At 40.7% G+C, this 288358-nt stretch overlaps 2 protein-coding genes across 2 annotated transcripts; both read right to left on the bottom strand.

Annotated features, from left to right (window-relative positions):
* Positions 1-52694: 52694 nt before the first annotated feature.
* Positions 52695-209021, bottom strand: LOC126191223 (LHFPL tetraspan subfamily member 3 protein). Its single transcript, XM_049932025.1, has 3 exons — positions 208250-209021; positions 71130-71378; positions 52695-53901 (listed from the first exon to the last, which is right to left on the bottom strand). The coding sequence occupies exons 1-3, from the start codon at positions 208659-208661 to the stop codon at positions 53696-53698; spliced, it is 867 nt and encodes a 288-aa protein (XP_049787982.1). The 5' UTR covers positions 208662-209021; the 3' UTR covers positions 52695-53695.
* Positions 209022-249359: 40338 nt separating this feature from the next.
* Positions 249360-268327, bottom strand: LOC126190863 (proteasome subunit alpha type-5). Its single transcript, XM_049931458.1, has 6 exons — positions 268237-268327; positions 268000-268068; positions 266717-266870; positions 266468-266643; positions 266216-266377; positions 249360-249716 (listed from the first exon to the last, which is right to left on the bottom strand). The coding sequence occupies exons 2-6, from the start codon at positions 268066-268068 to the stop codon at positions 249549-249551; spliced, it is 729 nt and encodes a 242-aa protein (XP_049787415.1). The 5' UTR covers positions 268237-268327; the 3' UTR covers positions 249360-249548.
* Positions 268328-288358: the final 20031 nt, after the last annotated feature.

Raw genomic sequence — 288358 nt, 5'->3', positions numbered from 1 at the left:
CCAAAGGAATTTAGGTCTAGTTTGGTTATTGTACAATTGAGTGACTGGTTGGAATAAATTGCCACACCACCTCTAATGTGCTCTTTCCTACAGTAGCTATTTACTATACTAAAATTGTCAAATTTGGCAACTGCAAGTTCATTCTCATTAGCCCAGTGTTCACTCAGACAAAAAATATCAAACTGGTTATCAAGACCAAACTCATTTATGATAAGTTCTTTATCTTTCAGTCCTTTAACGTTAAGGTAACATATTTTAAGATCCATGCTCTTATTGCTTACACACTGAACACTATGGTGATTGGTTTTCAAGCGTTTTTCAGGGCTTATCTTTTGGATTTCTGCCTCCTGTTGCCTTTTACTAAAAAATTGTTCACTTGGAGTGGTAGCAAGGCTTGGGAGTAGACAACATTCTATTAGAACCAGGCCTAACAAAACTCTACCATCTGGCAAGCAAGATGTATGAGACAGGCGAAATACCCTCAGACTTCAACAAGAATATAATAATTCCAATCCCAAAGAAAGTAGGTGTTGACAGATGTGAAAATTATCAAACTGTCAGTTTAATAAGCCATGGCTGCAAAATACTAACGCAAATTCTTTACAGATGAATAGAAAAACTGGTAGAAGCTGACCTCGGGGAAGATCAGTTTGGATTCCATAGAAATGTTGGAACACGTGAAGCAATACTGACCCTACGACTTATCTTAGAAAATAGATTAACAAAAGGCAAACCTACATTTCTAGCATTTGTAGACTTAGAGAAAGCTTTTGACAATATTGACTGGAATACTCTCTTTCAAATTCTGAAGGTGGCAGGGGTAAAATACAGGGAGCGAAAGGCTATTTACAATTTGTACAGAAACCAGATGGCAGTTATAAGAGTCGAGGGGCATGAAAGGGAAGCAGTGGTTGGGAAGGGAGTGAGACAAGGTTGTAGCCTCTCCCCGATGTTATTCAATCTGAATATTGAGCAAGCAGCGAAGAAAACAAAAGAGAAATTCGGAGTAGGTATTAAAATCCATGGAGAAGAAATAAAAACTTTAAGGTTCGCCGATGACATTGTACTTCTGTCAGAGACAACAAAGGACTTAGAAGAGCAGTTGAACGGAATGAATGGTGTCTTGAAAGGAGGATATAAGATGAACATCAACAAAAGCAAAACGAGGATAATGGAATGTAGTCGAATTAAGTTGGGTGATGCTGAGGGAATTAGATTTGGAAATGAGACACTGAAAGTAGTAGATGAGTTTTGCTATTTGGGGAGCAAAATAACTGATGATGGTCGAAGTAGAGAGGATATAAAATGTAGACTGGCGATGGAAAGGAAAGCATTTCTGAAGAAGAGAAATTTGTTAACATTGAGTATAGATTTAAGTGTCAGGAAGTCGTTTCTGAAAGTATTTGTATGGAGTGTAGCCATGTATGGATGTGAAACGCGGACGATAAATAGTTCAGACAAGAAGAGAATAGAAGCTTTCGAAATGTGGTGCTACAGAAGAATGCTGAAGATTAGGTGGGTAGATCACATAACTCATGAGGAGGTATTGAATAGAATTGGAGAGAAGAGAAATTTGTTGCACAACTTGACTAGAAGAAGGGATCGGTTAGGAGGGCATATTCTGAGGCATCAAGGGATCACCATTTTAGTTTTGGAGGGCAGCATGGAGGGTAAAAATCCTAGAAGTAGACCAATAGATGAATACACTAAACAGATTCAGAAGGATGTAGGTTGCAGTAGGTACTGGGAGATGAAGAACCTTGCACAGGATAGAGTAGCATGGAGAGCTGCATCAAACCAGTCTCTGGACTGAAGACCACAACAACAACAACAAATGTGTGGCAGGAATGAACCTAGATCTTTCCAAGGCCTTTGATACAGTAGATTATCAATTTCTCCTTGTCAAACTGAAGGCAATAGGCATCAGAGGAATTGGGAGTAAATGGGTTCAATCCTATCTCCAAGATAGGACCCACGTTGTGGAACTCACCTCATCTCAGAATAAGCAGAAAATGAAGTGGGTAGCTGATGCTAAGAAAGTAGCAGTAGGTGTCCCTCAGGGTAGTGTTCTTGGCCCCCTGTTATTCCTAATCTATATAAATGACATTGAAAGGCCCAACAGATCATCAAAAATTATGCTATTTGCAGATGATACAAGTATAATTACAAGTGATGACAGCAAATCCTTATTCACTAGAGCTGAAAAGTTCTGAAGAGTGTGCAACAGTGGTATTACACTATTAAGTTAACACTCAATTTAAATAAAACAAATTACATACAGTATGGTTAAGTAAATGAGAAGGATGATCAGCATTTATCATTGAGTGATCATGAAATAGAGAAAGTCTGGTCTACAAAATTTTTGAGCATTGTACATTGATCAGCACTTGAGCTGGAAAGACCATGTCACATACATATCCAAAAACCCAATTCAGCATGTTTCGCACTGAGAATAATTTGCAGAGTTTTCAGTGCAGTGTGTACAAGATTAGTATATATGGTCGATTTCAGTTCTGTTATATCCCATGGAATAACATTGTGGGCTGCAACTAAATGTTGCTTGAGAGAGGTTTTTAAATGACAGAAAAGGGCCATTAGAATTATTAAACACAGCTCTCCGCAAACACACTGCAAGCCCTTGTTCATTTACAGTACCATCTTTGTACATATTAAGAAGCATACTGCATACAAGAACACACTTGAGTAGTTTATGTGTAAATTCAGATCTTCATTATTACAATACATACATCTGTAATAATCTGCATGTAGAAAGAACAAGAAAAACAAAAACTCAAAAAAATGTGGGCCACTGTGGAATAAAGCTTTATAATGCTCTCCCACTATGCATCTGGGGAACAGCAGATGAAGGAAAATTTAAGTCAGAATTAAAAAAGTATCTGATAAATAAATGTTTTTATAGCATAGAGGAATATTCTGAATACTTAAATCACTAACTGATAGTTGTATTGTCTTGTTTATACTCTTTTAACTCTAAATTATGTGTAATTTGTGTTTTCCAAAATGTACTAAATATATATAAATTTATCACATATGGTGTGTGTTAAAAGAGCATGTAAAAGAACAACCCATAAATTCAGTTTTTTAATTTTCAACGTATTATATAATGTTAATTTTATGTGTTTGATAGAAATTTGTGATATTTTGCTGTGCATATTCTGGACAGTATTATGACAATTCCTATATCATGTAAATGGTGCAAAGGATGATAATAAATGAAATGAAATGATGTCCTTTCAAATTTTAATGCCACTCTAGAATTTTTCTTTTATTTCCAGCATTGTTTCTTTGATGTATAGACTGAACAGTCGATTGTATCCCTGTCTTATGCCGTTTTTGATCTGAGCATTTAGCTCATGGTCTTCCATTCTTATTGTTCCTTCTTGGTTCTTAAACATAATGTATATCATGCATCTTTTGCTAGAGCTTTTTCCTATTTTTCTTAGAGTTTTGAACATCTTATGCTGCTTTACATAGTCAAACAGTTTTTCTGGGCTGACAAAGGCTACAAAAGTTGTCATGACTGTTCTTAAATCTTATATACATTATCAGCTTCAACATCACAGCTATATCTCTGGTGCCTTTACCTTTCCTAAAAACTAACTTATCATTACCTAGAAGATCCTCAATTTCCTTTTATATATTTACATAAACTGATGAGCCAAAAATATTATGACCACCTACTTAACAGTGTGGAATGAAATACATCACTGATTCTGGATGTTAGGGAACCAGCAGTTTGTTGGTAGGTTAGTGGAGGTACGTGGCATTAGATGTTTATGTACAGGTCATGTAATAACAGGCCACTGATTTGTGTATGCAGTGATAGCACCCAATAGAGACTCAGATGGGTCCCATAGGATGTACATCAGGCAAATTTGGTCAGCAAGACATCAACATGAGTTCACTATAATGCTCCTCAAACCACTTCAGCACATTTCTAGCTCCAAGACATGAACAATTGTACTGTTGAATGATGACATCACCATTGGGGAAGACAACAAGCATGAAGAGATGCAGGTGGTTCGCAGCTATCAGCATGTCTTTGAATGCTACCACACATCCCATGCAATGGTAGGAGAATGTCTCCCAAAGCATAATACTGCTCCCACCATCATGCGTCTGTGGCTCACTGCACTTTTCAAGCAACCATTTACCTTGATGAAGGCATTTTTGGAGATGACCAGTGATCTAGTGTAGCAAAAATGAGATTCAGCCGAAGAGCCAATATATTTCCAAGACATGAACAATTGTACTGTTGAATGATGACATCACCATTGGGGAAGACAACAAGCATGAAGAGATGCAGGTGGTTCGCAGCTATCAGCATGTCTTTGAATGCTACCACACATCCCATGCAATGGTAGGAGAATGTCTCCCAAAGCATAATACTGCTCCCACCATCATGCGTCTGTGGCTCACTGCACTTTTCAAGCAACCATTTACCTTGATGAAGGCATTTTTGGAGATGACCAGTGATCTAGTGTAGCAAAAATGAGATTCAGCCGAAGAGCCAATATATTTCCCTTGATTGATGGTCAAATCCTGAGTGTCCCATGCCCACTGCAGTCATAATTGATGATGGCATTGAGTGAACATGTGAACATGTAGGGGTGGTCTGCTATGGAGTTCCATGTTCAGCAATGTACGATGAATGGTGTACTCCAAAACACTTGTGCGTGCACCAGCATTGTCACTGTGCTCTTTTGGCCAAGATGCCATAGATCACCATCTATCCTACTTTACAGAGCAGAAAAGCCTCTGAACCTCATGTTCCATGAAGAGTCATGTATGTCCAACCATATAGCACTCAGTGGTCATCTCACTGTCCTACCGCTTTTTGTAGATGCTCACAACAGTAGGATGTGAACATTCAACCAGCTTTGCTGTTTTCAAGGTACTCATTCATAGGTCCTGCATAATAATAGTCTGCTCTTATTTCAATGGATTTCCCCATTTACAGCCCATACCTTTGCCAGGGTGTTCCTCTGTCCTTATCTGCTCCTCTTACATACTTTTGTTACCATGTCATGTGCTCATAACATAACCAGGCAACATCCAACATGGTGGTGGGCAGTGTTCATAATGATTTGGCTTATCAGTTTATGTTATAATTGTCAGCTACTTGTGTGGATGAACTATCAGGGTGACTGTGCAGTAATTCTGACATTTATCTGCCATTGCTGTCTTTAGAATTCTGTGGATGATATTTCTACAAAATTCTTAGTATACATTGCCAGTCTAATAGAGTCTACACATTAGTTTGCATAATTATTTGGTTGTTACTTCTCCCAGTGGTTTTAGAAATTTTTAGAGAATATTATCTACCCCTTCTGCCTTTGTTGATCATATGTCTGTCAAAGCTCTGTTACAATGTGACTCTAATACTGAAACCCATACATCTTGTGTATCGACTCCCATTTTTTCCTTTTATCACATCATCAGACAAGTTGTAGAGGTCTTACTGTATTCTTTTTGCCTATTTGCTGTCTTCTCTATGTTCAGCAGTGCACCTATAATGTTGCTGCCCTTGCTTTTAATTTCATTGAAGATTGTCTTGAGTTTTTTATATGCTGTATCAGTTCATTCAACAACCATCTCTCTTTCAATTTCTTCACATTTTTCCTGCAACCGTTTTGCCTTAGCTTCCCTGCACTTCCTATTTGTTTAATTCCTAACTATTCATGTTGTCATATTCCTGTCTTCCTCTGAATTTTGTTGTACGTATTTCTTTCCTTGGTCAATTGAAGTATTTCTTCTGTTACCCAAGTGTTCTTGGCAGTTTCTTCCTTGTACCTAGTTTTGTCCGTCCAACTTCTGTGATTGTACTTTTTAGATATGTTCATTCCTTCCTCAACTGAACTGGCTACTATTGTATTTATTATCACAGTGTCTACATCCTTAGAGAACTTCAAATGCATCTCATCATTTCTCACTATGTCAGTGTCCCATTTCTTTCTACATAGACTCTTTCAGTTTACTCTTCATTATTACTAAACTGTGATCTGACTCTGTACCTGCTCCTGAATATCCCTTACTGGTAAAGAATGTCGTGGAGTTGACCAAAGCTTTATTCAAATTTTGGACTGTTATATTCTGTCACTGATTTGATAAAATATGAATGTCTGTGGGTCATCAGTCAGTTGTGCCTGAGAAATGTTTTGCGTTACCTCCAAAGCAGAGGTGCTACATTTAATGGGTAACTAGTTCCAATTTTTGCCCACATAGACAGTGAATAATGAGCTTGAGTTTTTCATGTTATTTTATCAATTATATTGTAAGAGCAAAGGTTTAAATTCCACACAAATTTAACTCAAGTCACTTTTGTTTAGTGTTTCTAATCATTACCTATGAGTGCTAACTGCATTAATTTTGCTTTCAGTGTTTGAGTATTAATTATACATAAAACAATATCAGAAAACAGAAAAAGGAAAAATAAATACACTCCTGGAAATTGAAATAAGAACACCGTGAATTCATTGTCCCAGGAAGGGGAAACTTTATTGACACATTCCTGGGGTCAGATACATCACATGATCACACTGACAGAACCACAGGCACATAGACACAGGCAACAGAGCATGCACAATGTCGGCACTAGTACAGTGTATATCCACCTTTCGCAGCAATGCAGGCTGCTATTCTCCCATGGAGACGATCGTAGAGATGCTGGATGTAGTCCTGTGGAACGGCTTGCCATGCCATTTCCACCTGGCGCCTCAGTTGGACCAGCGTTCGTGCTGGACGTGCAGACCGCGTGAGACGACGCTTCATCCAGTCCCAAACATGCTCAATGGGGGACAGATCCGGAGATCTTGCTGGCCAGGGTAGTTGACTTACACCTTCTAGAGCACGTTGGGTGGCACGGGATACATGCGGACGTGCATTGTCCTGTTGGAACAGCAAGTTCCCTTGCCGGTCTAGGAATGGTAGAACGATGGGTTCGATGACGGTTTGGATGTACCGTGCACTATTCAGTGTCCCCTCGACGATCACCAGTGGTGTACGGCCAGTGTAGGAGATCGCTCCCCACACCACGATGCCGGGTGTTGGCCCTGTGTGCCTCGGTCGTATGCAGTCCTGATTGTGGCGCTCACCTGCACGGCGCCAAACACACATACGACCATCATTGGCACCAAGGCAGAAGCGACTCTCATCGCTGAAGACGACACGTCTCCATTCGTCCCTCCATTCACGCCTGTCGCGACACCACTGGAGGCTGGCTGCACGATGTTGGGGCGTGAGCCGAAGACGGCCTAACGGTGTGCGGGACCGTAGCCCAGCTTCATGGAGACGGTTGCGAATGGTCCTCGCCGATAGCCCAGGAGCAACAGTGTCCCTAATTTGCTGGGAAGTGGCGGTGCGGTCCCCTACGGCACTGCGTAGGATCCTACGGTCTTGGCGTGCATCCGTGCGTCGCTGCGGTCCGGTCCCAGGTCGACGGGCACGTGCACCTTCCGCCGACCACTGGCGACAACATCGATGTACTGTGGAGACCTCACGCCCCACGTGTTGAGCAATTCGGCGGTACGTCCACCCGGCCTCCCGCATGCCCACTATACGCCCTCGCTCAAAGTCCGTCAACTGCACATACGGTTCACGTCCACGCTGTCGCGGCATGCTACCAGTGTTAAAGACTGCGGTGGAGCTCCGTATACCACGGCAAACTGGCTGACACTGACGGCGGCGGTGCACAAATGCTGCGCAGCTAGCGCCATTCGACGGCCAACACCGCGGTTCCTGGTGTGTCCGCTGTGCCGTGCGTGTGATCATTGCTTGTACAGCCCTCTCACAGTGTCCGGAGCAAGTATGGTGGGTCTGACACACCGGTGTCAATGTGTTCTTTTTTCCATTTCCAGGAGTGTATATTCCTGTCATATCATTGTTTTATTCATTCATTCATCATGTGCCATAGATCTTATCAAGAAGCAGAAGTTTTATGGATGTGGAATGAGTCAATGCATATGTAACAAAGGAGAAATGATTTGTAGAAATGTAATCTGTACACTATATTAACAATACACTATTACTACAGCACTTAGCAGTATTTGTAATTATGCCAGTAAAAATTTAATAATGCGAGTTAAAAGGAAAAACCTGCTGCTTCCTCAGTTAGCTTAAATGGTTGCCATTTATATTCTATTGGTAGATAAATATTTACTTGATTATTGTGGTGTGTGCAGGACTGGCCCCCTGCATATTCGGCCACCAAATTTCAGTATATGCTTTGCAGGCCAGAAATGGTCCCTGCCTCACCTTGCGGGTTGTTTGTAAATAGAAGAGTCAAGTTACTGTGTAAAGCCAAGCCTCCTGGCAGCTGCCACAGTGTCTAGGGTTGCCAGCCACATCACTTACTTGGCATGCAAGCCACTGTATACAGCACTGCTATCATGGGAACCTACGTACACATTTGCAGTCATGTGTCCATGTGATACTGTGGATGTATACTTCCACAGCTGTCTGCTTAGGTTGGTGCTCCAACTCTGGAGGGCCAGTCATAGTTCAGGATTCAAGCAACCAAACCTGCTTCAGCTGTCTGCTACAAGTCTCCACTTCAGACCGCACCTGCCACTGTTGCTCCTGTTCCCACCTAGGTGTCACTTCACCCTCAATGCAAGCTGTGTCCACCACTGCATTTCTGTCCACTACTCCCAAGGGCACCACTTCATAGTGTTTGTACATAGACTTCACATGAGCTCATCACCTCATGGGACCATGCCATTATGGCACCTTGCAGCTCATCAGTAGTATACCCACAAACTTCCAGCCTCATGCGACTGTGTCATTACTGATCTTCCCTGCTCCTCTAAGCATTGTCAAGGATCAAAATTTCTGTTATTCACTTGCCTAGGCATTTATTCTCAGAATATGTACTTAGTTTAGTTCCTGTAATAAAAAGTTGTCATTTAAAAGTGTGCATTTCACTACATCCAATTACACCATTCAATAAGGAATATTACAGTTCCAGTAGTACATCTGTAAATATAGAGCCATGTTCACAACATTGTTTGTCATGCAGCTTTACTAAGAACACTGTTGCTTGCTGCATGGTTAACAAGAATTTTCAATCCTTAAATCTAGATAACCAGAAAATTTGTAGAAAGAATAGCTAACAAAGAACATTTTTAATGCTCTTTTTTAACTGGTAGGGCTTCCCAATTCTGTGATTTATGTTGGATTGGAGATTATCTATAAATTTTAATACACTCTTAATTCTAAACATGAAGGCAAAGTCTACATAAAAATTAATTTTGTGGCTTGTATTGTGACTGTGCAAAACATAATTCAGCAAAAATTTATTTTTATTACTAGAAACACAGATAATTATAGAGAAAACATACTCAGAAGTGAGCGTAAGACCCTCAGAGAGGTGCAGGTATTACACCATATTCTTACTGCTGGCTTTTGTTGAAGAAGTACAGGGAGCGGCAAATAAAAGTGGCCTGGAGAACAGAGTTCCAGGCTACAAAGAAACACAGCAGAGGAAAGGAAATACGGTACTAACGTGAACTATAGAAGATGTTGAAGCGACCACCATTCATCTCTTGGAACCTTTGGGCACTAGTCAACAAGTTTCTGAAGGCGGATTGAAGCCAGACTGCTTGACTTGCTGCTTTCTCATCTGAAACGTTCTGCTGAAAACTAACTGTTGTGATACACCTTAGACTTGAGGGCTCTCCACACTGACAAATCGGGTGACCTGGGTAGCCAGCTAGGGCCATGACCAAACTGACATCTGCTAACAACTCTGACAGATGTGAAGATTATGTTGATGTGCTCCAAGGTTCAGCCAGCTTTATGGGCAATTGCTCCATCCTGTGGGAAGTAACTGTAAGTCATTTCCTCCTCTGGTCATGCTGCTACAAATTGTATCCACCCATCCAGGCTGCTTTTTATTTTCCCCACCGTTTGCTTTATTTACTTTGGGAGCACTGCCCCAGAAGATAATTCCATAAGACAAAAGGTCTTGAATATGTCCCAAATTAGCCAACAAATTTGTTTTTATTTCAATACAATGAGAGATACCTCCAAAAGGAGAACATACAGAAGTGAGCTTCTTCATTAGTTGGTTGGTTGGTTTTTGGGGGAGGAGACCAGACAGCGAGGTCATCGGTCTCATCGGATTAGGGACGGATGGGGAAGGAAGTCGGCCGTGCCCTTTGAAAGGAACCATCCCGGCATTTGCCTGGAGCGATTTAGGGAAATCACGGAAAACCTAAATCAGGATGGCCGGACGCGGGATTGAACCGTCGTCCTCCCGAATGCGAGTCCAGTATGCTAACCACTGCGCCACCTCGCTCAGTCTCTTCATTAGTCTATCTAATTATTCATATCTGTTGATAGCTGTAGTTTTTGTGTAAGTCAACAACTGTAAGCCTGCACTTACGAATTGCTTTCACCAAAAAACATTATTTGTAATTGTTAGAGTATACAGATGACCACTGGGAAACTTTCAGATATTTTTAGACAATCTGCAGTATCGTTATGCCACTTGGCAGACAAAAGAATGCAAATGATAATCTTTGAAGTTTTTAATATCACTTCTCTAATAGATTCAGGTAAAAGAAACAATTTGGAAGTGTTGCTTAACATTTACAGTATGTATCCTATGTTAATTTTCCCACCAGAATTACGCAGGAAAGCAATATACTAATAGGCAACGTTTTTATATGTGAAGACTTGAAGTATAAATGCTTATCGAGTAGTGAATGGTCCCTCTGACTATGATGTACAACTAACCATACAAAACCAGTATCATGGAAAACAGTTAAGAGTCTTAACAAATAGACAAAGGAAAATTTGAGAGTAGATTTACAGGAACCTTATTGAAGGAATGTGTATAACATGACAGATGTCAACTTCAAACTTAACCTATTCACAGTTGGATTTCTATCAGTTTTAACAGGAGGTTACCTATCCCCACCCCCAGCCCTCAAAAAATAACATTGCTCTAAGTAAACATCAAAAATCTCTGGATTGAAAATGGATTCAAAATATCATGGTCAAGAAAAATGAAAGTATTAGAAATGAGTAGATATGTAGGACTACAATTTTGTGACAGTCAAAGTCCTGAAAAACATAAAAATCTCTGTGTAATGTCTGAAATCACTAATTCAGATAGTAAAATTAAAATTGTGTGGGCAGTAGTTAAAAAAGAAGCAAAGAAATCTGTTAATGAATGTAGGAACTTTGTTGTTAAATAAAACACCCTAATAGTAAATGTTCGAAGTCAGATAACCAACATATTTAATAATCAATTCCTTGAAGTTGAACATAAGATTAGCTTAGACAGTTTAAGAGATAAAGCAATAGATTATATGCAAGAAGCAATGCCTCATACATACAGGCAAATTACACTTTATCCACACTTTTCTGAAGAAATCAAGATTTGATTTGATTTTTATTTGGTCCTGTTAAATCACACTCTGTACATATGATTTACCATAATGTAGGACAAGTCAAAGAATACAATATTACAGGGGAGGTCGGGGGGGGGGAGAAAGAAAAGATATATATGATATATTTTCCTTGTAGGTATTAGTTATCATTATTTACAGGGCAATCAGGGCAATTGTTTGATTTTATAATCTACCATACTTATTGCCTCATACAGTACTGCAAACAAAATACATGCAAGGTACACAATATTACTTAAATGAACTTCAGAAAAGAAGTCCCTGATTTCAAAATTAAATGTCTCAGAAACTAAGAACAATATATAAGTGCAACAAAAGGAGTCTTTAGTGTGAAAGCTGTAAGATTTTTATTCAGAAGTTCAAAAAGCAGCTAACAGATGGTGCTGTACACTCCACAGCTCATACAGTATCAGAAGGCATAATTAAAATCATATGCTGCAAGCAGTCTTTGCAATCACATCACAATGTTTTTGAAATGTCCATCACTCACAGTACAGAGGTGGCACAAATGAACAGCAAAATTTGCCATCCTCAATGGAAATGTATGCCACACAGATCACCAGTTCAGTCTTTGTCTAGCATGGTGAAATGGTTCCAGTAGATGATATCTTTCAGTGTGTCCCAAAAAAAGTCACAAGGACTCAGATCAGGTGAATAAGGAGGCCAGTCCATCCTTGTGCCAGTAAATTAGGAATAATCCAACACAATGTCTCCATTCCTGAAGTATTCATCAAGAAAGCAAAACAACTGTTCAGAGCAACGTGGTCTGGCCCATTTGCATGTACCGCTCATTGACTCGTCAATTCTCTGACATTAGTTGTGTGGTGACAAAATGTTACAAAATTGTAATGTAAAGTTCACTAGTAAGTGTTTCTCACATGAAATAAAGGACAGTAATGCCTCTGCTGCATACTGACGCCCAAACAGAGCCCATATTAGTTTCACTTCACACAAACAGTAAATTTTTGAACCCCAAAATCATCAGTTTTTTCTTCGCAGCTCCATTCAGGTGCTTCATCTGTGAAACAGGCAACAGCAAAGCCTTCATTATTAGCTGTTGTCAGAATCTGCTTCTCAAACTCAGCCTTCTGTTGTACAATGTGTGCAGGTGGATTTTGAATGTAAATGCGTGTAGTCTCTGGCTCAGCATTTTTTGTGTGCTGGAACACTACAAACCAGTCTCTGCTGCACCTTTTTGGACAGATTTCCTTGGATTTTGCTGAATAGATCCAGAAACAGTGGTGACATTTTTGGGAGTAGCTACAATTTGCCTAGACCAATGCTCCCCACTAGATCATCAGCCATGCTGCCTGCCCCTTGGAATTTGGCAAAGAGCTTGCAGCCAATTTCTCCATTGGCTCCTTTTGGAAATCATTTTAACCTACTTTCATATGTTAATGGCAAAACTAATCACTCTGAGCTGCAGCACACTCTCTATAGGCACTATGTATTGCAGTTTAAGTGCCACATGTTAGCAGCTTTTCAAACTGTTTTGAAAATTGTGTATTATTTCTGTATAAAAGCCTTACAGCTTTCACAATAAACATGCCATTTGTTGCACTCTTCTATTGATCTTAGTTCTGGTGATGTTTAATTTTGAAATCAGGGATCCTTTGCTGAACACCCTGCACGCATCATATACGTATATAAGGTACATATATAGTACACAAAAGTACAATTGTATACTCTTATTTGAGGCTGGACAGCTCTTTTTTGCAGTATACTAAAAGCTATTGAGCCTTAGTGGTTCTTTGTGAGACTTTGGTTTTGTCTTGTGTGATTATGAGCATCACTCTTAGTTTGTAAAAGTTTTTTTGTTGTTAATTACAAATATCATCAGTGGAAAATCCAGGATACAAATATCATCAGTGAATAGATAAACTCATTTGTGAAATCAATATCTGCTTACAAGATGTCCAATTTGTAACTCCAAAGCTCAACCCAAGAACTTGTTTATTTAGTTCAAAAACGTTTTTCATGTGTTCATAAACTTTTTCTGCTTTTGCAGTATTTCCCCAAAATATTGTACCATAAGAGACCAGAGAGTGAAAAATATGTGGAATTTGACAACATTATTATTCCACTGTCAACATACAATGAAATAGCTCTTAGTGCAAAGCATGACATTATCACCAAAATATTATGTAATTGTAAATGTGTGTATGACTAGTTATAAAAACTACACAAAATATGATAAACCTGTTTCATTGTAAATGTAAATGTGCACTCATGTGTTGTAAACTGACGACATCCATACAATATTTATTGTTCCACGGATGAATAAATAAATAAATAAATAAATAAATGCTGACCTTAGTTTCTTGATTGGTAAATATTTCCAGTCCATCTTAATTGATTGTTCGTTTGTAAGCCTAGAAATTTTGTATATGGAGTTTCATTAATTTTCTGCCTGTTGATACCTGTTTCATGAGCTTGCAGCTTGTTATTTTTAGACCAAAATTGCATAGATTTGCTTTTGTAAAGTTTATTGATCGACTATTCGTTATGAACCATTTGTATAGTTCATGTGTTATTGTTTCAGTTGTAATCTGCTTTGAAACAATCACTCTCTTTACTAAGATATTTGTATCATCAGCAAAAATTACTATTTTGCCTTTTATTTACTGATGCTTGTAGGTCATTAATGTACACCAAGAAGATCAGTGGTCCAAGGATCAAGCACTGGGAAACACCATACTTAATAGTTCCACACTCTGATTTTGTTGTTCCACTTGCACCTGTTAAGGCAGTTCTTTGTTTCCTTTGCTGTAAGTAAGATTCTATCCTAGCTGGTGGTCTCTATTTAATACATACTGGTAGTGTGGGAGTTTTGTACTGATGTATTATATTTTACACAATGAAAAGCTTTAGTAAGGTCACAGAAAATCCCCACAGAATGCTTTCTATTGTTCAGTTCATGAAGAATTTCTTTTGTGAGATTAGCTCTCACTGGAGAGAGCCATCTAGGTTAGGGAGAAAGTTAGTGAGCCTATTGTACACTATCTTCTCAAATAATTTTGAAAATATTGTCAGCAAAGAAATAAGTTGATAGCTAGATATTACATGTCTCTCAGCACCTTTGTGTATTGACATTGCTGTAGCTTGTTTCAATGTAGAAGGAAATGTCCCAATTTCTATAGACTGGTTACATATAGCACACTATGTTGCTGATTTAAATCACCAAATAATTTTAGTGCTTTGTTTGATATTCCTTTGTATCCAGAAGTGCTAGTGCTTTTTAGGGATGTGACCATTTCTGTAGTTTCATTAGGTGTTGTGTATTTAATGGACAGTGTCACTATGGGTGTGTGTTGAGTAATACTAAATAAGAAGGCTAGGTGTTTCATGTTCATGTTTTCAACTATAGAGAGGAAGAAGATATTAAGTTTGGAGGCTGCACTTTACAGATTATTCTGATTTTTCCAGTTTTCCACTACTTGTGCCATTCCTGATCATTCTAGTTTTTTATCCCTATTTGTTTCAGATTTTATTATATTCCATATGGTTTTCATTTTATTGTTTGATCTCTTAAATTGCTTCACATAACACATGTTTTTGGCCTTTCCAGTTACACACTTTAAAGGTTTTACAATATCTCTTACAATGTATTATCACATATATCTAAAAACAAAGAAGCTGTAACTTACCAAACAAAAGTGTTGGTATGTTGATAGAGACAATATAAACAATAAAAAACACCCAAACACACACACAAATTTCAAGCTTTCGCAACCCAAGGTTGCTTCATCAGGAAAGGGGGAAGGAGAGGAAAAGACGAAAGGATGTGGATTTTAAGGGAGAAGGTAAGGAGTCATTCCAATCCCGGGAGCAGAAAGACTTATCTTAGGGGGGAAAAAGGACAGGTATACATTCCCACACACACACACACACACACATATCCATCCTCACATATACACACACAGGCCTGTGATATGACCATTGACACTGGATGTTGGCACAGTGGCAAAACATTTCACAACCTGATGAATTCTGACACCTTTTCATCATGTCAATGGAAGGGTATGGATCTGTCATTTCCACGGTAGCAGCTCTTTGACAACTATATTGCAGGATGGAGACAAATTTGTGGCGGTTCCATTATGAGTGGGGCAGCATTCATGTGAGCATTGATGGGTCCAATGGAGCTTTTGCAAGGCAGTAAGATGACCAAGGAGTATTGTACACTTGTTTCAAGCCATGGACACCCCTTCATTAGGTGATCATTTCCCAATGGCAGTGGCATTTTCCAAGATAATGCACCATGTTACAAGACCAGGATTGTGATGGAATGGTTCAAGAATGCAGTGGCAAGTTCCAATTAATGTGCTGACCCCCCTAACTTCCCAGATCTGAACCAAAGTGAACACATCTGGGATACCGTCAGAGCTCATCACCACCCTCCCCAGAATTTATGAAAATTAGGTTACTTGTGTGTGCAGATGTGGTGCCAACTCCCTCCAGTGACCTACTAGGGCCTCATTGCCTGCATGCCAAAATGCATTACTGCTGCTGTCCATGTCAAAGATTGACATACCAGCTATTACGCAGGTATTCATAATGTTCTGGCTGATCTGTGCATACTGCTTGTGAAAATACTCTGTGGAGAATTACTCTGACTCAGCATATGCTCTATAGGTCCACAATTTTGATTTCTAACTTCCTTCACACAAACATGTATGTTAGTAATAACCATAAGACACATGTCTTTGATAATTTCACTATAAGCCTGAAGAATAAGGCATTTGAGCTCCATTAAATGATGTGGACATTTCAAAAAATTTATTTCCGTTTGGTACCCCCAAAGAAAGAAGTTGGGTTGAGGTTTGTACTATTGGGGGGCCAGTCATTGAAACAACCTGGAAATCTGAGTGAAATGACCCGCATGTTGAAATGTTTGTGTGAGAAATGCAACACAATATTTGCAGGTTATGGCCTTGCTCCATCCTGCATGAACTACTGCATGTTGAAAGACAATACAGTAGCAAGAAGCTAGCAGATATGGGTTGTAAAAATTAATAACAGGCTTGAAATGAAAATACATAAACAACCTTCCAAAGTATATGCCCTTAAGGATATTCAAAAAAGTAAAAATATGTTCCTAATGGTCTTGAACATAAATGAGTTAAGTTCAAACTATCCAGATGGCAGAGACATAAAATTTAACAACTTGCACATCATTTTGTCAGAAAGACCAAATATCAAAGTTGTTTGCCTGAATGAACTTTGGCTTACAAAGGACAATATCAAAATCTTAAATAACTATGAAAACTTTCATGTTGTCAGTAGCTTTTGTAGGAGTAATGGAACAAAGGAGGATCCTGCATACCTGCGTAAAGTTCATTGGAATATAAAGCAGGATACAATTTCTATTCTCTGAATGACAACTGTATTTTTGGAAGATGATGTGTAGAGATAGGGCAAAGTACAGGGTGTTTGAAAAAGAACTCATTAGTTTCAAGTATAAATTCAAATGGGATATTAATGAAAAATTACATCAATGAGTATATATCATGAAAGAGAATTCCTTCAAGTTTTGTTTAATGTTAGTAGACTTCAACATGGGATCCATTTGTTGCCCTGCACATGTTGAGATGATGTTCCACTTCTTGCCACATATTTACCAACATTTCAGGCATAACTGTCCCAACCACTATGATGATTCTTTCCCATAAATGATTGATGTCTCTGATCTTTTCACTGTACACAACATTTTTTATGTGGCCCCAAATGAAAAAGTCCAGTGGGGTTAATCCTGGGCTTCATGGTGGCCAAGGTATGAGGCCAGCCCTGCCTATCCACCTTCCTGGAAAACGAGTGTCAAGAGCCGCACGAACACGGTTACTGTAACGAGGTAGGGTGCCATCTTGGTAGAAAAACACAAGTCCCTTTTCTGCCTCAGTATCGTCCATTTAGGGAAACATGTACTTTGTCAACATATCACAGTACACGTCCCCATTTATAGTTTTTTCTACAGAAATGAAAGGACCAATCACACGATCTTCCATCAAAGCACACCAGCATTAACTTCGGGAGAGTCACGTTGATGCTGAATAACTTCATGTGGATTCTCTGCCCCCCAAATTCTGCACTTAGGACAATTAACTGTTCCACTGACATGAAATGTAGCCTCATCAGAAAAGAGAATCTTTTTTTAAAAAAATTGATATTACCATCAATTCTGTGTAGAAAGTCAACAGCAAACTCATACCTTTTGATTTTATCAGTATGCTTTATTTCATGTAATAGTTGCAATTTGTAGGCACACAACTTAAGTCTTTTATGCACATCATACACAGTACCTTTAGGCACTCATAATTGTAGACTACATCTGGCCAATGACTTCTTCAGGCCCCAAACACACAAAACACAGATGTGTTCAACAACATCTTCAGAAGTTCTCGGCCTACCTGGTGATTTTGCTTTTAAAACACTACTGCTTTCCTTGAAAGATTTTAGCCAATGATGGATAGTTTTTGCAGTAGGTGGTTCACCACCATACTGATGTCTAAAATAACATTGCACTGTTATAACTGACTCAGTTTTCACAAGCCAAATAACACACTGCACTTTCTGTTACAGAGTACACATTGTTGCTGAGTTGCACTGCACTGCACACACACTTGGACTGAACTGTTGGAGCAGAGGAAAAAAACAGCACTGGTGCCCTCTCAAGGTCAAGCAGACCTGCCAACTGCAGGGGAGTTGAACTTAGAGAGTTGATGAATCAAACACCACAAAGTAGAATAGTGTATGTCACTTTGTACATATTCTAGGACACATTAAAACTAGAGAGTTCTTTTTCAAACAAACTGTATTGTAATTTTATTTGTGTACAGAATTCCAGGTGCAGAAATAGTGAAACTATTTTTGTTGAATTCCAGTGCCTATTGCAGAAACGTAAAGAAGGAACCAAGAAAACAGCCATAATTGTTGTTGATTTCAACACAGATTTAGTTAGTGATGCCAACAGCTTGACACAATTCATTGACATGATTCAAAAATCGAGTATTATTGCTAGTTTTACTAATTTTACTCAAATAAATGAAAAGTTAGCATCATGTATCGATAATATTTTAATCAGTTATAGTTATAATGAGGTAAATAAGTTTTGTTTTCATTTAGGACTTTCTGACCTGTGTATGTAGTTACTAAAAACAGTAGAACTTTGATCCAAATAAATTCTACACCAAATGACAGACCAATACAGAAAATATGAACTTACTATTTCACCATAGATTAAATAAGGTAGGGTGGACTACGGAACATAGTATTTCAAGTTCTGAATTTTTTTCTGAATTCCTGGAAATCTTCATGCACATTTTTAATTAAACTTTCTATCTTACTGTATACTCTCATCCAAATGCGCTTTGGAAGGCTCAACAGCACTGACCAACCACTGTATCATCCTCAGCCAATAGGCATCACTGGCGGCGGATATGCAGGGGCATGTGGTCAGCACACCACTCTGACAGCAATAGCCAGTTTTCATGACTGGAGCCGCCACTTCTCAATCAAGTACCTCCTCAATTGGCCTAACAAGGGCTGAGAGCATCCCCTTTCCAACAGTGCTCAGCAGATCTGGACAATCACCCATCCAAGTGGTAGCCAAGCCCAACAGTGCTTAACTTCAGTGATCTAACAGGAACTGGTGTCAGTGCGGCAAGGATATCAGCACCATTATATTGCTACTGTAAAAAATAAAAATAAAATAAAAGTTATTACCAAAGGACTAAAAATATCCAGTGCAAGAAAAAGACAGTGACACTGGGAAATAAAACACAACAAAAGTCCTGATTTATTACCTAAGTGAAAAGTTACAGAAATATTTTTAAGGAAGTTATAGAGGCAACAAAAGAAATGGCAAATAGTAGATTTATTTTTGACACTGAAAACAAATCAAAGGCCTATGGTCAGTGATCAAAGCTGGAACAGACATTACACCTACAGGTGATGATATTTTTGAAATCAGGGTAGATGACAAAAATATTGTAAATCCTGCTCAAATTTCAGAACTGTTTAATGAATTCACTATAAATGCTAACAAATCAAACATTAATGTAGGAAATTACACAGACATAAGGTAAATTTCTTTTATACTGGGGAATATGAAGGTGAACCTTTCAACACATTCAGCAGAACTACTGCAAAAGATATAGAAAATGCAGTACTACCACTAAAATGTAAAACATCAGCAGGTTAGGAGGAATACCAACAAAAGTGTTATAGGCAGTCTCCAAAATAACAGTGCAGCCCCTGTCCACAATAACTAATCAGTCCGTTGAAGAAGTTTGTTTCTCAGAACCTCTGCAATACTTAAACCACTGCTCAAAAAAGGCACAAAATGACATATGGAAAATTATAACCCAATCCGTCTTCTCCCATCACTATCAAAAATATTTGAAAAGGTTGTTACAATACAAATTCAAAATTTTACAGAAAAATTTACAATAGTTTCAAAAAAATCAGTATTGGTTTCAGAAAGGCAAAAGCACATTATCTGCTACCAACCAGTTTGTTGACAAAATTAGTTCCTCACTAAACTACTCCCTGCATACCACAGGACTTTTTGTCACCTGTGAAAGGCCCTTGACACTGTGAACCACTGCTTGCTACTCTCTAAAATGGAAAAAACATGGAGTTAGGCACACTGTATTGGAATGGTCTGGTCCTATTTAACCAACAGAAGTCGAAGAGTGGTTACATCAGAGAGAGAAAATTATGCTGCAGAATGGAGAACCATTTTACAACAACTACCCTAAGGTTGAGATTTATGTCCTGTTGATTTTCTGTTTTACACAAAGGACCTACCACTTAATACTGAGAGTCACTTATTTTTATTTGCAGCTGACATATCTGTAATTATTGAAACCATCAGCACCCACCAAATTGCTCAAACTGTCATAAATACCTTAGACAAATTAGATACCGTGTTTAATTAAAATTAAACGTTGGAAAAACTCAGTTAATGCAGTTTTAAACAAAACAGTGAAGTTAACTTATGTTCAAATCCATCAAGAACAATCAGGATTTGAATTTCTAGGAATGCAGTTAGGTAAAAATGTCTCATAGGGCTCACATACACTATGTGATCAAAAGTATCCGAACACCCCCAATATACGTTTTTCACATTAGGTGCATTGTGCTGCCACTTACTGCCAGGTACTCCATATCAGCGACCTCAGTAATCATTACACATTGTGAGAGAGCAGAATGGGGTGCTCCGCAGAACTCATGGATTTCAAACGTGATCAGGTGATTTGGTGTCACTTGTGTCATACGTCTGTACACGAGATTTCCATACTCCTAAACATCCCTAGGTTTCTGATGTGATAGTGAAGTGGAAACATGAAGGGACACATTGAGCACAAAAGCTTACAGGCCGACCTCATGTGCTGACTGACAAAGACCACCAACAGTTGAAGAGGGTCATATTGTGTAATAGGCAGACATCTATCCAGACCATCACACAGGAATTCCAAACTGCATCAGGATCCACTGCAAGTACTATGACAGTCGGGTGAGATGTGAAAAAACTTGGATTTCATGAGTGAGCGGCTGCTCATATGCCACACATCACACCGATAAATGCCAAACAATGCCTCCCTTGGTGTAAGGAGCGTAAACATTGGAAAAACATTGGACAAATGAACAGTGAAAAAACGTTATGTGGAGTGACAAATCACAGTACATAATGTGGCAATCCGAAGGCAGGGTGTGGGTATGGCAAATGTCTCGTCAATGTCATCTGCCAGCGTGTGTAGTGCCAACAGTAAAATTCAGAGGCGGTAGTGTTATGGTGTGGTCGCATTTTTCATCCAGGGGGCTTGCACCCCTTGTTGTTTTGTGTGGCGCTATCAGAGCACAGACCTACACTGATGTTTTAAGCACCTTCTTGCTTCCCACTGTTGAAGGGCAATTCGGGATGGCGATTGTATCTTTCAACATGATTGAGCACTTGTTCATAATGCACGGCCTGTGGCAGAGTGGTTACATGACAATAACATCCCTGTAATGGACTGGCCTGCACAGAGTCCTGCACAGGGTTTTAAACGTCGACTTTGTGCCTGGCTTCATCAACTGACATTGATATCTCTCCTTAGTGCAGTACTCTGTGAAGAATGAGCTGCTGTTCCACAAGAAACCTTCCAGCACCTGATTGAATGTATACCTGCGAGAGTGGAAGCTGTCATCAAGGCTAAGGGTGGGCCAACACCACATAGAATTCCAGCATTATCGATGGAGGGCACCACAAACTTGTAAGTCATTTTCAGCCAGGTGTCTGGATACTTTTGATCACATAGTGTATACAGTACCTCACAAATTAATTAAATAGCTTAGCATTCATGATGATGATATTATACAATGCTACAAAAGTAGTACATCACAGCTACTTTGAATCAATAATATGGTACAGAATTATGTTTTGGGGCAGCTCAAACCATATTTCCCAAATATTTAAACTTCAGACAAACCCACATAATGTAAAGCAAAGAAAATCATGATGCCCACTTCTAAAAAATCCATGTATATTAAGTGTTCCCTCACTGTCTATCTATGAACTGATTATCTTTGCACCTAGTAACCCTGATTTATTTCTAGTGAATTATTGCCAACAGGATTGCAACATCAGGAATCAAAGAATTTTATGCTGCCCACCCCTGGATGAACCTTTATCCTCAAACTCTGTATTATATGGCTATGAAATTGTACAACAAAGTAAAAGGAAAAGAATTGCTCAGTATTAATTTAGAAATGCTGCAAAAATTTATATGACAAACAGGTCCAGAAATGTTTCTGTTCAGTAGAGTTCATGGAGGACAGTCTGAAAAGTTGAGCAGGAGAGAGCATGTAGTAAAGATGTTACAGTTTAAATAAAATAGAAAGAAACATCCCACATGGGAAAAATATATTAAAAACAAAGATTTCATGACTTACCAAACAGGAAAGCGCTGGTAGATAGGCACAATAAAAAAACACACAAACACACACACAAAATTTCAAGCTTTCGCAACCCACGGTTGCTTCATCAGGAAAGAGGGAAGAAGAGGGAAAGATGAAAGGATGTGGGTTTTAAGGGAGAGGGTAAGGAGTCATTCCAATCCCGGGAGCGGAAAGACTTACCTTAGGGGGAAAAAAAGGACAGGTATACACTCGCACACACTCGCCCGGGATTGGAATGACTCCTTACCCTCTCCCTTAAAACCCACATCCTTTCATCTTTCCCTCTCCTTCCCTCTTTCCTGACGAAGCAACCATGGGTTGCGAAAGCTTGAAATTTTGTGTGTGTGTTTGTGTGTTTTTTTATTGTAGATGTTACAGTTTGTTATTTTTAAAAAATCATCAATTATGTATTCAAGATAGTATATTATATTAATGTTATTTAAGACAACTATAAACAAATTTTTGTGTTTTGATGAGTTTCCTGTACATTAAGTTTATGACCTGAATTTATATGTTATGAGACCATAAATTTCTATTCTTCTTTAGACTTCTTCTTCCCATAACTCCTGTTATTAACTAAGTCTAAACATTAGCAGATTAATTGTTTGTCAATTTACCACACCTAACTTTGGTGTGTTTAATAACTGTTTTCCACTTGAAGAGTTTTAGGGTTGCCATTTGATCTTCATAGGCCATTTATTACAGCCTGTGTTTTTACATAATTGTAATATGTGGGCAGCCCAGAAAAACATTTTCAATAGCAATCTTACTACAGTAATTTACTCTTTTTGGGGATGAGATTGTCAGGTGTCAGTTAAAGCAAGACATCCACGTTTCTAATAATCTGTGACTGCTACTGGTGTTATAAAGTTATACAATGGCAGTTTTTAGCTGAGTAAGAAACTTTGGGATATTTCCTACTGGTGCCCTGCAGACTTTTGTAATCATGATGAACAGTTTTTCTAGTTCTAGTCTGATGAATCATTCAAAATGATGTTCAGTGCTGTATTGATTTATATGTAGATTCTGTGACCTGAGAGTACAGTGGATAAAAATTGCCACACATCCTTTTGTTAAGATGGTTCTAAGTAGCTAGGTCTAATTTTGTAACTTTTTAAGTTTACCTCCTCAATTTCTGCAGCTTCTTTGCTATGTTAATCAAAGTACATCAACTGTTGTTTCATCTAAATATGTCATATCTTGAAGTGAAAGCAGCAGCTCTTCCTTCTTGTTTAATGGAATTCTTATATTCTGATAGAATATTTTTAAGCAATGACACTTAGGATCATGCTTATTTAAAATTTTGGTATCTGTCAGATTATTATCAACTAGTACTACTTTTATCTGCATCTTCCATTTTCTCTTATCTTAAAAAAGGTCTACAGTTATTGTTCAAAATTACTGGGATTGTATGGAGTCTGTCTTACTTGTGTCTAATGTTATTAATGATGATATCTCTAATAAACTTTTTCCCTGCTGCATTTAAAAGCAAGCCATGATGTGTGTGATGATATTTGCTTAGTGACACTGTGTCATCTATTTCAGGGTGTGACCAGCCTGGCTGCCACAGCATTCTGTCAAGCTATTTCTTGAAATGTTTCACAGAATGTTTCATTCATGACCTATTGAAATGATGAAAGAATAAACTATCTTCACACAGATGTTTAGCAATGTTAGACATATTATCCCCAACATTGTAGCTGTGGCTATAGCCTAAAGTATTCTGTGCTCCAACTATTATTATTATATTGTCTTATTATTATGTAGTCCTTCTCCAAGGAGCCCATATCACTTGTAATATCAGTGAGTCCAGCATTTCACTTAGTTATACCAGTGACTTGGTAGTTCTTACCCAAGGATTCCTGTAAGAACTGTGAAATGCCTCTACAAGGACTGCTGCCAAGAACATGGTGTCTCTTGGTAATATGAACTGCATTCTTGGCTTTCATTTTATTGGCAAATTTGTGAGGCTGTGTCAGATCACCCTTAATATTCCATGTATCTTTATGAAGATCTCTCTCAGTGCTAAGTTGTTCATAGTTATCTTTCTTGACAATGCGTGTATTATAATCAAATATAATGAAGTAATTGCATCACTTGAAAATGCAAAGATTTTCGTGAAAATTTATAACTCATTTTCTACAAATGGACTGTCACTGAATTTAGATAAAATGCAGTACATTAAATTCAGTACTGCACAAGGCCTCACCCCACCATTAAAGATAATGCATGAGGATATAACAAAACTTGAAACAGAATATTCTGTATTCTCAGATGCTTATCAACAATGTAGTAAAAGACAGATTACCACTTATCATAAAGATAACATGCTACAATCCAAACAGGCACAATTAAAAGACACTTACACACAAGCTACCAGCCACAGCCAATATTTGAAAAAGAGCAACACACGCCATTCATTCACACAACAAGCACACCTCACACATGCAAATAAAATCCTTGATGATGGTATTTTACCTGATTGCCTTAAAATTACAGTTACATGCCCCATATACAAATAGGGTGACGGAGAAATGCCAGATAACTGTAGACCAATATCAATTGTCCCTATACTCACCAAAATCATAGAGAGCTGCTCTCACACACAGATTTACATGTATTTTGAGAGTAATAAATTACTCAGTGACAGCCAGTTCGGATTTAGAACTAATCAGTCAACCATAAAAGCTATTGAAAGCCTGATAACTGAAATCCACAACGCTTTTGAAATGAAACTGACTGCCTGTGCAACACTCATAGACTTAAGCAAAGCATTTGATGCAGTATCACATGAGATAATTGTTAAAAAAATTAGAATATTATGGTATTGCAGACAAACCACTTAATTTTCTTAAGTCATACCTAAATAACGGGTAACAGTCAGTGTACGCGAACAACGAAAGGTCGGATGTAATGAAAATTAAGAAAGGAATTCCACAGGGCTCCATTTTTGGACCCTTCCTCTTTATTATCTACGTTGATGATTTCTAAAATTATATAGCCTGCAAAAATGTTTCATATGCTGATGATATGACCATGATCTCCACAGGTGAGAGTATGCAAGAGGTGGTAAACAAATATAGTGAGATTTTTGAAAAATGTAGGGTGTGGTGTATTGCTAATGAGTTATGTATAAACAACACAAAAACAGAGGAAATTTATTTTAATCTGAATGTACAGAAAGCAGAGAATCACTGTATCAAACTACTTGGACTAAAAATAGACCACAGGCTCTCATGTGATGACCATATAGGCTATCTGACAGGCAAACTTGCACGTGTAATATTCCTGCTGTATAAAATAAGATATTCTGTCAGTAAAAGTTTATTGATGTTTTGTTTCTATGCATTCTTTCAGTCACAGCTACAATATGGGATTCCGTTATAGTGTAATTCACCAGGCACAAACTGTGTATTCAAATGGCAAAAAAAAAAGCAATTAGATGTTTACAAGGATTGGGTCCAAGATAAAGTTGTAAGGAGCACTTCAGTATATTAAACATTATGACACTCCCAAGGCTCTGTATGTATAACTGCTTAATATACGTAAAAGAAAATATACAACAATTTACACAGAGAATGAATTTACATTTGCACAGCACTCAAAACAACTGCATGCTTGATATACCATATTCTAGGTTGTCACTGACACACAACAGTCGCAGACACCTAAGTCTAAAGTTATATAATAAACTGCCACAATCCATCAAAACCCTCACCCACTTTAAATTTAAGGAGGTATTAGACGCATGGCTCAAAAATAAAGCATATTACTCAATTTAAGAATATCTTGGAAGTAATTTGAAAAGGATGTATAAACAATGAAATAATGTAACTATCATTAACTAAATGTGTAAAAACCAATAATTGAACGTAAACTGTATAATGATTATTGCTGAAATTGTCTGGTTAGTAAGAAGTTTGTGTATTTATATGTATTTATGTGTATGTAAATTGATGATGTGAGTAAAGTGTATGAATTACTAACTACTAAAAAGATGTATGTATCTGTATGCATAATGTATAATGTAAAAATTAGAACTAACTATACTTTTATGAAATATGTAAAATGTATTTTGATGAAGCCAATTGTGTGGTAAGCATGCTGAATGGCTAATAAATAAACATATGAAATAAACGTATGAAATATGACCACCAACTCTGGAACCTTTCTGGCATGTTACCTTTGCAGTAAGTAGCAGTCTATCTTTTCATACATTGTTGATATTCCTACCTGAAGTTTCCATTCTTAGGTGTTTATATTGAAAGAACCTCAGCTGGAAGTTAGATGTTACACGTCTCCTTAAATCTATGAACTTTGCAATTTTGTGCTGCATATAGTATCAAGTTTTGGTGGTGAAAATGTCAAAAGTTCACTTACTTTTCCTATTTTTGCTCACTGTCTTATGGCATTATGACATCAACTCTAGAATCTCTTGTAGAGAGCTCTTTAAAATAGTTGGGCGTACTGATACCAACATCACATAAATTTACTTCCTGATGAATTTTGTTGTCAACAAACAATCACAGTTTAAAAACAACAGTAACACCCCTAAATGGAATACTAGAAGAAGAAACGATTTTTCACTATCCGTAGTATGTAGTGTGGCACAGAAAGAAATGAGGGTTTCAGCCTTAACAATCTCAACCATCTGCTCAAATAATCAAATTAACTTCTGAAATCAAATCATATCTGCTTGATAACTCCTTCTACTCATGTATAAAACACTGGATACATGGAAAAATACTGAATGTGTGAAAAAAAAAATAGGAAATTATGTAAATGGGCAGCATGTTGCCATATTTTTCTTCTGAGAAGATTTACTACAATTTTAAACTGTCTTGTTCCATATCATAATGAAAGGTCACAATTATGATCCATACAAAATGCAAATAACTAACTGACTGTATCTGTTGCCTTCATTTTAAGTTATTATTCAGCTGGACTGCAAGGAACATTCCACACAGTGTTTCATTTAATGCGTGATCTTTAATGTCTATTTCTGGCACTAACAGGTCAATTTTCTCATTTAAAATTGCATAAAAGGAGGCATTCTAAGGTTTAGACTTACTCTGTTTGCTGTGAACAGTTACAGTCATAACTCTTTGAAAAACGATAATAAGAAGCTGATACAAGTACTGAAAAACTACTTAAAATTGAATAATAGATATCATATTATAGAAGCATATAAATAGTGAAAAGCCTCACTTAATGCATTAATTTTAAATAATTAGATAGAGAATTATGTTTCAATTGGACCTCTCATTAATTGTGGAATAATTTATAATCTGGATAATTTGTAGAAAAAGTAGCTCATGAGGCATGTTTTCAGTTTTATTTTCTATTATTTGGGATTCCCAGTTTCTTCTATTGTGTTAGAGGGAAGTTTCTTAAATAAATTTGCACTTTAATACATAACTCCATTCTGAATACTATACAAGAAGACAAAGTTTACATCGAAACTATTATTGTTTCTTGTAGCATGATTATGTAGATTGAAGAGCAGCTGAAACTGAATTTTGTTGTTCTCAATAAAAACTATTAAGAGGTAAATGTGTTGAGAAATGAGTGTCTGCTGCAGATGATAATAGAAGAATAGGTGCAATTGGAAAAAGAAAAGCAGTACTTCCAGCACACCTGAATGATTTTTTATTGACAACGTAAAGGTAAGTGATCAATTAAATATGCCAAAGTCTAACAATATGCCAAAGCCTAACAAACCCTTTAATTTCATGCTGATTCATCAAAATATCCAATCATTGCTAAACAAATTAAGTGAAGTTGAACTTTTATGTACTGATGAGCTAAAAAACGTTTCTGTAGTGTGTATATCTGAACATTGGCTGCCTAAAGATGCAATGTCAGTCACAAAACTTGCAGACTTCAATCTTTCTTCATCATTTTCTAGAATTACATCCAGTCATGGAGGGTCATGTATATTTGTTAAAAGTGGCATTGATTATTGTAACATAAAACCCATTGAACTGTTAGCTGAAGAGAAATTTTTTGAAGTATCTGCAGTTGAACTCTCTGCATTAAAATTAATGATCATCTGTGTATATAGGAGCCCTGATGGGAACTTAAATGATTTCTGTCACCAACTAGAAGCAGCTTTAAATACTATAAAAAACTGTAACAAAACAGTGATCATATGTGGAGATTTTAATATTGATTTTCAAGAAATCTTAAAAGACCAGGAAAGCTTGATGACCCTGCTGGAAACATATAACATAAAAGCCACCATAGACTCTCCTACAAGAGTTACACCAACAACTAGGTCAACAATTGATCAGATATTAATAAACACAAATGTAAATCACAATTTCTCTGCCGGAAATCTTAATACTGGTTTCAGTGATCACTATGCACAGTTTATTGCTTTGCACACCCCAAGTGAAACAACTGAGAAAGAGGAACTTGTAAAAGAAACAAGGAAATTCACTAACAAACAAATAAATCTTTTTGTACAGAGACTAAGTGAAGAAACTTGGTATGAAGTGTGTACTTGTGAAAATACTAACAAAAAGTTTGAAAAATTCATGGAAATCTTCATGTCACACTTTGAAGCTGCATTTCCATTAAAAAAGCAAAAATGTCAACCTAACTTCAAAAAGAACAAATGGATTACAACAGGTATTAGAATATCTTGTGCAGAGAAAAGAAGATTACACAATATAGCAAAGACACAGAACATGCCTCATGAATTTCATTTGTACCTGAAGAATTACAAGAGGATCCTCAAAAATGTTGTTAGGAAAGCTAAAACAGTGGCAAATGACAAATACATTGAAAACTCAAAAAACAAATCTAAAGCTATATGGGAAGTTATAAAAAATCAAACAACAAGCTAAACTAAACAATATAAAAATGTGAACTTATGTTATGAAGGACAAATGATTTCTTGCCCAACAGAAATTGCAGGGACCTTCAACAAATATTTTGCAAACGTAAGTGAACAGTTGGTGAATGGACTGGAAGAACACAACAAAATATCACCTCCAAGATGCAGTAGTGTGAGAAATGTGTCTACATCTTTGTTCCTTTCACCCACAAATTCTGAAGAAATTTTATCAGTTATAAAAACCTTGAAAACAGGGTACTCATGTGGAATTGATGGAATACCAGACACAATTATTAAAAAATGCTGTCTTGCCTTAGCTGAACCCTTGACACATTTGTGCAACAGCTCACTGGCATCAGGAACCTTCCCTTCATGCTTAAAAACAGCAAAGCTGAAACCACTGTTCAAAAAAGGATATCCAGAATGTGTTTCAAATTATAGACCAACAGCCCTACTGCCTGTATTTTCTAAAATTTTAGAAAAAGTTTTTTATAAGAGACTGTCTGATTTCCTAAATAAAAATAAAATTCTCTGTCTTTCACAACATGGCTTCAGGAAAGGCTATTCTATTGAAAGTGCAATATTTGAATTTCTTAATGAAATCTATACTAAACTGGATGCAAGTGAGTTTGTGACAGGCATATGTCTTGATTTATCTAAAGCTTTTGACATCATTGACCATAGTGCCCTACTGCAGAAGCTAGACCAGTTAGGAATTAGAGGTATATCCAATGAGTGGCTCAAGACATAGCTATGTGGTCGCAAACGGGTGGCTGAAGTGCAATATACTGACCATAACAAAATCAGCTACTACTATTCAGGATATGAAAATGTGAAATATGGTGTCCCTCAATGATCAGTATTAGGACCGATTCTGTTTCTCCTCTATGTCAATGATCTTATGTACAACAAGTATTGCCAAACTACCCTCCAATTTGCAGACGATACAAGCTTCCTTATTAGCGGTAAAACAGAAGAAAAACTAAAAGACTCCGCTATCCAAACTATGAACAGTGTAGAACAGTGGTTCAGCTACAACAAGCTAATTATAAACAAAGAAAAGACAGTAGCACTGAATTTCTATAATGTAAAAGGAAGACACCACCCAAACATAGAAATAGAACTTAGGGACAGAGTTCTTGAAAGTGTTGACAGCACTAAATTTCTGGGACTCTGGCTCCAGAACAACACAAAATGGGAGGTACATATTGAATATTTGCAAAGAAAGCTTAGCAAAACCTGTTACATGATACGGATCTTAAAAACTTGTTGCAGCAAAGCCAGCCTGTTAAATGTATACTACTCCTATGTGCATTCTGTAATTAAATATGGCATAATCTTCTGGGCCAATACAACAACAAATATTAAACTTTTCAGGATGCAAAAGAGAATACTAAGAATTATTGAAGGGGTAAACAATACGAAATCGTGCAGACCCATATTCAAAAAACTGTCAGTTCTTCCTCTTCCTTGCATTTTTATCTATGAAACATCAGTTTTCATCAAACAATATATCAATAGACACCCAGATATCTTATTAAAAATGAAGATATACATGCACACAATACAAGGCAAAAATCTGACCTTCATGTGAAACAGGTGAGAACATCATTGCGCCAAAAAGGCACACTACATACTGGGATAAAGATTTTCAATAATCTACCTAAACATATTAAATCAATAGGTAAACTCTGTAGTTTTAAGGCTGAAGTAAAGGCATATTTAATTGATCATTGCTTTTACAGTCTGACAGAATATATAAAAGCCAAACAACAAAAATAAAGATGCATTATTAATATTCTACTTCGTATGTTGCCTGTAATGTTTGTTGTATTTATGAATCTGTGCTAAATTATTTCAATATCTAGTCCTTAGGATTGCAATACAAACTGTATTTTATCTTGTAAATGTCCGGCCCCGGTAGCTGAGTGGTCAGCGTGACGGAGTGTCAATCCTAAGGTCCCGGGTTCGATTCCCGACTGGGTCGGAGATTTCCTCCACTCAGGGACTGGGTGTTGTGTCGTCCTAATCATCATCATTTCATCCCCATGGACGCGCAGGTCGCCAAAGTGGCGTCAAATCGAAAGACCTGCACCAGTGATGCAAGGAGTTACAGAAATGAATATCAGGAAAGTGGAAACAGTATGGATTTTCATCGCAATGAGAGGAATAAGAATGGGAACAAAGAATTCAAAAATAGGAGATCGTGGGAAGAAAACACTCTCAAAGCAAAAAAATAATGTACAAGGTGCATTCAAGTTCTAAGGCCTCCGATTTTTTTTCTAATTAGCTACTCACCCGAAATCGATGAAACTGGCGTTACTTCTCGACATAATCGCCCTGCAGACGTACACATTTTTCACAACGCTGACGCCATGATTCCATGGCAGCGGTGAAGGCTTCTTTAGGAGTCTGTTTTGACCACTGGAAAATCGCTGAGGCAATAGCAGCCCGGCTGGTGAATGTGCGGCCACGGAGAGTGTTTTTCATTGTTGGAAAAAGCCAAAAGTCACTTGGAGCCAGGTCAGGTGAGTAGGGAGCATGAGGAATCACTTCAGAGTTGTTATCACGAAGAAACTGTTGCGTAATGTTAGCTCAATGTGCAGGTGCGTTGTCTTAATGAAACAGCACACGTGCAGCCCTTCCCGGACATTTTTGTTGCAGTGCAGGAAGGAATTTGTTCTTCAGAACATTTTCATAGGATGCACCTGTTACTGTAGTGCCCTTTGGAATGCAATGGGTAAGGATTACGCCCTCGCTGTCCCAGAACATGGACACCATCATTTTTTCAGCACTGGCGGTTACCCGAAATTTTTTTGGTGGCGGTGAATCTGTGTGCTTCCATTGAGCTGACTGGCGCTTTGTTTCTGGATTGAAAAATGGCGTCCACGTCTCATCCATTGTCACAACCGACGAAAAGAAAGTCCCATTCATGCTGTTGTTGCGCTTCAACATTGCTTGGCAACATGCCACACGGGCAGCCATGTGGTCGTCCGTCAGCATTCGTGGCACCCACCTGGATGACACTTTTCGCATTTTCAGGTCGTCATGCAGGATTGTGTGCACAGAACCCACAGAAATGCCAACTCTGGAGGCGATCTGCTCAACAGTCATTCGGCGATCCCCCAAAACAATTCTCTCCACTTTCTTGATCATGTCGTCAGACCGGCTCATGCGAGCTCGAGGTTGTTTCGGTTTGTTGTCACACGATGTTCTGCCTTCATTAAACTGTCGCACCCACGAACGCACTTTCGACACATCCATAACTCCATCACCACATGTCTCCTTCAACTGTCGATGAATTTCAATTGGTTTCACACCACGCAAATTCAGAAAACGAATGATTGCACGCTGTTCAAGTAAGGAAAACGTCGCCATTTTAAGTATTTAAAACAGTTCTCATTCTCGCCGCTGGCGGTAAAATTCCATCTGCCGTACGGTGCTGCCATCTCTGGGACGTATTGACAATGAACGCGGCCTCATTTTAAAACAATGCGCATGTTTCTATCTCTTTCCAGTGCGGAGAAAAAAAACCGGAGGCCTTAGAACTTGAATGCACCTCGTATGATGAAGAAATTATTGAAATGAGATGGAAATCAGTAAGTTGATGTACATGAACAGAAAAACAAATGATCATAATTTCAGAAAATTTGGATAATTTATTTAAGAGTAACAGCTTCTGAAATGTAATCATTTGTTTGTTTGTACATGTACATCACATCTAAAAATTTCCATCACATTCAGATAGCTCCTTTGTGGTGTGTGCTTCTTTTTATCTTAGTTTGTAACACACAACATGATATCAGAAGATCTGACAATGGGGGAAATGTTCAGGGAAACTGATAGTCATCCTATTGGGAGCCTCTCAGTTTGGCGTGAGAAATAGGAACCAAAATCAGGCTATCTATTACAGAATAAGGTTTCAGGAAAGGAGAAAATCCCAATCTCATTGGAAAAATAACAGAGAACAAACCAGATAGGTAGATTACATTCAGACAGAAAATTTTGGGAAAAATGATTACTAACGTGGTTAATTATGATGAAGAAATACATGGAATGATTTACGATGAAGTTACAGCAGTGGAAGACATTAATTTAAAAAGTAGTGATGAATATAGTTGAGGAAATCAGTATGCTCATAGGAAGATCCCAGACTATTAAGAAAAAGTATGAGAAGAACATAAGACATGAAATTTTGAAGATAGCTGGAGTAACTGTGATGACAATAACAGTAAAATCAGAGCTAATTTATGAGACATTTGTGAGATATGTATCCAGCCTGGTGTGGGGAGAAACAAAAGATAAGTTAGATAATGGAGGTAATCTGACTTTGAAAATGTTGAGAAGCTTCTAAATAACTTACAGCAAATTTCCACAGGGTTCTCATATATGAATTATTGTGTGACAAGAAACCTGCCAAACTTATAATGTAGTTGATAGAATGTCCTGCTAGCAAAAGACTTGCTGCTCAGATAGACTTTGTAGCCTTAGACATTTATGGGATATTACCAAAAGCAAGAGGAGGTTTGAGTTAAACTTTTGTTATGGCTGATCTATTATTTAAATTCACAAAATTGTATCCTCTTAAGAAAGCAACTAATAAAACATTATTTCAAAAATCATAAGGGATTATTTTCCAAATGTGGGTGTTCTAAAAGCAATTTCTTCTGACAGTTGGACCCAATTCACTTCAAAAACTTGGAAAAACTTTGTAGAGGGGAAAGAAGTACATTATATATAAATTTCAGTGTATCAGACTTCAAGCAATCCTGCAGAGAGATATATGAGGGAAATTTGAAGATTATGCAGAATCTATTGCAATAAAACTCATTCAAATTGGACTGAGTATGTCCCTGATCTGTGACTCTTATAACTGCCGTATGATTTCTGTACAAGCTGTAAATAGCCTTTTGCTCCATATATTTTACCCCTGCTACCTTCAGACTTTCAAAGAGTGTATTCCAGTCAGCACTGTCATCAACCTTCTCTTTGTTTACAAATTCTATACATTTGTGTTTGCCTCTCCTTAACCTCTCTTATGAGAGAAGTCAATATTGTCTTGTGTGTTCTTACATTTCTCTGGAATCCAAACTAATCTTCTCTGAGATCAGTTTCTACCATTCTTCTGTAAATCATTCATGTTAATGTTTTGCAGTGTGATTTATTAAACTTACAGTTCAGTAATATTCCCATCTTTCAGCACCTGCTTACTTTGGAATTGGAATTATTACATTCTTTTCCAAGTCTGAGGGTATTTTACCTGTCTCATACATTTTATTTATTTATTATTACTTTATTTTATTTTATTTTTTTTTTTTTCATATAGTCACCAACTGGTGACTTTTGCAAAAGTCATAGCATTTTTATACAATTTTTGTACAAACAGTAGGAATTTGCAATTCACATGTACAAGAAGCCACTTATGGGTGATGTACTTGGCAATATATGGTACAGAACTTCATAATGCAACATACAGTTGTTACATAGTATAGGCATTTGCATTTACAGCATCTTGTTACAAAAATAACATATATTACAATCACCTCAGAATAGTACATCATGTAGATAGAAGAGTTAGGCCTACATTAAGAACAGCTACATTTTAATATCAGTATTCATTCAGTGAGTACAAACATTTGAGAGTTAAGAATGATTTTAATTCCTGTTTGAATACTTTACCTCTGTGGCATCTTATAGCGCTCGACAGTTTGTTAAACCATATTTGGCCATTAATCCAAGGATTATGATCTATTGTCTTTAGTTTAGTTCTCTTTCTGAAGAAGCAATCTTTTTGTCTTGTGTTATGGGTATGCACATCAGAGCACTTAGTTTCATTATTTTTATGGTCCACAAAGAATGTTATTAATTTGTACAGCTACAAGGAATATACTGTTAGATATTTATATTGTACAAAGGTTACCCTACATGAATCTCTGTATCCTAGTCAATGCATGGTCCTGATTGGTCTTTTCTGCAGTGTTCGAATTCCGTTCATGTGACTATCAGTGGCACATCCCCATACCTCTATTCCATAATTAATATATGCAAATATTGTCCCATAATAAGCAGTTTTTAATGTTTTTTTCAGAGACTCATTTTGATAGTTTGCTAATTAAGTGCAGTGAACAGCGGATTTTATTGCATACAAAATTGATATGGTCTACCCATCTAAGATTTTCATCTAGATACATCCTCAAAAATTTACATTTGTCAGTGTCAACTTTTTTGATGCCACTTATATTATCAATACAGGTTTGGTATGAATTACCAAATTTAAATGGTAATAGCTGGGATTTGCTAATATTGACTTTTAGACCTTGATCATGGAAATAGTTATTTGACTTAAGCTATCAGTTGCAGCCAATGTCAAGTCATTAGTTTGTTTGCAAAAGAATAAAAGTGAGGTATCACCTGCATAACTTACCAATTGGGAGTGCAGAGGTGCCTCTAAATCGTTAATGTAGACCTGGAAAAGGAATGGGCCCAGTACGGAGCCCTGAGCTACACCTTGTTTTATTGTTTCATAGCTGGATTGGAAATGTTTGATCTGATCATTAATTTCATGACTCAGCTTTGTACACAGCTTACGATTGGATAGATAAGTGATCAGTAGTTGTATGGATGTGGCATTTATATTGTAAGTTTCCAGTTTGCTTAGTAGTAGCTCATGGTTCACTGAGTCAAATGTTTTAGTAAGGTCTAGAAATGCTGTCTGCATTTTATCATCCAGGGCATCAAACACCTTCTGGAGAAATTCTGTAATTGCTGTAATGGTACTGTGATGCTTTCTGAAGCCATGCTGTGTATCTGCTAGTAAATTATCTTTGAAAAATAATCAATAAGTTGTGTCAACAAAACAATTTTGCACACCAGGTGGAATAGTTATGTCCTGACTGGCTCTTCAAGATGTAACTGAACTAAAACCTTACAGACCAGTGACAAATGTGGCAGACTAATACATGTATGTGCTTTATGGTAATACTGAAGCACAATCTTTTTCTGTGGTTAATTTTTATTTCCCTCAGAGTGACATACACTTTTTGTATGTCATGTGCATGGCAAGCATACAGACCCCTAGCAGTGTAGCATTTTCTTCAGTTTTTCATTTCTGTTGGAACATACCTTGCCTATTCATCCTCTTGCTTTACTTTCATTCATACACTTCATTTTAGGGGGTCTGCTGTTTCAACATCCAGACACATTGGCAAATTTCAACAATTTTAACCTTATATGTGAATGTAGACTTTCCCAGCTGATGAAATCTTATTCAGTTCCCATTCAAGTGGCTGTGAAGAAATTCTGTGATGTTTTGGTGAGTGTCACTCTCATAAAAAAAGTAAAGGAATTCCAATGCAGCCACCTGGATGGAATGGAAGCTCAAAAGGATTTCACCAATTTCAACCTTATTTGCAAACAGCAGTCTGAGATGTTTCTTCATTTCAGGGTTTCTTCAGTTTTCATTCAAGTTTATCTCCTTCAGGTGACAACATTATTTGTATGTCATGTGTGTACAGGCATAGCAACTTAGCATTTTCTTCTGATTTTCATTTTCTAATGCTACACTCCTTGCATATTAGTTATATTACTTTCCTGTCAATTGTGCTCTTCATTTCAAGATTTATCCACTTCTTAATCAACTATATTTTTTACTAAGAGTGTTCTACATTGTACAGTCAAGTTTTAATTTCAATACAATGCTCTCTTCATGGTTAAACTTTTTATTCAATACAGTATTATTCAGTGCAATATATGTTTATATCTTGATTTAGTGTCATCTCGTGTATGCCTAGTATACATCTCAATACTATATCTAAATGTTCATCTGAATCTATGTCTGTACTCTGCAAACCACTATGAGGTGCATGGCAGAGGGTATGTCCCATTGTACTAGTTATTTGTGTTTATACCTGTTCCATTCACATGTGGATCACAGGAAGAATGATTGAATGACTCTGTGCATACAGTTATTATTCTAATCTTATCTTCCCGATCCCTATGTGAGTGACATGTAGGGGGTTGTAGTGTATCCCTAGAGTAATTGTTTAAAGCTGGTTCTTGAAACTTTGTTAATAGACTTTCTCAGTATAGTTTACATCTGTCTTCAAGAGTCTGGCAGTTCAATTCCTTTGCTATCTCTGTGACACTCTCCCATGGATTAAACAAACCTGTGACCATTTGTGCTGCCCTTCTCTGTACATGTTCAATATCCCACGTTAGTCCTACCTGGTATGGGTCCCCCCACACTTGGGCAATATTCTAGAACCTAGTGCTTTGTAAGCAATTTCTTTTGTAGACCAATTGCACTTCCCTAGTATTCTACCAATAAACTGAAGTAAGTCTGCCACCTGCTTTACCCACAACTGAACCTATGTGGTAATTATATTTTGTATCCCTACGAAGTGTTAACCCAGGTATTGTATTCTTGTAACTGGTCCAAAGAGCAGACAACTGACATTGCAGCCTAATTGTGCTGGCTACAGAAGTCTGAAGTTTGTATGTTTTTGATGTTATGCTACTCCTAATAAAGCACACACTTATCCTTGTCTACTTGGGAGCCCAGTCATTCCATATGCACCACACCACTAAACACACTAGTTATGTAAATTTATCCATTTTAATGATGTGCGGTATTGGTTGTTATATTTTAACAGTAATGGCTGGTAGCATTCAACTGTGTCCTACATACAGCTCAACAACATGTTTTAAGGGATAATGCTCTCTCTCATGATCTGGTTTTAAAACATATCTCATGATATAAAAACACTACAAAATCTACCAATGTAACTGCAACACTTGTAACACAAAGTATAATAAAAACACACTGATCTGTGAGTCCTCATCTGTCAATAGCCTGCCATCTCACACCACACACTGTATCCTGCTGGTCTACTGTGGGATCCAAGGGCATCAACTTTACGTCTCTGCAGAGGTATTGGAGTTGTTGCGAACTGATGTGTCTGTGGTATTACCATGTAAACACAGCTATTGGCTCAACCATAATGCTATTCTATTGGCTGCCAGCTTTGGAAATGAGGAAAGATGGTAATCAATAAAATAGCCAATAGCGGTGCTTACTGTAATATTGCAGACAGGTCAGTCAACAATCCACAAACATCTGCAGAAGTATCAACCTTGATGCTCTTGGAGCCCACAGCAGATCAGCTGCAGCTGCGGCATGAGATGGAACAGCTACTTACAGAAGTCGACAATTTTAATGTAAAACAAGGATCTGCAGCACTATGTGTTTTTATTCTTTTTCATTTTATGTGCACTGTAATTATATTGGTTGAAGTTTTAGCATTGGACAAATATATGGTTGATTGGTACCAATTATTACTGTCCGAGGAGTCATTATTTTCATCTTCAGAACTGCTAACACAGAATAAAATATCTTGTGTCAAGTTACACTATCTCTTTCACCATGATCCAGGTTCCGTGTTATGCTGTGGGAGCCCCCTTCTGCTGAATGGGAAAGCCTACTCAAAAGCTGGAGGAAGCCTTGAAAGCTAATTACCTGCATGTTCCATGGAACATAACTGCAATCCCTTGCTATGAGATATGAGCTCTAGAGGGAGACAGCGATGACCATTTCTAGGTAACTCAATATGAGCAACATTTGAGGCAGAATATTTATGCTACGTTCTATACTTTTAATTTCTATCTTTCAGAAGTCTGACATGGAATAACAATAATTCCAGAAGAATATCATCATAACATTCAAAATTTGTGTTTCTGCTTGAAATTTATTTTGTTTGCATGGTGAACAGCCCTATTCCTTTCTAACTCTCTTCATTCCTAGTTGGATTCAGATTTTGCATTTGGCTGACATCATCCTCACAGGAAAAGTGTCATCTTCTTACTCCATTTCCTACAAGAATTCTTCAGTCACATTAACATGTCATTATTGAAAATCAGGTGGCAACTGGTGGGGTACTCATCTTAAATGCAGTTTGTAAAACTCAATCACATCATACATTATGTAATTACTGCACCATGACTAATGTTTACAACTACTGTAATGCCTTGCCATGCCACTTGGTAGTCTTCCATAATGGGCATTTGCTGAAGAAGCAAAGCAATACTCCTTATCTATACAAGAAGCACTGGACATTATTTGTGAATTTGTAACTCCATTAGTAAGGCTTTAAAGACGTACATCACCATTCTCAGTCTCCATTCTATCGCAGATTTTCATAAGTTTCACAACTTCAAAATACAAAAAGTGCACAACAGAACATTGTTCATCCTGGATAATAGTTGCTAGTGCCACAACCATGTTAACATAGTTCCTTTGATGATGTTTGTGCATCTGATAATGCTGCAAACTACTGGATCTGTAAGACATAATTTTGAACTGATGCCCTACTGGCACCATGTTTCAGATTTTTCCCCTTTTATTTTTGTGAAATATTTCATTTGATTCAACATCAATAATAATAGATCTGATTGCTTCATAATTTTCAATGTAAGTATTCTTGTTTCTTAAATTTTAAAACAACTATTCTTGGTTATTTTTATACCATCATAACTACCAATGTGTGTATTTCCAGCCCCACCAATGTAGCACATCATCCTAAGAAATTTTGGTCCAACATCACTAAATATATATGAGAAACAGAACTTTCCTCTTTTCTTTTATATGGATGAATCCTTTTCCTTTCATGATACAACAAAATATTATATAATATACAGAGTGTAATGGGTGTAAGTGCAGATATTTTTATATGTGGTACCTTAATACGTACACACATCAGTGTGTTGGTTGTTTTTTCTCTGTGTAGAACTGTCTTCCCACAAGCACATCACATAATTTACTAGTTGATGTTTTCTGCACGTTTGTAACTGTACCACTAAGTGGACCAAGCCTGTCAGTATAGACTTATCATTCTACATCCACACTTCAACATCCAACCTGCTGCCCAGGGGAAAATAAGTATTAATGTTTTGCTCTTGCCACAAGTACTTGGCAGTACAAACCAACTTAAAACTGTATGACTTGTAATAGCTATAATTATCAGCCTGCAAATACCGAAGTAGTGTTGTTCAGTGTACCATCCTCAGTTACCAACAGAAATATCTTCACTTGTAAACCTGTTATACCCAGCACATCATGTGACACACCTGTTACAGTTTTCTCTCTGTTCTGTTAATCAGAAGACAGCTACAGATATTTATCTCTTCTTCCACATTTTTGTTTTACAGAAAAGGTTTAAGAGGGTATAGTGATTAAGTGTAGTCCTTTTAAATACTGTTGTGTAGAGCAGGCATACAGTAAAGGCTGTCCTTCCTACAGACTGCATTGACATAGCATTTTTTTTATTGTGGTTGTTGTTGTTGTTAAAGGTAGGCAAAATGCTATACAGGCAGTGGAACTGTACAGAGAGCGATATCCTGACAAGAACCCACATTCCTGATGGATGTTTTCTCATCTTGTTGAGACACTTCAGGAAATGGGAAGTTTCATCCCATGACAATGCAATCATCGTAGCACTCACACAGATGAAGCTGCCAAATTTACTGTTCTTGCTTCCATTACTATGAATCCACATGTGAGCACACGACAGCTTGAACATGAGATTGGCATTCCTAAAACAAGTGTACATCATATTTTTGCACATCACTGGTTCCATCCTTACCATGTACACCTACATCAAGAATTGCAATGGGAATGATTTCCAGAATCGTATACAGTTCTGTCAGTGGGCACAGCAGTAAATCCTCGCCAACCCAAACTTCTTCTCCAATGTTCTACTTGCCAATGAATGTTCCTTCTCAAACAAAGGACAGGTAAATACAAGGAACATGCATTATTAGTCCAACAACAACCCACGATAGCTTAGACAGGTGGAAATCGGCATCAGTGGAGAGTTAAGGTCTGGTGTGGGATGCTTAGTACTACAATAATTGACCCTTATTTCATCAAAGGTAGTCTAAACAGCACAGCATATGCCAACTTCCTCAGACAAATTCTTCCTCCTCTTCTGGATGAAGTGCCGCTAAGAGCCAGAATGCTTCTGTGGTATCAATACAATGGACGTCCAGCACATAATGCCTTGTGTGCATGTCGTGTTCTGAACTGAAGGTATCCTGCCAGATGGATTGGTTGACGAGGAACAGTTACTTGGCCTGCCTGCTAGGTCTCCTGATTTAAGTCATCTGGACTTTTTTCTTTGGGGATGCATTAAAGACATTGTCTATCATGATATTCCAACAACTCCAGAGGACATGCATGAATGTGTCATGCTTGTTTGTAATTCTCTTCAGCAGGCAACACTGGAAGAAGTAAATAATTCTTTCATTCAACGAGTGCACCAGTGTATCAGTGTCCAGGGTCACCACTTTGAGCACCTTTGAATGTTCTATTCCTGGGCAATGGTACAGGAGAGTCAAAGTCAATTTTGTGTTATGTTTTTACTTGGTTTTCATTTGTTTTCTGACAACTCCAGCAAGTGGATGAGTTTGTGATCTCAGGCTCAAAGTCAATGTTGTGTTATGTAATTAATAACATTGTGTTTCAGTGAATGGTACACTGTGATACATTTTTGAATAGGTCTTTAGGAGAGGAAATGAATTACTGAATAAAAAAACAGGATGCCATTCAAAAAAGTCACACCGCTGTTCATAGCTTTGTAAAAAAACAAAGCTACAATGAAGGCAGTCATGCTGATTGATGTTCCCCTGACGGCTAAAGAACATTTGCTTCAAACCTTTTTGTAATTTGCATCTGGACAAACAGTTATTTAGGATGGTCAAGATCAATGGGACACCCTGTATAACAGTTTTCTAAATGTCTGTTGAGAGTATAGCAAAAAAAGGAACAAAAGTGCCTTGGACAAAATCTTTAACAATTTCATCAATAAAAGAAAATCTGACACATTGTTGAAGAAGTGGGTGATGAATGTAGTAGTCTAAACAAAATAACTGACTTGTCAAGCTATTGTATTTGCTTTCTGTTTTTCTAAAGTCCTCAAAGGGAGTGAAGTTGAAATGGTTCATTCAGAAATTAAAAGTGTAGAGAGTGGGCATTGGAACTGGAAGGAAATGTAGACTTAATGCTAAGGAAGGAAGGAAATTAGCACTAGTTCATGAACCGTAAAATTTAATCAAGATACATATAATAGATATTGAGCAAAGAAGTTGTTAAAAAATCACAGTTGACATAATTTTACTAAGTAGGTGATATAATTTTACCATTTATGTATATTCCACTGCGAAAAAAAAAATCAATAATCTGTTCTTTGGGGAAAGTACTGTATAAGTTATGCTGTATCAGCCTTCTTATGTGGTCTCCCTTCTGATTGTTTGTAGTCATAAGTGGCAAGAAAAATAAAAGTTTTCAATGGGCATATCTGACATTGAGTGAACGTCTGTCACCAAAGTATTTTTTTCCTTTTGTCTACATTTACCTTTCATATTTCACATTTATATAATTTAGGAGTGAAAGCAACACCTTACTGAATAGTAGAATTATTGAGTCATTGACAGACACACAACAAAATAATGTAGTGGTATGGGTGAGGGGAGAAAAGAAATGGAGATTGGGAAAGAGGATCAGGGAAGGGTAGCTGACAGAACCAGGTGGATGGAATAGGAATGAAACACATGGGCATGAGAACCAGAACTGTGCTCAGTCATGATAATGTGGGATAATGGATTGGGAGGAAGTGTATTGGAAAGGGGTGGGGTTCAAAGGAGGCCACCTGGACTCCCCCCCCTCCCTCCCCCCCCCTTGTAATTGGTTATTGTGCTTCCACCGAAAGACTCTCTGCTCTTGTCAAACAAGGTTTCCAACCCACTGCTTGTAGCCCAGCCTCTAATTTTCAAGATACAAATCATTACCTTCACCAGCTCTCAACTATCCCCACCTCAATGCCAACTCGATCCCTGTTTGTCACTGTTGATGCCACCTCCATATACAACAGCATCCACCATGCCCATGGCCTTGCTGCAAGTGACCACTACCTCCCCCAGTGCCCTTTTGACTTACTGCCAACCAGCCTCCCAAAATCCCAAACTCCTTGTCTTATTCATGTTCATTGATGTCATCTTCATAACCTGAACCCACAGCCAAGGCACCCTATTCTCATTCCTTCACAGGCTCAGCACCTTTCTCCAATTTTTCACCTTTTCCTCCTCAGACCACACACCACACCACACCACACACACTCTCTCTCTCTCTGCAATGATGAGATTCCCTTGCTGCCCACAATTATGAAGGTCTCACTAAGGCCTTCACAGATTGCCACTACCCCACTACCCCCCGCCCCACACACACACACACACACACACACACACAAACCTAGCCCTCCCAGTGTCCCCAAAAACCAGCTGCGAAGGAACAGTCGTGACATCACCGAGTGTAATATCAGCCTTTTCCCATTTTATTTCCCTTGTAGAACAAATGTTTATGTGCAACTGCAAAAGTGATTTCTATAGCTCAAGGACTGATTGTGACTATGAGAGACAGATTATCTCTGACTCGTGATATAAAAACTGTGTGAGTATAATGTGGAACATTATACGTACAGCGGGCTTCTTACTTCTGATTTAGAATTACGGAGAGCAGGATCACAGTGCAATTGTAATTAGTGGCATTGTTGTAAGCTGCCATTTTGAATACCGAATGTAATTTGATGTATTGCGATAAATGATGCTTGCGAATCTTAGCAAAATACTGGTTACATGGAACTCAACAAAGGTTGCGCCAAGAAGTATTTTACCCTGAACAATTCTCTTTCAAGCAAGGGACATTAAGAAAGTACTTAAAAAATATCTTAGTAAATGTCATTACTGGGATGATCCATTACCACAGCAGGATATACTGAGAATATTAAATGCTAGATTACTGGTCAGTGTCAGAAATCTTCTAGTTAATGTGTCAAACGAAAATTTGGAGGAATTTTTTATCTGTATTAGATTCAGTCAACCTGATTCAAGAAGACTTGAAGTCCACATCAGGATCAAATAATGTGTATAATAATCGAACACTCATGGCTGGTAAGTGGTTGTGGAAGTGGTAGTAATGCACAAGGAAACAACCAAATGGATAAAGCAAATGCAATCAATGCACTAAATCATGATCCAAACAATAGTTGGAAGAACAACAGTGGAAACGGAAATGGTAGTGGCTTCTGACTGGCCAGAGGCAAATTTAATAGAGCCAATCGGAGGGACAATCCAGTCCAACCTAATAAACATAAACTGTCAACTCGTCAGTTTTTTAACAATAACTTTCCACAGCAGAAACAAGAAAATCATCTGCAGTCTATTCCAGGAGACTGACAACATGCAGACACCAATAATTACGGAGGTAACAGCAAATAGTGGCAGTGACGTGCGTCCAACAAACTAATCACGGCCTCCTCGAACAGAAGAGATATGGTCAATATTTTAATAGGGGTTACAACCAGCAATTGCAGATGCTACAGTGTAATGATGGGCAGGAATTATTGGAGGAAACATGTGAGGATATTTATCAGCCTGACAAGGTTTATCCTTTCCTGCCAATGTCGGAAATCCTTGCTACAATCAAAGGGATTCCCGTAGTCACCGTACCGGTAACATTAGACATGGGAGCTAATGTGATATCAAGTGCTTTGTTGCAAAAGCTATTGCGAAAAGCAAAACTACCAATTTTGCCAGTGTAGAACTGTAGAATTATAGGAGCCTTAAGCACAAAATACATAAGTGTCAGGATGCAGGCACAACTGAAGTTGAAATTGGGAAATGCAGCAATTACATGCATGTTCCTGGTTGTTGGATTGTATCCTGGGCATTAGTAGCATACAAGAGAAGGACAGAAGCGGAAAATGGGGAAAGCGAAATTTTGGATCAACGGTGCTTTAGTGAAGGTTGACTTAATATGGAAAGTAGTAGTACATTAGTGGTACTGCCATGCAGCCCACATAAACTTGATCACCACAAATAATAATGCCAAACAATGTTTTACATGAACACAATGAAACTATCCAAATTTTCAGATCAAGTAATTGAGAAACTGAAGGAACATATGCACTTTGCTGATGAACAGAATCAGCAATTATCAAGCCTCCTATTATCTCATTCAGTTGTTTTTGAAGGAAAACCTGGAATTATCAAAAGATGTGTGTGTCATCTTGATGTCACACAGGACATATGTCATAGCTTCTCCTCAGTTCCTTGGGGTCTTAAGAGACCTGTAGAAGAGGAAATCATGAGCAACTTGTTTCACTCTTCAGCCAAATTCACACCTGCTGAACTGATGTTTAGAAGAAAGGAAAGAAATGAATGGGTTGATAAAATTCTGAAGGCAGATGATATTGACATACCCTGGACAGAGAAAGTTAGACAAGCTCTGGTTAATCTCACTGAGAAGGCCAGGGTCTGAAAAAAGGATTATTACAGCAAACTCAAACAGATGCAGACATTCAGGACTGGCAAAAAGTTATTGCTGCAAGCACATCCATGATCCTCATTACTTTCCAAAAAGAATGGGTGGCAATTATTATGCACTGGACCATTCGCAATTGTGAAGATTACACACCCTGGCGTGTATTACTGGCATATCCAGAAAGTTTACGAAGCAAAGGACCATAGCCCCATCAAGACATTAAGAAATATCGTGTTAAGTGATTAACTGTGTGAAAAGGACTATGATGATTAAATTCATAGCAATTAGGAATTATGTAGTGAGGACTGATCAATTATGTCTAAATTTATAGTAATTGCTTTTGTGTTGGACTATGAGGCACTCGTAATGAGATCAGAGTTACTAACAAGACACTATGCACAGCATAGTGAGTACTTTAGAGAAATAGTGATAGTGTTTATCTAGTAACTAATTAATTCTTTTTATTAATTCTTTATTTTTAGGAAGAGTGTATATATATTTGTTTGGTTGTTTGATCTCAGTTTCATGCATCATAAGTTACTCTTTTGCGTGAGAGGAAATGTACCTGAATCGGCTGAACTTACCCGAAGGAGGTATTCTGATTTATAATGATGGTGACATTTTAGGGACTTGCAGGAATCAATAATGAACAGTTAAATTTTGCTACAGTCTTGCCACTTAGAATAGTTACAAATTGGTTGGTATGTAAGGTGTAGACTGGGATTGGTTTGATGGTTCCGGGCCCTAATGAATTTTACTTTCAGGAAGATGAAATCCTTTCTACATGTTTGTAAGATTTATTTGATTTCAAATGATTATGAATGTAAGAGAAATTAACTTATCTATCTGCATTAAAGTGCATTCAGATTCAGATGTGGCATGAAAAGAAATTGAGAAGGCATAGGAGTTTAACAGAGAAATGTATGATGAAAGCATAGAAGTGGTGCAAAGGCAAGGTGATTTATAGTCTTCATCGGAACCATTTGCCAGGTGGAACATTCACAAAAAATTGTCTTGTCTTACTTTGAAGTATGATAATGAGATACCGATGCACAGGGAGAAGGATTCCTAAAATGAAGGATGATCTTTTTTGAATCTCAGCTCATACAAAAAATTAATATATGTCTTGTTATGTGGTTAAAAAAAGTATTGGATTGTCTGCTGACTTCATATAGTCCAAGAACATCTGAATGTAATGGTATGATCAGAGGAGTGATTTACTTTTGAAAGACTTATTTAAAATAGATAAAATCAACTGCTATGCAGTGGACACTGCAGTGAGACATACATCTTCTGAATCTCCTGAATTTATGAAGGATCCAATGGAGAAATGTGTTACTAACCCATTCTTTTGCCGTGCCTAAGGTAAAGATCTGTGTCTGATCCAACGTTTGAAATTGTTTCATGTACTACTGGTCCTGTCTGGTACCTTGAGGTTCATGGTCATTCAACTTTCCTACAACCTGGTTCCCACAAGATTCATCCTACATCAACCTCCAACAGTTCCAGTCAGCATCCAGCCATCCATTTGTCGACCAACTCCATCTAGCTCTATCAATCTTCATCAAATCCATCTATTCAAGTCAACAGATTGTTATTGTTGTTCACTAAACTAAACTATAGTTAACATTCAAACACTTTGCCATATGAAATTGGTTATGTTTTAAAACATCCAAGGTGATTAGTAAAGACTATTTTAGTTTTCTCTTTTCTGTGCGTGATTTTCAAAATTTTAAAATCCATCTTATCTATATATCATGAAAAGGTCAAGGTTGTGGGCCTGTATTCTGGGGTTTTTCATGGTTTCCCTCTATAATAAAGCTCTCTAATGGGTAGATCTGAATTTTTTATGGTACATTGTGATAAACGCCTCTCCAGATGTGAAAGTCAGCAAGCTAGTACCAAATGATGTATCTTTTTGTAAACCCAGGCAAAGATAAAGAAAATAAGATAAAAAAAGAATGTAGAGTCAGGAAAAATCCTTCAAATCTTCCAAAAACAGCTATGAGATCTCTTGAAAAATGTGACAAGACTTTCTTCCCCAACGTTTATGCCCTTCTGAAATTACTCGCAGTTATTCCCATTTCTGTCACAATCATAGAGCAAACTTTCTCCAGCCTGAGAAGACTGAAGCCTTACCTAAGGAACAATTTTTTTCTGAAAGTAGGCTTAACAGGCTTGCTCTACTTTTTATCCACAGAGACATTACAGTTAAGGATGTTGAGGCTCTTGATAAGTTTGCAATGGTACCAAGAAACCTGGACTTCATTCTGTAAGTCTTTTTCTATAAAAAAAAAAGTGAAGTTCCTTTTTAATTTTATGTATACTTTTTGTAGTCAGTTTGTTAAAAGATTAAACCTGTGGCGGGTACGTGGCGGCATACAGTGCCACCAATTTTGTTTTCTTTCAATAATTAGGTCAGCTCGCTGAGCACACAACATTGGTGCTAGATATGCTTCGATTGTTTAGTCATGTGCCAAACTGCATTGCTGCACCGCCATTATACCCAGTATAACAGCTGTGACTCACCTGTAAAGTGGATGCCTGCACCGAGACGGCACTGTGTACCACACGCGCCCGGTAATGTAAGTACATGTAGCCATACCACTGTCGAATGTTTTGATTATTACAAGCTTTGTTTTACAAGTCTGTGGGTGAATGATGATTTAATTATTAACATTGCTTTGGTATTAGAATTATTTTATTGTCTCCCAGGTCCGCACAAAGGAAAGACTAACACCAGAAGAAATTGAGCGTCTTATCCTGCAAATCATCTGTCGAAGAAAACTACACAGATTTCTCTGACAGCGATGAGGAAGCAGAAATAATTGAAACTGCAGATCATTCCAGCGAATCTAAGCAGTCATGCATTGACGGGAATAAAGTGAAAGGAATGACACATGATGACAGCCATTTTTATATTGGTTAAGGCCCTAGAAACTTTGTGGATAAATAATCCGTTAGCACTACCAGGGAAACCAAAACGTAAGAATATAATCAAAGTCCTACCTGGTACAAAATGCATTGGTAGAGAAGCTAAAACTGAAATTGAAAATTTTCTCAAATTGTTTGAACCTGAGACAATTGATTATGTCATTGCAAACACAAACCTGGCTTTGGCTCTGATGGACTGCCATTTGAAAGAAAGAGCTCAGCTCTCTACTCTACCATGAGATATTCAAGGATACCTGTCACCTCATCAATCAATTCCTGCTAAACACGATGAGACTGTAAGAAGGTGTGGGAGGTGCCATCTTTGCGGTGGTAAAAAAAAATAATAAAGCTACTATCACTTGCAATAGCTGCAAAAGATTTGTTTGCAAGCAACATTGCCACAATGTCGTCACATGTAATGATTGCAGAGCTTCTCCAGAGGAAGAAAGTGTGTGATTCTTGATATGTATTTACTGACTGCCTTATTCTTTATTATTACTACAAAGTTTTTATACATACTACACATTTTTGTAAAACTTGCTTTAACAATGGTAAACTATTGAATCATATCTGTGGTTATAATTTAATTAGAATTTGTTATTAAAGTAGCGCTTAGGAAATATCCTGGAACTGTATGTCAGATATTCTGTAACAATTTTAATTTTCCCATGCACCTTGGATATATGTATACAGATCACATTAAAAGTTGATGTTAAGAATGATGTTATAGACAATAAATTATTAATTCCACTAAAATATTAAAAAAACTGCTTTTTTTATGTATTTAAATGTAGGCGGCACTGAGTGTCGCATGCACCTGCTGACGCAACAATCTTAAGCGCGCCTGCCGCAGAGTTAGTAAAACAAATTTTGTTGCATTGTCATTTGTCAAACAGTCAATTTAATAAACATTCTTGTAAGGTCTCTACAAAATAACACCTACTCAAAACAGTCTTTTGAATTATAGTTGGTAAAACACAGATGGGTGTATACACAAAAAGAAGAAATAGGGGTGTTGGCAATTTATACATACATGACAGAAAAAAAACAATATTTGTAGCTAGAATCACTCCAAATATGATAATCACAATTGTGTTTTCACTCTTTTAATTTGGATAAGTGTTTGCAGATGAGACACTCTTAAAATCTTGACTAATGTTTGAAATGTTGTATTATTGACTCACTATGTTCGTTCTCCAGCAACTTGCTTAGTTTCCTTTACGCTGTTACAGTCACAAGCTGCCTACTATTGTGACAATGTATGGTACATTATTGAATTCGACAAGGCACACTATTGAATTTGACATTGTCGCACTAGTCAGCATCTTGTAATTATGATAGTGGAGAGGAAACAAAGAGAGTCACTGGACAGCCACCACAGCAAGGCAATAATAACTGAGATCTTTTCATCATTTGATTTTTTTTAAAATAGCTATATTTTTTATGATTTAATGCCAACAATAAAAAAACTTAATCTCTGCAAAGTTAAAGGGGATTCAGCACAAATTATCCTCTGGATATGAGCAGCAAAACTGTTACAAAATATCATGGGGTGCCTACTTAAAATAACTTATCTTTACACTCATCTTGCCTCACCAAAAATATATGCTATATTCACCACTGCTATGGCAGATATAGTCACGGAATTAGTGATGAGAAGATTGTTTGTTGGAACAATAAAGGAGAAGAAATGGGGGCACCATACAAATTATATGGAAGAATATGAAGATTCCAAATTCATATAAAAATTTTGTAGTACTATTTTTCAATCTCATGCTTGAGAAACTGGAGCATATGAATGAAATAAGAAACTCTTTCCTAACATAAAACTTATTTCTTGAAGAAGGCCTCATCGTCATTTGGTATTGGTACTTTGTGAATTATTTTCTCTCATGTTGTTATGTAAAGGAGGTAGATAAAAATGACCACTCACACCAAAACAGTCTCACTCATTTGGTGTGTGTTGCAATTGCTGCAATATTATAAAAGCCTATTTCATTTTATCTAGCAGCCAGTGACAGAATAGATGTAATCAAATCGTGTAACCACACTAGTCATTGGCACTATTTGCATCAACAGTGTTTTCAGCATTAGACTACAATTATTGATTTTTCATGTAGCAAAACATTTGACGAACTCTGATGAGGTAATAGATTCTTTTGCAGAAAGGAAAGCGTGCTGTGTAAAATTGTAGCAAGATTAGAGCAGAAAAAAATCCTGGAACCTAAGGATTGACGAAATGTGTACTGCCTTGTTTTTGTCTTTTGTCTATACTGATTTTACGTTTCTTAAATTTAATTTTATGTCACAAGAAAGAGAAATTTACTAGCTAATAGGCAATAAAGAGTGCAAATTTGCTGAAGAGTTCCTATTCTCCCCATTACAAATAATCACATCCATTATTAATTATGAGATTATTATTTATTTATTTTTAAGGGAGGTAGGATGTCAAACTGGCCAACTGACAGCAGAAGAGGCACCTCAGGGCCATTTAATTTGCACTGTCCTGAATACAGTTTTGATGGCTTCCATTATAAAATATACATGTTTGAATTCCACAGAGCGAAATACATTGATTTGTGATAGAAGAATGCTGTGTGAAGAGGTGTGCAATTGCATTTTGGCACACTTTAAGACCTTGTAACATGTCTTACATTTCCTCATATATACATGTTTTATGTATCAAACTCTTCAGAAAGATGTGACCTACAAAATGAACATATTTTTGAAAAATCAATTCTTTTTAAAATTCTTACATTGTCTCAAATGCTCCATGGGAGCAGGAAAGTGGAGGGGGGAGGGGGGCACCACTATTTTGCCCCGGTTTGGAAATATCGTAGATCCAGGGCTGTATCCTACCACATCAGAAACAGAGTCACCAGTGAAAGGAACCATGTCAAATACCAGCTCTGCTGCAATTTCTGCACAACGTTTTATGTCGGCATGACCACCAGCCAACTGTCCACCCACGGCCAAACTTTGGCTGATAGCAGTGTTGACTGCTTAGTGACAGAACACGCCCCTGAGCACAACTTGCTCGATTTCAATGGCACCTTCACAACTTGTGCCATCTGGATTGTCTCCCTTCAACATCAACTTTTCTGAACTACATACATAGGGAGTTATCCTTGTGACACTGTCATCATTCCCCTTATACTCCTCACCTCAGTCTCTGCTAACCCTCTGCTTCCACACCCTCTTCCTGACACTCTCCCCTTTTTCTGTTCTGCCATCCACTCCCTCACATCAACATCATAGCACGGGCTCACTGGCTCCAGTGCTTGTGTGTCTCATTCCTATCCCATGTACCAGCTGCCTCTCTCCAAGCCATCATTCACCCCCCTTACTCCAGTTTATTTGCTGAACTTCAGTCATGCTACAGTGTATTCAGCTGGCAAAATGTAGCTGCATAGGCACGTGTGTGTGTGTGTGTGTGTGTGTGTGTGTGTGTGTGTGTGAGAGAGAGAGAGAGAGAGAGAGAGAGAGAGAGAGAGAGAGAGAGAGAGAGAGAGAGAGAGAGCTATTATCACCACATATAGTGTGCCATCATGGTTATAATTCCTTTTTCATGTCACTAGTTAAGGCACTTTCCTGTTTACAGCCCAGCGATCCAGAGTGCCTCTCATTTCCCAGAGCTTTTGTTACTTTATTTTGTTATAGAACAACATTTACGATTTTTTAATATTCTTTTGTTTACTAACTTGTCTACCATTCACATACTCAGTACTTTTTACTCATGTTACTTCGTAATTTATTTCACCTTTAATGCATGAAAACTGCATGTATCTTCTGTTCTTAAATCATAATAAATGTATAAGATAATTACACTATAAAGGCACTATCAGCAGTTAATTAGATACATGTATCTATCCTTTATCTATCTTTTCATACCTGCTACAAACTATATGACAGCTAACTGAATCTCTCACTTGGAAGTGATTGAGATGAATGTGCTTCAAAATGGAATGGAATGTTGAAAGTGTGTTGAAACAAAATAAAGAAGCTGTGTACTTTAAAGATGCTACCTTACATATGATACATAAACTCACAATAGATCATTTAAGATTTGAATGTAGTTCATTGACAATTAATGTATTAAAGAGTAAGTTATGTTGGCACTGGGACTTCTTTTTCCTGTAGTTAAGTGCAATTTTTAGCAATTCAATGATTTATTTCAGAGTCACTGATACAAAAATATATACACTTCATAACTGTCTATGTAAATAAATATCAATTGTCCAGTTTCAGAACAAATAAAATCAGTACAAAATTTTCTTCCATTCTTTTAAAAAATTATATACAATAGCATCAATGGAATGATCATTATAAGTTGCACTGTATGTCACATCAACATGGTGTGAAAGACATTGTATGAAAAATGGAATCACGAAACATTTTAAGAATCACTTCATGTTAGCACATAGAAAAATTTTTGATACCCTATTGTATTCAGACTGGTAACATTTTTATTTCAATGACTGCTTTGTATAATGAGCAAGATTGTTCTGGTAATACTGAACACTTACAGCCATCATGGCATTTAAGACTATGTCAATGAAAAATTTAGTTTTATTGTGCTTTCCACAGTAAAAATGTGTTAAAATATATTTAATACATATATAACCAGGCATACACAAAGTGCGAACATTCATTGTAAGTGGCTAGGTTACCTGTGCCATGTAATCATCATCATATTTTGTACCCTTTTCTGCATTTTGAATTAACATCCTAAAGACTTTCACAGGTTATTTTGAAATGCCTGTACTCTAACAAACAGCAAATTAAGCAACAGCCACACTTTAAAATTGTGTCTTAATAATCCACAGCTAATTTTCTATTACAGGGATGAAACTAACCTTTCTGATTTCAATAATCTTCTAATTTAGCTCTCAAACAATTTAACACACTATGCACAGCAAACACATGAAAGAAAAAAAATCAAGATACAAGAAGAGAAAATGAATATCCAAATTAGATAATAAAACAATATAAATCATTTTTGCCTCATTGCATATCACTGAAGAATTGTAACAGGTGAATTTTAATGCAGTGATACCTGTCACATTCTTATTGAGTGTGCAGCAATTACATGATACATAGATGAATATAGTTATTCAATCTAATATTCACTCATGTGTAGGTACAATATTCAACGCTGTCTTATATGCAAATATTTTAAAGCTGGAAGTTCTGTATGCTTGAAGCATACTCAGGACGGTAGCCGGATGCCTTTGAACGACCAGTGCGGTTTGAGAACTCAGAGAATCGATCTGCTTCTGGGCCATGTGGCTGTGGCATAAGCAATACTGGATGGAGATTGAGAGACTTGCGAGAACCGGCCACAGACTGAGCATCTCCAACAAATCCACCATTCACTTCACCTGTGACAACAAAAACACAAGTAATTAGCTCTAGCCACAGTTACTGTTAACATTACAAAATATTACACATTACTGTAAAAAAACACAGTGTATAAACATGCTGTTAGACAGTAGCATTTGAGATCATGTTGGCTCAAGATCTTCACATAATCTATTACGATAATGCTGTATTGTTTATTTGAGGGCAACAATATACATATTTATGTTTCCATGAATGTACATGTGGTCAGAGGCAGTCAAGATATTCTGTATCTGGGGAAAGTGTCTATATGGAAGTCATTCAGTAACTATATCAGGAAAGACATAGTAACCAGTGCCACCAGAGACTCCTGCAAAACTAGTGGAACCAGAGACATAAAATGATTACACAGGTAATTGGTTAATTCCATCTTCCATAGGTCACTGGCAAGAGTTATACTGAAATATTGTACAACAAGTCAGTTTACAGGTTATACACACAAAACTGCTTTTTAATACCCACCATGTAACAATGTAAACAGATCTCTAAATAACACTGTCACTTATATTTAATAAAAATTAATATACTATATACTTTGATACTACTTGTGTTATTGAGGAACATACTTTAAATTTAATGACAACAGAGAAACTTTTATCTTCAGTGCTACATGAGCCGTTACAGTCACCAATATATTCTTATGCCCTTCTCTGTGTCAGAGCACCAGATCTCACTTTGAGGGTTTTGAAAATAGGTATTACAAGCAAGAGTCAAAATGAACTTCATTGTGAAACAAGTCTCCATTTTCCTGCCTTTACATCTGAGAGTATGTTTAGAATCATAATGATTGATGACATTGTAGACAGTTGTACATACTAACAAAGCACAAGAGCAATTAATATAGAAAACTGTGCAAAACTAAATTGGTAAAATAAATTATGTGTGCACTTTAACACATCGTCCCTCTCTTTACTACAATAAACTATCAATGGCAAATATTTGTATGTGAAATGACCATCAGGTACATCACAGGTATTTTCCACAAGTGTGTCTCTCAGCATGTATGAATAGATTCTTATTTTAGTTGCTGTTAAAAAAAATGCTTCTTACCTACCTACAGGCCTAATAAGCAAATGAATTGGAAAGAACTTCTATATGGAAAGAGAGTGCCCCTGTTGTCATAGGAAGCTGAGAGGTTGCAACATGATGTGTCAAGGATGTGGTCAGACTTTGTCCTGGCCATTGCTGTGACAGATGATAGCAAGATATCAGTGAACTTTGTAGTGACCAGATTATAACTGTCTAATGTATAGGATTGTCCGTGTAGCACTGGGCTTATAACATACTACTGAGAGTAAAGAGTACTGTGAGTACCTAGATATCGGGAAAACTACCACTGTTTGAATCAGTTGTTGTGGACAACAACATGCTGAACACAAAAACTGCTGTTGACAATTACAAACTGTAACAATAGATGGTTTGATCACAGCCTGCATACAGCCATTTCAACCAAAGCCATCTCAGTATTGGGATCTGACACCATAAACCACATCCATATCTCTACTCTTTGCACACCACAAGGCATTGAAAAGGGAAGAGAAGGAAATGTAACAGGTGAATATGGAATGGGGGTAAGGAATGAAAGAGGAAGCCGCCTGGTAGAATTTTGCACAGAGCATAACTTAATCATAGCTAACACCTGGTTCAAGAATCATAAAAGAAGGTTGTATACATGGAAGAAGCCTGGAGATACTGACAGGTTTCAGATAGATTATATAATGGTAAGACAGAGATTTAGCAACCAAGTTTTAAATTGTAAGACCTTTCCAGGGGCAGATGCGGACTCTGGCCACAATCTATTGGTTATAAATTGTAGATTAAAACTAAAGAAACTGCAAAAAGGTGGGAATTTAAGGAGATGGGACCTGGATAAACTGACAGAACCAGAGGTTGTTCAGAGTTTCAGGGAGAGCATTAGAGAACAATAGACAAGAATGGGGGAAAGAAACACAGTAGAAGAAGAATGGGTAGCTGAAATAGTGAAGGCAGCAGAGCATCAAGTTGGTGAAAAGACAAGGGCTAATAGAAATCCTTGGGTAACAGAAGAGATACTGAATTTAATTGATGAAAGGAGAAAATACAAAAATGCAGTAAATGAAGCAGGCAAAAAGGAATACTAAAGTCTCAAAAATGAGATGGAGAGGAAGTGCAAAATGGCTAAGCAGGGATGGCTAGAGGACAAATGTAAGGATGTAGAGGCGTATATCACTAGGGGTAAGACAGCTACTGCCTACAGGAAAATTAAAGAGACCTTCGGAGAATAGAGAACCAGTTGCATGCATATCAAGAGGTCAGATGGAAACCCAGTTCTAAGCAAAGAAGGGAAAGCAGAAGGCGGAAGAAGTATATAGAGGGTCTATACAAGGGCGATGTTCTTGAGGACAATATTATGGAAATGGAAGAGGATGTAGATGAAATGGGAGATATGATGCTGTGTGAAGAGTTTGACAGAGCACTAAAACACGTGAGTTGAAACAAGGCCCCGGGAGTAGACAACATTCCATTAGAACTACTGATAGCCTTCGGAGAGCCAGTCCTGACAAAACTCTACCATCTGGTGAGCAAGATGTATGAGACAGGTGAAATACCCTCAGACTTCAAGAAGAATATAATAATTCCAGTCCCAAAGAAAGCAGGGGTTGACAGATGTGAAAATTACTGAACTATCAGTTTAATAAGCCACGGCTGCAAAATACTAACGCGAATTCTTTACAGATGAATGGAAAAACCGGTAGAAGCCGACCTCGGAGAAGAACAGATTGGATTCCGTAGAAATGTTGGAACACGCGAGGCAATACTGACCCTACGACTTATCTTAGAAAATAGATTAAGAAAGGCAAACCTACATTTCTAGTATTTGTAGACTTAGAGAAAGCTTTTGACACTGTTGACTGGAGTACACTCTTTCAAATTCTGAAGGTGACATGGGTAAAAGACAGGGAGCAAAAGGCCATTTACAATTTGTACAGAAGCCAGATGGCAGTTATAAGAGTCGAGGGGCATGAAAGGGAAGCAGTGGTTGGGAAGGGAGTGAGACAGGGTTGTAGCCTATCCCCGATGTTATTCAATCTGTATATTGAGCAAGCAGTAAAGGAAACAAAAGAAAAATTTGGAGTAAGAATTAAAATCAATGGAGAAGAAATTAAAGCTTTGAGGTTCACCGATTACATTGTAATTCTGTCATAGACAGCAAAGGACCTGGTAGAACAGCTGAACGGAATGGACAGTGTCTTGAAAGGAGGATATAAGATGAACATCAACAAAACCAAAATGAGGATAATGGAGTGTAGTCAAATTAATTCAGGTGATGCTGAGGGTATTAGATTAGGAAATGAGATGCTTAAAGTAGTAAATGAGTTTTGCTATTTGGGGAGCAAAATAACTAATGATGGTAGAAGTAGAGAGGATGTAAAATGTCGACTGGCACTGGCAAGGAAAGAGTTTCTGGAGAAGAGGAATTTGTTAACATTGAGTATAGATTTATATGTCAGGAAGTCTTTTCTGAAAGTATTTGTGTGGAGTGTCGCCATGTATGGAAGTGAAATGTGGACGATATTTATTTTAGACAAAAAGAAAATAGAAGCTTTCGAAATGTGGTCCTAAAGAAGAATGCTGAAGATTAGATGGGTAGATCACATAACTAATGAGGAGGTACTGAATAGAATTGGGGAGAAGAGAAATTTGTGGCACAACTTGACTAGAAGAAGGGATCGATTGGTAGGACATATTCTTAGGCATCAAAGGATCACCAATTTAGTACTGGAGGGCAGTGCGGAGGGCCAGAATCGTAGAGGGAGACCAAGATATGAATACACTAAACAGATTCAGAAGAATGTAGGTTGCAGTAGGTACTGGGAGATGAAGGAGCTTGCACAGGATAGAGCAGCATGGAGAGCTGCATCAAACCAGTCTCTGGACTGAAGACCAACAACAACATTTTGTGTGTAACCTACTTACCAATTTTAGGTAATTTGAACAATGATCTTATTTGTGCTTGTTGTCTGGACTCCAACCAGAGTGTGACAAGTACTTGTTGTTGCCTTACCATTATTTCTAGCAGAATTTGACTTTTATTGCATGCTTCAACGTCTGATGAACATTTGTTTTCCTACAACTGTGCTTATATTTCTTTGTGTGTGTGTGTGTGTGTGTGTGTGTGTGTGTGTGTGTGTGTGTGTGTGTGTGTGTGTGTGTGTGTGTGTGTGTGAAACTCACATCTTGTCAACATCAGGATGTTAGAAACCCTTATAAATAGAAATGGTTCCCATTTAATCAATGCTTATGATCTGAACTCAGCTTATTAAGATATTGTGGGTTACCTCGTCTGTGTGAGCTGGAAAACATCAAAAAGATATCCAATTTACAAAATATGGCCATGGGCACCAGAAAAGAAATATAAACCAAAGGGTACTGTGGGTGTCTGAGGTGGCACTCAGTTATAAACAGGGGCACCACCGAGAATTCCCCATAGTCTTCTGTGAGATCACAACCCTGACTTGGCCATTTGACAAAATATTGTGCACAAAATTTAATCATCAACTCAGATAGATACCCAAAAGATATCATTACTCAATAATACTACAGAAAGCTCACAAATCAGACAAAATTTCATTAGTAGTAATTGTACCTGGCAAGGCTGGGGTTGCAATGCCCTTTTGTTATATGTAACTAAACATCCTTCACAAAATATGCTAATACATAAAATTCAACCAAGATATTTGTTACCACAGACAATAAACATGAAAATGAGACCAAACTTAGAGTTGTTTGATATGTCCAGTAAATTTGTATGAGAGGTTAAGAAATAATTGTTGATAAACATGACTTTTGTATGAGAGTATAGTTTTCCGCAGCAACATTCGTCAAGAAATGTTTCACAAATTACTTGCTGTGCCAGATTTGTATATAAGCTTAAGCTTTCTACAACTTCTGTCATCATTGTTAGGAGTTATCTGTAGGTGATGCAGTACTTTATTTAGTTAGCAAATTATGGAGACACCATGAAGTCATGAAATTTCTATGTGGTATCAGAGAATGTCTATGATCAAGTGGTTCACCATGTGTGTCTGACTGCCACATGAACGATTCATGTTCAGTTCCTGATACTGACAGGAATTTTTTCTTGATGAATGGACTATAGTGGGTGCACTCAACTCTGTGAAGCCAACTGAAGAGCTACTTGTATGGGAAGTATCATTTCCTAGGTCTAGTAGGCTGATAATGACTAGAAGAGCTGTGTGCTGACTCTTGCCCCTCCACACTGCATCCAAATGACACCAGATGGCACAGGACGTCACAGTGGCCACTGCATGGTTTTCTGGGCCTGATACTGCATTAGTTTTACTATGATTAGGAAAATTAGCAGCCAACGAATATTGACCTATATCTCAATGTGCAAAGCTTCTGTCATCCAACACAAAACATCCTGTTTTTGATTCGGACTGTTTCTGACTAATTCCAAGATAAGATATCTTACAAAAATTGCTTGAATAACATAAATCTCTAAGGAACAAAAATATAGACATACTCAATCATCACAAGATGGTCAGGTTATAGCACTCATTCCTTTCTCCAGAGTTACAACAAATAAAATAGGAAAAGTCCTGGGCAGGCACAAAATTCAATCCATTTTCCAACCACCCAAGAAAATTAAAGAGGTGCTGCGCCCAGCAGTGCACAGCAACTGAAGGGTGAAGGGGTGCACTATTCTCATTATTGACCAACAACACACCCAGAAGACTATTTCACCACAGCTTTTGTATTGTTTCATCATGAACTTCAGGGCTTTTTGTGTGGATCTATGAAAGTGGTTGAAATCTGAATTTATTAGTATGTACCAGGATTGAAACAGCAGTCAAAACAATGGACAAAGGCCAGTGAGAGTTAGTTTAAGAAGATAGTGCCAAGGTATAAGCCTCAGAGGTTAACTGTAAAATAGAACAGCATATCATGAACTTGCTGTGCTCCATTGTTCAATTGTTCGAAAAATGGGTTAAATGTAGAGTAATCAAGAGGAGCATGGAAGCAGATGTCCTTTCATTAGTAAAATGGAGTCCCACACTGCAACAACCATAACAGCACAGGTGTGTGAATTGGGCTTTGAGTTTGTTCCTCATCCATCCTATTTTTCAGAGAGGGCTGAGTTACTTCTTCGCAGGGGAAGAAATTACCATCAAATAATGAAGTGACTGTTATCATAAATAAGTAATTGGTGGAGTATGGCAAAATCTTGTCCTTGCAGGAACAATATTTAATGTTTCCCCATTCTAAATTTAGTTCCATTGCCATCAAATCATTTGTCAATGTGAGCCTCTGCTTAAGTAGTTAACAAATGATTCCATCCATGCAGTTTTCCTGTTAGAATTGTTTTTATGCATGCAAGATCACAGAAAATTCCAACAGGGTAATTTTTCTTATTCTACTAGAACGGGTGGTCAATTATGCAATACCAGTTTAAGTAAGCCTACCAGATTTCCTTTTTAATGTGCATTTCTGTCCCCATGTTTTCAGCTGATAGGAAAAATTGAATTTCATGGCTAGTGATATAAATTTAACATTATCTTTCTTATCGCTACAACATTTGCAATGCAAAGCCCCGGAAGTTCAACTTGTATAAAAGTCTTATTCAATTTCATTTCAGTATTTATACCAAAAGAGTCTTTTTTGAAGATAAGCTTCATTTTCTTACAGCAGTTTGTTGTGTCTCATTCTGGCCATCTTAAGTAACATTTATTTTTTGGTCAAAGAAACTCCTATTATCTCATTTTATTTGCCCAAGAACCACACACTCATGGAGTGAGAGCATAGCTCATTGTCTTGTTATTCAGTTTGTGTTGACCTACACCATTTCAGAAAAACACTGGAATGACTCTTCGAGAAGAATATCCTGCCACAGTGCATCTCACATTTCAGCTCCTTTTGTAATGGCATCATCATAATGGGACATTTAAAATGCCAGTCTTTCTTCTATCCTTATTCATAGGCACACCAATACTTATTACATCATTCACTGATTGTGTTGTTATTAGACTATTCCCTTTATCAGCAGCTCTTGAAGGGTCCCACCTGACTCCAGTTCACTTGAATAATGTGCTAATTCAAATATGGTGAGATACACAGTAAAGGAAATGTATTATGTGACATGACAGTCTGCTAGTTCCATCTATCATGTACATTTATGAAGGTGGTGTGAAAATTAACTTTCTGAGGAAGGGAAACCACAGCTCAGAGACATGATGAATAACAGTTAAAAAGCACAAAACATCTACACTCAATAACCACTCAAATTATCACAAAAGTTACAACAGTTAAAAAGTCAAGATTGATGACATTTCTCCAAAAGCCTCATAACTGTATGAAGGTGCTTCATTCACATTATCCACAACTACCAGTTTTACTCAGTATACTGCCCCCCCCCCCCTCCTGCTGAGTTCTTTACACAGATGCCTTGTCAGATGAAATTAGAATAGCATGTACTCAAGTCTAATTTCCACCTGTCCATCTCTCCAGTCAGATTTTGCAGTTATGGTGGAGCTGTTTTAGTCTCCTTAATGTAACAGGAATACTTAAGTGCAAACTGTAATGCATACCGTAAATAATTGTTCTCAATCAAAATTCACAAGTTCAGTGCACTTATTTAACTAGAAGAATTAGATATTCACCTGAGAGTGAGCCTGAATCCTTCCACCTTTACTGTGTAAGGGTACAGACTATCATTTTCTGCTTTACAATTAAGTATGACCATCTTGCAGTCTTTGAGTTTTTAAAAACAGACGTTGAAATAGGTCAATTTGTGGTTTTCAGAGTGCTCCCAGAAGAGAGGCAGAGCATATATTGTGAGCAACTAGCATCCAAATGTACCAAACAGAAAATGGTGTGGCGTGCTCACAGGCCACTGTCGATCAAGGGAGCCTCTGTGAATGACCATGGAATGTGTAATGAGTTAATCATTCATGAGTAATGTGGCTACTAACTGTTGCTGTTGAATCTTGTATGTTCAATACATAAAGATTAAGAGTTGTCCATGAGAGTTCTGGCTGCGCACATCTGTACATGGTATACACTGTTATAACATAGTGCACAAATGAAGTTAAAAATGCTGGTGGGCATTATATGAGTGCTTATCTTGCTGGTGTTGGAAACTCCTGTTAATATTTTTTCCATGTTTGTGAATTAAATTTGGTTTATAATCCATATATGTCTTTTGTCACTTTGCCCAAAACATGTTATATCTGCATGTCATCTTTTTATTTTACACATAAAACTATAACATGTGCATTTTTATGTTGTTTTGACTGCTCACCTGCAATTACATAATTGTGAAAGTGGATTTGCACAGGTCAGCTTGCATGGTTTGACGCAGCATGTCATCTGGTAAATAGTGTGAAGAATTTGCCATTTTTTATTTTAGTAGTTGTATTAGCGGTGTATGTCCTGTACCTTATGAATTCTGTCCATTGGTGCATCTTTGGTGTGCTTTATTTTTTTATTGTACTTATTGTATAAACAAATTAAACTCCCTTCATTGTCCAAAAACACGTGTTCTCTTTTTCATGTTGCATGACCAGATATAAGTGCAGATATTTTTATATATGTACACATATCAGTTGGTTAGTTGCTTTTTCTTATTGTCAAAGTATTCCACAAACCCCACAAATATGTCACATAATTTACTACCCGAGTTTTTTTTCTACTGCACCACAAAGTGGACTGCGCTTATCAGAATAAGTTACCCATTTTGTGTCCACTCTTCAACATCTGACCTGCTGCCCAGCAAAAAATAAGCTTTAATGGCTTGCTGTTGCCACATGTACTTGCAGGTACTAACCAACCTAAAAATATATTACTCCTAATAGCTATAATTATTAGTCTGCAAATGAAGTAAATAGCACACTGTTCTCAGTCACAAATAAAAATATCTGCACATATACCCATTACACTGTGTGCGTGTGTGTGCGTGTGTGTGTGTGTGTGTGTGAGAGAGAGAGAGAGAGAGAGAGAGAGAGAGAGAGAGAGAGAGAAGCAAATCCTTATGACTACTTTGCAGATGACACGCCGGAAAACAACAGAAATGCATAAATGCAACCCAACTTGTGCCAACCCACTACCACAATCAATGTACTTTCAGTTGAGATAACAAAATAAACAAAAAATCCATGTGGTACAATTTTTAGGCTTAAAGTAAAAAAATAACCATGAACTTTACACAACATTTTTAAAGAACTATATTGAATGAGACATAAGCATCAAAACATGTTTTGGTAACAGAGAAAAGAAATACGTTGTGTTTTGCAGAGAGCAGAATTTAAAAACCAAATTATATGAATGTGAATTATTTACAAGTAATATTCACAAGATTTTATTTATCACATTGACAAAATAAATTTATGTAACTAATTTTTTGTTTGTTTGCAGACATGAGTCTCCAGTCCTATTACGCATTGACATCCTCAAGCCACAGCTCCATAGTGCAGTGGCAGAGAAGCCAATACGAAATGGTGCAGCTCATTGATGAAGTTGATTATTGTGGGGTAATTGTTTTCTGAATTTGATGGGGAACAATTATGTAATAATCCACACCGAGTTGAATAAGTTTTCAACATCTTGGCAACATTTTGAAATTTCAAAGAAATCGGCAAGAAACTTCCAGAGATTTAAAATATTGAACAAACAAACATGCGCTTTCGCTAACAACATATCCTTTTATATATTACATATATTTATATACCCTATGGTACTCCAATAGGTATATAAAGACACTTTCATATTCGAATGCAACATTGTGTCAAAATTTCAAAGCATTGAGTGAAGAACTGTCGGAGATAATAGTATACAATTTTGAGCAAATGAACCTCTACATTTTTATTTGTACAGTTCACCAACACCACCATTCTTTTATTGAAATTATGTGGAACAAGTCAGATACAGGATATGTATTCCTGATTAGTGTTACCATTAATGAACACATTTTTTTTAATTCTACTCATGCAGCTACACTTAAAAAACAATATTTTTAAATTATTTTCTTATTAAGTTTGCATCTACTTTCAAGAGTTTGCCAGTTCATTTGTTTCATTACCTTTGTGACACACTGGTATAGGTTGAACAAACCTATGAATATTTATCCTGCCCCTTGTTTTATCTGTTCAATACCCACTGTCAGCCATATCTAGTATGGGTCGTTCCATATCCATATAAACTGTTGCACCCAATTATTCATGTGAGTTGTCCAATTCCATCTGTGACTTATTGATATTATAGCCACTGGATATTAATATTTTTCGTTTTGTGAAATGCACAATTTTACATTTTCGAACCCTTAAAGGAATTTGCCAATCACTGTACCACTTCGAAATTTCATCAAAGTTTGGTGGAATATTTGTGCAAATAGGTAACTGTTTATCTGTAAGAAGTCCGAAGGCCATTAATACGTGACATGAACAGCAGGGATCCCAGCACACTTCCCTGCAGCACATCCAAAGTTACTTCTAACCTGTTGAAAACTCTCCATTCAAGATAATGTACTGTGTGCACCCTACTAGAAAATTCTCAATCAAGTCAGAAATTTTGGACAATACCCCATACAATCATACTTTTAATGGTCAGCACAAATTCTGCATCGAGCGGGCAATGGTCTACTGATCGAGCTATCGAATCACGTCTCGTGATATGCACTCACAGCTTCACTTTCGCCGTTACATCTCCTACCTTCCCGACTTCACATAATGCAAAGGTCCAACATTCGAGTCCCAGTCCAGCATACACTAGCAGCATCCCCATATTCTTTAAAGAATCTAAATGCATATATAAAACAGGAAGTTTCAAATCGGCACACACTCCACTGCAGAGCGGAAAATCATTATAGAATATTATTATTATTATTTCTTTCCTTTCTCAAACGTTATGTCTGGTTAAAAATGGAAAGTGACGCAGACCTTGATCAAGCGTGACTTCCTTTTAACTGTACGGTATATGTTATACTGCATTTTGGAACTTTCGGGTAATTGAATTGTATCAATAATTACTGATTTCTGTAGTTGTATATATACGTTTGGATGTAGCTGTATTGCGTTGATGTACTGGTGGATATTGTGTGGTATGACTCCTGTAGTTGATAGTATAATTGGTATAATGTCAACTTTATTCTGATGCCACATGTCCTTGACTTGCTCAGCCAGTTGAATGTATTTTTCAATTTTTTCTCCTGTTTTCTTCTGTATATTTATTGTATTGGGTATGGATATTTCGATTAGTTGTGTTAATTTCTTCTTTCTATTGGTGAGCATGTCAGGTTTGTTATGTGGTGTTGTTTTATCTGTTATAATGGTTCTGTTCCAGTATAATTTGTATTCATCATTCTCCAGTACATTTTGTGGTGCATACATGTATGTAGGAACGTGTTGTTTTATTAGTTTATGTTGTATGGCAAGTTGTTGATGTATTATTTTTGCTACATTGTCATGTCTTCTGGTGTATTCTGTATTTGCTAGTATTGTACATCCACTTGTGATGTGATCTACTGTTTCTATTTGTTGTTTGCAAAGTCTGCATTTATCTGTTGTGGTATTGGGATCTTTAATAACATGCTTGCTGTAATATCTGGTGTTTATTGTTTGATCCTGTATTGCAATCATGAATCCTTCCATCTCACTGTATATATTGCCTTTTCTTAGCCATGTGTTGGAAGCGTCTTGATTGATGTGTGGCTGTGTTAGATGATACGGGTGCTTGCCATGTAGTGTTTTCTTTTTCCAATTTACTTACTTCGTATCTGTTGATGTTATGTGATCTAAAGGGCTATAGAAGTGGTTATGAAATTGCAGAGGTGTAGCCGATGTATTTATATGAGTGATTGCTTTGTTTATTTTGCTAGTTTCTGCTTGTTCTATAAAGAATTTTCTTAAATTGTCTACCTGTCCATAATGTAGGTTTTTTATGTCGATAAATCCCCTTCCTCCTTCCTTTCTGCTTAATGTGAATCTTTCTGTTGCTGAATGTATGTGATGTATTCTATATTTGTGGCATTGTGATTGTGTAAGTGTATTGACTGCTTCTAGGTCTGTGTTACTCCATTTCACTACTCCAAATGAGTAGGTCAATTTTGGTATAGCATAAGTATTTATAGCTTTTGTCTTGTTTCTTGCTGTCAATTCTGTTTTCAGTATTAGTCTTTGTCTATATTTTTCTTTTAGTTCTTCTTTAATATTCGTATTATCTATTCCTATTTTTTGTCTGCATCCCAGATATTTATAGGCATGTTTTATCCATCACTTCTATGCAGTCGCTGTGGTTATCCAATATGTAGTCTTCTTGTTTAGTGTGTTTTCCCTTAACTATGCTATTTTTCTTACATTTGTCTGTTCCAAAAGCCATATTTATATCATTGCTGAATACTTCTGTTATCTTTAGTAATTGCTTGAGTTGTTGATTTGTTGCTGCCAGTAGTTTTAGATCATCCCTGTATAGCAAATGTGTGATTTTGTGTTGGTATGTTCCAGTAATATTATATCCATAATTTATATCTAAAAACAAAGATGATGTAACTTACCAAACGAAAGCGTTGGTATGTTGACAGATACACAAACAAACACAAACACACACACAAAATTCAAGCTTTCGCAACCCACGGTTGCTTCATCAGGAAAGGGTTTTAAGGGAGAGGGTAAGGAGTCATTCCAATCCCGGGAGCGGAAAGACTTACCTTAGGGGGGAAAAAGGACTGGTATACACTCGCACACACACACACACACACACACACACACACACACACACACACATCCATCCGCACATATACAGACACCTCGGAGGAAGGGCATGGCGCCTCGACAGCCTGCCGGCCGCCCCTGTTTAACGCCGGAGGAACATTGAGGGGGAAGTAGTCTAGCGTATTCTTATCAGTGGAGCGCTGCCAGCCTGTTACGCGCCTTGTGTTTACTCACAACTAATTTTGCAGAAGACAACATTTAATTTGGAAATTCGAATGTAATATTCGATACTGCGGTTACATGTTAAGCCTGAAGCAATTTTGCTAAGCCCTTCAACGGCAGTTTCCGAGTGTTTTCTTCTTCCCGCATTATGGAAAAAAATGGTTGAACATTACTACAGTCAAACATGTCCAACACCTACAATGGCTAGAAGTATTCCGAATGGGTAAATGCGCTGCGAGTAATTACAAGGGAGAAAGACATTGCTAATAAGACTGGTATAAGTTGGGTTTCGACTTATTTTTGAAAATTTTTGCTATCTGTTTCTGAGTGATAGCCTGATGTTTTCGTTTTTGAGCCACGAAACACCTGTCTCCGCCTGCATATACAACAATTAAACATTGGCCGGCACTTTTGTTTGACAACACTACTCGAACACTATCACTTTGCCATTTATTTACTGTGTGATGCGTGTGAATCAATGTTTCATCTTAGTAAACTACTGGTCGCTTTGATTCTGATGAAAACCTGAGAAAGTGTGGTCTTTTAGCAACAATGTCCTCTCGTCCGCACAAAACAAAATGTTAATTTTGACACCTTCTAAAACGAAAATCCATAGACAGAACATTGCTTCTAAGTGTTTCCTTGCAAGCTTTGAAGCTCATTTCTGTTTGACGAAAGTTGTGCAGTTTTCGCAAAGTTCGTATTTCTTTCTATTGTACGTAATGCCATAGAAACTGCTGCCTGATAATACATTTATCCATATCATCGGTCACACACTTATTGTGAGCTTCTTGCTTCTTCTTCTTGGGCGCTGGTTTAACCGTAGCCTCGCTGTCTACATCTACATCTACATGTTTACTCTGCAATTCACATTTAAGTGCTTGGCAGAGGGTTCATCGAACCACAATCAACTATCTCCCTACCATTCCACTCCCGAACAGCGCGCGGGTAAAACGAACACCTAAACCTTTCTGTTCGAGCTCTGATTTCTCTTATTTTATTTTGATGATCATTCCTACCTATGTAGGTTGGCCTCAACAAAATATTTTCGCATTCGGAAGAAAAAGTTGGTGACTGAAATTTCGTAAATAGATCTCGCTGCGACGAAAAACGTCTTTGCTTTAATGACTTACATCCCAACTGGCGTATCATATCTGCCACACTCTCCCCCCTATTACGTGATAATACAAAACGAGCTGCCCTTTTTTTGCACCCTTTCGATGTCCTCCGTCAATCCCACCTAGTAAGGATCCCACACCGCGCAGCAATATTCTAACAGAGGACGAACGAGTGTAGAGTAAGCTGTCTCTTAAGTGGACTTGTTGCATCTTCTAAGTGTCCTGCCAATGAAACGCAACCTTTGGCTCGCCTTCCCTACAATATTATCTATGTGGTCTTTCCAACTGAAGTTCGTAATTTTAACACCCAGGTACTTAGTTGAATTGACAATCTTGAGAATTGTACTATTTATCGAGTAATCGAATTCCAACGGATTTCTTTTGGAACTCATGTGTATCACCTCACAATTTTCGTTATTTAGCGTCAACTGCCATCTGCCACACCATACAGCAATCTTTTCTAAATCGCTTTGCAACTGGTACTGGTCTTCAGATGACATTACTAGACGGTAAATTACAGCATCATCTGCGAACAACCTAAAAGAACTGCTCAGATTGTCACCCAGGTCATTTATATAGATCAGGAACAGCAGAGGTCCCAGGACGCTTCCCTGGGGAACACCTGATATCACTTCAGTTTTACTCGATGATTTGCCGTCTATTGCTACGGACTGCGACCTCCCTGACAGGAAATCACGAATCCAGTCGCACAACTGAGACGATACCCCATAGGCCCGCAGCTTGATTAGAAGTCGCTTGTGAGGAACGGTGTCAAAAGCTTTCCGGAAATCTAGAAATACGGAATCAACTTGAAATCCCCTGTCGATAGCGGTCATTACGTCGTGCGAATAAAGAGCTAGCTGCGTTGCACAAGAACGATGTTTTCTGAAACCATGCTGATTACGTATCAATAGATCGTTCCCTTCGACGAGATTCATAATGTTTGAATACAGTATATGCTCCAAAACCCTACTGCAAACCGACGTCAATGATATAGGTCTGTAGTTCGATGGATTACTCCTACTACCCTTCTTAAACACTTGTGCGACCTGTGCAATTTTCCAATCTGCAGGTACAGATCTATCGGTGAGCGAGCGGTTATATATGATTGCTAAGTAGGGAGCGTAATCTGAAAGGAACCTAATCGGTATACAATCTGGACCTGAAGACTTGCCCGTATCAAGCGATTTGAGTTGCTTCGCAACCCCTAATGTATCTACTTCTAAGAAACTCATGCTAGCAGCTGTTCCTTTTTTCAAATTCTGGAATATTCCATTCGTCTTGCCTGGTGGATGAATTTCGGAAAACTGCGTTCAATAACTCCGCTTTAGCGGCACAGTCGTCGGTAACAGTACCATCGGCACTGCGCAGCGAAGGTATTGACTGTGTCTTGCCGCTTGTGTACTTTACATACGACCAGAATTTCTTCGGATTTTCTACCAAATTTCGAGCTTTGAAGCTTATTTCTGTTTGACGAAAGTTGTGCAGTTTTCGCAAAGTTCGTATTTCTTTCTATTGTACGTAATGCCATAGAAATTGCTGCCTGATAATACATTTATCCATATCATCGGTCACACACTTATTGTGAGCTTCTTGCTTTTTCTTCTTCTTGGGCAATAGGTATTGTTGCGTCCTCTAAAACGAAAACTGTAGAATTCGTTTCGGTAGTTGGCCAAGGGAGTCAAGATTGGTCAGAAGCACTTTCACTGCGTTTCGTAAAGCCGTCGGCACACGGACCGTGCATCCGAACGTTGAGCGTTGAGCGTGCCGAGTTTATGACGTCATGGCGTGGAATTAGCACGTTCGGGAGTCTTTCCGAACGTGCAGAGCAGTATCTGGCATGCCGGATATTCTGAGCGTGCATCTGAGCGTTGACCAATGAGATGGCACAACGCCACCTACGTCACACGCACGCTGCCTCCCTTCAGTACAGAGTTGTGAAGCGCCGTATTGGCATTTATTTCAAGCCTATATGTATATATGCCGTTTCTGAGCGCCAGCAAATTGAGAATCACTGGAAAACCCGTTATTAACTGTGTTATTCGTCCCAATAAAATAATGAGAAACATCACATTCGTGGCAAAAGAATTATTATAACTTGCGTATTAGGAGAGTAGGCTATTTGAAGGCAGCGACACACTGAAGATCCACCCAAAACGCATTGTTCTTGGTACAATTTGTTATAGTTAAATTTCAATTAGTAACATCATTACCTACGATTAACGTTTTTAGCAAGTGGTAAGAAAATATGGCTAAGCCTAAGGAATGTGTTGTTGGTGTAGCGTAATGAGTAGCGTCTCTAACCACTAATGGGTTTTTGTTGGGGCGATGGTTTTTTCCTAACATTCGCGTTTTTATTAGGTTTTGATACTTTATTATTAGTTTCATATATGTTATAATATTTGATGTTATGTAAATACAAGCTCATCTTTTTTGAGGGGTGACCGTTCGATTGGCTTAATCTAGTAGACAGCTTGCGCTACTTGTACAAAGACATTTTGCTCCTTTTTTTTACGCTTCGTAATCCACACGTTGCAAAGATTCTGCTACTGGGTAGGAACAGTGATCAAGTAAGACTGACCTTGGGGTTTTACTAAAATGTGGGAATGATGAAATAATGTTATCTTATGCGGAGAAGTATTCCAAATTTGCACCGCACTGTTTGTAATGGAACTTTTATAAACCTGTGTTCTTATTGAGTGGAAATGGTACTCTCCTTTTCGTGGACGATGACGGAAATGTACATTTTAATAGAGCTAATGTGGGAATTTTACGCGCGCCTGTTGAGTAAACAGTGTGTTTTACGAACTAGAAACATCCCTCAACTGCCGCTGGAGTGCGTTGCGATCGCGTATACCACGTTGGGGACCACGTACCGTATGCACGAGACGCATCGTTCCTGGGCGTTCGGCAGCACGCTGAACTTGGCACGCTCAACGTTGACGTTCGACAGCACGGTCCGTGTGCCGACGGCTTAAGAAAAATTGCGATTGATTGCCGACATTTCCTACAGATTTGTTTAAATAAAATTCCACAAACGTTCTGTAAAAAAAAAACAACGGGGGGGGGGGGGGGGGCGGCAATTTAGCTAATTTAGCAGCTCGCACGGGGCGGCACTTGGGTCTTGCGCCGGCCCTGATAAGATGCGAAGTGGAAGGCACGCACCCTTGTAGAGAGAGCCGTTGTTGGCGTAGGCGGGCTCGGGCTGGAGGCGGACGTGTCGCGTGGCGAGGATGAAGGCGAGAGCGGCGAGGATGGCGGCGTCGAGGCAGCCGATGAGGGCGAGCAGGAAGGCCCAGCGCAGGCCGCACGCGCCCAGCTGGTACAGGCCGGCCGCGGGGCCGCACATGGCTCGCACCTCGGCCGCGTCCCAGCCCGCCGGGAACACCGCCACGCCCGCGCCCAGGCTCACCGCTGCCGACAGCGCCACAAGCGCAAGTTACTACTGGCTGCACTAAAATACACCACTACAAGTCAAAGTGCTGGTCTTTTTTCACAATTAATCACAAAACGCAGGATTCAAAATTATTATTCGGAAACATTGTTTTTGTTACAGGGCAAATACAGGGTGGCGCACGAAATGAGTAACCATTTTGTTTTTGAAAATAAACTTTATTGTCAATACAATCTGAAAGGAACATATACTACAATGAAGAGCCGTCGATGGAGATTTATTCTAACTCGGCACATGCTCCACTGTTGTTGTGGTCTTCAGTCCTGAGACTGGTTTGATGCAGCTCTCGATGCTACTCTATCCTGTGCAAGCTTCTGCATCTCCCAGTACCTACTGCAACCTACATCCTTCTGAATCTGCTTACAAGGGAACCTCCCCATCGCACCCCCCCACAGATTTAGTTATAAGTTGGCACAGTGGATAGGCCTTGAAAAACTGAACACAGATCAACCGAGAAAACAGGAAGAAGTTGTGTGGCACTACGAAAAAAATAAGCAAAATACACAAACCGAGTAGTCCATGCGCAAGATATACAACATCAAGGATAGTTGTGCTCAGGAGCGCCGTGGTCCCGTGGTTAGCGTGAGCAGCTGCGGAACAAAACGTCCTTGGTTCAAGTTTTCCCTCGAGTGAAAAGTTTAATTTTTTATTTTCAGACAATTATCAAAGTTCAGGCACTCACACATACTCAACTTCGCCCTCCAAAATTCCAGGACATGTTCAGATTTGCTTGGACATATGCAGGATTTGACGGTCTACACACGGAAAAAATTGAAAACGTTAAAAACATATGTTTTGGCAGAGCAAAGGGAAAACTGTGCGACTGTGAAACTGTTGCATTCATTTGTTGCACTTTATGTGACAAACTCTTATGTTTTCATCACTTTCTTGCGAGGGATTATCACATCCACAAGGAAACCTAAATCGGGCAAGGTAGAAGAATCTTTTTACCCATTCGCCCAGTGTACAAGTTAGCTGGGTCGACAACATATTCCTGTCATGTGACGCACATGCCGTCACCAGTCCCGTGTAGAATATATCAAACGTGATTTCCTGTGGAGGAATCGGTTGACCTATGACCTTGCTATCAAATGTTTTCGGTTCCCATTGGAGAGGCACGTCCTTTCGTCTACTAATCGCACGGTTTTGCGGTGCGGTCGCAAAACACAGACAGTAAACTTATTACAGTGAACAGAGACGTCAATGAACGAACGGACAGGTCATAACTTTGTGAAAATAAAAAAAAATAAACTTTTCACTCTAGGGAAGACTTGAACCAAGGACCTTTCGCTCTGAGCTGCTCACGCTAACCACGGAACCACGGCGCTCCAGAGCTCACACTCTCCTTGATGTTGCATATCTTGCACATGGACTACTCAGTTTGTATATTTTGCTTATTTTTTTCATAGTTCCACACAACTTCTTCTTGTTTTCTCGATTGATCTGTGTTCAGTTTTTCAAGGCCTATCCACTGTGCCAACTTATAACTAAATCTGTGGGGGGTGCGATGGGGAGGTTCCCTTGTTAGTGTATGCATCTCTTGGTCTTCCTCTACGATTTTTACCCTCCACACTGCCCTCCAGTACTAAATTGGTGATCCCTTTATGCCTCAGAACATGTCCTACCAACCGATCCCTTCTACTAGTCAAGTTGTGCCACAAACTTCTCTTCTCCCCAATCCTATTCAATACTTCATCATTAGTTATGTGATCTACCCATCTAATCTTCAGCATTCTTCTGTAGCACTACATTTCGAAAGCTTCTATTCTCTTCTTGTCTAAACTATAGATCGTCCATGTTTCACTTCCATACATGGCTACACTCCATACAAATACTTTCAGAAACGACTTCCTGACAGTTAAATCTATACTCGATGTTAACAAATTTATCTTCTTCAGAAACGCTTTCCTTGCCATTGCCAGTCTACATTTTATATCCTCTCTACTTCGACCATCATCAGTTATCTTGGTCCCCAAATAGCAAAATTCCTTTACTACTTTAAGTGTCTCATTTCCTAATCTAATTCCCTCAGCATCACCCAACTTAATTCGACTGCATTCCATTATCCTCGTTTTGCTTTTGTTGATGTTCATCTTATATCCTCCGTCCATTCCATTCAACTGCTCTTCCAAGTCCTTTGCTGTCTCTGACAGAATTACAATGTCACCAGCAAACCTCAAAGTTTTTATTTCTTCTCCATGTGTTTTAACACCTACTCCGAATTTTTCTTTGGTTTCCTTTACTGCTTGCTCAATATACAGATTGAATAACATCGGGGAGAGGTTACAACCCTGTCTCACTCCCTTCCCAACCACTGCTTCCCTTTCATGTCCGTCGACTCTTATTAACTGCCATCTGATTTCTGTACAAATTGTAAATAGCCTTTCGCTCTCTGTATTTTACCCCTGCCGCCTTCAGAATTTGAAAGAGAGTATTCCAGTCAACATTGTCAAAAGCTTTCTTTAAGTCTACAAATGCTAGAAACGTAGGTTTGCCTTTCCTTAATCTTTCTTTTAAGATAAGTCGTAGGGTCAGTATTGCCTCACGTGTTCCAACATTTCTACGGAATCCAAACTGATCTTCCCCGAGGTCGGCTTCTACCAGCGTTTCCATTCGTCTGTAAGGAATTTGTGTTAGTATTTTGCAGCCGTGTCTTATTTAACTAATAGTTCGTTAATTTTCACACCTCTCAACACCTGCTTTCTTTGAGACCGGAATAATTATGTTCTTCTTGAAGTTTGAGGATATTTCACCTGTCTCATACATCTTGCTCACCAGATGGAAAAGTTTTCTCATGGCTGACTATCCAGAGGCTATCAGTAGTTCTAATGGAATGTTGTCCACTCACAGGGGCTTGTTTCAACTCAGGTCTTCCAGTGCTCTGTCAAACTTGCACGCAGAGTCATATCTCCCAGTTCATCTTCATCTACGTCCTCTTCGATTTCCATAATATTGCTCTCAAGTACAACGTCCTTGTATATACCCTCTATATACTCCTCCCACCTTTCTGCCTTCCCTTCTTTGTTTAGGACTGGTTTTCTAACTGAGCTCATGATATTCATACAGGTGGTTCTCTTTTCTCCAAAGGTCTCTCTGATTTTCCCGTAGGCAGTACTATCTTACCCCTAGTGAGATAAGCCTCTATATCCTTACATTTGTCCTGCAGCCATACCTGCTTAGCCATTTTGCACTTCCTTTTGATCTCATTTTTGAGACGTTTGTATTCCTTTTTGCCTGCTTCATTTACTGCATTTTTATATTTTCTCCTTTCATCAATTAAATTCATATCTCTTCTGTTACCCAAGAATTTTTACAAGCCCTTGCCTTTTTACGTACCTGATCCTCTGCTGCCTTCACTATGTCATCTCTCAAAGCTACCCACTCTTCGATCTAGAACTCTTACTGTGTGCATTTAAAACTGTCATTTATTTTGAAAAGAAAAAGTTAATACTGAGAACAATTATTTACAGAATTGTAAATTATGAACACAAACATAACCCTACAAAATAATCTAACTCCCATGTATAAAACAGCTTAGACGTCTGATTACTTTACAAAGGAGATGATGTGTTAAGTATTTGACGCTAACCATGTAGTCGAGAAATGTTCGTAATGAAATTTTAAAGTATGTTCGAAGCCGCTACACCCCGTTTATATGGGGCTCCCAAAACCGGATTTCGTAACCAATTTACCAATACCGCTTTTGAGTGGTCATGAAAACACTTCACAACGGATGCTGAAAATCCGCTTCTAGTTGCCGGTTTTCCAATTCCGCAACTGATTTTCACTCCCCCATCAACGCAAACGATTATGAAGCGGGCTTGTCCTATCAAGTTTCGTTTGCTCTTAAAATTCTTCGGCCAATATGGACGGAGTGACTTTTTGTACAGTACAGGATAAGTAGAAATACTAGACTGAAGCTGTTCAGACCTCTTCTAATTGAACAGAAACAGCAATTGCACTGACTAAATCTGAAACTGTAACAGCTGTTTTCGCGAAAAACGGTATTCCAAATTCGGTTTATGTCTTTCTAAAGATGTGTCGCATGTAAAAGTAATGAAATTGTTCTCATTACGAAACACTAGATGGGTATAGTACACGTAATTGGTGCTCTATTTTAAGCAAAAGCTGGTTTTTCTCGCATGTAAATGTTTTTGACGTCATATCTCCTGAGCTGTGTGTACAATGATATACGAGAGGCATTCAATAATTAGACAAACTGGTGTAGAAATGCATCAGTTTATAGAAGAGTTTTGTACTTTCTTGACTTTAGGTTGGCATCACTGGGACGAGATAAGAACAGCTGACGGATAGAAGTAGTTCTGTTCGTAACTTCAATGTCGCGTTGGTGATGATGTGTCCGCTTAGAGTTTCCGTATTAATTGGACAGTGTTCAGTAATCCATTTTTTGCTTTCTCAAGGTGAAAACCCGGCTAAAATCTTTTCCTTTAATTATCACAGTATGGTGAAAGCTGTATGAACCGCGAAAATTTTGAGAAGCTGGTACTACAGTTCAAAAACGGTGGAACCTCGAGGATAGACGAGTAGCATCCTGGCCGGCTAGTTGAAGTATCAACTCCTTCGCCTGAAACTCGCATGACCGACGGAATACAGTTAAATATATAGCAAAAACAGTTGCTGTATGTGTTGGCACTGTTCATAACGTTATCAGTAACAAGCTCAAGCACAGCAAAACAAGAGCGAGTTGGATCTCGAAGAATTAACGCAACATCGCAAGGAAACAAGACTCAAAGTGTGTTTACAGACTTAAAAGATCGCTATGAAAGGGAAGATGACCCTTTTCTAAGGACAATTTTAACGTGTCATGAAACCTGGGTTAACTCCAGGAGGCATTATGTAGCAGCAAAAAATTCGGCGACAATGAGGTGGTCAAAGATTTTGTGGGAAAGTGATTCAAACAACACTTGCAGCGGGGAATGTGAGCTACTGCATGAACTGGGTTAATCAGCTGGTAATATAGATCTGCCAATGTTGTCCGTAGAATTTATCCAAGCGGGGACAAGATTCTACAATTGTCATTTTTGAAACAGCTGATTCGCTGATATTGTGAATGTACCATGTCTTAAGAACTAAAAGTGACGACTGTCCGTAAAACGTATTGCATCTCAAACGAACGATGGGAATCAAATGTTATTACGATATTGCTATTATATCTAAAGGGTAAGATATTCCATTAGCTTGTGCAATGCATATATTTTTAGATTATTAGAATGCAATTTTTTATTCAACTATCTGAAATTAAATTTTGCTCATCATTAAATATAGGGTATACTGCGAGCTATTCATGAAAAAAAAACAATATTTTTATTGGTATACTGGTCATGTTAAATGGACGCTAATAATTAAGTATTTTAAACAGACAAAAAAGAAAGCAAAATTAGTGAGAAGTTCTTGTTGTATAACAACAAACATAACGAACAAAAACTTCCATGTAAAATCGCCTCAAAATGGATTAGCAGGAAATGAACGTTACAAAGTGTTTATTTCAGTTTGAAGCCATCTGTAACAATTTATTTACTTTCAAAACTTCACATTCGACAACGTTAATGGATTTATTGTATTATTTTCATGCCTTCCATTATTTAATGTTGATCAGCACAAAAAAAGTTGAACAAACAGTGTTCAGGAAGTTACCTTTTCGGTTTCTTTGGTAAAGTGTAACCTAAGGCCGCCGCCTTCGACTAGGTGAATATGGTAAACTCCCGAAACCACCATCAAATTAAATTTTACAACCGATTTCTTAACATGTAAGCACTGAATCAAGGCAATGCCCCTCGCCTCAGTTTCACGCATTATTGAGTAGCCCTGCCCTTCCACTTGGACTGTGGGACTTGCACCTCTACGACAGCATGGTGCGCTCTGTTGCACCCCATAGATTGTCAAGTATCTAGTTCTTGGCATGGACAGCTTTTCGGCTTTGAAATTTCACATTGTTTTATTTTTCTCCTCTACTGATGCAGCTGGATACATACCTGAAGTATGAATCACGCCTATAGAATGTCCATGTTCTACACAATTGCTCTGCTGGGTAAGACTCAGTGCATTCTCAGGCAGCCGTAACGGATTTTATTTCACCACAGACAAATGGTAAGTTAGTTATATCTACAGCCACAGATCTCCCGTCGCACTCGAGAATTTTAAATCTGCTGTTTAGTAGTAACCCAAACAGTCATGGCTAGAAATAGGTGAGAACTTTGTATTGAACAAAAGTCTATATCTCTGGTTCCTCTTGTCGACCATTCGGACGCTTCTGTTTATACGAGGGTTGGAACTTAAATAGTGGAAACTATTTATTCACAACCGATACAGAAGAGTTTCATGTTTGCACCTGTTACTGTCCTTCAAAGTAGTCACCAGCGTTGTGCAGAACCCGTTGTCAGCGATGTGGAAGGCTGAGCCTGTTCTGTTGATGGTCCGAGTGCATCAGTCTACTGCCTGTCGAATCTCTGGAACAGTTCTGCATCTTCGGAATCTAATCAAAGTCACAAGGACTTAAGTGGAGTATGGTGGATGGCACAGTACTTGCCAGCCCCATCGACCTAACACAGCAGCCACAGCTTGCTCTGTATGCGCCCGCGCATTGTCGTGCACTATGATGGGTGGGTTGCGCAGAAAGTGTCGGCACTTCTTCCGCAAAGCTGGTCGCAGGTGATGCTCCAAAAACGAACAGTAACACTGTGCATTGACGGTCTGCCGTGGAGGAACGTAATTAATTAGGATAACACTATCACAGTCGTACACGAGAATCACCATAACTTTAGACCGCTCCATTCGCATCATCAACAAAACAGGCTGTGCTAACGGTATACTAAGCCTTCTACATCGCTGGCAACGGGTTCTACACAACGCTGGTGACTACTTTGAAGGACAGTAACAGGTGCAAACATGTAACTGTTTTGTATCGGTTGTGAATAAATAGTTGCCACTATTTTAAGTTCCAACCCTAGTATATGCATTGTAAAGCCAGTGACGCTATTGATAGTGGCTTACAGCTGTTGCAAGCGTGAACATTTTACGTCAGTTCAGTAGTGTGATTTCATCGAAACAAGTAGTGTGAGTAAAATCACTACTTGCATTTGGGAGCCAGAATATCATCTGCAGTTCATCACTGCGCCCCGCACATCGTTAAAGCACGTTTATGGCCTCGTGGCACAATATGTAATCATTCAGCCGGAAATTGCCACACCCAAAGAGGAAGAGAGAAGCCATGAAGGACGCATATGGTCAGTAATAGTAATACGATTGTAATCCTCCCCCACACTTCCCTCTCCTCGAAAGTCGTGCGTGTTAGAGCGCCTCTTCTGGGACGTGGAGGTGCGCCGGGGCCGGATCAGATCGGCATATCGGATTAACGACAAGGGTCGGTGTGCTGGCTATCCTGGACGAGGTTTTTTGGCGGTTTCCCACATCCGTTAAGGTGAATACCGGGGTAGTATCGAAGCCCACTTCAATTACACTTTCGCTCACTTTCACATGAGTAACACTAATCGCAGACAGGTGGAGAACACATATTCCGTCCCGTGGGTTTACGGAGCAGTGTCAAGAAGAGCATCCGGACACCCCTTAAACGAACTACTCCAGATCCGGTGCTGACCCTGCTCCGATGCGAGACAAAGACGCAAGAAAAAAAGAAGAAGAATATTAAGATCGTACACAGCTTTAGTACTGTACCCCTGTAAAAACCACAGGATTCATGGTGGCCAAGTTAACGTGTATCACCAGCTTATACGGTATATGTCCTAAGGTCATTTGTACATCACACGGAAGACTTTAGAGCGGCAAATTACGAACTGTGATTTTTCAGCTTCTCCCGGCATAATTCAGCTCACCCGTAAGTCATCCACCAGTTACAACGTACCCGCGTCCACAGCAAAAGCACACAATTTGCACAAAGGTTTCTGAACAGTACGCCCTGACGCTATGAAACCTTCATCATCTTACTCCGCTGTCTTTTGCGACACAGACTGTCGCAGTTGTCATTTAGAGAGAGGCCAAGCCACTGACCTTCAGGTCAGTCATTCCTCGACAGATGCTAAAATTTTGTGAGCAAATAACCAATACATCGTCTACCGCAACATACTCTTCACGCTCCTTGCCACTCGCAGGTCAATTATGATTTTGCTTTTGTTAAAGTTTCTTTAATTGACTATTTTCTTCCTAAAGACGGCAATTCGAATCATGATTTCTTTTATCCTCGGGTCATATTACGTGTCGTTCATACAGCGACACATCACGGTATAATGATGGTCGTTATGTTTCTGCTTATCAACATATTTTACCTTTTCGTTACCTCCATAAATGGGAATTTGATGAATTTCTTAAAATTGGTAACGACATGGATGGTGTTTCATAGCATTTGAAAGTTATTTTGGTTACTGAACTTGACATCAGCCGTTTTCTCGCAGTAGTCGTCGTCGACTGTAACTCCGATAAATTGACAATAGCAAACGTGACACGTTTTAGTGATTTACTTCTGCCATCAGAAAATTTATCTCGCAAACGACTAATGCCATCTTTCTTATTTCGGATAATCACTTCTGTTACACAAAATGTGTTCCGTAGCTTTTGTACTTAGATACGTTCAATCTTATTTCTCACTGAGAATAAGCATTTATGTTACCAGTAAGATTATTTTTTTCCGATTTCTTGCAGTAATCACGAAGTGTTTCACGTACTGATTCTCATTTAAAAGTGCTTTAGGACTTGTAATTTTACATTAGGTAGTGTGTTTTCTGACGGCTCAAGTTTTTAAATTTTATGTATCAACAGAAGTAAAACACGTATTACGGAATGTAGTCGAATTAATTTAGGCGGTGCTGACGGAATCAGATTGGGAAATGAGACACTTAAAGTAGTCGATGTATTTCGCTATTTAGGCAACGTAGGGACTGACGATCCCTGAAGTTTTGAGGATATAAAATGGAGACATGCAGTAGCAAGAACAACGTTCCTAAAAAGGATAAATTTGCTACCGTCGAATATAAATTTAAATGTTAGAGAGCTTTTTCTGATGGTAATTCTCTTGAGTGTAGCCTCGTACGGAAGTGAAACATGAGAGATACACAATTTAGACAAGAGAAAAGAAGCTTTTGAACTGGATTGCGACCGTAAAATGCTGAAGATTAGATAAGTATATCGAATACTAATGAAGAGTTACAGGATCGAACAGGGGGAAAAATTGTGGCACAACTTGAGTAAAAGAAGGAACCAGTTTATGGGACACATCCACAGTTATTAAGGAATCGTTAGTTTGACAATGGAGGGATATGTATGTGGGAGGGAGAGGGGATGCTGAAGATTAGATAAGTATATCGAATACTAATGAAGAGTTACAGGATCGAACAGGGGGAAAAATTGTGGCACAACTTGAGTAAAAGAAGGAACCAGTTTATGGGACACATCCACAGTTATTAAGGAATCGTTAGTTTGACAATGGAGGGATATGTATGTGGGAGGGAGAGGGGGGGGGGCGTAGAAATTGTAGAGGGAGACCAAGACTCGAATACAGCAAGCCGGTTTAAACGGATGTAGGTTGCAGTAGCTATGCAGAGATGGAGAGTCTTTCACAGAATGACTAGCCCACAGAGCGTCATCAGAACAATTCTGGGAAAGAAAACAACACTTGTCTCCGTTTAAAGGAAATGGTACAGCTCGCCGGTTGACTAGCCAATCTTCGCATAGTTAGCAGTTCTGAGAACAGTGTTTATCACACAAACCAGTAATTGCCTTGCGATAAAGACGTAAAAACAAAAACAGCTGTTAAATTCACAACATGTATAGCGTGAATAAGTGACTGTTTTGTGTTAAAAAGTACAGGCAGCTGTTGTCACTAACGAAAACATTCGAAGCAGAATTGTTCTTTAACGCCCGTTTTACACGACGACCTACTGGTCAAAAGCTACTACTCACAGTGTGTGCACCTTTCGTCCTAATCAGGACGGGAGTCTGTCTACGACGTCAATGATCTATAGACTGTGCCAAGTGAGGAATTCTAAATTTCCGAGTCTGCTACACATCTCGCATGCGCTGAAACAAGGGACTATGGTGGCATCTGCATTAGCAGACATCGGAAGTTAACCTAGCCTGGAAGAGCTCACTCCCATTATAGAAAAGGAATTGCTGTCTTTGTGTCTTCTTAATATTTACTGTGGTGTCTGATTTGTTTTCGTGACACACTGGAAAGTTACACAAGCGTCTGGTATTTTTTTTTTTTTTTCCTACTAATGTTCTCCTACAAGAGAGACGAGATATTTGAAACCAGAAAGGTATTTACGTTTTACAGAGAAAGCTTACACTATTCAAAAATATGAGCGTAAATTGATAAACATGTTTTAATGGATATTATTTCAGCAGTGAAAAGTCAGAATTATCTACGCACTTTGGAAGAAAAGAAGATATAAACGATATTTAAAGCAAAAAGGTGTTATGTACTGCGTTCTAGATATTGTTTGACGTGTTTGCAAGTATATTTCTTCTTCTTCTCCGCGGATGGATCACTTAGGACCACGCGTAATCAACATTTGTTAGCCTTCCTTTTCGCCCAGTATTCCTTCATAAACAACGAATGGGCTAGCTTCCGTTGCGTATCCAAGTATGTCGGTGAGTTTTTCTCTCTTCTTCCTCAAAACCCCGTGTGTTTGTGATTTTTCTGATTACATTTCTATCATGTAGATTCTCTCAGGTCTTTTTCCGTCTGTTTGTACCAGTTCGGTCTTGTAGTTTTGCTCTTTGAAAATGTATGGATTTTGTGCTTTAACCTGTTTGAGTCCATTTTTTCTAAATGCCCCATGAATTGGATTCTTCTCATGCGCTTTGTGTCTGTTATTTTAGAGATATTTTTATATATTTCTGCATTACTGCACACCATCTTTAGTTCTTGGTCCTAGGATTTTCCTCATTATTTTACGTTCTTTCACTTCTAATTCCTCTTTCAGTGTTCTGTGTTGAAGGTTTAGTGTCTCAGATGTGTATAGAGCTTGGGGTTTAATTACTATTGTGTAGTGGCGTATTTTGCAGTTCCACGACAGACTCTTTGTGTTGTAAATGTTTTTTTGCTACCTGAAACGCCGTCTCCATTTTCTGGACTCTTGATCTGAATGATTTCTTTTCATTACAATTTTCTGTAATCCATTCACCTAAATATTTAAATTCTTTTACTCGAGAGATGTAGTTATTGGCAATTTTGAGATCAGAAGGTGCATCTTTGATGTCAGTCATAAATTTTGTTTTTTCAAATGAAATTTGTAATCCTATTTTTGCTGCCTGCTCTTGTAATAATTCTAGCTGTTTTTGTGCATGGGTAATGTCTTGTGCGATCAGTGCCATGTCATCAGCAAATGCTAAACAGTCTAATTCTTTGCCCTTACGTCTTGGTCCCAGTCTGTGTGCTGGTGCACCTGCTTTTCTCCATTCTCTAACAACCTTTTCAAGAGCACAATTGAAGGGCACTGGGGACAGTACATCCCCATGTCGTACTCCTGTGTTTATTTCAAATTCTGTGCTCAATTCTCCCATACATTTTACTTTGGATTTGGTCTCCGTGAGTGTTTATTTTATGATGTTTGTTGTCTTTTGATCCAGTCCAAAAAAAAAAAAAAAAGGTTCAAATGGCTCTGAGCACTATGGGACTCAACATCTTAGGTCATAAATCCCCTAGAACTTAGAACTACTTAAACCTAACTAACCTAAGGACATCACACACACCCATGCCCGAGGCAGGATTCGAACCTGCGACCGTAGCAGTCCCGCGGTTCCGGACTGCAGCGCCAGAACCGCACGGCCACCGCGGCCGGCTGATCCAGTCCAAATTCCGCTAATACTTCAGAAAGGGATTTTCGGTCTATAATGTCACATGCTTTTTTAAAGTCGACAAACGTAATGACATAACTTTTGTTTGAAGTACTAGGCAAGTATATATTTTATCGGACAAATAAATTTATTTGTTCTGAAATGTCTGGATGAAGCTTTTTCTATTCGTTCTGCTTTGGTCGTTAATAAACTCTGTCATCGTTGTCTGTTCCTCCTTTTTGTTACTATGTTTCGATTTTTTTTGTAAAAACGATAGTCCCTCATAACCTCATTTTTACCGTTCGGATGCCAAACTACACGGCACGCAGCTCTCATAACACACGCAGTTTTGGTGCTGCCGTGTAAGTGAAAATGACCACTCGAAACAGACGACACAGTACAGCAGTAAAACACCCTGTGCACTGCTGTAGACTCACTTGTCTCGAGTAGTCAGTTGAGACAAGAAAAGTATAAAAGGAGCTACCGCAAATAGACATCCGAGCGATGAAATGCAAGCAAGAACGGCGCACAACCGTTGAGTTGTAATCTTGAAGGGCAGCCTTCGCGAGGAATGCTGTGTGTCGGCAGGTGTTGCTGCTGTGGCCTACTGCAGAAGCGGCGCGGGTACCGTTAGAGGCGTGGGCCGAAGGTTGCCTGTCTGCCTCCTGCCCCTTCACACTCTCCTAGACTGCTGCAAGCTGCCTGCGCTTTTGCCGCTCTGGGTTCCGCGAGTAAACACACAGCTGCACACACATCCTCTCGCTCCTGCACGAGCGACTTTCTCGCTTCAGTCGACTACTCGGGACGAGGGAGACTACAAGGTGAAATGGGACTACCTTCCCAATCGTACCTGAAATTCCTTCCTCATGTCGAAATTCTCTGAAGAGATCAATTTAGCTCTAATTTTTAACTTTCTGGACTTTATATTGTTATGTCTATACCCAGTTCCATTAGTAAACTGCCCTTTCAAAAACTAGTACAAATGAATTTACTATTTCATATTAAATTTGACATTAATATATTAGCCGATTTATATTAACAATTATGGGCAGTAAGCCGTTTGTTACTAATTCAACCTTGAAATTTTGTGATATTAATTGTGCAGTCCTGATGCACCACAAATTCTTGAAAATTTACCTCTCTCATGTTTCCGAAAATTTACTATATTTACTCGTAACATTATTTAAAATCATAGCTCTACTTGAGAGCTATCATAGGCACCAATAACAATATTTTATTCAAAATAATTTGTTCATAATTAACTAAAATGTAATTTAAATTGTTATACTGTAACACGCATTGAAATTGTATATGGAATTAAGTAAACTCTTCCAAATTGCATATCAGAGCATGTAGGGCAACATGTGGCCCGTTTTTTGGTGTAAGTAACGAAAATCATCTAACAACTTTTAATTGTGGTTTTGTAAAGCTTACATTTAACAATGTATTCAAATTTTTTACCGTATATAAAAGGAAGTGGCGCATGAGCTACACCGGCAGAGTAAGTAAGAATGTAATAGTCGAAGTAAGGGAAAGTCAGTGAGAAACTCAAGTCAGTGAGTCTGCATTATTGCCTTTCGGAAGCCGTTTGTGTGAGACTCTTTCGGAGGCTGTCAGACAATAACATGTATCTCCCATCAATGTATATACCATTCAGTTACAATACAAAACAAGAAAAGTGATATACACTGTGTTTTATTTAAAAATTAGTACATCAGCAACGACAGACTGAAGTTTCTGAAGCAACAACCCCCTAGGATACCAAAGCTGAGCATCTTATCATATGGAACAGCAAAGTTACTATGTGAACTTTTATGAACTGTGCTTGAAATTTTCTAGTTTCCATTCGTCTTTGTATTTGTGAATGGTGGAGGCCCAAATTATTAAGTTGCTCCGATGGTATTGCTGAGAATTGGTTCAAATGGCTCTAAGCACTATGGGACTTAACATCTGAGGTCACCAGTCCCCTAGACTTCGAGCTACTTAAACCTAACTAACCTAATGACATCACACACATCCATGCCCGAAGCAGGATTCGAACGTGCTACCGCAGCAGCAGCGCGGTTCCGGACTGAAGCGTCAAGAACCGCTCGACCACAAGGGCCGGCTGATTGAGAATTCACTAGTCCAGTTGTAGAAAGCGCGAAAAACTGTATATTTTATTCACACTCAGCGTCGGTGGTAATTAAAATGCTTCCGTCCTCCTAAACTTATATAAGAGTGGCATTTTAGAGGGATTGCATGAAGTTTTAATTATAAGCGGAAAAAAATAAAGTTACCCAATTATTTTTTTATATGTATGCCCGTACACTCGAAGACGAAGAAAAAACGACGCACAACGAATGAGATGTAAGTCGGTAAATGTGATCTACATGTACAGACAAGAGGAAGAGCTTCACAAATTAAGCAAGTCAATAACGCGTTGGTCCACCTCTGGACCTCACGCAAGCAGTGAGTCCGCTTGTCATTGATTGACACAGTGGTTGGATGTCCCCCTGAGGGATTTCGTGCCGAATTCCGTCCATTTGCCGCTTTAGATCGCCAAAATCCAAAGATGGTTGGAGGGCCTTGCCCATAATGTCCCAGAAGTTCTCAACTGGGGAGATCCGGCGACCTTTCTGGCCAAATTTCGGTTTGGCAATCACGAAGAAACTCGTGCTGTGTGCGGGCGGGCATTACCTTGCTGAAATTTAAGCCCAGGATGGCTTGCTATGAAGGGCAACAAAAATGGTTCAAATGGCTCTGAGCACTATGGGACTCAACTTCTCAGGTCATTAGTCCCCTAGAACTTAGAACTAGTTAAACCTAACTAACCTAAGGACATCACACACACCCATGCCTGAGGCAGGATTCGAACCTGCGACCGTAGCGGTCTCGCGGTTCCAGACTGCAGCGCCTAGAACCGCACGACCACTTCGGGAAGGGCAACAAAACGGGGCTTAGAATATCGTCGACATACTGCTGTGCTATAAGAATGCCGCCGATGACTACCAAAGGGTTCCTGATATGAAATGAAATGGACCCTAGACTATCACCCCTGGCTGTCGGGGCAAGTTGGTACCACACCGCCGACTAGGCCATCTATACAGACATCCTCAGCCTGGAATCTCATTGACTAGAGTAAGATTGTCTTCAGTGATGAGTCACGCATCTAAGTGAGCTCCGACGACCCGCGAAGACGTGTTTGGAGACGTCCCGGTCAGCGGTGGAGTATCAACCTGACTGTAGTCCGCCATACGGCCCTTTGGTTGTCATCTGCGGAATCCTTACAGCACAGCAGTACGTCGACGATATACTATGCCCCGTTTTGTTGTCCCTCAAGGCAAGTCATTCTGGTCTTACATTTTAGCAAGATATTGTGTTCCCCCCACCCTCCCCAACGCGGCGAGAGTTTCTATTGCTTGTCTCCGTGTTTACCAAACGCTACCTTGGTCAGCAAGGTCGCAAGATCTCTCCCCAATGTAGATCGTTTGGAGCATTATGAGGAAGGCCCTCCAAACTATCTTGGGATTTTGACGATCTAACGTGCCAATTGGACAGAATTTGGCAGAATACCCCTCAGGAGTCTAACAATACTATCAATAAATGCCAAGCCGAATAACTACCTGCATAATGGCCAGAAGTGGATAAACGCGTTATTGACTAGCTCTTTGTCTCGCACAAATCATCCAGTTTTTCTGAAATTGCAACGGATTGTTTTTTTTTTTTTTTTTTATCTTAGAGTGTGTAAGATGCACCGCTGGTACACATGCCAGCGCTTTGACAAAGTTGAGTTATAGTACGGTGTAAGAATTTATTGCTAGAGCACTGGAGCAGATGTAAATTCGATGGATTGCTCACGCGCTGCCTGCGATATGTAAGCTACAGTAGAATCGCAGACCAGAGAGCAGTGTCGGCAGCAATAGGAGTAGTAGCTCGCAGTCGGGCGGTTGAGTCAGCTCGCTCTTAGAGAGCAGTTGTCTAGTTGTATAGTTCACAGAGAGCACTTGTCCTGTATGGAATTACCAAGGCCGGTCGTGGAGAACGATGGCGGTGCCTAAGCGATGTAGTATAAGGTAAAAGCAAAATAATTAGTATCTATTGCCGCGCGCATATATTTATTGCTACAACTCATTTTGTACTATTGTTGTATCAAAGTCACAGGTAAAGATTTTTCAATAATAATCTTTCTTACAAAGATAATTTTTGACATTCATCTGAATTTAAAGTTTTTACTAATTTCTCCTATCCATAGTCATGCCAATTATCGTAAATAAAATCAGTTGTTTTTCATACATAACAAAATCTAATGGCCAGCATTTCTCTGGGATGTGCCAGAAAAGATTCTTATAGGAGCAGATATATACGCGTTATCCGGCGACATAATTGAGGTAAGAATTTTCAGTTTATTCATAATGAATTTTCAGGGCCATGAAGCAGCATTGCTGACGTCTAGATTTTCCAGTTTAGATTCACAGTCAGTTAATTATTGAAAGGTTATATATATGAGTCGCATTTTCATTGGAACATCAGTCACAATTTATTGGGAGGTTACGAAAGAATTTAACTGTTGGGAGGTTACAACAGTAATTCGATTTCTCCCAACGCTGCAACAATTCATGCTGATTTGGTGGAAGTTTACGGCACTAATGCACCATATAATATGACACAGTGGTTGGGAGGAGCAGACGCTTCTACTGTGGTCAAACAATTCTGAATGACAAAGTAGGGAGTGGGAGACCATCTCTCTCTAAAGAACCCGGAAACTGAGACGGAGACATGTTGCTCTAAGACTAGCATAATACAATCCAGGCGATAGCGCAAAATGTAAAAATCAGTCATGAGTCAGTTTTCCACAACGTGTAAGACATTTTAAACGTGACAAAGGATACCGAGCGCTGAAAAAAATGGTTCAAATGGCTCTGAGCACTATGGAACTTAACATCTGTGGTCATCAATCCCCTACAACTTAGAACTACTTAAACCTAACTAACCTAAGGAAATCACACACAGCCATGCCCGAGGCAGGATTCGAACCTGCGACCGTAGCGGTCACGCGGTTACAGACTGAAGCGCCTATAACCGCACGGCCACACCGGCCGGCCCGAGCGCTGAATTCCGCTACTCCTAACTCTATTCAAAGACCAAAGAACCGAGGCAGCAGAGGTAGTTGTACAGCCGTGTCACGCCAGTCTCTGGCTTCTTCAGCCCCTCCTAATCATCATGGACGACTGCTGGGTTACTAAGACCTCGAGGCAAAAGTTGATTCACCGCCTCCGAAAATGGCGAAGACCCAACCATTATCGGTCAATTTGATTTTTTATTTATTTATTTATTATATTTATTATTATTTTTTAATGACATGATATGTCAACAGGTTATGCTCTTAAGGGGAAAAACTCCTCAAGAGGTTACCGGTGGCTGTCGAGAAGAAGCGCCACGGGGGCCTGTACGAAAGGAAGCTTTCGTTCCACCGCAACCCGCCAATTCTTTCTGCATCAAAGTCTGCCTTATCACTGCTATCAAATTCTGCCTCACCATCTGCATTCTCCTGACGTAGCACTCAGTGACATTCCTCCACCCTCGAGTGAAAAAAAACAAGGCAGGCACTTAAAAAATGACGAAAGGAGTTTAGAGGTTCAATGTTTTCTGAACAGTCAAAATTTAAATTTCTGCAACCGAACTTCCGCCAAGCTACTCGTCGTTGGGAAAATCCTGTCGCTATCTCGGTGAATATGGAAAGAAAGACTTCATCGTCAGAATAGTTCAAATGGCTCTAAGCACTATGGGACTTAACATCTGAGGTCATCAGTCCCCTAGACTTAGAACTACTTAAACCTAAATAACCTAAGGACATCACACACACCCATGCCCGAGGCAGTATTCGAACCTGCGACCGTAGCACCAGCGCGGTTCCGGACTGAAGCGCCTAGAACCGCCCGGCCACAGCGGCCGGCCATGGTCAAAATGTTTTGTTTCTATGCGCTAATTGCGAATTCGCGACTACCCTATTCTCCACCCCACCCCCACCCCCCTTCGTCCCGAACTGCACAACATAGCGCGTTATTCTCGTACTGAAACCAGAATGTCACGAGTGGTTTGTTGTATTTTCCCGTGACGTTACCAAAATGGCGCATCTGCAGAAAAGCGTCTGTTCTACGATTTGGTGCCCTTATTTTTAGTGAAAGAAGAATCGCATCGGACGTCAACGAAACGTCGCGGTTCAATGGTGGTGCGTTCAGCGAAACCGAGGGTATGAGAGACCGTCCGTCTTATGATAAGTCGGAATGTAGTAACAGCATTAGTAAACTAACAAAGATAAAGTCTAAAACGCAGAACGGATGGTCTTGATTGAAGTCCTAAGGCAAATTTCCGCACTTATGAGAACTGAAAGAATAGGAATAGTGTAGCTAAAATATTTCAGATAGTCAACATTTAAGTGCTGGAGAAAATATACGCTATACATATAGTGAAGCGCCAAAGAAACTGGTATAGGCATGCGTATTCAAATACAGGGATATGTAAACAGGCAGAATACGGCGCTGTGGTCGGCAACGCCTATGTAAGACAAGTGTCTGGCACAGTTGTTTATCGGTTACTGCTACCACAACGGCAGGTTATCAAGATTTAAGTGAATTTGAACGTGATGTTATAGTCGGTGCAAGAGCGATGGGACACAGAATCTCAGAGGTAGCGATGAAGTGGCGATTTTCCCGTACGACCATTCCACGAGTGTACCGTGAACATCAGGAATCCGGAAAAACGTCAAATATCCGACATCGCTACGGCCGGAAAAAGATCTTGCAAGAACGGGACCAACAACGACTGAAGAGAATCGTTCAACAGAAGTGCAACCCTTCCGCAAACTGCTGCAGATTTCAATTCTGGGCCTTCAACAAGTTTCAGCGTGCGAATCATTCAACGAAACATCATCGATATGGGCTTTCGGAGCCGAAGGTCCACTAGTGTACCCTTAATTACTGCACGACACGAGGCTTTACGCCTCGCCTGAGCCCGTCAACATCGACATTGGACTGTTGATGACTGGAAACATGTTGCCTGGTCGGACAAGTCTCGTTTCAATTTGCATCGAGCGGATGGACGTGTACGGATACGGAGACAACCTCATGAATCCATGGACCCTGCATGTTAGCAGGGGCTGTTCAAGCTAGTGGAGGCTCTGTAATGGTGTCAGGCCTGTGTAGCTGGACTGATACGGGGCCACTGGTACGTCTAAATACGACTCTGACAGGTGACACGTACGTAAGCAAGCAGTCTGATCACCTGAGTCCATTCATGTCCATTGTGCATTCCGACGGATTTGGGCAATTACAATAGGACAATGCGACCCCCCACACGTCCAGAATTGTTACAGAGTGGCCCCAGGGACACTCTTCTAAGTTTAAACACTTCCGCTGGCCACCGAACTCCCCAGACATGAACATTATTGAGCGTATCCGGGATGCCTTGCGACGTGCTGTTCAGAAGAGATCTCCACCCCCTGGTACTCTTACAGATTTACGGACAGCCCTACACGATTCATGGTGTCAATTTCCTCCAGTACTATTTCAGACATTAGTCGAGTCCATACCACGTCGTGCTGCGGCACTGCTGCTTGCTCGTGTGGTCCCTACACGATATCAGGCAGGTGCACCAGTTTCTTTGGATCTTCAGTGTGTTATCCGTATACATAATGAAATTTGTTCGGAACCTTTGTGCGAGACTTTTTTTAATTTCCCGTGTCTAAAACTTGGGATTCAACAGGTGATGCAACATACTACTTTCGACAACTGCAACGCGCCTACGTTACCAGTAACCTATTTAGGAGAACGAAACATGGCAGGGCCAAAAAATATCTTGAATATCTTGTCGATTTCCCCTGCACTACTGAGGCATATATGCAGGAGTGCAAATGCGAGAAGGGTACTGAAAGTATTGACCTTTTTTTTTCAATTCTGTTGTCAAAATCGGTTGAGGTATTACATGTCGTGTATATTACTCGGTCGACTTTCCCGCTTCACTGACGCAAGTTGCAACCGTCTGCCGCTGAAGGGCTCCAAACTGTAGTCCGAACGTGGCAGTGTGTAGTAATCAAGTCGGTGCGTGAGAGACAGCGTGATGTAAAAGAGTTTCTAACCGCAGAAAACGTACTTCAAATTGAAATCGATAGCGTACTGTATATGATGCATACACGAACGCTACGATATCTACAGTAACGCGACACATTGGGTTCACCGAGGCCTACGAGAAAGAAAGGCCGTGGGACGTATGTCACGAAGGTCGCCCTGCGATCGCTCGCTCGCTCAAATCAGCAGACAGACTACGTTTCTGCACCTGTTAACTCGTAACTAGGCGTGTCCGTACAAACGAAAACTGAATCTTCTACGGGAATCGGCTATTATGGAATCTTACTGTTATTAGTCCTATAATAATGGGAAGTCCATGGGCCTACTTATAATTTGTTACATCTGTACTGGTGTACAATAAAATAAAAATCATGCTAAAATGATTATCAGTTGCTTAAGGCACCACTTCCAGCATGTAAAGAGTCTGTTAAGCAGAAGAGACCAAATGTTATAAACAAGCCGTTATACCATTTATACCGGGTATTGATCTTAAATTAAATTTTGCTGAAATACTGTACATCAGTAACACTTCATAATGGCAGATTCCAGTGGAAGATGCAGTTCTCGTTGTTACTTAACACGCCCAGCTGCGAGTTAACAGGTTTGGAAACGCATTTTGTCTGCTGAGCTGTGCGAGCGGGCGAGTTCAGGACCTCATTCGTGACGTACGCGCGGCGGCCTGTCTTTCTCGTGGGCCTCGGGGTTCACTATCATACGTCATCATACAGTCCCGACTTGCCCCCATCCGGTTTGCATCCGTTTCCCAAAACTTAAAGAACACCTTCGACTAGTTCGCTTTTATAGTGATGATGCGCTGCAGGCAGAGGTGCTGTTATGGCTCGGTCGACAAAGTCGAACATTCTGCAGTGATGCTATCAACAAACTTCTACGTGGTCGTGCCAGGGTAACCAAGTTGGGAGATAGATATGTAGGCAAGAAGAATAAATATGAAGAATATTAATAACGATTGTTTTATTTAAAAAGCTTTAAGAGTTTTCACCTAAGAAACTCGGAAGCACTACTTTTATGCACGCCCTCGCAAAAAGCGAGGAAAGTGGCGTCGTATCTTGCAGAGGAACAATGACGAAAGCCTTGCGCTTGTGGGAAATGGGCGTATCTCACAGCAGACTCTCTTGAGAAACAGCTCATATCGTGAGAAAAGTTAAGGCTTGAGCGATATAAGATGTGTAATGGACGCTGAAACGTCGTTCAGCGCTGTGTTGAATTTTTACAATGATCTGCGGCACTGGAGGAACACATTTTTAAAATGTTGTGCGTGAAATCATCACAATACGAACATATATTATTTTATTTACTCATATGCCTCGCGGCCTTTTTAATTGACGCCACTTGGGCAGCTTGTGTGTCAGCTGCCTTATCTGTAACTGTTTCGGATAGGTGACATGTACAGTGCAGTGTCGCCCGTATGAGAGGTCAACAAACCTACCTGGCACAGCGAACGAGGAAATGTGACGAGCCTCAAGTAAGAACTGTAGCGAATACGAATATAACTAGAGAAGCTTTTATACGCAAATAACTGTTTAATTATCTCTGTGCAAATGGACAGGTCAGCGCGAGGTGAAAATACATGAAAACCGCGGAATTCATTTGCAGAGAAGGCAGTTGCTATAGAGGTTGGGGAAGCGCTAGGAGTTGGTCGAGATCGATGTGGCAATCGAACTGCTGTTATTGTCGAAGATGGTACTGACTACATTCGATCTCCCAATAAGTCATTTCCTAGCTATTAACTTCTAAAGTACTGATGTGAAAAGGAGATACCCGGATGACAGTTACGGTATATCAAGCAATCAAGTTGGTGCTAACTGATAGTCATCGTTTGTAACAACCTATAGGTGTTGAATAAATAATAGAAACTCCTACCTAATATATTGCAGGGACCCCCGACAGCTAAAAATAGCCTGAGCAGTTGCGGAGAAGAGACGTCAGTTAATGCTGATACGTGGGATGTTGTACCATTTCTCGCGAAGCAAATATGTATCGAAAGATACTGGAGGAGAATAACGTGCCCTCAATGTGTTTTAACCAATGCTGACCATAATGGATGGGTAATATACTACAATACATTGTTCTAATGCCCGTGGTAGGAGGCAACAGCATCGAAACACACCCGAGAACTTTTATGACTACAGCCAAGAGCTGTTCTCCAGAAGTTTCAAAAATCGTTCACGTTCTAGTTTCGAGATCTGCGTATACGAACCACTTTGCAATGAGAAATGGGTGGTCATGTTTTTGAATATGATATATGAACAGTCGATATTGGTTCTAGGAAATATTTATTTGCATATTTTTATTAATGGTCAACACCCGTTATTGTCTTCGTCATCGTCTTCTTCTTCTTCTTCTTCAGTCTGAAGCAGGGATAATGAATCTTTTTGCCTACCTTAACGTGGTTAGCAGTAAAATTTTGTAACCGCCCTTTGTTTCCTCTGTTATTGTGATTTATGAAGTAGGGAAGTAACGTTGCATTACGAAGTTTATAAAGCAGAGTTAACAGCAAGTTAAAGCATTCAGGATGTCTCAAACTTTTGGAGTCCAACTGAAACAGGTGAAAGTGGGTCTACAACCGAATATACTGACTTAGAGAACGATTGGAAATGCATATTTATTGTATTATGGACATTCACAGCGTACAGCGCATAATAACGTCTGTTGTGCCAGAAGTTGTGTACAGTATTTTTGTCTGGTGTTTAGGGGTGTACGCTGTTTGTTTATCACCCTGCCTGTTCCAGTGTAGGGCTGTTAATAAAATATCAGTCTATCGATATTTTTCCAAGAAATATACATAATGGCGTTATTCCTCCCCTCTCCCCCCCCCCCCCCCCGACAAATCTATATCAAAACGGCGGTATCGAGTGCTGACATCTTTATTTCATATTATATTTGTTTACAGTTTTCGAAAAATATTTGAAGCTGTTCTTTGAAATTGTAGTAGGACATGATTTTACTTTCACTGTGTGAAGGAGTCTTATTATTTTTGAGCTTTTACGATTACACTGGAGAGGGGGGGGGGGGAGGTGTAATTGGAGTAAGATCTCCGATAAGAATAAGCAGCACACCTTTTACGTTAAAAAACAATTTTTAGCTTAACTAGTGTGCTATTTCTTCACATCGACGTTCTTTAAAAAAAATGTTGCAGATATTTATGAACAAAAATCTAAATGACAAGATTGGTCGCTGGGGTGGGCGGAGACACATGATGGGAAATGCTGACGTAATCGGCGCTCAGCGCTGCCAGCGGAAACTGCAACGTTTAGCTTCACCACGCACTTTTGACACCTTAACGGCTAGGTCGCTGGCGTTTGCAAAAATGAAAAAAAAAATCAAGTACGTCGACACGAAATGTTCCAGACAAACCCGGTATGTGACGAAACCGAAAGATGGACCCATCGGACGCCTTTTATTGTGCTACTTACATGCAGTTACCATTGTTGGCAAAGTGGTTATCGCCCTTCGTGAACGTGTATCGTTTTGCTTTCAAAAAATGGCTCTGAGCACTATAGGACTGAACTGCTGAGGTCATCAGTCCCCTAGAACTAATTAAACCTAACTAACCTAAGGACATCACACACATCCATGCCGGAGGCAGGATTCGAACCTGCGACCGTAGTGCTCGCGCGGCTCCAGACTGTAGCGCATAGCTCGGCCACTTCGGCCGGCCTTTTGCTTTTAATTCTTGCTCTACGGGTAATATGCAGGCTGCTAGATTGTTTCTTTACAGAATACCTAATAATAAATCATTACTTAACTGTACAGTTCTAAAACCAGCAGTATATTTATAATTTGCAGCCGATATTTTTATTGTCAGTTACGTCGATATTTTTCCGCCGATATATCGTTTTTTCTATACCTTTTTTCGATAAACTAAGGACCGATCGATCATATTTTTTAAACACAGATATATCGGGTTCCCGATATTTTTAAAAATATTAATAGACCTATTCCGGCGTACAACAGACACGCGGGATCTTCGCACGAGCGCGGCAGAACTACATACGCCGTTGTAATAAATGTATTGACACTTGCGGTCGTCGCTTTCAACAGTTAAAATTACTATGAGCTACGTTTTTGTTAGGCGGTGAATGTATGTCGATAACACAATAAATGTGCGTTTCCGACCACTGGTACGCTAACTCAACATAATCGGTTGTGGATCCACTATTACCTCTTTCAGTTTGACCCAAAAGGTTCGAGACACGCTGTATAGTAATATAATCGTAGGTTTCCGCGGCCCGTGTCACTGTCAATAAAAATCTTCAGAAGATGAGTGGTATCGCATACCCTGAAGAATATGTTACTGACATAGTATTATAATAATAATTAGATACCAAACACTGTTAAAATTTTATGAAAACCCAATGAAAATGGTTTTTAAAACTTCTAGTGCCTAAAGCTGGAACGTCTACTAGTTGGCGGTAGAGACCAGACTACCACCTCACTGGAGACTGGTTTGATGTAGCTCTCCAAGCCGGTCTCTTCTGAGCAGACCACTTCATCTCTGCCTAACTGGTGCAACCTACTTCCATCTGAACCTGCTTACTACAGTCAAGCCTTGGTTTCCCTCCACAACCCGCTCCCCCCCCCCCTCCACCCCCCAACTTCCTACCATGATGTGTTCTATTAACCAACCCCTTCTGTTAGTCAAACTCTGCCATACATCTTTTCTCCTCAGTTTGATTCAATACCTTCTCATCATCTACTCGCATTCCATCTACTCAATTTATCTTCAGCATTCTCCTGTAGCAACATATTTAAAAAAGACTTCAGGCGCCTACAAGCATTGGAATAAATCGATGATGAAGGATGAATATTTGTACCGGACCGGGACTCGAACCCGGATGCGCTGGTATTCTAGAACGGTTGTCTTAACTGTATCGGCCATCCGGACAGGGTTCGCGTCCAACCCAAATTCTCAACCTGCATGTGTGAGTTTACCAACATACATTTTAAAAGCTTATCTTCTCTTATCGTCTCCATCATCATTCCAGGCAAATACCTTTAGATAAGACTTCGTAATACTTAAATTTATATTCGACGTTAAATTTGTATTTTTCCAAGAGAGCGTTTCTTGAGCCGGCCGGTGTGGCCGCGCGGTTAAAGGCGCTACAGTCTGGAACCGCACGACCACTACGGTCGCAGGTTCGAATCCTGCCTCGGGCATGGATGTGTGTGATGTCCTTAGGTTAGTTAGGTTTAAGTAGTTCTAAGTTCTAGGGGACTTATGACCACAGCAGTTGAGTCCCATAGTGCTCAGAGCCATTTGAACCATTTTTTGAACCAGCGTTTCTTGCTACTGCTAGCCCGCGTTTTATATCCTCTCTACAGTTATTTTGCTGCCTAAATAACAAACCTCATCATCTACTTCTAGTATCTGATCAGCTAATTCCCTCAGGATCGCCTGATTTAATTCGACTGCGTCCCACTACTCTTGCTTCGCTTTTGTTGATGTTCATTTCATGAGCTTTTTTCAAGATACTATCAATTTCGTTCAATTGCTCTTAAAAGTCCTTTGCCGTCTCTGGCAGAGCTACTACGTCGTCGGCAAATGTAAACTTCATGAATTTTAACTCTCCCTCCAACTTCCTCCTTGACTTCCTTTATTGCTTGCCCAAGGTGCAAATCGAATACCATCGGGGAGCGTGTACAGCCCTGTCACACTCCCTTCACAACCATCGCTTCCCTTTCGTGTCCGTCCGCTTTTACAGTTGCACTCTGCGTTCTCTACAAGTTGTAGTTAATATTTTGTTCCCTGAATATTATCCGTACCACATTCGAAATTTCAAAGTGTGTTTTGCAGTCTACATTGTCAAAATCTTTCTATAAACCTACAAGTGCTACAAAAGCAGCTTTGGCTTATTTTAAGACTATCATCTGTGATAAATCTTAGGGTCAATATTCCCTTGTGTATTCCTACATTTCTCCGAAACCCAAACTCATCTTCCCGGAGTTCGGCTTCTACCAGTCCTTCATTCTTCTGCACGTAATTCTAGTCAGTATTTTGCAACCGCGACTTATTAAACTGATGGTCCGGTAATATTCACACCTGTCGACTCCTGCCTAAGGGTGCTTCGCCTGTCGCACCTAGCTGTCTTGCATATCGGATGGTGGGATTTTCTGTCGAGGCCCACTCTCCCAATAATTTCAGTAATTGTGCGAGAATTCAGAAAAAGATGCACCAAAAAGATATAAGTTTTCATTTTTATTTCTTAAATTACTTCGTACACTCTTATGCCCCAGTTCCCTGCTGGCACACGACCATTCGGCCAAGGCGCGTTGCTCTTCACTCGTTTAAGACCTACCACTAATCTATCCTTTAAAGCCCCTCTTCACGTAAACTTAAAAAAAAAACTAATAACGTAAAGCTAATATCAATAAAGATGAGAGAATAAGGAAATAGAAAACTGAAAGGAAAGAGAAACTAATAAAGAAATTTGCCATTATTAAAAATAAAAGGAGAAGGCGACGGCTAATTCTACGATAGGTTGAGTGATCTGATGTGTTACAAGAAGTCCGCTCCTACTCATCATCATCATCATCATCATCGATTTTGGGCAAATTTATTGGGCATGGTCAGAAATAAAAAGTCGCGGAAGTCACTGCTCCAGACCACCAAGCGTTTGGAGAAAATACCATTTTTTTGCGCGGGTCGGGCGAGGCATCAGCCACATAAGTTAGCGTAGTGTCCAGGTAACACCCAGGGCAGCGGAAGGAGTACAGAACGGTATCCGAGGGTCGTGGGGTCGAATCCATATGCGACAACTTTTTTATTTTCAAGTTTTACGTTACTTACAGTACAAATGAACCGAAATAATGTTCAATATATTAATATTTTCATAAAAGACATGAAAAGAAATGGCAAAGGAAAATTTGGGATTGGAAATAAATTTCCAGGAGGGATTGTCAGGCGAATAAGAGAACTTTGTGTATTGAGCTAGGTATCTTTATCATTTTACCGTTGATGATTTACACGTGTGCTGCGATGACACTCATCGTAAAAACAGGGCAGGGCAAGCAGTCTTTTTCTTGGCATCTCGCACACGTTATAAACGTTGGAGCCGGTCGCTGTGGCTGAGCGGTTCTAGGCGCTTCAGTCCGGAACCGCACGAACTGCTACGGTCGCAGGTTCGAATCCTGCCTCGGGCATGGATGTGTGTGATGTCCTTAGGTTAGTTAGGTTTAAGTAGTTCTAAGTTCTAGGGGACTAATGATCTCAGATGTTAAGTCCCATAGTGCTCAGACCCATAAACGTTGGCTGCTTTTTACAATTACATGGTTGTTCAAATGGCTCTGAGCACTATGGGACTTAACATCTGAGGTCATCAGTCCCCTAGAACTTAGAACTACTTAAACCTAAGGACATCACACACATCCATGCCCGAGGCAGGATTCTAACCTGCGACCGTAGTATTACAGGGTTATTTTAAAGTTTCTATAGAAAAATAAAATTTTGTTAACATTCTCATAAGGTTCATTCTCATTGTATAGTTTGGCAGCAGACCATCTGGAACGCAACATTTCGCACCTGTTAGCGAAAGAAGGTGCAGAGAGCGGTTTCAACGCTTCAAGAACGGTGATTCTGAAACCGAAGACCGCCATGGCGATGGAAGACAGGTTTTCGAAGCTACTGAAACCGACAGGAAATAAGAGATCGTTATCGAAAGCGATTGATACGTTTGAGCCAAGTGCTGAAAGACGCAATACGGCGATAGATGCGAAAAACTGATTTTGCAGGATGACAATGCTCAAACTCATGTCGCAAAACGCATCCAAAGATACTCCAACCACCGTATTCCCCAGACATTGCTCCTTCTAACTACTATCTATTTCGATCAATGGCAAACGGCCTGGGTGACCACTTCCTGTTGTATGAACAACTGCAAAATTTGATCGATTCATGCATCTCCTCAAAAGACGCCCAGTTCTCCCGTCGAGGAATTTTTCACAACAAAACCTTAATCTTCGAGAAAATACTTCGGAAGCAAAGTTTTAGACCTAAAATATTTCGACGAAAGAAGTCATACGATTTAGCGATTTCCATTAGCTACTGTATACTATCAACCGATTGGCTAAGACCACCGGAAACTAACTGCCAACAGCAGCACGCAGCGGAAGAACTGCCGACACCGTAACTGCACTTCAACTCTTTCATGCACAGGGATATGGGACAAATTCTGACATTTATTACACAAGACTTCAATTTGTTGAACAATTTTATGAAAAACTGGTGAAGTGTTATGAAGTTACATTTGAATAAGAACATTAATAGATATTATGATGTTTTTAAAAACAATTTTTCGTAAACAAAGGTGGTACATTACGTGTACCACCATTCTTCAAATTACGTGGCAGTACCGGATGCAGGATTTATTCTTCCCAAAATACAGGGACCTGTCACGTGTAATACTCCAAGTAATGTGTTTTTTTTTTTTTCTAAGCAGAGAGGTACCTGGCACACACAACACATTCATTTGGTTCTTATCTGCTTTTCCTTGGTGCTGCAGTTTGCACATCTTCGTTCCAATGTTCACAACCATCATTGTTTCCAGCTTCATTTCCTTCTGACACAGAGGTATTTACTATAACTGTGTCAATAAAGTACGAGAAGATACGAGGCCACTATTTCCAATTCTGTTTCCTATTTCGATTTCCTCTGAAGGTATTTCATTATTGAGTAACTGTCATTATCATCTTTCTGCACCAACAGTGCACGAAATGTGTAACACGTCTATGTCCCACACAGCATCCAGCACAGTTGAGGAACGTTCATGCATTATGGTACGTGTTTTTAACACAGAGTTATTCACGAAACAGTCCTCTTCTGTAGAATATATCTAAGAACCATGAATTCCACAGTGATTCTAAACGTATAGAATTCATCAAGTAACCTTCCATTAGGAATGTGGATGCACTCTACGACTGTGATATTACTTTCAAAATGATGGAGCACAGAAATCAATCGTTCTTTCCTCTCAAGTTTTGTTAAAATATATCTAGATTTCGGTTAGTGCCTAGCCATTAGCAGTGCGCTATTTCATACACTAGCCGAAATCTAGTTTTGCTTTAATAAGACATGAAAGGAAAGGACGACTGATTGCTGTGCTCCATCATTTTGAAAAAAGAAAAAGTCAAACCTCGCCAGTAATAAAGAGCTGAATCAACAAAACATCACATAAAATGGAAGCAATTACGCACCCCAGTCATAGTGGGAAGAATTCAGCAGCACTGTGCACACAGCGGGAAATAACAATAGCCATAGACGGACTACGTGGAACGATGCTACTTCTGACCCGTCTCGGTCGTACCGCTAATCACCACATAATGTACAATGGACTGTTCAGCAAATATACCTTCATACTAGATGAACTAGGACTTCAGAATTAAGTTATACGTTTTTTGTAGCACCAAGCATTTAGACAAAGAGGAAGGCTGGCACACACGTTGTACCACCTACACTGAAACAGTTAACTCAGCTTTTCAAAACTGGTACACGCAGTGGCATAACAGCTTATTCTTCAATCTTTGTCGTCCGCTACTGATTTGAATTTCCACGTCTCCCTGTACCTTCACACTGACTATTCCCAGATGGCACAACATACGTCTGTCCACTCCACTGCATACGGTGTACAGGCTTGTGCAGTAGATGTTAAAACGTATTAGTACTGTTCGTATCGATGGCGATGCCCGGAAGGTTATTCCGGGCATAGCTCGTGATGATGATGATGTTTGGTTTGTGGGGCGCTCAACTGCGTGGTTATCAGCGCCCGTACAATTATCCAATCTTTGCTCAGTCCAATTTCGCCACTTTCCTGGATGATGATGAAATGATGAGGACAACACAAACACCCAGTCATCTCGAGGCAGGTGAAAATCCCTGACCCCGCCGGGAATCGAACCCGGGACCCCGTGCTCGGGAAGCGAGAACGCTACCGCGAGACCACGAGCGGCGGACGGGGCATAGCTCGTGGCAAGTGAAACAGGAACTGGATGGTAAGCGTCTCGACCGTGACTGTCGCATTGCGAGGAAAGCACACTCGAAAGGTGTGGTTGGCAACGTCCGGGAGAGAGCGTGCGTGTGACCTACCGTGCCGGCCAGCTGGTCGCGCCCTGCCGCTGCGCCGCACCGAGGCACGATCCCCTGGCCGTTTTCGCTTTCGTCGTTTATTCCTTGCTTCGTCCGTACCGCTCCTGAAGCTGTCATTACAGTGGGTCTGTGGCCAACAATACAGCCCGTCAATGTTGCACATGTTGCACGGCACCACTTCTGGCCTCACTAATTGCAGCCACATGTTCAACGACAATTACCGACAACTGTTGCCCAGCATGGTTTATAGCAGTACACTTCCGGGTCAGAAGTCTTTATGCAGCCTACAGTATTGTAGGGATGGGGTTACCGCTCAAACAACTGTTTTTTTTCCACCATCTCCAAATTAACATGACTGTAAAAAACGCTCTAAATAACAGTTTTCTGAGACACCTGATGTTCGGTTTTTGTTATTGCTATTAATACCTCAAATAATACACGTTGACATCGAACAGACATCGAGAAATGAAATTACAATGAAGTCCAGACCATTAGTTGCTTACAGGCGTTGATAAATATCAACGGGGACAGTTGAAAATGTGTGCCCGACCGGGACTCTAACCCGGGATCTCCTGCTTACGTGGCGTCTGCCTGTAAGCAGCTTATGGTCTGGACTTCATTGTAATGTCATTCTTCTAGAGCTGCAAGATCACCAATGGTATCTGTTCTTTCGGACATGTCCAAAAGAACAGAACGAACTTCATAAAGATCGAGAAATTCCAAAATTGTCCAAATGGCTCTAAGCACTAAGGGGCTTAACATCTGAGGTCATCAGTCCCCTAGACTTAGAACTACTTAAACCTAACTAACCTAAGGACATGACACACATCAATGCCCGAGGCAGGATTCGAACCTGCGACCGTAGCAGCAACGCGGCTCTGGACTGAAGCGCCTAGAACCGCTAGGCCACAGCGGCCGGCTGAGAAATTCCAAGACTACAAGAGAATTTTACGTTATACATTTCAAGACACGTAGAATCAATATATCAAATACACTGACGGAATAAAAAATTGCAACACCAAGCAGTTGTGGAACAGCAACGAAAGTTGGTATCCGTGTTTCTACCTATGAAAGGTGGTGAGTATTCAAATTTCGTGCCAGTCGCATGTGTGTACTTTAAAACTGGATATGGTGAGTTGATGTCTGTCCAGAATGCCTTTAAGGCGACACAGATGAACCGCGCGGGGTAGCCGTGCGATCTAAGGCGCCTTGGTACGGTTCGCGCTGCTTCCCCCGTCGGAGGTTCGAGTCCTCCCTCGGGCATGGGTGTGTGTGTGTGTGTGTTGTCCTTAGCATAAGTTAATTTAAGTTAGACTAAGTACAGTAGTGTGTAAGCCTAGGGATCGATGACCTCAGCAGTTTGGTCCCATGGGAACTTAACACAAATTTCGGAAGACGTCATCAACAGCTCACTGAGTTTCAACGATGTCGTATAATAGGGCTTACGAGAAGCTGAATGTTCCTTCTGCGATATTGCAGAAAGACTTGGCAGGAATGTGGCCACTGTGCATTATTGCTGGCAGCAGTGGCCACAAGAATGCACGGTCGCAATAAGACCAGATACCGGACAGCCACGTGGCACTACCGAGAGGGATGACCATCGTATTCGCCGTATGGCTCTGGCACATCATACCGCACTTGAATAGCAGTTTGAGCAGCTGTTGGCACCACAGTGACAACCCACTGTTATAAATCGGTTTCCTCAAGAGCGGCTCCAAGCCAGACGTCTTGCAGCGTGCGTTCCACTGACCCCAAACCATCATCTTCTGCAACTTCAGTGCTGTGACGCGAAGAGCTCACTGAAGGGCAGGGAAAGGTCTGTTCGAGTTCTCTGATGGGAGCTGGTTCTGCCTCGGTGCCAGTGATGGCCATGTATTGGTTAGGAGGAGGCCAGTTGAAGACATGCAACACATATGTCTGCGTGCTGCACACAATGGACTTACACCTGGAGTTATGATCTGCGGTGTGATTTCATATGAGCGCAGCAGCACTTTCGTGATTATCCCCAGCACACTTACTGGAAATATGTACGTCAGTCTGGTGATTCGACCTGTTGTGCTGCCATTCATGAACAGCGTTCAAGGGTGCTGTTTTTCAACAGGATAACGCTGGCCCACATAGCGCTGTTGTAACACAATACGCTACACAGTGTGTCGACACGTTGCCTTGGCCTGCTCGATCACAAGATCTGTCTCCAATCGAGCGCATACGGGATATCATCGGGCGCAATTCCAGCGTCATCCACAACCAGCATTAACCGTCCCTGTATTGAGCGACAAAGGGCAACAGGCATGGAACTCCACAAACTGACATCCAGCAACCGTACAACACAATGCATGCACGTTTACATACTGGCAGTTACACTGGACATTAATGTATCAGCATTTCACATTTACAATGGCTATCTTGTGCTTTCCATAACCTGTGATCTTGCAATGTTAATCAGTTAAGTATGCTACCTAGACAATTGTCTTCTCGAAAGCTCATTAATCTCCAATCAATCATTTTTTGGTGCTGAGATTTTTTTCAGTCAATGTGCAATAGGGAAATAGGAAAATAAAAGACAACTTAGTCCGAAAAGTAATGAGGCTTTGGATACTACAAAAAGACACCAGTATTCTCCCGTTGACCCTAATTTTTTTCCAACTCACGTCTACATACGTGCTCCACAAGCCACCAGGCGGTGCATGGGGAAGGGTACCTTTTACAGTGTATTTTGGATCGGACTTCCTTAACTCTTGTGCAATATATTGCTGCATCCATTTTCAATAAGCTACCACTCGAATTCAAAAATCTTAGCATAATCCACGTTCCTTCAAATCGATCTGAAGAGTTTCCTCATGGGTCACTCCTTCTGTCGAGGAGTTCCTTGAAAAATTAATCTGATTCTTATTGTATTGTTGATTGCGTTTACTTAATCTTATGGACTGACTTTTTTCGGTTCATAAACATTTATTTTTATCTGTTATTACTTTTATGTTGTAATTTCATGCCGGCCGCGGTGGCCAAGCGGTTCTAGGCGCTGCAGTCCGGAACCGCGCGACCGCTACGGTCGCAGGTTCGAATCCTGCCTCGGGCATGGATGTGTGTGATGTCCTTAGGTTAGTTAGGTTTAACTAGTTCTAAGTTCTAGGGGACTGATGACCTCAGATGTTAAGTCCCATAGTGCTCAGAGCCATTTGAACCATTTCTCTCTCTCTCTCTCTCTCTCTTTTTTTTTTTTTTTTTTTTTTTTTTGTAATTTCATGTACTGACACGTTCCACGACCTTTGAGATTTGCTCCTCAATTTGGTCCTACGGAACTTGACGTGTAAATAATAAAAAAAAAGGAAACAGACTGATCAGCAACTGTAAAAGTTACCCTTTCCGATGCACCGTCTGGTGGCTTGTGGGGCACATATGTAGACGTAGATTAGGGTACTTACGGAGGGATAATGGCACATAACGCGAATGTAATAGAAGACGAAATGTCTAGTATAGAAAAGAAGTATCCTTTCCACACGCACTGTACAACGCCTTGCTGTGCATGTATGCAGAAGGACCTTGTGAAATATACCTTGTATAGATACCGACGGCGGCGTTCCTCTTTCGTAACATTTCCCGTGGACGCCGAGGGGTTTCAGGGGAGTGGGATTTAGCCGCGCTCCCCCTGGCTGACCCACCGGCTGGGCCCCAGCTTCCTGCAGGCGGCGACCAGCCGCCACTTCCGTGCACTTTCTCTGGGCTTTCTTTCAAGTCTCGCGGCCACAGACGTTCACCCGTCTCGCAACAGGTCGTTACGGCTCTATGTCGCAACCACTCGCCCGCCACACGAAGTTGCCTGGAACGTTTACGCTAGCGCCTACCACTGCGATACCACGGGACAGGCAAGTTACTGCAGTGCTTAGTGCTTCGTGGACAACTGACCACCAGAATACGGACACTACTCACAATGTACCGCGTGTCACTGTCTAAACATACACGTAATTTTCCTGGAGGCTGAATACATCATGATTTTATACGTGTACCACCAATGTAAATATTCTATGCGCGCGCGCGTGTGTGTGTGTGTGTGTGTGTGTGTGTGTGTGTGTGTGTGTGTGTGTGTGTGTGTGCCGTTTTAAATGTAATATATTGTAATATATCTTGTATCAGAGGCTCGCTGAGTGGATCGTGCCTGAAAGCTACTAACAAACAAACAAAATACGATAAAAAACCACTCTCTAGGAAAAGTGAAAAACAGACGTCAGCTGCACGAGGGCGTTAAAATAATCCAATGGTGACAAGTGAAAACCTGTGCCGGAGCTGGACTCGAAGCTGCAATTGCTGGTTTACTCATATAAGCGTAGACATATAATAGTAATAGCTATACGCCCTGACGGCACTCCATGACGTATCTCCAGCGTGGAAGCACCCTTAAGCCGTCGGCACACGGACCGTACATCCGAACGTTGAGCGTGCCGAGTTTCTGACGTCATGCCGTGGAATAGCACGTTCGGCAGTCTTTCCGAACGTGCAGAGCAATATCTGGCAAGTCAGATATTCTGAGCGTGCGTCTGAGCGTCGACCAATGAGATGTCACAACGCCACCTACGTCACACACACGCCGTCTCCCTTCAGTACAGAGTTGTGAGGCGCAATCATTTCAAGCCTATATGTATATATGCCGTTTCTGAGCACCAGTGAATTAAGCATCACTGGAAAACCCGATGTTAACTGTGTGATTCGTTCCAATAAAATAACGAGAAACATCATATTCATGGCAAAAGAATTGTTGCAGCTTGCGTATTATGAGAGTAGGCTATTTGAAGGCAGCGACACACTGAATATCCACCCAAAACGCATTGTTCTTGGTACAATTTGTTATAATTAAATTTCAATTAGTAATATGTCTACGATTAACGTTTTCAGCAAGGGGTAACATAATGTGATTAGATACACCGCACGTGTTGCTGGTTTCGCGTGATGAGTAGCGTCACTCTCCTGTAATAAGAAATGTATTGACGGCAGTGGTTCGCAACTTGACACTTCCAAATTTTAACATTCGCTTTTTTATTAGGTTCTGACACTTTATTATTAGTTTAATATAAGTATATACTATAATATTTGATGCTATGTAAATATAAGTTCCTTTTTTTGAGGGGTGACTTTGTTCATTGGCTTAATCTACAGGACAGCTTGCGCTACTTGTATAAAGATATTTTGCTCCTTTTTCTTTTACGCTTCGTAATTCACATGTTGCAAAGATTCTGCTACTGGGTAGGAACAGTTATCAACTAAGACTGACCTTGTGATTTTACTAAAATTTGGGAATGATGAAATGGTGTTTATCTTATGCTGAGAAGCATTCCAAATTTGTACCGCACTGTTTGTAATGGAACTTTTATAAGCCTGGGTCCTTATTGATTGGACATGGTACTTTCCTCTTAGTGGACGAAAGAGGAAATGTGCGTTTTGATAGACGTGGGAATTTTACGCTCGCCCGTTGAGTAAACAGTGTGATTTACGAACTAGAAACATCCCTCAACTGCCGCTGGAGTGCGTTGCGATCGCGTTTACCACTTTGTGGCCCACGTACCGTATGCACAAGTCGCATCGTTCCTGAGCGTTCAGCAGCACGTTGAACTAGGCACGCTCAACGTTAACGTTCGACAGCACAGTCCGTGTGCCGACGGCTTTAGGCCCGACCTCTTGCGGGGATCATGCAAAATGCTGCGAAAAATGAGGATGGTGGACAGGGGGGGGGGGAGGCGGGGGGGGGGGGGGGGGCGCTACGGACGTACGGACGCACTGTGCGAGGAGTTGAGAATTTGGACTGGCCGTGAAACGCGTTCTGGTAGCCGAAACTGTTAAAGCGACCGCTCGCGGAAGTCAAGAAATTCAAGTCCTTGTCCGGCACAGGGTTTGATTTGTCCCCAACGGTTATTTCAATATCCCCAAGCGGTTGCGTCGCTATTTCTGTTTCATCATGTACATACAGGTCCACGGAATCATGAATGGCCGGCCGGTGTGGCCGAGCGGTTCTAGGCGCTACAGTCTGGAACCGCGTGACCGCTACGGTCGCAGGTTCGAATCCTGCCTCGGGCATGGATGTGTGTGATGTCCTTAGGTTAGTTAGGTTTAAGTAGTTCTAAGTTCTAGGGGACTGATGACCTTAGAAGTTGAGTCCCATAGTGCTCAGAGCCATTTGAACCATCTGAATCATGACTGCGTGATGTCCTTCCTTCCTTAGAACACGTAATACTATTCTCTGGTACTTTAGGTGACCACGCCACCGCACACCTACATTCTCTTGCTGTTTGTTCTTTTGATGTAAAGCAATTAGGTTATTCCACACCTACATTCATACTATGCAAGCTACTGAAATGCGTGGCAGAGATTACCTGGTACAGTATCACGGTCTAGGACTACTCTCAGCTCCATTCGCGTATCGTAGGAAGAATGATTGTTTAAATGCCTTTTCGAGCACTACAATTAATGTAATCTTCTCCTCATGATCCCTATGGAAGCAGTATGTAGAGGGGTATGTAATATTCCTATATTCCTCACTTAATCGCAGTCAATGAAACTTTGTAAGGTGGTTTTCGTGGCATAATTTGCGGCCATCCTCACGCGTGTGCCAGTCCGATTTTCCGGAATTTTCATGACGCTCTACCGTGAGTCAGACAAATCTGTGACCTATAATTGCGTAGGTAAATCTGTGACCATTCGCTTTGCCCTTCTTTTTGTATGTTCACTGTCCCATGTTTCTCTTATTTGGCATAGATCCCATAAACTGAAGATGGATGGAGAACCAAGCTTTGTTAGAAGCGTTCCGGGAAGTGTGGTGCTTCAGTAAAGGAAATCGCATATATGAGAGTTGGAACTTAAATAGTGGCAATAAAAGATTTACATGTTTTCACCTGGTACTGTCCTTCAAAGTAGTCACCAGCGTTGTGTAGGACCCGCTGCCAGCGATGTGGAAGGCGTAGTATACCGTTAGCAGAGCCTGTTCTGTTGATGGTGCGAATGGAGCGGTCTACTGCCAGTCGAATCTCTGGAACAGTTCTGATGCGAATGCCATGAAGAGCTTCCTTCGTCTTAATCTAATCAAAGTCACAAGAACTTAAGTCGTATTTTTGGAGCATCACTGAGACCAGCTTTGCGAAAGAAGCGGCGACACTTTCTGCTCAATCCACCCATCATTTTGCACGACAAAGCGCGGGAGCATACAGCACAAGCTGAGGCTGCTCTGTTCGGTCGCTGGGACTGGGACGTACTGTACCATCCACCATACTCCCCGGACTTAAATCCTTGTGACTTTGATTTGATTCCGAAGATGAAGATGAAGCAACCACTTCGTGGCATTCGCTTCAGTACTGTTCCAGAGATTCGACAGGCAGTAAACCGCTCCATTCGCACCATCAACAGAACAGGCTCTGCTAACGGTATACTACGCCTTCCACATCGCTGGCAACGGGTTCTACACAACGCTGATGACTACATTGAAGGACAGTACCAGGTGCAAACATGTAACTCTCTTGTGTCGGTTGTGAATAAATAGTTGCCACTATTTAAGTTCCAGCCCTCGTACTTAACAGTGTGGCCAGTTCGAGAGTAATGCCACAGCTTGGAGCTCCTATCAAGTAAGCATGGCAATAAGCGTCGAATGAATTCAGAGACGCGGTGCTAGGATGGTAAGAGGTCGGCATAGCCCATACCAGAGTATAATGGAAATGCTCGGGGTCCGTAAACGGGAATGCTTCTAAGAAGACGATGTAGTTCTCCTGAAACTTGTTGGGTAAATATATAAAACCTGTATTCTGTAGTGATACAGATTTCTGCACTGTGCCTCTGAAAAACTGGCCGCCTACGCGATACATGGTGTAAAGTTTGACATATACTGCACTGTGTGATAAGGATTTTTATAGTACTTGTAAAAACTGTTTATAGGAAAAACTACTAATTTTTTTGTGTTTTCCTTTAGAGCATGCACATCGCAGGGATCGACCGAGAGGAGACTGTTGTTCTTCGCTCGACACGGGAAACTTATGTCGCCAGATTCAGTGACGCGGGATTCAGATTTCACCTGGTCGACTTCAGTCCACTGCAAGAAGCAACCCACGACTGCACGCAGTCCCCTGTGGCGACTATTATTAAATGAAGAATATATAAGTGAGTGTCGATGTTGTAATCACTTCTCGTTCTGGCCACGATCGAGTTTTCTTCTATTACTATACATGTTTTTACTGGAAGTCTTAACACGTGGCACTCGACTGTATTCTTTTTTGTTTAATAAACCAAGCTGAAGTGACTTTTGAAGATAAACAGCTATCTTTGAGCTGCGCCTATTTCTTGAAATATTTACGAGGAAATTCATTCCCAGCTGAGTCTCGATAGAAGTCTAAATCAATTGCTTACATATATTTTAAAAAAATTATTTAAATTGTGAACAGTATGAAAATTGAGAAGTGTTAAGTCTGCTTTTCAAATAATTCGCCGAAATATATTTGTATAAAAGTACTAGGTGTTTAAATGGAGTGGGCTGTTAACTAAATGTGAATGAGAAAAAACTTTACTATGATTCAATGAAAAGAACAAAAAAGTGCATTATGATGGAAATTATTTCATTTCTTATTTGAGTATTAGAAAGAAACCAGTGATCGAGTGAAGATTTTTTTGGAACACCCAGTACCTAATCCGTTGGGATTAAGTTCCAAAACGATCTTCATAAATTCGATCACGTATATTTCAGAATTGGGGTTAATTAGAAAGGTCCGATTTGTGTTATAATGCTCACAAACACCTATTTTTTTTTAGGTTAGTATTGACGAAAATGGCCAGTCGAACTTCCGGACACGTTACAGAAGCACACCATTATTATGCCCGACCATCAGCCAGTGGCACAAGAGCTTCACGGAATCCGAAAGCGTCATGAAGAGGGCCTGTTCTGGGCGTACTAGCACGATTGATGTAGAAGTCGAACAGGTGAAACAGGCATTTATCCAGAGCCCAATAAAACCATTCCGTCATGCGTCTCAACCTACTGAACTCTGTTAAACAGTTAGTAAAACTTTAGATGTGTGTGAAGATTACGTCGCAAACCGCAACTTTCTACCAACCTCCATTCCTGAAATATACGTGATCGAAGTTGTAAAGATCATCTTGGAACACACTGTGTTACAGTTGTCTAGGCAACACAGTAAAACTTTAGATGTGTGTGAAGATTACGTCGCAAACCGCAACTTTCTACCAACCTCCATTCCTGAAATATACGTGATCGAAGTTGTAAAGATCATCTTGGAACACACTGTGTTACAGTTGTCTAGGCAACACGTGCAATCAAAAATTAAATTTATGGCGTTTCAGACAACAAGTTTAAGCGGTAGTATTCACCATTTTGCGCCTTATTCTATCTGAAGAGAGACGAACCTGCGAACTGTTAAAAATATTTAAAGAAGTATTATAGAACAGCAGACAGTCAAAAGTAAAGTTCACTCACTTTCATTAGTCGTAACGACATAATATACACTATGTGTAAAATAATTACTGCGATTCGCAAGAAACTGTGCGACCATTGTACACGGAACAGTTGTATATCTCGTGTAGGGATCATTTTCTGCAGGGTCACGTTCACGCACCATGATCCGGAAGCGAGAGGCTAAGAGGCGATCGAGTAGTTAAACTGAGAGGTCTTTCATTTCAGCCCACTTGGGTTGGGCAATTCTAGCGCTAGATGCCAGTGCGAATGCGAACGAAGTCGAATGCGGCTGCACTGACATCTGCCGAACTTTCGCGGCACTACCTGCGACAAGTCATTCGAGCGAACACCATAAGCGGACCTGCACCTGACACTGGTCTTTTGAAATGGTTACCATACGTTCTGAGACACCCTGGACGAACTGTAGCATTTACTGCGAGTTCTGTTCGCGTCGCAGGGCTGCAAAGGGACACGGGAAAGCAGACGGCGGGAGCGTCATTCCACCCTTCCGGTTCCCAGCGCTGGGCCTGGTGCCCTGTTCGCCTTCAGCCGCATCAGGTTACGGGATCGCAGCTGACCGTTACAGCGCCCTCTCGTAAAGCTGGCGGCGTAACCCGCAGCCGTCCCATTACATCCTCCGCAACAGAGAACAACACGGTATAATTACGCTCCGTTTTTCAAGTTAAATGCTCCCTCAGTTCTGCTTATTTTTATGCGAAGTTGTAAATACTGACGAGCAGGCGAAAAGCGTCTCACAATTGAGCTATAGTCAGTTCCACAAGAAAGTGTACGCCTTAATTTTAATGTAACTTCTGCAGCGACATCTCTGGTAGTGATCTCCAATCTGTAATCAAAGCGCTTTTGCACAGTGTCTACATAAACAGTGTGAGAGTTGAATGTTTTGTTTCGTCGGTTGCAGTTTAAAATGAGTGCAAAATATTTGAAGCGTCACTTATTTATATTTATACCGGGTGATCAAAAAGTCAGTATAAATTTGAAAACTGAATAAATCACGGAATTATGTAGATAGAGAGGTACAAATTGACACACATGCTTGGAATGACATGGGGTTTCATTATAACCAAAAAAATACAAAAGTTCAAAAAATGTCCGACAGATGGCGCTTCATCTGATGAGAATAGTAATAATGAGCATAACAAAGTAAGACAAAGCAAAGATGATGTTCTTTACAGGAAATACTCAATATGTCCACCATCATTCCTCATCAATAGCTGTAGCTGAGGAATAATGTTGTGAACAGCACTCTAAAGCATGTCCGGAGTTATGGTGAGGCATTGACGTCGGATGTTGTCTTTCAGCATTCTTGCGACTTCAGGTAACCCCAAAGCCAATAATCGCAAGGACTGAGGTCTGGGGACCTGCGAGACCAAGCATGACGAAAGTGGCGGCTGAGCACACGATCATCACTAAAAAGACGGGCGCAAGAGATCTTTCACGCGCCATCTGTCGGACATTTTGTGAACTTTCTTTTTGTTCTAATAAAACCCCATGTCATTCCAAGCAAGTGTGTCAATTTTTACCTCTCTATCTACATTATTCCGTGGTTTATTAAGTTTTCAAATTTATACCGACTTTTTGATCACCCTGTATATTCATAAAAAATGCCTTCTGAGGTCCTCTAAGAAGCTATGTGGTTCGAACGGCGCAAACTGGGTGCTTCAAGAGGATAATGATACGAAACATCGCAGCAGCCACTGTAAAGAGTCGAAACAAGACAATGAGTTGTCCACGATGGATTGACCTGCAATGTCTTTGGATGTAAATCCGATCGAAAATGTTTGGTCGTATAGTAAGATGAAGATTACAGGAAAGCTTGTCATATCAAATCAGGACGATACAGAGATGGATATTGCAGAAAATCTAGCGAAGAGCATGCCAAAAAGGGCCAAGCTATAATAAAATAACGTGCACTTTCATGGAAAAACACATATTTACGATAGTGTCTTTTATTTCATACAAATAACGGCAAACACTTTCTTGTGGGACTGACTGTATGTGACGGAAGAAGATAAAACCGCCCGCGCTGCAGCTTCCAATAGGGGAAAAAATCATAAATCGGACGACGACAAGCCTGTATCAATGACTGCAGGAGTTCCAAGAAACGTTAAAATATTTTTTCTTAGGAGAATGTGCAAAGAATCAAACTGAACAGTAGCTGAGTGGTTAACATCAAAGATTCAGTTCTGAAGGCGAAGATGTAAAGCAAAAATTGATGAAGTATTGTATAACACGCCTAGATCAGTATTTGCCCAGCAAAGGTGTGAGGGATGTGAAAGATTAACAGCTGTGTTAAATAGTTGTTAAGAAAGCATACGGAATACCACAGATTCAAGCGAAGAAGAAGCCAACTTGACATGAAAAAGTTGAACAAAACTAAAATGAAACAAAGGAGAGCAACGCGAGAAGCTTTCAGTAAGACAGAAAGTAAAATATTACCAACTGTTCCAACTGAAAAGAAAATTTGATCGTACGTAAATGGATCGAAATCATCTGTTTAGTCGCTCACTGACCATACTGGTACCGAACAGAATATGACACAGAGAAAGCTTCAATATTAAATTCGGTCTTCTAAAACTGGTTCACCACTGAAGACGGTAATATAGTTCCTCCTTTCAATATTCGTGCAAATGGCAGATTTTGAGATACCTGAATGACAGATCACGGAATCCATGCGTATGCGCATGTGAGTGCGTTCCACATCTCCTCCTTCACTGTTGTTGTTGTTGTTGTGGTCTTCAGTCCTGAGACTGGTTTGATGCAGCTCTCCATGCTACTCTATCCCGTGCAAGCTTCTTCATCTCCCAGTAGCTACTGCAGCCTACATCCTTCTGAATCTGCTTAGTGTATTCATCTCTTGGTCTCCCTCTACGATTTTTATCCTCCACGCTGCCCTCCAATACTAAATTGGTGATCCCTCGATGTCTCTGAACATGTCCTACCAACCGATCCCTTCTTCTAGTCAAGTTGTGCCACAAGCTCCTCTTCTCCCCAATTCTATTCAATAGCTCCTCATTAGTTAGTTGATGTACCCATCTAATCTTCAGCATTCTTCTGTAACACCACATTTCGAAAGCTTCTATTCTCTTCTTGTGTAAACTATTTATCGTCCACGTTTCACTTCCATACATGGCTACACTCCATACAAATACTTTCACAAACAACTTCCTGAAATTTAAATCTATACTCGATGTTAACAAATTTTTCTTCAGAAACGCTTCCCTTGCCATTGCCAGTCTACATTTTATATCCTCTCTACTTCGACCATCATCAGTTATTTTACTCCCCAAATAGCAAAACTCCTTTACTACTTTAAGTGTCTCATTTCCTAATCTAATTTCCTCAGCATCACCCGACTTAATCTGACTAGATTCCATTATCCTCCTTTTGCTTTTGTAGATGTTCATCTTATACCCTCCTTTCAAGACACTGTCCATTCCATTCAACTGTTCTTCCAAGTCCTTTGCTGTCTCTGACAGAATTACAATGTCATCGGCGAACCTCAAAGTTTTTATTTCTTCTCCATGGATTTTAATACCTACTCCGAACTTTTCTTTTGTTTCCTTTATTGCTTGCTCAATATACAGATTCAATAACATCGGGGATAGGCTACAGCCCTGTCTCACTCCCTTCCCAACCACTGCTTCCCTTTCATGCCCCTCGACTCTTATAACTGCCATCTGGTTTCTGTACAAATTGTAAACAGCCTTTCGCTCCCTGTTTTTTACCATTGCCACCTTCAGAATTTGAAAGAGACTATTCCAGTCAACATTGTCAAAAGCTTTCTCTAAGTCTACAAATGTTACAAACGTAGGTTTGCCTTTCCTTAATCTTTCTTCTAAGATAAGTCGTAGGGTCCGTATTGACTCACGTGTTCCAACATTTCTATGGAATCCAAACTGATCTTCCCCGAGGTCGGCTTCTATCAATTTTTCCATTCGTCTGTAAAGAATTCGCGTTAGTATTTTGCAGCTGTGACATATTAAACTGACAGTTCGGTAACTTTCACATCTGTCAACACCTGCTTTCTTTGGGATTGGAATTATTATATTCTTCTTGAAGTCTGAGGGTATTTCGCCTGTCTCATACATCTTGCTCACCAGATGGTAGGGTTTTGTCAAGAGTGGCTCTCCCAAGGCTGTCAGTAGTTCTAATGGAATATTGTCTACTCCGGGGGCCTTGTTTCGTCTCAGGTCTTTCAGTGCTCTGTCAAACTCTTCACGCAGTATCATATCTCCCATTTCATCTTCATCTACATTCTCTTCCATTTTCATAATATTGTCCTCAAGTACATCGCCCTTGTATAAACCCTCTATATACTCCTTCCACCTTTCTGCTTTCCCTTCTTTGCTTAGAACTGGCTATCCATCTGAGCTCTTGATATTCATGCAAGTGGTTCTCCTTTCTCCAAAGGTCTCTTTAATTTTCCTGTAGACAGTATCTATCTTACCCCTAGTGAGATAAGCCTCTACATCCTTACATTTGTCCTCTAGCCATGTGTGCTTAGCCATTTTGCACTTCCTGTCGATCTCATTTTTGAGACGTTTATATTCCTTTTTGCCTGCTTCATTTACTGCATTTTTATATTTTCTCCTTTCATCAATTAAATTCAATATTTCTTCTGTTACCCAAGGGTTTCTACTAGCAATCGTCTTTTTACCTATTTGATCCTCTGCTGCCTTCACTATTTCATCCCTCAAAGCTACCCATTCTTCTTCTACTGTATTTCTTTCCCCCATTCCTGTCAATTGTTCCCTTATGCTCTTCCTGCAACTCTCTACAACCTCTGGTTTAGTCAGTTTATCCAGGTCCCATCTCCTTAAATTCCCACCTTTTTGCAGTTTCTTCAGTTTTAATCTACAGTTCATAACCAATAGATTGTGGTCAGAGTCCACATCTGCCCCTGGAAATGTCTTGCAATTTAAAACCTGGCTCCTAAATCTCTGTCTTACCATTATATAATCTATCTGATACCTTTTAGTATCTCCAGGGTTCTTCCATGTATACAACCCTCCTTCACTACTGGTCCGATTTCAACCAAACTTGGTACACATATCCTTGACAGGCAACACTCGCTGTTGGGATAAGAACCATCTACCTGCCATATTTAACAAATATGAGATCATAAATAATAAGATGCGTGAAAAACTGCCGCATCACGCATGACGCTTAAATATATTACTTCTGTGATAGTAACTCTATTCCCCATGAATTTCGCAGACAGTATCCACATATGGCGCTAAAAACATCTAAAAATTATATCATGATGCCACGCATAGTTAAGGAGATATGAGTCTTAAATATTGAGAAGCGTGAGAAACTGTTCCATCGTGCACGAGGTTTCCAACACTCCTATAGCCGTGTCATCTTAAGGAAATCCCTGACACCTGGCAGCGCTTTTCACAGTTTTGAAGTGCTATGTGCAAACGGCAATAGGCGAAAACTATAGCCATTGTAGCACTACCACCTAAAGAGATGGTAGTTGTAGGCAAGCGAATCAGCTGTGGCCAGCATCCAGGAATTGTTTGATAATTTCAAGGGTGTTCTCACGAATATGCGGAAAATAAATTTTTCCGATATTTACACAACAAACATAGTTCATTCTTTTGTTTTTGTTTCTAATAGAAAATTGGCAAAACGAATAGCGTGGCAATGCCGGCTTTGTCAGCTTGTAAAAAATAAACTTAAATCGTTCAACAGTGGAATGGCAACTGGCTAAGATGAAATACATGTGATGTTCTACTTGCCCCCGCCCCTCTCCTAGAAGTACTTCCTCGCAGTTCGTTGGAGCAATGAAGGGTAACACACCTGAAAAAAACCCACTAGCCCTTTATTAGACAAGGGTTGTCCAGAAAGTGAGTTCCGATCAGTCGCGAAATAGACAGCACATTGAAAACCCAATGAAGCTTTGCGCAGATGTGTTGGGTAGTGTCTCTAGTAAAACCGTCGATCGCATCAAGACGCTCTTTTCAGTTGTGAGCGCACTGTGGGCGAGTAAAGGTGCCTAGAACAAAGATGTCTCCCACCAGGTAGGAGGGCCCGCTGAGAGGCTTCGCCTTAATGAATGCAGCCCACCTAACACAACTGCCACGCACTTCCTTCTTCATGGCAATTCTCAGCCGCACTCTGCAGAGGCAGTGAAGAAGCTCCTGCAGCCTTTTCGATGGGAAGTGTTCTATCGTCCCAACACAGTCATAATTGGCTCGTCCTGAATATCATCTCTGTTTACATGAAACACTGGATATGAAAAGACACTTGGGTGTAGGCTACGCTCTACAGACCAGCATAGAGAATTATCAGAAAACACAGTCGTCTACCTTGTATGACGATGGTGTTGGCAAGTTTTGTATAACGCTCCAACAAATGTGTAAGTCGGAGTGGCGACTATGTAGGGAAGTATCTGGAAAGTGTAGCTAACTCTTACAAATAAAATGTTTCTGATCTTCACTGTTGTTTCCATTTAGCGACCGATCGGAAATTATTTTCTGGACAGCCCTTGTAATTTCAGGAGGGGGTCATCTGACACATGCAAGTAAATATAGTCTTACATCCCTGACATGCTCGAACAGGTTGACGTTTTTGGAGAACGATAATCTCTCATACAAAAACCAACGGGGGTTACGTAAAAAAAAGATACTGCGCAATACAGCTCGCCCTATTCGTTCAACAAATCCAGTGCACTGTAGACAGAGGCGCACAGGTTCATGCTTTGTTCCTCGACTTCCAGAAGGAATTCAATACAGTTTCGCACTATCGTTTACGGAACAAAATGGTTCAAATGGCTCTGAGCACTATGGGATTTAACATCTGAGGTCATCAGTCCCCTAGAAGTTAGAACTACTTAAACCTAACTAACCTAAGGACATCACACACATCCATGCCCGAAGCAGGATTCGAACCTAGGACCGTAGCGGTCGCGCGGTTCCAGACTGAAGCGCCTAGAACCGCTCGGCCACACCGGCCTGCGTTTAAGGAACAATATACGAGCTTACCGAATATCGGAGCAGGTCTGTGATTGGATTCAGGACTTCCTGCCATGTTGAAACCAACACATTGTTGTTAACGGAACGAAATCGACAGATGTAAAGCTCATATCGGTTGTAAAAAAAAAAAGGAAGACTTCCGAGAATGAGATTTTCACTCTGCAGTGGAGTGTGCGCTGATATGAAACTTCCTGGCAGATTAAAACTGTGTGCTGCGCCAAGACTCGAACTCGGGACCTTTGCCTTTCGCAGGCAAGTGCTCTAACATCTGAGCTACCCAAGGAAGACTCACGCCCCGTCCTCACAGCTTTACTTCCGCCAGTACCTCGTCTCCTACTTTCCAAACTTCACACAAGCTCTCCTGTGTACCTTGCAGAACTAGCACTCCTGGAAGAAAGGATTCGCAGGAGAGCTTCTGTGAAGTTTGGAAAGTAGGGGACGAGGTTCTGGCGGAAGTAAAGCTGTGAGGACGAGGCGTGAGTCGTGTTTGGGTAGCTCACATGGTAGAGCACTTGCCCGCGAAAGGCAAAGGTCCTGAGTTCGAGTCTCGGTCCGCCATACAGTTTTAATCTGCCAGGAAGTTTCAAAAGGAAAAGTTATTTGGCCATTATTGTTTAAAATACGAGTGCTGTTCGGAAAGTAAGCTCCGATCGGTTGCGAAATGAAAACCACAGTGAAAAATCAAAAAAAATTTATTCCCAACAGTTAGCTGCACCTTCCAGTTACCTCTCTAAATAGTCGCTGCTCCGACTTAAACATTTGTCGTGGCGTTGTACAGACTTTCCAATACCCTCATCGCAGAAAGCAGCAGCCTGTGCTTTTCGCCAATTCTCTAGACTGATCTGTCTTTCGTTGTTTGTGCCAAAATGTTATCTTGGTAGCCAGTGGTTCATGTGAGGAGAGTTGAACAACGGAGGGAGCCAATTAAGTAAGGGCAGTATTGTGGGTGATCAAACACTTCCCATCGAAAATACTGCAGGAGCGTATTCATTGCCCCTGCAGAATGCGGCTGAAAATTGTCTTGAAGAAAGAAACGCATGACATTTATGTTACGTGGGCTGCATAGCTTCAGGCGAAATCTCTCACCAGATCCACATACTTGGTGGGAGACACTGTTGTTTTAGGCATTTCTAAGTGATCACTTTGCACTCTGAACTGAAAAGAGCGACGTGATGCGATCGACAGGCATACTAAAGACAACACCCAAGACATCTGTGCAAAGTTCCATTGGATTTTCACAGTGGTTTCCATTTCACGCCTAATCGGACCTTACTTTCCGAATACGCCTCTTACTTATAAATGATCTTGTGGATAACACTGACGGAAGCTCCATGAAGCTGTTCGAAGATGACGCACCTGTCTTTAATCAAGTTTCAAAGCCAGAAGACTACCGAAATACAAGAAAGATTGACGACTAATACTGGGATTGACAGTTTGCTCTAAATAAATAAATGCAAATTATTGTGCATAAAGAGTCTAAGGGAGCCATTTTTTTCTGTTATGCTATCGGACTGCGATAAATCACTGGGAAAAGTAACGACATTAAAACAACTAAGGGCGAGCTAAAGAGGAATGACCATTTAAAACTAAGCTGTACGAAAAGCGGATGTCAGGCCGATATTGATTGAAAGAATCTTAGCCCGCATCTCGTGGTCGTGCGGTAGCGTTCTTGCTTCCCACGCCCGGGTTCCCGGGTTCGATTCCCGGCGGGGTCAGGGATTTTCTCTGCCTCGTGATGGCTGGGTGTTGTGTGCTGTCCTTAGGTTAGTTAGGTTTAAGTAGTTCTAAGTTCTAGGGGACTGATGACCATAGATGTTAAGTCCCATAGTGCTCAGAGCCATTTGAACCATTTGAAAGAATGTTAAGGAAATGCAATTCATCCATGGAAGAAGTTGCTGACAAAACACTTGAAACAACTATTCTTGAATATTGCTCATGGGTCTGAGACACTTGCAGGTTGAAACGCTAGAAGAGATAGAAGGATGCGACACGTTTCGTGACTGGGTCGTTTAGTACGTGCGAGAGCGTTACGAAGTTGCTCGAAACAGTCCAGTGGCGTAGTTAACTACGATATTATGGATCTCGGGGAGGTTTCCTGTTGAAATTCCGGGAGCGTACGTACGAAGTGGAGTTGGGCAACATGTTACTTCCCTTCCCCTCCACCCGCCTCTCGTATACGCATCACGAAGTGATCACAAATTGGAGAATTTATAGCTCTTGCTGAGGTGCATCGATAGTCATTCTTTCCATGTACCAGTTGAGAATCGATATCCACGTTCCAGTTTAGCTCCGGCACAGATTTTCTTTACCCGTTGCATATTCATTAATGATCTCATTGCGCTTCGTTAGGGCACACCCAATATTCAGATAAGTGACGTGTTAGCGCGCTAGCAAGCCAGTAAAAATTCAGTTTGTTCAATATTGAAGGCTGCAGAACCGGATGAAAAGCGAACTAAGGTATACATCAACTGGCAGCAGATTTTATTGTTTCTCATGTATGGCTACTTCTGGTTACATAGAACCGTTCAAAATGGCTCTGAGCACTATGGGACTTAACATCTGTGGTCATCAGTCCCCTAGAACTTAGAACTACTTAAACCTAACCAACCGAAGGACATCACACACATCCACGCCCGAGGCAGGATTCGAACCTGCGACCGCACCAGTCGCGCGGTTCCGGACCGAGCGCCCAGAACCGCGAGACCACCGCGGCCACATAGAACCGTCTTCAGATCTACACTGATAAGACAAATACAATGCATAACAAAACAAAATGAACCAATCAGAAGACGAAGAGGGAAGGGAATGAAACTTAACGGGATTGGAAGGTAAGTGACGTTATTTCGATGAGTATAATACTGACAACGGAAGGTCACGATTTTCGGATAACAGATTTACTTCTGACTTTATACTCTTTTAGTAGTCCTTTAGCACAATGCGGTGTGCAAGTAGTAATGTGTACTACTTCGACGACTTCGAGAAAATCTCAAGAGACGATTTACACGTCAATGAGATACCGGCACGTTGCGACACTGAGCACGAGATGGCGGCGGCCATGTGGTTAGCGTTCAAAGTCCGTAATCGGTTGATCGCTGGGTAGAGCCCCGTTCATTTTTTTTTAATTTATATTTTTTTCAACATTAGTCATATTATTTCATACACCTTACATTTGGAAGGTAATATAATGAAAAGACACGTGTATTTGCATTAACGTTTATTGAATTTCCTATGTTATTTCTCTGTTTACTAATTTTAATTATTGCAACAAATGTAATGAGACTTATTTTTATAGGTAAGTTAATAACTTGATCAAGTGCCTTCAGACTTTTTCGTAGTTGATTGAGAGCGGACAAGGAATTGTTTCTCGTGAAGGTGCTATTAAAATACATTCAAATCGTACATCGCCAATTTTCGGTACCGATATTTACGGAAACACTGCGTTACACATGGTTTGCATCCAAACAGTCGTAAGAAAGAGAAATTTTTCAAAATGTCATGAGCTTCCTTTCTCCCTTACAAACTCTGAAGATTCTTTGTGCATGCAGGAAACTGCATTCATTCGATCTAGCAGATGCCGCTTTAATCCATTTTTTTCCGTGTCTGTGTGGAAAATATCATTCTGCAACTTGTAATGTCGAAAGCAGATCCGACGATTAATTCTGGCTTATAGTAACTGGTTGTATTACTGCATGAAGCTATTTATACCCTTATTTATCGATGGTTGAGTTGCGCTTTCCAAGCCTGTCCTTGAAACCTATCGAAGTGTCTAGCTGCAAGAGCAGTTCTCCGAACATTACCCGCGATTTCGGAAATCGCGACAGGCGCACATTCTCAGGAAAACCTTGTGCATTGGTCGTTTACTTGTCGCTAACTATAAATATTTTTTTTTCTTTTTTTTTCCCCTTTACTGAGACTCTATCTCCCCCCCCCCCCCCCCCCCCCGAAGGGGGTGGTCTGGCAGCAGCTTAGTACGCCGCTCTTCAACCTACAGAATTTGTTGTAAAAATGGAGATAATAAATAATAAAAGCAGGCGATAAAATCGGTGACTTAATTGTAAAATGGCGGAAAATTGTGAAACTTAAAACATAAAAAAGGGTTGGCGATGCTAATAAAATGCACAGGAAGCAGACAGGTAAAATAATAGACAATTAAAAAACATGGCAACAGTCTGGATCCTGTTCGCATGGCACATAAAAATCACACCCAGCGACAGCATGATTTCTGTTCGCAACACTTTGGAAAAGAGGCACAAACACTGAACACTCACTTGAACACTGCGCTAAAAAGTTGGCACAAATATGACACACCACAGCCGAGGGCAGATGGGGGGGGGGGGGGGGGGGAACCTGGACAGATGATGGGAAAGAAAAGGGGGAAGGAGAGGAAAAACGAAGTGGGGGGAGGGGGGGAGGACCCGACAGAGGACGAGGACTCATAATAGGTGGGGGGGGGGGGAGGGCTGAGCAGACGTGAGAGGGAGTGGGGAAAGGACAGAGGTGGGGAATGCACAAGGACTCGGGGGGGGGGGGGAGAGAAGGGAGGCAGAGAGAGGGTGGGGGGGAAACAGGATGGAAGGGGGGGAGGGAGCCCAGGGGGAAAGGACAGAGGAAAGGAGGGGCAGGTGAGGATCAGAGTTGATAGGAGGGATAAATGGAGGGAGAGAGGGCATCATTCGGGAGGGGGATATAAATATAATTTATTGTGATGATAAAAATTAGCAAACAACCAAATAACACTGTAAGTTCAATAAAAATTCAAGCAAATACACGTGCCTTTTCATCACATTTCCTTCTACCTGTAATATGTATGAAATAATATGACTAGTGTTGAAAAAAACAAATTAAAAAAAAAGTATGAGCGGGACCTGATCCAACGATTACAGAGTTTGACCGTTAACCACACGACCACCGCCATCTCGTGCTGAGGATCGTAAAGCACCGGTACAACATTAATGTGAAAAGCTTCTCTCGCGATTTTCTCAAAATCGACTAATTAGTACGCCTTACAACTTGCACATTATGTTGTCCTCATGGACTATTTAAAGCGTGCAAAGTATGAAGTCAATCCGTGATCTGTACGTCGTAGCCTTTTTTGTTTGTGAGTCAAATTTACAAAGAACGGCAATATGTTGCACCCCTCTGGCCTGAATGCATGCTCTGATTTGGTTGAGGAGCCGTTGTATTCTCTCCTGAGGCAAGGTAGTCCACAACTGCAAACACATTTCTGGGGTTTGCCACCGGGTAACAGTGTGCAAATTCCACATTATTTCATCGAAACAACGGATTGTGACTGTTGCAGTCGCCAAATCAGGCCAGGAGCAGGAATTCAAAAAATGGCTCTGAGCACTATGGGACTTAACTTCTGAGGTCATTAGTCCTCTAGACTTAGAACTACTTAAACCTAACTAACCTAAGGACATCACACACATCCATGCCCGAAGCAGGATTCGAACCTGCGACCGTAGCGGTCGCGCGGTTCCAGACTGTAGCGCCTAGAACCGCTCGGCCACCCCCGCCGGCTGGAGCAGGAATTGCTCATGCGCGAGGCAGCCTCACAGATAGCTGGAAGCGGCGCTCCAACTGCCCCTAAGGGGAGCCGCAGAGAAGTCTTCCACGCGTGCACGGTGGGCGACGACCCAGTAAAATAAGTAAAATTTAATTATTTGCTTTCCTTCCTGGCACTGCAGTTTTAATGGTCAGCAGTGTAAACGCAGTGTAGACAATAACATTTTCTTGTAAAACCACTGATTGTGATTTACTAAAACAGAAAACCCACCTTGTGAATGTTGTACAGAACTTACTTGTGGGCCTCACTTACGGACAAGGTAGCGTACACGGCTAATCTGAGAGAGAGAAACTCGTGGGAGCGCTTGACGCTCTGTACGATGATGGTGGACGAGAGCAAAAGTCTGCCGACAAAACCTCCGGCTCCCATAACAGCGTAGCGCGCCGCGCCGCACAGCTGTGGCATCACCGGTGAAAGCCACAAATGGCCGGCCGCCGCCTAAAAACGACTTCGCCTGCACTGGAGCGTAGCCGCGGCCCTCCACGGTGGCCCGGCGCCCACGAGTTCAACCTTCACCGTCTCGCTGCAGCTCTCCGTCAACTGGCTTGAATCTGCAGTCCTGTACATGTGATATAGTACCAGTGTTGCCTCTCAGCACACTTTGCAAGGTACAGTAGAACTCGCGCAAAATAACTTGACACTTGCGCAAAAACGCATTCTGGACGAGTGCCTTTGCTGTCGCCCGCTGAGCTGTCCGCTTCGCCTGTCAGAAGCAGCACAGTTTCAATTCTTTGTGGGCTCACTTACTTATTCGTTACTCTAGTCAGAGGTAAGTGACTTGCCGAATTATTGGTCATACTGGCGTATCCTTTTAACAAGACCGTTTGCTGACTTCCTAGCTGTAGTTTAGAAGACCAAGGTCTTGGGAAGATGTACAAAAGGGTCACCATAGCAGAAAGTAACGCAGGACTGCTGCTGCTGCAGTAGTTGTCTTCTGTCCAAAAACTGGTCTGATGCAACTCTCCATGCTACTCTATCCTGTGCAAGGTCCTTCATCTCCGAGCAACTACTGGAACCTACATTCTTCTGCATCTGCTTACTGTATTCCTCTCTTCTTCTCCCTCTATGATTTTTATCCCACACGCTTCGCTCCAGTGATCCCCTGATGTCTCAGAAAGTGTCCTACCACCTTATCCCTTCTTCTAGTCAGGCTATACCACAAATTTCTCTTCTCCCCCATTCTATTAGTACCTCCTCATTAGTTACGTGACATACCCTCCTGATCTTAAGCTTCCTTCTGTAGGACCACATTTCAAAAGCTTCTGTTCCCTTCTTGCCTAAACTGTTTATCGTCCATGTTTCACTTCCATACATGGCTACACTCCATACAAATAATTTCAGAAAGGACTTCCTCACACATAAATATATACTCGATATTAACAAACTTCTCTTCTTCAGAAACACTGTCCTTGCCATTGCCAGTCTACATTTTATATCCTCCCTACTTCGACCAGCATCAGTTATTTTGCCTTCCAAATACCAAAACTCACCTACTACATTAACTGTCTCATTTCCTAACGTAATTCCCTCAGCATCAACTAATTTAATTCGACTACATTCAATTGTCCTCGTTGCTTTTGTTGATGTTCATCTTATATCCTCTTTTTAAGACACAGTCCATTCTGTTCAACTGCTCTTCCGAGTCCTTTGCAGGCTCTGACACAATTTCAATGTCTCAAAGTTTCTTCTTTCTGGACTTAAATTCCTACTTGAAATTTTTCTTTTCTTTCCTTCACTGCTTCCTGCATATACAGATCGAATAACATTGGGGATAGACTACAGCCCTGTCTCACTCCCTTCTCAACCACTGCTTCCCTTTCGTGCCCCTTGACTCTTCTAACTGCCATCTGGTTTCTCTACAAGTTGTAAATAGCCTTTCGCTCCCTGTATTTTAACCCTACCACTTTTAGAATTTGAAAGAGAGTATTCCAGTCACATTGTCAAAAGCTTTCTTTAAGACTACTTGTTAATAAACAAAAAACTGACAAGTATGCACGGGAACATTTCACAGTTGATAATGATAAGTTTAAGTCCGTTGACCACTTCAAGTGCCTGGGAGTTAGTACAGCTGTTATGACCAAATACCCACTGATGTAAATGATCGAACTTGTAGAGGTTCCGCGCGTTTATGTGCCCTCAGAGATACGTCTGAGTTTCAACATACGTCACATCCGACAAAAATGAAGATCTACAATCCCGTTATATATGCGAATGCCCTCTATGGTTGATAAAACTGGATATTAACTAAAAGAGAGATGCAAAAGCTTCCAAGTCATGAAAGAAAGGAGATGGCAAGAATCTGGACCCCGACGAGAGACGGAAGCACTCTCAGAACAACTAGAAGTAATGAAATTTATGAGATCATGAACCAGCCCAATGTCTTACAATGTCAAAAGAGGACACAAATTCAATGGAGAGGTCACATAATCTGTATACCCGACACCAGACTCCCTAAACAAGCTTTCATTCCCCACATTACGACAAAAAGATCCCTGTGTAGGCCACGAAACAGATGGGAAGCGACATAGAGAAAGATGCAGAAGCTCTGAATCTAGCGAACTGCGATGAAACGGCAATGGACAGAATGTAGTGGACACTGACTATTGATGCCGCGCTTGGTCTGCAGGGTCGGTGACCACAGGACAAGTAATTACGTAAGCATAGAAATTCTGCTTGTGAAAAGACTTCAGATGCTGAAGCGCACTTCCCCTACTTCGCGTAGCCGTAGGCAATGGAGCCCCCACCACTACTGTCATCGCTTCCCCTGATAAGCCGTCTGCACAGGTACAGGCCAAGTTATTGTGCGTGCGGTCGATCTTCGCAAATGTGTGATTGGATCGAGGAGTATTTGGCTATTAGAACACAATACGCTATACTGGATGGGGAAGGTTGCACAGAAACGAGAGTAACGTTGGATGTGGGGCAAGGAAATATAACAGTATAAGTTCTTAATATACAGGGAGGCTAAATTAAACTTTCACTATTTGAGCCAGTGTAGACATACAACTATTTACCGCATCGGTACCCAACTTTGTAGAAGTTATGTTCAGACTGTGCTCTGCAGGATTGAGTTGCTAGTAGTATTAGTGTCTTGACCTGCCGTTAGGCGTCTGTATTGGTAAGGAACTCTGGTCTCAACGACCAAGGAAATGCAGTGTGAACAGCACACGTTACTCTGATGTTCTTCACCAAATGTGATTCCTCCTCTATGGGAGAGAGTTGCTTTGGCCTCAGCTGTTTTGTTCCACGATGAAACTATCTCACATTGCTCGTGAGGTCACTTGATTACTCCGTAACGCAACTGGATAAAATCGGATCACTGGTCAATCGTTCCGAACTGCGTCGCCATCAAGATCATCAGATTTGAATCTGTGGCGTTTCTGGCTGTGGGGCAACCTAAAGGAGAGGATTTATCAACGGGACACCAACACACATTGGAAGTTGTAGACGAGCATACTGAGGTTGGTAACCAGCATCCAACCTGAGATGTTTCAGACTCCAGTAGAGCAATCTCTTGTGCAGTTCCAGACTGTCGTGGATGCATATGGTCGTTATATCGAGCGACGTCCGTAATCTGGAACGTACACATGGTATGCAGTTAACAAATGTTACCGTCTCATGTGGAAATTAAAATGTGTTTTTTCAATGATTGCTCGTTATTTCTGTCCCGAAATGTCCTTAAAAATGTTTTTTCGATGCCTCATTGCTCTACGATCACTCGATTTTTATGGAGCCCCTCTGAAGTAACGATGAGCACCACCACAAAATTGTTCGCTGACAATGTTGTCGCCTACAGCAAAGTATCGTCGTTGGACGACTTCAACAGCACTTCCACTTTAATTAATGGCTACTCTTTTTCAAAATGTGGATAAATGTATGAAAAAGATTAGTGTTATGCATCTCGAGCACGTTACTTTGTATAAGTACTTAGGGTAATATGTACTACGAAGCGGCACGAAATGGGTTATCAAGTTAAATTGGTATTAGGGAAACCGAATGAAATCTTGCATACATTGGAAGGGTTTTGGAAATACGTAATGCTTCTGCAGAAGTAACTGCATACAAGTCACTAGTGCAACCAATTCTAGAGTACTGTTCCACTGTGTGAAGTCCTCACGAAGCAGACTCGAGAACAGAGGTTACTTACATACAGTGCATGTCTACATCTAACGATGTGACGGTCAGGAGTACGATTTTTACGCCTGAAGAGAACGTCGTTTTACGCAGGTGTGCACACGACGCAAGTAACTGTCCTTCACCAGGTACAACGAACCTTATTCCAAGAAATATTGGAATACACAGTCTAAAAACAAATAGGACGTTTGTAATTTATTGTAATCAATAAAAATCAGACATGTTATATGCAATGTTTTATTTGAATTACTCTATGCTACCACCTCCTAAAATCTTTACTATTCTTCCTGAAAGACCCCCTATTATTACTTACAGCGTATTCAAATATTTCTGCAGAAAGGTTAGTTTTAAAAGGCAAAGCCCAGTTTTCGTTGAGACAGAGGTTTATATTATCATAACCAGTCTCGAACATAAGAAAGGCAATGAGTTCCAAGAGACGAAGGGCAGGCATCGCTATCACTTGTGCTATTTGCGAGAAATAGGCCACGGCGCCAGCGATTAACGCAGCTGTTTACTTGCACGGCTAACAAAGCAATAACGTGAGCCTTGCACGGCGATTGCCGACTAATGACGCCCAGGAACACCGTTTACGTCCACTGCTGCGTCAGAACGCTAGGACAGCGGCTGACGCATGAGAAAAAGGAGGTGATGACATACTGGTAGAATCGTTTCCTCCTATTCCACGGCGCACCTTTACAATTGTGTTCATCTACTCCGTCGGACCTAGACGTGCTGATCGTCAAGCTGAAGGCTCTTAATAGTGTTCTGATGAACTAATGAAGTTTGCTCCTAAATTTAGAATATTGGGTCTTGATCCGAGGAGTTAACTGCAGTTGACTAAGGGGTAAAAGCAAAGTGGAGTCGATTATGGTCTAAAGGTGACTCAATTATTTATGAAACGTATCTCTGTCATCACTACTTAGCTAGACTCGGTAGCACGACTAGGGTGTCGATACGGGGACGCGTGACCTGGGCTCTGTTTATGTGGACTGAGGAATCTGAAAAGATGGATGATGGCAGAGAAAGAAGAAGAGGAGGGAGTTGGAGGAGGAGGAGGAGGAAACATTTGGAGGGCATTCGAACGGGAAGGTAGCAGAGATGTTTCGCAGAGATTCTGATTGGACTATATCGTGCAACAGTTCTACTTCTCCCTGCTACGGAGACGCTTGTATCTCGTTTCCAGCTACGATAAATGGTATGCATATGACATAGCACATGTATGTTGCGTTCTGCTTGGAGAGAGACGGCGTCGTCAGTGTGCTATACGCATTTCTACATCTACATCTAAATCTACATCCATACTCCGCAAGCCACCTGACGGCGTGTGACGGAGGGTACCCTGAGTACAGCACACCCTCCAGCCGTTTTCTGCCATGGAATCTTGCAACGCTGGTTTAACAGCACTTTTTGCAACTTTTTCTGCTTCTCACTCACTCTAGAAAACTTTAATTGTTCAAACAATTGTTAAAAAATGGTTCAAATGGCTCTAAGCACCATGGGACTTAACATCTGACGTCATCCGTCCCCTAGACTTACAACTACTTAAACCTAACCAACCTAAATACATCAGATACGTCCATGCCCGAGGCAGGATTCGAACCTGCGACCGTAGCAGCAGCGCGGTTCCGGACTGAAGCGCCTAGAACCACTCGGCCACAGCAGACGGCAAATAATTGTCAGTTCTTAACATATTTGGTCACAGCTCACAAGAAAATGAGCGGTTACTAATCACAGACTAAGAGCAGGTAGCGTGAACACTAATGAAACGGTGCATTTGATAAACTTAACAAATTATGATGCCATCCGTCACTGAAGAGGACATAAACACATGTTAATAAAAAACAATAAATACAGTAATCCAAAAAGAGTTACACTGTACCATGTTGTAAACACTGTGCATTACTTTTCTTTCAGAGTTACTCTTAGCTTCATAAAAAGGTATTCGGCGCTGTATTCATTTCTGTAAAAGCAACTTTAAGAGTAAGAAATTACGAGCTTTTCCTATGACATCTGTACGTATATAACTGGGATTGTTCGTTTATGTATAATACATTGTGTATTATTATGTCATACATTTTAATTGATCAAATGAGGTATACCTGAAACTAGTAGAATAAATAAATAAAAATATTTTAAGGTAATGAAATTCGAGCCAAAGTACGAGGGTCATTCTGCAAGTAACGAAAAAAATGGCTCTGAGCACTATGGGACTTAACATCTGAGGTCATCAGTCCCCTAGAACTTAGAACCACTTAAACCTAACTAACGTAAGGACATCACACACATCCATGCCCGAGGCAGGATTCGAACCTGCGATCGTAGCTGTCGCGCGGTTCCAGACTGAAGCGCCTAGAACCGCTCGTCCACTGAGACCGGCAGCAAGTAACGAAAGTTTGTTTCTCCAGACACTTTTATTGAAGATGATGAAACAAAATATATTTAACAACTTATTTTAGTATCTTAGCTATTTTCCTATGAAGGCGCCGTTTAAACTTTTGTCATAGTACTCCACAAGCTTTCGCATGCGTTCTGGATGCTCAGCTGCTACCAAGTTGTTGAAGTCACTAACTCAAAAAACTTTCAATTTACGAAAAAGATGATAATCACTAGGCGCCAAGACCGGGCTATATAGCTTGTATTCAAAAACTTTCTACTTAAACTGTCGATTCAAATACTTCGTCAACGCATCATAATGCGGGCGAAAGTTATCGTTAAGAGCACCGCTGGACAATAATGCACATAATTGGTTTTGAACTGCGCGGCGTAGTCGCTGAAAGGTTTGAAAGCAGGCCGGTGCATTTGTGGTCTCTCCTGTAGGCATAACGTCGATAAGAAAGAAGCCCTTTCGATCCTAAAGAACTGCGACCGTAGACTTTTTGGTGGCCACATTTTGTACTTTTTTTAGGCGGCGGAGGCGGGGGGGGGGGGGGGGGGGCGTGTATGATGCTACTCCATTGCCCGGATTGTTGTTTCTGGACTGCTACGCGAAACCCAGGACACGTCACCAAAGTAACTCACAAACTCCTGGTCATCCTCGTCGTCTAGTGAGGCAAATCAGAGCAGTAGCCATTCGTTGTCTTTGTGTTCACCTGCAAAAAGTCGAGGAAGTCACCCGTGCACACTTTTATACTGCCCATGCCACTTCTAACAATTTATTAAATAACCGATCTTCAAATTTCAGGAAAACACAGGCTCAGTCTATTAATAATGAAACGTCTGTCCTGTTGACTTTTTCCTCAATCCTTGACTTGCGTTGCCGGCCGTTGGTGACCGAGCGGTTCTAGGCGCTACAGTCTGGAACCGCGCGACCGCTACGGTCGCAGGTTCGAATCCTGCCTCGGGCATGGATGTGTGTGATGTCCTTAGGTTAGTTAGGTTTAAGTAGTTCTAAGTTCTAGGGGACTGATGACCTCAGTAGTTGGTCCCATAGTGCTCAGAGCCATTTGAACCATTTTTTTGACTTGCGTTCGTCATTGACAACTGACTGTCGCTCCGATCATCCCTCCAAATAAATATTCGTTCGTCCGTCATTAACAATGATGCACCATTTTCTGACTGAAAACTCATTTTCACATTTTTATAAACTTCGGTTTCTGCTGGTTAATTTTGAGAGGGCTGACTTTTTTTCATTTAGAAACCGTATAACACTACGCATCACATACTTGGCGGGATCGTTAATGTTGTGACCCTTTTTAAAATCACAGAAGTAAAGAGTAAACGAGCTCTCCTACACGCTGTAGGCACGGCGGATGGTGTGAACTCCGCGTCGTTCCGCACGTTGTAGGTGGACGTGGAGGCTACGCACGCTGCGCAGATGTAGCATTCAGGTAGAGAGAGCCGACCCAGACGCTATGACGTCACGACACGTCACGTAGCAGGCTCTTCCATTGTGCGGCTGGCCTCCGCGAGGCAGCTCTGTCTGATCGCTGTGTAGGCACATCTGCCAGTCGAATAGGGTCGCGCCTGAATGCGGCTTGTTGAACCAGGAGAGTTCGGGAAACGATATGTGCCTTACATACCTAACTTTTTTTTTATATCTGTGATCTCAAAGCTACATATTGAGTTCTCTACCAAGTAAAAAAAAAAATTACGATTTCTCCACAACTGTTGTGAACGCTTCCGGTAGATCGAGTTCAAGAACATAACTACATGAGAAACGTGAAGATGTGAAACACCGAGAAAGTTGCGTGTTGTACAGAAAATGCTATATTTTCTGCGATTTTTTTTTGCATTGAAAATGCTGTATTTTTTCTGTGTCAACAGAGAGTAAGACTTCACTAGCTAAGTTCATCGTCAAGCGTCTATAGTTCCATATCAATACTCCTGCAAGCTGCATGGAGGTATGTGGCGGAAGGCACTTCTGGTTCCACTAACTGATCCCCACTTCCCTGTTCTATTCGCGAATGGTGTGCGGAAAGAATGATTTTCGGCAAGCCTCTGTTCTGAGTCATCAGTCTTCTGTCCGATTTGATGCGGCCCGCCACGGATTCCTGCCCTGCGCCAACCTCTTCATTTCAGATTAGCACTGGCATCCTACGTCCTCAATAATTTTCTGGATGAATCCAATCTCTGTCTTCCCCCTAGCGTCTTTGTATTATCTCTAATTTCTCGAATTTTCTCGTTGTGCTCATTTCGTATGCGGTAGAGTGTAATATGTTATCCTACTGCCGGCTGGTGTGGCCGAGCGGTTCTAGGCGCTTCAGTCTGGAACCGCGCGACCGCTACGGTCGCAAGTTCGAATCCTGCCTCGGGCATGGATGTGTGTGATGTTCTTCGGTTAGTTAGGTTTAAGTAGTTCTAAGTTCTAGGGGACTGATGACCTCAGATGTTAAGTCCCATAGTGCTCAGAGCCATTTTTTGTTATCCTACTCTTCCCGGAAAGTAATCTCTGGAAATTTCAATGGTAAACGTCTCAGCGATTCACAACGCCTCCCTTGTAGCGTCTGCCACTGGAGTTTATCGGATATCTATTTGACGACAGAGAAAATTTGTGCCGGACCGGGACTCGAACCAGGATTTTCCGCTTATCGCGAGCGGTAGCATTACCATTTGGCTATCCGTGCACGACTCACAACCTGACTCAAACGTCACATTGTTGACGACATTCGGGTCTGGCCATGGGTACACAGGAGCCCGAGGAGTCTTTGAACATCGTCGCAAATCGCAGACTGTCGGCGCTTCGGTAACTTCTTCTGGGTAGGTTGCGTAACGGGCTGTGATCTGTGCCACGGTGAAAGCTAATACAGTTGGCAGGGATGTTTAAATTCACACCATCACCAACACAGTTCATGTATCAACAATTTCTTCTCATTTTGGGAGACCTAGTTCCTCACGCACGCAACAGTTCAAACGTATTGCGTCGAATTCAGTTTATCTCAGATTCAATTTTTTAAGTTTTGCTTGATTCTAAAATGATGACACTTTCTTTTTTTCCTTACTGAATTAAATAATCCTTCACTCTCTACGCAATAATACATGTAACACTTCCAAACATGAATGGTATAATGGCTCTGAGCACTATGGAACTTAACATCTGAGGTCATCAGTCCCCTAGAACTTAGAACTACTTAAACCTAACTAACCTAAGGACATCACACACATCCATGCCCGAGGCAGGATTCGAACCTGTGACCGTAGCCAAACGTGAATGCACAGAGTTTTTGTCAACTCTCTGGTAACTTTGAGGCATCGAGTCAAAAGGAAACCTGAAACAACGCACGAAAAATAATAGCGTGAAGTTCACAATATTGTTGGAAATGGCGAAAGGAATTTCTACGTGTCAAACTGATGTGTTAAAACATTACGATCACTGTCAACTGCGAGAGTGAATGTCCCCTAGACGCGTCGCTACACGTGACGCTATAAGACCGGTATTAGACTACCGAATTTTCTGTGATAAGGTTTCTTGCTCAAATAAGATTTGGTATGTACCATGGAACTTTGTCAAAGTTAGACCTTTATCAAATTACCTTTGATCAAATCTAGCGTCTCGTTTTAGACTTGGTCAAAGAAAGCATTCTTCTTTTTTCTGCATGCTGAAATGTAGCCGCTTCCAGCGCTAACATCGCTGCAGCTGTGAGACAAGGTTACCAACAAAGCTTCGAAATTTACATGGTGCGTCTCATCTACGATGAAATTGATAGAAATGTGCTAGGCAGATGAAGCATTATAACTTGCGGCAACTGTGCGGCTGGTCCCGGCGGAGGTTCGAGTCCTCCCTCGGGCATGGGTGTGTGTGTTTGTCCTTAGGATAATTTAGGTTAAGTAGTGTGTAAGCTTAGGGACTGATGACCTTAGCAGTTAAGTCCCATAAGATTTCACACACACACATGCGGCATCTCGAATTCAAAAATAGAATAAGAAGCGAGAGCTATAAAAAATTGGGAAGGCCATTAGCCGTGAAGTACGGCCAGGATCTACCCACGACGATATAAAGAAAAAACTTACAACTGTTGTAGAAATAAAATATTTCTTAATGGTTGTGGTATGTACTAAAAATTTATTTGCCTTAAGATATTCTTCCTTCATTGCTTTATAAAAAGCTTCACACGCTTCTGCGGCTATTTTCGTCAATAATGCAAAAGGTTTATTTTACGGATATATAATTTCTGAGGTTAGTGTTTTGCTTCTTAATATGAGGATCTATTTTCTTGAGCACATACTGAAATGTACTCTCGTCCATTCGCATTTCATAAAATTTTACGTCCTCGACTTGCAGCTCCCGTAACAGATTTTGTTGGATGATTGTAAGCATCTCGACGTGAAACCCACGGTTCACCCAAATGCGTTTCCTTTTTCTTTTCTACTGCTTCTGTTCCACATGTAAATACAATTCGGTTACAGTACACGCAATTGCACAGCACAGTAATAACTTTCCGTCGGCCGTTTTGCAGGAACTATGACGTCAAAGATCTGTAAAACAAAATATGATGAATATTTGGTCACATTTGTTTGCCAAAAAAATTGATAGTGTAATACTGGCCTCTGTATACAAGGTGGCGATCTGATGATAGAGCACCATACTAGTTCAGGCACATGTGTTTCGAAACATTTAGTTGAGCGCTAATTGTTGAACCCAGGACCCCATAGCAGACGAACCCCGTGTTTTGCTATGTTGATCCAACGACATCGTCAATTACGACTGCAGTGAACACGGGAACATCAAGATTGGACTGCGGATCAATGGAAACGTGTCGACCGGTCGGATGAATCTTCATAGACCAGGTCGATGGTCGTGTCTAGATATGCGGTCGACCAGGCGAACTGCTGCTCTGAACATTCTCCGAACGTTGGGCTCAGGCTGATGGGGGCGTTATTATGCTATGGGACAATTCACCTGGGCTTCCATAGGACCTCCGGTTGTAAACAAAGGCACCATGACAGATGTGGACCACGTGAATATTATTGTGCTCCACTTGCTTCACTTCATGCTTGAATTATTTCCGCGACGGCAGTGGCAGTCCGTGGCAAAGACCAGAATCGTGCTCTAATCGTTTGAGGAGCTTAATAGTGAAATCACGCAGATGTCTTTGCCACCAAATTCGACTGAACTGAACTCTGACAGGCGCTATCTGGCGACAGGTCCTCGCCCACAAACCATTAGCCCATAATTTATGGGAATTGCATTATCTATGCGTAGAAATCTGGTGCCACTTACGTCCGGATTCCACGAAGAACTTGTCAAAGCATTATTACTTAGAACCGCTGCTGTATTGCGTTCCCAAGGTGGACCAACATACTATTAATTGGTCAAATTGTTTTGGCTCTAACAGGGCTGTAGCCTCTCCCCGATGTTGTGATGTTTGGTTTGTTTGGTTTGTGGGGCGCTCAACTGCGTGGTTATCAGCGCCCGTACAATTTCCCAACCTTTGCTCACTCCAAATTCGCCACTTTCCTGGATGATGATGAAATGATGAGGACAACACAAACACCCAGTCATCTCGAGGCAGGTGAAAATCCCTGACCCCGCCGGGAATCGAACCCGGGACCCCGGGCTCGGGAAGCGAGAACGCTTCCGCGAGACCACGAGCGGCGGACTCTCCCCGATGTTATTCAATCTGTATATTGGACAAGTAGTAAAGGAAACAAAAGAAAAGGTATTAAAATCCATGGAGAAGAAATAAAAACTTTGAGGTTCGCCGATGACATTGTAATTCTGTCAGAGACAGCAAAGGACTTGGAAGAGCAGTTGAATGGAATGGATCGTGTCTTGAAAGGAGGGTATAAGATGAACATCAACAAAAGCAAAACGAGGATAATAGAATGTAGTCGAATTAAGTCGGGTGATGTTGAGGGAATTAGATTAGGAAATGAGACACTTAAAGTAATAAAGGAGTTTTGCTATTTGCGGAGCAAAATAACTGATGATGGTCGAAGTAGAGAGGATATAAAATGTAGACTGGCAATGGCAAGGAAAGCGTTTCTGAAGAAGAGAAATTTGTTAACATCAAGTATAGATTTAAGTGTCAGGAAGTGCCGGCCGCGGTGGTCTAGCGGTTCTAGGCGCTCAGTCCGGAGCCGCGCGACTGCTACGGTCGCAGGTTCGAATCCTGCCTCGGGCATGGATGTGTGTGATGTCCTTAGGTTAGTTAGGTTTAAGTAGTTCTCTAAGTTCTAGGGGACTGATGACCAAAGATGTTAAGTCCCATAGTGCTCAGAGCCATTTGAACCATTTTTTGTCAGGAAGTCGGTTCTGAAAGTATTTGTATGGAGTGTAGCCACGTATGGAAGTGAAACATGAACGAGAAATAGTTTGGACAAGAAGAGAATAGAAGCTTTCGAAATGTGTTGCTACAGAAGAATGCTGAAGAATAGATGGGTAGATCACGTAACTAATGAGGAGGTATTGAATAGAATTGGGGAGAGGGGGAGGAGTTTGTGGCACAACTTGACCAGAAGAAGGGATCGGTTGGTAGGACATGTTCTGAGGCACCAAGGGATCACCAATTTAGTACTGGAGGGCAGCGTGGAGGGTAAAAATCGTAGAGGGAGACCAAGAGATGAATACCCTAAGCAGATTCAGAAGGATGTAGGTTGCAGTAGTTACTCAGAGATGAAGAAGCTTGCACAGGATACAATAGCATGGAGAGCTGCATCAAACCAGTCTCAGGACTGAAGACCACAACAACATAGTAAATAAGAATGAAGATTCTGTACGTTCATTTATTTTGAGAGAAAATGTCACTCTGAAGCGGAGAGGCGTTGTTTTGAAACAACAAGGCAGATTAAAACTGTGTATCAGATACTGAAAACTTTTTTCCAGTACCTCTCTCTCTCTCTCTCTCTCTCTCTCTCTCTCTCTCTCTCTCTCTCTCTCTCTCTACGCTGTAGGAAAATACGGAGAGAGGATCTGACCCACGTAGAGCTGAGAGGGCGCATCGTGTTCCGTGCCTGGAATGCTCCGCCGGTAAGAGCATTGCTCGCGTGTCTAAAGGTTCCGGGTTCGAGTAACGGTCCCGCACACACACACACACACACACACACACACACACACACACACACACACTTTAATTTGCCAGAAACGTAGGCCCCTAATCTCTTTCTTTGGTACAGCAGAAGTGTGCGACTGGAGAAAGGTAGTAATAAAAGAAATTCCTAAATAAGTCCGTGAACATTATGAATGATTAAGCATAAGTTTTTAACATTTGTTTCGCGAGTTCTAAACTTTTTGTTATTTGATGAAGGCACTAACCGAACCGGCACGAAAAAATGAAATTTCATCAAGCGATCTAGACGATTTTATGCACAAAAAATGGGAGAAGGTGTTAGAAATATCTGTTACCTAAAATGGCATATGCTACTCGTTCGCATCAGGCACATCAAGTTGTGACGAAAGAGAACATTGCAAGAGTTGATATCAAAGTGACAGGTACAGTAATTTAGAATACATTGCTACGATATCAGTCCTAAATCTCTCTGCCCCGTCCTCCGAAGTTTATCCTCCTACACGACTGCCATTACAATTCTGTAAGCCAGTTAAAATAATCTCATCTCCAGGAATTCCAGTGATGGCAACCTTAGTTTCTGAAACAACTGTTACCACGTAAAAGCTGGGAACCTGGTGCGTGTTCTGTTTCACCGTTTCGCTTCACTTACTTTTAGGCCGAGAAACGTGACCGACAGTCACGACTTAATGATGCGGGTGGGACCTGCATATCTCACCCACATCAACGTACCAGTGGGGCGTGAGAGGTCTTGTAAAAGAGAAACTCGTTGAAAAGTCAACGAGAAACAAGTAATGAATGTAGCAAGATGAGGATAACAGACACAGTGACAGCATCGAAATACAAAACGAGATGCATTTACCATTATTCTTTCTGAGAACATGTTGATGCTCATGAAGGGAAATATGCACCTTAATACTATCTGCTTCTCTTGTATTTTGATCCTCCGGTGATTTAACATTGCTAACTAAATAACTATAAAACTAAATGGCTAATTTGTTTTTTTTTTCTTTTTTTTCTACCTCAGCTTCCCCGACCAAAACATTTTTATTTAAACAACAGTAATAGATTTAATTCGATTGCTCATTTCACTACAACCGCAACACAAAGTTTGCTGTAACTGTTAACGATAAACTTTCGGCAAATCTCCTGCAAAGTAACGCTTTAAGGTTTAACAAAGTTAAGGATTTATGATTAGCGAAGTTAACGTTTTGATTAACGGCGCCCAGCTATGGTCACTATCAGGCATTTCCTTTCCTATTCCACTCGAAAACTGATAGTTCAAATGGCTTTAAGCACTATGGGACTCAACATCTGAGGTCATCAGTCCCCTAGATTTAGAACTACTTACACCTAACTAACCTAAGGACATCACACACATCCATGCCCGAGGCAGGATTCGAACCTGCGACCCAAGCAGTCGTGCGGTTCCAGACTGAAGCGTTTAGAACCAATCGGCCACAACGGCCAGCTCGCAAATTGAGCAACAGAAAAACGACTGTCTAATGCAGGGCCGGCCAGAAATTCTGCACGCGTGCGGTGCTCCTGCAAATGTGCAACTTCCGGGTCACAGCGTGCACGCCGCAGCCGTCAGCGTTCATGTAGTGCATGTTTCTACGCACAGATGTCGCTTTATCCACATGCTGGGATACTCTGTACCGGCGCATTCTAGTGCTCTTTCCACAGTTTGCAAACCAACCATGGGACGGTATTTCGCGTACTAAACATTTAAAATACTGTCACAGTGTACTCATTGAGACGTCTACTTTGATGTTAACAGCTTAACCCAATAAGACAAGTAATACAGTTAATAGCCGTGGGTTTTTATTAAGGCAGCTTGACTGACGGCACGTAAATACGCGCAATGTTTTTGATCTAGTATTTAAGAAAGAGAGCACTTAGCGACTTCCAACGAACCTTATTCATGATTTCAAATAACATTTTTTATAACTAATTCTCGGTGTCCTCAGTTACACCCACATCATTTCTGTCTCACTGACCTCTGAACAGAATGATAACCGCAGACCTCTCGATGATCAACTGTTATTTCAATACCATTACTGCTATATCTTTCACCAGTTCCGTCTGAAATCTGCACAATAACCGACAATTAGATGAATGTTATGTTTTATCGATTTCAGCTGAGCGTAGCCCTTCACACACTAAAAAAAGAAACCCTAAATGTAAGTATACATTGGAACAATCGGTTTAATGACCAATTTTCCTGATAATAATGTAACATGGAGCAAAATGAGGCAATAATGCACAGTTAGTAAACAATAATTTTTAATTATAGGGAATAAATCCAAACATGTTTATCACTGGTCATGAGAAATGATATAGTTAATGTCGGGCACAAAAAAATTGGCTCTGAGCACTATGGGACTTAACATCTGAGGTCATCAGTCCCCTAGAACTTAGAACTACTTAAACCGAACTAACCTAAGGACATCACACACATCCATGCCCGAGGCAAGATTCGAACCTGCGACCGTAGCGGTCGCGCGGTTCCAGACTGAAGCGCCTACAACCGTTCGGCCACTCCGGCCGACAGGGGCACAAAAGCACGGCTCATTGACAAACGCAAGCAGTTGCGAAGCTTTTCATGACTTATGCTTGATCGAAACCTTGATTTATTCATTTTCATCACCGAGAAAAATCTTTCACAAACATATGTCGATCCGAACATGGACATAACTCTCGCGGCTTCTCGATGCCGGCGTGGAAATTTTTGTTGTGAAAAATGTTCGTAAAATTCTTTTGTTCTTCGCACTGCAAAGAACTTGTCCTTCAGTTTTGTATTGCACTGTAGGTCGATCAGTTCCATATGTAGATCATTCGGAGCATCTTCAACTGACGACGAGAACGGTCAAGCAAAGAGGCGAATGACAGGAGACAAACTCGTACCATCTGCAAATCGTGCTCGAAATTGTTCTTAGTTTTTACAATTATTGACACTTATTCTTGAAATCTAGCACTTTCATTGACCAGTCCAAGAGTCGGGAACTGTGCAGTGTTTTCTGTCAATAGCTGGCTCTCCCAAAGCGCAAGTTTCCTTTAAAAGGCATTTACTTTTTCCAACATGTCAGAAATTAAATTATTTTCACCTTGCAAACTGGCGTTCAGGCTGTTCATGTGAGACGTAAGGTCTGATATCCAACAAGGGTATTCCAACATAGGTTCACTTTTTCCCTTCTCATGTAAGAATGTTACTATGACCAAACGTAAATCAAAAAATATTTTCAGCATTTTACTTCGGCTGAGCCGGCGTACTCCGCTCGTAATTCCTCCAAGAACCGCCGAAACTGGCGATGCGTAAGCCCATGTGTCGTCAGATAGTTTACAGTACGCACAACAATTTGCATGACGTTTGCTAACGTTACTGATTTTGCACAAAGCGCCTGTCGATGCAGAATGCAGTGAATTCCATACAACGTCTCGTCTGTGCGCCCTAGCTTTTTGCGCATCCGTGCTAAGAGTCCTCTCTGATGGCCCTGCATTGATGGTGCTCCATCTGTGGTCACTGAGACTAACCGATTCCAGTCCATACCGACACCATCAATCGCTTGCTCCACAGCTTGGAGTAAGTCCGCACCTGTAGTAGTCCCTTTCAAAGGTACTAACAAGTCCAAAACGTCCTCTGTTACACGAAGTGCGTCATCGACACCTCGTATGTATATCACAACCTGGGCTGTATCTGTAAGATCTGTTGCTTCATCGAGCACAACAGAGAAAGCAACAAAGTCTTTAGCCTTATTTATTAGCTGCCTGTGCACATCGCCGGCCATAGCACTGATACGTCTTGTCACTGTTTGGATAGACTGATTTCTTGAAACCTGCTAACGTTCGTGGGACACACAAGTTACACAGCATCAATCAGACAACCTTTCACGAACTCCCCTTCGGAAAAGGGTTTCCCAGATTGTGCAATTCTTAATTCGATTTTAAAACTTGCTCGCAGTGAAGATTTAGTGTGGTTGTCATTCTGGAAAATTGAAAACAGTACATCGTACAGCGTACAGTAAAATAGACATAAATGTAACACAAGAAACTAAGAGTCCAAGAAATATCAGTTACTTTTACGTACAGTTAAATCGAGTTGATGAGTCTCATCCATTTTCTTAAGGACATTTAATTTTGCTTGCCGTCCTTGACTGTTGAGTACACTACACTCGTCTTTGTGATATGTATTGTAGTGTCTTTCAATTTAAAACTTACGCTGGCCGCGTATTATTCGGCGGCACAGCAAACACTGAGTTTTCGCCAACGGCTACAAACAAGAACTGCAGTTCCCAGTCATTTTTAAACGACTGAGAACATAGATCTCCCATCCTTTGCTTTTTCACAGTACCTGCCATTTCTCAGTACTTCTCTGTTAAGGTTACGGTCACCAGGGGTAAACGAGACCGGATATGTTGCGCTCTTGTACTATATATACAGGGAAGTGGAGCCGCCGCCGTACACTGTTCACGTGTACAGTCGCCGTCATCCATGTTTTGTGCACCGTGTCAACTAGTGTCAGTGATGTTTTCTCGTCCAGCGTGAACGGCTCCGCGTTTTTTGTTTTTTTAGTGTCTACATTGTTTTGCCCGCCGTTTTGTTTGTATTCTCTGTGCCCCCTCTATGTATTACTTTTTGTAACCTCAAGGCTGAAGAGCGTCGTACTCAGCTATTGACAGCCCGCCTTGTGTAAGGTGATAAAAATCACAATAAAGAAGAAAAAAAAGCCGCCGCCGTTCATTTAGGACACATGTCTAAAAACAGATGTCGCTCTCGCTCGCTGTCACACACGTGCGCACATGTGCAGCACTTCCGCACCTCTGCACACTGTGCATCGTTTGGCCGGCCCTGGTCTAATGCCTCCGTACGAGTATTAATTTCTCTCGTCTTCGCGGTCCTTACGCGAAATACACGTTGGCGACAGAATCGTACTGCAGTCAGCTGTTAATGCCTGTTCTCTTAATTTTCTCAACAGTGTTGCGAAAAGGACGTCACTTTACCTTCCAGGAAATCCCCGTTGGGCTCACGAAGCATCTCCATAAGACAAGCGTGTTTATCGAATCTGCAGGTAACAAATATAGATCCTGTATTTCGTGTGGAAATTGCAAAATTTATTTGTTCTTTCTAGTAGAAGAAATTAAGCACTGAATAACAATGTGTGCTACGAGTAGAACGAAGTGCGCGTCTGCCGTGTCACATTGTACTTCGTACGAGATCAGTTGTACGTGTATTTAGTGCAAACGACCAGGTGGAGTAATATTAGCTGGAACATAATGATAAATCACGCCCTGGACATTCTACAACTGTCGTAGTTCTCAAATCTGCGACAAATCTACATAATACACTCAACTTGCTCGCATTGCTTATCGCAGTGTATGATTTTCGCCTCACTAACAAAATTTTGCGCCTGCTAACATTCGCTTGACACCACACTTACGTCATAAGTTCTATCAGTTAATGGCGTAAGTAAGATTACAAGCACCACCCCGCCCCCTCCACCCCAAAAAACACGTACACGATCCATCTCGATTGACCTCTAGCTGTAAGTAATCTCAGTTGCTTAATACCGACGGACACACAGCTGCCCAGCTTTGTTGTAATAATTTTAGATACGCTTACGTAGCTATTATTAAATGTATCCCCGATGAAACGCCTTCACTTGAGCACTTGACTCAAAACGAAACGATGGGGCATTACCTGACGGCAATAAGGTAGGAATGGCGGTTTTCGCTGAAACAACCGGTTTTCGGTTATACCGGTTTTTTTTTCAATTTAACCGGACTATTAAGACCGCTCAAAATAGCAGATTTCTGAAACAACCGATTACCGGTATTTTATTCCTATTATTTCCTGTAACAGACGTAGAAATCGGAAAAAACTGAGGAATTTTGACACACTAAGTTTCAAGATACACAAAATCAAAATATTAAATTAAATAGGTAAATAAAAGAAAACTTAATCCATCCACCGTTCGCTGCTTTTCTCGAAAGGTGATGAATGGTTGACCACTACAATAAATCACGAGTTCTCTCATATTGATCCTAATTTTTGAAACTCCGGTCAAAAATCATGTTGTAATCGGGCATCATACCACTATTTATGAAAGCTGAGGTTGAAAAACTATACTTTTCGTGTTAATTTGTCCGTTTTCAAGGGCTACAAGCAGATAAAGGCATGTTATGTCGACACAGGCAGCTGATCCGGTGCTTTCTACTCTTATTGTAACTATGAAGGAAGAGTTAAGTTTTCTCTTTATATTACGTCAAGTTTGTTGTGGCTTCTCCCGTCTTTAATCTTGTAAAGCAAATGGATCATTGTACTTCACTGATACAGCAATTTACAAAATACAGGGTGTTTCAAAAGGAATATCCGTATTACAAAGTATTATTTTGTCCAAACTATCGATTGCTGCGCCTCTGTTCGGCTATTGGAGAAACGAATTTATGGTCTAGCTTATTTAATAGCTTATTTAATAGCCGCTAGATGTCAGTTGTCTTCTATTTTGCTTGGTAACAGTCATATGTTTAAAATGGCTACTCTGCAGCAGAAATCATTTTGTTCAAAATGGCTCTGAGCACTATGGGACTCAACTGCTGAGGTCATAAGTCCCCTAGAACTTAGAACTACTTAAACCTAACTAACCTAAGGACATGACACACATCCATGCCCGAGGCACGATTCGAACCTGCGGCCGTAGCGGTCCCGGACTGTAGCGCCTAGAACCTCTTAGCCACTTCGGCCGGCCAAATCATTTTGTGTTCACGAGTTTGCAAAGTGCAATAACAGTGCAAAGACGATTCAGGTTGAGGTACCAAATTGATCCTCCAAATAGGTGGAACATTCGCTGATGGTGTAGACAGTTTCTAGATACAGGATATGGATGTAAAGGAAAGAGTCCTGGCCTCCATCGTGTTCCTGAAGAAAATGTTGCACGAATTCAAACTGCTTTCCAACGTAGTCCTTCAAAATCAACTCGTCATGCCAGTCGGAGTTACAACTGCATACAACAATTTGGCGTGTTTAGAGACGTCAGTTGGTTATGAAGCCGTACAAGTTACAGCTGTTACAAGCTCTGCGTCCTGATGACAAACGCAAACGTGTGGCATTTTGTAATGAGATTCTTGATGCTATTGACAACAACACTTTCGCACAACACATCGTGTTCAGTGATGAAGCGCCTTTCCATGTTAGTGGTCAGGTAAAGAAACACAAGTGTTCGAATTTGGGGCCTACAGAACCCACATGCAACCATTGAACATGTACGAGATTCGCCCAAAGTCAATGTGTTTTGTGCGATATCCCGATCATCTGTTTACGGCCCATTCTTCTTTGACGGAAACACGGTTACCGGTCAGCAGTATCTCGCTACGTTACAAAACTGGTTGTTTCCGAGGCTGCACGAAGGCAACTTCATTTTTCAACAAGACGGGACACCCCCTCACTGGAGTCGCCAAGTGCGTGAATATCTGAATGAAACTCTACCGAACCATTGGATTGGTCGTCAAGGAGATGGCGACTTAGCATGTGTCAGCTGGGCTCCACGGTCACCGGATTTGACACCCTCTGACTTCTTCCTGTGAGGTTTCGTTAAAGACAAGGTTTTATGTACCACTACCCCCACAGATCCTGGAAGAGTTGAAGACCCGGATCCGCACTCCCATAACATCAGTGACGACGGACATGCCTGCCCAAGTATGGGAGGAATTTGAGTATCGATGTGTTATTGTTCGTGTCGCAGATGGAGGACATATTGAACATCTGTAATCTGAACTTGAGAGGTTCGTAAATATGTGTGTAAAGTTTCACATTCGTATGTCGTAAAGTTTAATAAATATATGCATTCGAAACATGTATATTCTTTTTGAAACACCCTGTACTTACAGACTAGGGGTGGTACCATTCTGTAAGTCCCACGACGATAGTGAGCAACTACCATACAGACCGAATGGGGCAGGTCTTGCACATTGCATGTACACACGTACCATCAAACAGGGCACGCCACATAGTAACAGGCATATTACTGTGTCAGCAGTGCTGTACCAGTTCTTATTCCATGTGTTTGTCGCTTGTTTCTGAAGGCACTGTTATTAAAATAGCACGGACCACTTTTCAAATTTCCTATAATAACGCAGTACTTCTAACAAGGGAACCTCCCCATCGCACCCCCTCAGATTTAGTTATAAGTTGGCACAGTGGACAGGCCTTGAAAAACTGAACACAGATCAATCGAGAAAACAGGAAGAAGTTGTGTGGAACTATGAAAAAAAAAAGCAAAATATACAAACTGAGTAGTCCATGCGTAAGATAGGCAACATCAAGGATTATATAAACTGAGGAACGCCGTGGGCCGGTGGTTAGCGTGAACAGCTGCGGGACGGGAGGTCCTTGGTTCTAGTCTCCCCTCGAATGAAAATTTTAATTTTTTTATTTTGAGACAATTATTATCCGTCCGTCCGTCCGTGATTACCATTCCTCCAGGTTGCAAACCTCTTGTGCAACCGTTAGATGTGTTTGGTTTTCGGCAAGTAAAATACTTTGTGAAAAGATTCTATGATTTTGCGAAGCTGCACAGGTACACAGAGCAGTATTGTTTACGTGATCGTGTGTCAATTATGAAAGTTCAGGCAGTCACACATAATCAACTTCGCTCTCCAAAATTCCACGACATGTTCAGATTTGCTTAGACATATGCAGGATTTGACGGTCTACACACGGAAAAATTTGAAAGCGTTAAAAACGTATGTTTTGACCGAACACAGGGAAAACTGTGCGACTGTGAAACTGTTGCATTCATTTGTTGCAGTTTATGTGACAAACTTTTATGTTTTCATCACCTTTTTTGGGACTGATTATCACATCCACAAGAAAACCTAAAACGGGCAAGGTAGAAGAATCTTTTTACCCATTCGCTAAGTGCACAAGTTAGGTGGGTCGACAACATATTCCTGTCATGTGACGCACATGCCGTCACCAATGTCGTATAGAATATATCAGACGTGTTTTCCTGTGAGGAATCGGTTGACCTATGACCTTGCGATCAAATGTTCTCGGTTCCCATTGGAGAGTCACGTCCTTTCGTCTACTAATTGCACGGTTTTGCGGTGCGGTCGCAAAACACAGACACCAAACTTATTACAGTGAACAGAGACGTCAATGAACGAACGGACAGATCATAACTTTGCGAAAATAAAGAAAGTAAAATTTTCACTCGGGGGAAGACTTGAAACTAGGTCCTCTCGTTCCGCAGGTGCTCACGCTACCCACCGGACCACAGTGCTCCTGAGCTCACAGCATCCATGATGTTGCCTATCTTGCGCATGAACTACTCAGTTTGTATATTTTGCTTATTTTTTTCATAGTTCCACACAACTTCTTCCTGTTTTCTCGATTGATCTGTGTTCAGTTTTTCAAGGCCTATCCACTGTGCCAACTTATAACTAAATCTGAGGGGGTGCGGTGGGGAGGTCCCTTGTAAGCAGAGCACATTTTACGAATAAAAAATACTCACTTTTTAAAAGAGGTTTATTTAAAAACGAAAAATTTTAGCACTGCTGCTATGGATAAGTGACATTTCAGTTTTTTATCCGGTTATTAGTATAAAATAGAAATACCTGTTATAACCGAGAGCAAATTAACCGGTCGGTTTTTCCCATCCCTAGAATAAGGTATCCTTGAACGCCAGTGAAAGTGATTGTTACGATCTACATGGCTCGCCCTCCCAGAAAACGCTGACTCTGGCGTAACGAAAATGGATGTCGGAGTGAAAGTTCACGAGGTACGCTAGCCGAACGCTACCTTGGCTACGGCTACGCTTGAGACGACAAAAAGGTGCCGGCTGAACCTCCGTGCAAACGTGGCGGTGGAAGGGCGTGTGCGCGTTATTTTGTGTGTGTGCCTGTGTGTGTGTGTGTGTGTGTGTGTGTGTGTGTGTGTGTGTGTGTGTGTGTTCATGATTTTGCGTGCTTGTAAAAATGCAGTTTATCACTCCTTTATTGTTGTGTGAACAATTAATGCTTTCACTGAAACAGAGTTCAGCAGTGACCTATACAGTAACTGCAAATCAACCAACAGACGTGATCGGTAGGCAAATAGTTGTGCTATCACACAGGAAGTGCAGGGAAGCTAAGACGAAATGGCTGCAGGAAAAATGTGAAGACATCGAAAAAGATATGATTGTCGGAAGGACAGACTCAGCATACAGGAAAGTCAAAACAACCTTTGGTGACTTTAAAACCAACGGTGGAAACATCAAGAGTGCAACGGGAATTCCACTGTTAAATGCAGAGGAGAGAGCAGATAGGTGGAAAGAATACATTGAAAGCCTCTATGAGGGTGAAGATTTGTCTGATGTGATAGAAGAAGAAACAGGAGTCGATTTAGAAGAGATAGGGGATCCAGTATTAGAATCGGAATTTAAAAGAGCTTTGGAGGACTTACGGTCAAATAAGGCAGAAGGAATAGATAACATTCCATCAGAATTTCTAAAATCATTGGGGGAAGTGGCAACAAAACGACTATTCACGTTGGTGTATAGAATATATGAGTCTGGCGATATACCATCTGACTTTCGGAAAAGCATCATCCACACAATTCCGAAGACGGCAAGAGCTGACAAGTGCGAGAATTATCGCACAATCAGCTTAACAGCTCATGCATCGAAGCTGCTTACAAGAATAATATACAGAAGAATGGAAAAGAAAATTGACAATGCGCTAGGTGACGATCAGTTTGGCTTTAGGAGGGTAAGCTATAGGGAGAGACGGGTCATATACAATATGTACAACAACCAAGAGGGAATAATAAGAGAGGACGATCAAGAACGAAGTGCTCGTATTAAGAAGGGTGTAAGACAAGGCTGTAGCCTTTCGCCCCTACTCTTCAATCTGTACATCGAGGAAGCAATGATGGAAATAAAAGAAAGGTTCAGGAGTGGAATTAAAATACAACGTGAAAGGGATATCAATGATACGATTCGCTGATGACATTGCTATCCTGAGTGAAAGTGAAGAAGAATTAAATGATCTGCTGTACGAAATGAACAGTCTAATGAGTACACAGTATGGTTTGTTTGAGAGTAAATCGGAGAAAGGCGAAGGTAATGAGAAGTCGTAGAAACGAGAACAGCGAGAAACTTAACATCAGGATTGATGGTCACGAAGTCAATGAAGTTAAGGAATTCTGCTACCTAGGCAGTAAAATAACCAATGACGGACGGAGCAACGAGGACATCAAAAGCAGACTCGCTATGGCAAAAAAGGCATTTCTGGCCAAGAGAAAACTACTAATATCAAATACCGGCCTTAATTTGAAGAAGAAATTTCTGAGGATGTACGTCTGGAGTACAGCATTGTATGGTAGTGAAACATGGACTGTGGCAAAACCGGAACGGAAGAGAATCTAAGCATTTGAGATGTGGTGCTGTAGACGAATGTTGAAAATTAGGTGGACTGATAAGGTAAGGAATGAGGAGGTTCTACGCAGAATCGGAGAGGAAAGGAATATTTGGAAAACACTGATAAGGAGAAGGGACAGGATGATAGGACATCTGCTAAGACATGAGGGAATGACTTCCATGGTACTATAGGGAGCTGTAGAGGGCAAAAACTGTAGAGGAAGACAGAGATTGGAATACGTCAAGCAAATAATTGAGGACGTAGGTTGCAAGTGCTACTCTGTGATGAAGAGGTTAGCACAGGAAAGGAATTCGTGGCGGGCCGCATCAAACCAGTCAGTAGACCAAAAAAAAAAAAAATCACTCAGTTACAGAGAATCGTACATGATAAGCTTGCTGTATGAGGAAGAAACGGTTCATACGTGCAGCGATATGTAAAGAAGAGAAAAAGTGAGAGTAAAAGAAAAATAATGATGGAGAGTTATTCCTGAAACTAATTTGAGAAAAGACAAACAATATTTTTGCATTAAGATGGATCCACAAATGCCAAATTGCAGGAAATAACTCTTCATTTATCCTCAAATATTAGGTTGGTGAATAAGTTCGAAGCATTTTAGTTTTACATGTTAGTATTCCGGTTGCCGTGGGTTTATTTATCGATAGATATTTTTTATTTGTAGTTCACTGTTGTTATCTGAGTTCACATATTGTCATTTTGTCATTCAGAGAGAGTGGAGCTGTGGACACTAGAAAATGGAGAGCTAAGTGGAGATATCGGAACATTTACGACACATTCTTCTGTTTGACTATAGTCACTTAATCGCCTTGAGAGAAATCAGCAACTGTATAGGTGTAGATATTTAAGATAATTGTCATTTATTTATTGTTCCGTCTCCGCTGCACACCTTTTTTTAATTCGATTACATGTTTCGATCACTCTGGATCATGTTCAGATCTAAGTAATCGCATCGCCAACCATGTCTTGTCCACTCAGAACAACATTACAGAGTACTAAAAAAATAAAATGCAACTCAGACGGAACAATAAATGCGAATTATTTTAAATACTTCTTCCGTTTGAGTTCAACAGAGGGCTGACAGCAGCGGAGGCAGCCGGGAACATTTGCGCCTTGAATGAGGATAATGCCACTGGACAGAGCTCGGCAGGAAAATGGTTTTTTTCGTTTGAAGGAGGATCGTTTTAACATTAGTGACTCTCCACGTTCAGGAAGACCCTGGAGTTTCATGAAGATCGTTTGAACGCATTAATCCACAGTGATCCACGTCGGTGTACTCGAGAAATGGCAGATGTGATGAACTGCGATCATTCCACTATTGAGCGGAATTTGCATGCAGCGGGGAAGGTTCAAAAATCGAGTGCATACTCTAAGCCAAAATCATAAAAATCAGTGGGTTGTCTTACGTGCATCTCTGTTTGCTCGTCACGAATTTGATCCTGAACAACAGCGACCATTACTATCCTGCATCGTTGCTGATGACGAGCAATGCTATCTTTATGCTAACATAAGGAAAAGAAAGGGATGCTTGAGCAGCAACTCAACGTAGAAAGACCTGCGCACATTCACAAAAGGTAATGTTATGCGCCTAGTGGAACAGCGAAGGTGTGGTGTATTACGAATTGCGTCGCCGAAGTGTAACTATCACTGCTGACTGAGACATCTTGCAGACGCAATCGAAGAACAACGACCAGTATGACTCCGTGAAGAGATGCTACTCCAGGATACGGACCGCCCGCATTCTGCTAGTCTGATAAAAACCTTATACAGCAGTTGGGTTGTGAAGTCATTCCGCACCTAGATTATTCACCTGATCTTGTGCCCTCAGATTTTCACCTTTCCTGCTCTGTACCGAACAACATTCAAGGATCTTCCTTTCCGGATGAAAATGCTCTCCGAACACGGCTCGACTAGTTATTCACCTCAAAACCACGTGATTTCTACAGTTGCGGAATGCCGGCGATGTTGTAAATAATGAAGGAGAATGTACACACATCAAAAAAATTTTTGCATCACCCAGGTTCCTAGAACTCCTGATGATAGACGTTGACTGTGGATATTTTATCACAGATACAGCTCTTTGACTGTTCAGAGATGTCACTAAACCCACCCAAAGATGTAAACAACCAAGCATGAGCAGCGCCAATTAGACGGAGGGGGTCCGTCAGCCAATCAGTTTCAGTCATTCCAGCAGGAGGTGGTACACGGAACTTGTCTGTAGTTCTACCATGCCTAGACGGTCAATACCGCGGTTCGACCGCGTCCGCATTGTTACTTTGTGCCAGGAAGGGCTCTCAACAAGGGAAGAGTCCAAGCGTCTCTGAGTAAACCAAAGCGATGTTGTTCGGACATGGAGAAGATACAGAGAGACAGGAACTGTCGATGACATGCCTCGCCCAGGCCGCCCAGCAGTGGATGACCGGTACCTACGGATTATGGCTCGGAGGAACCCTCACAGCCCGCCACCATGTTGAATAATGCTTTTCGTGCGGCCACAGGACGTCGTGTTACGACTCAAACTGTGCGCAATGGGCTGCATGATGCGCAAATTTACACCCGACGTCTATGGCGAGGTCCATCTTTGCAACCACGACACCATGCAGCGCGGTACAGATGGGCCCAACGTGCCGAATGGAGCGCTCGGGATTGGCATCAAGTTCTCTTCAGAGATGAGTGTCGCATATGCCTTCCACCAGACAGTCGTCGGAGACGTGTTTCGAGGCAACCTGGTCATGCTGAACGCCTTAGACACACTGTCCAGCGAGTGCAGCAAGGTGGAGGTTCCCTGCTGTTTTGGGGTGGCATTATGTGGGGCCGACGTACACCGCTGTTGGTCATGGAAGGCGCCGTAACGGCTGTACGATACGTGAATGCCGTCTTTCATTCGATAGTGCAACCATATCGGCAGCATATTGGCGAGGCATTCATGGACGAAAATTCGCGCCCCCATCGTGCACATCTTGTGAATGACTTCCTTCAGAGTAACAACATCGCTCGACTAGAATGGCCAGCATGTTCTCCAGACATGAACCCTATCGCCCATGACTGGGATAGATTTAAAAGGGCTGTTTATGGACGTCGTGACCCACCAACCACTCTGAGGGATCTACGCCGAATCGTCACTGAGGAGTGGGACAATCTGGACCAAGAGTGCCTTGATTAACTCGTGGACAGTAAGCCACGACGAATACAGGCATGCTTTAATGCAAGAGGACGTGCTACTGGGTATTAGAGGTACCGGTGTGTACAAGAGTCTGGACTACCACCTCTGAAGGTCTCGTTGTATGGTGGTGCAACATGCAGTGTGTGGTTTTCATGAGCAATAAAAAGCACGGAAATTATGTTTATGTCGATCTCTATTACAATTTTCTGTACAGGTTCTGGAATTCTCGTAACCGAGGTGATGCAAAACTTTTTTTGATGTGTGTGTATATACACAGTTCATCCATCCTGGGAAACGAGAATCTTGATGATTTTGCCTGTTATCGACTTTGATACTGACAGGATATCTGTCCCAAGAATTCCATTACTTTGGAGAATGTTTTAAATTTGAAGTCGGATAGCTAATTACAAAAGAATTTTCTTCATGTGATATAATTAACAGTTTTCTGACTTGTACTGCAAAACCTTGCTTCTTCCTATTTTCACGATTCTAGGTCAACGGGAAGTACCCTTAGGTTTTAAATGGTCCTTTTTTCATTGCATTGACATCGAAACTTAAGTATTTTACAGCGCGAAGGAATCATACACCTTAGTATGTGACATATAAGTTACAACTTGATAAGTCTATCTTTTCATGAGAAAAAGAGGTATTCACAGACGGACAACAGACAAGATCGAATAACAAATGGAAAAAAAAATGGTGTGATACATCAACAAAGCAACTATTTTCGGATTTTTTCTTTACTTTTACTGTGAGAGCTTTTGCTTGCCAAATTTCATGGTTATAGTTCAACGGAAAATACCCTATACGTTTTGATCAGTGAGTTTGCGAGTGTCAAAATATGGGACATAAATGATCGTACCTTTTGATTGCACTGCATTTATTACACCATTAAAGGACCACAGACCTTAGTATGTGTCATAAATTTCAACTTGATACGTTTACTCGCTCCTGAGAAAAAAGGTACTTAACAGACGAACGGACAGACAAACCGCCGGATAACAAATGACAAAAAATTTTTTTCCGTTTGTTATAATTACAAATTAACAATTCTCGGATTTTTCCCTTTACTTGTATTGTTGAACCTTGCTACTTGCAAAGCTATACGCAACAGGAAATACCCTGTAGGCTTTGATGAGTGAACTTTCTAGTATCGAAATATGTGATAAAAATGGCCCTACCTTCTGACTGCATTTTGGAAGCTTAGGTGTTTTTCACCGCCAAGTGGCCGTAGATCTTCGCATACGACATAAATTTCAACTTAAGGGTTTTTAACAGACAGACAGACGCACGACATGGTGAACCGTTTTTACCGACTAAGGTACAAAAACTGAAAACATCTTTTCGACTAGAATATGAGATCGGGTATTGGCGGTATGTGTGCAGTAATTCAAACCACTAAACGAAAACGTTAGGAGAAGTTATCCCCATGATGAGATATGTAAATAGTACAAGTGTCTAGATGGCACACGTATTTGACGAAGTCAGTAAAACATGAGACTGCGTTACAAGTATCTCAAAAACACGCGACGAAGCATGCTACCCTAGCAGCGCAGATTTTTATTTCGCGCATAAACATTCTCGTCGATTCATATCGTATGGTGGCACGTCAAAGTAAAATTACTGCCACGGTTGCAGTGGCGATACTCTGGGTCTACTGGTGAACTGTTATGATTATCCCAGCGTCTCATCATCTCATCCCTTACAGTCTCTGAAACTGGTGAGCTAGTACCTACTTTCATTTCCCATGCACATTAACATGAAAGCTTGTCCACCCCACAGAACCATCCTAACAGAAAGAGAAAAAATACGTACACGACAAACACTACTCTCTACCACATAATAGACTCCTTACCATTACCGGTTTGCAGTACCCACCTATTCCGATCCTTCCTCAAACAGGTTATCCCAAGCGTCATCCTCATCGTCAGTATCCTGTCCTTCATAGCAAATTTTGTCGTGACCCCTCTAACGGGCACGTCATTTGGTCAAAATTGGTTTGGTTCAAATGGCTCTGAGCACTATGGGACTTAACATCTGAGGTCATCAGTCCCCTAGAACTTAGAACTACTTAAACCTAACTACCTAAGGACATCACACACATCCATGCCGGAGGCAGGATTCGAACCTGCGACCGTAGCGGAAAATTGGTTTGGTTGGTTGACTGGTTTGGAGATTAAAGGGACTAAACTGCATGGTTATCAGTCCCTTTTTCCCCGAGTCACAAAGATGTCAGATTAAAACAATACCCCAAAGGAATCCCATCGCTTGAAACCCGGGAACAAAATGCGTAAAACTATGTGTGTAACCACACTGAAATAGGAAACGAAAGTATCAAGCCAAAACTGAAAACATTAACGAAAAGGAAAAAAGCGGTAAAAGGTGTTAAAACAATATAGCAGATGGCCTTGGCTGGCTCACATGGGTTTGCTTTAGTGAACGGAGGGAGAAACTTTATTGTAGTGGCTGCCAGTGTATATGATAAGCAAATGGGCAAATGGAGTGTAGTTTAGTTTTCCTCGAGTAATTTCTCTCTGGTACCGCTAGTGTACTGAGCGAGGCGGAGCAGTGGCTAGCACACTGGACTCGCATTCGGGAGGACGACAGTTCAATCCCGCGTCCGGCCATCCTGATTTAGGTTTTCCGTTGTTTCTCTAAATCGCTCCAGGCAAATGCCGGGATTGTTCCTTTGAATAGGCACGGCCGACTTCCTTCCCCGCCCTTCCCTAATCCGATGAGATCGATGACCTCGCTGTTTGCTCCTCCCCCGAACAAACAAACAAACCAACCGCTAGGGTCTCAAGTTGTCTATGCATGCTTTTGATGGCTGGCGGTAACCATAGTGCAAGTCCAAAGCCATCTTCTCTATTAATATTGTTAGGATATTTTTATACTTCAATGGCCGATAAATTTCCACACTCCGTTCACACAGTACCACGCCGAAATAAAGATTTTTTTATTTTTTCATTTTTTTTGTTTTTTAAATTGTCCTTTTATATCGTGCCCAGGAGAAGCACCATGGCGAAATATAAGAGGAGCCTAAACAAGAAGGTACAACAGTAGACTCACAGAAAGGCCAGTCCATCTGTGGCCGGGACTTCAGTTCTTATTCAGTGACAATTTCCAATATGACACGGCACTAGACGTTGAAGCCATTTGTTAACTGGCTCTCGTCGTGGTATTCTCGTGAATGTTTGATGCGAAATGTAGAGACGCTCTATTGGAGCTGCTATGTGCAAACGCTGTGTGTGGAACAGCAGGAGTAAATCTGAAGAAGCAGTATAATCGTAAAGTGAAATGCAGTAGCGATATTACGACAATCTACGTTTCACAGCAGGGTTTCTCGGTTACGAGAATCCTTCTGGTTGCCATTAATGCGGTGCTCTTACTTCACTAACCGCTAAAAGGCGAGTCAGCTTGTTACATGCAATCGCCAGACCCTCTCACTTTCATAACACTCTAAAAACCATTGCACGATGACGGCACAACAACGGCATTCGCAGCAGATACTCGTAGTTATAAAAAAATAATGTGGCGTGTCTCCCAACGGAACTGGATTTTTACATCAGTTTTCAAGAATTCTCTCTCTACTGTCCTCGTATTTATTAATATAGAAGCCCCTCACTTCAACATGATTATTATGATAACGTACGTATCTTATTATCTTTACTTCTTGCTTAGCTCTACAATTCTCCTCCTAATACTCCCAACTCACAGGATAAAATTATGATGACCGCACACAGGCCTGTGTTCTCCGGTTTCTTCATAATTTTTATTTGCTGCTCTTTTAAGACCAGGAGCCTCTTATGAAACTTTGTTCTTTTTTAGCAAACGGTTTTCCAACTGGAAATGCTGGGTGATTCACGAAGATAAGCAAATATTTTAGTACGTTCTTCTACAAGTAAAACTGAAGTCGCTAATATGAAGGCATCGCAAAACAGTACGAGGTTAAAGTAAAGCACCATTTCCATTTATTTTGTTGTTATTGATCTGGTTAATCTAATGAAACATGTCCCAGACGTGTATCTGCAGCAGTTTTCCATAACATCCAGAGAAGCAAAGAAGTAATTTCGTAAAATTTTTAATTTATTAACTACTTGGCCCAATTTGTTTTTAAATTCCAGGCAATTGCGCAAAGTTTTCAACATAGGTTGTAGAGAATTTAATTTTGAAAAAATGATGGCAATAACGTTAAATGAAAGTACATGAATGTGTCAAAAAATGGTTCTAATGGCTCTGAGCACTATGGGACTTAACATCTGAGGTCATCAGTCCCCTAGAACTTAGAACTACTTAAACCTAACTAACATCCATGCCCGAAGCAGGATTCGAACCTGCGACCGTAGCAGTCGCGCGGTTCCGGACTGAAGCGCCTAGACCCGCTCGGCCTCCGCGGCCAGCTATGAATGTGTCAGATAATCTCCTTTCATTAATACCATAGCACACGTGAATTCATGTTCTCTGGATGTTCTGGAAAACTACTGCTGATACACGACTAGTACATGTTTTATTAGATTCACCAGACCAGTAACACTAAAATAAATGGAAGTCGTGATTTACTTTAACCACATACAGTTCTGCGATGGCTTCATATTAGCGAAGTTGCTAAATTTCAGCAAAATCTTTTATTTGCCGTTAACTCCGTAACTAAACATTTGCCGACCTATGTTATAAGAACTCTTTTCTTTAGTTTTACTTGTAGAATAACGTATTAAAATATTTGCATATCTTCTGAATCACCCTGTATCTCGGAGGGGATTTTCAGTTCCAGAATCTTGATGAGAGTTCGCGTATTGGAACAATTTTTAATTTATTTCTGGGGCAACACTTTTCACTGTGTCAGACAAAACTTAAAAATTTATATGTGTAAGTCTGTTGTTTTCTACAAGCCTTTGTACCATTGTCCCTGTGTGAAATTCATCTTCGCTCTCTTTGCAGCAGCGCAAAGACGTATATTATCGCGGTCGACTATTTTCGTATCTTTGCGACACGCACTATGGCTGCAACACGGCGAAATTGCACAATTTCCCACAAAGGAACTGTCAATTTGTGCTTCCCGGGCAACTCTCTCCACTGCTACATAACGGAAACACCTTTTGATAAAAGGCCGTTTAAAACTGCGGAACTGTGACTCAAAATCACAAGTCTTAAAATCCAAGAAAACCCCGAATTACACTATCTGATCAAAACAGTTTGGACGCCAATTAGTGGATATTAATATGGGGTGTGCCTTTATGACGGCTTGAACCCTGATGGGGATGCTTTCAATGAGGTATCTGAATGTCTGTGGAGGAGTGATAGTCCATTCTTCCTCAAGAGCCAAAACCAGAGACGGGACTGATGTTGGATGCTGTAATCTGGAGTGAAGTTGACGTTCCAACACATTCCAAGGGTGTTCCATGGGATTCAGGTCGGCACTTTGTGCACGCCAGTGCCTTTCAGGTATGTTATTGTTCACAAACCATTGCAACACGGATGCTGTTTTATGACAAGGTGCATTGTAATGTGATACAATCAATCATTGTCTCCAAACCACTACTCTACACAATGCTGTAAAACGTGCCCATATCCTTCCACTTTAGCGTTTTCTAAACCACATCGTAACAACAGAAAACACGACCATACCACAACACATCCACAGTACTTCACTGTTGACTGTCGGCCGCTGTGGCCGAGCGGTTCTAGGAGCTTCAATCCGGAACCGCGCGACTGCTACGGTCGCAGGTTCGAATGCTGCCTCGAGTATGGATGTGTTCAAATCGCTCTGAGCACTATGGGACTTAACATCTCAGGTCATCAGTCCCCTAGAACTTAGAACTACTTAAACCTAACTAACCTAAGGACATCACACACATCCATGCTCGAGGCAGGATTCAAACCTGCGGCCGTAGCGTTCGCGCGGTTCCAGACTGCAGCGCCTAGAACCGCTCGACCGCATCGGCCAGCCATGGATGTGTGTGATGTCCTCAGGTTAGTTATGTTTAAGTAGTTCTAAGCCTAGGGGACTGATGACCACAGATGTTAAGTCGCGTAATGCTTAGAGCCATTCACTGTTGACTCTACACATGATGGCAGGTAACATTCACCAGGTATTCGCCAAACGCAAACCGTTTTATTTTATTGCTACAATGTACAGCGTGATTCCCGCTTCAAATCCCTCATTTCCAGTCATCTACTGTCCAGCGGCATCGTTGTTTACACTATCTCAAACGTCGCATATTATTGACTAAAGAAATATGTGGCTTATGGAGCGGCTGTTCGGCTATTGAACCCCAGATCTGCATTGTCTTGGTTTATCTGTGGTTGTTTCTTCGCATTTCCACTTCACAATCTTGTCGCCAATAGACGACTTGGTCAGCTTTAAAAGGATTGAAATGTTCATGATTGATTTGTTGCTGAGGTGACGTCCAAAGACAAGTGCACATTCTAAGTCACTAAGATCTCCTAACCAACCCATCTGCTGTTTCTACTTCTCTACCAGACAACACAATATTCCCCGCCTCCTTTCACAAAGACGGGTCAACCACTCGTGAAATCTAGTGGTTGATTCCGCATTACACTGGGTTGTCCGGATACTTTTAACGAAGTTGTGCTCAAACCGAATGGAAGGAGGTCGACCAAGGAAACGGTGGGCATAAACTTCGCGAAGAAAGAGCACACCAGTGCCTAATCCTTGCATGCAGAACGACTCCAACGCAATTTTTACTGAAGTATGTTTCAGAGTACTGTCTTCCTAAAAAAGTACTTCTGTGGAAACGTTGTAACCCGTGCGTATCGTCAACAATTCGATGCACAAGCAACGGAGATAGAAGTCACTCAATACCAAAATCATATTAGAATGTTTTTCTATCCGACACATCCGTCTTCGTATTTCTCAAGATGGCTTCGCAATAAATTGGCAAACGATCCATGAAGCTGACGCACCAGAGAAACAGCACGATGACTAACGCTCGTAGCACTTTCTGATCCTGATGACAAAGTCTCGTAGAAAATGGTGCCGAAACAAAATACTGCCAATACCACTTTCTGAATACTCTGCCTGTAAAACGAATTCTGAAGACAGTTCAGACCTTAATGGGGAAACTGGTCCCACAGTCCACTTAAAAGAATGAGAAAGTAGCTTACCACAGGGAATGATCTGCCAAACATAAGAAACACAAATATGACACTTGGTGTAGTTTGCAAATTCAAACCTCCTATCTTGTGAAGCCACACAAGACGAACCGCTAAAAGTGTTATCACGGATGATGGCCACCATAAGATAGTGGATAGGGGTTCACATAGTCCATTAAACTTCGGACATGCAGCCGCGCAAATAGAATTTCCTCCACTGATATTTCGGCCGCGTATCGTCCGGCCATCTTCAGAGTGAGTCACAAAGACTGACAAGATGCCAAGCGGGGCCTTATATGCTCCACCGCGGCGGTACTGCGCATACTGGTCACAGATGCTGGTCAGCGGGAAAGAAATACGCTTACACATGCGCCGCCTGTGGCGAAGACGTACAGACATTCGAGTCGCTTATCGATGTATGTTCGTCGGCGCTGATACCACGTTTTGCAGTTTAATTACACCAAGAGCCGGATTCCATGCTTTGTCCAAATTAAAACCTTTATCTCTATTTATTAGCTAATCTAATCTCTATAGCTTCCTTGGAGACAGATTCCCAAAAGGAAGAGGTGGATGTTAAAATCTTCACATCACTGTAATTCATGGAATGCCCTGTATCAATACAATGTTCGGTCACAGCTGACTTGTCTGGCTGTGATAAGCGTGTGTATCTTCGATGCTCCACACATCTCTCATGAGCGGTGCGTGTCGTTTGACCTATGTATGACTTTTCACATGTTTAAGCAGATGATGGTAAGGACGCTAATAGACCATCAAACAACGACTGTCGCGTGTGTACTTAAGTGTCACTCATTGTAGGTTTTCTGGTTCTGGAAACAATATGGTGAGTTGTTACACTGGCTTCGAGTTAAATCTCCTCAGCCAAGATTTGACGCTTTCCTTTTCAGTTCAGACTTACAAAGCATATGTTCACCGTAACATCCCCAGCAAAAGTTGTCATGGTAAAGTATATAATAAACGTCGTTTGGAACTTCCATTAGACAAAGAGAAAAAGTCTGTCGTGAAGTTCTAAACATCTATAAAATTAGTGCGAAGCGCATTTCGGTTTATTCTAATAGTGACAGTATATGGTTTATTTAGCATAATCAAGATCAATACCTAAATTGATGAAGCAACATTGTTTCAAGACCCGTACAAAGTACGATTGTAATTACGACATTATATTCCAGCACATTCCAGTAGCATCCAGATGTTAAATGAGAGGACCGAACTGCGTCAACCTCTTGCCATGGGGTACAGGAGATGCTTAAGTAAGTAGTAATAATGTGTAACGGCTAAGCAGCTCGCGAATCGAGCATCCGCTGTTCTGTATGAAAGGCCGAGAAACGGCGTTGGCAACAGCATCCTCCCGTAGCGCTTGTAAAAATATTACCGGTACCTCTTCCACTAAACTACTGTGTGAGGCCAGATTATGATTCCAGTAGTCTCGGGTTCGATCTCCCGGTCCGTTCTAAGATTTTTACCTGTAACTCATCACTTATTTCTGACAATGTTCATATGAAAATTACCAAGTTGCACCGTGGTTCAAAGCCATTGTTAAACTGTAAATCCCCATGTAACTGGCCAGGTAAGTTAGTTCAATGGTCGGAAAAAGGTAACGGCGTACCACTTGCGACAGGACGACGCCTAGCAGAGCAATGTCTTCAACAGAATCTCCTGACTAATGCGTTTTTCTTGCTGCGGTGTATTACTCTCATGCCAGGGAGTACTAGCAGAATATTACAGTATTACCGAGTGTGCCACATACGTGTCGCCTGCTACTTGTCCTAGACACCTCCACTCTTGTCGGCGATGATGATGTTTGGTTTGTGGGGCGCTCAACTGCGCGGTTATGGCTCTGAGCACTATGGGACTTAACATCTGAGGTCATCAGTTCCCTAGAACTTAGAACTACTTAAACCTAACTAACCTATGGACATGAGACACATCCATGCCCGAGGCAGGATTCGAACCTGCGACCGTAGCAGCCGCGCGGCTCCGGACTGAAGCGCCTAGAAGCGCTTGGCCACCGCGGCCGGCTGCGCAGTTATCAGCTCAGTCCAATCTCGCGACTTTCATGAATAATGATGAAATGATGAGGACAACACAAACACACAGTCATCTCGAGGCAGGTGAAAATCCCTGACACCGCCGATTCCTGTCGGTAAACTTTAGAGATCAATTAACTACCCATTGTACAGACTGCGCCTGTAGGGCCAGCTAATGTCCTCGCATTGTTGGAACTAGAAGCAGCTGAACTTATACATTTGTACATGCATATTTCTTTGTACGACTGTTTCATAATCTCAAAGGTGTTTCCACGAATACAGGGAAACGATTTTTTTTTTTCGATATTACACTCATAAAAATTTATTTCTCGTTTTCGTTTCTAATAGAAAATTGGCAGAATGAATACCTGGGCCAAGCTGGGTTTGTCAGCTAGTGGTCAAATTAAATGCGGCCGCAAGATTAATGATGTTGTACGATCCATCTGAAGCAGTAACTCCGTAGATTAATAGAAACAGAGCTATTCTGGAATAAAGGGCACCTTTTAATTGCACGGTTGACCAGCAATATTGTGACCGTAGATCGATTCCAAAGCTGGAAGTTGGATGTGGATAGCAACAAAGGATCTGCTACTTTTGCTGGAGATGCACAATAATTATAAATGCAGGTATCCTGGGAAAAATTGCATTTAATCATAACGGATTTCACTGCACAAGCTGTAATGACAAAAAAAACGCATAGAAATCCATTAAGCGCAGCAGAAAGCACAGGAACAACTGTGCTAGGGTTTTGCTACACACGGAGAGTTTTCCTGTGTACTGAAACACGGGTTGGTACGACAACAGTGACCTCAAAGTCGCACGGACACGGCCAGGAAAGTAGAGGTGTATCCTTCACGGAGACGTCTCGTCTCGCCGGCCGTTGTGGCCGAGCGATTCTAGGCGCTTCAGTCCGGAACCGCGCTGCTGCTACGGTCGCAGGTTCGAATCTTGCCTCGGGCATGGATGTGTGTGATGTCCATAGGTTAGTTAGGTTTAAGTAGTTCTAAGTTCTAGGGGACTGATGACCTCAGATTTTAAGTCCCACACTGCTCAGAGCCATTTGAACGTCTCGTCTCGCAACGAGGCAATACTAGGCAACACGTTGCTTAAGTCGAATGCTACGTGTCGCCAATTTTTAGTGCGCGACGTGAAACCGTGCTACAAGGTTGCTGTTGCCCAGAAAAAGTGTTGCATGGTGTCGCATGCTGCAAGCGGTCTGTGTTGGTAGCATACGCCTCTCAATTCCACAGAAGCTACATCAGAAGAGTGCACCGGTAGCAGCAGCTGCGTTATTGGTTGCAACCGTGAGTAACAGAAGAAAAAGAAGACACACGTTCATATAACCTGACAGGCTTAGCTGGACAATGAATCCACCTTCTAAGTGCAGATGCACAAACACATCCGGCCGCTTGTGGGAATCTCGAAAGAGCGAATATGGACGAAATGCTCAGGCGCTGCGGATAGGTGGCGCTCGACGGCAGTGTGAATCGGTCATGATGCGTGCCGCACATGCCCTGTAAGCAGATCCTGGGTTCGAATCGCGATGCGGTGCACATTTTCACTTATCGCCGCAGATTCCGCGTAATGTCCAAGTGCAGCTGACAACAGTGAGTCCTCCCCTTTCCTTTCCTTTCTTCCCCACTCCACCTTCAACTTACATATTCTGCAGGACGAAAGGGAGGAATTTGTTAATCATATCTAACCACAGCCGCATGGAGCAACATATTATTTATGTAACGTTCCACTAGCGTTTGTGCCCTCCGCGACAAACGCCGTAGCTCGTTTGCAACATGCACACGTTATGTTGAAAATTCATCCCTTGCAGCTGCTGCTTTAAAATAGCATACGCTTCTTCCTCACGTTCTGATGGAGATGTTGTTGTTGTGGTCTCTCCATGCTACTCTATCCTGTGCAAGCTTCTTCATCTCCCAGTACTTATTGCAACCTACATCCTTCTGAATCTGCTTAGTGTATTCATCTCTTGGTCTCCCTCTACGATTTTTACCCTCCACGCTGCCATCCAATACTAAATTGCTGATCCCTTGATGCCTCAGAACATGTCCTACCAACCGGTCCCTTCTTTTTCTCAAGTTGTGCCACAAGCTCCTCTTCTCCCCAATTCTATTCAATACCTCCTCATTAGTTACGTGATCTACCCATCTAATCTTCAGCATTCTTCTGCAGCACCACATTTCGAAAGCTTCTATTCACTTCTTGTCCAAATTATTTATCGTCCATGTTTCACTTCCATATATGGCTACACTCCATACAAATACTTTCAGAAACGACTTCCTGACACTTAAATCTATACTCTATGTTGACAAATTCCTCTTCTTCAGAAACGCTTTCCTTGCCATTGCCAGTCTACGTTTTAAATCCTCTCTACTTCGACCATCATCAGTTATTTTACTCCCCAAATAGCAAACCTTATTTACTACTTTAAGTGTCTCATTTCGTAATCTAATTCCCTCAGCATCACCCGATTTAATTCGACTACATTCCATTATCCTCGTTTTGCTTTAGTTGATGTTCATCTTATATCCTCCTTTCAAGACACTGCCCATTCCGTTCAACTGCTCTTCCAGGTCCTTTGCGGTCTCTGACGGTATTACAATGTCATCGGCGAACCTCAAAGTTTTTATTTTTTCTCCATGGATTTTAATACCTACTCCGAACTTTTCTTTTGTTTCCTTTATTGCTTGCTCAATATACAGATTCAATAACATCGGGGATAGGCTACAGCCCGGTCTCACTCCCTTCCCAACCACTGCTTCCCTTTCATACCCCTCGACTCTTATAACTGCCATCTGGTTTCTGCACAAATTGTAAATAGCCTTTCGCACCCTGTATTTTACCCCTGCCACCTTCAGAATTCGAAAGAGAGTATTCCAGTTAACATTGTCAAAAGCTTTCTCTTAGTCTACAAATCCTAGAAACGTTGGTTTGCCTTTTCTTAATCTTTCTTCTAAGATAAGTCGTAAGGTCAGTATTGCCTCACGTGTTCCGACATTTCTACGGAATCCAAACTGATCTTCCCCGAGGTCGGCTTCTACCAGTTTTTCCATTCGTCTGTAAAGAATTCGCGTTAGTATTTTGCTGGCGTGGCTTATTAAACTGATAGTTCGGTAATTTTCACATCTGTCAACTCAGGTCTTTCAGTGCTCTGTCAAACTCTTCACGCAGTATCTCATCTCCCATTTCATCTTCATCTACATCCTCTTCCATTTCCATAATATTGACCTCAAGTACATCGCTCTTGTATAAACCCTCTATATAGTCCTTCCACCTTTCTGCCTACCCTTCTTTGCTTGGAACTGGGTTTCCATTTGAGCTCTTGATGTTCATACAAGTGGTTCTCTTATCTCCAAAGGTCTCTTTAATTTTCCTGTAGACAGTATCTATCTTACCCCTAGTGAGATAAGCCTTTACATCCTTACATTTGTTCTCTAGCCATCCCTGCTTAGCTGTTTTGCACTTCCTGTCGATCTCATTTTTGAGACGTTTGTATTCCTTTTTGCCTGCTTCATTTACTGCATTTTTGTATTTTCTCCTTTCATCAATTAAATTCAATATTTCTTCTGTTACCCAAGGATTTCTATTAGCCCTCGTCTTTTTACCTACTTGATCGTCTGCTGCCTTCACTACTTCATCCCTCAGAGCTACCCATTCTACTTCTACTGTATTTCTTTCCCCCATTCCTGTCAATTGTTCCCTTATGCTTTCCCTGCAACTCTCTACAACCTCTGATTTAGTCAGTTTATCCAGGTCCCATCTCCTTAAATTCCCATCTTTTTGTAGTGTCTTCAGTTTTAATCTACAGTTCATAACCAATAGATTGTGGTCAGAGTCCATATCTGCCCCTGGAAATGTCTTACAATTTAAAACCTGGTTTCTAAATCTCTGTCTTACCATTATATAATCTACCTGATACCTTTTAGTATCTCCAGGATTATTCCATGTATACAACCTTCTTTTATGATTCTTGAACCAAGTGTTAGCTCTGTGCTAAATTCTACCAGACGGCTTCCTCTTTCATTTCTTACCCCCAATCCATATTCACCTACTATGTTTCCTTCCCTCCCTTTTCCTACTCTCGAATTCCAGTCACCCATGACAATTAAATTTTCGTCTCCCTTCACTACCTGAATAATTTCTTTTATCTCATCATGAAACATTTCACCAATTTCTTCACCATCTGCAGAGCTAGTTGGCATATAAACTTGTACTACTGTAGTAGGCATGGGCTTTGTGTCTATCTTGGCCACAATAATGCGTTCACTATGCTGTTTGTAGTAGCTTACCCGCACTCCTGTTTTTTATTCATTATTAAACCTACTCCTGCATTACCCCTATTTGATTTTGTATTTGTAATCCTGTATTCACCTGACCAAAAGTCTTGTTCGTTCTGCCACCGAACTTCACTAATTCCCACTATATCTAACTTCAACCTATCCATTTCCCTTTTTAAATTTTCTAACCTACCTGCCCGATTCAGGGATCTGACATTCCACGCTCCGATCCGTAGAACGCCAGTTTTCTTTCTCCTGATAACGACATCCTCTTGAGTAGTTCCCGCCCGGAGATCCGAATGGGGGACTATTTTACCTCCGGAATATTTTACCCAAGATGACGCCATCATCATTTAACCATACAGTAAAGCTGCATGCCCACGGGAAAAATTACGTCTGTAGTTTCCCCTTGCTTTCAGCCGTTCGCAGTACCAGCACAGCAAGGCCGTTTTGGTTAGTGTTACAAGGCCAGATCAATCATCCAGACTGTTGCCCCTGCAACTACTGAAAAGGCTGCTGCCCCTCTTCAGGAACCACACGTTTGTCTGGCCTCTCAACAGATACCCCTCCGTTGTGGTTGCACCTACGGTACGGCTATCTGTATCGCTGAGGCACGCAAGCCTCCCCACCAGCAGCAAGGTCAATGGTCCATGGGGGGGGGGGGGGGGGGGCTGACGGAGATAGATGTAGAACGCAAACTCTTCCTCTTAAGTGAAAGAAACATTTTACCTCCACTGCCCGGTCCTCTTTTCTCAGCTTCGTAACTGGAAAATGCATGTGATATAGGCAGTGTTTCATCATAGTTTAATGTACTGTGAGTATCGGGAGTACTTGAAATAGTATCTTCACCCTGTAAAACCAAATACGAAAACAAGCAAATGAATTTGTTCTTTGTTTGTTGCTGTCACTATTTTCATGAATAATTATGGCGACTATTTTTAGACGTAACACATCTGTAGACTTTAAATATAATCACAGTAATAACATTATTATTGTTGTAGCGGTCATTAGTCCCAGGACAGAAGAATAACACACTGAAACTGCAAAACGCAATGCATATGACATCTGTTGTGTGTGTGTGTGTGTGTGTGTGTGTGTGTGTGTGTGTGGATCTATGCAATTTTGACATACTACTAATGCTCTAATAGTATTAATGGCCGTGCAAACGGATGATCTCCGAAACCCATCACACAGAATATTACTTGAGCCACTGCCCGCACTGTATCGGGGCTTATGATGGAAAACACACAGTGATTCAGAACCCGAAGAATAGGGGCGCCGTCGTTTTCAGTTATAAGGAAACTTTTAGAATTGTTCTGGTGCTACTGTTGTTGTTCATTGTTGTTTCTTGTAAGCTAATGCATATTGTCTAGGCCGCATTTCAGACGGCGGAATTTGCCGAGAAACCTCGTTCTACAGAAGAATGACAAAAATATGAGTTGGCATTACCGCCTCCTGGATCTCTTCCTGGAAGCAATACACAGACACCAGACGTGTTAGTGGCAGATAATGACTTTCCACTACAGGAACAGACAATGAAACCCTTTCCAAGTCACCAAAAAAAGAGGTTCTTGCAGAAGAATGTACAACTAAAGACACAGTTTTTAGTTTATTTGGAAAACCGCTATTGCTGTCTGTTGAAAATGCAGAAATTGTTATTACAAAATGCATTTATCTTAACAACTCCTTGAGAAAAAGCTCCACGTCACAACCATTGTATTCGCGTCAAGGAACATTTGACAGTGACACAAGCGATGGAAATAATGTTTGTGGATCGGTCCGTATATTGTGGAGTGTATTTTTTTCCTGCCTGTCTTTCTTTTTAAGTAATAGGCTTACACTTTTAATTGTTGGTTATTTGCATGTTCCGCGGATCACAACTGCGACCTCTCGCTATTATGTGGAACGGGTCAGTTTCACAACCACACTATACTTCCTCGAAGTAAAAAGTACGCTTGTGCACAGTATAACTTACGTCTACGGTAATCTCACCACTATCTTACACTAAGCGACGCTTCCCTACAGTCTTTATCCACTCTACTCAACAGTTTTGTACGGTGTGAAAAAATTTCGTTCGTGAAAGATTCTTGCCTGCCCACTCATTGAAGTCTCCATGAGAATTTTCCGAGATGAAAGCCTGCACCAGGTACTGAGTCTCTCTCACTGCACTCCGACACTCCTTGCATTTCAAAGTAATTGATACTGACGTCGCGGTTTCGCTCGTTATCTACGTCAAGACGTGAAAATCGACACGCTTGTGTCGAGTTGCGCTTAATGGCGCTGCGGTTGTGGCGGATGTCTACGAGGCAAGTGAAATGAATAGGCACGTTGCTCCCAGCAGAACTACGACCACGGAACATCTGCTGGCTGATGCCCTGCGAAAGCTGCTTTCATTCGTGTCGGAGACTGCAACATCTGTTAAGTCTGTGTCGCAACCAAAGTCTACTGTCAGTGCAGAGATATTTTGGAATTAACATCTCTGTAAACGCAATGTGCGATTCGGCTGAATAATATAAACAATGTTACAGCGATCGTGTATTAGACTTACTGTAAGCTGACTATATACTGTCATTTGCACACAACATTAGCGCACATTCTTTCGGCTTGCAAGTTCCTGGAATTTTGATCGTGATGCACCACGTCAAATAATTCTAATACCGTGTAACTTCAATAAATGAGTTGCTGAAGGACTAGGTGTTTTTACTCTTGGTTTCTCACTTACATAGATACAGTAGCGGCTTTTCTTGCTTACAGTGCTTTCATTCATCAAGGTCTAGAAACTATGTCCCTCACTTAGGATGAGAGGGCAAACAGGATAAGAAATGCCTACTGGATTAAGAAACAGTGTAAGAACTTATAAAGCAGTCATCTGAAATATTTATTATATATAATAGAGTTTAAAGAACCACGAATGGCGCCACGAATCACCACAATAAAAGAAATTGCCTCATACGTAGCGAATAGTTCTGTAGAGTTCTTCAGTGAATTAGAGCAGTTATTACAGAATGACGGGAGCAACTGGTTTAAAGTTTCAGATGGCACTGCATTTACGATTCTGATTAGCAGTCTGGTGACAATTCTGACGACAGCCAAACTGAAGTGGAGCAGTTGTTTTTATTTTATGCTGAGTGACAAACATCACGCAGAGTTTATGTTTACCACTGAACCCATTCAACTCATCTCACATGCACCCGTGAATCTGCAACCCTGGATACCACAAAAAAAAGAATAGTACATAAGTTGGAGATTTGAGACACTAATGAATGGGGGCTCGACTTCATGCCAACAATTAAAACATAGGTAGATCTCAACATGTAGATAGAATGAGGCGACGCACTCCGTTTATCAAGTCGTTGTTCAGGCACAGTTGGTGGAGGTGTTCACGTGAGGAATCTTTACTTGAGATGAAATAGGGTGCCTCTTAGGCTGTCACCGTTTCGGGAGGTGAGCGACATAAAACCTACAGTCCGAACATCTGCCTCGCATTGTTCGGCTACAGCACCCTGCACATGTCCGTATGGCAAGACAATAAGCCAATAATGAAATTACAATGAAATCCAGACCTTTAGCTGCTTACAGGCGTTGGTAATCAACAGGGACAGTTGAAAATCAGTGCCCCGATCGGAACTCGAACCCGGGTCTCCTACTTACATGGCAGACGCTCTATCCGTCTGAGCCACCGAGGATACAGATGATAGTGCGACTGCAGGGACTTATCTCTGGAACGCTCTCCGTAACTGTTCTTTCGGACATGTCCGAAAGAACAGATACCATCTTCATATAAATACGTATATCCCGAATCTTGTCAGAGTGGTTTGCGAAACATCCTAGCCAACACGGATTCAGAAAACAGTGTTCTTGTGAAACACAACTAGCTATTTATTCTCACACAGTAATGAGTGTTATCGACAGGGGACGTCAAATTGATTCTATATTTTTAGTTTTCCAGAAGGCTTTTGACACCGTTCCCCACAAGTGACTTCTGGTTAAACTGCGTGCCTATGGAGTATCGACTCAGTTGTGTGACTGGATTTGTAGTTTCCTGTCAAAAATGTCACTGTTCGTAATAATTGTCTGAAAGTCATCGCCCAAAGCAGAAGTAATATCTGGCGCTCCCCGAGGAAGTGTTATACGCCCTCTGTTGTTTCTGATCTACGTAAACGATTTCGGAGAACCCTCTTAGATTGTTTCCAGATGATGCTGTCATTTATCGTCTTGTTCTTGTGATCAGATGATCAAAATGAATTGCAAAACGACTTAGACAAGATATTTGTATGGTGTAAAAAGTGGCAACTGACTCTAAATAATTAGAAGTGTGAAGTCATACACATGAGTACTAAAAGGAATCCGTTAAATTTCAGTTACATTGTAAACCACACAAATCTAAAGGCTGTAAACTCAAGTACATAGTTAGGGATTACAATTACGAATAACTTTAATTGGAACGATCACATAGATAATGTTGAGGGGAAAGCAAACCAAAGACTGTAATATTTTGGCAGAAATGACGACAGGCAAAAATTAGTACAGATTCGTGCGTCTGTGAAAAGATCTATGCGCTACGCATAGAACAGCTACCAACGTCATACCGCCTAAAGATCTCGCGGAGAATCCGAAAAAATTCTGGTCCTACGTAAAACAGCTAAGCGGGCCTAAGGCTTCCATCTAGTCACTTGTTGATCAGTTTGGATTGGAAGCAGAAAGTTTTAAATTCCACGTTTAAGAAATCGATCACGCAGGAAGATCGTACTAACGTACCGTCGTTTGACCAACACACAGAGTCGCGTGTGCAGACATAGTATTAAGCATCGCTGGCGTAGAGAAACAACTGAAAGAGTTCAAAACCAAATAAGTCGCCGAATACCAATTCTGTTTTACAAAGAGTACTCCACGTCATTGGCCCCTTACTTAGCTTGCACTTATCGCGAATCTCTCGACCAACGCAAAGTGCCAAGCGACTGAAAAAAGGCGCAGGTGACTCCTGTATATTAAAAGGGTAACAGAACGGCCCCGCAAATTTACAGACAAATGTCTGTAATATCGGTTTGCTGCAGAACTCTAGAGCATATTCTGAGTACGAATATAATAAATTTCTTAGAGACCGAAAAGCTCATATCCACGTGTCAGCACGGCTTTAGAAAGCATCGCCCGTGCGAAACCCAGCTTTCTATTTTCTCAGGTGATATACTGCGAACTATGGATGAAGGGCAACAAGCAGATTCCATATTTCTAGATTTCCGAAAAGCATTCGACACGGTACTCCACGGCAGAGGGTTAATGAAGGTACGTGCATACGGTAGACTCACACATGCGTGACTGGCTCGAAGACCTTTTAAGCAACAGAACCCAGTATGTTGTCCTCGATGGCGAATGTTCATCGTAGATTGGAGTAACATCGGGAGTGCCCCAGGGAAGTGTGACACCGTTGCTATTTTCTATATCCATAAATGATCTGGCAGATAGGGTGGACAGCAATGTGCGGTTGTTCACTGATGATGATTTGGTATACAGGAAGATGTTAAAAATAAGTGAGTGTATGTTGATACAGGATAACCTAGACAAAGTCTCTAATTGGTGCGATAAATGGCAGCTTGCTCTTAATGTAGTAAAATTTAAGTTAATATGGATGAGTAGGAAAGCCCCGTTGTGTTCGGATACAGAATTAATTGTGTCCTGCTTGACACAGTCACATCGTTGAAATATGTGGGCGTAACGTTGCGAAGCGATGTGAAATGGAACGAGAATGTCAGGTTTGTGGTAGAAAAGGCGTATGGTGCACTTCGGTTTACTGGGAGAATTTTAGGAAATTGTAGTTCATCTGTAAAGGAGACCGCATACAGGCCGGTACGCGACCATTTTTGAGTACTGCTCAAGTGTTTCGGATCCACACCAGGTCTGATTGAAAGAAGACATCGAAGCAATTCAGAGGCGAGCTGCTGGATTTGTTACCGGTAGGTTCGATCAGCATGCATATTTTACGGATATGCTTAGGGATCTCAAGTGGAAATCCCTGGAGGGAAGAAGACATTCACTTCGAAGCGTACTGCTGAGAAAGTTTAGAGAACCGGCATTTGAAGCTGACTGCAGAACGATCCTACTGCTGGCAACGTGCATTTAGCGTAGGGACTACGAGGATAAGATACGAGAAATTACGACACATACGGAGGCATACAGACAGTCGTTTTCCCTCGCTCTATCTGCGAGTGGAACAGGAAATTAAACGACTAGTAGTAGTACAGGGTACCCTCCGCCATGCACCGTACGTGGTCTTCGGTGTATGTATGTAGATGTAGAACACTTAGAAAATGTAAAATGTCTACAAAAGAGTCTGCTTACACTATGCTTGTCCGCCCTCTGCTGGAGTACTGCTGTGCGGTGTGGGATCCGCATCAGATAGGATTGACGGAAGACCTCGAAAATGCTCAAAGAAGGGCAACTCTTTCTATATTATCGCGAAATATGGGGGAGAGTGACACAAATATTATCCACGAATTGGTGTGGCAATCATTAAAACAAAGGCATTTTTCGCTGCGGCAGGGCTTTCTCATGAAATTTCAATCACCAACTTTTTCCTCTTCGATAGGGGAACGGCAGGGAAGAAGTAGTTTAAAGGTGATTCGATGAACACCTCCGCCAGGCACTTAATTGTGAATTGTAGAGTAATCATGTAGACGTACGTAACGTACCCATCTTCGGGACGGCCTCGTGATGACTGGGTGTTGTGTGCTGTCCTTGGGTTAGTTAGGTTTTAGTAGTTATAAGTTCTAGGGGACTGATGACCATAGATGTTAAGTCCCATAGTGCTCAGAGCCATTTGAACTATTTCTTCGGGACGTGCAAGCTACTGTTGAGAGGTCATGAATGAGACGCCTTATTAACGCTTTCGGTGTCTAGTAGAGTCCTTGTCACATACAGCTGGTCAACTCGGTCTTCAGAATCGTTCGCAAGCTCCTCGCCGTCTTGTCACATTCTTAGCCACCAAGGTCCGTTTGATGTCAATGGGGCACGGTCCGGCGACTGACCTCTACCGCAGCGAGCTCGTAAATTTCCACTGTGCTTGCGGAGCTTGTTAGATTCGTTGTCACATCGCAGTGACGACGAAGGAAGACCTACGAATATTAGCAGACGTTAAGTTTATTCTACCGGACACATCCGGAATACTCCCAGCTGGATTAATTTCAAGCTACTAGCTGTTTGATTTTATTAGGAATTTCGGTCATTTACTGTCAAATGAATGAAGTGCTCAAGCCGTTGTTATCGGATTCTCCTGAAGTTTTCTTTGTTCACTCTTACAGCCACTGGAAACGAGAGTGCCCAAGTTGACTTACACAACCCGTCCAGTGTCGAAGAGAGTGATGCGAGGCGTTACTAGTTGGCTATGTCGCACTTAAGGAATACTCACTGAAATATTGATTTAACTTCTTATATTGAGTATGATTGTAGCGGACAGAAATTTTGCTTCTCTACGCAAAAAAGAACGAAAAATATGGCTGTTTTCTAACACTACTCTTTGTAATCAAGATAAGAAAATGCAAAGTGAAAATATCATAATGATTACACACGAGAATTAAATGAAAAGGCATGTTTTTAGAGGATTGTAGGACGTAGCATGAACTTAGTACTTATCGACTTTATTATTTCTCATTTCAAATATGTGTACTTTTTCCGTGCATATTTTCATGTTTTGTCCTTTCTGGGGATAAACACATATACACTGAACAGCCAAAGAAAGAGGTACACCTGCCCCATATCGTGTAGGGCCCCTAAGAGCACGCAGAAGTGCCGCAACACGACGTGGCATCGACTCGACTAGTGTGTGAAGTAGTGCTCGAATAGAAAGTTAGGATTCCCACAGTAGGGCAACTTTCTCAGAATTTTACCACAGCTCTCTGCAGAGCGCTTGGTGTAAACAAGTATATTTATCCACAACAACCACCGGCAAGCCTTTGATTTTGCGACAGCTGACATTGGCCATCTAAGGCAGATACCGCGACTGACGCGACAATGACACAGCTGCAGAGTGGTCTTGCGGAATTTGAATAGGCCTCGCTGGCAACACCGATTCTTCTACAACAGAAATCATTCCCTTAACTGTGTTCACGGCGTGTGCGTGAACCTAGTAAGTGGTAAATGTCTGTGTTTTTCTGTCTGCCTGTGGTGAAGTGCTTGTAATATGCCCCCAATTAAAAGTACTGAAAGTGTACTTCTTGCACAGTACATAAAAGTAAAGAATTTTATCAGATCAGGTGTTGATGATGTACTCTGTGATTGTTGTTTTAAAAGAGGTAAGCTATTCTTTTACCGAAAATTTTCTATGGCACTTCTTTGTAAAACATCCCAAAATTTATTTTAAGTAATTAATTAAATTGGAATCCCATTTTTTAAAATCATGACAATATAATCGGAAGACATTTTATAATTTCAGATAACGTATACTAAAAAGCATCAAGTCGAACAGTATTCGCATCTCCATCACATATTAGAAGAATGCGGGAAGCAGAAGAAACTGCAACACACCGGGTCCACTCTATTAGTCCGCCGCTCGTGGTCTCGCGGTAGCGTTCTCGCTTCCCGAGCACGGGGTCCCGGGTTCGATTCCCGGCGGGGTCAGGGATTTTCACCTGCCTCGAGATGACTGGGTGTTTGTGTTGTCCTCATCATTTCATCATCATCCAGGAAAGTGGCGAAATTGGACTGAGCAAAGATTGGGTAATTGTACGGGCGCTGATAACCACGCAGTTGAGCGCCCCACAAACCAAACATCATCTCTCACCGGGTCCACTCATTTATTACTCCTTCCTTACCTAAGGCACCAGAAAATAATTTTTATGTCGATTGGTGCGACGCTTTTGTATGAGCAAATATACCACTTGAGAAACTCAGAAACCTATCTCTTAAGGTTTTTTTTTTAATGTTTACATCAAAAGATGTCCCTGATCCTTCAACAATGAGAGCAAATTATGTTCCAAAATCTTATGAAAAGATAGGCCTACATAATGTATTAGCCAAAATAAATTTAATTTTGTGTAAAATACAGGAAAACTATTTTAAAACACGTAAAAATACTTGTTTTGCTGACCTGGTACTAGATAAAACTCGAGAGGATCTGGGAACTTCAAACATATGGCCATCTGTAGATGACAAACTGCTCTTCTGGGATTCTGCGTTGTTAACCTAATTGAAGATGAGCCTGGCCAACCACATCCAGTATGCTGTAAAGTCCTGCTACAAGAAAATAATTCCAAGTTCTAGTTTCTCTGATGATGAATTGCGTAAGTTTTAATCAGATATGGTAGTTGAATAACATTTCAAGTAATTATTTTAGTCTCATTTACGTCTGCAATTCTATATATCATTTTCTCAGAACATGTATCATATATTTTAGATATTCTGTGGACGCATAATCTGAAGAAAAGCCAAGCTGTTCTGCTGTTAAGTGAAGCTGCTCTCTACATGCTGAATGGCAGGAAAGCAGTTAAAATATTCTACCAGAATGTGAAACACATTCCATATCTTGAACATGGGCTCCAGCGCGCTGCACAAGAAATACCCTCTACTTGCGACAATGTCAATAAATTGTTACCCTCAACTAAAAAGGTATTTGTAAAATTTAGGGATACATCAGTTTCAATGATATCAATGCAGTAAAAATAAATTAATCATTTTGAAGTGATAGTTTGTTTCACACAGGTGTTTTCAAAATCCCCTGCACCTGTAGCTGCTACAGAGAACCTGAGTTACCGTCATCCCCTCAGTCCACATTTACTAGATGGGTAGTCGGTTGGAAGCTCCAATGTTTTTACTCTGACAATTTCGATGCGACTAAATCGGTATGAATTAAAATTGATACGTAGTTATATCCAACAAAATTAATAGTCCCACATTTAAATCTACAGTAAATACTTCTTTCATTTTAGGCATTAAAAAGTTTCTTGCCAGATAGTGCCGTATGTATCAGAGACGCCCAAGCAGCATTTAAATACAAATATGTCCAGCACGATTTAATTAACAGTATGACAATTACAATAGGCCGTCCATGCGCAAATTTTGGCTATGCATGTATGATTAAGAGCGAATGTATTAATACCTTCGACAATAAAAACTGATCACTTACCTTCACCTATCCACCTTCCCAGCCCAATGTTTTAATTCAAAAACCAAATCACATGAAATATTGATTCACAATTCAGCTGTCCCCCTATCTTAGATTTACCCCACAGCACTCTGTAAAGTTTTACCCAAACTTCTCAAAACTGACCTCTACGACAGCAAAATTAGAAGCCACGTGTCTGCCACTGGCACACTAAATGTTAATTTAGAGGAGCCGGCCGTTGTGGCCGAGCGGTTCTAGGCGCTTCAGTCTGGAACCGCGCGACCGCTACGGTTGCAGGTTCGAATCCTCCCTCGGGCATGGATGTGTGTGATGTCCTTAGTTTAGTTAGGTTTAAGTAGTTCTAAGTTCTAGGGGACTGATGACCTCAGATGTTAAGTCCCATAGGGCTCAGAGCCAAGTTTAGAGGAATTCCAGAGATTCTTCAGTCATGTCCAAGGGAAACAGATAGTAGACGCAAAGAACAAACTGGACATTGTCATAAACTGGAACACAAACTACGGATTCTTTTGTTCAGTGAAGAAAGTACTTTGTAGTGAAAGCATGAAGAACTTGATTTGACACAGTCACAAGATATGTTCGTTCAAAATTGTATCTATAACTTTTGTGATATGGAAACGTCATTTGCGGCCTATAAATATTTTGCATGATAATTGCAGGAAACCCACAAAGAAAACTTGTTAGTACACGTTTTAGTGCTGTTTTCGCTTGATCGTGCACGTATTGTAGTTTCATAGTGCAAGGAATTCTCGCCTTTGATGATGATGAAATAGTGCACTCATTGTATGTGAACTTACCACACATGCAGTTTTCGTTGCGGCCATCCATTATCACACTTAGCCGATTCCCCTTCTGCTACGACTATGACCGAGTCGCCTCCTCTTGGGCATCCACTACTACAGTTAGCCGACTTCCCTTCCGCTACGATTATGACCGTGTCGCCTCGCTCATGAGCGCTTGCTTTTGCGTGAGCCACTTGTTTTACTCGCTACCCCAATCCGAGCAACTACCAAAGTCACGAGTAAAGGATTGGTGCATGTGCTGACCACCTCTAGTATACTCCATTGGGCGAGGGAAACGGCTGGTCCTAGCGGAGGTTTGAATCCTCCCTCGGGCATGGGTGTGTGTGTTTGTCCTTCGGATAATTTAGTTTAAGTAGTGTGTAAGCTTAGGGACTGATGACCTTCGCAGTTAAGTCCCATAAGATTTCACACACATTTTTTTGGCGAGGGAACATCTATGATAGCTAGCAGCAATGTTGCCAGATTCCAACCACAAAGTGCAGAAGGTTCTCTGCAATATCGAGGACACATGGTTGATGTTCAACATAGCACGGGGCACATTCATAGCGTCAACATGAATAATAATACCCGCTCTACCCTGTTGGTACATTCATCGTTCCATGGTGCGTATGGTCTGTTCACGCGACGGACCGTTTATTAAGCACATTAAGTTTCATCTGTGCATATTATATCTTCCTAATTCTCTACTACCAGCTCACGAAGGAAACGACATATCCATGCCACAACAGCTCCGAATCCGTTGTCTGGCTATTGTGAGCTGTCAAAAAGCTCACACGCGTTTTCGAAGTACCTGCTATTATTTATTTTGTATAAAAATGGATACCAGCTTTTGTATTAAGTTTTGCAGAAACAAGGGAATAAAGTGGATAGAAATTTTAGAAATATTAAATATTGCTTTTGGTGAGCCTGCTAAGTGTGTAAGACAGTTTACGAATGGTAAACGCATGTCGAAGAATGTCCTGAAGACATTGAAGATTAGTAATGTACTGGATGCTCCAACAGGTCAGTATACGAAATCGTACAAGAAGTGAAAGGCAAGACTAGGTACGATGCCGAATCCAGAAAAGTCGCTGACGATGTTGGCGTATCGACTGGTTCATATCATGAAATTGCTTCGCGTAATTTTCTTCCAAAATGGTTGCGTTTCGAAAAAAAATATGTGGGGAATGCAAGTTGCTCACGAATCCTAGCTAAAGTCGACAACGATGTAGAACTACTGAAACCAGTCATAAAAAGAATGAAACCTGAGTCTATGGAGATGACATCCAAACTACGGGTCTATCATCCTAGTGGAAGCATTCCGTGTCGTCAAGACCGAAGAAAGCTCTGCAAGTACGGTCAAATTTGAAGGTTATGCTCAGTGTTCTTCAACTGAACAGTACATAATGGTGCAACGTGAATTCTTGCCACAATGTGTAACGATCCAGCCACGTTTCGTCAACATAAAAGAATTTTCTGCTTTGCTCTCGTAATTTCCTTACTTGCATCAACTACTGTCTTGCATCGCCATTCAATTACATCAGTTCTTTCTAGCAGAATCTTTCTTTAGCTCACAGATTTCTTCCAGATAAATCCCATTTCACACAACGTCTTGCGCATATCTACTTTGTGTCAAGGAGAATTTTTTTTATTGTACAGCAATAAGTAATATGCGTAATGTCAGCACAATTGTTTGATTAATGTGAAAGTCCTTTATCATTTGTTGGATTACCGATTTTGTAAAGCTCTGTAACGATGGGTTTCCTCCCAAAGTTCTTTGCGTCCTTCCTTTGTGGCTCCAGTAAAGCATTTTGTTTGTTACGAGTTCTTTTCTAAAGCGTTCTATTGCGGCAAGGCAAACTTTTGCATACACTGCAATCCTTTGATTTACACTGGCATTGGCCAACAGCTCTTATTTCGTCTGTCCTTTAGTAAAAGCTTATAATTACGACAGAGACGACCGAATTCTCTTTACGCTGACGCTATGAGCGTGCATTCATTATGGCCCTGCAATCAGTTGAAGGGTCTGGTGAGTTTCAGAGGGCTGACCTTGGCCTTTACGCGCAAGCGCAGTTGTATCCTGTGGGCGCTGCAGACACCTGAGCGGAAACGATCACTTGGACATGCAAGCAGGCATTAACCTACCAGTTCGTCTCGCTCTGAGTCGCACACCTCCCGAATTGATCTAAAATATACTTTTTCGCTTTTAGTTTCAACCTTCTGCGTCACGTATTATGACCATCAGTATGACAGAAAGCACCGACTATCAATGAAACTGATTTTATAATTGAGCGAAAGATGTAGCAACGCAACGCGTGCGACGTATTATGGACTGCACGACTGGCTTTAAGTACTAAATCACCCTACGAGCAAATGAGTGAGCTAGGATCACACCCCAGTTATAGCGAATAAAAAATTGGGTCTTCAGTGTTTACAGAGGTTGCCGACATAATACGCTGTTTTTGTGATTTATGTGATCGGTAGAGCATATGATTTTAATATACCAGACCCCTAGACTCTATACCCTAGAACTTAGCTATTTTATGCATGATAAGATGAACTCGCTCTTCAAATTTACCTAACCGATGCCGTCTACTTGATGGACATACCGCAGAAAACGGCTGTAGCGTAAAATAAAATTTTCAAATGCAGCCGTTGATAAGAAATCATCTTGCGAGATAGATATCTAACAGCTGCTGCGACGAAAGTGAAAACTTTCACTGTTTCAATACTACAGGCTATCCTGAATAAACTTTGGTGTTAAAAGCTGGAAAATCTAAAACTAAAATGAGATGTTTGAGAAACTGTAACATGCTGAAAAGCGAAGACGAATAAGGCGCTTATAAAAACACAAGGGAAAATAAGTTAAGGTTTAACGATGCGCCGACGATGGGACCGTTAGGGACATAAACAAGCGATCTCATAGGTACCGTGCTAATACTTGCCTTAAGCGATTTAAGAAACGACGGTAAACACAATTAATTCGGAATGAGCTGACAGCAATTAGAATGCGAGTACAGTGTACCATCACGCCCGGTTTTTGTTCGCCAAGGCACTGTCCGAGATCTAATTGAAAAATTAGTTGCCAGCACTTTTACAGTTATTTACAGTCTGTTTCACGTACGACGCATGAAATATCTTCGGCTCTGCGTGGGAAACAATATAGTCGCGGGTAGGTTTCGATCACCGCACGACACTCCGGTCCATTGCTCGGACAGTGTGACAAGTGGCGTATCCGTTAAGGGTGTGAGATGTGCCTCGTTTACTGTGCGGTCGAGTCTATAAATTAATTTTCCCTTTGTTGTTATACCTAATTTCCGTTCGCTATGATACTACTAATGTACGACGATCATTGACGTTTACAAAATATCGATTTTGGAAGTTTAACGCTGCAGTGGTCGTGCTCTAAAAAGAAACGTAAGTAGTCGTATGAATTACATATGTATGCCATTTTCTCAACAACAAAAAAAAGAGGCAATTGAATTTTGAATTTTTTATTTGGTGTTTTATGTGTTTCTCATTGTAACGTTAATTAGAAACTATCAGTAAAAAGTAGACATATTATCTCATATTTGAAAAAAACGACAAAATTTTAATAACAAGTAACAGTTTTAACTAAGATAACATCACAGGCTTTGATTTAGTTTGAAACAAATACACATTCGTATAAATACAAATCAAATCATGGTTTTCAGAACAAGACATACAAACGATCTTGGTACGATTGGGGCAAATTAATTTATTACACGCATTAACACTTTTCACATACTTCTATTTCGTGATCTTCTGCAGTCATAGCAGCTCCCCCCAGAACTCCTCTGTGTCATTCCCAAAGCTGATGGCTGACTTTCCACCAGAGGAATTCCAAGGAAGTCTTTTATTCTGAAGGACTGACTTCTTGGCAACATTCTTTTTTCTGATCTTCGGAGAGCCAGAGGTTTCATCATCGACAGAGACAAGTCAATAAGATCTCGACGTTGAACAGCAGTGTAGCTTTGGTTCGCTGTATAAATGCAAGCTACGATTCAGCAAATAATAAAATACAAGTAAAAGACCTTCTTGAATTTCTGAATACGTCATACAGCATGTACATCTTATCAACAAGATTCACATCGTTCTTCATACGATTGTAGTAAATATTATTTCTGGTTTCTCCCGAAATCCTGTATCGGCATCAATATTTGCCTCATTGAGTATTGTTGACAACAAAATCACCACTTCGTTAGAATTCGGCACGCAAGAAAGCAATGTGCAAGCAGTGAGGTGGAAGCCACATTTTGAAGAATTTATTGGATTTCCTTTTGCCAAAAGAAAATCCCTGGGCAATTCTCTTTCGTCCTTCCATACCGTAACAACCATGATCGTTATTTTCAAACAGCTGCTTGGCAACATGGGGTGTAGGGAACCAATTGTCCAGTGTTCCATTGAGATCTCTGCCGAACTAAGAAAAAAAATGTGTTTCAAAAATACTTAACGTAATAGGTCGCGCAGATTACAATGGCAGATGGCCAACTTTGACGAGCTCTTGTCACACAACAACCTGCAACTGCAGGGTCCCCCAACAATCCATATCAAAATACAGAGAGGCTCGAAGCGCTGTCGCTACTCGACTTTCAGATTTTTTTAAAAAAAAGTCCACAAGTGGATTACATATGTAAACCACGCGACCAATGCAGGGGCATCAATGTTTCCGTATCGGTACTGAAATCTTTGATATAACATCGATGTTAAACAAAATATTTACCTTCGACGTCGGAAATAAAAGCCATTTGTCACCGCATTCATCTAATCGAATCTTTTTCTGAACATGCCACATAATGAAACCAGTGCAACACATTTACGACTTGTCAAATATGGCCTTAGGGGGAGGGAATTAATTCTGAAAGAGCAAAGGCAGAAATGTTATGCGTGGACTGATCCCTTTTATTGTTCATTCCGTTCATGCTTTGGTGGTGTTGTGTGGGCACCATTAGAAAATTGAGAAATCAAATTTGAATTATGAAGTTAACGTCATAAAACAGCACAAGGAAATAATGATTTGCAAACTGGAACTCAAATTGACCTGCCATCACAGGTCAATTATTATCTGAAAAATCGCCTCGTACATCTTACACAAGATCCTTTTCGATATGGAATCATATCATCGGTACTACCAATCCAAAGCGACAAAGCAACTGCACCTGATAAATATGTGAGCTGCATATCCACTTCGTCAGCTTCTGAAAGATTGTTCTCACAAGCAGGTAATTTTGTCAACACGGAGTGAACGGGAAAGTTCTCTCAAAAACGTTACTTTTACAGACCTTAGACAAAAAGTTGTGAGATAGATAATGTTACTTACTGCTATACTAGCTGATTAATAAATATTATATCATATGTATTTGAAGGTTGGCCTTTATGTTGTTTTGTAAATTCATCATTTAACATCTATGTTTTGGCGTCGATTACTATCAGGTATGATGTTTAGATGTCGATGACGAAATCGAAATCACATTTGATGATTTTGTCAGCATCATGCTTCCCTATATGGTATACATGGAAGATCAACGAGTGTTTCTTGTGTTGAGCTATACGAGGTGCATTCAAGTTCTAAGGCCTCCGATTTTTTTTCTCCGGACTGGAAAGAGATAGAAACATGCGCATTGTTTTAAAATGAGGCCGTGTTCAATGTCAATACGTCCCAGAGATGGCAGCACCGTACGGCAGATGGAATTTTACCGCCAGCGGCGAGAATGAGAACTGTTTTAAATACTTAAAATGGCGACGTTTTCCTTACTTGAACAGCGTGCAATCATTCGTTTTCTGAATTTGCGTGGTGTGAAACCAATTGAAATTCATCGACAGTTGAAGGAGACATGTGGTGATGGAGTTATGGATGTGTCGAAAGTGCGTTCGTGGGTGCGACAGTTTAATGAAGGCAGAACATCGTGTGACAACAAACCGAAACAACCTCGGGCTTGCACAAGCCGGTTTGACGACATGATCGAGACAGTGGAGAGAATTGTTTTGGGGGATCGCCGAATGACTGTTGAACAGATCGCCTCCAGAGTTGGCATTTCTGTGGGTTCTGTGCACACAATCCTGCATGACGACCTGAAAATGCGAAAAGTGTCATCTAGGTGGGTGCCACAAATGCTGACGGACGACCACATGGCTGCCCGTGTGGCATGTTGCCAAGCAATGTTGACGCGCAACGACAGCATGAATGGGACTTTCTTTTCGTCGGTTGTCACAATGGATGAGACGTGGATGCCATTTTTCAATCCAGAAACAAAGCGGTAGTCAGCTCAATGGAAGCACACAGATTCACCGCCACCAAAAAAATTTCGGGTAACCGCCAGTGCTGAAAAAATGATGGTGTCCATGTTGTGGGACAGCGAGGGCGTAATCCTTACCCACTGCGTTCCAAAGGGCACTACGGTAACAGGTGCATCCTACGAAAATGTTTTGAAGAACAAATTCCTTCCTGCACTGCAACAAAAACGTCCGGGAAGTGCTGCGCGTGTGCTGTTTCACCAAGACAACGCACCCGCGCATCGAGCTAACGTTACGCAACTGTTTCTTCGTGATAACAACTTTGAAGTGATTCCTCATGCTCCCTACTCACCTGACCTAGCTCCTAGTGACTTTTGGCTTTTTCCAACAATGAAAGACACTCTCCGTGGCCGCACATTCACCAGCCGTGCTGCTGTTGCCTCAGCGATTTTCCAGTGGTCAAAACAGACTCCTAAAGAAGCCTTCGCCGCTGCCATGGAATCATGGCGTCAGCGTTGTGAAAAATGTGTACGTCTGCAGGGCGATTACGTCGAGAAGTAACGCCAGTTTCATCGATTTCGGGTGAGTAGTTAATTAGAAAAAAAATCGGAGGCCTTAGAACTTGAATGCACCTCGTACAAGAACAGTGTAGTAAGTGGAATGTCAGTTTGCCTTCACAAGAAGACTTTCCGGTCTACGATAAATTGATTAGTAAAGTAACTTCAAGAGATCGGATCCCTGTTAGATAAAGAATGTCTAAGAAAGAAAGTGTTTAAACTGAGAAACTGGAGGAGTTAGGAGCGGGGCTTTGCGCCATTTAGCACTTCAGACTGCCGTGTTAGTTGCATCAGCTCACTGAACTATGTATAACCTCAAACCGAAACCTTACAAAGTAGCGATGGAGCATCGACTGATCACTTCAGATACTCTTGCTCGATGTCAGTACTGTAACTGACTATTGCAGTCCGTATTAGATGACGAAATGCTCCTTTTCCTGATGAAGTGTGGCTGTATTTTCCGCGTTACGTTACCCTCATCAGTTTCACAAAGTGCCTCTGCATGATGTGATGACACGAGTTTGGTGAACACAGGTATCTTTAACTTAGCGCAATTCTTTTTTATGCGAAGAACTGCCAACTAGCTAAAACAGCTAACGTTATTTCGTCCGGGACAAGCAAGAGCGCACATTGCCAGTTCGTCTGTGACACTATAACGCGCGGTTCACACTGGGACAATACGATACGCAAAACGACCTATAAGCTACCTGCATCGTCGGAGCGCGTGGAAATGTAGATGAAGAGACTTAACTGGTTCACACTGGGACGACAGCGATACAACACTATATCGTACGATACACGGGGAGGGAAATTTCAAGTCATCTGATGTGCCTAAAAAATTGTTTTATGTAGATAAAGCACAGCTAGTCGTCTCTGTAGTTAGTATCTCAGTTAAACTTTTACTTTTCACGTAAAAAATTAAAAACCAATGTTCATGTAAAATCGTTGTCTCAACGACATAGTTACTCCCCTACACAGTAATGTCTCCATTACAGGAGAATTGTTCAATCGGTTCATCTGGTGTCCACATACGGAAGTGGCCATCGAACACAGTTTTCCCGAGAGCTGGAAACGATAGCTTATAATGACATTGTGTCTTGCAAAGCGGGGAAGTCCTCAAAATGAAGGTCATCCAATGTTGCTAACGCTAGTCGACGCTGCTCACATTCAACGGTTATATCGAAAGATCAGTAATATCATAACACCCGCCGCTAGGATTTACACATCAGTGTTTTGTCGAAATGCCTTTAGTCCCCTGCGTTATGAAGTCTGAATCTAAATACTATTGACAAAGTATATATGTTTTACGTAGGCATCTGTTGTAGTTATGGCGATAAATGGGAGCGTAAAACGCTCGATGTAATGCCCTCGGACCGGTAAATGCATCCACATGTTCCGTTAAATTGAAACCACCTGGCGGCGCTCTTCATAATAAAGCTTACGTCATTCCGGAATCCAACACTGTATGTGCAAAGATCACATATTTCTTAATATGTAATTGGCGTAGTCTGAGGAAATAATTTTCTCTCAGCGTATTTGATTGCAGTATAATTCACGTATGCACTGCCGGCTGCTGGCGTCTACAGGACAGTGTCATATAGCGATTATTCCTACTTTTCAGTTTCAATACACTACTGTGCTCAAAGGTATACTTTCAGAAATTTTACCCTAAATTCTATGAGAATGTTGTATACCGACAAGTATCTTTTGTTGGAGAAAAAAGCAATCTTCCTGTGTGACACTCGGGACTTGACGTCTCTCTCGATTCGTCCATTTCGTTCCCTCGTAAGCAGAATTTTTGTACGTTTCTACCGCGACTTTCCCCATTTTAAATCTTAAGATAATATTATTTTACGTGTGGTGGTAATTTATAATATCACGTTCTCTCTTTACACCTATATCGTCCAACGAGTATGCATCTCTCGTACGTTAGATTCTATTAATGCCAGAAAGACACAGATGCTTTCGGGTGACGTTCTGATAAATGCGTGCTATTGTGTTATTTATGTGTATGATACAACTCTCACTTTTTTTTCAGAAGAAAAGTGTACCAACACTATATGGAAAACTGTACACAATTCTATTTGTCACTTTTATGTTTGCAGAAACCATCATTAAAAGCAGCTACCTTTGATGGTACTTCAAGCACATTTGCTGTCTGTGTTAATGATATCAGCACGAACTGCTCCATTCCTGGTGGTAGAGGGCGAAGCTTTGACAACGCTAGCCATTCGTACTGGCGAAACGTCGGAAAAGTTAGCAAACGTCGGTCGAAGAACCCGGGACAGAAGCCGACAAGCAATTTGCCAACAAGTGTCCACAAAAGCCTAACAATTTTGAACCACATTTCAGTCGCAATCGACACACCAATTTACACGGCTGTACCAATGAATTGTACGCTGTCGTTATTGAAATTCTTTATGCGATCCTTGGAATAATCAAGCTTACCAAACATGAAGGCACAACAAAATGTTTCATTCTTTCATGATAATTTACCTGATTTATCAAGCAGTCCCCGTAAAAGTAACGCGCCAAAATACCGTAGCACGCCGCTACAGTAGCCAAAATGAAATGGCGCTGCCCAATGTTTAACGAGGATACCGCACCGTAATTAGTTATGTTCATTAGAAGGTGAGCAACGCTCCAAACAGCCCAAGGTAAGGCGGTGGAAGTGTATCGCAACAATGCACCATCGTAATTATGATACAGTTGTTAGGTGGCGTAGAGCTTCCAGTGTAGTCTAATTAGTCAATGACTAAGGAAGAATTGTGTGACCACCACACTGAGTAGAACAAGGAAACGCACGGGAAGGTCCTTGGTGCTCGCAGACCGATAGAGGCGATGGCGGAAAATGTCAAAATCAGTCATGGATCAGTTTTCAATTTCTTGCACATTTTGGACATGACAAAGGTTGCTGCCCAATAGGTTCTGCGGCTACTCAGGCACATTCAAAAAGCCAGCCGAGACAGCAGCGGAAATGTTTCAGCTGTGTTTAGCCTATACAAATACAACATTCTTTAGCCGCTTAATCATCATAAACAAGTACTTGCTGTATCACCAATACCCCGAGATAACAGAGCAAAGCCAGCATTGGAAATATATGGAGTCCACCACACCACCGAAAAGGCCGAAGACCCAACCAATCTTAGGGCAGAATGAATGACGTCGAGCTTCTTTTGTTGGGGGTGGGGGCTGATTGACATAATTCTAACAAATTATGCTCCTAAGGGTAAAATCTCAGCCACTCTATACGAGGAGCGTTCAATAAGTAACGCAGCACTATTTTTTCTGAAACCAGGTTGGTTTTGTTCAAGATTCCAATACACCATATAATTCCCCATTCTTTTGGCTACAAATCCTTATTTTTCAATATAATATCCGTGCATTCCGACGGCCTTAAGCCATCTTAGGCCAGTATTACGCAACCATATTTCTTTGATAAAGAAACATGATAAAATATTCGTCAAATATCTTTGACAAATACCTTTGACGTGGCGCTAAAAAAGGGTATTACATTGCAGTCGTACTTTTTCAGCAAATTTCAAGATGGCGGACAACAACTTGTTATGCGCTGCAGTTGCTAGTACCACAATTGCACTGTGCGTGTATCTGGGGGAAAAAATTGAGGAGAAAAAAAAATTAAGCCATAAGTATTATGTCAAGATAGAAAAAGCATTCAGCAAAATTTGTTACGAAAGCTGCTAGTGGAGGACGTCAGGTCTTTTATATAAATTACTTACGAATGGATGAGAGTGTATTTCAGTGTTTGCTCATTGAAGTGGCTTCTCATATTACAAAATAGAATACTCTCTTGGGAAATGATACATGTGCAGAAGACAGGCAAACTGTGACACTGGGATTTCTTGATAAAGGAGAGAGCTACTTTAGTTTACAACACAGCACTGGAATATCACGTTGCACATTAACCAAAATAATTCCAGAAATGTGTAAAGCGATTTATAAAGCACTGAAAGCACAATATGTGAAGGTAAATAAATGTTTAGTACACTATACGGGAAATAAGAACTATTTTTATTTTTGAATAATTTAATTAATGGCATTAGTGCTCCAACAACTTCAAATTAATAAACAGTACGAAACAGATGAAGCGCTTTTTAACTTGTGGCATACAGAGATCAAAAATAAAGTAGAATTGAAAGTTAACAAAGAAATTTTTATTTTAGAGAGTAACGACATCCTCTATTCCGGATTGCTGAAAAGTCACCTGGATGTTTCCAGATGTAACGGTGGATGACTGTAGCTGTGATTGTGGACATGAAGTAGCCTTCAGCAAACTCCACTTGCCCATCAACACACAATTTTATTAATAGTACACTCCGTCAGGTGGCTTGCGGAGTATGGGTGTAGATGTAGATGTAAATAGCATGCACTGTGCCCCTTGCTCACCCCCACCTCCTTCCTCCAACCCCAGTCGAAGCAAGTTTATTAAAAATAAAATAAAAAAAAAGCGTCGAAGGAACACACCAACTTTTAAGCCATGTTTACAAACAGTAAAGAGACGTCAAATAGCTGTAGCGACGCCAGCGCTCCAAGCGGTTACATTCCCATTGCAGTGAACAGAAGACGATCGACTTTTATCATCAAATTTACTGCGAGGCCCTAGATTTGATCATATTTATTTGACGACAGGCGAGATTTGACAAAGGTCCCTATTACACCATCAAATTTCTTTGACATGAATATCTGACATATCAACTTTGTCAAAGAACTACCACAGTGTAATACCGGCCTTACTGGGAGGAGTTGTATGGCCATATGGCACCACTGTATAGGTCGACGACAGAACCAACGTCTTGCTGCAGCAATAATCATCTCTTCCCGTTGAGTGCATCTTTTATTGGGCCAAACATATGAAAGTCGAAAGGTGCGAGATCCGGGCTGTGCACAGGATAAGAAAGAACAGTACAATGACGTTTTGTGATTTCCTCTCAGCTGCGCAGTCTTTTGTGAGGCCTTGTGTTGTGATGGAGAATATGTTCGCATTTTTGCGAACACGGTTTAGTCGTTTGCTCAGTTACCTGAGGGTAGCACAATACAATTCAGAGTTGATCTTTGCACCATTGGGGAGGACATCAAACAGAATAACCCCCTCAGAGTCCCAGAACACAGTTGCCATAACTTTACCGGCCGAAGGTGCGGCTTTGAACTTTTTCTTCAGAGGACAGGTGGTGTGGCGCCGCTCCATGGATTACCGTTTCGTTTCTGTTTCGAACTGATGAACCATGTTTCATCGTCTGTGACGATGTTCGACAAAAAATTGTCACGATCAGCATCATAACACGCAAGCAATTCTGCATAGATGGTCCTACATTGCTCTTTATAGCGTTCTGTTAGGTGTGTGTGATCCGTCGATCACTTCGAATAAGTGTGTCCATACGTTCCAAAATTGCAGGGATCACAGCTGTGTGAGGCCGACCAGCACGCGGGAAATAGGAGAGATTAGCATGACCTTGTTGCGTTGATGATACACGCCTCGCCCAACGACTCGCCATGCTTTTGTTCACTGCCAGACCCCCGTAAACGTTATGGAAGAGCCTATGAATATCTGCGATGTTCTAATTTTGCGCCAAAACAAAGCCAATGCCGTCTCTGCTTGGGAAGCACCTCCGTTACAGACGCCATTTTGGAGGCTACGTATAGCCGCTGCCACCTATCGGAACTTCATGAAACCATAGGGGTTTGGGCGAGAATATTCCACTACGTCCCAGAACATTTTATTTTTTATTTTAGTTTATTTATTTATTTATTTATTTATTTTACCTGAGACTGGCCGAGAAAAAAATGTGTTGCATTACTTATTGAATGCGCCTCGTATACAATCTCCTGACGATGTTGCGGGAGTCTGTCACGTGAAGTTGTCCAATGGGATATTTCGTGAAAATGACCCAGCTCATCTGCACAGGACAGGCCACACACGATGTTTCTTTCGACTTTCAAATTTTGACTCACATCCTGCATGACACCCTGTGATTTCTACTATCCCGAGGCAATTTTCGCGATGGAACGTTTTCTGAACAGCCAATACACAAACTTCTACAGTCAAGAAGAAATCAGCCATGTCATCCATCGTTGAGAAAAATATGTCGTATTGATTGACGAATACGTAGACGAGGACTGGAATTACCACCAACTGTCATTGCCCCCCCCCCCCCCTTCCTCCCGAAGCGACAACTGAAATTTTACGTCTATTCTTTGTAATAACAAGCGTTTTGGAGGTGTAACTATGGCACGATACGGGGAAGGAAGCACCGTTAGCTAAGAGACCAACACCGTGACTGTACGCCGGACTTCCGCCACAGAAACTCATCACGCGCGCTGGGCTTCCACACAAGGCGCTTCCAGGTAGATGGAAAGCGGGGGCTTCGCAACGCTGCTCACGGATACGTCACCCGGTGGCCTGCTTTCCGAATTCAGGGTGCCTGCATACTAATGGCAGGTTCAGTTGTTTACAATTACGATGCTTCAAAGGCGAAAAACTGCGGTGGCTACAGTTCTCCATTATCAAGTAACGGAGTAACAACCACTTAAACGCCCACGGATTGTAAGATGGGATTTTGTGGAGCGCAAATTTGTTTGCTTTCATTCTGTGCGGGATATTGTAATGACTAGCGTTTGTCAGCCTAAAACTTCTTACATATTTTGGTAAAGTGTGTCTAATAATTTTGGTTAATCAACGCCCGGGGCAATATCAGCCGAACTTGGTACGTGTATGACTTGCAAGATAGCTCGCTCGAACGGCTGAACTAGGATAAAAAAATAGTTTAAAATAAAGAGATATTTGTGCTCTGCCACCTATCAAGGCCATTTATCAGTAAAACTCTGAATATGTGTAAATCGATGTTGGAAAGTTAATTAATCCTAAGTCTAGAGAACCACTGCTAGTTAAAAGCAGTACGAGTAGCAGACAACTGCAACCAGAAGATTCTCAGGAGCTATAAATGAGGTTTTATTTCTCAAAAAGCTAAACATTTGTTCGAAACAGTACTTGTTAACCACCCATGAAGTACTTAACTGGGTCATATTGTCCTAAGTTCTTCCCTTATTACTATTCGATTTGCAAATTTGGGGTTTCCAAAAATGTTTTAAACAGAGTGTATTGCAATAACATCCACACCTGACATGGGCGACATATGCACATGCTACATTTTCTTCACAGTTTTTGAACTTTGATAACAGATAGGGATGACGATACAACAAAGTAGCTTCGACAACACTGCAACTTGTACATTTTAGAATTATCATTAAGTACTGCATCTGTTAACATAATATGTCGTTTCAAGTGAATGTTTGGTTTTTGCTAAAGAACACCTGATTTATGACTCCTTTGAATCTGCTGGTCATACTAGGGCTGTTCATAAAATATTGAAATAATGATATTTCCCCAAATAATCTCGATATTTATCGGCGATATTCTTTCCCCGATATATCGATACCAAAACGGCAATACCGAGTGCCGACATTTTTATTTTATATTGCATTTTTCTTTTTTTACAATTTTCGAGAAATACTTGAAGTTATTCTTTCGAAACTGTAATAGGACATAATTTTACTTTCAGTATGTGAAGGAGTCTTATCACGTCCAGTCTTTCTCTTTGACTGTGTGAAACGATTATATGTGGCACAAAAGAACTCACTGTAGCATTGGGGGAAAGGGGGACGGGGTGGCGGCGTGAATGAAATATTTCCGATGTGAAGAACAGCACACCAATTGCGTTAAAAAAACAGATTTTAACGGAACTAGTGTGCTATTTCTTCACATCGACATTCTTCAAAAACAGTTGGTGAAAATGATGAACAAAAAACTAAATGGCAAGATTGGTCGTTGCGGTGGGCGGAGACTGAGAGGAGAAATGCTAACGTAATCGGCGCTCGACGCTACCAATAGAAACTGCAACGTTTAGCTTCACCATGCAATTTTGACACTACAACTGTTAAGTTGTTGGCATTTGCAGAAACGAAAAAACTAGTAAGTCAGCATGAGGTTTTAAGGACAAATACGATGGACCCATCAGGCATCTTTTATTGTGCCACTTACATGAAGTTACCACTGTTACCAAAATGGTTATCGCCAATCTTGAACGTGCATCGTTTTCCTTTCAGTTCTTGCTCTAATGGGGATAGACAGGCTGCTAGCTTGTTGATTTACAGAATATCTATCATAGACCAATAATTAAACACACAGCTCTAAAACCGGCAGTATATTTACAATGTGCAGCCGATATTTTTATAGGGAGATATGTCGATATTCCACTGATATAACGATACTATTTTTTGATATATCGAGAGCCAATAACGATATCCTTTTTAAAATATCGATATATCAGATTTCCAATTTTTTTAAAATATCAAAAATCCTAGTCATAACTGCCGTGTTACGCTGTATTGTTGCTTCTGAGATTTCAGTTTCCTTTGTCTTGGATTCATTAGCCTCTAAACATCGATTCTACCCAGATTCAGAGTTTTACAGACAAGACGATCTTGATGGGTGATGGAACAGACATAACTCTGTATCGTAGCATAATTTTTATTCGATTTCAGCTATTCGACGTGGTGTACTTCCCTTGTATGTACGAGGAGGCAATTACCGCGAGGATAGCGCAACCCAAGCACCCCTGTTTATGTGAGTGGGGTTGGTAAAGTGGGGGCATGTGAGTGTAATCCTGGAACGCCTGGAAAAGTTTCAACAAAACTTAGTACACACATTGCTTACTGTCCAGGGAAAAAATGCTGTAGTAGGGATTGTTGTAAGACACTCCTAGCACCTCTGTGTGTCAGACTTGGAATGACATGTAACTCAGGAATACCTAGACTAATTTCGACTAAACTTCGTACGTGACATACTGTGGAGGAAAAACATAACTGTTTACGCAAGACCCCCTAGCCCCCTTCGGCATGGGGGAGCGAGCTGAAAGGGATGAGGAGTAAATGTAATGGAAAAGCTACTGTACATATATTTCAATTCTTTCACTATCACACAAAAGATTACAAAAAATAAGTAACAGGCCAACGCTGGGTAATCAGATAGCAATATCATAAAATAAACAATAAATCACAAGATACACATAAAATTCCCTTATTCGAGAACGAATTCATTTCCGCTGCCTGCAACACACCAATCTTTGTTTGTAAAAACGCTCGATTCCGTCGGCGATGGAATTTGTACAGATTGACACAAAATACCAGTATCAAGAACACCAATTATGTCCGGTATATCTGCTGTATGCCTTCCTATCAGAATTCCTTTAAGGAAAGTGAACGAAACGAAACGTGCAGGTGGCAGTTACGGAGAGTAAGGTGCATATTAGAAATCAGTTACTTGAGTGTTACGCAATACACTGACCAGCCAGAACATTATGACCACGGTGTGATGGCCCCGTGGCTCGGCATGAGCATTTCGAAAACTGGACGACTTGTCGGGTGTTCAAAGAGTGTTGTGGTGAGTGTCTTCTACACGTGGCGAAACCATGTCCAGACGTCGAGGGTCGGACGTCGAAGGATGGTCAGATTGGTAAAACGAGACAGGCTGCGAACTGTAGAATTAACATCAGACTAATGTTGGGCGGAGTACAAGTGTGTCAGAACACACAGTGCACCGAAAACATCTAATGATGAGCTTCCGCAGCCGACGACCCATGCATGTGTCAATGTTAACACTACATCGGCAACTACGACTGAAATCGTCACGTGACTATCGGCTCTGGACGTTGGCGCAGTAGCGCGTTGCGCAGTCGGATGTATTCCGATACCTTCTTCATCATGCCGATAGGAGTGCGCAAATCCGTCGTCTTCCAGGGGAAAAGCTTCTTGACACCTGTATGGCGGAACGGAGATTAGTTGGTGACAGCTCTATTATTCTTTGGGAACATTCACGTGGGCATCCATGGGTCCAGTGGGACTCGTGCAAAGCACCATGACGACCAAGGAGTATCTTACACTGGTTGCAGTCCACGTACACCTCTTCATGACGAGATTGCTTCCCGATGGCAGTGGCATTTTTCAACAAGATAATGAGCTATGTCACAAGGCTACGAGTGTCACGCAGTGGTTCGAGGAACACAATGGCGAGTTACAATTGATGTGCTGGCCCCCCAACTCGCCAGATTTGAACCCGATCGAACACATCTGGAATGTGATTGAACATGGCGTCAGAGCTCTTCGCCCCTGCCCCCTCCTCCCCAGAATTAACGAGAATTTGGTGACTTGTGTGAGAGATGTGCCAGCTTCCTCCGGCGACTTACCAAGGCCTCATTGCTTCCTTGCCATGACGCGTCGCCGCTGATACCCGCGCCAAAGGTGGACGTATTTGGCTATTACGTAGGTGGTCGTAATGTTCTGGTTGATCAATGTACGTTTCGCACTAAATAGCTGCGTGATGGCTGGCGTTACCAATGCAACACATTCCACTTTTACATTACAGTAATATTCTGGCCGAACAGCTTGAAGCGCAGCAGCAACCGTTCAAACCTGCGTCCAATAACTCTGCGCTCCTCACAGTCTGACGCCCAGGCACTAATTCCCATTGGATATTGCCGATACAGTCGAAAATGTGATCACACTCTTGATCTTTAGTGTGACACTTCATTGCTCGAGGAGGAAGTAGGTGAATTATGGAGGAGCCTAGATTTGTAGCGAGTTCCTTGACTTCCAGAAGGTACTATACAGTTCTGCACGGTCATCAAGTGAAAAAAAAGTAGATTACGGATTATCGCACCAGCTTTGTGACTGGTTTCCGAGCAGATAGAACTCAACATGTCGTTCTTAACGGGGCGAAATACTTCGAGAGTATACCAACAATGTTACGTTGCCGTTACTTTTGGAAGTATGTAAGTGATCTGGTGGACAATGTCGGAAGCACTGTATAGGAGCTCGCCTGTTCTGTTATTACATGTCGAAATGTCGCAATGCCCGAAAACTGTAGCAAATCGTAGCAGGACCTGCCGAGGATCTGTGCTTGATGCAGGGGCTGACAATTCGCCCTGAACAAGAAACAATTATTTAACTAAAAATAAATTTTTAAAATACTTAGTTTTTAATCAGCTTAAACGATATAAAATAATTTTCCTAGCTCCATACAGCCAGTCCCCAAAATTTGTGACTGATTTTTTAATAGCTACGAAAATAAAGTAAGATTTAAAAGGAAAAACGTGGGCCCCTGTCTATTTCATTCGCCCCAAGTTTTTCGTTTTAATCTTATTTTCATAGCTATTAAAAATTCACAATCAAAAACTTTCAGGATTATCTCTACCATATGGAGTAAACAAATCTGTATAGGGTTAGGAGAAATTATTTTTACTTTTTAATGCGATCGATTGAAAACTGATTTTTATTTAAACAATTATTTCCTGAATTTTAGTTGTGTGTGAAATTCTACAATCGATTTCAAAAATTTGATGATTGTAGAAGAGATGTGAGGTAAATTTCAGTTTTATTTCAATTTCTCTCCGACAGAGTCAGCCAATATATTGCTTCTCCTACGCATAACTCGCGAAAAGACCTCAAAAGAAAAACGAGATATATATATATACGGGCACACCATGAGGCTTACCAGCAATCGTTCTTCCAGCGAATCATTCGCGACTGGGACAGGAAAGGGGGGAAATGGCAACATAAAAAGTACCCTTCCGCCACACACAAGAAAGTAGGTTAATACCGATTTGTCATACAGTTCCGAGCTATGTTGAAAGTCTCAAGCTCATTGGGAAGTTAGTTTAAAATCAATGGCAAAATTTGTACCGAACAGACAGACAAAGTGAGCTAATGAAAACGTGTTAACAATGTAACGTAAATGCTTATCAAGTACGTGGGCAATGTTCGATTACACTAATGGCAATAAATAACTGGTTATACGAATAATCACTGACTGCCTAAGAGTATTGGTCCGGTACGACCTAATTATGAACGAGCATAAGAAACAAGGAGACCGAAAAGGAGATGTGAGGCTTAAATTAATTGTAACCATCAAACGGAAATTTTAAGTCGTTAATTCATCCACGAAAGAGGCCGATTCTCATTCATTGCTCGCCAATTTGGAACCCTCATCAGGTAGGATCAATAAAAGATATAGAGAAGATCCAAAGAAGAGAGGGTAATTTCGTCATGAGTTCATTTCCTCAGAGAGAGACAGACAGAGAAAGATTAGATTTGAACTTAGGATTCCGAGAACATACGTCCCAAGAACGACCAGAGAAAATTTTACTTCGTCCCACATAATTTTTCTTGCGATATTACAATGATGGGAAAAATCAAGAGAAATTCGAGTTCAGCTTCACCGCCTGACGTTCCACGCGCGCACCATTCCCGAATGCAACAAGAAATCATCGTTTTACCAGAAGCTCAACTGCCACCACTCACCGTATCGCAGCTTGTGGGCGCTAGGTATCATCTACGTCTACTGTGAAGATACTTTTCACAACAGATAGACCCTATCACATATTACGTCAGTCAATTCTTACGTAGTTTCCATCGGTGTCCAAGGACCCAAATAATAGTGAAGGAAACTGTACACTCTAATTCCCTATTTCTCTCACATCAAAGTCAGACAAAGTCGTCGATTTTCTTTCAGCATCTGTAGCACTTGCTCGGTGTTCTCTGTCGACATGCTTCTTTACAATCGAACCGAACTGGCGTATCTCTCAATATTTTCGCTCCGTTCCAAAAATGTTTCGTTCCAGCTACACAACATCTGTTCACGGCTTCTCTTGCATTATTTGAGTCAACGGTGTGCATACACTGACGTCGCTGGTTTTCGCTAGTTGTGAAAGAAAAGATACATGAGGACTATCCGTCGCTTTCATTCACAATAGTTAAATTCGACTGGACGGCTTAATGTATTCCACACCATGTGGAGCCTTTCGGCACCTCTCTCCAAGTGCGCGCAGATATTTATGGTACACATTGCCATTTAAAAATATGGCCATTCACTGAAGCTTTTAGACAGAAAAGTCCTACTTTATCTGATTTGTAAGAGATTCTCGCCAGTGGTATCTGTTTACATTTCACGCATGCTTTTCAGCGTGTATTTAAGCTCTCTATAAACAACATTCTACAGATTTGTTCATAACTCGTGAGTTTTTCGTTCGCATTGCAACGGACGGTCGGTAGAAAATGACTGTGAAAGAGCCAAACCAGTACTGCGAAAAAACAGATCAGCATGCTATTCGTGAGTCACGGCACACGCGCAGTAGGTCACAAGGTCAACTCTGAACTTATTTGTTCATTTAGCTACAGATCAGGTTCTTGGACGGGTCTGATGTTGCCCTCCGTTTCTTCCCGCGTTGCCTCAGTCTCCCCATGTTTCCGCATACCTTCCGCTGTCATCATCATTAATACATTCTAAAATTGGGCCACTGTAAACTGCCTTCTTATTTTTTGAAGACTGGAATAGCCTTACATCAAGCAACAACCTAAATTCTCTTCCAGTACGCTTCTATGCCATTCATTTTTTTTCATCGCACCATCACCTATCAATAACACAGCGCCAACTCCAGCTACACACGATGAAAAGGAAATTGAACATATCTTTTAGAAACAAAGAAAATAGGCACGCTACGACATTTATGAGACACACTCGTTATGTATCCTTGGTAACATCGTTTTCTTGGGATCAGGCATTGGTCGAACAAAGGGACCTTACGGACTGGTTCTCTTTTTTATTTTCTTCATACTTGGAGGATTTGAAGGTCTGGCGTCGGACATCAGCTTCCTAAAACTATACGAAGCGTTTCTAAAAACACTAAATAAATCGACTTTGAAGATCTTCGAATGCTGTTTACTACAAAACATTTAAACTGTTTTAATTGTCGCAAAATTTAGTATTTAAGGAAATGTGAAAACATAGTAATCTCTTAATTCAAAATTAATTATTCATAATAGAGTCGGTCAGGGAAGGATATAAATAAATATACAGTAATTCTAGGCGTGACAATAAAAATTTATATGAAATGTCACACTCACAGAAGCTCTTAAATACGCTGATCATATGACAGTTGAGTATAGATTTAAGTGTCAGGAAGTCGTTTCTGAATGTATTTGAATGGAGTGTAGCCATGTATGGAAGTGGAACATGGACGATAAATAGTTTAGACAAAAAGAGCCGGCCGGTGTGGCCAAGCGGTTAAAGGCGCTACAGTCTGGAACCGCGTGGCCGCTACGGTCGCAGGTTCGAATCCTGCCTCGGGCATGGATGTGTGTGATGTCCTTAGGTTAGTTAGGTTTAAGTAGTTCTAAGTTCTAGGGGACTGATGACCTTAGAAATTAAGTCCCATAGTGCTCAGAGCCATTTGAACCATTTAGACAAAAAGAGAATAGAAGCTTTCGAAATGTGGTGCTACAGAAGAATGCTGAAGATTAGATGGGTAGATCACTTAACTAATGAGGAGGTGTTGAAGAGGATTGGGGAGAAGAGAAGTTTGTGGCACAACTTGACCAAAAGAAGGGATCGGTTGGTAGGACATGTTCTGAGGCATCAAGGGATCACCAATTTAGTATTGGAGGGGAGCGTGGAGGGTAAAAATCATAGAGGGATACCAAGAGATGAATACACCAAGCAGATTCAGAAGGATTTAGGTTGCAGTAGGTATTGGGAGATGAAGAAGCTTGCACAGGATAGAGTAGCGTGGAGAGCTGCATCAAACCAGTCTCAGGACTGAAGACAACAACAACAACAACAATGACAGTTGTCAATGTACTGATAGTTTTCTGAGAAACTGCAGCTTGTCAACACTTGCATCACATTCTCTGATGCGCCAAAACGTTATAACCACTGCCCGCACACTGCGTAGCGGGAACTTATTAAATGAACAAAAACAGCGCATAGGCTGCATAAAGTAGTTGAGGTAATGCTTCAAGTGAAGTAATGAGATAAAATAGCAACTAGGATGAAAAACATGTTTGCTAATGTACCGAGAAATATCTGTTACGAAATCTCAAAACTATTTTTCTGTGTCTCGCTGTTGCCCTTGCAACTGAACGTGCCAGATTGCTCAGGGTTCAAATGGTTCAACGGCATTGTACCTCAATGAAGGATGTTTTTCCTCGTCCTACCAGCCAATGTAAAAAAAAAAAAATTAATAAACTTAGCAATATAGAACGTAATCGTGTGTGTTTGTATCTTATTTGTCCAAGAGCAAAACAGTGCGTATAAATCTCATACAAACTATACCGTCAAGTACACTGTAGGTAGCAACGTACCTAAGGTAAAGTATATTACTTTTTTTTCATTAATAAAACAGTTTCCCAACAGTTCTGAGTATTATTTTGAAAGAAACTGTGCATAGTTTCCTCCACCTCTCTCTCTTCGAAGGAAGTAAAACAAACAACTCCTTTTTTCTGCGTATACGAAGAATGAAAATATGTGATTTCCGGCACCACATGAAGTCACAAACGTAAAATGTACGGCCTGTGTTAGTTTTAAGACGGCAGGTCTAGAACCGGTACCAGTAAATTGAACTGAAACTTGATTCCGTCTACAGGGAACATCGAACTAATACAAAGAAGCGTACCCCATATAGGCAGCCTGGTTAACTTTATATAGTGGGCCTGTGGAAAATGTCAACTGATAGATACTCGAAAATCCTACTTTGAAAATTACACGGCTACGTTGAAATTGTGTACTTCAATCCCATGCACAACACTACTTTAGGGATCCAGAAGATCAATGTAGACTAATGACAGTTTCCACAAGGACGTGTAGCTGATCATTCTTCCTCAGCTCTATCTACGAATGGAAACGGGAGGAATTGTAAAGCATAATGAAATAAAGCTGCATGCTGCAATCTTAGAAGAAAGGTTAAGGAAAGGCAAACCTACGTTTCTAGCATCTGTAGACTTAGAGAAAGCTTTTGACAATGTTGACTGGAATACTCTCTTTCAAATTCTGAAGGTGGCAGGGGTAAAATACACGGAGCGAAAGGCTATTTACAATTTGTACAGAAAGCAGATGGCAGTTATAAGAGTCGAGGGACATGAAAGGGAAGCAGTGGTTGGGAAGGGAGTGAGACAGGGTTGTAGCCTCTCCCCGATGCTATTCAATCTGTATATTGAGCAAGCAGTAAAGGAAACAAAAGAAAAGTTCGGAGTAGGTATTAAAATCCATGGAGAAGAAATCAAAACTTTGAGGTTCGCCAATGACATTGTAATTCCGCCAGAGACAGCAAAGGACTTTGAAGAGCAGTTGAACGCAATGGGCAGTGTCTTGAAAGGAGGGTGTAAGATGAACATCAACAAAAGCAAAACGAGGATAATGGAATGTAGTCGAATTAAGTCGGATGATGCTGAGGGAATTAGATTACGAAATGAGACACTTAAAGTAATAAAGGAGTTTTGCTATTTGGGGAGCAAAATAAGTGATGATGGTCGAAGTAGAGACGATATAAAATGTAGACTGGCAATGGCAAGGAAAGCGTTTCTGAAGAAGAAAAATTTGTTAACATCGAGTATTGATTTAAGTGTCAGGAAGTCGTTTCTGAAAGTATTTGTATGGAGTGTAGCAATGTATGGAAGTGAAACATGGACGATAAATAGTTTAGACAAGAAGAGAATAGAAGCTTTCGAAATGTGGCGCTACAGAAGAATACTGAAGATTAGATGGGTAGATCACATAACTAATGAGGAGGTATTGAATAGAATTGGGGAGGATTTTGTGGCACAACTTGACTAGAAGAAGGGATCGGTTGGTAGGATATGTTCTGAGGCATCAAGGGATCACCAATTTAGTACTGGAGGGCAGCGTGGAGGGTAAAAATCGTAGAGGGAGACCAAGAGATGAATATACTAAGCAGCTTCAGAAGGATGTAGGCTGCAGTAGGTACTGGGAGATGAAGAAGTCTGCACAGGATAGAGTAGCATGGAGAGCTGCATCTAACCAGTCTCAGGACTGAAGACCACCACAACAACAACAACAACAACAACAACAACAATGAAATAAAAAGTAAGACCATATTGGTAGGCATGTGACGGGATGCGTAACTAATGTTCCAAAATACAGCGCATAAAAATGGCAGGGTCATGTGTTTTGGATAGACCTTGGGCTACGGACCATTTGTACATTCAACAGAATAATCGTCTTAGTGTCACTATGTTACAACACAGGGATAAAGTACAAAATTACACACTTCCTCCTACTTAGGCAAACGGAGAAAATAGGTTGGTTCTTTTTGCATTTGATGTGGTCTATAGTGGGCTTGATGGGAATTGTGGAGGCACCATTACTTTATGGGCGTCTCCATGGAAAATTCCACACAAAAGGGTTTTGTTTACTATAGTTTCGTCGTCGCCAGCGGATCAGGATTCTACGGGCGGCTATGCACAGCAAATGGCTGAAATTTTTACAATATAAGATGCCCATCTCGGAACAAGTATCAAGATTTTCTTGATATCTTTATCCGATTTCAAGATACAGAAGTTTAAAGTTACCCTACTTGCACACTTAAAATCCGGTGTGAGGCGAAAACATAGTTTATAATGCGACGTAGCACGAGAACCCTATGTTGTTCAATTGCAGCACATGCAGAATTTTTGCACGTAAAATATGGTGTGACGTGTAAATTCAGTACTGCGTTATTTCAGTTTCACGTAAGTAAACTATCTAAATTTTACTGACCAATACATCTCTTTTCAAATAAGTTACATGCAGCAGGGAGACGAAGACAACCAGCGGAAAACTGTTCCTATCGGGGCACAAAAATGCGAATTATGCCCCTGTTCATTTCAAAGCCTGACCGAAAAGTGGGGTAGCAGCTGCCTCATTATACTGTCCTCAGCATCTTAAAAAAAAAATCCGAAATATTTTGGCCTGTGAACATCTTCGCGCTATTAATGCTGAGAGAGAATAAGACAGCGGCAGTAGAGAAGAAACGGAAAAGTAATACATATTGGAAGACAGTAAACAGTGGTTGTTTTATAGAAAGAGCGAAGGGGACAATGGAGATATATATATATAAACGATGAGAGAGAGAGAGAGAGAGAGAGAGAGAGAGAGAATACATGACAATGACAACGGGAGATACTGGGAAGGGAGGGAGGAAGGAAGGAAGGAAGGAAGGAAGGAAGGAATGAGATATTAGCAGTGTTAGAGAGCAAGAATGAGGCACTGACAGTGAGACGAGGCTGTAGTAGCAGAATAGAACGAAGGAGACTGGCTGTGATACAGGAGGCAATGACAGACGCACACAAAGAGATAATGACAATGAGTGTGGCTGTATGGGTGAGAGAGAATGGGCAATTTGGAGTGGATGGGTTGAGCCACTTACAGCGATCGACTACTGGGTTTGAGTGAGTTACAGTTAGGGGAGGTTGAAGTAGTTTGTGGTGAGTTGTGTGTAAACAAAGAAAAAAGGAAACACGAATATGTTAGCATACCAAAATTTTTGGGAAATTTTTAAAGATGCTGTGGAAGTTAGAATCAGGCAGCTGGTACCATACTTTTCAGTCATTCTCTTAGATTCATAGGAACATATCCTCATTTTTTTTTTCTTTTTTGCTCCGATACGTTTCGGTTGTAGAGTATTGACCGAAATTTGTGACTGAGTTGAGGATTTTTTTTGATAGGGAGGAAGTAGCATTGTATTCTGCATGAGGGTTCATGAAAGGATGTAGAAGTAAACTCAGGGCTGCCCCCAGGGAAGTGTGTTGGGACCCTTACTGTTCTTGTTGTATATCAGAAGGAACCAAGCTCAGATTAGCAGGATGGTCTAATGGTAATCACGTGCCTGGAAACGGAGAGATCGCAGGATAGAATTCCTGTCGGACTCTGGAAATTTTCAGTCTGCCTTCAACCCAGCCTCCACCACTCAACAACGTCGCCAGGAACGACATGTGGTTCGAACTCCACATTAAAATGGAACACCCTCCCCGGTTGCATAAATGCGATACATTAGCGACAACCAACTCGCCAAAGGGGTGCCCAATTGAAAGATGCGCCCAGCAATTGAGCCACATATAATTATTATCAAAATAAAATGTAATGGGGACTTCTTTATACTTTTGCAAATATCAAACTGTTCATTTCACAGAACGAAAAAATGTATCATCATGTAACTCCAATATGAATGAGTCACGACTGGTAGCAACTCATACAAATATCAGAGTGTAATAATTTGTGGTGATATGGAATGGAATGATCGCAGAGGCTTACTTGTAGGCAAATGGGATGGTAGATCGGTTCATTGTTAGGATACTGATAACAAGCTGTCAGTCCACAGAAGAGATTGCCTGCAAAACATTTGTGCATTTCAACTTAGAATGTTGCACAACTGTGTGGAACTCACAACAAACAGGACTAACAGGGAATAGTGAACGTATTTAAAGGTCAGCACGAAGTAGAGAAGATATAAAATGTAGACTGGCAATGGCAAGAAAATTGTTTCTGAAGAAGAGAAATTTGTTAACATCGAGTATAGATGTGTCAGGAAGTCGTTTCTGAAAGTATTTGTATGGAGTGTAGCCATGTATGGAAGTGAAACATGGATGATAAATAGTTTAGACAAGAAGAGAATAGAAGCTTTCGAAATGTGACGCTACAGAAGAATGCTGAAGATTAGATGGGTAGATCACATAACTAATGATGATGGATTGAATAGAATTGGAGAGAGAAGGAGTTTGTAGCACAACTTGACAAAAAGAAGGGACCGGTTAGTAGGACATGTTCTGAGGCATCAAGGGATCACAAATTTAGCATTGGAGGGTAGCGTGGAGGGTAAAAATCGTAGAGGGAGACCAACAGATGAATACACTAAGCAGATAAAGAAGGATGTAGGTTGCAGTAAGTACTGGGAGATGAAGAAGCTTGCACAGGATAGGGTAGCGTGGAGAGCTGCATCAAACCAGTCTCAGGACTGAAGACCACAACAACAACAACGGATGGTCATAGGTTTGAGCCCTTGGAGAGTCTCGCGGAAGTGATGAATAACCTCACGAAACCTGTATATGAGGGAAGCAAAAAAGTAAAGGTACTTCTGAACAAATGAATATTTATTCTAATGACAGAAAACTGAAATATACATTATTTTTATACACAACCTGCCCGCACTCCAAGGCACTTTGTCCTACGTTTCACAAGTTTTTTGATTCTGTCGGAAAAATGTTTTTTGGTTGCAGCTGTAATCAACTTTGCACCGCATCAATGGCTGGCGCATCAGTTGCAAATCATCTTCCCCTGAGCGCTTCTTTCAATGGTCCATAACATATGGAAACCGCTTGGAGCCAGGTCTGGGCTGTATGGAGGGCATTCGAATACCAACTCCTTTATTGTTTCGGTTGTCCGTTTGGCAGAATGTGGCCTAGCGTCATATTGCTGCTGGATGACACATTTTCGCTGTTTTTCGTGACGTTTGCATCTGTTCACAGGTTTTAATTTCGTTAGCAACACATCACAGTAGTATTCACTGTTCACAGTTTCGCCTTTTGGAGTGAAATGAACGGTTAGCACACCTTCCATGTCCCTGAATAGTGTTGGCGTAATGTTACCAGCTGATGACTGACGTCCTAAATTTATTAACTTCTGGTGATGATGGATCTTTTCAAATAATGCTCGCACAGCTTTATTCTCTGGTTCGTGATGCTTTACCCACGTTTCGTCTACAATAACGATTTGCTTAAATCCATCTCCCTCGCGATGATTACGGATCAAATGTTTATGAAAGATGTCCATCCTTTGCGCCTTATGCTGCGCTGATAATTCTTTCTGTAGTCACCTTGCACACACTTTCCGAAAATTTAGCCTGTCGTGTAAGTCGGAATACGCTGAACCATGACTGAAATGTAAAGTATTGGCGATTTCGTCTACTGTGATTCGTCTGTTTTCCTTCACTATACTCTCTGTGAGTTTCAAATTGTCCTCAGTTGTTGGCGTCGATGGCCTGTCCGATCTTCCCTCGTCACATAGTTCTTTCCTCACGTGAAACGCTCTGTTCATTCCTATAAAGACCTCGCTAAGCGATAAACAGCCGTCATCATACTGCGCTTTTATTTGACGAATAATTTCCACAGGTTTAACACCTTCCGCAAACAAAAAGCTAATAACTGCGCTCATTTCCTTCCTGGTGCAGATCTACACTGAAGCTGCCATGTTTCACGGTCTGCTGCAAAACGAGTAACGCGGGATGAGTGACGCGTTGTATAGAATTCTTCAGACGATAATACGTCAGCTCTGGATACTAGCAGTGTTACCAAGCCGCAAGGCGAGAAATTGCAAAAGTCACTTTAGTCGTTGACTTACCCTCGCACATAGTTTTATGAAACAGTACGGTATTAGGTGAGGAGTATACTGAGAAAAAACTATTGATACAGCTGATGATCACTCTCTCCATAATTGTTAATGTGTTGTTTCCCCATAAAATATTAACTGAGAAAACTTAATAAGTTTTATGATGAAGAGGTGCTGAAGATTAAGAGTGTGAGAGATCAATACTGTGATTGTTGTAGAAGTACATGCACTGCTATACAGTAGTAAAGAAAATTTTCATACTTAAACCAGATGAAAAAAGAAAAAAAAAAAACGATGCAATAATATTTATATCTGACAACCAAACGCAAAAAATGTAGAAGCTAATTAATGGTGAACGTAACATAAGAGGGTAAACAAACTGCTTGCAGTGTCTGAATGCAACACATTTAAATGCTTTCACTGATAAAGCACAGAAATTAGTAATAAAGTGTCTGCAGCCACACATAACATAGCCACTGATCACAAACAGTTTGGGAATTATTGCAAAGCAAGTAGCTGCATTCAGCTTTAGACTGAGGTTCAAGGTGATCATAAGGTGAGGAAAAAGCTAATGAAGAGCTCCAGTAGTGATAAAAGATAATGAAGAGCACCAGAAGTGATGTTTATGGATTTACATTTAGTGAATTTATGTTTATTTGAGGCCCTGTTCCTAATGGCTTTGAAATATGTAGAAATTACTTTAGTCGATAGATGTTGCCTTTTAATACCTGGATCAGAATAACAGCCAGTGGCACTTGACACAGAAAGGTAGATCTTATTGGTCAGCATTACACGCAAGAGTGTTGTGGATCTAGCAGCAGCATCTTTATGGTTACATATTTAGTAATTTGTATGTTTCCCATTACAGTGCAGTGCTCAGTTCACTTTGTAGGATCTTAAAAAAAGTCTCATCACTTTCCTAAGCAATTTCACTGTTAGCTTCACACATCCACAAAAGCAACACATGGCACACAGAAACAAAGCATACAAGAATAAATCACAACAATTATGTTACAGACCACAACTATTGACTGCAGCTGACTGGTAACATGCAGCTGAGGTTGCTGACTGATATAACAACTGTCCAAAGCATAGGAAATGTGACCAAACTCATACTCTGATTAGTTGTTGCTATGATAGCAAGTCTTGTAAACAACTATCTGTCACTTTGTTGTTCTGATCCAGGTTTAGCAGTAACAATTATAGATCTGTGTCAACAGTCTGAATGCTACCAAAAGTAAGTGAAGCTTTAGCATAATTTCTGACACAATGCAGCAGCCAACTAGAATATGGATATGCCTTCACAGTAGACTTTTGTTTTGTCAAAAGCTTTTGATACTGTGTCCTGTAAGATATTATCAAATAAAACTTCAGTTGTGCAGTAAAGTCTTATTTATGTAGTAGACTGCAGCAAGAAGTAGTTGGTGGTACGAAGTCTGAGTACCTCTCAGGGGCATGTGGGCATTACTCAAGCATAAGTATTGGGTTAATTCTTATTCCTTTTGATATTAATGACTTGTCATACAACATAACATGACCATCTACTTTCGGTTATTTATTTCATGATGATCTAGCTGTCCATATAACACTGGAAACAATAGAGACATTGATATGTGAATGATACTAGGCCATTCATAAAGTTGAAGCTTATTGTAATCCAAACTCTCTCTGTATCAATCAAAATAAAGCACAGGACCTACATTCCAACGAGCAATTGGAACAGGAACTGAGTGCTGTTAATTTCTTCAGAACAACAATTTCTTCAAAACTGTCTAGAGACAATTACATAGAAAAGGTGGTATGTAAAATTAGTAAAGTATTTTTGCCATGAGGAAACTACATATCTGTGTTCACATTCCATTGCTGACAGTCATCTATCAGAGCTTAGTACATAATCATATATCATATGGCACCATTCTATGTAGCCAAAGAGAGAAAGCAACCAATGTATTTAAATTATAAAAGAAGGCACTGAGGAACATTCCCCACCCCCACCCACAGTCCACTGTAGACCTAGCTTTATAAAGCTACAGATTATGACTCTGCCTTCATTACATATTATCCAGTATGTAATTCACATTGTGGAAAACTACTGAAGATGGCAGCAGTATCAAATGTGCCATAGCTGGAGTACTGTGAACAAATATGTCCTGGCATCATTCCATTGTAGCTATACAAAAAATATAATAGTGCTTTGTGAACAAGTAAAACAAGTATACCAAACTCTTCAGTGTCATATGTAAGTGTATCAGGAAGCAAACAGACCAGAAAAAAGAAATAAAAACATTATATTACCGCTTTCATAATTAAGGTCAAGAAAATTATATATTGTTAATCTCATGGACATCTGCAGAAACTTTCTTTGGGGGGGAGGTGGGGGAGCACAAGCCTACTATGGACTTGCATAATTAGGGTGTGATCCATAAGTGAACAGTCACATGTTGTTGTTTTTGTTGTGGTTTCCCGTTTGCTGCAGCTTTCCATGCTACTCTATCCTGTGCAAGCTTCTTCATCTCTGAATAACTACTACAAGCTACATACTTCTGAATTTGCTTACTATACTCATCTCTTGATCTCCCTCTATGATTTTTACCCCACAACACTACCCCTGCCCCCCCCCCCCCCCCCCCCCCCAATGCTAATCCGGTGATCCCTTGATGTCTCAGAATGTGTTATCTGCCTATCCCTTCTCCTAGTCATATTATGCTGCAAATTTCTTTTCTTCCCAGTTCCATTCAGTAACTCCTCATTAGTTACGTCCTATACCCATCTAATCTTCAGCATTCTTCTGTAGCACCACACTTCAAAGACATCTAGTCCCTTTTTGGGAAATACGGAAGCGTCCGATCCCGCCCGTCTGCTTTGACCCATGACGTCATAAATATGGCGGAAACAAAAACAAACACACACACTTTCCACAAGAAGCCTAATGACACTAACGGGAAAAGCGCGGGAAATGGGGTGTTTTGGGTGGGGGGGGGGGGCGGGGGCAAACTAAATATAAACAAATTTAGACGCCTTGCGTAGCTACAACGTGTAAGTGAAGACAGCCATGCATGAATACCCACCCACCGCCCCAGGGGTCGTAACCCCTGCAACCCATAGAAGATAAAGATGCTTCAGTAGCTGATTAGTGTTTTTTGTCTTTCTTAAAAAAAAAAAAAATCTCACGGGATAGAACGAACAGATCAGAAAGACAAATATAATAAACTAAAACAGAAATTGGAGGAAACAGATAATTACAATAAGTAATAAGCGTTTTTAAATTTAAAAAAAATCTCACGAGATAGAACGAACAGATCAGAAAAGTAAATAAAATAAGATAAAACAGAACTGGAGACAGCCACACTCAAACCAAACTCCGCGCCGTCATGACGTCACACACGACAACACCCTTACGTCACGGGTCAAAGCCGACGCGTGGGATCGGACGCTTCTGTCGACCCCCTTTTTGTTTAAATGGTTTATTGTCGATGTTTCACTTCCCTAAATGGCTACACTCCATACAAATACTTTCAGAGGAGACTTCCTGACACTTAAATCTATATTTGATGTTAACAAATTTCTCTTCTTCAGAATTCCTTTTCTTGCTATTGCCAGTCTACATTTTATATCCTCCTACTTTGGCCATCATTATGCTGCCCGAATAGCCAAACTCATATACTACTTTAAGTATCTCATTTCCTAATCTAATTCTCTCAGCTTCACTTGATGTAATTAAACTACTTCCCATTATCTTTGTTTTGCTTTTGTTTTACGTTCATTTTATGTCCTCCTTTCAAGACAGTGTCCATTCCGTTCAATTGCTCTTCCACCTTCTCTGTTGTCTCCGACAGAATTACACCGTCACTGGCAAACTCAAGACTTTTTATGTCTTCTTACTGGACTTTTATTCCTATACTCCAAATTTTTCTTTGGTTTTCTGTACTACTTGTTCAATGCACAAATCGAATAACTTTGGGGATAGGCAACAATCTCATGTCACTATTCTCAACCACTGCTTCCTTTTGTACCCCTCAACTCGTCACTGCCATCCGGTTTCTGTACAAGTTGTAAACAGTCACACAATTATTTGCAATGTTGTGTGTGTGTGTGTGTGTGTGTGTGTGTGTGTAACCTGAATAGAAAAGGGAGAATACTCATTGGTGGTTCTGTGGGTAGTACCCGCTGGCTTGTTCTTCCCAGGCGTTTACAGGCATGGATGTACATGCAGAACATGAATTACACTCTCCCACGAAGTCCCAGTAATTTTGAAGTATATATATGTGTCTGCATCCGGGGTATACTTACCAGAAAGGACTTGTATCCAAGCGCAGACGTGGAAAACGGTGGTGGCGGGTACGAAGAAGAACAGCAGCATCGCCGCGATCGCGATGAGGGCGAGAAGAGCTGCGGCGGCGACGAGGACGGCGGCGGCTCGAAAGGCTCCGCTGGGGGCGGCGCGCAGGTCGTCGAGGCCACCCTCGCAGCGCTCCGGCCCGCCCCCGGGAGGGAACATGCAGCGTGCGAACAGCCCGAAGCGGCCCGTCGTCTCTGCCTCCATCGTGTCGCCCACCCACTCGGGTGTCACCAGCGATACCACCACGATAATCGCGTAGCAGATGCTGAAGATACCCCACAGCACGCCGATGGCCTTTGAGTTACGCACATAGTTGGTCGCATACATGTGCGACGACTCCACGTACTCAACCTTGGAACCCATTGCGAACTTTCGAGAATTTGCGGTCGGTGATGCTCCTGTCTCGACCACCGGTTACGAAGTACGCACAGTGAAGTTTGCAGACACTTCAAATAGTACTGAGGACTGTATTTTGGGTGTTACTCAGAAATTACGTTTGTATGCTACCAGGTCTAAGTCATTATTGGTGTGTGTCTAAGAGTTTTCCTCAACACGGGTGACAACAAAGGATAGTCCGCCGCTTAGGAAATGTTACAGACTCCTAGAACCCCACCGCGAATTTAAACTGCCATCAACTGCACACCCTCGCTGCCACTCCCACACACTGCCTTCTCTTCCCTACTCGACTGAACTGCCGCTGCTCTTGTCTGGTCTGACAGGTAACCATAGATGCCGATGTAGATTAGCGCCGCGCCTCATAGATGGCGACACGGTACGGACGCCCGTCCAGTACAGCAAAGTGTACCAATATGACAAAACTTACCGGTACATTTCGCGAAAATATAACAAAATATATCGCCCCACACAACTTTTATTGACTTAAAAGAAAAATGAGGAAATACAAAACATAAAAGTAAGCTTTTTAATTCAGGGAATGTGCTTTTACTACTATCTCACTGCTGGAAGATAGAATTCTGCTTGTCAGTGATTTGGATGTCGACTCTTCTCTCGCAAGAGCCAAGCTGTCAACCACCTGGGAAAGAGAAAAATGGGTGTGAACGAAATGAGCTTACGAGATCGAGACAACAATCATTACACATAAGTACTCGCAAACTTTACGGTAATGAGTAGAATGTGAGAAAACATGTGGAGGTAAACTATTATACCCCTCCAAGCTCTCGAACAGGTAATTCTATACAGGCTGCTTCATCTTAAATGTACCGGGCAAAATTGAGGCGTGGAAGGAAACCCAAACCAGCCAGTAATTCTAACATATTACACTATCACCTCATGTATTCTGAAACCAAAATATTGTGCTTATATTTGACTGAAATTTGGTGCATTTACGAGAGTATAAAATGAATAAAAAATATTTACAATGTATGACGCTCTGTATCTCGCTCTCAACATATTTCAGTTAAGTCGCCTTCCCAGAGAACGCCTCAGTTATATCTGCTGAGTCAGTTCACTTTCCACATTTTATAACGAATTCCAGTTTTTATGAGCAAATGAGAAAATAAATTAAATGTGTGACACAGCAGACCAGCTTTGTCATATATTGCGCAATCTGTCAAGCGAAAAAGGTGATCTGGGAGTACCGATGGACACACGCTGGAAATTAAGTTCTATAGGGAATTAACTGTAACGATGTGTATTTCCTGATATTCCAAGCAAGCTAAAACATCAAAATTTTACGACGGAGTTGATTCTGAATCATTTGTGTTCTAATCATCTGTGATTCAGCAGGTAAACACCATTTACAAAAAATTAAGCAAGCCAATGCAAAAAACAAAATATAGACGAGAAAAAACGGCTGTTGGGTGTATGAGATACCGTACCTTGTGAAGTGCTACAAAGCAGTAATTAATGGACCTCATGTTTACCCAATGAAGCCCTATTGCACGACTAGCTTGGTCAGTGTTTATTCAGAACTACTGCATATATTTGAAAGCGGTGCTTGAGTTTTATTTTCATACAACCTTAACCCATTTTACACCGTATTTCTGATGACACAACCCGCGTCTCTTAATTCATGTGCCACACTTTAGAACCAACTATGAATATTTAGGTGAAATGCTTATTTTAAGACATCATCTCTCTGACCTTATAATCACTATAAACAACAAGGTTGATCAGGTGTGGTCTTGTGGTTTTATTACTTGCCCAAAGGATTTAGGGGAAACAAGGCAAATTCTTCAAGCAGTGTGACAGAAGCGAAACTGACGTTCCAATTCCTATCAATCGAGTCAAATGCTCTCCATTTTATGGTTATATATGTAGATGTAAAACAAAACACGAACAGTTCATGATGGGAACAAAACTTCATGGTATACACTTTCTGTGACGAAACTGCTAACTACTGTATAATAGATGTTAAATGAGACACATTCAGCTGTCAAAAGGGCAATATGTGAAGCCATCAACTAAACACTGTACTGGAATCTTACTGAAAGCCCTCATACAAACCCGAAAAAATTCTGGTCATATGTACAGGGTGTCAGTGACATCAAAGTGTGTGTCCAGATATTCATGTGAAAGACAGGAATTGAAATTGGGGATAGCATACCAAAAGCAAAGATGCTTTAGTCTGCATTCAAATGTTCCTTTACAACATTAGATGCAGATTCCACAAAACTACTGTTCTGTATCAGTGACATCCATCTGCTGCAGAATCTGAGCTCTAATGTAATGAGGTATCTGCAACAAAATGACTTCCCCCTCGACAATCAGTGTTGATTCTGCATACATCAGTCCAGTCCCGGTAAAACATAACTTGTGATTTTCTAGTGTGACCTCCAGAAAATCATGTAACAAGGGAATCAGGTAAGTATAATATTTCTTGACTTAAAAAAAATCACTCAGTAGAACACCAACCTTGCACAACAAAAGTACTATCATATGGTGTATCAAATAAATTACTGACTTGCCTAAGGATTTCTTTCTAGAGAGTATGGTAGCACATAGCGTGTTCCCTTGGATGGTCAATCATTGACAAATGTACGAGTGACTTCAGGAGTGCTGCAGGATGTTACATTTTAAAGAACTGGTAGGCATATTATTGGTAATCTCAAATATTTTGCAGATGATGTAGTTATTTTTACTGAAGGAAAAACAGAAAAAAGATTTTGTCACATTTAGAAGGGATTTCCAAGTGATGCAGAGCTTGGCAATTTGCTTTAAATTTTCAGAAATATACAATTGTGCAAATAAAATGCAGAAAAGTAGAATATAATAAATAAAATATCAATGAGTCTCAACTAGAATGATAGAATAGACTCAGTTATAAAGCAGGTGGTAGACTTCAGTTCCTTAGGAGGATACTGGGAAAAGGCAGTCTACAGAGGAGGTTGCTTTCAAAACTCATGTGAATATTACCATAGTTGTGGGAATCATACCAAATAGGACTAAGGGCAGTATGAATGTTGACATGTGTGATGGTCCATAGTGGTCTGTCATGAAAATACTTAGAAAAATGAAGTGGCAGAAAGCCTGTTTACAAAGGTCCAAGAACCATAATTAAGTACGGAAACTAGGAATATACTACAGCTCCCTACTATCACTCCTGTAAGGACCACAAAAATAAGATTCCATGAACTACAACACTTACAGAGGCACTTCAGCAGTCATTCTGCATACACTCCACATGTGGAGTGGAACAGGAATAAACCCTAAATGTGGTACAAGGGAAAGTACCCTCTGGCCATGTACTTCACATTGATTAGGAGAGTATGAATGTAGAACACACAAAATGATGATTCTGACTGTGTGTTATTAAAACATGATGTGTGTATGCAGAAAGGGCTGTTAAGATATACTGTGGCCTGAAATTGTATAATTACAGGGAATAAATGTAAAATTAATCATCACAATCAACAACTGCACACCCATTTCTTCCTCAGATGACAAAATTTGAGTTCCAGGATGTGAACTACAAAGATAAAAGCCTCTAAGTCAGAAAAGAAATCTGAAAAGTAGAAGGCTTCTCTTAACATCACCCCAGCCTTCACTACTGCATGCCAGACCAATAACAACTCATGATCACAAGAACCATTCACAAAAGTAGTGTTCTTCATCTAAGACACTCCCCCCTCCTGAATCACCTGATGGTTTCACTTCCTACCATAAACTTGCATTTCATCATGTTGCTTCGGCGAAGGACATACTTTCCCTCACATGTAATGTCAACTCGGAATAAAACTTTACAGCCCAATTCCAAAACCTTTCTAGCTGCAAACCTGACATTGACCCATGCCTTGAAGAGCTCCAGCCATGATTCCATCTACCACTACCGCAGAATCATTCCTTAAAGCCTTCCTAAAGTTCCTTATATTCAGCATCGCTGCACAACCCTTCCTCAGGTCCCTCCAACATGACCCTAACCAGTCCTCTGAGAACTCCAGGATCTTCATTCCCTAGAAACTGATGACTTTGTAATTATCCTCCCAGTAGACAAGGAATCTACCAATGTGGTACTTGACTGACGTGAGTATGTAAGCAAAGAAGGGCTGACACCTCTACATATGGCACCTCCTATGAAGATCCTATCCCTCTGAATCATACTGACTTGCAGTCCCTCTTTAAAACTTCATTACCCTCACAGACAATAACACCTCAATCCATAGAACTTCTTACCCCACCCAAGACACACACCTCCATCTGTTACCTTCTTCCTAAGATACAGAAACGCAATCATGCTGGCTGTCCCATAGTTGCTGGCTTCAAAGCACCCACTGAATGTATAACTGACATAATTGATGAACACCTGCAGCCTATATTAAAGACACCAACCATTTCGTTGATTGTCTGAAATATGTACCATACCACTCCCACCACACATCTTGCTTTTCACCATTGATGCCATCTCCTCCCATTCCAACATCCCCCATATACATGGTCTCTCCTGCTGAACATCTCCTCAGTCAGCACCTACCCAATTCCAAACCTATGACATGCTCCTGCTCACCTTGATCAACTTTATACTTACCCACAACTACTTAACCTTTGAGGGCAGATATAAAAAAGATAAGGGGCACAGCCAAGGGAACCAGATGGCTCCTTGCTATGCCATCTTTTTCATGGGTCATTTGGAGTTCACTTTCCTGGTATCTATAAACCTTCAGCTGCTGGTTTGGTTCAGATACACTGATGACATCTTTACCATATTGACTCATGGTGATGCTGACCTGTTAAAATTCTTGGAATCTCTAAATACATTCTCCCAAATAAAGTTTACATGGTCCTATGCTGAATCCATGCCACTTTCCTTGGCATTACCTCATCCTAACTGGAGGTCAGCTACACACTTCTGTTCGCATTAAACCTATTAACAAACAGTACTTACATTTTGCCAAATGCCATCCTTTCCATGTGAAACATTCCCTTCCATACATCCTTGGCATTCAAAGCAAATGTATTTGTTCAGATGCAGACTCTTTACAGCAATATACCACCATTCCCACTTTAGCCTTCACTTGATGTAATTACCCTGCCAGATTTCCCAGGGCATCTCATCCAATCCTGGTACTGCTAATTCCTTAAAAAAAAAAAAGCACCATAGGACTACACTTCTTGTCACACAGCTTGCTGGTCTCGAATGTGTTTATCACCCAATTTGACAACGCTATTACATTCTGAAATCATGCCACAAAATGAGGTCCATTCTGTCTAACATACTGCCCACCACACTTAGAATAGCTCTTTGTCACCCTCCCAATTTTAGCAAGATCTTTGTCAGACCCCAAGCTTATTCTGCACTCATCTCTCTACCCTATGGCTCTAGCCCCTGAGACTGTCACAGCTGTAAGAATTGCCCTATGCACCCTCCTACTACTACCTATACCAGCCCTATATCTGGAAAAAACATGTACCATCAAATGGAGAGCCACCTGTGAAATGACACATCATATACCATCTGTTATGTAAGCACTGTTCAGCTTGTTACATCAGCATGACTAGTGCCATGTTATCAGTTAGAATGAATGGGAGTAGGTGGTGTATAATGGCAATACATAATATGCTGTTGCACAGCATGCTCTACACCATGACAGTCATGACCTTGGTGTCTGCTTCATCACATGTACCGCCTGGATTCTTCCCTCAGACACCAGTTTCTCAGAACTCTGCAGATTGGAATTGGCGTTACATGTTCTTGGTTCCTACCACCCACCTGGCCTTAATCAACATTAATTTCTTTGGTATCAGCACTTCTTCAGAGTGATATTCCTTCCTTCACTCCCTTTTAGTTTTCTAAATCTTTCGTTTTCTGTCCTGTCTATTCTTGCTCATCCCCTCCCATCTCTATCACATACAATGCACTTAGCTTTCTGCTCTTATTAACTCATGCACAATCTTTTCGCAGTAACCTCGGCCTCAAACATTACCCTATCTTCCATTTTTAAGCTCTCATGTTTTCAAATCTTGTCTGGTACCTTTGCTCGTTTGCAGCTTTGAGATGGCAGCTGTGTAAATGGCTCACCCAAGCACCAAGAAGGTTGTAGCATTTTGATTAGCCATACATTTTGTAAAATCCAATGTAATAAATATTATACAGAATAAAGAATAGCTAAATATACACATACTTCTGGCAACACATACAACCAACTCAATTTCTGTCCACTGCTATAACTAATGACAGATGATGGCAATTAAAAGCATCTTTAATGCTGCTGAAATATTATATCATTTAAACAGATGCTGAGCAAAGAACATTATATAGACATAATCAGTTGAAGCTTGTTGAAGGGTGCTGTTGAGACAATGCTTCAGATGCAGAAATAGCTTTATTTTTCAAATACCTGTTGTTATCTTCTGAATAATTTCTCCAGTTCTATTAAGAAATTCAGTATTAAAGCTTCATGGCTATTATATCCAGTGTGTTTCAAGGGCTTGCCCCCCCTTTTTTTTAGGGTCACACACTGGAGTGTTACACGCTTAGGAATGTGACATTTCAAAATTCTTTCAGTCTTGAAATAACTTATGTAATTATGTGAGATCGTATAATACTGTATACTTTTAAAACAACTATCTGGAATACATACTGTTTATTGAAGTGTTGTTATACAGATTCAAATCCAATTTATGGCAAACAGAGAAGCAATCATTTTATGTTGACAAAAATGTAATACTTTGTTATTACATTAACAGTTACTATTTTTTGTTTCCATTTACTGCCAGCAATTTAAAAATACTGTCAAAATACTGAAATATTCTGTCTTTGAGAGTGATAGTCTGGTGCTTTACTTGTATACCAACATTAAGACATAGGGAATTTCACACTCCATTAATGAACTTCTGTATGTACCGCTTCTAAATGGTAGTCAACCCTGAATGCTCAAATTTATTTCACATCCACGAATACTTTACTTGGCACTGGAAGGAGCAGTAGAGGAAGCAGCAGTAGGAGCAGGTGAAGACTAGAATATTCTAAACAGAGTATAGGGAGTGTTGGGTGTATAAGATTAGCACAAGACAGGAAAAAAAATCGAAGTCGCCTCATGTTACATGTTATTTGCTTCATTTTCCTATAGCTAATGTCGATTTTCCAATTTGCTGCCCCTATCCTCACATTATACAGAACCGTACACACACACTAAAACTGATTAATCTCAGCAGGTATTAAAATTATTAAGAATGAATGTCCTTCCTTACAGTCACAACCTAATCATACGTTCTCTGTTAAACAGGAGTAGAGTGCTTTGGAAGTTTATTTTTATGTGTAACATCCAAATAGCTCTAAACCACGTCCTGTAGAAACCTGGCATGTTGACATAAACTTTCTTAGACTGCTTTGTAGCAGTGCTACTTTCTCAGGTGCTGACTACATACCTCATTTTATCACCTTGTAATACAGTACCTAAGAGTCCAATTTCTGCATTTCAGACCTAAAACCACACATAAGGTGTCCATAATTAAAGTTCTAGTTTCAAAGCACTATAGAAAGAGAACCACTGCTGAGAATAACGTCAAATTTGAGCAGCATATTATTGACACAGGGGGAAACATCATGAGAAAAAAGATAAAATTTGATGATAATTTGACGAATACATGGCGCTGTTAAGTGTCTGAATATGCACACCAACAGACACGACACACAGCTATTCCTCAGTTTACAAGGAGATGCCCAGCAAGACTGTCTCCATGGAAGATCGTGCACTGCTGGTAAAGCTATTTGACAAGAATGGTGACGGTGTGCCGTGCCAGCAGCCCTGAAGGTGTTTCAGACACTTAAGTCTACAAAATATGGCGTTACTCCAATGCCACAGTTTCATCATCCAAAATTTACTAGTAAATTCAAGGTCTGGGGTTAGGTTCGCCTCTTGTCCCAACAAGTACCCATCACACAGTTTATGCGCAGGTGCACTGTACTGTGTCTGCCTAGGCGGGCCTCATGATGCTGCGGTCAGTTCCAGTATAGCACTCATGGCTGCCGCATTGCGGTTGTGACGTGGGGCTGAGGCAGTTCCAGATAAATTTTTACAGTCACGATAATTTATGGAATAAAATTATAAACAGCCTACCAGTTGCAATGGATAAAGAAATTCTTTACCGATGTTTCGACAAATATAAATTTGTCTTCTTCAGAAGGTAGCCTAAGGACAATGAACATCATAGCTTACATTAGAAAAGTATGAAACTTTGAAGCCAAGAATAAATTTTAACACAAATTAGAGAACTCTTGCATTACAGAAGTATGATAACGTTATCATACCGGGGGGGGGGGGGGGGGGGGGGTTGTTTCGGCTCAGGTCTTTTGAGTGCTCTGTCAAACTCTTCATGTATATCTATGTCTTCTTCCATTTCCAGACTACTGCCCTGCAGTACATTGCCCTTGTATAGACCCTATACGTACTCCTTCCACCTTTCTGCTTTCCCTTCATTGCTTAGAGCTGGTTTTTCATTTGAGCTCTTGATACTGATACAAGTGATTCTCTTTTCTCCAAAGGTCTCTCTTAATTTTCATGTATGCAGTATCTATCTTACCCCTAATGATATATGCCTCTTAATCCTTACATTTGTCCTCTAGCCATTCCTGCTTGGCCATTTTGCACTTCCTGCCAACTTCATTTTTATATTTTCTCCTTTCATCAATTAAATTCAGTATCTCTTCTGTTAGCCAAGGATTTCCACTAGGCCTCGTCTATTTCATCTCTCATAGCTACCCATTATTCTACTGTATTTCTTTCCCCTGTTCTCATTAATCGTTCCCTAATGCTCTCTCTGAAACACTCTACAGCCTCTGGTTCTTTCAGTTTATCCAGGTCCCATCCCCTTAAATTCCCACCTTTTTGCAGTTTCTTCAGTTTTAGTCTACAGTTCATAACCAATAAATTGTGGTCAGAGTCCACATATGCCCCTGGAAATGTCTTACAATATAAAACTCAGTTCCCAAATCTCTGTCTTACCATTATATAATGTATCTGAAACCTTCCGGTATCTCCAGGCCTCTTCCATGTATACAACCTTCTTTCATGATTTTTGAACCAAGTGTTAGCTATGATTAAATTATGCCCTGTGCAGAATTCTACCAGGCAGCTTCCTCTTTCATTCCTTACCTCCATTCCATATTCACCTACTACTTTTCCTTCTCTTCCTTTTCCTACTATCAAATTCCAGTCCCCCAAGACTATTAAATTTTTGTTTTCCTTCCTTCACTATCTGAATAACTTCTTCTATCTCATCATACATTTCTTCAATCTCTTTGTCATCTGCAGAGCTATTTGGCACATAAACTTGTACTACTGTGGTAGGCATGGGCTTCATGTCTATCTTGACTACAATAATGTGTTCGCTACATTGTTCATAGTAGCTTACCAGCACTCCTATTTTTTTATTCATTGTTAAACCTACTTCTGCATTACCCCTATTTGATTTGGTATTTATAGCCCTGTATTCACCTGACCAGAAGTCTTGTTCCTCCTGCCACTGAACTTCACTGATACCCAATATATCTAACTTTAACCTAGCCATCCCCCTTTTTAAATTTTCTAACCTACCTGCTCGATTAAAGATCTGACATTCCACGCTCCGATCCGTAGAATGCCAGTTTTCTTTCCTCCTGATAAGGAGAATGTCCTGAGTAGTCCCCGCCTGGAATACTTTACCCAAGAGGACGCCATCATCATTTAAGCATACAGTAAAGCTGCATGCCCTTTCAGCCATTTGCATTACCAGCACAGCAAGACCATTTTGGTTAATGTTACAAGACCATATCAGTCAAACATCCAGACCGTTGCCCCTGCAACTACTGAAAAGGCTGCTGCCCCTCTTCAGGAAGCACACATTTGTCTGGCCTCTCAACAGACACCCCTCTGTTGTGGTTGCACCTACGGCACGGCTATCTGTATTGTTGGGGCACGCAAGCCTCCCCACCAATGGCAAGGTCCATGGTTCATGGGAGGCGGGGGGATGGTGTACTTAAGAGTAGGTTAGAAAGTCCCACAAATGGTGGTACTGTTATGTCTAGATGTGGTGGCCTACTCTGCCTCAAGAGCATATATCATGTCATTTAACATTCCATGCCGTATAAAAGCTTCCCCTTGCCTTGTCTATGCATTACACTCTGCCATCATAAGGATGTGTACTATTTATGTATTCTAATAACAGTCTTATAGATAATCACCATCGCCACCACCTTTCACTCTCTTTGCATCCAGCATAGAACTAACTCCATCCGCTTACATTTCATTTAACTACAGGTCCTGCTCACCACCATTGTGAATTCATGCTTCACTGCTGTAAGGCAAAAGCAATACTATACTAACTGTAAATGTTCAGTCTTCAGCTTCTCCCTGGGCATTTCATGTCAAAATAGTTCATGGATGAACTGCTGGATGTCATTATCCAACAGGCACAATTTTCATCAAATGACCATGTTGCCATCATCTGGTGTGATGATGAACTGACTGATGGGGAACCAGCACCATTGTTCTATCTCCCCCTCTCCCTCCAATCGACCAGTCCATCAGCTGTCTGAGCCCAGCACCCCTAGCCCCACTCCTGCCAACATGGTGTTGCATCCTATGTTCATACCTAGATACATATGCTGGCAGCACCTCTGCTGTTCCTCCACCCAAACCCAAAGTCAGTTCATTGTCTGGTATCTCATTCCTCTTCCTGATCAGTCTAATAGTGCAGTCTTCATCTGCCCTAAATAAAGATCTATGACATGACCAACATGTATAATTTTCTTTTTAAAATGTTGATAAGACACTATTCTAACGATATTACGACTGATTTTTGAACTTCCTCTATTTTGTTATTTCACTTTCTGCTGAAATTTATCTGCACTAGAAACAAACAATGCATTATCATCAAAACAAAGGTGGTTCAGACAAAGTCCCATCAGCACACATTCCATACTTTAAGAATCTGAATATTTCCTACAGGATTACTGGGGGTAGTTTTTATGACGTGAAATCTGTCTGACCTCCTTTTAATTCTGGATTCTCACCATCCTGCTGAAGTTTAACTGATGATGTAGTCTAGATAGCATTAAGTGCCTTGTTTCTCCACGGCTATAGACCAGTTCTGTTGAAAAACAGTTAAAAGCTTTGCCACTCAGCATTACTTTAATGCAAAATGGTAATTTATACTTTGTCCCATTCCGTAATTTCTTTCAAAATTTGCTGATGACCAATTGTGCTACATCCATTTTGTTCCTTAGCTTGATCAAAATCCATTTTTGTGTGCTGTTAGTAATGATTTTAATGAATATATGGTATTTAAAACAGAGGAAGCTGACAGATCTAAATTTGTTTTATCTCCTCTGTCCACTTCCTGTGAAGAACAAATTGCTGCATAGTTTTAGTTTTCAAGAATTATTATTGTCAATCATTTCTAATGAAGCACCATTTGCTCCAAGCATCTTTCCTTTGTACATGTCATGAAATGCTTTAGACAACACATCTAATAACATCCAGAATGCCATTATGTTGATTTACTATTGGTGTTTCTAGTTCACTTCTGCAACAGTACAAACAGTTCATCAAGAAATCTTCAAATAATTAAATAGTTTTCTCTGTTATTAGTAACTGCGTTGTCTTAACTGATAAAATATAGAGCTATCCAAGATAAGTCAGTTTTATTTTCTTCACACTTCTGTTGTATACCCACTATCAAAACTTCATTTCACCTTCTATCATTAGCTCTAAGATACTAATGAATGGTTTTGTTCAACCCAACGTATTTTCTTTTTAATGGTTGCTATTTCCCTTGTAATTTTCTGTCCTTTTGTCCATCTAGAACATCTTTTGCTGGTTCCAAAATATGTAGTGTAAGAAGGTGAGATTATTACTCTGATATACCAGCCTTTCGGTCATCAGGGTGTATACGTGGGCAAGGTAAAAAAAAATTCCCGGATTTCCCAGTTAAAAATACACTTTCTCCCGAATGAAAATACACTTTTTCCGTGTTAAGTAACAGTATACTTTTCCTTGGAACTGTAAAACATATCAGTCCTTTCAATGGTTTCGGTTTTATACAACGGCGTAGAATTTCCTGCACTTTAGAAAACAAAACTGGGGGGGGGGGGGGGTCGGACACGTTTTGGAAAGATGTCTGATGTGCAGTAACATCTACACTGTGCATATTTTCGTATTATGAAAGCATCAATTCGAATTCCACCAAACATTGCGTGTTACTTTCCGAAGGATTGAAATCGAGACTGCAGTGAGCTTCTGTAAGCCAGTCGTAGCTCATGTCAAGCGCTCTCGCCAGCCGATGACAGCGGATATACAGAGCACAGGACACATGATGTAGTCAGCCAATAGCAACATCACTGTTATGTAGCACAAACACACAAATAGGAAAAGGTAATAGTTTAAATTAGTATACATAGTGTTGCTACAAGAAAAAAAAAGCTTTTATGTATAATATTGGTCTCTAAGATTAATAAGCTGCAAGAGAGGCTAAGCTTTCACACATAATGTTGATCTATTTTGCGCGTGTTACACTTTAAGAAACATCACAGGGTTCCTAAAGCCTTTGACATATTTAGCTGTTGGCAGACGCTTGTATGAGCACTGTGTTTTGTTGTTGTATATGGTGCATTTCCTTTGTAACTTAAGTTTTATTTTCGTTTTTTTCCCTCTCGTTCGTTTTTTATTGCTGCAGTATTATTCTGCAGAAGTGAGATACAGTAATATTATTTGTTAGAGTACTGGTTCATACCAGCCAAAGGTACAAAAATTTAACTGAAAACTAAAATTAGGAAAAATTCCCGGAATTCTAAAAAATTCCTGGGTTCTTCCCGCTTTTCTCCCGGATGAAAAAATTCCCGGGTTTTTCCCGGATCTCCCGGGTCGTATACACCCTGGTCATGTGACTACTTTTTAAGTAAAAAATATTAATGTACAACAGTGAAGAGCAGCACTATGATCTGCATTAAATTACTTCTCATTCCATATTACTACCTCACTAGAAATGATAAGCTAATTGGCTCCTTATCTTAATTTGAAGGTGACCTCAAGTTGAATCAAACTGACAAAGAAAGCAATGAAAAGATAAGCAAAAATAGTGCATTTCCGAGCTGAGCTGGACAAGGAAGGAGCAGAAAAATTATCTGTGATCTTTTTGGAGGAACCACCCTAGTACGCACCTACTGTGATTTAGGAGGAGGACATCAGCAGTTTATGGTATGTAGTTATTGATCATTGAGTTTGAAATCTGTCCCCACTATTAGCAAAAAATCTATGACTTATTTTCAAACAACCACTGATTATATCTTCAGATAGCTACAATAAATTTGGTTGTGATAAATGCACTACATTAAGAGAAACAATTTTGAACACAAGATGAGTCATGTAATACTGCAGATTGCATGAAACAGGCGATCATCAACTGTGCCAGCATTGAAGGCACAAGTCAGTGCCAAGAGGAGAATTTTTAATTAGATTTTGAATTGCTTTTATAAATCAGTTCAGGTCAGGATTGTTTCTTCAATAGGGAAGAGCCACTTAACATCTCCAAATAACTACTGCTCCATACTGTTGGATATGTCATGTTAAACTAAAGATAATTTAGGGTTACGGATCAAATGATCTGCTATAAAAATGTTCTAATGCAATTCACAATTAATTTGATTCACTGTCTGTGTTAATTCAGAACCCTTCTTGTTTCATATTTGCAAAAAGTAGAAATGTTCTAATGCAATACTCATCATTGATACTACTGAATTCTTACACAATATATTTCTTTAAATCTCAACAATACATCTTCAGTGATCATACAAACAGCCAGTGCACTGGATGTTCATGATTCTGGCGGTCTGAATTCACACATCCATCCTCCCGACAGCGAACTAGGGTAGTGCAGGCCTGCAACTCACCTTTATGTTGTTGGCGAAGTGTCTTCTTTGAGAAGCGTGGAGTGTTTGGGACAAGCAAATACGGCAGTTGGCTCTGGAAATTATTTATCTTAACACCTGTTCGTGAGTCACCAATGTGGTGTGCAGTAGTACAACATTGAAGGATGGAGTGTTAAAATGTTTTTCTTTTGGGAACACAGCATTGGCTGGCAGAAGTGAATTGTGGTTTCCACCTCGTTTTTTGAAGTATCTGTCTAACAGAATTGATGTATTATGTCTATGGTACAGATATGCAAAAGTGGACATTAAGTGTTGAAAGAAGGTTTTTTTTAATGTTGTAGTTTACTAGTGATTTACACTGTTTGTAGGTGAGCATTCCTAACATCATTATAACAGTCTGTCAGATTTGTCCATGCACACCTACTAAGGTGATGCATATAGAAGCATTTACTACATTTTGATCCGTTACTAAAGCCTATGTCTCCGAGCGTTTTCTTTTGATTGGCAGTGCAAGGTAGTTTGATTGTATTACAAACAGCCAATGTTGAGAACTGTGTAAACTGCTGGACAGTCAGTATTCCAAAACAAGTACTGCTGGGTGCTACAGGTTTTGTGCATCACCGATTGGTACGGAACATGGTTAGTGTTGTTTGGGTCTGATGCGATGCGGTATCACAAAATGTGGCTGTTCCGTCATTTCCATGTCACTTGCTGACACTGGTCTGGTTTGCCAAATTTACAGAAAGTTGTGGTTTGTTGTTTTTTCTGTTTTGCTCACTGCGGTAAGGGCCAGCAGTGTTGCTTTACACCCTTACATGGGACTGTAGTTACACACATCTTCCCAATGTGTCTTGTCTGTGAAAAAGACAATCAAATTTTGATAAATTATTTAAGCACTTGCATCTAACCCCTTCTGGGTGATTTAGTGAAGGTTTTCCCTGTAAGCATCAAATTAGTTAAGGAGTTAAGCTGTTATATGCCGTAAGGATTATAGGGATTAAACGTTAAGGGTGTGATAGTGGTGATTCTAATCAAAATCGGGGCATTAAGGCGCAGTATGGCAGCGTAATGTTTCACTGCTGGTCAGTATTTTTAGAATCACTGATGCCTTAATCTTACAAGAGCTGCACCAAGGTAATTTAAGTTACTGTGTTACTTTATTTGGTTTAAGATAATTTAAATCAGAACTAACGCTATTAAGCAAGAATTCCCTAGCATAACTTTATCTTAAGCTGCATTCAGCCATCAAATACCGCTGCATGATTTGTTTGGATTGTGGTTTTTCGAGAGTAACAAGTTAAAGTGCAATGCTGCATGATAAGCCAGTGCCATGGGCATTAGTAATTGTGTTGTACATGTGTGGTTTGTAGTGGTTGATGTGCAATGTGTGTGTGTGTGTGTGTGTGTGTGTGTGTCCAATGTATTTTGTGTATTGTGAGCGAATCTTGTCCATGGGGCCAAAGTAATTAAACTCAGATTTTATTTCTCATCAGTTTTATTAATTAATGTTTTATCAAGTAAAACTTATTAATGACGGGATATATTTTAAAGATGGTAATTTCAATCAGCCTGTTAGGATAGATGTTTTAATTTTTTTAAATCAAAGTTATTGAGAGCTTAAAGGAAATGATGTGGCTTTTGTTATTCAATTTAACTATCCAAACTACTTTCATACTGTGTGTGTCACTGTTGGATTAGCTACTGTACACTGTGGTTAAAGCCTCTGGGAACATTCTAAGTCATAAGCGTCGATTTGAACCTGCAACTAAGACAAATATAAGTGGCATGCAAAAAGAAAAATGAGCTGGAGGCATAATTACAGAAACTAGTACCTGTATGGTAGAAGTATTGACCCTGGCTGTTGAGACACTAGTCCTACTGTGACACAAGGCTGTGAATGTCTGTCTCATAAAATTCCCAGGGCTGCAATGTTAACAGTTCCCCAAGTACAGCTGGACATTCTCGTCCGAGGTGAATCGTTTGCCCCTCAGAACCTTTTTAAAGGGACCAAAAATGGCGTAATCACAAAGGGTGGTCAAGGTTTGCGAGTAACGCTGGGCATTCACTGTTGTCTCATGCTGCAAGAAGTCAATCAGAAGGGGACCATCTTGGTCAAAGAAGAACGTCAGCGTAACCTTTCCTGCACTCGTGTGGTCGACAACGTCCAGCTGTACGTGCAGAACTTGTTCACATTGCAGCCCCGGGAATTTTATGAGATGGCCATTCACTGCCTTGTGTCACAGTGGGATAAGTGCCTCAACAGCCAGGGTCAATACTTCTAACATACTAGTAATGGTTTCTGTAATTATGCCTCCAGCTCATTTCTTTTTGAATGCCCCTTATATCTGTCTTAGTTGCAGGTTCAAATCGACGCTTATGACTGGAGAAACCGTGGTACTCAATGTGTCCCCCTGAGCCAATGGTCCTGCAACCTCAAGGCTGGCAGCCCTGTAGCCAGCCAAGAGTACTTGCATCATGTATGGGGTGTTTTTGTTAATAAATGTCATTCAGCTCAGAGTTATCAGTTAATTACCCCAGCGCTCCACTTCCTACCATGAAAAATTCTGCACACCGGGCTAATACTTGTTAATAGGAAAAATACAAAAAATTATCAAGTTTGCATTCACTTATTGCAGCGACACAGTAAAGAGATAACACTGGGCATGCAAATACTGAAGTACAGTGTAGTCACATTATTCCGAACTAATTGGTACTGAATACTGCTCGGTTTAGTGGGACTTTGGAATAGTTGGATTTCATGAATAATATCAAGGTATTGACTTGTTAAGGTCTAAATCAAATGCGGGGACATCTGCTAGTGACCTTTGATGACTCACAGCGCAGATGCCCTACCTATCCCTCTCCCTCCCACATTCTGAACACATTATTGCAAATTTATTGTTAAGCTTTGTTCCGTGAGTGCTGGGTTACTTTACCGAGTCTCTACGCACTTTTTAATTTATGTTCGTAGTCCATCGGATCAAGAAAATTACAATAAAAGATGCGATTTACTGGTTGGCTGAAGCATGGGATAACACCAATACATGTATATTACAAAAAGTGTGGGAAAATCTCTGGCCTACATTGGAATTTGTTGAAACAACTTTTACACCAGTTAAAGACTGTGACCTCCTTCCACTAGTCAAGAAAATTCCTGGCTGTGAAGAAAGCTGTGTTGAGGAACAGATTGCTGTTGATGACAATGGCCATCAGGAATAAGGAGATGAAGATGTCATAACAATGGTACAGGGCTCACAAGCTAAGATTGCCTCAGAGGAAAGCAAGGAGAAGGTGAACGCTCAAACTGAAGTCATATCAAACACAGACACGGTAAATGCTCTTAGCCTCATCTTATGCTATGTCAAATAGCATGCTTCAACAACACCAAATGATGTTATGTACATGCTGCGATGGCAAAACATTGCATCCTCAAGTCAATTCAGTGCTTTTCGTCAGAAAAAAAGGGCCGGCTTAAGAGAGAGAGAGAGAGAGAGAGAGAGAGAGAGAGAGTGTGGGTGTGTGTGTCAGCGATTAAAGTGGTTCTACAGAACTGTATAAATGGAGCCGACATGTTCTGTACTGTAAGTAACCAGCTTTCATTCCAATATGGTTTTAGGCATTTCCATCAAGCGTGGCTCCATGTATGTCTGTATGTAACTTCTTTGTCTAATAATAAATATATGCTTTTTCACAAACATCTTTTTCATTTCTCCTGTGTTTTAGTTAAAAAATCGGTATTTCTTCTGAACAGCTTTCAGAATAGCGGGGTTCAGAATAGCGTGACTCTACTGTGTAAGAATTATTCTGTAAAATGATTAACAACATATTGTGCACAAGGACAAATAACAAAAATTCCATGTCTATAATTAGTGTAAGTTCATCATAAAAATGTGTATGTCCAAAAACAAAATGCTAATTTGCCTTTGGAATTTATAAATATAATGTATATATTTATGGCAAATATCAAATCCTTCACATCATTCTCAGCTTAATGTAAGTGTGAATTCAAGCAAAATTGTGCTACACAATCTCATGCGCCTATGAAAGCATGGAGACTACTACTGTCAAATGGAAAGATTTGTAATACTGTATGTAGATGTGAGCTTGTCATGCTGTACCAATTATTATTTTAATGCTACCTGTAATAATGAACAACAAAGAAGTAAACTCTTCATAGCGAATCCTTCACTCTTCAATGGAGTCTCAACGACAAAACTGTGTCCAGACAACCTGAATCCAGACCCTTGCTTATTGGCACACAGTTTCAACAATTATGAATTTTCATAATAGTATGCTCTCCACACATGTGGAGACACATTCATTTTGGGGAAAAAATGTCAAAGATTATGGCTTAGCCATTCTCTACAAGAGAATTACTGCTAGGAATGCTAGAATTTCGAGGGTTGCAGGAGGGCTTCAGAATAGTTTTGACAAAAGGACAGAGGTACTGGCGATTGGAAGCCAGAAGGTGTATCATGCCTAAATTGCTGTCAGTAAGAGCATGTCCTTCGAAACACATGGTTCAAGTTTAGGTCTCAATCTTGCACAAAGTTTCATTGTTAGGAAGTTTCAGTAAGGTATTCCTTCAAAGATAGAGCAACACGATATTCTGTTCTAAAAATTCCAGATCATTTGTAATTTTGTGCCAATGGTGTGCTGGAGTGAAACGCGGTTGACATCCCTGCACATGCCTGTGTTTAATGTGCAACTACTGGAAGCTACATTGTTGTATGTCTGCTATTGTTCAGTGCTGCATTGAGTAGAGTGTTGTGTCGCACAGTTTGTGAATTTCGAAATGGCAGAGTTGGAGGAGCAATGCATCTGCATTAAATTTTGCATGAAACTCAAGAAAACATTTACAGGGACACAACAATGATGCAGGAAGCCTATGGTGATAAATACTTAAACCATACTCAGTGTTATGAATGGTTTACACAGTTTACAAATGGCCAGATGAACGTTAAAAGATGACACTTGTTTATGACGCCCTTCGGCGTCCACCGATGATAGTCATGTCATGAACGTCAATGAAACTGACTGTCCAAGAGATTGCAGAAGAATGTAACATTTCAGCTAGATCATGTCATGAAATCCTGACACAGCATCTTGGAATGCACCATGTTGTCTCCATGGCTAATGGTGTCGCGAATAGTAGAAGATAGAATTAAAATCATGTAGGCTGTAGGCTGGAAAATTATTGCTACAGATCAAGCGAGGCAGACGTGACCAGACTATCTCATGTGTAATGTGTACTCGATTAACAAGAGCGGAGTATGCAGTATCACGAGGCTCAAGCACAGTTAGTGGCAACCCTTGGACACAGCAAACAGTGGAGAATGGCTAGTTCATCACGTAGGCATCACATGCTGCCGCGTGACTAGCCTACTCAGGGCTCAAAGTTCGGGGGTGCTAGAACCTTCTAGAACAAGTGGTGCCGGGTGCACTACCCCCTATAAAAGCGGATAGCCGCTAGATCGAAGGACAGTGATGGAGTGAGGTACTTGGGACACCGGTCCACGTTAGTCTGCGTCGGCATGCTGCAAGAGTTGCAGGAGAGTATTGAGCACAGCAACAAGTAGGGACTTAGGCTGAATCGACACAGCTGACACTTAGTCTGGTGCGCTCGTCTCTGCTGTATTAGGACTTAGGTTTGGGAAGTTAGGAATGGCAACTGCATAGCCAGATAGACAATCATTGGAGACTGTATATAGAATCTTATTTAAATCACAAGTGCCAGGGGTACTTCCAGTATAATCGTTCTATACATCGAGTGTTCATACATGAAAGCTTCCCTAAGATCCTATCCGAGTTCCGTACTCTAGCTGACCCTGCAGCCTTCTCTACAACGGAGCAGTGAGGAGTTGGCGGCCCACACCACCGAGACCTCATGCCAAGTAAGTTCTCTGACGCGCACCAACGCAGTCCTTCCACTCCCTCTCAGGACACGTCAGTGGGACACGACAGAGGTTAGACATTTTCTGGTGCCAGGTGTGGGGTATAGGTGAGGTATCTACGGGTGAAGAAGCGACAATATAGAGTACTGGAATAGGCAGAGGGGCGTTAAGTAGCACCAGCATCACAGAACGAGAGGGTCGACACATCGCGCCGTCGCAGAACAAGAGGGGTCGACACATCGCGCAGCTGCAGAGCCAGAGGGTCGATGCAGTGCACCGTCGCGGGTCCAGGGGGTTGCCGCGGCACGTCTAAGCAGAAGGTGCTGATTCACGCCAACGCAGCACCAGCGTCGCATCGCGCCACCGCCGGGGTAGAGAGGCGCCGGTCCGCGCCGTCCCAGCAGCTGCACCGTCTCGCACCGCGCTCATATCGAGCGGGTCTACGCGCCGCCACCGCGACGCGCCACATTCAGCGCCAGCCAGCAGGAGTCAAGGTTAGTGGAGATGTCAACCTCCAATGAAGTAGACTCGGGCGAAGGCCCACAGACACTCTCCAGTGGAAGTAGGCTATATTTAAGTTATAGTGAGGCTACCAAGTTGGTACCCCATAAATTTGATGGGGACAGAGAAAGATTGTCCGAATTTATTGATAATTGCGATAATGCTTACAATTTAGTGAATCCTAGTTATAAGCAAATGTTTCTAAAGTTCATTGTTGGTCAGATAACGGGCTCAGCCCGCAGTAAACTATTGGTTAGAGATCATACAGAGACTTGGTCTGCCGTGAGGTCTATATTGTTGGAAAATTATGAGAGCAAGCGCACAATTGACTACTATGCTTGTACTATGTTTAATAGTAGGCAGGGAAACGGTGAAAGTGTGGCTCAATGGGGCTCTCGCGTTGATTCTATGCAGTTCCACTTTCGAGAGCCAATGAAGAGGGTCATGGATGAGGACGAGATTGCAGGATGCAATGCGCTGATAGGGAAGCTAGGACGGGCGGTGTTCATACAGGGATTATACGACGAGAGAATAAAAACAGTAATATGGGCACAAGGCGAACGGATAACCCTGTCAGAGGCTATTGACTTATCCGCAACGGACGAATGTGCGATAACGTCCGAGCGAGATAAACACCGCGTGGCGACTGCAAGCAGGACAGGAAGGAAAAGTAGTATGAAATGCTTCAAGTGCGGAAAAGAAGGGCATGTAGCGCGTGAATGTAGAACAAAGTATACCGTCCGAAAGACAGTCGTGGTAAAGGGCGGCTCCCAGGGGACAGACCAAAATCGATTACCAGTCAAGGAAATTGACGTGCGGGAATTTAGGGGAAATGGGGGAGAGCTCAGTGTCCTCCACCCGTACGGTGTACAGCATGCAACCTACCGGGACACACACCCCCGTGTACCAAAGCCAAACCAGTGACATGCTTCACATGTCACCGACACGGACACTATGCTCGCGATAGCCACGAAAGTAAATGGGTTAAAATCCGTGGGAAGAATATGCAGGGAAAAGAGAAGAGGGCGTAATGCCGCAGTTCCATTACGCTGCGTCAGGAATAATAAGAGCTGCCGAATGCACGGGCAAAAATGACTATATATGCGTGAGGAGCAAAGATGTAAAAGGAACTGAGACGAGATTACTAATAGATAGTGGGGCCCACATTAACCTCATTAAATCCAGGATTTTGAGGGATGGTGTAAAGAAGGAAACCGAAAGAGCAGTGACAATAAAGAGTATCGTCAATGAAGAGGTCAGGACGGAGGGCCCTGTATTAATCGAATTAAGTAGCAGTATAGGAAGAAAATGGGTTACTCAGTTTCAAGTTGTAAATGAATGTCTTGATCTGCCGTTTGATGGGTTACTTGGACGGGAGTTCCTGGACGAACATAAAGTCGTGCTGGATTATGGGCGACGGAGAATGTATGTGCAAGACGAATGGGTAGAATTACGAGAAGCGTGCGAAGAGGACACTGCAAATCGATTAGTTGCGCAAAGTGGTAAGATTGGGACGGAGGTAAGAGCCAGTTACGCAGATGTAGCGCGAGGAGATAAGGCGCCGGTCGAGGTTACGACGCGTGCGCGTGCAGTCGCTGGGAAACAAATAAGAGATAGCGGTCCAAGTTATGCAGATAGTAAGGGTGGTGGTTACTCCAAATACCCGACGAGGCGAGACAGCCGAGTGCCGGTTGCGCCAACTTGTAAGAATTGTGCGACGCCAGATGACAGTAAAGTTATTCGAAACGAAGAGTTGCCAGAACGAGCAAAGAAGCCCTGTAATATCACGACGAGTAGGCGTGACAAGTCGCTAGCCCCAGAGGATCTGGAAGAAGTCAGGATAGGACCCCGGGAAGAGAGGTTTATAAGAGTCCGCGTGACACGAAAAATAGGTAGGGAGGCAGTAATTCCCAAACAAGAAATTAGACCAGGGGTCTATATACCAGAAGCCATAGTGGCCGTCCAAGATGGAACATGTATAATGAGCGTAATGAATACCCGAACCCAAGAAGTGCGGCTTAGGATGCCGGAAGTACTAGCAGAACAGGTCCCACCGCCCAGTAGCTACAAAGTTAGACGTGCACCCCAGAACAGGAGGATCGAGAGAAAAACGTGGCAAAAGTTGTTAACGGAAAATATGCGTATAGACCACTTAAATCGGGAGGAACACAACTCCATACGGAAATTGTGCTTGGCGTATAACGACGTGTTTAACTTACCAGGGGACATGCTCACCTACACTACCGTAGTGAAGCACCAGATCCCACTAACACCGGAAGCTGAAGGAACAGTTATAAATCAAAGACCGTATCGCATCCCACAAGCACAGCAGGATGCACTGCAAACGGAAATTCAGGGCATGTTGAGAGACGGCATAATCTCGCCGAGTACCATTTAATTTCCCCTTGTTATTATTGCCAAAGAAACTTGATGCTAGTGGTAAACCCAAATGGAGAGTAGTTGTTGATTATAGGAAACTAAATGATGTCTCGATAAATATGGTTTACCCGTTACCTAGAATTGACGAAATTCTAGATAGTCTAGGAAAGGCAAAATATTTTTCAACGTTAGATCTCGCGAAGGGATACTACCAAGTATTAATAGATGAGAAGGATCGGGGAAAAGACGGCATTTAGTACGCCGACGGGACATTACAAATATAATAGAATGGCCATGCGCTTAAAAACGGCCCCATCTACATTTCAACGGCTAATGAACACCGTGCTGACGGGCGTGCAAGGGAATAAAGTGTTCATTTATCTAGATGACATTGTCATCGTAGGTGCATCGCTTGAGGAGCATAACGCACGCCTTGAAGAAGTATTTGAACATTTAAGGGAAGTGAACCTAAAGTTGCAGGTCGACAAATGTGAATTCTTGCGGACAGAAGTTACGTTCTTAGGACACGTTTTAACGGCAGAAGGTTTCAAACCCAATCCCACGAAAGTAACGGCAATAGAAAATTACCCGCCGCCAAAGACAACTACGGAATTGAAATGTTACCTGGGAATGGTCGGATATTACCGACGGTTTCTGAGCAATTTTAGTAAAATTGCCAAGCTGAACTACTGAAAAAGGGAGTTCCGTACGAATGGGGCGAAGTGCAACAGGAAGCTTTTCAGACCTTGAAAGAGAAGTTAACCAAACCTCCAATACTACAGTACCCGGATTTCACTAAGGAATTTTTGGTAACCACAAACACCAGCAAATACGCGGTAGGAGTGTATCTGAGTCAAAGTCCTATAGGAAAAGATTTACCTATTGCGTATATATCGCGCACTCTCAATAAAGCAGAGATAAACTATAGTACAATAGAGCGGGAGTTAACTGCTATAGTGTGGGCTGTTAAATATTTTCGTCCTTATCTGTTTGGGAGGAAATTCAAAATACTCACGGACCACAAACCCCTGATGTGGTTAGGCAGTATCACAGATCCATCGTCTCGATTAATGAAACTTCGGCTAAAATTGGAGGAATATGATTACCAAATCCTGTACAAGGAAGGGAAACAAAACCACGTAGCTGATGCATTATCACGGATTCGGAGTGTACAAGACAGCGATAAGGGAGTACCGCAGGATAGTGGGAGGCAAGGAGAAATAAAAGCAGACGCCGCGCAGCGGGATGAGAACTGAGAAGTAGATAACGAAGCAGCGACAGAAGCAGTAGCAACAGCTGAGATAGCAGACCCCAAGGAAACAGCTGACACGACCGAGATAAGTGAAGACGGAGCCGCACCGCCGATAAACGAAGAAGGCGTTCTAAGTGCAGAGGACAAATTGGAAATCCTGAAACAGATGCACGTATCTCCCATAGGAGACCATCAGGGAATGGGAAGAACATATGCGCGAATAAAGCAGTACTGTACCTGGCTGGGTATGAAAGCCGATATAGAAAAATTCATAAGAATGTGTGAAAGTTGTCAAAAGAATAAGATAACCCAAGCAAAAACGAAGCAGCCGATGGAACTAACTCCGACTCCCAAATTCATATTTGAGCGATGTGACATCGATATAGTAGGTCCCTTACCAGTTACCCAAGTTGGCCACAAGTATATTTTGACCTTTCAAGACTCTCTTACGAAGTTTGTAGTAGCTGAACCGATACCTCGACAGGACGCGGATACAGTCGCTCGAAAGTTAGTAGAAAACATTATTTTGAAGTTCGGCGTTCCGACCGCCCTATTAAGTGACATGGGGAGTAATTTTATTGGTGATATGATGAGACGAGTCTGCAAATTATTGAGAATAGAGAAGATACAAACAACGGTGTATCATCCGCAGTCAAACGGAGCATTAGAACGTACGCACCGCATGCTAACAGAGATGTTACGACATTACGTGAACCGGGACCAGACGGATTGGGACGAATGGGTATCGTTTGCATGTTTTGTGTACAACACAACACCACACAGTACCACGGGATACATTCCATTCCAGTTATTCTTCGGCAGGAAGTGTAATCTGCCAGGGTGGTTACAGAAGAAGCCAGCCAACGTGATCTACAATTATGATGATTATGTGACGGAAATCAGACAGCGACTGCAGTTAGTACACCAAGAGGCCCGTAAGGCAACACAGGAAAGCAAAATCAGGAATAAAAGTGATTACGATAAAATGCAGAACCCGAGAGAATTTAAAAAAAAAGATCGCGTATTACTGTATGATGAAAGCGTGCGTCGGGGACGCTCAAGGAAGTTAGACACCCAGTGGCGAGGACCGTTTACTGTAGTAGATGTACAGGGACCGAACGTGATAATTAGACTGAAAGGAAATAAATGTATAAAAATGCATGCGAATAGGCTGAAGGAATTTTACTAAGCAGGCAAGAATGTCTTTTAGTTGTTCGTGGTAGAGGAAGTGAACAGATTGCATGCGATAGCAAAACATGAGTGTGACACGCGCGTTTCTATTACAGATGCCACTGATGAGGGCTTTGTGGATGACAGCGATATTCGGGAGTATATGGCAGATCGGACTCGCAGGACGCGAAGCAAACCCACAAGATGTAAGAGTGCAAAAATTCCAGTCTGCACCAGGAATGTATTACGACAACCAGGGCAGTGTGAAACTATACAGCACAACGTGGAGAGTGGTGACCTATTTCAACCTCAAGGAATTGCATGACAAATTTGAAGAGACGCAGGTGGGGGCCAATAGAGCGATAGCACATTGTATAAGTACGATGAATCAAGCAAAGTTAGATGCCGGAGAATGTGAAAATGTACAACAAACTGTAAAATGGCAGGTGGGAGAGATATCTAAATCAAAAGACTTGATTGACCAGTTGGCTAGACATGAACGGCCCAGAACCAAAAGGGGGATATTGAACTGTATTGGGGTAACAAGCAAGGTATTGTTTGGTACACTAGATGAGGATGATGCGGAATTCTTTAAAGCTAAGATAGATGTTTTAGAGGAACAGCAAAGGGAATTATTGCGATTGTCCAAGGAACAAGTAACCATTGTGAGGGCGTCACTGACGGGGGTGAACCAAACAATTAATGCAGTCACCAGGAATACTCAAATAATTGCAGATGGGATAAGGAAATTGAGTAAACATGCCGAGGATTACGAAAATAGTACCAACAGGAAGATACAACACACCCTGATTCTTTTGACTATTACGGAACAACTGATGCAAATCTCTAATATGTTCAATGAGCTCGAAAGGGAATATTATCTATTGATCTCTGCCATAGTTAATGCGCAGAAAGGGCTATTGGAACCACACTTGATTAACCTTGTACAAGTAGTCACGTATCTCGAACTGATAAAGGAGGAATTAAAAGACAAGAAATTTCCCGTTGAACTCATGAAGGACCAAGGGTATCTGTTACTTCGTATAATAGATATAGATGTAGTTCTTGCCGGCAATACCTTAAGTTATGTACTAAATATACCCTTAGTAGATAGTAGTGTATACACTTTATGTAGAATATGGCCATTACCCGCAGAATATGATACAGCTAAGAAGTTATTTGCATATATCGAGCCTGAACGAAACTTTCTTACTTATTGACGATGCGAAACGACAGTACGCACTACTGTCTCGTGGCCAATTGCAGTGTAAAACAGTTACGGCGAGAAATCAAATTTGTAAACAACGGTTCGTTCTGATGTCGACCTATGATCACGAGCGATGTGAAGCTCGAATGCTACAGCCTATAAGGAAAATTCCGAAAGATTACAATCAAAAGTATGTCATACTGAACGAAAGTATCTGGACACAGGTACAGGACAAAGGGTGGCTGTATGTCGCTCCCAAGGATGAAGGACTGACAATATTATGTAACGGATTACCCCCAAATGACCTTAATGTAAGGGGTACCGGAAAGTTAACCTTTACGAGCCAGTGTAAAGGATACGGTGCGCAGGTCATGTTACAAGCTGACCATATAATTAGTACTAATGTAAGTAAGAATGATATAGTACCTATGTTAAACTTAAATATAGATTGTTGTATCATAGACAAAACAAAGCAAGAGGTCACACGTATACCTATAGATTTACCCTTAGAACATATTGTTAGACACTTAGATGACCTCAAGGTAGCCAGTCACAAAGTGGATGAACTGCAGAGTGAAATAGAATATCAGCAGCGAACCACCTTTAGCGGATGGTCTAAGAGCGTATATTTCATATGGGAATATACGGGTTCAGTAGTGTTAGTCGTCTTAATTATATCATGTTGTTCATGCATCTATTGTAAGTGTCGCCGTATATGTGGCAAAAGATTGTGTGAAATCGGAGGACATTGTTGTGCTAAAGTGTGTGTGACAAATACAGTGGTAGCGGATGGCCGCTGGGAACGAAGTGTTCGGTACACCCCTGCCCGACAAACCGAGCAATGTGAAGCGGCAGCAGAAGGTGGAGAGTATGAATTAAGTTGTACACGTCGCACTCCTCTCTCCGATAGGGTACAATGGAGTCAAACGCCACAACTCACAGAGCCCCGTGCCAGAACAATGGAGCTGTTAACCTCAAAGACAGACAGTAGATAACACAATTGTATGTTTATTGATAATCTTACCCTCCTGATGTATCCTAAATTGTTGACAAATCAGATCTTTTTGTATGTGTATAAAACTCAAAATGTGTACTTATGTATGTAACTATTCTGTATGCTCTTGGTAAAAATTTGCAGCATTTTTTTGAATATGTGACATAAATTTTGTTTGTTCTATGCACATTATGGACGGCACTCAACTGTATCTTATAACTTCTTGTGTTTTTTTATTTTTGTGCCATGTATTTTTCATGATTATAATGTCAAGTCTTGATGGCAATAAAGACTGGTAAGTTTTACTGGCACCGCGAGTAGAAAACGAAAATTTTGTGATCTCGAGGGACCGAGCTTACAAAATTTTCCCCTGGAGAAGGGAGGTGCCGCGAATAGTAGAAGATAGAATTAAAATTATGTAGGCTGTAGGCTGGAAAATTATTGCTACAGATCAAGCGAGGCAGACGTGACCAGACTATCTCATGTGTAATGTGTAATGTGTACTCGACTAACAAGAGCGGAGTATGCAGTATCACGAGGCTCAAGCACAGTTAGTGGCAACCCTTGGACACAGCAAACAGTGGAGAATGGCTAGTTCATCACGTAGGCATCACATGCTGCCGCGTGACTAGCCTACTCAGGGCTCAAAGTTCGGGGGTGCTAGAACCTTCTAGAACAAGTGGTGCCGGGTGCACTACCCCCTATAAAAGTGGATAGCCGCTAGATCGAAGGACAGTGATGGAGTGAGGTACTTAGGACGCCGGTCCATGTTAGTCTGCGTCGGGATGCTGCAAGAGTTGCAGGAGAGTATTGAGCACAGCAACAAGTAGGGACTTAGGCTGAATCGACACAGCTGACACTTAGTCTGGTGCGCTCACCTCTGCTGTATTAGGACTTAGGTTTGAAAAGTTAGGAATGGCAACTGCATAGCCAGATAGACAATCATTGGAGACTGTATATAGAATCTTATTTAAATCACAAGTGCCAGGGGTACTTCCAGTATAATCGTTCTATACATCGAGTGTACATACATGAAAGCTTCCCTAAGATCCTATCCGAGTTCTGTACTCTAGCTGACCTTGCTGCCTTCTCTACAACGGAGCAGTGAGGAGTTGGCGGCCCACACCACCGAGACCTCATGCCAAGTAAGTTCTCTGACACGCACCAACGCAGTCCTTCCACTCCCTCTCAGGACAAGTCAGTGGGACACGACAATGGGTCAAGATCCGGAAGACCTTCGCCTCGCACTCTGTGAAGAGCTTTTGGATCGTGCAAATGAGAACGAAATGTTCCTTAACACAATCATAACTGGTGATGAGACTTGGGCCCACAGTTATGATACTGAGACCATGGTTCAACCATCACAATTGGTCTGGAAAGGTTCTCCAAGACAAACGAAAGCTCGTCAGGTCAGGTTAAATGGCAAAGCCATGCTGATAGTTTTCTTTGACATTTGAAGGATTAGTTCCATCATGAATTCGTGCCACAGGGATAATTGTTAATTGATGGTACTATCGGGACGTGTTGTGACGTACTCTCCAAACCTGGCCCCTGGGAACTATTTTTTTATTTCCAAAGTTGAAAACCCTGTTCAAAGGACTAAGACTGGCAAAAATAGATGGGATAAAAGAAAATTCACAGATGGCACTTTGTGCGATCCAGCAAGAGGCATACAAAGACTGCTTCTGGAGATGGGAATGGCGCTGGGAGTGGTATATCAACTGTGGAGATCATTTCGAAGCAGACCATGCACAATACGTATGAGGTACACGCAGAAAAATTTTGTGGACGAAATTCCAGAACATTTTGAACAGACATCATACATCAGAAAAGTGTTTTTAATCATTTGTCTGACAGAAAGCACTGGTAAAGTAGATGTATGAAATTTCATGGCATTGGTATTTAAATGCCACACACCACTGTTCCACACACAATAAAAAAAAAAAAAAAAAAAAAAAAAGCGGGACACAAAAAACTAGAACTTTTGTAGTCACCTTGCCTTGCATTCTGCGACTTCTTTCGTTACACTAACAAAGAGAGCTATCCAGCAATGGGGCCAACTTGAAATCATCTACATAGTGATTTAGGTTAACATACCAGGTATCACACCCTGCACATTCACCCTGGTGGGCCCTTGATTGCAACTAATCAACGGAAAAAAATATTTGGTATTTCATGTGACGCACTAGCTTTAAAAGAAAAGGTTAATGTAGACTGGTTGTGTGGTGTAATGGCTACCACAAGGCCGTCACACACTGAAGGTCATGGATTCAAACCTCAACAAGTTCTTTAAGTTTTTTTATTTCGAAATCCTTACCAAAGTAATTTTGATCATTATTTTTATTCAATTAATTGGTTAAAGTATGATGTTTTACTTCTATTCTTTTGTTACATTTTAATCATCATACGAATTTTTTCACTTCTCTTTTTTTTCTTTATATCGTTCTTTTTCTGCTTTGAATTTTTGTAAATATAAATTTAATTATATTTTTCTATTACAATACTTAAATGTTTGAAAAATGCTGATCTATCAGTTAAAAAACAGAGGACGAAATAATCTATTTATACTGACTGTGTAATAGTGTCAAACATGTATTTTTCATTACAAGATGTACTTTATTATGGGAATAGCCTAAATTCCTATTGCACTATGGACAAAATAAATGAGATGAAGATTTAAACAAAAGAAGGGATTATAAGCAAAACAAAATTCAAGAAAAATGAGGAATAGAAATAATGACTGCAATAACACGGATAAAAATACAGGATGATAAAACATACGAAATTGAATCAAAATTAATTCATAACACTAATTAAAATCATGTGAACAAAGAATTCAAATGGGAAAAGAATGATAGGAAGAAAAATGAGAGCAAATGAAGAAGCTGAATGACAATTAAAATGAGGTGATGAAGGAACAAAAATATAAAATTATTGAAACCAATTAATTGAATACAAATAATGATCAAAGTAATTTCAATAAAAATTTAAAAATGAAAAACATTGTAACACTTGAGAAGATTTGAACCCATGACCTCTATCTTGGTGCCTTACCCTCCCTATCCATTACACCATGCAACCAGTCAATGTGAGTGTACTAAATTAACGGTATTGTAAATCATGTGAAATTCTGAATTTTTTTTCATCTATAACTCGCAAATGAGGCCCATGTGGGTGAATGGCTCCAGGGTGTGATAGCTGGGATATTAACCTACATCACAGTATAGAGGGTTTCAAAAAGACCATCCTACCACTGAGGACCTCTACTTGTAAGATCAAAGATGACATTGAGAACAATAATGCTGATATGATCACAGCTATGAAATACATTTTGGAAGAAGCAAAAACTAAATTGCAAGATTGCTTTCAAGTGTATGAAAACTCCCCACATTAAGTACTTTGGTAATAACCACATCAATAAGAAATACACCTTAATCTCTGCAACGATTTTATGAACTTTAATTGTTGTACCTCATTACTTTGAGTAATAGAAGCATGGCTTAAATAAAGTAATTACTATTCAGTACCTCTGTGTTTCGTTCGTTACATAAAGCTTAGTTTACATGAAATCTCCTTACAAACTATCAGTGAACAACTGAGAGGAAGGTTCCATAAAGGTTAAGATCACACCGGACATGCGCAGCAGCACTTTCATTCCTGTATCATATAGTGGATATTTTACAAACTAGAGTACTATTTAAAACAAAGTCATAATATAAAAATATCTGTTCACCTATTTGTGACCTTTACAAGCTAAAATATTAATAAACACAAAATTTTACTTAGAAATACCTAAGTAACCTATTCTCACTTATTCAAGATGCACAATAAAGTTCAGGGACGAGAAATAAAAATCTCCTGTTAGCTAGTTACATGTTCCAATCTGAAGAATTCTTTTATGAGAAATAATGTGGAACGATTCTGTTTACAGGATATGTATACATGAATAGTGTTAACATTAATGAACACTTCCAGCTTTTAAACAGAAATTCGTCCATGGACTAGAGAGCATTGTCCAAGATAAATGATTTTAGGTTAGAGTTAAAATTTGCGTTGCTACCGGCCAGACATTTTATGTTAATGGGAAAACAATCAAAAATTTTTTGTTGCTGCATATTGAACTCCTACGTGAGCACTGATATTCTAATTCTGCAAGAGACAGCAATCGACTTACAAGATCAGTTGGATGGAATGTATAAGTACTTCAAAAGAGGTTATAACATGAACATCAACAAAGCTAACTGAATGTAGTGAACTATTTCTGGTGACACTGAGGGAATTACACTAGGAAATGAGACATAAAGGAGTAGATGAGTTTTGCTATTTTGGCAGCAAAATGATGGCCAAAGTAGAGAAGACATAAAATACAGACTGGCTGTAGCAAGAAAAGCATTTCTGAAAGAGGAATTTCTTAACAACCAACAACAACTTAGGTGTTAAGTAGTCTTTTCTAAAGGTACTTATCTGGAGTAAAGCCTTACATGGAACTGAAAAGTGGATGATGAGCATTTCGGACAAGAAGAGATTAGAAGTTTCTGAAAAGTAGTGCTATAGAGAAATGCTGAAGATTAGATGCGTAGAGTGATTAATTAATGAGGAGGTACATAATCAAACCACAGAGAATAGAAATTTACGACATAACTTGATTAAAGGAAGGTATAATTAATAGGACACAAGACTATCATAAAAAAAAAAAAAAAAAAAAAAAAATGTAGGAGGAGACCCAGGAATGAATACAATAAGCAGGTTCAAATGGCTGTAGGTAGCAGAAATTACATACGGATGAAGAAGCTTGTACTAGTATGGAGAGACGTACCAAACCAGCTTCAGACTGACAACAGTGTAACTGACCAGCATTTGCTATTTAGGCACATTACTTTATACCTAACTAAATTCAGAGTAAATTGACAGTCTCTGTACCAACTGTCGATCCTCTACAGGTCTTCTAGCATTTTGTTACAGTCCTCTGTCAATACAACTTTCCTAGAGTAAACAGAATTTTCTGTTAATAGTCTCTCAGAGCCTTCAACATTGTCTATTAGGTCATTAATATAAATTGTAAATAGCAGCAGACTGTAACCAACACATAGGAGACACTCAAAATTATCCATCTTACTTGGTTCCATTAAGGATGATGTGTCGAGTTCCGCCTGCATGGAACTCCTTCCTGTATCTACCGCAAATCTGCTCGAATACCCAGTACGCTTGTATTTTGTTCATTAAACGATAATGCAGAACCATATTAAATTACTTCTGGAAACCAAGCACCACTTCATCAACCTGAGTGCCTTTGTTTATGGTGCTCTGGATCACGTGGATGAACAGGATAAATTGAATTTCGCAAGAGCTGCTCTGTTTGCAGGATCCACGTTGATTATTTTGGTTTTTATAGAGGAGATTTCCATTCTCCAAAAGCATCATATTGCATGAGTGTAATACAAGTTCCATAATCATATAAGACTGATGTAGGTGATATAGTCCTATAATCATGTCTGTCTGATGCCCTTCTTGAAAAGAGGAATGAATGTGCTTTTTCCCAATTGCTAGATATCATTCGCTGCTTTAGTGACCGTATGTTAAACTACTGCTAGAAGGGGAACAAGTTATTTTGCATAATCTCTGTAGAACCTCACAGGTATCTCACCTGCATCAGTAGCACAATGAACAGTTCTCTAAAGGACTTGCTATCACTGCATTTAATGCTCACACAGAAAATGACTTCAGAAACAGAATGCTTCACATGCAACTGTCAAAAGTGCGTTGCACCAATTAAATAGAATTTGCCTTTTTTCCCCCCCCCCCAACTTACTACTGCAATGAGAGAGAACAAACATCTCCTCTTCATTTATTTCTATGACCTGTAGCGCTGGTTGTACATCACACACCTGTCCTCAGTAAAAACTTCAATCCACAAACAAACAACTCCAAATTTTACCCATACAACAATAACTTGAAATGCACCACAGAGCCAAAATTTACAAAATGAATTTTGTAATTCATCACTCCATTACACAAAACATGCAAATTCAGGTCAAAACAGTGCTTTTAACATCACACTATAACCATTTTTCCTATTAGGTGTCATTCATTTTTTAGTCTTGTAGTCAGCTTATCAGCATTGTTCAGTCTGATTCAGTGACAGAAGTATTGCACATGTAAAGTGATGAATTACAGATCTGGATAACACTATTTCACATAGAAAGCATGTGGTTTATTAACGCAATACTAGGTATATGTACACACAAATCCAGAAAAGGGGCACAGTTTTAAAATGGTTGCCTAACATTCAAGTTACACTCATTAACAATGCAATTTCTACACTACTGTTACACACTCCATTTATTACATTCGTGATAGCCATTTCAGTCTTACTGATGAGCACACACAGTAGTCTGTACTTAATTTTTGGCACAATGAAAAACATAAAAGTAATGAAAATTGCACAACTTCACACCACCACTTGACTATGGAAAGACTGCAAAAATCTTGCCTAACATCAACAATACCCTACTGATATTGTTCCTTAACCCAACCAGTGGACATAATTTCAAAAAACCATAATTCCGAGGAAATGCTTGTTCTCTTACCTTAGCCTTTTTCTGTTTCACTGGCCTGCCAACAGGAGTGCAGCCTGTTGCCTTACCTTTATTTATTCACTGGTCTGAAGTAGTCCCTACTTTTTTCTTACCTGAACCCTCTTGTGATTACTTACTACAGTTTAGGCACCATGTATTAGCTCTGTTATATATCTGAAATATTTGTCTACAATAATAACCTTCCACTATACAGTTAACCAACCCTTTCTATAGTAATAGCTGCTTTATTTGTCATACCATGTAAGTTTCTCACTTCCACTCACAAAGTTTCTTCTAAGAACCCACCTTAGCACCTCTCTGTAATGTGTTTACATGTCTACCTGATATTTACTATCTACTTGCCACAAGAAGTCAACTTTATCCAGCTGCAATCCCAAAACCTAATAGAATATTCAGTACGCCAGAAAAACTTCAAGAATCACGTCACTTAACGTTTGTTGCACTTTCCAATAAAATTAATACAACAAATTACTTAGCCAATGACCACTCTCAATTTCTTACATTTTTTCCTTTTGTTAAATCATGACACTGCAAAATGAGCTTTCATAAAATCTTTGACAGTGTAATGGACCACTTTTATGATAGTACAGTCAAACATTTTTGACAGAGTCATATAGGACAACGTTTCGTTTTCCTTTTAAGGAGACAAAAATATTTTTTTTGTTTTGTTTTACTGGTCTGTTCTTACTGTTCTCCATTAACCCATAGTCTAAACATATGAGAACTGCAGCCACACAGTTGTGTCTCTACTGACTAAATGGCCCACTTCGTTACTCCGAGATTAAATTTTAATGCCACTACTTCTCTTTAATACACTGTTATGGCGCAAATCAGTCTACATACCACAGTATGTTTTGTAGTCCTACGTTCTCAATTTATGAGCAGTGTACTTCGTTGTTAAGCTGACACTTATACCATTTCAGAAGCCACTATCCCAAGAATTATCCTTTGTTTCAGCTTCTCTACTATTAATTTTAAAGGTTAGAATCTTAATTAATCCATACTGACACAATTTATTTGCTCCTCTTTTTTCCCCAAGACTTTTTCTGTGAGTAGTGAGACAAGTCTGTTACCCTATCTGTAGCAATTACTATTAATAATGAGGTGAATTTTATTTATTTGCTTACCCTCCACCACATATACTTTTGACGAGAAAACATCTTCACATGCCAGTTGAACATTCATGTGTGACAGAGTGCTATTAGATTTGAGTCATTAATAACAAGACTAAAAATGTGTAAACAACGGTTGGACTCACAACAAATAGAGCATGTCTGTATGTGTTTGTCACGCTTTTTATTTGCCTACAATGTCTTCATATCAGTGAAATCACAGGCTCAAGATGGCTCAAGATTGTTAAGAATTACTTTATTAATTGTGTAGAGTGTGAAACGTTTAGCTAGGACATTGATTCAGGTGTCATTGTGAAGAGCTTGTGGAAAACTACTAGGACCTAATGCAAGGCAACAAAATATTCACCAAAATGTAAGTGGAAATTGTTATTAAATTGAAAATTACAAAATAATGAAAGATTTTGTCTCATATGACTTGTAATTATAGAAAATGCAAATTAGAGGAAAGATCAAGTCAAAAGGAATCCAGAAAACAAAAAGTCAAGTGCTACGTGAATGCAAGAAGTAATGCAATGTCAAAACAGAAATGAAAATATGGCGGAAATCAATTATGTACCTAGTCCATCAGGCATACAGTGACCAGCATCAGTCCAAACTTGTGGTTTATCTATCAGTCCAAACTTGTGGTTTATCTATTCTGTGAATCCACTGTATTTCTAAGATTAACAATTAAACAATGGAAAGTCCAGGATTGAATAACAATATTATGAGGAGGACAGATGGCTTCTCATCACATAGAGGAGGTGCTGGGTCTCTGACAGATATGGGGGTTGTTCAGAAAGTAATGCACCACATTTGTTTTTCTTCAACAATTCTTTATTGAACATAAAAAGAATAACACACAAAAGAATGGTGTTAAATCTACACACCCAATTTTTCCACATAATCTCCGTCCCATTCTAAGACCTTCCTCCAGCGCGAAACAAGGGCGTGAATGCCCTGTCGGGAACAATCCTTGTCCTGCTGGCGGAGCCAGTACTTTACAGTTTCAATCACCTCCTCATTGTTCACAAAATGTCTTCCACGAATGGAAGAACTGCCAAATGAAAATGCTTCTCTCCTTGTGAGTGACAACATCAGCTCACTGCAACATGTCAGGTGTGACAGCAGTGGATGGTCTCCCCGACCACTGCAAATCGTGGAGCTGCATCGAACTGCCTTCTGGTGAACTCACTCTTCATACCCAGTGACTAACTACATACACTTCTGTCAGCAGCAGATGCTCCATAGACTCTGCACAAACATTTCTTAATATTCCCCACAGATTCTTTCTCTGCAATGAGAAATTCAATGACGGCACATTGGTTGTAATGTACAGTACTACAAAAGCCATTTTGAAACTGTCCTGCACTGACACTATCTGTCGGAAGAGATGAGAACTTGGCATGCTCACTCAGGAGACTTCAAATAATACATATGTAATGTTTCACAATTGTAGCATTGTTTTCAGCAGAGAAAAAGAATGTGGTGCATTAGTTTCTGGGCAACCCTTGTACAATGAAGACTCTTAAATATTTATGCTTTTGATCAAAAGGTCTTCTTCAGAAATAGAAAGCACAAACGCAACCACAACACTCTCACACATGGGCCGCTGGTCCTGGCTGCTGTGGTCAACAAAGTTTTGTGTTCTGGTGGCCATGGCAGCCATATACAGCAGCCAAATGTGAGTTGTGCTTCTGTGGATGTGTGTGTGCGCTTTCTATTTCTGATGGAGGCCTTCTGGCTGAAAGGTTAAATGTTAAGGCTAACAGATTTTTCATTGTGTGTGCCTGTGACTCAATACTTCTATGTAGTCAGTAGAAATTGAAAACTGAATTACATAATACACGACATGTTATGATTTTACGCCGACACTTTCACAAAGAAACCACATTGCAGACATAAGCTACGCACGAAGGAATTTTTTATTTGTGTAATGCCTACCTTATCTAAAAATGAATCCTATTTTGCTTAGGCAGCATGTATTTTGGCAGTGCCCCAAAGCCTACTGCAAGCAGTTTCACCATGTGCTGTGGCAAAATAGTGCCACTCTGTATCAATATTGTATTCAATCTTGTGGAGATAAATGCTGAGAATTTTTCTCTTTTTGATGTTGTGCAGTACTGCCATCACAATGGTATAACATCTTTCTTATGTTAGACAATTCTTTCTTTGATGTTGGAGATCAGATCTGATTGGAAAAATTATGAGTCACTGTATAGTATTCTAATCCATCAGAAATGAGATGTAAGGAGAAATAGATGTGTTTAAAAGTCACTAGAACACCACAAAAGTGCCCCAATGTTTTGGACAGAGTCGTGACGGGATACAACACTTGGACTTTTGAGTATGGTCCTGAATCATATGTCACTGGAAGGGATGACAAGTTTTGATGCGCTGCCTTAAGAAGGTTCCCAATAATGCCTACCAGGAAGCCTATGCGGACTTGGGAGAACCAGCGGCAGTGATGCACAACTGTGGAAGGAACTTACTTTGAAGATTTTTAAGGTTTTGTACATTAAAAAGCAGTAAATATCTTTTTAAGAAAATATTCCTTAAACTTCTGGGACAGACCATATATTTTCAAGAAAATATTTTTGAAACTTTGTTGAAACTTCTGGGACAGACCCTGTAAGTTATTTTGTAAAATTTGAAAGTCTTGCTTTGTACATCAAACATGAACTAACACAAGGTGAAGTCTACCTTTTTCAAAAGCCGCTTCAGTGATGACTTATTTAATGTCACCAGTTTCATATCTAAATGGATTAACTCGCACTTGACCAGTCAGTAACTCTCAGATGATGTACATATACCCACAATGGAATAATTATCATCTAATCTACAAGTTACAATTAAAGTTACATGTTTTTAATTGTTGACAATTCCTTATTGCATGAACTGCCGAGAAAATTAAGTGTGTTGCAGTACTACAGTTAAAAATTGATTTCCCTTTCAACTAATTATTTCTCCAAAATGTGTTAGCTTTTGGGAATGGGACCCCCTCCCCCTTCGGGAAGGGTGGCTGACAGTTGGGACGGAGAAGCAGAAGTTTCATGGGACAGGAATGTAACACCACTGAGGTCATTTTGCCTGCAGGTGTAGACTGGACTGGGAGGGGGAAACCTAATTAGTTGGAGACTGATAAGCTTGTGATGAGACTAGAGTAGGATGTACTGAGTGGGTCTACCTGTCAAGTTTGACACCTGCATTTTCCGCAGGTGTACGACCAATGAGGCACTGGTAATGGGAGTAGGTGCATACAAGGATGGAACTTTTTCCAGGAGAAAGTACACTTTACCCCAGGTGAAGGTACATTTTTTCGTGTTAAGTAACAATGTACTTTCCCCTGGAGCTGTAAAACTTATCAATTCTCAGAACAGCAAACGTTTTATACACTGGCACAGAACTTCCTGGCCTTTTACAAAATGAAACGCAGCAAGAAATATTGTGTTTTGAAAACATCATGAGTGCAGCAATATGTACACTGCATATTTTTGTATTATGAAAGTGTAAATATGAATTCCACTAAAAATAGCATGGTAATTTCCAAAGCACTGAAATAAAAATTGCACTGCGTGATGCACTTTTGTCAGCCAATCACAGCTCACATCACATGATCTTATCAGCTAACAGAAATGTCATTTTAAGTAGCACGAATGCACAAACAGGAAAAGTTAATGGTTTAAATTAATATACTCATAGTATAGCTACAAGGAAAGCTAAGGTTTCAAATATAATTTTTTTAAAGCAACTGTTACCCTTTAAGGTATATCGAACATAGATGTGTTGGTAAAAGTTTTGTAACGGCATGAATGGCTAGTCTTCTGGACCTCAAATTTTTCTTACTGGCTGGTCCCCAAAGTATTAAGTTTTAAATGAGAGTCAAACACACTGTGATTTAAGAAATTCACCACACATTCTCATACATAACATAATTTATCCACATAAAAGGAAAGTTACTTTGAAAGGAATGCTTCTCAAACCACCATTTGCAATATTTTCCAGTGAACTGCTAGAAATGTAAACAGATGTGACATCAAGCACATTAAAAGCAATTTTTTGTTACAGAGTATTGCATAGTCTTTGTCCGAAAGCCTTTGACACACATGCTGTCGGCAAAGGCTTGTGTATGCTCTGTATTTTATTGTAGTAAATGGTGCATTTTCTTTGCAAACTACACTTCTTATGTTGTTGTGTTATTCTCTCGTTTGTGTTTTACTGCTGCAGTATTATTCTACAACAGCGGGATAAAGTAAAACTCTCCGTTAGAGTACCAGTTCTTACCCCTCAAATTGTGTACATAAGGTGGGCAGCAGCGTACCACTTTGGAAGGGGTGGGAAGGATGTTCCTCATTTGCTATGGATTGAACATAGTCTAAGATAGGAAATAGCATGAACACGGTCAAAATATAAACATGAATGGGGTAAACATAATGTAACAGCTATTGCAATACAGATAGCACTGTGCATTTGATGCTTATTGTTTCGTTAAAGCGTCAAATAAATAAATGAGCACTGGACATATGTTGGTCAAATTATTTACCAAGACAAATAATAACATTACTAAGCCTTAAAGTGTCAGTAGCATAAGTTACAAGTTGGTGAATGAAAATTTGCACTTATATATTTAAGGAACTGCACTTTTCTTAATACCTTTTGTTTACTATTAGCAAACAAAGGATTTTTTAAAACCTGATTATTTTGCCTGCATCACTTCAGGTTCAAATCAGATAGCAAGTACTTTCCATGTATTTTCATATACAAGTACTGCTGATTGACACACACAAAAGTAGAAGCAACTATCCTAGCTTTTGGAACTATTAGTTCCTGCCTCAGGAAAAAAATTGATTGTGAAAGGTTAGAAAGAAGGGGGGGGGGGGGGGGGGGGCACTCCAATTTCTGGTTGAATGGGACCCTGCTCTTTTGTGACCTCGTTATACACTCATCATACAGTAGAATTGTTAAGTAGATAGGTACACAAACAAGAACTTAAAAAGTAGTTCACTTTATGAGCTTTTATTCATCTTCAGAGCACTATGACAACAATGGACATCTTGTGCTCTCACTGTAGTGTGTGTCCTGAAGAACAAGGGTTTGTAATTTGTAAACTGAGCGACGACGCTACATTTTTGATCTGTCTTTTATGTAAATTACATTTTCCCCTAATTACGTATTTCTGATAGCACTCCAGAGTGTAGATGATTAAAAAGGGGAAAAAATGTCCATTAGCTGTACTTGCACATACTTAAGTCTATACCTTTATTTTGCAAGAGAGACATTAATCTTTCTGTATATTTTATACCACAAAAATCACAGTCCACTAATTTATCCCCAGAAGTGATGTGTTGTTTTGTGTGACAGCAAATCAAGTTTAAGTTCTATGATTGTTTTAAACACATCGGTCAGTTTATTTCCTATGTAACATTAGGTAATCTCATTCACTGTACCTACCAACTGATTGTGTGTTGTCATATTCCATGCCAAGGTTATCTGCACACCATAAATCATTGTGCTATATGCAACCATTTTTATAGCTTTTCCTTTTTTTACTCACACACATAATAATCTAAAATGATTTTACTTCATTACATGAGCAGAAATTGGCAAACACTCTACAGGACTTAGGAAGAGGAAATCAGAGGATAGTCGAAGGCTAAGTAAAGATCACATTTACTGTTTATCATGTACAAACAAAATATTTCATTAACTTATTACAAATACCTCCCTGTAACTTACTGAGAGGTAAAATTCACTTCAGTTCTTTAATTATTGTAGATCAACAGTTCCGTAGCCAAGCACCAAAGTGAATTGATTTAGTAGATAAAGCAACAGTATATGAGCCACTATGCTATATCTTTTATCACCTCTTCAACTTCCTCCTTTGTAAACATGTGAAACAACTTGTCTGGAGTCATCGTCATCACTTCCACATTTGTTGAACTCAGCTTTTCTTCCATGACTTGCTTCAATATTGTCAATGCAGAATTCAGTGCTTCTTTCAAAGTCATTGACTGTGACATAAAATAAACAAAATTATTAACAGGAAATACATTTCTTAGATTGACATGACAAAGGGGAAAGTAACAAAACAGTAAGTATAAGTCAACAACAGTTAACAAAAATCTGCATTTTTAATTTTTTTTAGGGTGGGCATAAAGTAAGATTCCACCCGGTAATGCAAATTATAGAAAATGCCTTGGTATTGCTAGGGTTAACTGACGAAAGGAGAAAATATATGTAACTGCAACGAATGAAGCAGGTGATTGAATACAAATGTCTAAAAAACGAGATTGGCGAAAAATTCAAAATGGGTAAGCAAAAATGACAAAAGGAAATTTACAAGGCTGTACAAGCTTGCACCGTTAGGAGAAGATAGATGTGGCATACAGCAAAGAGACCTTCAAAGAAAAGAGAAGAAAATGTATGAATTTAAATTGTACATTATAGATGTTAGGTAATGGATATTATGTTTTTACAATAATAATTGGTAATATTCAGCCATAATTTCTGTCCTACACACAATGCAACATGCTTCAAGAGACAATGCTCTCATGCTTTTCAATCAGATGATGAGAGTATTCTCTCTCGAAATGCATTGTTGAGTTGTCTGTAGGATGAAAAGTTACAGTTGAATGCTACCAATAATTAACATAAAGTGTATGGATATCAAGAACTCAAACGGAAGCGAATACTAAGCAAAGATGCGAAAGCCATGAGGTGCAAGGTGTATATATATAGGGTTTATGAAATGGCAAAAATTGAGAAAATTGTTACAGAAGAATTAGAAGAAGTAGGTGGACATCTACATCTACATCTACATTTATACTCCGCAAGCCACCCAACGGTGTGTGGCGGAGGGCACTTTACGTGCCACTGTCATTATCTCCCTTTCCTGTTCCAGTCGCGTATGGTTCGCGGGAAGAACGACTGAAAGCCTCTGTGCGCGCTCAAATCTCTCTAATTTTACATTCGTGATCTCCTCGGGAGGTATAAGTAGTGGGAAGCAATATATTCGATACCTCATCCAGAAACGCACCCTCTCGAAACCTGGCGAGCAAGCTACACCGCGATACAGAGCGCCTCTCTTGCAGAGTCTGCCACTTGAGTTTGTTAAACATCTCCGTAACGCTATCACGGTTACCAAATAACCCTGTGACGAAACGCGCCACTCTTCTTTGGATCTTCTCTATCTCCTCCGTCAACCCGATCTGATACGGATCCCACACTGATGAGCAATACTCAAGTATAGGTCGAACGAGTGTTTTGTAAGCCACCTCCTTTGTTGATGGACTACATTTTCTAAGGACTCTCCCAATGGATCTCAACCTGGTACCCGCCTTACCAACAATTAATTTTATATGATCATTCCACTTCAAATCGTTCCGCACGCATACTCCCAGATATTTTACAGAAGTAACTGCTACCAGTGTTTGTTCCGCTATCATATAATCATACAAAAAGGATCCTTCTTTCTATGTATTCACAATACATTACATTTGTCTATATTAAGGGTCAGTTGCCACTCCCTGCACCAAGTGCCTATCCGCTGCAGATCTTCCTGCATTTCGCTACAATTTTCTAATGCTGCAACTTCTCTGTATACTACAGCATCATCCGCGAAGAGCCGCATGGAACTTCCGACACTATCTACTAGGTCATTTATATATATTGTGAAAAGCAATGGTCCCATAACACTCCCCCGTGGCACGCCAGAGGTTACTTTAACGTCTGTAGACGTCTCTCCGTTGATAACAACATGCTGTATTCTGTTTGCTAAAAACTCTTCAATCCAGCCACACAGCTGGTCTGATATTCCGTAGGCTCTTACTTTGTTTATCAGGCGACAGTGCGGAACTGTATCGAACGCCTTCCGGAAGTCAAGAAAAATAGCATCTACCTGGGAGCCCGTATCTAATATTTTCTGGGTCTCATGAACAAATAAAGCGAGTTGCGTTTCACACGATCGCTGTTTACGGAATCCATGTTGATTCCTACATAGTAGATTCTGAGTTTCCAAAAACGACATGATACTCGAGCAAAAGACATGTTCTAAAATTCTACAACACATCGACGTCAGAGATATAGGTCTATAGTTTTGCGCATCTGCTCAACGACCCTTCTTGAAGACTGGGACTACCTGTGCTCTTTTCCAATCATTTGGAACCTTCCGTTCCTCTAGAGACTTGCGGTACACGGCTGTTAGAAGGGGGGCAAGTTCTTTCGCGTACTCTGTGTAGAATCGAATTGGTATCCCGTCAGGTCCAGTGGACTTTCCTCTGTTGAGTGATTCCAGTTGCTTTTCTATTCCTTGGACACTTATTTCGATGTCAGCCATTTTTTCGTTGGTGCGAGGATTTAGAGAAGGAACTGCAGTGCGGTCTTCCTCTGTGAAACAGCTTTGGAAAAAGGTGTTTAGTATTTCAGCTTTACGCTTGTCATCCTCTGTTTCAATGCCATCTTCATCCCGGAGTGTCTGGACATGATGTTTCGAGCCACTTACTGATTTAACGTAAGACCAGAACTTCCTAGGATTTTCTGTCAAGTCGGTACCTAGTATTTTACTTTCGAATTCACTGAACGCTTCACGCATAGCCCTCCTTACGCTAACTTTGACATCGTTTAGCTTCTGTTTGTCTGAGAGGTTTTGGCTGCGTTTAAACTTGGAGTGAAGCTCTCTTTGCTTTCGCAGTAGTTTCCTAACTTTGTTGTTGTACCACGGTGGGTTTTTCCCGTCCCTCACAGTTTTACTCGGCACGTACCTGTCTAAAACGCATTTTACGATTGCCTTGGACTTTTTCCATAAACACTCAACATTGTCAGTGTCGGAACAGAAATTTTCGTTTTGATCTGTTAGGTAGTCTGAAATCTGCCTTCTATTACTCTTGCTAAACAGATAAACCTTCCTCCCTTTTTTTATATTCCTATTAACTTCCATATTCAGGGATGCTGCAACGGCCTTATGATCACTGATTCCCTGTTCTGCACATACAGAGTCGAAAATTTCGGGTCTGTTTGTTATCAGTAGGTCCAAGATGTTATCTCCACGAGTCGGTTCTCTGTTTAATTGCTCGAGGTGAGAGATGGGAGATATGGGAGATATGACACTGCACGAAGAATTTGACATAGCACTAAAATACCTAAGTGGAAACAAAGCCTCTCCAGTGGATGACATTCCACCATAATTACTGAGATCATTGGGCTGCAGCACTAACCAGTCCTCGGACTGAAGCCCACAACAACAACATGCACTTGATAACTGGTCATTACAAAAGTTAGGGGAAAAAGATAGAGCTCTAAATGCAAATTACAAAATACTACATTATAGCGTACTTACTACTATCACTTTACAAAGGCATTACAATTTTTAAAGTCCTATTATCTTAATATGATTTGTAATGTAAAATATTATGGTGAAGGCAGTTAAAATAAACAGCTGCTATAAACTCAGTACAGAAAGCACAGGAACATAACAATTTAAGTATCAGGAGTCAATGGGGATTGCTACTGAAATTTTATCACAGTTATAATGTAAATATATACAAGATTATAAAAGAACTCTTGTTGTTGCAGTGTGTGAAAATAACAGGGTAAACCGTATTTCAAAACTGCCATCTGTTTCTGCAAATTCCTGTTTAGGTCAAATAGTTTCTGATCCTTAGAGGCTGAGATCGGCACGCAGGCCTAGACAGGGTGCCAACAGCTATTCCCAAGGAATGCACAGAGAGTACACAAACATCACCAAATAATATAATCTTTTAGCTCAGGTAATTTTCCAAAGTATCTAAAGTGGGTACGAAATGTACCCTTATTAAAGAAAGGCAATGTTCAAAATATGTCACAGTACAATCTACTTTTGCTTCCAAAGTAGCATGAGTATAATATCAGCCATAACAGGGTTTACAAAAGTGGTACTTGAAGTTACTGACAGGAACAACTGTATTACAAACAAATTTGTCCAAGACTTCTGACACTACTGACCATACAGTACTATTAAGAAACTACAAGTACTGCTTATTAGACAAACTCCAGAGTGATTCCAACCATACCTGTAACATAGGAAGCCTACACTTCAGAGGATGCTAAATTTTAGCAAAACAATTATTGTACCCAAAACATTAAGACAGCTGTTTCTTCAGTAAGTGTGTGGGGTCAATTCTGGCCGTAATCTTTGTCAAAGACTTTCCAGGCAATGAAAGACATGACGAAATAAATTATCTTTGTTGGTGACAGCTAAGTCACTGATCAAATGACAAAGTAGCACCATTATCAGGGTATGAGCATAGTGGAGCAGGTACATGAATCCTGTATCACCCCAAGGTCCTAAGGAGGTGGTTTGCTGTTGCCTTCCTCCAACCTATAATGAAGTGTTTGTGTGTGTGATTGACAAACAAAAGCTTGTGCAGTGTTGGGTTCGTTTTGTTCAGGATGAAGAGAATGGGGGAGGTAAAGGCTGGTTCTGGCACACAGCCTACCGCTCACAACTAGGGCAAAGAGGATACCACACTAAAATGTCAATAATATCCTCATCTGACAGAAGAACCACCGTCAACAGTGTCACATGCATCACTTCACGAGATATTTAACTCAGGACATTGATGCAAAGACTGGCAATCAGGAACATTACACCACCATCTGTCCTCTTTTCATCATCCAAATATTGGGAGTGAAAATTTCCCATCACCAGGATTTGAACCGGGTTGCCTCCGAGTCAAGCACCATTGCACAGACATGCATTGTGACCTAGGCTACTAGTTGGCATACACTGCTGAATGTCTTCCCTTATTACCTGGTGTGTGAAAGATGTAAGAGCTTAGTGGGTCTCCACAACCACCGTGGGGACCAGCAATTGGTCATACTCCTTTCATCTGACACTTTTCTGCTACATTTCCTCGATTCACGGGGAGCACTTGATGACTAATCTTGTCGTCGTGACTACAGAAGAGCGTGGTACACGTCTTCTGTTATTCCTTTCATAAAGTCTGAAATTTTTTCAGCTTCTGTTATATTTGCATTTACAACATGGCGTAGAGCCAAAATATTCTGTATGAACAGACGTGTTGTTTCCCCATGACACTGGACCCTGTTCTTCAGCTAAGCAGACTTCCTGCTGGTTGTCACTAAATGTTTTCTTCAGTTGACCTCAAATTTGTCCCATCTACTGAGCTACTCTGCATTGTTCTTGACCAATGATGATATGCCATCCAAGTAACATTGCAAATTTACAAAACACAGCATGTCATCCCATCTGTTGGTGACTCAGTCAAACCTTTTCAACCATTTTGTTGGGTCTTGACCAATGCCTGCGAACAACATTGATGGATGCCTGATGTGCAGACGACTTACTGCTATTTTGGAATTCATCTGTCTCCTGGATATATGGATCTTGTACCACTCATATTCTAGATTCTGCCGGGATAGGTGGTGGCTTAATTGGTGCCATGGTGATGTAGATAGTGTGAAGTACCCAGTGTCACGTCAAAATCACAATAGAGTCAAATTCCCGAGGCTGGCTTGTTAATGAAGCACAACAGTGTGTAAATTTATTACTGACACAAACATACAGCCAGACCTGTACTGGCCTCCTGGATGGAGAAGAGTGCTGTTTTTTTAAACAAACACAGAATATTAAAAATCACAAGTATTTATGCAGCCACCAATATTCCAGATACGCAAACATTACAAACATCACACACATAAGGCAAAGAGCCCGAGTTCAAGTCTTGGTCCAGCACACAATTTTAATCTGCCAGAACGTGCACACACCTCTGCACAGTTTCATTCAGCAATAGTAATACTATTTATGTGTAAGATATTAATTTCAAATTAATAATAATGACAAGAGAAAGAAAAAGGGACACCTATGGTCTGATTTCAGGAGCATGCAAAGTACAGCAGCTGAAGAGTATCATAAGTGATAGGAGTGGACAGTATTCTGAACATGAAGGTGCTCAACTTTCGTAGTTGGTTATAAATACATGCTTTCCACATGTGTAAAATTAAAATCATGCACTCCAGTTCACTAGACATACAACCATTTCAAGGGTGAACACTGGGGTGAAGTGACCAATGTGAGCCATTGGTATATTTTTTGAAGTACGACGTCACATGTTGTGCACATGACACCTCCAAAGTTCCAGTTGTAGACATCACTTATGATTTGTTTACAATATCTCATTTAGATCTTGTGTGCCCCAAAGCAGTCATTCGAAGTTGTGGCTGGTTCGAATTCAATCAGTCACACTGTGTTGGTATCACTTATAATTGCATGTAACATTTGTTTTGAGTTGCTGTTATTAAATCCTGATTCTAGTTGGGTTTTAAGAATGATGGAAATGGGATTAGGTGGCAGAGATGGTGATCTACTAAGGGTAGGGTTATTTGTGTCACACTGTATGAGACTTACATACATTTATAAAAAATTTTATAACCTAAAAAGTAACATAATTAACTGTTTGTTTGCAGGTAAATGGCTGCAGCCCCAGTTTGCCCTTAGATGAACCAAAACAAAATGACATAGTCCATTGACACAGTAAAGTTTTGGGTGATAATTCATTTTTGGCAGCCATGGAAAAGTCATTGGGATTGGCCTGACACAATTACTGGAGTTCTGTTGCTGCCGAATATGAATTACCATACGGTAATAATAGACAACACCACTTTATTGTGGCTCCAACAGTGGCAGACTACAGCACTGTGGCACAGGGATTTCCATGTCTACCAAAACTGCAGGCAAACAAACAATAATAATAATAAAAATAATAATAATTATGTATTAATTACTAATCTTAGAAGAGTTACAGAAACAGTGGCCCATATAAAATTATTACCTGATTTCTGTCAATAGTTCTTTATTATATATTTATTTCAAAATTAATGTAAGTGTAATTAAGATCTTTGTGTGTTCTCTCACCAAAAAACCTTCAGTTCCTGCCTTTCTGTATTTGTTCTAGTAACAGTCTTGTGTTGTTGGCAACATCAACTAAGGGTTGTTCTTCGAGTCTTCTTTTACTAGCATGTTAATGGTTCCATTGATCTACTGGCACAGCACAAGCCTTTCAAGTTACTCACTACACTTACATACATACACTGGAAGCTACCATACACTGTCACTTCCTTTCTTGTTCCATTCACAAATGGGGACAGAGATAAATGTCTGCTTACACGCTGCCCTATGAGCTCTAGTTTCTCTTATATTGTCTTCATTGTCTTTATGCGAAATGTACATTGGTGGCAGTAGAATTGTTCTGCAGTCAGATGCAAATGCCAGGTCTCTATATTATTTCAATAGTGTTTCACAAAAACAGCACCATCTTCCCACCAAGGATTTGCATGACTTCATGAAGGTTCTCTGCAACACTTGCATGTTGATTGAACCTACCAGTAACAAATTTAGCTTTCTAATTCGACCTGACAGCGATCCCAGAAACTCTAGCAGTACACAATAATGGGTCACACTACTGTTCTATACAAATAATGGGTCACACTACTGTTCTATACACAGTCTCCTTTATAGATGAGCTACACTCACCTAGAATTCTCCTAATTAACTGAAGTACACTATTTTCCTTCTCTGCAACCGAAGTTATGTTTGTTCTACTTTACAACACTGTGCCTAGATATTTAATCAACATGACTGTTTCTAGCAGCACACTGATGATAGGCCTACTCATCTGCACTCAATTACATTTTTTCCACATTTAGAGCAACCTCCATTCATCACACCACATAGAAATTGTGTTCAGGTCATATTGTATCCTTATGCAGTCACTTGACGATATTTTCACCCACATTAAAGCATCATCAGCTAAGTCACAGATTGCTGTTTGCCCGACACATCACACCACTTACTTCTATAGATCACAAGAGTGGTTCTATCACACTTCCCAGGATCATTCCTGACGATACTCTTGTCTCTTACAACACTTGTCATGGAAGATGATAAACTGTGTTCTGTTACTGAAAAAGTCTTCGAATCATTCAACTATCTGGGAACCTATCCCATAAGGTCAGACCTTCAACAGTCTGCAATGGAGCACAGTGACAAATACTTTCCGGAAATCTAGGAATATGGAATCTGCCTGTTGTCCTTCATCCATAGTTCACAGGATATCATGTGAGAAAAGGCCAAGCTCATTTTTACACGAGCGGTAATTTCTATTACCGCGATAATTCATGGACAGAAGTTTTTCAGTTTCAAAGAAATTCATTCTACTCAAACTTACAGTATGCACAAGAATACAGCCACAAACCAATGTTAAGGAAATTGTGGAGTCACCTGCGCTTTTTTATAGCTAATTGGGACTTTCATCTGGGCAACAGATTCGCAATAAAATTCAAATGGCTCTGAGCACTATGGGACTTAACATCTGAGGTCATCAGTCCCCTAGAACTTAGCACTACTTAAACCTAACTAACCTAAGGACATCACACACATCCATGCCCGAGGCAGGATTCGAACCTGCGACCGTAGCAGTCGCGCGGTTCCGGACTGCAGCGCCTAAACCACGTGGCCACCGCGGTTGGCAGATTTGCAATAAATGCAAGTAAGATTGGGCTATTGAAATGACATTGTTTTAAAATTTGTCATTTTTTATAGTTAAAACAGTGACAGCTTAGATTTTAGGCAAATAGTTTCTTTACAGAGGGTATTTAAAAAGAAAGTTTTGCTGGGAAAAAAGAAAATTTTGATGATATTTAAAATTTTTTGTAAATTCGTAACTCAATAACAATTTCTTGAATCACTCTGAATGGCTTTTGTTGATCAATCACCTTCAGAAAGATTCCTTACAATGAGTTTGCAGATTTACATTGTGGTTGACCTCCCACCAGCGACAAATTTCACGAAGACTGATCAGAGCCAGTCACTGGCAATTCCATGATATGCACAACATGACTCAAGAGAATGGGATGTGACACACATTAAAATACAGGCCTCGTTAGGTGTACTGAAGACTGCAGGAGATTTGATTTTGAATAAAGGACTGTGAAACATATTTGCTACAAATGCACTCCATAAAATTTGACTGAAGCTTAATAACAGGCTTGTATCAAATGGTGTAAGCAACAGTCAGCTGCTTGAGACTTCAAAGATGTACCAAAACTAACAAAGGCAGTTTGTTCCAAAAGCACATTCAACAAAATTAATACTTGTTTCTTTGGAGGAGGAAATTTATGTTTAACGTCCCGTCGACAACGAGGTCATTAGAGACGGAGCACAAGCTCGGATTAGGGAAGAATAGGGAAGGAAGTCGGCCATGCCCTATCGAAGGAACCACCCTGGCATTTGTCTGAAGCGATTTAGAGAAATCACGGAAAACCTATATCAGGATGGCCGGACGCAGTTTGAACCGTCGTCCTCCTGAATGCAAGTCCAGTGTGCTAACCAGCTGCGCCACCCCACTCGGTGTGTTTCTTTGGGAAATACGGAAGCGTCCGATCCAACCCGTCGGCTTTGACCCATGACGTCACAAATATGGCGGAAACGACCATAAACGACAATTCCAATATGGCGGATATAAAAACGTTGCATACGTATCACAAAGACGAAAACACATAGAAAAACAACACACACAAAGGTTTCACAAGAACAATCTGCTAACATTGATAGCAAACAAAGATAATAATAAACAAGTGGTACTCAAGGCCAGGCAGTGGGGGGCGGCTGCGCCCCCCCTGACCCCCCCGCCAAAAAAAACCTCCCAACCTAACCTCGTATTCAGGGCTACGCTACAGATCAATGTGTAGGTCAATCAAAAGATAAAAAAAGAAACAAATAAAAAAAAGAAAAAAAACAATATTGATTCATTAGACATAACGAGTAGCGACAAAACATATAGACCATAAAGATTGAACAATCTAATGGCAAACTGATAAAAGCCTCATAGACGACGTTAAAACAAAAAGTACAGTAAAAAGGTAAACTATATATTACAGGCCCTAAAACTCCTACTAAGGTAACGTCAACGAGGCAACATCTACAAACACGCCACACTCACAAGCCAAACTCCGCGCCGTAATGACATCACACACCACAACACCCTTACGTCACGGGTCAAAGCCGACGCGTGAGATCGGATGTTTCTGTTGAACCTTTCTTTGTTACACTGGGCACATTGCGACCATTTCTTTGGAGGATCGACAACTGACAGTAATGGTATACAACAATTTGTCACAATTGATTGGTGAAATTAGGATAAACAAACAAAAATATGGCACAATTCTTTGTCATAGTGCCAATTGTGAGATTACAGACACATACAGGCACGTGTGTGCTGTTTTGCCAGGCAATGAAGCACAAGTCCTGACAGACAAGCACAGCTTGTGAGGAAGTAATAAGGGGAGCATTCTGGCTAGCAGATATGCTCTCAGCCTCTGCTATTGGGAAAACTTGCAGTCCACGAAGTAAGCCGGCTGGTAGATTTGCAGCAAGAAATCCGCAGCACTATTACTATGAGTGGCTTTCCTCAGGCGAGTGGCTGTTGGAGGTAAGCATGTGGTGTGAGGGCGTTGACATGGCAGGAATTCAGAGGCCACAAATTATTTCACAACTGCTGCATAAGTAAAATCCATACTAATGAAGACAGAGGAACAGGCTATGGCAGCATAAGAAAGAGAGAAAAAAGGCTAGGAAGCATGATTAAACATTCACTGCGTATGTACAACAGTATGTAAGATACTGACGGTGGAGAGATGAATGTACTTAATTCCTTCAAAAATTGCTACCTTCTACATATCTTAAGTGATCTTAACGAACAAAGATAGTGCTTGAGCAGCACTATAGGAAAACAGCTTTGGAATTTTTATTAAAGCAGCAGAATTTGTGTTATGAACCAGAATGTCTGTCAGAGTATTAAAAAAACACATTTTATTGCAAAATAAATTGTGAAACAGTAAGATTAGTGGCAGTATTTGATAATACACTAAAGTAGCTGTCTGGGTCGAAGCTTTATTCTCATTAGGTAAATGATAATGATGTCCATTTCCCAGAAGATGCAAATAAACCAGAAAACAATACCACAGGAAAAAAAAGTCAATGTCATCACAGAAAATAAGTTCAAATTACCTCCCCAATTCATTTGCAACAGTTTTCGCTACAATAAATTTGGTATAATTTTTATTTATAATAAAGTTTATGGAGAACCAACAAAAAAATGTATTTAGTATTTTATCTATATTAAATGTCTTCAGCAACTGTAGTTTTATGTCGAAATAATCAGTAACCAGTTACTTAAAAGAAATTTCTGTTACGCAACTGGTTGCTGCTTATTTCAATACTTGGAAAACAAAATGCAAATTTTCTGATAAATAGACAAAAAAACTGCTATTTTTAACAGCTCAAAGGAATCGGGAAAGAGCAAGTCATGAAAGTATTTAGATGTGTAATTTTTATAGCAATATGTACAGAATATTTAACTCTGTGGGTTTTGCAATTACAGATCAAGTCTTTATAGGGCAGCAGCAATGTAGGCCTGGATCAGTTGGCAAGGATCAGTGAGTGAGGATGTGCACTGATAAGAGCGGAATGTCAGTCACTGTTAAAATGTTTTAGACAACAACTCCAGTGCTTGTAGAATTTCTGATGGGTAGTTGCGCTTGTGAACTAACTCTGAACAGCAGAGCTGTTTTAGACTTGGAAAAATCTATATCGATCCAGGATTTTAATGCTTAGCTACAGTGTGGTATTCAGAGAATTGTGAAATTCCAGCATACATTACAGGACTTTTAAAAGTTACCCAGAAGTGATTCTTCAGTTTCTCCTGGCATATTTGCTGCTTGAACAGTCCACAGGTATAATGCCGGTTCATAGTGTCCAACGGGCACAATATTTCGGCGATCAGACATGTCGCCATCGTCAGGTGCGCTGACGAAAAGAGCTCCTGTGGGTGGGTGGTCGATTTAAATCCCCTCCCCCCGCGGGCCGCTCTCTTCGCCATCCGCGCCTGCGCACCGGCGGTCACGAAGACGTGGGCGTCAAATCTGTCGTAGGATCGATGTGCTTGCTACGTACGCCCAGGTCGCCAGTTCGTACTTCTTGTTGAGAGTCTTCTTAATTACATTCAGTGCCGGGTCCCAAACCTTGCTGAGATTGTAGCCGCAATCTCGGTTGATAAGATCTTCCCTGGTGTGAATTTCAATAGCCTCCCTTATAACGCTGTCCCAATATTTAGAGGTCTGAGCCAGGATCTTGGTACGCTCATAATCCATCTCGTGTTTCTAGGACAAACAGTGCTCTGCTACCACCGACTTATTTGGATATTTCAGTCGAGTGTGCCTTTGATGTTCTCGGCAACGATCTTCGATGGTGCGCACTGTTTGTCCGAAATCAATCTTCCCACACTCACAGGGAATTTGGTATATGCCGGCCTTTCTCAAACTGACGTCATCTTTCACACTTCCTAGTAATGCCCGTGTTTTATTGGGTGTGCAAACGACGGTTTTAACTCTGTGTTTCTTTAATATACGGCCGATTTTCTCCGATATTGCGTCATTGTACGGAATAAAGGAAGTGGCTACCTCTTCTTCTGTGACTTCATCAGTCTCCACAGGTTGTGCTGTGGTGGTGGGACGGAGAGTGCGTCTAATCTGCCATTCCGAGTGCCCGTTTTTTTCGGAACATGGTCTTGAGGTGTTCCAATTCCTGGGGCAGATTCTCTGCGTCTGAGATGCTGTGCGCCCTGTATACTAGTGTTTTTAGTACTCCATTCCTCCGAGAAGGGTGGTGGCAGCTGTCTGCATGCAGGTACAGGTCAGTGTGCGTTTTCTTCCTGCACACACCGTGTCTCAGGGTATCATCAGCTCTTCTCTTGAGCATGACGTCCAGGAATGGTAATCTTCCTTCTGCTTCGGTCTCCATAGTGAATTTGATGTTCGGATGTATGGAGTTCAGGTGTGTAAGGAAATCCAGGAACTTGTCCCTACCATGGGGCCAGATGACGAATATGTCATCGACATAATGGAAGAAACAAGTAGGTTTCCAGTTGGATGACGCCAAGGCTTCCTCCTCAAAGTACTCCATGTACAAATTCGCGACCACCGGCGAGAGTTGGCTGGCCATTGTAACTCCATCCGTTTGCTCTTAGTATTCCCCATTAAACAGAAAATATGTTGAGGTCAAGACATGTCTAACAAGTTCAGTGGTCTTCTCGTCAAATTTCTACCCAATAAGTTCGACTGACTCTCGTAGAGGCACCCTGGTGAATAATGAAACCACGTCGAAGCTCACTGGGATATCAGTGTCTTTTAGTCTGAAGTTGTCGAGAAGTTTCACGAAATCCACGGAATTACGGATATGGTGAGGGCATTTACCTACATAGGGGCTAAGTAATTCAGGCAGATTAAAGAAACACTGAGTTAAAACTGTCTTTTGCCCGCCCAATAAAACACGGGCATCACTGGGAAGTGTGAAAGATGACGTCAGTTTGAGAAAGGCCGGCATATACCAAATTCCCTGTGAGTGTGGGAAGATTGATTTCGGACAAACAGTGCGCACCATCGAAGATCGTTGCCGAGAACATCAAAGGCACACTCGACTGAAATATCCAAATAAGTCGGTGGTAGCAGAGCACTGTTTGTCCTAGAAACACGAGATGGATTATGAGCGTACCAAGATCCTGGCTCAGACCTCTAAATATTGGGACAGCGTTATAAGGGAGGCTATTGAAATTCACACCAGGGAAGATCTTATCAACCGAGATTGCGGCTACAATCTCAGCAAGGTTTGGGACCCGGCACTGAATGTAATTAAGAAGACTCTCAACAAGAAGTACGAACTGGCGACCTGGGCGTACGTAGCAAGCACATCGATCCTACGACAGATTCGACGCCCACGTCTTCGCGACCTCCGGTGCGCAGGCGCGGACGGCAAAGAGAGCGGCCCACGGGGGTAGGGGATTTAAATCGGCCGCGCACCCTCAGGAGCTCAGTTTGTCAGCGCACCTGACGATGGCGACATGTCTGATCGCCGAAATATTGTGCCTGTTGGACACTATGAACCGGCAGTATACCCGGTACATTCTTGATTGGGCATGTAAACTCGCTGTTGCGCTCACAGTACTAAGCAAAGATTTAATAGAATAATCACTAAACAGAACCCAGCTAGTGTTATGGACAACAAGTTGTTTTTACAACTGAAACCCTGCCTGTAATTAATCTACAAATTATGTAGAAATAAAGGAGGTGACTCACCAGAAGACAGAAGCACTGTGTCGTCAATAGCTACACAAACAAAAGGTACAGAGCTTGGCTAGCTTTCAAAATGTACTCACTTTTTGGAAAAAAGCGCGCGCGCACACACACACACACACACACACACACACACACACACACACACACACACACACACACAATCCCCCCCCCCCCCCCCGTATTGTAGGCAGTCGACTGAGCACTATGTAGGGAGGCAGACTTGTGATTGTTTGAAAAAGGGAGCCAACCTCAGGATCTTTTGTTTGTGTATCTACCGAAAACACAGCACTTCTGGCTTCTGGTGAGTTGTCTCCTTTACTCCAAAATAATTTGTAAATCTCAACCACCACTTTCCGTAACTTCATGGCAGATTAAAACTGTTTGCCGGACGAAGACTAATTCGGAACTTCCGTCTAGCAAACAGTATTAATCTGCCAGGATGTTTCATATGAGTATACTCTCCACTCCAAAGTGAAAATTTTATTCTGAGAACTTTCCATACCAGCTGTCAAACCACAGGTTCAACAAGTTGGAAAAAATTCACCGAATTAATACTTCACTGTGTGTATTCACTTGATTTATTGCCGTATGACTTCTTCTTGTTCCCTTTATGCCCAATAAAAAAAGTGTCAACGGCAGTTTTCATCATCTCATAAAGCTGTTGAATTTATCCAAAACTATGTTTCTGAAATAGTCGAAGCCTGGGACACTAAGAGAAGGCTTAATTTATAATGCCCCAATAGACGCAAATCCTTTTTCTATTATGTGTCACTCGAAACAAACATTCTGAATTGTTCTACATTATGTACACTGCAGCAAGGAAAGCAATGCTATCACCACGAATAAGCCAATTTGAATTTTGTTGGAAAATAACAAACTCAAACCTACGAGGGTCACTCCAAAAGAAATGCACACTATTTTTTAAAAATCCAAAATCCATATTTTATTCTACATCTTTGAAAGTTTTACAGTGTGTAGATACATCCTTTAGGAACAATATTTTCATTTCTCCACATAATTTCCATCCCTCTCAACTGCCTTAAGCCATCTTGGAACCAGCGGCTGTATACCTGCACGGTAAAATTCTAGACCAACCTGTTTGGCAGCATGCCCAACGGAGTCATCCTCTTCAAACCTTGTTCCATGAAGAGGGTCTTTCAGTTTCCAAAAAGAGATGATAATCACATGGAGCCAGGTCAGGACTGTAAGGCGGGTGTTTCAGTGTTGTCCACCCTACTTTTGTGATCGCTTCTATGGTTTTTTGACTGACATGTGGCCGTGCATTGTTGTGCAAAAACAAAACGTCCTGCTTTTGCCGATGTGGCCGAACACGACTCAGACAAGTTTGAAGTTTCTTCAGTGTTGTTACATATGCATCAGAATTTATGGTGGTTCCACTTGGAATGATGTCCACAAGCAAGAGTCCTTCAGAATTGAAAAACACCGTAGCCATAACTTTTCCAGCAGAAGGTGCAGTTTCAAATTTTTTTTTTCCTTGGGTGAATTTGCATGATGCCACTCCATCGATTACCATTTCGTTTCTGGTGAAAAATGATGGAGCCATGTTTCATCACCTGTCACAATTCTTCCAAGAAATTCATCTCCACCATTCTCGTAATGTTCCAAAATTTCGCTGCATACCAGTTTTCTTGTTTCTTTGTGAGCCACTGACAACATCCTGGGAACCCACCTGTGACAAACTTTTTTTAACCTTAACACTTTCAGTATTCTGCAAACACTTCCTTCCCCTATCCCAACGTAGTGTGACAATTTGTTCACTGTGATGTGTCTGTCAGCAGTCACCGATTTGGTAACACTCTGCACATTGTCTGGAGTGTGTGCAGAATGAGGCCTGCCGCTGCGAGGACTGTCCTCAATATTGCCGTGCCCGCTTTCATCACATAACCTGCTTGGCCACCGACTAACTACTGAGATCGACAGCAGGATCTCCAGACACCTTTTTCAACCTCTTGTGGATGTTTCCCACTCTGTCGTTTTCACAGCACAATAATTCTATGACAGCATGCTGCTTCTGACGAACGTAAAGTGTAGCAGTCATCTTGAAGGCACTCACGGGAACAGGTTGAACTAAGTTTGAGAACAAGCGGGAAGGATGTATCCACACACTGTAAAACTTTCACACATGCAGAATGAAAACTGTATTTTTACAAAAATAGTGTGCATTTCTTTTGGAGTGACCCTCCTATAAAAGCAAATATGGCAGTTAAGTGGAGAAATGAAGTTCTGATGGAAGATGCAAAGAAGAGCAGACAGTTTATAAAGCAATACTGTGTTGTAAATTAAGAACAAAACTATAACTCATTACCTTATGATAAACCTCCTGCAAGTTCTGCTGGGCACCTTCGCTACCCGAGCCTATGGCTTTTGCTTCGAACTGAACAAAAGTCCCCGAAGGATCCATATGAAATAGCTGAGGGCCTTTCTCATCACAGCCAGCAAATAAAATGGCTACACCAAATGGACGACTCTATACAAACAGAAAAAAATCAATGTTACATACTTCTCTGACACTACTAACAAAGTATCAACTGGTAATTGTAAACAATCTGTTCATTACCATGGCACCTCCATCATCATCTGAGTCACCAAACTGAATGGCAAGGTTGGACACAGCTTGAGCAACTGATTCTACACTCATCTTCTCATTATAAATAAACCAGTGATTCTGACACTCTATCCTTGCACGATCCAACATTGTCCGTGAATCTGCCATTAGCCCACTGACGGCACAACCTGCATCATAACACCCATATTTATACAATTACTGTAATACACAATTTGTAATGAAAAGTGGTTTTCCACCTACCTATATGTTTATCCACTTCAACAATCTTTTCAATTGTTGTTGGTTCCATCAATGGAGATGTTATACGTTTTTCTACAGCCAGAACAACACCTTCTGAGGTGCAAATTCCAATGGCTGTAGAGCCCAATTTTATGGCTTCAATAGCATATTCAACCTAAAAGATAAAATCAATACAAATATCAGTCATGCAATATTTAATTCTTCCTTATTAAGGGCCAAGGTATAGCCTGTTGGTTGCACAGGTAACCATCAGTTTACAAACCGAAAGGTCTGGCTTCAACTAGCAGTTGATTGCGGGATACTTTCTAGTATTTAAGATAGCTTTTATTGCAGAGTGAAAGTGGAAATCTGAATAGTGTATACCACAAATTACACATCATGCTAAGTTCTTTTGCAGCAAGATGTCAGGTTAAAGAAGACATGAAATCTGAGCTACGGCACGGAGGAAAAGAGTGAATTCCTGTCAGTTTTGCAGTGCATCATGAAATACTTTTGATTTTGAACCAGTGGCTCTGGCTCACTACTAGTCAGAATCTATTACATGTTCAACATTTCACGAAACTGATACTGTACTGATGCAACTCTTCTCTGTGAAGGGGCAGTATGATGGTTTGGTTTATTACTATCATTTTCTAACGTCCTCCACTACGTACAATTATGCAAGGGGAACCTTCATGTCAAGAGCAACTTTATTACAAAACTACCCCCAAAAATTAGCTACGAGGATGACGTGTATGCTGTATACAACTATTTAAAAAATAAACTTGTCAACTGAACGCTTAAATAAATGCTGATGATAATATATAGTGCAGAAGCTTTCAGAGACCCGTTAACACTTATCTACTAATGAGAAACTTACAAGGTGAAGTGTGTGTACGTAATTACAAAATGTATATTGTAGGAAACAAGCAGATAATTCTTCTACATTTTTAATTAGTCTATAAGAAAGCAGACGATATTTCCAAGCATGCACAACTCGCTGAATTAATATAAAATCCACTTGGTTAGAGTCGCGACAAAAATGGGGAGAAGAAATCATATTCCTTTGTGAATGTCGTATTCCAATTGTTGCAGTCACAACAACGTGTGGTTTTATTTTCCCATATCTGTTGTGAGTTTCATTACGTCAGTATTCAGTTGAAAATTTGGCAAAATTATTTACCAAACATTACAAATTTCCTAAGCCACATGACTTAACTTTTGAAAGAAAAGACCGCTCACAGAGGTCTTCTATCAACATACACTTACACAAATTATAATGAATTATACAGTGATTGTATTACCTGGAACAGTCGTCCTTCGGGTGAAAATGTGTTAACACCTCTATCGTACTCCGACCGTGTCAAAAACATCTGAAAACAAAATCATGAGAACCCACAAATAAACTTCGACAACCAGTGAATAGCATTTTTTTTCGGGGCTAGAATGAAGTATTCCATTACTCCACACATTAACATGAATATTGAACATAAAACAAGATTTCTGGTAACATAAATAAAATCGGAAAATAAATAACTAACCGTAACCACTCAAATCAGTCGCCTCACGCGTCAAAACTCAAACAACCTAGTCACTACAACCAAAGAATGATATGTGCAGCAGTTGCACAGTGTTTCACGATAACAATTGAAGGCTACAACTAAGGTCTTTGACTAGATAATACCATGAAAATTATTGTCAACTACTCGGTTAAACTACTCCGTTAATTTTACAATAATTTCATAACCTTTCTTTGTATTTTCCATTATTTTGTTTTTGGAATACATCAGGTTATACATAAATTTAATCATATGTTCTCATTTTAGCATTAGGCTATTACGCGCTGTTTCCTACAGATGCGAAAGTCCCATATTTATTGCGTTTGTGTTGAGATCATTTACAGAGCTTTTCTGTTTCATATGAATCTGTCTCTAGTTAAAGGTTTTGTGACTAATTTTGTCAGCTGTTTATCAGAATAAACATAATAAACTTCAGTCTCTTTATTTTCAACATGTTCGCATATACAGTGCTATTTAATATCAATGTGCTTGGTATGTTTGTGATGTTCTGTGTTTTTAATCAGGTGAATAAGAATTAGATTCTCAACATGGATTTTGTTGCTTTGTCTGACTGATAACAAAGTTCATTGAGACAACCATGCAATCAAACAATTTTAGTAGTGGCATCTGAAGATTCGTGTATTGAGCCTCCATTGTTGAATTGTTTACACATTTCTGCCAATGTGAACACTATGTCACCAGCAAAGCCGGTATCTGAGTAGAGCACCTGTCCAGTCGAGTCAGCTTTGTACTTTATGGTCAGGTCCCTGGTCCCCTGTACATACTTCATAATCTTGATAACAGCATGCCAATGATCGAGACCCAGATTATGTATAAACCTACTAACCATGCTCACAGCGACCATGATGTCTGGCTGTGAGACAGTTGCTGCAAACATTAAGCTGCTGAGTGTTTGCTGATAAGGTTTGCTTTCCATCTCCTTTACCTCATGCTGGTTTGCAGGAGACTGCCCGCTGTGCAACATGATTCCAACATCAAAAGGAGTGGAGTTCGGTTTTGAATCATCCATGTTGAACTTCTGAAGCGAACAATTGATGTATCTTTGCTGGCATATAGAGATTTCCTTTGTAGAAGGGCTTTGTTCAATTTCCAGTCCATATATTCCAATGCCCACAGTAATTTCAGTCATTGATCCCAGTGCTGTCAAAACATTTTCCAGTATTTCTGGAGACTTACAAATGAGCGAGCCATCATCCATATGAAGTGGCAGGTAAACTCAGTGTCATCTGTTAGCACATGGAAAACACATTTGTCTGTATTCAGTTGCACAAAGCCAAACATTCTCAGAAACTGTACAAATTTTTGGTTCCAACAGTGTGGTGATTGTTTGAGTCCATATAGACTCTCCTTCAGCGTACAAACATTATTTGAGCTATCTACAACAAAACCTTCTGGTTGCTCCATATAAAATTCTTCTTTCAAATCCCCATTCAGGAATGCAGACTTAACATCAAACTGCCTAATTTCCATATCTCATGAAACTGCTATGGCTAATAAAACTCTGATTGAATCATATTGGACAACAGGAGAGAATTCCTCTTCATGATCAATGCCTTTTCGTTGTGAATAACCTTTTGCACATAATCTAGCTTTAAAACAGTCAGTTTATCCCTCAGAATTCTGCTTCAAATGACAGACCCACTTACATCCAATTGCCTTGGGTTGTGTGGTAATGGTACTGGATCCCAAGTTATGTTCTTCTTCAAGAATGTTATTTCTTCTTCCATTGCTTTTTTCCACTTTGATTACTCGTTCGTTGCAACTGCTTCTTCAAAAATTTGAGGTTCAAACATAATGGCAGAGCAAGCTATAGCTTGGTCCCACAAACGAGCAGGTGCTCACAGATTAGAGCGATCTCTCAGATTCATCCTTTGATTTTCTTTCATTTGCTCACCACAAGAAAGATTTTTAACTTTCTTCAAGTTTCATTACTTCTAGAAATTTTTGAACATTTATCCGGTCTTCAATGGAGATCATCATGATTGGATTTGAATGTAAGTACAAAATTAGCGAATCCTTGAGTTTGAAAATCGTTCCATCATATAGAAAGTGCTATTCCAGCTGGAAACAGAAGAAATGAAATTAACAGATGGGATATTTACATAAATAAAATAGACAATACTTACACTAAGGATATACCATAAAATTAATATTCATTTATATATATCTAACAATATTTACTGTATTGAGCAATCCTGAATTACCGATAAAGCAGGTTGATTAAAGTGTCCACTTTGAATTTTTGCCAGCTCAGGTTGTGTGACCAGAAAATTTTTGAAATAGGTGGCAATTTTTTTCAGTTTAGCAGTAAGTTGTAGGAGCCACTCCTGTGATTCCATAGCAGCTCGAATGCAGAGTTTTATGTGATGTACTGCACAATTCACATCATCAAAGCTAGACAATTGCAATGTTTTAATCATATGAGATCGATGATCATGAACTATACAATGCACTGCTTGGTGATTATGCCCTATTCATGAATCAGTGTTTCAAATTTTGTAGATATTAGGTCACCTCTATGACACCCAGTCATGACTTCACATTTCTAAATTACAGACATCTTGTGAAAATCCTTTGAAATACCATGAGAAGACAAACTAAGTAGCAAAGTTCCAGAATGTAGATCAGACCATATGTCAGTTGTGAAGTAAATTTTTGATTTTTTTTTGCTAGTTTATTGTAAAAGTTATCACATAAATACGTAGTGAAAAAATCATGACCTTTCATCCTATACTTTGGAAGAGCAGCATTTACTACTCTGTGAAACCTGGTACCCTCAACGAAATTAAATGATACGTTTTGAAGGGCAATCGCATGATCCATTTGTTGAGACTTTAGGCGTGTGAAATCCCAATAATCATTTACTTTGAGACTTTGCTTCAATGTGAGTTGTTGTTTAGCGTCTTTGGCTGGAGTAAAAGAAACCTATAACAATGACACAATGAAAACAGTAAAATACCCCAAGAAATTAAATACCAGAATGTCTAAAGTAATAGAAAAATATAATTCTAAGTTGTTAAGTAGAGCATGACAATCATAAAAGAAACATTTCTGAATTAATTCATAAACCATACAGCAAATTATATATATATAACTCTTTGAACTTCGTTTTAGTTATGAAGTAGAGATGTGTCTTGAAAAGATATATCATTCACAAGTAAACCTATGTTTTTCAGACTTTATGGGCCCAGACCACATCTAAGTGAAAAAAATACAGTTTTTTTTAAAAAGAATTGATTCAATCCAGTGTGTACTGGCAGAAGTATTTTTTGTTGAAATGAGTTGTATGGTAAGAACATAGCTACAAGTGGAGATTATGAAGTGAATATTGATAAACGTGGACCTGACGATTAGGGAAAATGGAAATGGCACATGTCTATTGTGCTCCATTCACATTAACTGGAAGTCATTGTTATTGGTACATGCGAATCTGTTGTGTTGCCCTGGGTTTCGATTAGTGAACAGACGGCAACATAACGGCAAAAGAATGACATGAAAACAGCAAGTCTAATAGCAAGTGTGCTAAGCAAACCTGTTGCTGAACTTGTGTTGGCACACAAAAATACCAAAGAAATATGGGACAAACTACTTGTGCGATTTGAATGTAGCAGCAAGCAATGCCTGAACATGTTAATTGAAAACATTTTTCGTGTCAGACAAGGCAAAACAGAAGATATTAGCACACATGTGGCTAAGCTGCAGAACTTATTTGTAGATAGAAATTATGAATTAATGGAACATGAAGAGAATGCATTGTCTGAAAGAATATTAAATTGTCGAATTTTATCTACACTTGGAAAGGAATACGGTAATTTTAAATATCTGTGGGAAATAATACCGGCGGAAAAACAGAATTTGAACTTACCTACTGAAAACTTTGCTTCATTGAATTGCATGAACAAAATGCAACGGACTTAGCTGCACCTGACGTTTCTAGCACACGGAAAAAAGATGTCGAAAGAGCAAGCAAAACAAAAATTTCTGTGCAGTAAATGTAAACAACTAGGTCACTGGGCAGCTGAGTGTCCACTGGCCGATCTTGACTGTAGTAGCGGGTGGCAAAAAGAGAAGGTTAGTGATATCACTGTATTTACTTCATGTGCCGTTGGTGTGTCAAGTAGAAATTGCATTGCTGCAAGTAAATGGTATTGTCATAGTTGTGCTACGAAGCATATCACTCCAAATAAACTTTACTTCGTTTTGTACAGTAAATTGGATGTTTCTGTAGTTTCATTAGGAATGTAATGTACTAATATGATCGCATTTGGCAAGGAATGATCAAGAAACAGTCTTTATCAAAATATGACGAAACAATAAATGGTGCAGCGCTAGAATGCTTTATGATGAACTGCTTTATATGTGCCCAATGCAAGTGCTCATTTGTTCTCTTCCAGAGCAGTGGCATGAAACACCTACAATATAACATTTGATACCAAAAGTGTTACAGTTCAGGAAAAAGAGAGTGGCGACATTATCATGACAAGCTATGTGGAAAATGAGCTGTATGTGTTGCATATGCTTGTTGTTAGGCCAGAAAAGAGTAATCAAGTGAACTGAGTGACATCTTCTGAAATATTACAAATGTACCACGAAATGTTCGGTCATCAGAATAAACAATAGGTCAAGAATATCTGGAAGAAGCTTAACATCAGTGTAGGAGCCAAGGACGAATTTTGTGATGGTTTTGCATTAGGAAAGATGCATAAACTACCATTTGGACAACGAGCAAGTTGCTCCACAGTTACAGGAGAATTAATCCACGAAGATGTCAATGTACCCATGAGTACAGAGTCATTTGAGGTGCTCGTCATTATGTATGTTTTACAGACGATTTGCCGAGCGCTGTGACCGAGCGGTTCTAAGCAGTTCAGTCCAGAACCGCGCTGCTGCTACAGTCGCAGGTTCAAATCCTGCGTCAGGCATGTGTGTGATGTCCTTAGGTTAGTTAGGTTTAAGTAGTTCTAAGTCTAGGAGACTGATGACCTCAGATGTTAAGTCCCGTAGTGATTAGAGCCATTTTCGAATAGACGATTTCAGTAAATTTCGTCGAATTCTTTTTTTAAAGCACAAAAATGAAGCATACAATGTGCTTAAACAATTTTTAAATAAAGTTCAAACCAAAGGTCATGCTGTTAAACTGTTTATATGTGATGGATGTAAAGAGTTTAATAACAACAGAGTTAAGGAATTGGTCATAGATAAATGGATCAGAATTACTGATTCCTGCACCCTATACTACTGAACAAAATGGTTTGGCCGAATGTGAAAATACAATAATTGTTGAAGCTGCACATGCTGAATGCAAGAAAACTACTGAGAGGATTATGGGCAGACGCTTGCAATAAACAGTCTATTATTTATGTTGTACTGGAACACGGGACCGCTACGGTCGCAGGTTCGCATCCTGCCTCGGGCATGGATGTGTGTGATGTCCTTAGGTTAGTTAGGTTTAAGTAGTTCTAAGTTCTAGGGGACTGATGACCTCAGAAGTTAAGTACTATAGTGCTTAGAGCCATTTGAACCATTTTTGTTGTTCTAGAAGGTCTTCGGTTCCAGTCAAATTTCCTTATGAGGAACCTGTAGGAATTTTTATACGTCAGTATCACACCTTCAGGCAACATAGCACAACAAACCAAGAAAAAAAGTACGTCTCTTGAATAGATATTTAATGGGCACTGAATCAGCGTATTTGAGGAATAAGCAAGTATAAATACAAAATCCATCAAATACAGCACGACAGCTTCGCCAACTGAGAAATCGAGATTATGCTGTACAATGTGCTGTTGTTAGACAGTCTGGGCTCAAGACAAGTGAACTCCTCAGCCAGTGAGAACATAGGATGAGAGCACATTACCCGTTATGTAATCATCCAATTGTGTCATCACATCTACAGTAACACATAAGTAACGAAAAATGAAACCTGAGTAAAATAGATATTAAAGTGTAATTTATGAAGTGTACAGTATCAAGCAAAGTGATGCTGTAACATACCTATAATGTTGAAGAAATTGAAGACGCTGGTTTCCCCAAAAGGCACAGAGTTGTAGTCGCTAGCTGTGCTTGAACATTCTTTGAAAGAATTATTGCATTACAATCCCACTGGGCAGGTAAAGTTTATCCACTTCGAAAAAAAAGGTGATGTAATATTTCTTTTTGGCCATGTGCTCGACACAATATACACTCAGCTAGATAATGCTTGGAATGTTTGGTCTTTCTGCCACATCATGTGATCGCACCCTGATGTCCCACCACATTCTGTTCACGTTCTGTGTCTGATTGTAACGACCTTTCATAACTACAAAATTCGGACTGTAGTTCATTTTAAGGTGAAATTCTTTGGTAGCTTGAGTATTGTATGAACTGAAGCAGTCATTAACTATAGTCGTTCCAGGGAAGATCTTTTCTTTTATTATTCTGAGCAACACTTCCTTGGTGGAAAATTCAACAGGCTGGGGGAAGCATTTTTTTACCCTCGCTGAATTCCACTGAACACCTTATTTCCTACAATTAGATGGCCATTGTTGTGTTTCCTTTTCCCAAACTTTTCTTTAGCAACTCACAGTAAAACTGTTGCATTTCAGTCCAACCTAGACCTCTGGCTACAGTACAGATCCACCTGTGAGCACAACCACGATTTTTGCTCTCACATTCGTTGGTTTCGCCAGCTGACAACCAAACTGCCGCCTAACAACGTAACCTAGATATCTGGCTACGCTACAGATCCGTCTGTCACTACAACCACGTTTTTTTGCTTTCACATTTGTTGGTTTCGCCAACTCACAACCAAACTGCTGCATTCCAATCTTAACTAGACCTATGCCTATGATACGGATTAGTCTGTCACCACAGTTAGATTTTTGCTGCTAATTCAAGCTGTGGTCTTACGTCCCAGCCTAACAACACCATAAGAAAACGTGAGATATTCAGAAAAGACAACTGAAACAGCTTAACCAGCCTCCTGGAAATCGCGAATTATTTGTAGAATAACAGCCAAGTATTTGTAACTATATAGAATATAAAATGCCACTGCTTCACTCCCAGCTATTTAACCCTAAATCACTAAATTGTCTTAGAATTCACAGTTCCAATTAGTACCAATTCGTGGTTCCCACTAACATTTTCAGCAGTATAATTGGCAGTATAGGGTGTAAAACAGGAGCTTTTCTACTTACATTGTGTATGACGTATCATTGGAGACCTTGTAATTGACTAGTGCATAAACTGTAAATTATGACTTCCTTTGAATAAAATATGGAGCAGTAAAATTTCTAATGGTTTGGTAACAATGACATTTACTTTAATGTTCTAGGATCAAGTTTTGTTGTTACGTCCAAGCCAACCAAGCCCTCAGAAATCGTGATATGGAAATCACAACATACTCAGAATAAAAGAGCCATATATTTCTCTCGAACAAGAGTAGCAATGTCATTGCTTCATTTACATCAATTTAAGATGTCATCTTACGTCCCAGCCTAACCACATCTCTGACGAAAAAAGTAGAACCAAAATCGTACATGAAGCTATAGCTCTCCTTATTTTTATACTGTGTGTATTTTGATCTGTGTGTGCACGTGACGAAATAGTCACAGTGTCCTTGGCTGAACAGATCACGTCTGCTATGCTCACTGTAACTGGCTAACTAGGTCACATGTTCTGTGGTCAGGTTGGGTGACAAAAGCACTTCGTACAGTAAAATCTCTATTTTACAGTTTTCGAAGCTGTCGTGTCGTATTTGGAGGATTTCGTATTTATACTTGCTTACTTCACAAATATGCAGTTTCAATGCTACAGCAAGCCAAGGGACGTCCTTTTCTTCTTTCTTGTTGTGTTACAGTGCCTGAAAGTAGGATATCAATACACAAAAATTTAACCAAACTTGGTCGCCTCAAAATTTTTGGTACAGGTTGCTATGTTCACATAAAAAAACATCAAAGTTTGGTTATAAGGCTGGTTTTGGTCAACTTATTGGGTATGTCAATGACAAAAATAGATTTAGTGTTTGCATGACTTACAAAAAGAAAGTAGTCTTGAGTCATGATATAAGATCTAAGCCAGAAATAGTTTTTAATTTCTGTAGTGATCATATGACAGTTGACGTTTCTTGGCAGAATGCCAAGAAAAGTTTACAGCACTTGATTCTGCAGGAGGTGCAGTATCAGATAACAATAATACAGAATCAAGAGAATTCCTGAAATTCGAAACCCATAAATTTTCTGATGGAGATAAACTGCAGAGCCAAAGACAACGAAAAAAACCAACCTGGATAGTAAGTGGTGTGTCCTTAAATGTTGGCGGACACAAAGATGTAAACTGTTTTTCTGTCGTATTTCTGTCAAATATAAAGGAAAACATGGATGTAAGCTATTAACGAAGAAAGAGAAATAGTAAGTGGGTGTTAGATGAACATTCCACAAATGCCAAAGTATTGCACAATCACTGGTTCTACATTGAACAGTTGCAGCTGAGAGAAGCACTCGCTACAAAGCACTATTAGTTGCTAAGGGTATATTCAGCAAGCAAGAACTGGTTATGAAGGTGCATATAGTCATGTTGCATGTTATGACACAATTCGAGTTTTGCTAGCGGTAACTGCTTCAAAGAAGATGGTGTGGAAACAATTTGATATGAAGACAACCTTTTTGAATGGAATACTTGAAGATGAAGTGTATATGGGACAACCAGAAGGCTTCAAAGATAATACATGTTGAGTGTGTCTCTTGAAACGGAGTCTCTATCGACTCAGACAAGCACAGCAATGCTGGAAGAAACGTTTTATGGGAGACTTGAATTAAGCAAGTTTTCAAAACAATGCTGCAGCTCCTTGTTTGTTTCTTTCGTAAGTACAATGTAAATAGTCTTTAAGTAACAATTTACGTTGATGAAGGTCTAATTGTTGACAATGACAAAGAAGACTCTATAGCTTTTCTGGACACATTTTCAACGCTAATTTGATGCAACAGTAGGGATCCTTGACAATTTCCTTGGCATAAAAATAAAGCAAAATGAAGATGGAGCGATTACGATAAGTCAAGAAAAGTACACAAATGAATATTGGCAAGATTTCGAATGACAGACTCCAGCATGGTTTCAACTCCTGTTGGATGTGAAGAAAATGACCAAGATGAAACTGCTTGTCCTCTGTCCCCTGTCGTGAGGCAGTTGGATGTTTTATGCATTTCTCAATAGCAACTATTCCAGACATACTTTTTGCAGTGAATAAAGCTGCTGGAGCTACGGAAAAACCAACCACTGAGAACTGAAATCGAGTGAAATGCAAATTTCTGTACCGGAAAGGTACATTTGATTATGGTATTATCTACGATAGAGAAGAAAATTTGTCTATTTACAAAGCTGCTGATTTTGCCTTGTACAAGTGCAAAAGACTCTCAACAACTGGCAACCTGTCTGTTGCAGAACGTTGAGGCTACATCTAGAACTGAAGCAGACATTATTTCAGCAAATGAAGCAGCCAAAGAATTAATTTGATCACATTGTTTATTAAGTAAATTAGTTGAAATGCCATGACAACCTCAGCACTTTTATTGTAAGGTGCCATAAGATGGGCACTTACACGTTAGCTTACCAACATAATTAATATATGGTATTAATAATAAAGTGACTGGCAAGGGCATCAGATCATGACTTTATTGAATTATGATAAATATTAGGCACTCTAGAGCAGTATTCCCTGCATGTCTGTATAATTAGGTCACTAACTCAAAGCGTTGGTGAAAAGTGTTAGAAGTTGAGAATTGTGGAATATAAAGTCTGCAGCTGGCCGTACCTCCCTGGGCCGCCGTGGGCGGCAGGTAGCGATCACCGGAAATGCGGGACGATACGGCGCTTTTGGGGATAGCCCGGCATCCGGAGCCACCTGTGCTGGGCAACACGTGGCGAAGACGAGAATTTCGTTTGCCTAGGGGCGATATGACCTACTCGATCTCAGAAATGCCGTTGGAGGGATTTCGTCCACGATAGAGCGTTCGACATTGGCCGAAACTGAGTATTCTTCCGCCGTGTTTTCCTACGCATGGGAGACGGGAGAACTGTGGAGAGAGAGGACTTCGCCTTCAGCCATCGAGCGGTACAGACTTGGGGACGGCGTCTTGGCCATCGTCTTCGAAGGGAGATATACGGTCTGTATCGCAGCACTGCACCAACGCGTGTTCCGTGCAGAGTTCTGCGGTTAGAGCTCTTTGTGTGCTCAGAAGCGAGATTTTCACCAACGCTTAACCACTTCCAGCAACTTACCTAATATTCTTGATCTGGTACTTATCCTTGCGAGGTGCCCAGTATTTATCAACGTAGCTGCCGGTAATAGGGGCTCGTAATTGCAAATTGTTAGTTTGTCATTCTCATGAGTGTGTGGATGGACAAAGAAATTCACATTTTTTTTTTTTTTAATTTTGTCAGTTGTGGGTGATATCAAATTAAATGCCAGTATTACTATCGAGTTATCGACTTCATTGTAGCTAGCATTTACCCTGTCCCAGTAACCTTTACATGTACTCTAGTCACAGCACAGCTTGCCCAGACCGGAAGGAAAGAAGATATGCGGCCTTCTACGTCACACATGGCGACCGCTACCAGGAATGTTCATAAATAGACAATTTTTGTGAAATAGTCGGATTTTATAAATTTTTGTTAAAGGCGACCTAATTTCAGCTATTGGTTGTGGTGTTGGAAACTATCGCTACTGAATAAGGCAGAAGGTTTGACCTAGCAGTTGTGCGATATAAGATAAAAGATTTCTTGTGTTGTTGCTGAATCGTTGTGATATTTTTATTTATTTATTTATTTTTTGTTTTTCAGGATATTTCATATATATATATATATCATGTAGTTTGTATGTTCTTGTATATGTATTGTCGCGAGAGAGTAACCTACGACTATGTTGAAATATTGGTGGGACAGTGACACAGAAGTCATGCTTGTCATGGGTTTCCTATATCGTGCATAATTGTAGTTTTCGCTAAATCATCGAAATTTTTTTTTCTCTTCTTCTTGTCTTTTGCTGTATGTTATATTTGAATTCTTTTTGTGATTTGATTTGCTTTTTATGTGCTGCATTTTTGTTTAGTTGTTATTTTGGGGGTAATAGTCGTTAGTACATGAGGACGCATAGCCAGGCCAAGGCGGAAGAGCGAACGCAGGCTCTTGAGAGAAATATAGAAGGCCACAGTGAGGAAAATAGAATGTTGGTAGCCGTAGAAGTTCACGAGGTTCCGTTTGAGCATGAGCAAATGTAGGCAGAACGATCCAACACAAGTAACTTGGGTAGCAGAGGTTATGGGTATACTAGTGGTGAAGGAGACAACTCCGAATCTGAAGTTGAATTCGAGTACCATGGTAGTAAAATTAATTTGAACCGGCAGGAGAGTTATAGTCCGATACCAACCAGACGCTGCTACAGTGGGCCTCCGGCGTTTGGTGCAAGTCAGGCTAGCACTGTAAGAAGAACAACCGGACACGAATCTAACTATAACGATCACCGGGTAGAGAAAGCTAGGCACTCGCGGAGACCGCGAAGTCCTGGAGGAACGATAGATGGGTGGTCGCTCACGGAATTGTTAAGGAAGATGGATGAAAACAAGAATGATATCAAGGAAAATTTAGACGCACAAAGCACAAAGACCGATGAGAAATTAGATAGGATGCGTACAGGTTTGGAAACAAAAATTCTTTCCTTCGCGCAAGAAATTAAGAAAGAGTTAGGCGAAGTTAAAAAGGACCCAGTTCTGGCGAGACGAGACGCACGCGGTGTGAAACTGATGGCCGAGGAGGCTCACGAGCAAACTAAGACGGCGACCTCCGTCGGAAAAAAGGACTGACTAAGCTGAATCATCGCCTGGACAAACTGGCGAAAGTTGCGGGAAAGTCATTACAGATTAATGTCGAGGGAGTAGTTGAAGAGAGAGTGGCGCAGATGGAAAAGTTCATCGACGAAAGGGTCGCGCAGATCGTGCAGCAAGAACGCTAAAACCTTCGCATGCAGGTAACTGGGGACGTGGTGCAATCACAAGAGACCGCAGGAAATGTAACACGGCTAACTGGGGACACAGAGTTTCTGTGCGGTGACAGTGCAAGTAGCACAGGACAGAAGCAGTCTTCCTACTTACGAACCAAGTCCCATTCAAGCAGCTAGACAGGTCGTGATGGGGAAAGATACGGTGGCCCTCATGGTTGCAGAGCCAAGGTCGGTACGAATAAGCCATGAGAACTGTTTACCTCTGCAACGGTGCAACTTGCAGAGCGGAGATTCCGGTAGTAGTGAAACACAAATCAGTTCGAACGAAGGAGACAGTGCACCGCTGACAGACTACAGTATACAGCAGGGTCATGGAAATGAACATGCTCCAAGATACGAGGAGCAATCCGCCCATGAAAAGTACTTAAGCCTACGAAGATTCCAACACTGTCGAGAGGACAATAATGTTTTGCACCCACGGACTTTTATCTTTCAATTCACAGAAGCACTGCGACCGCATTGGCCAGCTCGGAAACAGATCAACTTTGTATGTGCACATTTAGAAGGGTTGGTGGCAGAAACGATGCTTAAATGTGGGAAGTCTTGTGAATGGTTCGAAGAATTTCGCTCAATATTTCTCAATCGATACTGGTCACAAAGTACTCAGACCAGAATAAAACACGAAATGATGATGGCTAAAGACACGGAAACTGCACGCTTCAAAAGGGCAGTGAAATTCCTTGACCAGGTAGTCACGAAAAATGAATTCCTACACAACCTGTAAACGAATAACGAGATTATCCGTATTTGCTACATGAAGCTGACGACACGTTACCAACAAAATCTGATAGGTAAATGCGGAGACGATGTGGAGGGCTTCAGAAATATTCTGAAAGAAGTCGAATTCGGGCTGAACGAGGGGCTGGCGCGCAACCGTAAGAGAGACAGAGAAACGAAAGTCGTGTCACAAAATTTCAACGCACAAGCAGATCAAAACCGGGTGAACCAATGGCATAGTACTAACAGCTGGCAAATGCATAACGGTCAACAGGAAGCAAAAACGAATATCAGTAATAAGTGGAGGAAAGAAAAGTGGGACAACAACCAGCCGTGGCCGCAAGGACATCCACAACCGAACTTTGCATCTCACAAAAGACGAGAAAACAATCCGCAGACAACAGATATTAGGGGGCCAAATCCTGGGCGTGCACAGATAGAAGAGGTGCACGAACAGCCATGACTAGCCAACGTTGCGGGGACGGTGGCACAAAAACCCACACCACGTATCAGAAACCGCCACAGCTACATGCTCATGTATGAGGGTATTAAGGAATCGCTCTTAGAAGAGAGGGCGGAAGGTATTACGCGAGATCTGCACCTGGTCGTTCAGATTAAATTAGGTGACTTAACAGCTGAGGCTATACTAGACAGCGGGAGCGAAATTTCAGCGATGTCGGAAACCCTGCTTGATAGATGCAACATGTTGAAACCTCCGACACTAAAGGTCCAGAAGATTAAAGTCCGAGGCGCCGTCAGAGGGAAACCCACTAAAATTAAGCACCAGACAAGACTGGAGTTTAATTGTCAGGAGTATGTACTACACGGAAGTTTTTTCATCGTTCCACACCTCGCGGCTCAAATGATCATTGAGATTGATTTTAAGACTCAACACAAGGCGATAATCAATATGGGCCTAGGCACACTGACGTTAGGAGTAAAGGGCGAAACGTGCATTAGGTTCACAGAACAAATGACGAAAGATGAACTACCAGTGGATTGTCCCTAAGGATTACTGGAGACCAGAGCCAGAGTGTGCGACCGCACTCTGCACAGGACCAATTACAAAAGAGCTGTCAGGATACAGACGAAACACTGACAGAAATCCGTGAGGCAATACAAGGAAAAGTGTTGGTACTGGAAGACATAACCGCTTCAGAGAGAATAGAAATAAAGACAGTGCTAAGAAGAAATGCGGAGATATTTCTTCCGAAGCTGGGAGCCATAAAAGGGTTTCAATAGAGGTTTAGAGTAAGGACGCATGTTCCCTTCCGTGTACCTACCTATCCCATTCCGCTGGTATATCGGAAACAGGTGGCGATCGAACTGTCATAGTAATAGAAGAGGCTACGTCCAGGTACAACAGCCCCTTGCGTGTAGTAGAGAAAAAGAATGTGAAAATCCGCCTTGTCCTAAACTCCCGTTAAATTAACACCATAATCATTCCAGAAACGGATAGACCAGAGACGCTAGAAGAGCTGTTGCAGAAATTTGACAGCGTATCGATCTTTTCTTCTATCGGTTTGCGAAGTAGTTTTTGGCAAATAGAATTGGCGCCAGAGTGTCGCAAATATACAGCCTGTCTAGCATTCGCCGATGTTACCAGTTCCAGCGTTTACCTTTCGGGCTAAATGTACCTTGAGCTGCATTCATTCGCGGTCTGGGAACGATACTGAATGACGCATCGAAGGAGCGCGTCACGTGCTATGTAGGCGACACATTGATAGGGGAAAGTTCGTGGGGACGGCACACGAGGTGTTAGGGATGCTGCTGGGCAAACTGCGCGAGCACGACGTCACGGCAAACATCGAGAAATCGTGTGTCGGAACCAAGGAAGTGGACTTCCTAGGGCACGTTATTTCGGCACAAGGTATCACCCCCAATCCTGAGAAATTGGAAACAATAGCCCAATCGGCTGCTCCAAACTCTCGGAAGAGTTTACGTAGGTTCCTCGGAGTAATTAGCTTTTTTAAATGATTCATACACATAGTGAAGTTAGCCACACCCCGGCTCTGTGCACTGACAGGGAAGAACACTCATTTTGTGTGGGACGTGGTAGACGATGGGGAATTTAGGTGTCTGAAGCAGGCACTCCTTGAGGCTCCTATTCTCGCCCATCCCAATCTTGAACAGGACTTCTGCATGGCCACTGACTCTGCGAAGAGGGGTCTTGGAGTCATGTTCTTTCAAGACTATGAGCTGGATCGTCAGAGGATACACAAAACCATAACTTTCGGAAGTCGTGTGCTCAGCAAGAGCGATCAGAACTATTCCGTGACGGAACTGAAAGCTTTGGCGATAGTATGGGGATTCCAAACATTTCGGTACTTCTTGTTTGGCCGCAGAACCCGCGCCTATACAGACCATTGAGCGCTCGAATTCCTCCAAACAGCAAAGCTCATGCATGGTCGACGGGCCCGGTGGATTTTGTTGTTACAAGAATTTAACTTAACAACCATTTATGTACTGGGGTCATCAAACGTCATCGCTGACATTTTGTCACGATCGCCAATTGGTGGAAATGACACCCAGCTATGGGAGAGAAATGACGAACCGTTCTCTCTCTACTATATGAAGAAGGTGGCGTTTGAGAACTACGTGGCTGTTTCGATGAAAGATATTCAGAAAGAACAGGATGAGAATCCGCACCTGTTGACAATCAAACAAAAATACCGAGATAGGACACAAGCAGAGACTAGACACCACTACTTGATGCGCGAGAGTGTGCTTTTCTATTGGAGGAACGTCGACAGCTCCCTATGGGTAGTATGTGTGCTGATCAACGAGGTCATCTGGTACACGCATTTTAGCTATGCCCACTTCGGCGCTCGGTAGTGTTTCTTGAGGTTGAGGAGCGTATGCCACTTCCGGAACATGGTGAGGAGAATACGGGCAGTGCTGCGTTACTGTAAGGTCTGTCAGAAAGGGAAAACTAGCACGGTCACCATGCAGGCACCAGTATATCCAATTGTCCCTACAAAGCTACGAGAGACTGCGGCGTCGGACTTAATGGGCCCCCTAAACAGGACAAGGGGAGGTTACTGCTACATACTGGTAGTAATTGATCTGACGTCTAAGTATGTAACGCTGATACCTTTGAAAAGGGCTACAGGTCTCAGTGTCAGTCAAGCTTTGTTGCGAGATGTTTTAAAGCAAGTTGGGCGTGTCGGCCGGATTATATCTGACAACGGCCCTCAGTACAGGTCAGAACAGTGGCAGGCAACCCTTCCGGAATACAATATCAAGCCTATTTACATTTCTAGGTACAAAACAAGTTGTAACCCCGCCGAACGAACGATGAAGCATGTGTCTCATGTACTGTTGAAGATGATGTGAAACATGGGACATCTTTCTTAAAGACTTTGAGGAGACCATCAGTGAAATGCCCCATAGCACCACACTTCTTCCTCCGGTGACAGTGCTTAAGAACACCTATCCGCTGGACAGAATTCGGGAGCTTGTAGATTTTCCCCCCGCCGAAGATTAAGACACAGGGAGATTGTACGCCAGGTGTTGCAAAACATTCAGGTGGCTGCACACCAGCGTAAGGTGAGATCGGACAAGATGGCAGTAGTGAGGACATTTTCAGTCAATGACAAAGCGTTGGTGAAATCTTAACGCTTGTCTAATAAACAGAAGAAAGTGTGCAAGAGGTATCATGACCCTGTGCAGGTGCGGCGAATTCCCCATCCCAATGCTGTGGAGCTAGAGAGCCTAAAAAGCGGAAAGTCCTTGGGAGTACACCATATCACACATGTGAAGCCCAGTGTGGGATAGGATGAGGCCATGTTGTTCTGTTTTTGTAAATAATGTTAATTTTAGTTAGATGTTAGAAATATAATTGTTATGGTATGTTCTTCTGTATGTTGTTGTTTAGTAAATAAGGGGTACATTTGGGCAAACATGGCCTACAGTTCTGTCCATAAGAAGTCAGTAATTTGTGGTTCAAGCGACTTTACAGTCGTCAGTAAATGCACAGAATGTTGGGCAAATAATGGAGAAATTAGCGGTTACAGTAAAGCAGAAAAATGACTAATAGCTGAGTCTGTGGCGGACATCTTTACGAGCGAGCTCGTTGAGACAGATGAGAAAAACGAAACGAGCGTTGGTTCAAGGGGTTACCGAGCAGATTTTTCATGAAACTATAGCGAGGTTTTTTATGCATTTGGTACCTAACAGCAGAGTCAGAGTAACCTGAAAAATTATGTGAAGAAGTTCATCGTCAGGGTGACGTGAACTGGAGAAGTATGTGTTGAGTTGGCTCTGCGCAGTTGTGAGAGTGGTGTGTTATTTGTGGTTGATGGGATGAGGTTCTGCGTGGTCGCGAGAGTGGAGATCAACCCTAAAAAAGGTTACAAGATGCTAAGCAAGGTAGAATAGTTTTATGAAAAATCGCAAGGGACCCATGACATGACGTGGTGTTGCATAGGAAGAAAGTTCCGAACATTTGGGCTTTCGAAAATAAACAATGTATGTCGGCAGAGAAAAGTAGTCTAAATAAAATAAATATTGTACAGTTGATCGCTCTTTATGTTCATATGGTCCAACCAGGCACAATTACACAAACAAATTTATGTGAAACCACATTGGCTTGTAGTTGAAGAGGAAATTTGGAAGGAGAACTAAATCACCAAAAAGAAGGTTTTTGAAGAAAGAGCAAGGAAAAAAGGGTAACAATCACGACCGGCAAATAATCAGAATAGCTAAAATACTAATCAAGGAATCAGGACACAAGCGAGAGCTGGTGTCTGTACTTGGTTTTTTTATCCACAGGAGGACCTTGGCGACATTTCTTCATGTGCACGAAGATCCTATATACCCTCATTCCTCTTCCTGCATAATAATAACAACTTTGCATCTTTTTAAAAAATATATGTATATATGAAAAATATTTTTAACTGTTCAGGTGCTGAACAACATAAACACAACACACTGACAACACACCACAGACATGAGACACCTGACAAAAAAAAGCTTTTTATTTACAATTTTGTAAAAAAAATGCCGGCCGGAGTGGCTGTGCGGTTCTGGGCGCTACAGTCTGGAACCGAGCTACCGCTACAGTCGCAGGTTCGAATCCTGCCTCGGGCATGGATGTGTGTGATGTCCTTAGGTTAGTTAGGTTTAATTAGTTCTAAGTTATAGGCGACTGATGACCTCAGAAGTTAAGTCGCATAGTGCTCAGAGCCATTTGAACCATTTTTTTGTAAAAAAATGCATGTTCATTCAATTACATCTGTAACTTGATTAATTATGATGTCTGTTAAGTTAGAAGAATCAGTTAAGTATAGCTTTAGGCCATTCCTTTAGACTTAGTTCACCCATACTGTGCAGTCAAAAGGGTGCCGTTTAGGTTAAGACAAGGTAAAATAAATCTATGTTGTATGTACCGATTGCAGATGAGGTGTGACTACCAAATGGAAAGCTGAACGGCAAACATAGCAAGACCAGTGCCAGGCCACAGTCAGCAGCAGTGTGGCACCGAGTCTGGTTCTGCCGAACGACACTGCCCATACAAGTATACGTACGCGCTGGGCGCTCCATGGAGATGGAGCTGCCAGGTTCCTCTTGTTCGGCTGTGGCAGTGGCGTCCGATATTTGCTAAAAAGCGGTCAGCAATTTTTAATCTGGTTAGAAGGACATGTGCAGATCACCTGAGGTGGGGCCAACTGCAGGGAAAGTTATACGGTTACACTTGGTGGCAACAGTTGCATATATCCACCTCTCGTCCCCAACTATTACCGGATCAGGCTGATTCCATAATTATAGCGTTACCGTGAAGATGGGACTTACGAAGAGGAGGTCTCTGCAGGAGTGGAGGCTTCCAGAAGAGTTAGAGATAGGGAATGAAGAAGGCGAGGTGCTGCTGTAGAGTCAGTCAAGAAGTCAACGAGTAATTAATCGTTACCGTACGACGAGGATGCAAGATGTACGAGGGTGCCAACAAAGAAACGATAACCGTACCTTTCCGCCTATGACCCCTGCCGTGTGTCCCAGCTAAGCCAAAGCGCACAAGTTAGCTGATAAATGCCACTGACGCCACGACCGACAAATACACTACACAGCGCGGACGAGCGCGACACGCTGCCGAACGTCTACAGCAGAGGTGGATGCCACTTATGTGCATTTAGGCAGGCGTAGACGACACGGATGACGCTCCAGAACCTCGCCAACGCCTGTAAAGGCAGTAGCTCTCTGCTAGATCGAGCGACTCCCACATCAGTAAACTGCAGCGTTCCATAAACAAATCATTCCCACTCACTTTCCATAAATGAAATAGTGCCATTGCTTCTCCTGTGCAAAACCCCAAGAACAGTCAGTGTCACTCTCCTGAAGAACTCTCTCAACAGAGACAATCTGTTTTTTTGTTGTGTTAAAAAAATTGCGAATCAAAGTTCAGAACAATCATAAAGGGCTTGCATTGAATTTTAATTGATCTTAAATTTGCTTAATCATTCACTATTGAATCTTGGTGGTTGAAGTAATGTCATGATTGTTCATTTAGATTTTTTTTTTACATGAATCCTTGTTCTATTATACTGTTCTGGTGGAAATTAATATGTTTGATTTTGTTTTATGTATTATATATTCATGAGTTCATATTTAATGTTTTGTGTTGATGATATATGTTCGTGATTTTTGTGCAACTAGGTTAAGGTGCACCCTTATACATTGTTGCCATACTATTGCTTACAAATTAACAAGAAGTAGAGTAAATGCAGAGACCACAATAACCGCAAGCTGTCTTGTTTAACACAACTGTCTAGGGACAGTGACCATTGATAAAGTTTTTCGTAGTCAAATAATTATACTAATGAAGAATAAGGTTACATTTGTTTAGTCTCTTTTTCATATTAATATCAGACAACAAAATAGTTTGTCAAGACAGGGAATTCTCTTCCAGTTTGAGTGGTGCTGCCAATTTGCTTAAAATATTAATTTCATAGCAGTTTCACATTATTTATTTTATTTTATTTTGTATTTGCAACTTCAATATTGGGCCTATAGCCGTATTTTTATAAGTAAAATCATTAATAAAAAGTATGGCAACTTTCTAACACCAATTTTATAATTAATATGATTTTGTAATCTTTTGTGGAATGTATCTGTTGATTGTGGTAATTAGGGATTCTCTCAGAATTTTACAATTTTACAAATTCACTAATGCTTAGCCTATACGGAACTACAACAATACAGTCTCAGCGTGATAATACTTCGATTGGTATATTAGCAACATGTGCTGTAGTTCCATATAGGCTAAGCATTAGTGAATTTGTAAAACGGCATGGGAACAAGCTCCCTTCAAGAAGTGTTGGTAAAACTAATGACATTCAGTCT

This window comes from Schistocerca cancellata, chromosome 6 (assembly GCF_023864275.1).
Source record: "Schistocerca cancellata isolate TAMUIC-IGC-003103 chromosome 6, iqSchCanc2.1, whole genome shotgun sequence".
Classification (NCBI taxonomy): domain Eukaryota; kingdom Metazoa; phylum Arthropoda; class Insecta; order Orthoptera; family Acrididae; genus Schistocerca; species Schistocerca cancellata.
The sequence above is the reverse complement of the archived record's forward strand: the minus strand, read 5'-3'. Positions and strand labels throughout refer to the sequence as shown.

Bases quoted from the DNA above. Each gene is read 5' to 3' on its own strand.
- LOC126190863 (XM_049931458.1), bottom strand. From the start codon at position 268,068: ATGTTTTTGACACGGTCGGAGTACGATAGAGGTGTTAACACATTTTCA. The intron at 266,644-266,716 runs GTAGGTGGAAAA...GTTATGATGCAG, and splicing joins TGAAGTGGATAAACATATAG to GTTGTGCCGTCAGTGGGCTA. The intron at 266,378-266,467 runs GTAATGAACAGA...CTGTTTGTATAG, and splicing joins ATGATGATGGAGGTGCCATG to AGTCGTCCATTTGGTGTAGC.
- LOC126191223 (XM_049932025.1), bottom strand. From the start codon at position 208,661: ATGGGTTCCAAGGTTGAGTACGTGGAGTCGTCGCACATGTATGCGACC. The intron at 71,379-208,249 runs GTAAGTATACCC...CGCTGTCGGCAG, and splicing joins TTGGATACAAGTCCTTTCTG to CGGTGAGCCTGGGCGCGGGC. The intron at 53,902-71,129 runs GTGCGTGCCTTC...TTGTTGTCACAG, and splicing joins CAACGGCTCTCTCTACAAGG to GTGAAGTGAATGGTGGATTT.